Source organism: Eurosta solidaginis, chromosome 1, assembly GCF_040869045.1.
Source record: "Eurosta solidaginis isolate ZX-2024a chromosome 1, ASM4086904v1, whole genome shotgun sequence".
Taxonomy (NCBI): domain Eukaryota; kingdom Metazoa; phylum Arthropoda; class Insecta; order Diptera; family Tephritidae; genus Eurosta; species Eurosta solidaginis.
This window is the reverse complement of record NC_090319.1, coordinates 65,901,489-66,125,736: the sequence shown is the minus strand read 5'-3', so window position 1 is coordinate 66,125,736 and position 224,248 is coordinate 65,901,489. Positions and strand designations below refer to the sequence as shown.

Below are 224,248 nucleotides of genomic sequence, written 5' to 3'. Positions count from 1 at the left end.
TGCCACATGAATTACAAAAGGAACAAATCGACCCGATTTATAATATAGAAAATTATACAAAAGAGCTAAAATATAGAATGCAAAAATCTCATAAAATGGCAACGAATTTGATTAATAAACATAAAATTAGAAATAAAGAATTATACGATAAAACCACTAAGCCTTTAGAAATTAAAATTAATGATAGGGTTTTAGTAGAAACAGAACCGAGAAATAAACATAGAAATATATATCAGGGTCCCTACATAATAAAGAATATCAATGGACCAAATGTAAACATTTTTGATGAAATTAATAAAATTGAAAAAAACTGTACACAAAAATCGTATACAAAAAATTAATTAAATTGATAGCCGAAAATAATCTTTGCATATAAACCTACTTTAAGAACATGCCAATGAAGGCCAAACTAAACAACCTGTTAATGTTAATTTTTAATACGGCCTAAATTGAAAAAACTGTACATAAAAACCGTATCCAAACATTTTATTAAAATTTATAGTACTTTTAAATTTTACTAATTAATCTTTAAATATGAATATATTTTAAGAATGCGCCAAGGAATGTAACAAAAAAAAAAATTTTTTTATGTTAATTTCGATACGAGCTAATTTACTAAATATATGTCACCTAAATAATATAAAAAGATAGCAACTTACTTACGTTAAGTAGTAGTAATAGTAGTAGCTTATACAATAAGCTTACCATACAAGATAAAATATCGGCTCACTTCAAACTAAACTAAATTATCAAAATCTAAAAATTAACTTTTCATTTTTCTTTTTGCAAATTTCAATTTTAACTCTTTTTGATATAGCCTAAAGAAGAATGTGGCAAGACTGATCACCTTGCCAAATTCTTCTTCTAAAAATAAAATTAAAAACTAAAATAGCTGGCATCACCCCCACATGCAACCATGCATGTATGCACTTGGCGTTACTGGGTGAAAGAGTCGAATGACGGAGAGAATTCTGATTGGCTGAATCTTCCGTTACTCGACTCTATCACGCCACTGCATCATGCGATTTTACCGCTATGCACTTTTGGCATAGCGGCAGGGCCGCTTTGAAGCGTCAGCATTTTTCTACAGTTTGCAGTTAGAATTGAGCCGGCCGCCGCGTGAGAACAAAACGCTAAAAATTAAGTAAAACTAAAGTGAACCAAATTAGAAAGACAGAAAAACTAAATTATAAAAATAAGAAATTAAAACAATATATATATATATTTGTATGAACAAACCAAAAAGTATATTTTTAAATAAAAGAAACTAAAATGTATTAAAATAGTGTTTTGCTGTGTGTGTGTGCGTGTAGCTGCAAGCCCAAAAATAAGTGGCATCGAAATGCCACTTTACAGCATTACTTAAATGGCGTTTAACAAAATAGAAGGGCTTGGCTGTTCGCCCCAGACGCTTCTGTGTTTCGCGTTTGCATCGATGTCTGTTGTGTTTAAAAGGGGGTAGGAGGGGGTGGGGGTGCAAAATGGGAGCTTGCCGTGAACAAAGCTAATACGCGCATGATGTTGTCAAACAGAGCATCAGCACAAGCTCAAGCCAGCACAAGTTTTGCTGTGGCAACCGTGCAAATTGTTTACATGAAGGGAACAAAAGTCTTAAGCAATGAACTTTAGTGACGAAAAATTTATAAATAATACTAGAAGACCCGGCAGACGTTGTTCTGCCCTAAATTTAGCCTATCTGCATACATTTTAATAAGCTTTTTCCGTCTGACTCTGCCTCCCCCTCTTCACTTTTTGCTAATCCTTTTATTCACTCCTCCCTCCGTCTTTTTCGCTTCATCTATCTCCATCTTCGTCTCATTCTATCCTTTTCTCAATCTCCTTCTCTGTTTTCTCTTCTCTCAATTTCTTCTCATTCTCTGGATCCCTGATTGCCTGTCCCATTGGGTGGTATGTATTTTGTTCCAGTCCCAGTCCCACTCCGAGTCTCAGTCCCAGTCCTAGTCTTAATCCCAGTCCCAGTCCGTCTCTGGATAATATATTACTCTGTATTAAAGCACTCATCAACAGCTTTCATTTGATATCCATATTGTATAAACACTGTCTAGGCATTCACTGGCCCACGTTTTGGCCTATATCTCGAGACCCTAGTCACCCAGGGGCATGAGAATTACCCTCTACTAAAGCACTCATCAACAGCTTTCATTTGTTATCCATAATCTATAAACACGTTCTAGGGGTACTCGGGTCCACGTTTCGGCCTATATCTTGAGACCCTGTACGTCGATCGCAACCAAACCTATGTAGTAACCACCGCGTGAGGTTTACGCAACTTGTGTGAAAGTTTGAACAAAATCAACCAACGCATCTCTTCAAACACCGGCGACCAATTAACACACATTTTAGCCTTTCTTTTTATATATATAGATTTTTATTTTTCACACTTCACTATAATATTAAAACGAAAAGCAGATTTTCGTTGCTTGTGAAATTCGGCTTAAAAATTGCACATGGGACAACTAAAGACTCTCCTGAATTAAAAAATGTCATAGTACCTCTAAATCGCGGGCCCCCTCAGATACTCCGGGCCCGGGGCTAATCCCCCACCTTATCGGTGGGCCTGGTGATGTGCTATACTTGATATCATTCGCTATAATATTTTTTATTGATAAGCCACTTTGTTTAATTAAACACCAACCAATTACACGGAAGTATATCCCCACCACCTGAAAATGTGAGTGCCGGTGCGTATACGTAACATTTTATTATTACGTGTAATCAAATAAAAAAATTTGCAATAAAATAATACTGCGACTGAGATATAACCTGTCCTATTCATTTCAAGTTAGATCGAACTACACACGGGGTGTAAAACAAATTGAAAATCAGTTAAGTAGTTTAGGAGTCCATCGCGGTTAAACACAGTGATAGTACGTGATTTTTATATATTAAGATGTACATATATTGCCTTCATGAGTTAATGCATGTGCATTAGACTGCGTCGATTTATTAACCGATACCGCGACATCGATTTTTCGATAGGATTTGGGCTCAGGAAAAAAAGTTCAACTACGCATACCCAAAAAAAACTTTTCGAGCCTGCGAAATCTCATTTTTTGACTATTTCTCGACTTTGATTTTTAAGGTTCTCATCATGACCTACTAAAAAAAAATTTATTTGATTGTAAAATTTTCACGTATACCCTCCGACCTAAAAATGTCCGCTAAAAACGTTGGCGATAACAGTTTTTTGAAAAAAAAAATAAAAATGAAAAAAATGTCCGCTAAAAACGTTGGCGATAACAGTTTTTTGAAAGAAAAAAATGAAAAAAAAAAATGTCCGCTAAAAACGTTGGCGATAACAGTTTTTTGAAAAAAAAAAACTGTCATCGCCAACGTTTTTAACGGACATTTTTGGGTCGTCCAGGGTATACATATGAAAATTTTTTAGTAGGTCAAGAAAAAAACCTCAAAAATCAAAGAGGAAAAAAAGTTAAAAAAATGAAATTTCGCAGGCTCGGAAATTATTTTTTAGGGTATGCGTAGTGGAATTTTTTTTTCTTAGCCCAATCCTATCGAAAAATCGATGGCGCGATATCGGTTAACTTTCGTCCATACAAATCGACCCACCCTAATGTACATACATACATTTAACATACTTTTATATATTTGTTTACTAAGAAATACAAATGGGTTTTCCAATATATTGGGAATTCTATTTCGAAAAACAAAGCACTATTATCGCTTAAGTTAAACAAATTGCATTCATACTGAACATGGGTGTGCGCTTGCGTGATAAAGTAAATAAATCGAGCAAATATACGTACATACACATATACATATGTTGAGCTTATAAGCTTAGTTTTTACCACCTAATTGTACCAAACAATAGATGTCACCTACTAATGACCGTGAAAAATTTTAAGTGCAACAGGTGAAGGTAGTTCACGCCAAGTCTGGTACCGTAATTAACAAATATGACATGCAACAGAAAGTTTTGAATAACACACAGAATAAGATGTTGCATATTATATCTAGTATTATATTCCCACAATATTCTATTGAAAGATATATTCAATGCACGAACTCAAGCCCGTAAAGCCCTAAAGGTAAACATACAAATATATAATACTATATTGTATCTATATATTTAACAATTTTACACGCCCACATTACTTCAACGCATCATTGGCAAAAGACAACTTACAAAAGCGCAAATGTGTGAACTGAAAATGTTAATGAAGAATAGGAAAAAATGTGTAACAAAATCGAGAGTATAAACTGACACGAAAAGACCGTGTGCCATATGGTAAAAGTGGTGTAGCAAATTGCTACTATATATGTAGGTATGTGTAGATAAATATATACACATAATAGCACGTGAAATCCAATGACTGCCCTTTAGCAATTTATCAGTTCGTGTATAAAATGTACTCTCACTTTCTGTGAAGAGAATTAGATTTTTGGAGCCAACAGAGGAGGAGAAACAAAAAAATTTATTGCGATATACCTTCAAGAAGATTAGACCGGGCACCTCGTCTAATATATCAGTTCCTGTGCCGAGGACTGCACGGTTATGGCCACCATTTAATTGATGCATAAGCTATCTCCGTGATCTCTCTAGTTTCTTCACCTCGCACAACCTGGCATTATCACCGGCAAAATCCACGGCCACTCTGTTTACGACGTCGAAGGCACAGATGACGCATATATTGGACCTTCACGTCGATGGTGTCACACTACCGACTGTAAGTCACCCAAATTTCTTAGGGGTAACGTTCGATAATACTCTGACTTTCAAGCCACTTGCCGGCAGCACTTGAGGAAAAGATAAAGAAACGTTGCTAACCACGTCACCAGCTTGGTCACCTGGTCTTAAAAACACATACCGGAAAAGGCTGCACGCCTGTCATAATGCAGCTATCAGAACTGCCACTGAATGTCTCCTTATGACCACCGAACACCACATACATAGAGAGGCCAAAGAGCTCAAAATTAAAGAGCACAACGAAATGCTGCAGTTTTTGCTAAATTGTCATAAACTAGGTCATCATAGCAAACAACTGCTTGAACTAACACCTCCTCCACGGGGATTAAGGGAACATCTACTTAAGCACATTGACGAGATCCGGCATCTGCCAACACAGCCGCTTGATCCAGAAAAGCATAAGCAGGCCCTAAGCAAAATTTACACAGAATCGCTTAACGCTTTTGCCAAGACGCGCACGGTGAACCCTGTTATTAATATGCAATATCCTACCCTTGCAGAAGAAGAAAGCAGCACTACCAAGGGAGACACGAGTCACCCTGGCTGTAACAAGTTAAACACATACTTGTTCACAATCAACCACGACATACGTAATGTATTTCCTGCATGCGATGACATCAACCATCCTTTCATTTGTAATGTGTAACCTACGGCTCTAACACTAAGCTCCCTATGGTCCGCTCCTGTTGAAACAGCCAGTTTCCTATGACTCCCGTTAGAGGGCTTTGATTACAAGTTTTGAGTGGTCGTGCCCATTGAATGGGGCGAAGCACTGTTAGCACAACAACAACAATATGTCTTGAGTTTCTTATATACTCAGCGTGCTTTGCACATAGATTATATTAACTTTGATTGGATAACGGTTCGTTGTAGAGGTATAAAGGAATCTAGATAGATATAGACTTACATATATCAAAATCATCTATATCGAAAAAAAATTTGATTAAGCCATGTGCGTCCGTCCGTCAATCCGTACATAACACGATAACTTGAGCAAATATTGAGATAACTTCATCAAATGGGCTTATCTGGACCCAGAATATATTGGTATTGAAAATTAGCGAAATTGGACGATAAGCACGCCCACTTTTTCGAATTGGAAAATTTATAGAAATGAAAAAATGAGATAATTCAAAAACGAATACCGCTAAGCTAATGAAATTTGGTATGTGAATTGGCTTTATGACACAAAATACAAGTTTCAAAAAATTTTGGAATATAGGGTTCGCAACACTCACATTTATAAGAAAATTTGGAAGTTTAACAAGCCGTAAGTAGAAGGCTGTTAAAGATATCACATTGAAATTTGGTAGAGAAACTATTCCTGATAAATAATATATACTTAGAGAAGATGATTAAAATCGACTAAGAACCACCCCCACTTTTATTTAAAATATTTTTAAAAGGGTCGTGGACGAAAGAAATAAATTATATCTTTGCAAAAGGAGCTATATATCAATGGTGTTGCATTTTGCAAGTGAAATTATAACAAAAAAATTAAATTTTTGAAAATGGGAGTGGCACCGCCCCTTTTATGACCAACCGATTTTCCATGTTTCGGAAGTATAACTCGAAGAAAAATTAACGGATCGTAATAAGATTGGGTGCATATTTTGACGAATATTAGCATCACTAAGCTGCTACTAAGTAAATGCACAACAACAGTAAAGCAGACACTTTTATGTAGAAGGCGACGAAGAGATGTCTCATCTCACACACCCCCATGTAGTCATCAGCCGAAGTAGTTACTCACACATACACACGCATATAACTGAAATTTTCAAGCAGAAGATACAACAATTCTAGAAGGTGCAACGTCTAGACCTTTGGAGAAATATGCAGATCAGGTAACAGAGAGTATAAAAGCAGCGCAAGCTGACGAATGACTAATCATTTTTGATTTAAGCATGCTATTAGTTATGAAGTGAAGTCTAATTAGAAGTACTCCCAAAGTAATCTGAATAAAGACCAATTTGCAATACTGAATATTGGAGTGATTTATTCAACAGTTTGGCTATTCGAACGTTAGCAGAAGGTGCAATAATAACCAGGATTTCCCTAAATTCGTTACAATATATTTTCCTTATAGCAGGAAATATTTCTAGTAAAACTGGACGGGATTGGTTAAAGACCACACCCACGGTTATATAAAAGATGTTCAAAAGGGTCGTAGAGTAGGCTTATAAGTTATACCTTACCGAAAAAAAGTTTTGTATCAATGATATTTCACTTACCAAGTTTTATTGTAAGAGGAAATGGGAAGACATTTCTTTTTTATGGGCGGTGCCACGCCGCTATTCTGATAAAGCATTACAGAACATTTCTAGAGCCTCAAAAAAGAATCCCCTGTAACAATATGCCAATGAAGGCAAATTTGTTCACTTTCAAAGGTCTAGGGATATATCCCAGCTTGGGGCCATTCGCTTAAATGGAGTCCTTTTTGAAGTTCTATAGAAATGATTATATCATGGGTGAAGTACTTAAGTCATTAAGTGGTAGTTGTGCTGTTTATGGTAGTAGTAGAAGTGGTAGTGGTCGTGGTAGTTGTAGGTAAAGTTGTATTGGTAGTAGTAGTGAAAATGGGTATGGTAATGGTAGTGGTGGTGATAGTGGCTCTGATAGTGGTAAGGTAATGATAGTGGAAACGCTACCGATAGTGGTAATGCTGGTAGCAATGGCGTGGGCAACGGTAGTTGTTGCGTTGTGCTAATGGTAGAGGTAGAGGTAGTGGTAGTAGTTGTGGTAGTGGCGGTAGTAATGGTAGTGGCAGTCACAGTGGTACTAGAAGTTGTAGTGATAGTGGTAGTGGAACTGGTAGTGGCAATGGTAGCGGTGGAAGGTAAGGGCAGTCATAGTGGCGGTGGTTGTGGTAGAGGTAGTGACAATGTGTGTGGTGGTGGTGGTGGTTTTAGCATTAGTGGTGGAAACAGTAGTGGTAGTAGCAGTAATAATAGTAGTGGGAATAGTATAGGTCGTGGTAGAGATAGTGAGTATGGTAGGAGCAGTGGTGGTGGTAGTGTTAGTGTTGTGATAATGGTAGTGGTAGTGATAGCGATACTTGTAAGAGAAGCAATAGTTACTTGGAAGTATTAATGGTGGTGGTAATGGAATTTCTGATGGTAGAGGTAGTGCTGGAAGTTCTGAGAATATTATTGGTACTGGAATGATGGTAGTAGTGTTATTGGCAATGAGAGAGCGTAGAGTGAAAGCAGATATGTAAGTGATAATGGTGGAAAAAAGGTGATGGAAAAGGAGACTGGGTGAGAGATGGTGGAAAAGAATGCGAGGAACGAATAAGAGATGGAAGTGTGGAAAATTTGTAAATGCAAGAATGCCAAAATTCGCGTAAAACGAAATATGCCAGGTCTGCTGGTTTAACAAATAACACAAAAGTGCATTGAGAAATGCATTTGATTGATTTCTCGAACACTTCGTGAGAATAAGTTTAACGAATAATGCTTCACTATAAGCTGTAAAAGCATAAAACCCAATTCAAAGTCATAAACGCAGTCAAATTTTTACCAGAAACAATAAATAACCGAATGGTGGCGTTAGCAGTTATTTCGAAGCTTATAAACAGTTGGAAACAGCAAAAAGGCGAAGCTAACAATTGCGCCTGCGCAAAAGCTTAACGCCATAAGTCAGGGTCACATGCGCATGCGCAAGCTGAGCTTATACAATAACAACTGTGAATACATAGAGCGCAACCAACAAAGCGGCAACGACAAAATTCAAAGTAATTTTGCCGTAAAATTCAGTTGGTAATGTGCAACAGGCGACAATGGTAGGTGTTCGAGTATGGTGCGCTAAATATGAAATTGAAACAAACAATTGTCTAAAAAAAATTAAAATCGATAAATATTTATTGATTGTGTATGCAAATAAAAAAAATTAAATTTCGATAAACTACATAGTGTTTGTTAATGAATTTTTGATGGTACAATATAGCTTGGAATTTACAACAACAAAAAATATAACGTCAAATATGCGGCCAAATTATAAAAGTTGTTGACGGTGTAGTTAAAGTAGTTAAAAAAAAAGGAATTTTAGTTGTGATGATTATTATTTTTGCATTATTGTAATATAAAGCTGATGAAAATAATAGTTGCTTATACAAGTGCGTTAAATTTTTTATGATTTTTTTTGTTTGAGTTTTTACAACAACAAGTAAAAATAAAAAATAAGCGCGAAATTATAGTAAACTTAAAAGTTTATTTGACTTTTAAATTGGCTCATTGCAACGAAAATAGCAACAATATTGGTTGCTCCATAGATTATTGCATCAAATAAATAAACAAAGTAAAATAAGTGAACAAACAAAAAAGTTGCAAAATTATTAAGCAAACAAGCTCGTTATAAATTAAAGCAAATTCGAAAAACAAACAAATAATAAAAATCAGAGTTTAAGTGCTTAAAATAATCAACGAAGTTAAATTTAGCAGCAAATCACTTTCATTTTCATTGTCAACAACAAACAAATCGACTCAAACGCGCATCCAATGAAGGCCAAAATGAAGAGCTCGTACATTCATTACACACACATATGCACATGACCAGCTTAAGAAATCAACAAACTACCAACTAAGCAGTTAAGCTTTTATCTAAAATTACCACATTGAATTTTGCTTTATTGGTCAGCCGGTTTGCAAAAAAAAAAAAAAAAAAACTTGCTGCTTGGAAGTACCCAACAACAGCTGGCTAATTTAGTGTTGTGGATTTTCAAAGCAAAAAAAAAAGTGCAAACATCTCACAAATCTCTTCCTGCAAAACAACATTTTCATTTATCGTTTAATACTCTAACTCCATTCACTATTGAGTAATAGTGAAAATATTTTACAAAAAAAAAAAAAATTTGCTGCTTGGAAGTACCCAACAACAGTTGGCTAATTTAGTGTTGTGGATTTTCAAAGCAAAACCAAAAAAGTGCAATAATCTCACAAATCTCTTCCTGCAAAACAACATTTTCATTTATCGTTTAATACTCTAACTCCATTCACTATTGAGTAATAGTGAAAATATTTTGCAAAAAAAAAAAAAAAATTTGCTGCTTGGAAGTACCCAACAATAGTTGGCTAATTTAGTGTTGTGGATTTTCAAAGCAAAACCAAAAAAGTGCAATAATCTCACAAATCTCTTCCTGCAAAACAACATTTTCAATTATCGTTTAATACTCTAACTCCATTCACTATTGAGTAATAGTGAAAATATTTTACAAAAAAAAAAAAAAAAGCACAAAACAAAAAAAAAACCAATACCATCAAAAAAGTTGAACAACTTGTAGCAGCGCGAAGCAACTGTTAAAATTGCACAAAACGGCATCCTTTAAAAACCAGCTGAAGCTTTAGACCAAATGCGCTTTGTCACAACAAATTTACTATTCATATGTGTTGGTAAGTAGCGTCTCCAGACGCATTTACTTTTCTTATACTTTTTTTTTTTTTGCTTTACTCCTACCTACTCTTACTACTGCCTTAAATGCAACAAGGTCCCAATTGTTGACTCAGGCGTAACACTTGGCTTACATAATTTTGTATTACTAAAGAAACCTCGAAAGTTAATAAAAGGCAAAATTTACATATTTCGCTTTACACCCACATTTCAGTCACACTCGCATATACTTTTGAGTGCGTTTAAGCGCCCGGTATAGTCGTTTTCAATATTTTTGAGCTACTAAATAAATAAAATATTGGAGCTAATAGCCTTTATTTGTCAAATCGTATTCCTTACCCAATAGCAGAAGCAGTTTCAAGGCCAAATGTTTCAAAGCGTCACCAACTACCATTTAGCTTTTCACTTCATAACAAAATACTTAAGCAACGAACCTGCAGGTTTATTTCACTGAGGCAATACGTGCAGACGTTGTTCCACAATAACTTTGGTATATCTGCATGCATTTTAAGAAGTTTTTATCTCATACTCTTCTTCCTCCGCTCTTCCGCTCTCCTTTTTCGTCTTCCAGTCATTTGCTCCATATTCATGGTGGTCATATAATTTGTTCCCCTTGCTGGGTTAGTTCTGTAACATTTCCCGAAACCTACGGGAAGTACCTTAATTAATCGCTATGAGTACAAGAACTCGAACTGGAAGTGATTTTTTTAGAATCGTTCGTTCTCTTCAGCCTCGGAATATTTGATCATCTTTCGATAACAGTGAGTTAAGTTAGGTTGAACAATAAATACCTGACATTGACTGAATGTGTCTATGGTGTTACCAGAATTTGTTTGACGAGCAAACGGAAGAATCACAATCAGGTGCCAGGATATATGTTATAGAATAACTCCGTCCTCTTGGCAAATATTAGCAAACTTCTAGGATCCAGCTTAATTGCTGCCTCGAGATCTGGCAATTCTGCCGCCTCTAATAGCTGCAGCCTTCGTCTGGCGAGAGCAGTACACGAACTCAGAACGTGCTCAACCGTTTCTTACTGCAGCTCACACTTCCTACAGTTGCTGTTGTTGACGAGGCCTAACTTAGGGGATTCAAGGGGTTGTGTAGCGCAATATATAGCTTCTCCAACCCAATTGTCAACCTCACCTTCGAGCGGCGAATCCCGTTTCACTAACAGACGAGGCTCTGGCGACCCCAAGCTCCTCATGGAACTTGGGGGTGGGAAGGGAGGGATGGCCTGAAGGTATAATGTGGCCATATAAATCGTTCCCGAGATGGTCGGGCCAGCACCTTAATGGTGCTGTGTTACCGGAGCGTATCGGATCTGTATCCGACAAAGGACCATCACATCGATACCACTCCCCAAAGCCTTCGGGGAGTAACTAATCGCTACAACAACAACAACAACAACAACAGGCCTAACTTATAAGCATGTGACGCCAGAAGGCAGTGTCCAGTCAGTATTCGCATTAGTTTTATCTGTTCAGAGTTATGAGCCACTTTTGCCTTGCACATGATCTTAGAAATTTTGCGGCCTAGCGCTTTTGTCAACGCCTTTCCTGTTTGATGGATCATATGCAACTCTTGTCTCCTTTTGATTTCTCCTAAACGGATTGAGATGTCTAGCGTGGACCCAGTGAGTGTTGTACCTTCCTTTGCCAACTCATCGGCCTTTTCGTTACCTGCTATTCCTTTATAACCGGGAACCTGTGTAAAGATGTGCGGAGCGAAGTTTTTCCAAAGCTTCTTTTCGTTCCAAAGCTCTTCTCGATGATGTACTGTGTGAGGTTATTGCCTTAATCGCAGCCTGGCTATCAATATATATATTGACACGACTGCAGCTTAAGCACGACTCCTCCAGGATTTCTGCTGTTTTCTTCACTGCTATGATTCCCGCCTAATAAACGCTGCAGTAATCTGGCACCCTGTAGGATCTACTTATTTCTGGGTCAACATAGGAAACAGCAGACTCAACCCATTCCATTAATTTGGAACCATCCGCATACATGTGTGTAGTATGGCTCAGGCAAGGGACCACCATAACCGTAGGTACAATTTCATATTTATTGATAGAAACGGAAAGGAAATAAATTTATTGCAATTTTTTTTATAAATTTAGCTTTATTGGCGCATATTCACATTTCAAATAAAAGAGTCTTGCAATTTCCAAAAAGCTCGACTTAATTTAGACCCATAAACCATAACTGTGCGCCATTGTGTTGGTGGCTTTGTTTGATTGAAAGGAAAAAGATGAAGAAATGTTGTCGTCACAATCAATTGGCGCCTAAACGTCTAGGTGATTTTGAAGATGCGTAAAATGTCAGGCTAACTATCCCTATTTCAAAACATAACGGATACCAATTGCGAACACAAAGAGATATCAAGTCTTCTTGGCGGAGGTTTCCCCCTTAATATGTTTACAGATATGGGTGTCGATAGGAATACTTTCTGTGCCTTAGCCTCTTCATGCCGTCACATTACATGACGTAGCGGTTGGCATCACCATAAATCGTCGGCAGGACCTTTCTCTCGAACAGACCAAAGAACCAATTCGAATATCTTTAAATAAAAAGTCTTTGCTCCTTGAAAACCAAGTTCGTTTTCTCTACTACAAATAAATTTAAAAAAAAAACGCAGAAAGTATGATATTTGCGTATGTTATTGTTGCTGTAGCGTTAAGGACACTCCGCGAAGGCCTTCGGGAGTGTTATCGATGTGATAGCCCTTGATTTTGCCAAATAGCACCAGTTAACGACTTTGCCTATGACTTAGATCAGATGAGTTTAACTTTACATTTTAATTAAGACTATGATAGATGGTAAAACATAAAAAAACTACAGCTCACTTTTAATGATCTCGACTATCGGCTTGCCTTTTTAATAGGTCTTTGTTAAATTTGAATTTAAATGTCAAACATTTTGGAATATAACACAAATTTGCACGATAGAAGAAATATCGGTTTGAGGAACTTTTTAATTAATCTTGGTTATCTGGATGCTGTAGCCACAGAGTGCAACCAAAACGCCTTTGATATCGAAGTGTCAACACGTTATCGAATCAAAAAGACCCGATACACAAAGTGTTGTTGCTGAATTGACAAGTATGCACTGGCAAGTTTGACGTTTATTCTCAAATTTTAAAGTAATCAAGTAAAGACGGGACGGGCTGTGCCGAAGATTTCATACCTTTCATAAATGGGGCTGAAATGGGGCTGAACAATAATCTTATCCCATTCGTAATATCCAAATAACCGGCTGCATAAGATATCAAATATATAGTGAACAGATGTACATACCTAAGAAATTTTTAAAATAAATAAAAAATAAAAAATTGGTAGGTACTTTGTGTGACGATGCAAAGTTTCACGTTTTTTGTGGTCTGCATGAAATAGCTATGACAACGAAAATCGTATCTTAAAAATATATAACGCAAACGTAAGTATTTGATGAAATTTGAAGCTTCTAGCCGTTAAAAAGCGGGCAAAAATGACAGTTTATATGTATGGGGTATATAATATATATATCACCGATCTCTTTGAATTTGAAGCTTCTAGCTGTTAAAATGGGGCAGTAATTACGAAAAGCTTCTTATCTGAACAATCGGTTGTAGGGGATATATGCTATATATACGACCAATCTCATCAATTTTTTTTTTCAGACAACAATATGTGCAATATACGAAAGCATATGGTAAAGTTTGAAGCTTCAATCTGATAAATTGAGGAAGATATGACAAAAATCCTCTTTTTCTGAGAAATCGGTTGTATGGGGTATATATGCTGGTCCCATTCGGTTCCGACAAATGTCTAATCAGACACCTTAATACACCCGCTAACCAAATTTTATCAAGATATCTCAAATATTTAGGGACTAGTTTGCGTACAAACAGACAGACGGGCATGGCTAAATCAACACACCTCTTCATCCTGATCATTTCGGTATATTTATTGGTGTATCTATCTATTTTCCTTTAAGGACTTACAGTTAATATACCATTTCTTTTTCATGAAAGGTATAAAAAGAAGTTAAAACTGTAAAGTCTTTAGCGCAGATTTTCTTTCAATTTTGTAGCGATAAAGACACTCCCCGAAGCATTTTTTGGGAGTGTTATCGAGCTTGATGGGTCTTTGTCTAATATAGATCCGGTACTTTCCGGGAACAAGCACCCTTAAGGTACAAGCCAGAGATCAACAGCCACCTTTGTATACCCTTAACTTCATCCTCTCACCGCGGGACTAGATTGCGAGAAGAATATCACAACTAACAACTACATTACCAAAAAGAACAAAGACACAGTTGATATGATTGGCGTTCATCTTAAAATAATCCACTTCTAAAAATAGCACCAATATGACAATCTCATTCATTCACAGGTTGAAGACCGCTGCAAAGAGGTTTTAAGAACAAAATTAGCATTTGGTCAACTAATCAAAATTTAGCGCAGAAAAGAGGGCAAATGACTTACCAAAAGATGAACCGAAATATTCCTCATTCTTCCTAATGACCTCTTAGACGTATTTGCGTTTTGAAAGGGATACTGTTATCAGATTGAGATCAAATACTAAATATCATCCTACAAAATCTCCGAGACAGAGGTATATGAATCTAATTAATTAATCAAAGGTACACACGTTTTAAGAACCACCTACGACTAAACCAGTTAAGCGCTTTCAAAGCAAAATTAAAATGAGCACGATGCAAATTGGAAGAGAATCTCGACTTTAATCTCCTCGGAGGTAAATCGCGCAAAAATATTTTTTTATAGACAGATCTTTATTTTTACCCTAATGCAACACTATTTACCCGCACCAGTTGGAACCGAAATTTATGAGTGCTATTTTTGATCTTGATTTCTATGGTCGCTAGTTCTTTTTTTAATTTTTTTTACTATTTTCTGGACTCTTTGACTCGGATCGTATTTGAGATGAGTTTCTATACGGGAAGTGAACCAACCTACTCCAAAATATGTATGATGCGATTTGCTCGAAATTGTGTACTTCTCTTCGAATAAGTATAGAAGCATAGAAAGAAAAGCAGATGGAGGTAGATGAGAGGGCGTAGAGAAAGAGGAGGCTTAGAAAAGGGGGTATATATAAGAATACAATGATGAAAAGGGAGAAAGAGGGGAATAAAGTGGATCTTCTAAAGAAAGTCTGGTTTCTGAAATAGGTTTTTCTGTGGCTGCAACGCGCCGGGTAATAGTAACTGAAAAACTTTTATATTAGTAGTGTTTCTTACATATTGTAAGATATGGTATCATGCTCTACAAGTCACTTATCGTACCCGTCTGATATATAGCGCAGAAGCACGGACCATGACAACATCAGATGAAGCGGCTCTGGGAGTGTTCGAGAGAAATGATTTATGGATCTCTACGCGTTGGCGATGGCGGGTACCGAAGCAGATTTAACGATCAGCTTTACGAGCTTTAGGCACACATCAACATAGTCCAGCGAATTAAAATGCAGCCGCTACGCAGGCTAGGTCATGCTATGCGAATGAAAGGTTACGCTCCGGCAAAGAAAGTGTTTCTATCGGAACACGCCTATGGAAGCAGAGCTATAGGGCGGCCCCACTCCGTTGGAAGGACCGGGTGGAAAATGATTTAAGCTCCCTTGATGGGACCAATTGGAGCCAGTTGGCAGAGCAAAGAAACAACTGACGCGCCTTGTAGGACTGCTATAACCGTTTAAACGGTTAAGCGCCAATTAAGTAAGTAAGTAAGATATGGTATACTTTAGAAGACTCAAATAGATAATCTACAATATTTACAAGAAACAAAGTAATCACACAGGTACAACAGACAAACAGATAACAACAAATAAACACAAAACAAAAGAGATTAAACGACTAGAAATACTGACTTTTACCTGCCTCAATCAGCCACACAAATCGATCAGTAAAAACCATCTTCGGTTCTGAATGAACACACATCACATACACATAAATATACACAAACATCCATTTTGACAATACCTGCTCATGTACCTAGGAACTATAAGTACAAGACAAACGACAACAACAGATCAGAACGAAAATCTACACTGATGATGGCACAACGCCGAAACCGGTTTGTCTCGAAATCAAATTCGATAAGGGATGCCTGAAAATCATTCCAATAAACATCATTTATCCACGCTGTCGGAAAATCAACAATACAAAATAAGTCACTCAACGTTTCCTCATTTTGTCCAGCCACATAAGTTAGCACTTACGGCGCGCTTATTAAGACCAATCGATTTGATTAGAATACGCCAAAAATAGTTCTATTGCTAGAATTTTCGAATTAAAGTAATCGCAAGATAAGTAGTTGCCTTTTATGACGCCTTTTTGACTTCGAAAGGTTTGGACAAGTGATTTCAAACTCTGATGGAGCCTTTGGTGTTGTTCAACTATACTTGCTACATTCCTATAAGCTTTAGATTGAACTCAAATTCAGACTACACAAGAAAACACAACAATGTAAGTGCATCAGCATTCCTAAATTTTTTTTTGTAAAAAAAATTTGAGCATAAAAAAAATCTCACAAACAATCATAATAAAAACAAGTAAGGAAGGCTAAGTTCGGGTGTAACCGAACATTATATACTTAGCTGAGAGCTATGGAGACAAAATAAGAGAAAATCACCATGTAGGAAAATGAACCTAGTGTAACCCTGGAATGTGTTTGTATGACATGTGTATCAAATGGAAGGTTTTAAAGAGAATTTTAAGAGGGAGTAGGCCATAGTTCTATGGGTGGACGCCATTTAGGGATATCGCCATAAAGGTGGACTAGGGCTGACTCTAGAATTTGTTTGAAAGGGTGTTAATGAGTATTTTAAAAGGGCGTGGGCTTGGTTCTATAGGTGGATGCCTTTTCGAGATATCGCCATAAACGTCGACCAGGAGTGACTCTAGAATTTGTCTGTACGATACGGGCATCAAATGAAAGGTGTTAATGAGTAGTTTAAAAGGGAGTGGGCCTTAGTTCTATAGGTGGACGCCTTTTCGAGATATCGCCATAAAGGTGGAGCGGAGGTGACTCTAGAATTTGTTTGTACGATATGGGTATCAAATGAAAGGTGTTAACGAGTATTTTAAAAGGGAGTGGTGGTAGTTGTATATGTGAAGGCGTTTTCCAGATATTGACCGAAATGTGGACCAGGGCGACCCAGAACATCATCTGTCGGGTACCGCTAATTTATTTATTTATGTACTACCACGAACAGTATTCCTGCCAAGATTCCAAGGGCTGTTGATTTCGCCTTGTAGAACTTTTTCATTTTCTTCTACTTAATATGGTAGGTGTCACACTCATTTTGCAAAGTTTTTTCTAAAGTTATATTTTGCGTCAATAAACCAATCCAATTACCATGTTTCTTCCTTTTTTCGTATTTGGTATAGAATCATGGCATTTTTTTCATTTTTTGTAACTTTCGATATCGAAAAAGTGGGCGTGGTCATAGTCGGATTTCGGCCATTTTTTACAACAATACAAAGTGAGTTCAGATAAGTACGTTAACTGAGTTTAGTAAAGATATATCGATTTTTGCTCAAGTTATCGTGGTAACGGCGGAGCGGAAGGACAGACGGTCGACTGTGTATAAAAACTGGGCGTGGCTTCACCGATTTCGCTCTTTTTCACAGAAAACAATTATCGTCCTAGAGTCTAAGCCCCTGCCAAATTTCACAAGGATTGGTAAATTTTTGTTCGACTTATGGCATTAAAAGTATCCTAGACAAATTAAATGAAAAAGGGCGGAGCCACGCCTATTTTGAAATTTTCTTTTATTTTTGTATTTTCTTGCAACATATCATTACTGGAGTTGAATGTTGACATAATTTACTTATATACTGTAAATATATTAAATTATTCGTTAAAATTTGACTTTAAAAAAAAATTTTTTTTTAAGTGGGCGTGGTCGTTCTCCAATTTTGGTAATTATTATTAAGCATACATAAAGTAATAGGAGTAACATTCTGGTCAAATTTCATCATGATATCTTCAACGACTGCCAAATTACAGCTTGAAAAACTTTTAAATTACCTTCTTTTAAAAGTGGGCGGTGCTACGCCCATTGTTCAAAATTTTACTAATTTTCTATTCTGCGTCATAAGCTCAACTCACCTACCATGTTTCATCGCTTTATCCGTCTTTGGTAACGAATTATCACACCTTTTCGGTTTTTCGAAATTTTCGATATCAAAAAAGTGGGCGTGGTTATAGTCCGATATTGTTCATTTTAAATAGCGATCTGAGATGAGTGTCCGGGAATGTACACACCAAATTTCATCAAGATACCTCTAAATTTACTCAAGTTATCGTGTTAACGAACAGACGGACGGACGGACATTGCTCAATCAATTTTTTTTTTCAATACTGATGATTTTGATATATGGAAGTCTATATCTATCTCGATTCCTTTATACCTGTACAACCAACCGTTATCCAATCAAAGTTAATATACTCTGTGCTCAACTGAGTATAAAAACAAGTAAGAACGGTACTGTCTTCGGCTGTGCCGAAAACTTCACACCTTTCATGAATGGGGCTGAACAATAATCTTATCCCGTTCGTAATCTCCGAATAATCGGATGTATAAGATAAGAAATATATAGTGAACAGATCTACATACCTAAACGATTTTTAAGATAAATATAAAATAAAAGACAGGTAGGTACTTTGTGTGAGGATGCAAAGTTTCAGGTTTTTTGTGGTCTGCGTGTAAAAGCTATGATTACAAATTACGTATTTCAACAATATATGACGTAAACGTAACTATTTGATGAAATCTGATGAATTTTGAAGCTTCTACCCGTAAAAAAGGGGCAAAAATTACAGTTTATATGAAGTATATAATATATATACCACCGATCTCTATGATTTTTTCAGACAACAATATATGCTATATACGTGACTATTCGTTGAAATTTGAAGCCTCTAGCTCTTAAAATAGGGCAGTAATTACGAAAAGTTCCTTATCTGAACAATCGGTTGTGGGGGATATATACTATATATACGACCGATCTCATCAATTTTGTCAGGCAACAATATGTGCAATATACGAAAGTATATGGTGAAGTTTGAAGCTTCAGTCTTTAAATTGGGTAAGATATTACAAAAATCCTCTTTTTCTGAAAAATCGGTTGTATGGAGGATATATGGTATAGTGGTCCGATCCGGTCGGTTCCGTCTAATCGGACACCCAAATACACCCGCTCACCAAATTTTATCAAGATATCTCAAAAATTGAGGGACTAGTTTGCATACAAACAGACAGACGGACAGATGGACAGACGGACAGAAGGACAGACGGACATGGCTAAATCAACTCAGCTCTTCAACCTGATTATTTCGGTATACTTAATGGTGGGTCTATCTATTTTCCTTTAAGGACTTACAATTTTCGGTTTCGTGACGAAATTAATATACCATATCATTTTCATGAAAGGTATAACAATGCTCAACAATTCAACAGCAATTGTTGTAATAAAAACAACTAGTATCGCCTGTGGTCGAAATTCGACCAACTCTTAACTCAGTATATGCATCCAGTGTTGGGGGTAGTGAAATAATGCGTTAATAGTTAAGCAGTGAGCGGAAATATAGCAAACTGGTATAACTTACTTAAATTTTTCATTAAGACATTGTAATTTTTATTGTATTTTCTTAAATTTTCTACAAAATTTTCAAATGTAATTATAACCTTTTGGTATGGAGCTCCTTAAACAAAAATATAAAAAATATGTAAAATCAAAAGAAATTGACATAGAATTAAGGTGAAATTACTTGACATTAAATTGAAAAATAGGTTTTTCCACACCACCCGGGAGATCCCCGTTGGGGCGCTACCGAAGTTAGTTTTGTGTGCTCGGTTCCCCAGTAGGCCTATATCTCCCATATACATATATCGCCCATTTACTTCAATAGTGTCATAATTCAAAAACACGAACTTTTAATTAAAAACGAAGAAATGTGCTTAAGGAATTTAGCCTATTTCACGCCACCCGTAAGGTATGCAATTGGCGCTTTACCGAGTTTAATTTTGTATAAATACATATGTAGTATGTACATAAGTGTGACACAAAACGAAAATTTCGAATAGAATAGAGGATACCTTCATAAAAAATAAAAATATAAAAAAATTATGTAATGAGAAAGAAGGCAGAGTTTACTAAAAAATTTTAAATGAAAGAAAAAAAAATAAAGTACTTAAAGTGCGAAAAAATTAAGTGATGTGAATAAACAGTTCCACATAAAAACGCAAAAAGTGCACTTGGACCTTTTTCCGGGTTTTAATGTTATCATTGTGGAAATATGAAGATTCTAATATTCGGATATTTAATGTTGGGATTCCCCTTGAGATCTATGTACGTAATTAATTTGTATTAAATTTGTAAACATTCATATTCATGAAATGGAGATGAATATATATGACCATATCTATCATAAAATATCGTCTGTGAACGATATAATACTAAGATATAGCAAAGCAGAATAAATTAGAAAAAAAGAAAAAGAAACAAAAACATTGAAATTATTCACGCAAACATATTTACTAAAATAAAATTGATTTCATAATTTTAAGCGACAAAAACAAATTAGGATTATGGGATCTAAGCATCCGATTAATGGGCATATAATCAAACAAAGTTAGCTTAATAATAAATATAGTGGGTAATATACTGCCTATGCAATATTTCGACGTAAAATCGAAAACGTTTTTGGGTCGTTTTTTATACAACGTTTAATATACAACGTGAAATTTTCCGATTCAATCAAGTTGCATTTAAATAATAATAAACTAAGTTGAAATAAAAGATAATATAATAAAATAAAATAAGAAATTTCAAAATAAATTAGCATAAAAGACAATATACAAATTTTAATGTAATATCTTTGTAGCAAATTTAATATACAACGTGATAAAAGATAATATAATAAAATAAAATAAGAAATATCAAAATAAATTAGCATAAAAGACAATATACAAATTTTAGTGTAATATCTTTGTAGCAAATTTATTTATTTTTTGTGCACTATATGACGTGCTATATCTAAAATGAGCATAACATCTGGAAATGCAAAAAACATTTGGGTCAAATTTGCAATTAATTGTTATAAATAAATAAATTTAGTGAGTTTGAACAAAAGTTGACTCATTATTTCTGATTTCATTTTTTTTAAAGCACCTAAAATGAAAAACAAAGAATCTGTTAAATAAAGACCTATGCTTTTACGTGTAAGTAAAATTTGTCCAAAAAAATAGGCCGGTTAAGGTATTACTTCTCTTTAAAGTTTTTTTGTGCGCTAACAATTATTTTAGAACAATTTTTTAAGGATTTTGGTACAGACCAATATAGGTAATTGGCAACAATGGGAAACAATATTTTATTTCAACAGAAAATGAGCGAAGCAGTAGTTCTCTCACCGTTTGGCGTGTACAAATATATACATATGTAGAGATGAAACATTTGAGCATCGCGACAATTGAGAATTTGGAGCTATGTACTCAGGGGGGTTTGCGAACATAATGTACCCTACAGATGGCAATTTCGATAATTGCACAGATTTTCGAATTTACAAAAAACTTTTTCTATTAATAATAAACAAATAGAGTAATATTTGTTAACAAAAATAGGCCTATGCACTGCGGCTGATCAATACGAATCGATTCATATAACTTTTATATGATTTTACGTATGCTAAGTATGCGAAACAGCCTGTCAATTGATTGTATGGAAATTTTGTTAGCGTATTAATATATAGATAATAGAGGAATATAAGGCCTATGCAATATTTCGACCTAAAATCGAAAACGTTTTTGGGTCGTTTTTTTTCGTTTAATATACAACGTGAAATTTTCCGATTCAATAAAGTTGCATTTAAATAATAATAAACTAAGTTGAGATAAAATATAATATAATAAAATAAAATAAGAAATATCAAAATAAATTAGCATAAAAGACAATATACAAATTTTAATGTTATATCTTTGTAGCAAATTTAATATACAACGTGATAAAAGATAATATAATACAATAAAATAAGAAATATCAAAATAAATTAGCATAAAAGACAATATACAAATTTTAATGTAATATCTTTGTAGCAAATTTATTTATTTTTTGTTCACTATAAGACGTGCTATATCTAAAATGAGCATAAAATCTGGAAATGCAAACATCATTTGGGTCAAATTTGCAATTAATTGTTATAAATAAATAAATTTAGTGAATTTGAACAAAAGTTGACTCATTATTTCTGATTTCATTTTTTTTAAAGCACCTAAAATGAAAAACAAAGAATCTGTTAAATAAACACCTATGCTTTTACGTGTAAGTAAAATTTGTCCAAAAAAATAGGCCGGTTAAGTATTACTTCTCTTTAAAGTTTTTTTGTGCGCTAACAATTATTTTAGAACAATTTTTTAAGGATTTTGGTACAGACCAATATAGGTAATTGGCAACAATGGGAAACAATATTTTATTTCAACAGAAAATGAGCGAAGCAGTAGTTCTCTCACCGTTTGGCGTGTACAAATATATACATATGTAGAGATGAAACATTTGAGCATCGCGACAATTGAGAATTTGGAGCTATGTACTCAGGGGGGTTTGTGAACATAATGCATCCTACAGATGGCAATTTCGATAGTTGGACAGATTTTCGAATTTACAAAAAACTTCTTCTATTAATTATAAACAAATAGAGTAAATTTGTTAAGAAAAATAGGCCTATGCACTGCGGCTGATCAATACGAATCGATTCATATAACTTTTATATGATTTTACGTATGCTAAGTATGCGAAACAGCCTGTCAATTGATTGTATGGAAATTTTGTTAGCGTATTAATATATATATAATGGCATGAGGTGCCTACAAATGCGAAATACAAAAAACAAGCAGCAAATCAAAGAAATAACAACAACAAAAAACAAAAATGCCGACAACTACATTACGATTGCATAGTCTTTCAGCTCTACACGTCACATAGTTTTCACTTTCTTTTCCTTAGTCACGGAACCAGTTTCGGTGATTTCTTCCGTATTTGCCTCTTTGCCCATTTAATGTGCCCTTTTGCCGATATGAATAAGCAGATATGTATGTAAGTAGATGAATGCGTGAATATACTGAAAAACGTTTTGTTTTGTTAATAAATCATGGACAATTATTGCTTGCTTAATGAGTAACAGAATCGAAGTTATTTTAGCAAATATTCCACAAATGCGAAAGTTATATATGTACTCGTATATACTTAGGTACGTCTGAATATATGCACATACATACATACACCTGTGAATGAAAATATAGCAGCAAAAATGCGATTAGTCTAGGAAGAGTCCGCGATGAGTCGCAAAGGCGTATGCGACTAATGCCAGTTTTTATCTTTTTGTATTCGTTGAACTGTACCCTTTTGTTTGAGCGTGTCCTATGAAGAGACTAATTGTACCCATTTATACCAGAACGGGAACGATAGGACCAAGCTCCTTTGTACCATAACGGAACGAATGAAAACTTATCTTTAACTCACTTCGTTGCCTCTTTTTTTATGTTTCTTAAAATGGGCTGCATATATTTCAACCTAACTAATCCCAACATTACCCAAAAGGGACTTGAGGAGATCAATTATGCCCCAATGTAGACAAAAGAGATCATTCGAAGATCCTTCTCTTTAAGGATTAGTTGCATTATTTTTTGCAGGTTATTTACAAATTTAATGAGTTATTTTTTTTATTTAATTTTTTTTTTGTCCATCCGTTTGTCTCTAGCTTTCTTACTTTGAACTTTGACTGCACTCGTATAGCAAATCCTATTTTATGCAGTTCTAGTTTGATAAGCAGACGTCCGTCATGGTGTAGTGATTGTGCGCTGGTCTAACTAACCAATAGTCGCAGAGTATAGTGACAGCACAGAAATCATCAAAATACTTTAGGCATTTTTTTCTAAAAAAAAGGTCGCCATTCGGCTGTGGTTTTTACGATGACAAGCTTCGCAGAAAGTGAATCTGCCTGAGTATGCGCCTTTCAAAGTTGCCATAAAACCTGTAGGTCTACCGATTTGAAGATAAAAAATGACAAATATCTGCCTTAGAATATTCTTGGATGTATATCGTGTAAAGTAATTATTATAGCAGCAACAAAATATCATTAAACCCAGGAACTAGTCTAAATTAACCGCGATTGTTTGAGTGTGCGACGTATGGCTTCAACAGTATAGTGTCATCTTTGTTACGGCGTACTCACTCAAAGGGGTTGGCAGCGTAATTCATAGCTAATCAAACTCTTTTTTCAACCTCACCTACTAGTACTACCTACATCATAGGATGGGGTATGATGACCTAAACAGTCCAACGAGGTCATATCAAATCGTTCCTCATATGGCCGAGCTTGTACCTAAATGGGGCAATTTTCTGAAACCTACCTGATAAATATACGGTAAGGACCATCAGCATCAATAAAACATTGCTGGAGTCTACTTACCACTACAGTAATAAGAAGAAGACAGTTCGAAAAGGTTTCTTGCATTTGCTTCGAAGAGGCTCTGCAGGTCAAAACCTCTAGTTTGAGCTTGGAGGGTAGCGGCCAGCAAATTCGCTTGCTTTCTCGTTGACGTCAATGCTACAATGAACACAAACTCAAGTGAAATCAGAAAAAGTTCATTTCAGCTTAAAGCATCTTGTTAGAGCCACTGATAGCCTTGGACGATGCATGATTGACTGTGTGAGTGCTTGTGTGTACCTCGCACCCTCTTACTTTGTTTTCCGACAATAAACAATAAGCCCACTGTATAGCCAGAGCTTTCCCTTGGATACTAGTAGCCGAGTCAGAAAGGAAGCTTCAGCTCTCACGTCGTAGAGCACTTTGTACCCATCGGTATCTATAGGTTTGAGATCTTTGACATTGTGAAGGAAAATGACTTTAAACCTATTCTAGCTCTGATGCTAGTGTGATACAGGTTCTATATATATTTTCCAGGCTTGTCAGCCTTCCGCAGGGTCACCGAAATGTGAAGATTTTGATATTAAACTGTAAAATTAGAGTTTTTTTTTTTGGGGTTTATGTAATGGATGGGGTGATCTGATGAGCACTTTGTATGGAAAAGCATCCAACAGTGGTCATAAAAGGGCATGCTTCTTCGTAACTTTTCAGGTTTAGATGTGCAAGGTAAGCAAGAGAAGGGAAAGGAAAGGAAGTAGAGGCAAGGAAAAGTAAGGAAAGTAGAAGTAAGTGAAAGGATGGGAAGAAATTGAAAAAGAAAAGGAGGGGAGAGCAAAGGAAAGATTAGAAGTCAAAAATTTAATGGACGGCGAGGTGTTAACCGTTTTCATCGACGAGTTACGGGGTTGTTACCGGAAAGATATCAACTTACTATCGTTTATCAACGAAAACTGATCGAAAAGCTATCTATTTGTTATCGGAGTGTTGCGAAATTCGTTATCGCTCTGTTATCAATTTCTATCGACGTGTTTTCCAAAATTTATCGATTTGTTATCAAAAAGAAGTTATCGATTTGCTACCGAAAGGCTAGTGGTTTGTTATCGAAATGTTGCCGGCGTGCAACCAATTTGTTATCGAAAAACTCATTATCGAAGAGTTATCAAATAGGTATGGATTTGATATCGGAAAGTAATCGATTTTTATCGGATGGTTACCAGTTTCTTATTGGCATGTTATCGATTTGTTATAGTTGAATTAAACATGTTATAAAACAGGTACTGAAAAACAAGCCGATGACTCGGAGATAGAAAGCCGATAACAAACCGGTAACTCGACGATAATAATTTATATCGATGAAAAGCCTATAATAGAACAGTTGTCGGCTTGTTATCGAAAAGTTATCAAAAAGTTATGGATTTGATATCGAAGAGTAATCAATTTTTTGTAGAATTGTTACCAGTTTGTTATCGGCATGTTAACGATTCGCTGTAGATGAATTACGGTTGATGAAATATGTACCGATAAAACTTCAGTATGAACCCGACGGCACATTTGTAATCCATCGATATTAAGCCGATAAGAATAAAAAAAAAGCCGATGATTCGGCGATAATAAACCGATAAAAAACCGATAACTCGATCGTCGTCGATTTTAAATAATAAATAAATAAAAAAATAAATAAATAACAGTTCACCATCGATAACAAATCGAAATTTAAACGATAACTTTTCGGTATCGCTAATTCTGATAAGAAGGGCTTTTCGAAGGGTCCGACATTTTTTGTTTCTGTTAAGGCTACCTCTCTAAAAGTATGTTAGAGTGTAAGCAATGCCTGGAAAGAATCTTGAAGCATACATCTATACTGTGTTCCAGGGAATATATGGCAACGAAAGAGCGGATGAACTAGCTAAAAAGGGCGCATCCCTTGAAGCTTGCTCCGTAGGCGTCCCAATCAGATTTGGCGAGATTAAGACAGGGCGAGAGGTGCACATGATCGATCAAGTGGGAAAGGAGTGGGTTCAACCGCGGGGCTGTAAAGTATCGAAGATTATGTGTAGGTCTTACAGCCTTAGCCTAACAAAGATGCTTCTATCATTAAAAAGAGAGGACTGTAGACTCATGTGGGGTATTCTGAGTGAACACTGCATTCTGGCGTCATATGCCTTCAAACTAGACTCCAGCTATTAGGAGTGATACAGCTTTTAGATCTAGAAGAAGCAAGTGGCAAAGGTCTTAGAACCCTTCTAGCTTTTGCCAAGAGGACACAGTATTTTGATAACATAGGTCCTGGTATTTGCTAGGGTTTTTCAGTTTGGTCGTTATATAAACTTCTGGGAGCACTACAGACTCATTGAGTCTATGTGAGGTCCTCATGGACAGGCCAGTTCAACCTAACCTAACCTAAGGCTACTTCTATTGTCGTTTAACTTAAATCTTTGTGCGAGCGCTAGTAAATATAAATTTCAGTTTTTAGACGTATGTGCGTTTACACATCGAACTTCACGAGTGCATCCATGTTTCGAAAAATACTTAAATGAGAGTTAGAGATTTACGTAAGACATTCCCCGAAAAAATACTTTCAATAATTTTCTGTTGTTAATATTTTGCAACTTGTTGTTGTTACACTCAAATTTCTTTTTAGTTCCGCACATTTTTTTTTCGATGTAAATTTCACGGTAGTCGATTTGCTTGAGCAACAGATCATATCGCATACATCTGTTACACATAAAATTTTGTACTGGAAGTTTACGCATGCGCAAAGAGGCGTAGTTGCTTGCAACACCTTTATTTTTTACTCTGCTTACAATTTAAACATAAATATCGCATGTACTTGTGGTATTCAACTTTTGCAGCTATACAGTTTTGTTAATTGCTGTTTTGAAATTTAATACCCAATTGCAAGTCACTGCTGAAAAGAAGTAATCTCGGACACTACTGAACGTATTGGAATACAACTTTCTTTAAAGAAACTTCTTACATTTAGCTCTTTAAAGTTTACTGATACACCAGGCGCTTCGGGATGTACACGCCTGGAAATTAGGAGCCTGTATTATCTGTATCTTGTATTATTTACTAGGAAATATAAGGCTCTCAATTATGTTAGGCCTGATTTGGGAGGGTTTAGCCTACAGTGAGGTACAGCACAAAATATCTAGGAACTATACTATATGGGAGAAAGAGTGAGGAAAGCCTCCGCGACGCTGTATGCATGTACTTTTTCTCCCATAATCTACTATAGGGTCCTTGTTTGGTGAGCAGTCACACAAAAAAGTACTTCTATCAAAGGACAAGAGGGGTTCTGCAGATTATCAGTGATTAGCATAATGGCATGGCATGCCATTCAGCATACCCCGCCTGCAGGCAGCAAAGCCGTATGGCTATAGCAATATAGAGTCATATACTGTAGGGCGAGTAGACTACATGGCACCTTGTCTGAGCTTCGAAAGAGACGTTGGGAACACCATAGAGTTGGAGGGTTGGGGCAAGGAAGCGAGAATTACAGAATACACATGATACCGATGCCTTCATATTAACGGCAGGGCTCATTTCCGATGTTCACTATGTCGATCTAGAAATAAGTAGATCCTACAGACTATCCTACAGCGCACTGTAGTGTCTTTTAGGCAGAAACTGTAGGCGTGAAGAAGACAGCAGAAATTCTGGACAAAACATGCCTAAGCTGCAATCGCGTCATGTAGTTTCGCCTGGGCCGCCGATGTTGGGCATTATTCGCATTATGGTTCCACTAACTTTGAACATTTTCTCTTCCACCGCCTTGAGGTGGTCCTTAAAAGTTAATTTAGAGTCAATATTTACTCCTTAATATTACAAGTAAGGCTTGGATTTTATTTGATAGCGTCCTATGGCTAAGCCTATTTCATTTTTAGCCGTGAAATATATATATTGATAGTCAAGCGATTATTAAAGCAATAAACTCACATAGTACCTAATCAAGAAGGGCTAGAGAAGCATTGGATAGACTTCGAGGCGGACCATATATCTATACTGGCTTCTCGGTCAAAAAGGGATATACCGATGAGTTGAGGGTGCAGCACTCACTAAGTCGACGGTAGACGTCCCAATCCGGTTAGGATAAATCAAAAAAGACATCCATCCATTGATTCATCAAGCAGGAAAAGCGTGAATAGAAGCGCGCAGGTGTAAACTTTATAAGAGCATGTGCAAAGTCTTCGACACTAGGCTCACAAGGCTGCTCATATCTTCAAAAAGGAATGGGCATATTAACTGAACACTGCCATCTGGCGTTACATGTAAAGTGAGGCATCGTCAGTAATAGCAGCTGAAGGAAATGCGAGCTGCAGGACGAAACGGTTGACCACGGTTCTTGTTCGTGTCCTGCACTCGCGAGATCAAGGGTCGAGCTAGTAGAGGTTGCAGTGTTGCCGGATCTCGAAGTTCTAGAAAACTTCTAGCATTTGCCAAGACAACGGAATTATTATATAACATAAGTCCTACTATATAATTGGGGGTTTTTCGTTTGGTCGTCAAGCAAATTCTAGTAACATCATCACATTCAATCTATGGGAGATCTTTATTGACCAGCCAGTTCAACCTAACTTAACTTTACTCCTGCCACCCGCAATTCTTAAAACTTCTATTATTGCCCAGGTATAATTTGAAAGAATGTGACGCCACAAGTTAGTGTCCAATCATATGACCAATCATGAGCCTACATCCCTCCTTTTTTAGTAATAAGAGTAATTTTGTTATTATGCGGTCGAAAGCCCGGCACTTGGTCGATCATGTGCAACTCTCGGCTCCCCTCGGCTAGCTCATCCGCTTTTTCATTTCCATATATTCCCTTATGCCCAGGGACGAATAAAGATGTATACTTCTCACTGACCCGTTGTTTCTAGGGATTGCCCTTACGCTAACACAGTCTCTGACAAATGAAAAACTTTTTGTAATATGTAAGGACATAGCATATGCTGTGTTTTCTTCTGGATATGAAAGAGTTCAACCTAACCTGTAACAGTGTCAAGAATGGAGTTGAGCCAGAACAAAGTTTGGAATTTGACTATGAAAACATGGGGCAAGATGAGTGATTCAGCTTTGGAGTCCACCGGCTCAATGCGAATGAAACTGTTTGTATCCTCATGTTTATTCAGATCAAACAGCTGATGCTTACAGATGTGTGCCCCTATATGACACAAAAGCTGAGCTTAACTTTTTTATGTGATCTATCCTCCGAGGAACAAGGACATTTGAATGCTGTGGAGTTCCAGAGTAATGCTCGTGTTTTGTGCTTTGAGTGACTTTTTGTTCCGAACGACTTCTAGAATTTGACTTTGCCATTGAACCTTAAGTTCGAGTCGCCACCTTTATGTGCTATTAGATTTGGTGCGGTGTACTCTCGCGTGAAGACAGCACGTGCATTTTTTCGAGCTAATATCGGTGCCCCGTTTCTAGCCCAATTGTACATTATTGGAAATTTTGTTTCTAAAATGGCAGAGGAAGTTTTTCTTACTTAACAATGCTAAATGTATCCGAAATATTTGTATACCCTAAACCTGAGTGGATCCAGCTGGGTAACACTCATCACACAAAGTAGCAGAGGTATAACGTCTACTTGTGTGGTACCTACATTAACCATCTCACGAATCGTGTTTCCACTACTTAACTATGTGCAAAAAAATATAAGTTTTGTTACTAATGTGGTTACTCTTACGGTCCCTGCTCCCTCAGTTGTCTCAGCATGTTTAATTGCCCGGATTATTGCTACAGTGGTAGGTAAATCCACATATTATGTAATTATTACAACAAATAGCGAAAAAACCAGCAAATCATTCAAGCATCTGCTACAACTAAATGCTCACAAAGAGTGACTTAGGCCCGGTTTTTGATTAGCTGGTTAATCTTAGCTTAAACTAAGTTTGCTTAAACTCTGGTCAAATTTAAACTCCAGTTAAACTACTGAGTTGTTTTTCAGTCAAAGTTTAAGTCCGCTTTTGGGGCAGCATTTTTTATATGGCAACATTGGTATTTTATTATCTAGACAATTTGTAGATACGACAACTGGATTTCGTTTACCCAACAAACATTTAAAAGATATTTCTCCAGCGAAATATATATCTAGTTCCGGAGGTGATATCCAATATCATTATCAAGTTATTCTTAAACCAGATAGTTCTCAAATTGATATCCAAATCCATATAACAGCCTTTTAAAAGGTATATTTGTTTTTGTTGCATTCGAACTTTACTCTCAAAAATAGCTTCAAAAGTGAAGTTATGGTATTGGTTGGTTTTTGCAGTGTGAGCGAGTTAAAAACAAGTAAGGAAGGCTAAGTTCGGGTGTAACCGAACATTATATACTCAGTTGAGAGCTATGGAGACAAAATAAGGGAAAATCACCATGTAGGAAAATGAACCAAGGGTAACCCTGGAAAGTGTTTGTATGACATGTGTATCAAATGGATGATATTAAAGAGTATTTTAATAGGGAGTGGGCCATAGTTCTATAGGTGGACGTTATTTAGGGATATAGCCATAAAGGTGGACTAGGGGGAGTCTAGAATTTGTTTGTACGATATGGGTATCAAGCGAAAGGTGATAATGAGTATTTTAAAAGAGAGTGGGCCTTAGTTCTATAAGTGGTCGAGATATCGCCATAAAGGTGGAGCAGGGGTGACTCTAGAATGCGTTTGTACAATATGAGTATCAAACGAAAGGTATTCATGAGTATTTTAAAAGGGAGTGGGCCTTAGTTTAATGTGTGGATGCCTTTTCGAGACACCGCCATAAAGGTGGACGAGGGGTGACTATAGAATTTGTTTGTACGATATGGGTATCAAATGAAAGGTGTTAATGAGTATTTTAAAAGGGAGTGGGCCTTAGTTCTATAGATGGACGCCTTTTCGGGATATCGTTATAAAGGTGGACCAGGGTTGACTCTAGAATGCGTTTGTACAATATGGGTATCAAACGAAAGGTGATAGCGAGTATTTTAAAAGGGAGTGTCCCTTAGTTCTATAGGTGGACGCCTTTTCGAGATATCGCCATAAAGGTGGACCAGGGGTGACTCTAGAATGCGTTTGTACAATATGGGTATCAAATTAAAGGTATTAATGAGGGGTTTAAAAGGGAATGGTGGTAGTTTTATATGTGAAGGCGGTTTCGAGATATCGAACAAAATGTGGACCAGGGTGACCCAGATCATCATCTGTCTGGTACCGCTAATTTATTTATATATGTAATACCACGAACAGTATTCCTTCAAAGATTCCAAGGGCTTTTGATTCCGCCCGCAGAACTTTTTCATTTTCTTCTACTTAATATGGTAGGTGTCACACGCATTTTACAAAGTTTTTTTCTAAAGTTATATTTTGCGTCAATAAATGAATCCAATTACCATGTTTCATCCTTTTTTTCGTATTTGGTATAGAATTATGAATTTTTTTTAATTTTTCGCAATTTTCGATATCGAAAAAGTGGGCGTGGTCATGGTCGGATTTCGGCTATTTTTTACACCAGTACAAAGTGAGTTCAGATAATTACGTGAACTGAGTTGAGTAGAGATATATCGATTTTTGCTCAAGTTATCATGTTAACGGCCGAGCGGAAGGACAGGCGGTGGACTGTGTGTAAAAACTGTGCGTGGCTTCAACCGATTTCGCCCTTTTTCACAGAAAACAGTTATCGTCCTAGAATCTAAGCTCCTACCAAATTTCACAGGGATTGGTAAATTTTTGTTCGACTTATGGCATTAAAAGTATCCTAGACAAGTTAAATGAAAAAGGGCGGAGCCACGCCTATTTTGAAATTTTCTTTTGTTTTTGTATTTTGTTGCACCCTATCATTACTGGAGTTGAATATTGACATAATTTACTTATATACTGTAAAGATATTAACTTTTTTTTTTTTAATTTGACTTTAAAGAAAAATATTTTTAAGTGGACGTGGTCGGTCTCCGATTTTGCTAATTTTTATTAAGCAAACATAGGGGTAACGTTCCTGCCAAATTTCATCATGATATCTTCAACGACTGCCAAATTACAGCTTGCAAAACTTCTAAATTACCTTCTTTTAAAAGTGGGCGGTGCCACGCCCATTGTCCAAAATTTTACTAGTTTTCTATTCTGCGTCGTAAGGTTAACTCACCTACCAAATTTCATCGCTTTATCCGTCTTTGGTAATGAATTGGCGCACTTTTTCGATTTTTCGAAATTTTCGATATCGAAAAAGTGGGCGTTGTTATAGTCCGATATCGATTCATTTTAAATACCGATCTGGGATGAGTACCCGGGGACCTACATACCAAATTTCATCAAGATACCTCAAAATTTACTCAAGTTATCGTGTTAACGGACGGACGGACCGACGGACGGACATGGCTCAATCAAATTTTGTTTCGATACTGATGATTTTGATATATGGAAGTCTATATCTATCTCGATTCCTTTATACCTGTACAACCAACCGTTAGCCAATCAAAGTTAATATACTCTGTGAGCTCTGCTCAACTGAGTATAATAAAGTGCAAGTTTAAGCTATTTAAAAATACATAAAACATTACTGTATTGAAATAAGTAAAAATGAATATTGAAGACAAATGTATTTACTTCATTTTGAAATAATTTGAGTCTTTAGCTTGTTGAGTTTTGTTTTTGTAATTTAAAATTTCACCAGTGCCTTTATTAGTGTTTATTTGCACAAATATTTAAATTTCAAATTTTAGCTAAAGGTTTAGTTGGGTTCCTCACCGATCCTCACGTTCGGACTTATATCTTGTTATTAGTCAAAATTTTAAGATTCTAAAGTGTTAATATCAGCTGCCACTTTCTGTCACTAACTATGTTTTGCGACAGTTTTCTGATAGCGTCACCCGGATAAATTATTGTCGTATGTTATATGTGTTCAAATGTAATATACGACATTATTTTATCCAGTCAACGATATGAAAATGTAAACTTTTGTGTGTGTTTGTTGTTTTGTTATTGTTATGTATGCTTTAATTAATTAACTTTAATTTCTTTTTCTTTTTCTTTAATTTCTTTTTCTTTTTCTAAACATTGTACTTGCGATAGACACATCTTACCACTTCCCCCCACATCAACTCACTTTTTGTATGCATGCGGTGAAAGTGGGTCGATATGAAAGTATCACCCGCACCAATTTTATGAAAAAATAATTCTCACATATTTATAAAGCCGTGACCAAAGTTTCACGTTTATATCTCTAGTGGAAGTATTTTTGGCCACCAACTCCATATAAGACCGACCAGTGTGCTTTGAGAGATTTTGAGAAATGTACAGTTCTGAAATGAATATTGGACATGATTCTCCAGTTGATATCCTACATTGGATATCGAGTTGAGATTAAGTTGAAAACAAATCTCCAAGGTGGTACCACCAAAGGCGACATATATTTATTGTGAGAAATAAACACCTGATTGATAGTGGTAATGAAGCGTAATTTATCAAAAAATAAATTATATATATTTTATTTTATTTTCGTGAAAATACTGTAGTATTAGAATCTTACACTTGAGTCCAGTCAAAGAACCATAAGTCGGGAGCGATAATTTCTTCAACTTAAGTAATAACATTTTTCGCTTTATAAAAAAATCCCCCTTTTGTTGAGTACACAGTGATTCTCAAGTTTAGCCACTGTTTCGTAACAACTCTTAAGATTTTAGAAGTATGATATTAATTAGGGCTGGGACTATCCGCATATTCGAATATCCGGATATCCATATGGATATCCGGTGACACGGATAAAATCCGGACGGCATGGATATCCGGTTAATATTCGTTGGTGAAACTATCCGGATATCCGGATTTATATATCATTATTTTTTATAATTTATTTTATTTATCGGCTTATATTCTGGCGCAGATTTAGAGAGAAAAGCTGCATCCATACCATTCTCTTGAAGATGGAAAAACCGATAGTGGCACCATATACTTGATGTCGGTCCTTTGTTGTGCAGCTTTTTTCCCAATATAAACAAATGGCACTGTTATTTTCACTTGCTGACCATTTTAGCACTCATTATTAGTCTAAATTGTAAAATTGTTGATGTTTGTAAAATTGTAGCTTTTTAATTTTTGACATTAATTTCATAATCTACAAACATATTTTGTGAATAATTTTTCGATGTTTGCTTCGTTCAATTCTGATATGCATATATTAAACTTTTATATTCCAGTATCCGGACATAAGGATATCCGGATTTTCCGTTTACGTATCCGGATATCCGGATAACCGGATTATTTGCTTAGCTATTCGGTTATTCGAATATCCCGTTTATCCAGATAGTTGAAAAATCCGGATGCAGTTCACAGCCCTAATATTAATCAACATGAGCTCTAATGCTACTCAAGCCCAAATGCTTGTTGGGTATATTCGACGCCATTTCGAACGAACGTAAATCACCGATAGGTTAAGTAAATAAAAAAAATTAATAAAATGTAAGGCGCGATAACCTCCGAAGAGATTTCAGGCCGAGCTTCTCTTCCAATTTGCGTCGTGCTCCTTTTTAATTTTTCCTACAAATTTGCGGGACGGGACCTACTTGTTTTATGCCGACTCAGAACATATGAGTTTTCACTGAGAGCTTTTCATGGCAGAAATACACTCGGAGTGCTTGCCAAACACTTCCGAGGGGCGACCCCGCTTAGACAAATTTTCTTCTAATTGAAAAACCTTATTTCTAAAATTTTGATGTTGCTTTGCCGGGGTGTGAACCCAGGGCATTCGGTGTGGTAGGCGGAGCACGCTACAATCATACCATGGTTGCCGCCCGATAGGTTAACTAGAGTTTATCCCTGCCAGATCGGCCGCTTAAGCTCAGCTTAAAATTCAGTTAAAGTAGACTGAAAAACTGCAGAATAAGTTTAAGTGTAGTTTAAATGACAAATTGGGTTGAACTTTTTCTGAAAAACTGATCCTTATGTTAACTTGCAAGATCTCTTATGAACGAGTTTTTCCAACCGCAATGAGACCGCTGATGAATATGGTATGTATATATGTAGATGGCTAGACTACATGCGGCAAGCGTGAAATAATTACAGCAATGGAATTTTACAGCATCTTAGCGCCAGTTAAGGCAATGGTAAGGTGACGTCTCTGATTTCGGAAGTAAATGTGACACTGAAATGTTTGTTGTAAATTAAATGTTGTTTATTACTTCCACTTCCACTTTCGTTTTCGTGAAAATTTTCTGGAAACCAATTAAAAGTACCGTAGAAAATTTATAGAGCCGGAGTCACACCAGCCCATTGTCCTCAAATCTGGAGAAAAGTTAAAGTCATCTTAATACATAGTTCACTAAATTGTTAGTGACTACAGATCCATAGGCCTTAAGTCCTTAAGGATGAAGGTCTTTAAAAGGCTTTTGGATATGATTTTGTTTTGTTGACTTTCCGACAAAGTGAATAATAATTCATGTATATATTGTCAAATTTGGTTTGGAGAAAATCCGGTTTTTGTGATGTGTAATCTTCAGTGTCATTTTTCGTTTGGATATCCACAGAAGGGCGGCCCCAACTGGATCCAAACTTATTCTGTATCGCACGTGAAGGACAGATTAACAGAAACTATCATTCAAGAAATAATAGGTAGAAACGTCTACAGATTTCTAACAATAGACTCTGTCAATATTTCTGGAACAGAGCGTGATGTTATATACAACCAAATCTGCCGTCGCAAGCAATGCTAGAAGCTAAGATAACACAAATTTACAAGCTTCAGTAACAAGCACTCGCCGAGAGGACATCGCAAAGCTGCAAGAACGAGTTTTCTTTATGCTTCTGTGGAGGAAAAGATTATGTGTTAGGTTAGGTTAGGTTTGGTTGAACTGGTCGGTCAATGAGACCTCACATAGACTGAATGAGTCCATAGTGTTACCAGAAATGTATTTAACGACCACACTGAAAAACCCTATCACACCGGACCTATGTTATAAAATAACTCCATCCCCTTGGCAAATACTAGAAGCCTTCTAGGACCTATACCACTTTCTGCTACTAGATCGGGCAGCTGCATCACTCCTAATATCCGAACTCTTAGGCTGGAAAGCGCAGGGCGCGAGCACAAAATGTGTTCGTTCGATCGCTTGCTTCCTCCTCCAACCCGCACTTCTTACATTTGGTATCACTGACCAAGCATAATTTAAAGGCATTTGACGCCAGAAGACAGTGTCCAGTCAGAATACCCGTCATGAATCTACAGTCCTCTTTTTTGATGATAGAAGCAACTTTGTTAGTCCAAGGTTGTAAGGCCTACATATATTCTTCGACACTTTACAGCCCCTTTACACTCTAAATGGTGCTGCGCTCTCTCTATTTGCGGGAGTAAAGTATCTGGACTTCGAGATCGATAGTAAGCTTAGCTGCAAAATTCATATCAAATGGCTGGGAAAACAATGTACAATGTTAAAGAGCTGAATAAAGGAGAGGTAACAGTTATTTATACTTAGGTCGTTCAAGATGACGCACTAAGCGAACATGTTCCTTAACCAATTACCTTTGGACTTTAACATATGTGAAACAACTGACTGTTTTGCAGTAAGACCTCATTAGTCTGCCTGTTGGAGCTCAAGATAATGTGGTCGAAGTGGTATCCTCAGCAGATTTTCTGGTATGACTCCGACATTATTTTATACATCCTCGCTGAGTTTTCTTCCTTGATCAGTTAAGGTATCTATTACAGTCCGTCTTCCTGATTCGTCAGCTTAATTTCCCATTGCATCGCCCAGGGTAGTAAGTAAATGCAAGATGATGCCTCAAACATGGCGCTGGCAGGAGTTCCTCGTTACGGAAGCATTGCGGACAACGGGAAGGAGATACATTGAGGAGGACTAAAAAAACAGTCATTCACATTGCCCGTTACGTCTAGCAAGTCATTCCCAAATAGTACGAGACAGTCCTGGAACTTCTTTATTGGCTAAATTTAAAGTCAAGTAGCAACTGTTCATTACACATCGTTCACAATCCAAATCTCAGCAGCAGCAGTATCGTCAAAATTACCATTAATTTCTTACCTTCTTAGAGAAGCTACTTCTGTAAATTATTGAGTCTTATTCTTGGACTCATTGGCTTCCGACGCGCACAGATAAACCAAGCATCCTATGGCAAGGGTTTTTGGGTCCATCGTAACGTTTATTTTTGTCCTCATAGCCACCTTTGAGTTGGTGCCAGGCACGTAGAGGTATTTTCCGTTGTTGGCTGTCAAAAAGTCTAAAAAATTTGCCATATTAGTTCTGGGGCTGTATTAGTATGTGTGAGTTTTAAAATGTACACTTTTTCTTCATATAATTTGGTATAAAAGAACAATGTATATTTCAAGACTCACACTTACTGTATACATCCCCTGATTTTCACCATTAAAGCGTACCGGTTGTGCTGGAGCAACCGCAGGATACCCTCGCTTTCCCATTATTATCAGAAATGGTGATCTAAGTAATTTTTTTTGCTTTTTTTGAATGCTACCTTTTGGCCATTTTACAGGTCGCTAAGGAGGTCCAGAACTCGGCATGAGTATGGAGCTTCCTCAGCCGGGTCTGCACCGCCAATTTAAAGATGCCTTAGCTTCCACGGTTTTAACAAGGCGGAAATGATGGAATATTAACACCACATTAATTTCGACCAGCTATTACCCTGAGATGGACTAATATCGTCACCGACAGCATACTTTCCACTAGAGAGCATCGCCATCAGAATCTTATGGAACGCAATTTTGAGGATAGCATAAGAATATTATGGTGGCATCCATTTGTCTTGCCACTGTGGCCCTTCTCTCTCACCGCTTTTAATTATTTATTGCTTATTTGTATCCCCTAATGATATTTGTAGCTGACAGATCAGAAGTCATTCACTATCCGCCACCTTGTATACCCGAGGTTGCCATGAGTTCAGCGAGCACCATTAATATTAGCTGTGTTTTTTCACATCTATATACGTATACGCTTAAACTTTATATGGACTGCTAAGCGACAAACTTTAAATACACCTCTGAAATTGTTACGCATAAAATTAGTACTACTAAATTTCAATACGCATTATACTCAGATGTAACTGAAATATGTGGCTATGTTTCACCCTCTGCACTAATTCTATGCGCGTCCACTATTTACCACAACTGATTCAGCTATATGTTATACACAGAAATACAACAGAGGGTTGTGTCTCCACTTTTCGGTACACCCTGTGCTGTAGCTAGTTGTTTAACCACTGCCGCTAGATGGGTCTCCTAAGCATTATCTAACCGAGGATAGGCGTTTTTTTCACACGCAAACGAAACGTATACGCGTGTAAAAAAAACACGGCTATTATCATCGTAACTCTTTCGAAACATGAACAAGACCTAATGCCATTTTTTCTCTACTTTACAGTACTATCAGTCACAGTTCTCTCTCAGTATTATGCATAAGCGGCCAGCATCGACTCAGATGATGATTACGAGCCAAGGCACTTGAAAAACGACCAATGTAAGTTCACTCATAGTAAAATAGCTTCAAATCTTTTAGTTTAGTATACAGTTTGGATTCACATCTACTTTTAAGGCAGCGTCTTTTTCAGTCGCAATCGGACTCACCATTCTCCAAAGGATACGTGATTGCTGAAAATTCGAGACAATTTGGATGTGTGGAAACAAATAAAGTAAAACAAAATAATCGCCTGAAAGCTGGCTGAGAGTCATCATCTTTAGATTCAGAATCAGATGCTTATTCGGAATCTGAAAGTAGAGACGCCGACTCGGAGGATGACGACGATGATGATGAAGAAGAGTACTATGACGATAGCGATGATGAAGAGAGCAGTAGCACAGATAGTAGTAGTGATGAAACTATTCCGCGCCTACTCTTTCAATCGGCATTCAATCGCATCTCGGAAACTTTAGGCGCACTTAATAAAATGGGACATTTGTTGGTGGATATAACGCGCGGTGGGCAGCATGAACCCAAACCTGAAACGTATCAAGCGTCTGGTGTGGGAAATGAGGTAAATATTGCCACTAGTACTGTTAGTGGGATGAGTACAACAAGCGCTATAACGACTACTAGTACAACGACGGCAGCGCCATCTAGAAAATTTAGTGACGTAAATCCGACAGGTAAAATACCTGCGCCACCATCACATGAGAGTAATCTCGTAAACGAGCAAAAAATTACCAATTTACAGACATTAGTTAAGCGCGAGGGAGAAACACAAACGCCAGCGAATCCCATGTTCGTTGAAACCAAAGATACCAAGAAGAAGAAGAAAAAGAAGAAGAATCGGAATAAAGTTATGACTACCAGCAACGGGTGCGGGTAGTCAAACGCAACAACTAAACAAACTACACACCACAATGCGACTAAGTACGACTACCCACCCGACAACCACACACTCAATAGATCGTGTTGATCAGTTGCCAGCGACTACTGAAGATGTGATCGGTAAAGACGCCGAAAATTATTGCAAAACACCCAACGGGCGTCCTGGCCGCTGCGAAGATTTGAGTAGCTCTCCCGCTTTATTATTGAACAAAACGTCCAACTGCACCACGTCCAGCATCATCACCATTTTGGTGTTAATACCACAGTTAAAACCCTCAAAAACCACCACAGCAACAAAGACTACACCTAACCCGCTTGGCAATGAGTTAGAACTGCTAGGCAACAATAATATTGTAGATCCAGAAGAGTGTGGACAACAGGAATATTCATCGGGGCGTATTGTTGGTGGAGTTGAAGCACCGAATGGTCAATGGCCATGGATGACGGCAATATTTTTGCATGGTCCCAAACGTACAGAGTTCTGGTGTGGTGGCTCGCTTATTGGTTCCAAATATATTTTGACAGCAGCGCATTGTACGAGAGATTCGCGTCAGAAACCGTAAGCTATTTTAATTTGTTCCCATTTGAATACTTTTGAAGCCGGTGTCATATTTTAGTTTTGCAGCGCGACAATTTACTGTACGTTTGGGTGATATCGATTTATCGACCGATGCTGATCCTTCGGCGCCAGTTACATTTGCTGTGAAGGAAGTGCGCGCACATGAACGGTAAGTGGTGGAGAACAAACTAAAATTGGCAATTATTGAGGTACTTGTGACTTTTGTTACACCGATGATGGGTGAGGGGAAATGGGGGGATTCCCCAGGGCCCGGGGTTTCTCAGGGGCCCGCGATTTAGAGGTACTAAGACATTTTTTTTTAAATTCAGGAGAGCCTTTAGTTGTTCCATATGCAAATGTTAAGCCGAATTTCAAAAGCAACCAATATTGATAATAATTTTTCGCCTGAGCCTTCGAACAGGGAGGAGACAATAAAAACATCAAACAAAAATGTATGTTTACATGAATCCGAAATCGTAGAGTTTTCTTGGTAACACTGATGAAGGTTCATCTTCAACAACAATACCACCAACTCTGTATCAAAGTCCAGATTATTTAAGCGAGTTTGATATCGGTACCATTAATAATGAGTTTTTGCGATCTGAAGAAGTCAACGAAATAATTCCGCGAGGTAATCAAAAGTGCCCTTTTATTTTTCCACGTGATTGTCATGACGAGGCATTTCCCACCGCGTTGTTAAACAGAATCTTGCCAAATGGAGAGAAAGAGGAGCGTGACTGGTTAGTGTGGAGTGCCAGTAGCAATGCTTTTTATTGCCTGTCATGTCGTCTGTTAAGCACCAATACTTTATTTAAATAGACCTAAAATTTTTTCTCCTGGCGGATATTCGAAATTCCAGGTATGGAAGAAGCTATACGATAAACTGCCATCACACGAAAATACTCAAGATCACATTAAATGTTATATTCAATGGCGATCTTTACAAAATCTAATTCAAAAGGAGGCTACAGTTGATACACTTATCAATGAACAGCTAGTCGCTGAAACTCAAAAGTAGAAAGAAATTTTATATAGAATTTTGGCCACTATTTTATTTTTTGGTGAAAGAGGCCTATTTTTCAAAGGCGAAAGTATATATCTTGGTGAAGGAAAAAATTGGACATTTTTTGGGCATCTAAGATCTCATAAGCCAATATGATCCGATACTTAGAGATCATTTGGAGAATGTTAGGATTTCACAACGATAGCACAAACGTTTACAAGTTCACTATCTTTCCCCAGAGATTCAGAACAAGTTTATAGAAATTTGTGCAAAGCATGTGAGGGAAACTATATTAGATCAAGGCAAGAAAGCCAGGTATTTTGCTATCATCGTTGATGCTACGCCTGATTGTAGTCACGCTGAACAGAATACGTTCATTTTGCGCTAACTCCATTTCAATTCGGAAGCAACAAATTTTACAATTCAAGAACGATTTTTGGCTTTCGTGAATGGTAACCAAAAAACTGGTCAGAAAATCGCTGATCTAATTTGCTATACTCTAGTCAAACATGAAATCCCATTAAAAGATAACGGCGCCAATATGAAAGGAGCTTACAACGGATCACTACGTCATACTCGAATGCTGATTACTCGCCTTGTGCAACCTACAGTCTCAATTTATGTGGTATTTATGCTGCAGAATGTTGTACCGGTGCAATTACTTTCTTCGGAGTTGTACAAAAATGTTTTACTATTTTCAGCAGCAGTCCACAACAATGGGACGTCCTCAAAAAAAAAGTACCAAGCTCTCTTCACAGTCTTTCAGACACTTGGTGATCGGCTAGAATTGAGGCAATCAGACCATTTGCAAACCATGTTCCAGGATTAACACAAGCACTAAACTCATTACTTAAGCTATATTTTACTGCACAAGCATACGGAGATATTACCGGCATTCTCAAGTACAACAACAAGTTCGAATGTATCTTGCTGCCCTCAATTTGGTTCAAAATACTGACTACCATTAATGAAAGAAACGTCGTACTCCAAGCTAGAGACGCCACCATAGATGTTAAATTGGGTGAAGTCCGTACAACGTCATTCGAAGTGCGTTTGGGACACACGCTAATATTTCTAATTTTATAAATAAAATAAAAAACGAACATGCAATAACAGAAACAAAACTGCAGCAATTTTCAGCTGGGGCGAGTCATATCGGAAACGCAAGATAAAATATAAGACTTCGTTTTTTGAATATTGTAAATTCATTTGAAAAAGATAAACCCGAAAAGATTTAATTAATTACATGCTTGCTATTGCACACAATTTAAAATTTTAGATTTTAATACTTTTTCTTTATACATAATTCCTTCCAAATAAACGAACGTTTCTGAATTTTGAGAAAAATTTAATGTTTTTTCTGTTTGCCTTCTCAAATTTGACTTCTGAGTTTTCACTTCTGAAATTTGACTTCTGAGATTTGACTTCTTAGTTTTGACCTCTGAATTTTGTCTTTCTGAAAAAAGGGTTCTGACTAATGTTTTCTGAAATCTGAATTTTTGTTTTCTGAATTTATGGGGGGCATCCCGACATCTTGATGCCTCATTAGCCTTACAATTGTAAACGAATGCAAAACAGTTGCTATTCAATTCAACATCTCGCCAAAGTTTCCGGACATTCGAAAGAGAAAACCCAAAAAACGTTTTGAAGATAATGGAAATGAGATGATTAGGGATGAGACAGAGTCTGATTTTAAAAACAATACATTCTTGGTGATCGTGGATTCGGTAGTCACTGGCATTACTGAACGATTTGCAGCTATGAGAATTTGAACGAGACGTTTTCCTTTTTGTGGCAATTTGAAGACATGGATGAAACTACTATTCGGGCGAGTGCAGCAAAATTTGTCGGAAAATACAAGTCGGACGTTTCTCAAAGCTAAGAATGCGAAATAATTCACTTGAAACACATTTACGAAGCAAATTTTGATAATGGTTTGTCACCATTGGAATTGCTAAATGTCATCTACATATGTTCAAAATCTGTATACGATTTTCCCCAACATTTGTGTTGCTTTACGTATCTTTTGCACTATACCTGTCACCGTAGCTAGGGCAGAACATTCTTTCAGCGTCCTTGCAAGAATCAAAAACTTTCATAGATCGTGTTCACCTCAAGAGCGAATTTAAGGACTTGCCACGGTTTGTGTTGAATCCGTTTTGACAAGACAGTCAAATTTTAATATTAATTTAAAAAATTTTGCAGCAAAAAAAGCAAGAAAAGCCACTCTTTGATATCCGAACCATCTATATTGAATAATTAAAATTTATAATCATCATTATATTTATCAGAAATGTACTAAAATGTTACCAAATAACTAGAAAAGAATAAAATAGTATAAACAGTAAATACTCTGTGTTAATTTTATTTTTAGCACTTAGTCCAAAAATCATTTAGTTGATGTGGGAAAAATTTTGTTTGATGTCATCCATCAATAGTGATTCATGAATGAGACGTCATTGATTCAAATTAATCAAATGTATTAGTGGATTTTTTATAGGGGGCTCGTAAATTGTTTAGTCCCGGGCCCGGATTTTCTCTCTACGGCCCTGGGTGTGAGAGTGGGGAGCGCGAGAGCAACTCACTGGGCTTGTTAATATGAACTGATCGGAGTAGTTGAGAGCGAACGATGTCGTTGATTACTACTACGGTGAGATGACTGATCTTGCAATCGCAGGGCAGGCGAACTCGGAAGTAGCTGAACAACTTAGGGCGGTCAAGGGCACTAGTAAGCAGCAAGTAAGGGAAAGGGGGCCAGAGGTGAGAGGTTGCATGATACTAACTGGGCAATGGTCGTAGCAGTGGTGGAACTTCGGGACGGCAAAAGTTGAGTAGCAGATGAGTATGTTAGTATGGTAGAATCGGGGGCAACAGTTAAGTAGCGGTTAAGCAATAGCAGCAGTTAGCTGATGAATCACGTCCCCATAGCGGAGTGGGAGGAATGACAGCGTCGTTGTTGATGGACATGTTACACAGATTGATAGTTCACCTTCTCTTTGACTGCTTCTCACAGTTCGGAAGTCATATTGCATTTGATGAGACTAAGATACTCATCGTAGGTGCTAACATTCTTATTGCACACCACCACCTCCACTGTCAAAAGCTGTTTGGTAGGTGTCCAAATTGAGAGCAGAATTGTACTTCCTGGACACAGGCTGTGGACTGAATGGGAAAGTGCACCCTAGAGGTATTTCGGCAATTCTCTGAGGAAATGCGACGATATACAACCTGAGCCAGTGTATAAAAGGATATTTTATAGTTTCATTGGAGTGTTGGGCTACTTCTGAAGTAAAAGGGCGAACCAGTTCCGAAAAATTACGGTCTAGTTACAAAGCCGGTAGTTAAAAAGCACTTTGATGTCAATAAATAAATCTTCTTCTACATGTAGATAAAAGGAGACTCACGAAGGTTTTGGGGAGTTTTAACGATTTTGATCCTTTTCCGGATGGGTACTAAGTCGCGCGAACTGTTTGCTATGACCGGGGTGAACCTTCTGGGTCACATTCGTGAGGTTGATTATTGTTTAGGAGAAGTCAAAAATTGCGCTGCCAGCCCCTTGAAAGGGTTACGCTCAACAACCTCTTGAATCCCAATCGATAAGTAACTAGCTATACCCGGCGTACGTTGTAGCGCCCGAGATAGAATGAGTGTTGCGTTATTTTTTCTGTTTTGTTTGTTGATAATTTAGTTTATTGTTTTATAAATCGAATTGAATTTTGTACGCATATTTGGTGGAATTTTCGTTTAAATCCTTTTATTATTGCATCTTATTGTAATTCATATGGGTACGCAATATTTTTGGTTCTTTCGTTCGATGCAAAGATAAACAAATTTTTTGGCGTTCCAACTCTGGAGCAAGCGACATATAGCTGGCCATGGGAAAAGCATGGATCCTCTAAATTTAATCCTGCAACAGAAAGCGATTGTCCTTCTGATTTTTTGATTGTAATTGCAAAAGTAAGGCATACAGGAAACTATAAGAGCTTAAAATTGAATGGAAAATCTGTAGGAATCATTGGGATCCGTGGTATGAGCACGTCTTCACCTTTGCTTTTACCGCTGATGATTGCTGCTTCGATTACATTCGGCATTAATTGCTTAACGCAAAGTCTGGTTCCATTATACAATTTTGGTGGGTCTAAATTCCGAAGAAGCATGATTGGTGAGCCAATTTTCAAAGCTGATATATGCGCAGGCTGGAATGCCTGGTGGTTCTGAAGAGTTTAGAAGTTCAATTTGACAACTCACAATTTGATCTTCATCTGTAAGTATGTCGATCTATTTATATTTCTTCACTTCACCAAGAATTTGGTTTTGAATCCGATCATTGATTTTGTATACATGATCATTTTTGGGACCTAAGATTGCTCGTTCGCATAGCCAAAAAAAAAAAAAATTTATTATAAATTCTTAATTCTGAAATATGAAAAAACTCCGTCTTGATCGAAGGAACCTATACCCAAAATTTGGTGATGATTGAAGTGTGGGAAATACGTTTCCATAGGGAACACACACACACAGAATTTGATTTTTATAAAAGATGTAGATATACTGAAGCAAACAAATTTTTTTAACGGCGACAGATTACTAAACGTCCAAAAGGAATAACAGCCAAACTCAACAATGCAGTCAAACTTTATGTGTTAAAATAACCTAAGTTTGTACGGCAGCCATAGTTCTGAAAAATCCCATTTGTAGGGAAGGTGCCACGCCCCTTTTTTCAAAATCCACATTTTACTGCAGGTTTTGTTAGGACTTAACGTCATATAGCTCCTTACCAATTTTCATTATCCTACCATTACTACATCCAGAGATATGCAGTATGATATATTCCATTTGTATGGCGGTGCCACGCCCCCTTTTTCCCAATTTGACATTTTCTTGTTGGTGTTAGGGATTGACGTCATATAACTCCTTACTAAATTTCAATGTTCTGGCGTATACCTTCAGAGTTATGCAGTACCAAAAATTCCATTTGTATGGGAGGTGCCACGGCCCTTTTATATATCGAAATTATTTTTAGCCTAACACCTTCGCGTTGATCGAAGGAAGGTATAGCCAAATTTGGTGATGATTGAAGTGTGGGAAATACGTTTCCATAGCGAACATACACACACACCGAATTTGATTTTTATATATATAGATGTAGATAGGCTGAAGCTAACAAGCTTTTTTAAACGGCGAAAGATTACTCAACATCCAAAAGGAATAACAGCCAAACTCAACAATGCAGTCAAACTTTAGGTCTTAAAATAATAAGTTTGTGCGGCACCATAGTTCTGAAAAATCCCATTTGTAGGGAAGGTGCCACGCCCCTTTTTTCCAAATTTCACATTTTACTGGAGGTGTTAGTACTTAACGTCACATAGCTCCTTACCAATTTTAATTATCCTTCCATTACTACATCCAGAGATATGCAGTATGATATATTCCATTTGTGAGGGTGGTGCCACGCCCCCTTTTAGATTTTGGTTATATTTTAATTATCCTGATATAATTAATAATAGCCACTTTGTACTAAAAACCTGAAGGAAAATAGGTAATATGTTGATCAGAGCTAAGCCAGACGTTATTTTGAGTTTTATAAAACCGTTCCACTGCATTGATTTTCTTTCCGAATAATTGTGGAAAAAATAAGGTTTCTTCAGAAAACTTCTATAAAAATCTACCACCTATTTTTAAGTTTGCGTGGTAGAAGTGGTAGAACTTATATTTCAGGAAAAGAGGTGGTAGATCTACCACTTTAGTGGTAGAAGTCCGAACACTGCTCACAGTTGAACTGCACACAAATTAACGGAACACAAGCGTAGTTTGTATAACAAATACAAAGCAGTAGAAATGTTCAGCCAGCAGCGAAATGTGACATACGTTTGTGTATGTGTGCCGAAGCCCCTCTCATAAACAATGTACAAACCTCGGTGTTTATGTTTACTCTCCTTCGAAAAAATTTGCAACTTAGAAGCACGACACAAATCGAAAAATTTGTATATTTATTCAAAAAATGTTGTACACGTGAAATGATGTCGAGACGCTCGTCACCCAGAGAAAAATTACCACTCATCAGCACAGCTTCCTTTTGGTGCCCATATTGAAGTACTCATTAACATCTTCCATTTGAAACCCATAATGTAAAAATATATCCTAAGGTTATTCTCATACACGTTTTGGGCAATATCTCGAGGCCCTAGTCACCCAGATGTATGAAAATTTCCCTATGCTAAAGAACTCATCAACAGCTTTCTTTGATATCCATATTGTATAAACACATTCTAGGGGTATCTGGGTCTATCTTTTGGCCTATATCTCGAGACTCTAGTCAACCAGGGGTACGAAAGGTAACCCATATTAAGCTTCATTTGATACCCATATTATACAAACACATCGTAGGGTTATCCGGGTCCACGTTTTGACCTATATCTCAAGACCCTAAACAATTTTTAAAATTTTTTTTTTGCTAAAAACCTTCCCCTATTTGATCCCTATAATATGAAAAGAGAACGAATAAAATTGGCCTCCAATCGGTCGCAAAACATGGACAGGAACGAACCTCATTTCATTTTTATATATATAGACTAGCGTGTACCCTCGCCCGCTTCGCTAGGCAATAAATTCAATGATTTGCTGAAAGAGAATAAAATTAATACGAAACAAAGCAAATTCTTTGATACAATTTCATTCGAACTTTATTGTAACACTTTTTGGTAGACAACGTTTTTGGTTTTTCCATCTTTCGCGTAAATGAATAATGACGATGGTTTGCCTACTCGTGAGCAAGCTACATTCAATTGTCCATGAGAAAAAATTGGGTATTCTAAATTAATACCGCACATTTGTAGAGACTGTCCTTGCGCTTTATTAATTGTCATAGCGAAGGCAAGGCGAATAGGGAACTGCAAACGTTTGAAATCGAATGGTAAGTCCGTCGGAATCAGTGGAATTCTGGATATCAAAACGTCTTCTCCTTTGTACTTCCCTTTCAAAATTGTTGCTTCGATAACGTTACCCATTAGCTTCTTCACAGCGGGTCTGGCAACGTTGCAAAGTCGTGTCACATTAATGTTGCGCAGCATAATAATCGGTGCTCCAATTTTTAATCGTAAATTTTGAGGTGGTATGCCTGGCAAATCGAGTGAGTTTAAGAATTCAGTTGGATAATTTACGACATCATCTTGATCAGTAATAGTGTCCATTAACTTATATGTAACTATGCGACCAGGTATTTGATACAGAATAGCTGCATTTATATCATTGACGTCCTTATTTTTCCCAGCTAAAATTGCTCCTTCTCTGAGCCAATCATAGTTTATGTAATGTTGAAATATGTTTGGAAATACACTCTGCATCAATGCCTCTTTAGACTGTGAAAATGTGCAGAAATTGTTAGGCAATGTAATCATTCCTTTTGGATCGACAGATATTTGGCCATTTCCGATTTTCAGTAATTGCTGTTAAAATTCAGCTGCTGACGGATCGTTTTGTAGTTGAACACATACGTTTGTAGTAAGTGTAAGCCTGTTTACATGTCTCCATAAATACGATGATTTTAAACATGCATTGATTTCATCTGCAGCCGTGGATTCTGGGATCACAGGTAATGTTTGCCTGAAATGTCCAGCCAATAGGATCATGGCACCTCGCTGTTTGGCTTTCTCGTAGATCTTTCAAAGTTCTATCAAGTGCTTCCAATGATTTCTTGTGTGCCATAGTATACTCGTCCCATACGATGAGCTTACATACTTTATGAACTATTGCCATTCCAGATGTTTTTGAAATATTACATGTTGGTGTTTCATTTACCTGCATATTCAAAGACAACTTTAATGGAGAATGTGCTGTGCGACCGCCTTCCAGTAATGTAGCCGGAAGAAGCGAGTGCCAATGCAACGTTATTATCTGATCGAATTGTTGCTAATATCAATGAAATCAAAAAGGTTTTGCCTGTTCCCCCATGAGCATCCAAACTTTGAAATTCTGATTCTGTAAAGCAAAACTGTGAACAAAAAAACTCACTGATAAAAACTTCGTGAGTTTTCTTGGCAACCTGTGTACACTATTGTGACATTCAAAACTCATACGCACTGTTGCAGAATGACTTTTTTGTTTTCATGGCCTTTGATGAATATTTTTCTCACTGACATAAGACTTTTACATTCAGCGATCATTCAGCAAAACAATGTGCACAATAATTTACAGAATCGCATGAAAATTTAAAGTGTAAATTGTGTGTGCAAATGAGTTTTCAATGAGTGTACATTTTTCAGTTTTTCACAGTTAGAGAATTGATCCCCAGTTCTCGATTGAACATATGAACATGTAATGGACGATTTGCTGCTGGCATGCCCAATTGTACTAACGATTTGTTTGACATAGACAAATGTCGTCAATCCTTATCAATGCTTCATTGTAAATTTCCAATGTGAATTCCAACTCATAATTTGCAGTATTTCGACGTATTTGGTTTCAATGGATTAGATGGGGAGCACATTACAAGTATTTTCGAAAATAATGTTCGTATTTGACGTGGACTGGCTATTACAGCTGAAACGGCAAAGGTATCTCCCCAATGTTTATCATCCTCCAACATATTTAATTTTTGACATGCTTCCCGATATGTAGCGCACAATTCACCATTAATTGTTCTTAAAGTTTGGAATGATGTTGGGCCACGAACATTAATTAACAACAATCGCAAGTAAAAACACTCAGCATTATTTGGATGAACTGCATAAATGCGTCCTAATATATTGAGAACACATTAGGATGACCTTAAACTGGTTTTCCTTGTACCTTGTATTCGCCTTTTAAATGTTTTCCTGGATTTATCCCATGGGAAATATTGTGGCACTTCTGCATATAGCAATGTCCTTGCAAAATCGTCCGATTGACATAAATGGGAAAAGGCAGTCAAAGTTGTAGACGGTGCACTTGTTACTCCAAGCGCTGCATTTTCAGGAGTAAAATAAACGCGTTGGCCATTTTCAATGTGAACCGCTAAACGAACGAATTTTGGATGTCTTTCCTGTATTGGGAATGAAAAAATTCGCCATATCGCTTCGTTACTGCTTACATAACGCCCCATTTGATATTTTTTAATCTCGTCGTTGCCATTTTGGACTGCACCGAATACAGCCATATCGCTTCCTTTATTTATACGTTAATATGCGCTTTGAATGTTTTGGACAACAATGTACAATATGGGGCAATCCAACGTTTGTCAACTTCAAAATTTTGATTTCCCATCTTTATTATCGCTGACTTACCATTGTCATCAGTGGATCGACGACGATATGCCAGATATCCATCGTCAACCGTGACCGTATCCAAAATCAATGCTCGTGGGTATCGCTTCGAACATTTTCCATCAATCATGCATGGCTATCTCACATTCAATGCACCGCAAGGTCCACGTATCATATTTTTTGTGACGACTTCGAACAAATCTGGATCAATCGTTTGATCCGTTATTTCAACTGATATCACACTATCAATTTGATCCGGTGTAATTTTATCAACCAACCAAATCAAAATGTGTGCGTGCGGTAATCCCCGCTTTTGCCATTCAACGGAATACATATAACAACGCACCTCTCCAAACACTCTATGTTTGAAAATAAAGTCCATAAGTGTCGTAGCATTGAAGGGGCCAGCAGCCGAAATCCAACAGACGATTCCCGAAGGAGAGCGTAACAACTATGAATCATTGATGGCCGCTGTCGAGAGACGTTATGGAAGCGAGCATAGAAAACAGATATACCAAATTGAGTTACAAAACCGTTACCAAAAAGCGAATGAGACTTTGCAGGAGTTTGCGTCGGATGTTGAAAGATTGGCTTATCTCGCAAATGAAAACGCACCTGTGGAATACACCGAGAGGGTTAAAATTCAGAGCTTTATAAATGGAATACGGGATGCCGAAACGAAACGAGCTACATATGCGAACCCAAAGCCAACATTTGCTGAAACGGTATCGCATGCACTGACTTAGGAAACTGCCTCACTTTTGAGTAAGCCAGCATACAAAGTCCATCGTATGGAAGTAGAAAGGTCAGATTGGCTGGACACAATTTTGTAAGCACTGAAGGGATCACAACAGAAAAACTCTGGAGTTATGAAATGTTTCAAGTGCGGGAACCCAGGCCACATTACACGTCAATGCAGCACCGGTCCTAATAGTTCCAACAATGTGGGTGGCCGTAAACGCAGAGCTGACGGAGATGAGCAAATCTCCAAGTCTACTCAATCGTTAAACTAAAGAGAGTCAGCCGCAAGGGGCGACAGCTGGCTCGCTCAATTGAATGTCCCATAATCTCTATCTCGCAAATTGGAAGAAGATCAAGAAATCTTACTATCGGAGGACACGTGGATGGAAAGAAACGTTTTGTGACTGTAGATACGGGTGCTTCCCATTCCATCATTCGATCAGATTTAGTCAACAAGAAGATAAGACCATTGCTTGGAGCAAGATTACGTACAGCCATGTGAGAGGATACCCAGGTAATTGGAGAAGTAGCATGTGAAGTAGCAATTGGGAAAGTCACGGTACTACACAATTTTATAGTGGCAGAGATTGTTGATGAAATCAAAATTGGAGTGGACTTCTTAATCGACCAAGGCATCAAGATCGATATGCAAAGCAAGACGATAGGATATAAGAACATGGATGTGCCACTTACTTTCGGCTACGAGAGAGGCTACAGCAGTAAACGAGTGCTGGTGGAACAGAGTCAACAAATACCACCAAAATCCGAAGCAGTCATCTGGGCAAAGGTTGATGGAGATTGTGGGACAAACAAATTGTGGGTTGTCGAGCCAGCAAACAAAACACCGAACGTACTTGTAGGAAAAACCCTGGCTATGACAAAACAGGATGGACGTATTCCGGTAAGAGTACTCAATGAGTTCAAGTCACCACTCAAACTGACAAAAGGAGCTATATTGGGAAGATGCCAAGAGGCTGAAATAGTTATCAACTGTGAACAGCTCCAGGAACACGTTTCAACTAGCAACACTAATCTTTCAAATGACATCACGGCATGGACGCAGGGGCTAAATCAACATTTTCAAAGTAAGGCAAAGCAACTGCTCCTAAAGTACGCAAACGTATTTGACCAAAGTGGCTCCAAACCAGGCCGCACCAACGTTGTGTAACATCAAATTGACACTGGAGATGCGAGGCCGATCCGTTAAGCTCCACGTAGTGTTCCACGGGCAAAGCGGGAAGTTGTGAGTCAAATAATACAAGAAATGAGCGACAGCGGCGTCATAGAGCCATAAGTTAGTCCGTGGAGCTCACGGGTATTACTTGTAAAGAAGAAGGATGACAAAATTAAGTTTTGCGTGGACTGCCGGAAGTTGAATGACGTTACGAAAAAGGATAGCTAGCTACTGCCAAGAATTGACGACACTCTGGTCTCGCTCTCTGGTACGAAATGGTTTTCTACACTGGACTTAAAAAGGGGCTACTGGCAAGTGGAAGTGAAGGAGGAAGACAAAGAGAAAACAGCCTTCATTGTCGGTGATGGTCTTTGACAATTTACAGTGATGCCTTTTGGACTATGTAATGCACCAGCTACTTCTGAAAGACTCATGGATCAGGTACTGAAAGGACTACATTGGAAAACATGCTTACTGTACCTAGACGACATCATCGTATTGGGGAAGAACTTCGAAGAACATCTGAAGAACTTGGAGGGGGTTTTCCAAAGAATGAAGAAGTGCTGGTCTGAAACTAAGTCCCAAAGAGCGTTCGCTGTTTAAAAAGGAAGCAAATTATTTGGGTCACAAGGTAACGACAGAAGGCATCTGTACTGTGAATGAAAATATAGAGGCAGTAAAGGATTGGCCAAGACCACTGAACCTGCATGAGAAGTTTCCTTGGGCTGTGCACATATTACCGCTAATAAAGCTTTTGAATGAAAAAAGGAGCAAGAGTTGGCTCTCCAAACATTGAAGGAGCGTTTGTGCACTGCCCCAATGTTAGCATATCCGATTCCAGGAGCAACATTTATTCTAGATACAGATGCGAGTGGATATGCTATAGGAGGCATTTTGTCGCAACTGGTTGATGGACAGGAGAAGGTAATTGCATATTACAGCCATTCAATTGGGAAACCAGAGAGGAAGTACTGCGTTACATGGAGGGAGCTGTTGGCATTGGTAGAGTGCACGCAGCGTTGAAATGGCTTCTGCAGTTCCTTAATCCATAAGGACAATTGGCACGGTAGATCGAGCGGCTACAAAGCTATGACTTTTCCATTGAGCATCAGAAAGGTAGTACCAATGGGAATGATGCAATATCACGAAGACCATGCAGTTTGGAATGCAAGCACTGTTCAAAGGCCGAGGCTAAACAAGACATTATAGATGTCCGGCTAATGGCTATAATATGTACGGATGAATGGGACAAGGAACAACTTAGAAAGTGGCAGCTAGAAGATACAGATCACATGTTATGCAAAGGCTCGTACGAAACGAAAGACCAAACAGAGAAGAGATGTCAGCAAAGAGTCCTATTGCGAAGTCATATTGGGCACAGTGGAACAGTATAGAATTGATATCCGGTTGCTTGCATCGAGTATGGGAGAGTGAGGATGGTCAATGCAAGAAGAAACTTATAGTTGTTCACAGAAAGAGGATTCCTGACGTGCTCAGCGAGCTGCATAACTGTCCAAGCGGAGGTCATCTTGGAATCCCGAAGACGCTCCAGAAGATTAAACAGAGATTCTATTGGGTCGGTTGCCGTCAGTCGGTCACTGAGTGGATTGCGAACTGCGAGGTTTGCAGCAGAGCGAAAGAGCCAAAAACCCGAAGTTATGGCCAGATGAAGCAATATAACTCAGCCATTTGAAAGAATCGCTATGGATGTCGCAGGTCCATTTCCTACTAGCAACTGCGGAAACAAATATGTACTGGTGGTTATGGATTATTTCAGCAAATGGCCAGAGGTATACCCAATCCCAAATCAAGAAGCGGAAACAGTAACAGAAGTGTTTATAAACAATTGGGTTGCAAGGTATGGTGTACCAATGGAGTTACATTCTGACCAAGGCAGGAATTTCGAATCAGCTGTGTTCAAGGAAATGGGTAAATTATTGGGCATTCGAAAAACACGGACAACTGCATTGCATCCTCAATCCGATGGTATGGTGGAACGTTTCAATAGAACATTGGAGGAGCATTTAAGGAAGGTAGTAGACAAGTACCATAAGGAGTGGGATACACGCATACATTATTCTTGATGGCTTACCGATCGGCAGTGCATGAGACAACGGGCCAAACTCCCGCAAAGGTAATTTATGGCATTGATCTGTGACTGCCAGCTGATCCGAAGTTTGGGATAGATGCCAATGTGGAGAGAAATGTCAAGAAATCCACTGGTGTCTTGGAAGAAGAGCTGCGAGAGATAAACGATCTGGTAAGGCAACGACCAAAGATTATGGGTGACAATATGAAAGCCAGATACGATAAAGCATGTAATTCGGAAGGGTTTCAGGAATGAGATTTGGTGCTGTTATACAACCCACAACGAAAAAAAGGTTTGTTTACGAAATTGCAGTGTAATTGGGAAAGCCCGTACAAACCACGAACCAAAATGAAAGTGATTCATTTGGAAAGTCACTTGTATCTAAATAAACGAATCAATCATTATGTCTACACATATGTACGTACACGCAGCGGAGAAGCAACGCAAGTATCACTCACATATCCACGCGCATGGGGTATGAGAGAAGCTATAAAATTGTGCATCTGCAGTTATAGCTGAGAAATTTATAGCTGCTAACTAACTAGGAAGTTCTGGAAATAGAAACGCCTAGAAATATGCCGGCGAAGAAACCGGACAGTATAAAAGCGGCAACAGTTGAGGCACGAAAATCAATTTGATTTAAGCACGCTATCTGTCGAGCAATAGAAGTGTTATTTTGAAAGTAGTCTAATAAAGACCATTTTGCATTATCGAATATTGGAGTTATTTATTCAACAGTTTAGTGATTCGAACGTTACTAGAAGTTTGCAAATAAGAGGTATTGCAGAAAATGGGAAGGATGAACAGACGTCCAAGTCCACAACCAATTAACGATCCATTAACACTTAACACAGGACTTTGATTATGTCAGCCCACTTAACTTTGAGCAATGTTAGTGCTGAAAACTTGGTCCACTGCTCCCAACTCTGAGTTTTCGGGGGGTATAAAATAGACAAATTAGCAGTTTAGAAACAGATAAAACTAATATGTGTACCTTTTATACTTTTCTGTGTTTGTTCGTTAAAAATACAAACATATAACATGGCCTTTCTCAATTCAATAGCTCAATTAAACTGGGCAAATATATAAACAATTCACAATGAAATTTTGTTTTGAAAAGAGCCAAGTATTTGCTTTGTGCCCATTTCCTGAATCCAGGAGTTTCTACTTAATTTTTATTCACGCAATCCACTAATGTATAAATAACGCCTACAAACCGTCTAGGGGTATAAAAGAGACAAATTAGCAGTTTGGAAACAGATAAAACTAATTAGTGCACCTTTTTATACTTTTCTTTGTTTTTTCATTAAAAATACAAATATTGTGCTCATGTCACGTGGCCTTTCTTAATTCAATAGCTCAAATAAACTGGGAAAATATCTAAACAATTGGTTTGGTTACTGCCGTGCCGCCCCGACGGGCAATTTTCGTATCAAGATTGCATCCATCACTGACGGAGTCTGATGTGGTTAATTATATCTTAGCTAAGATTAATAGTACAGGTTCTATTAACATTAGTGTACATAAATTTGTTTTTAAGTATGTGAGGGATTTTTCTTCATTTAAAATATCAGTTCCAGATGTATATTTTGATATGGTTCTTGACAAATCTTTTTGGCCTATACATTCGGTGGTACATTTGTACACCACAAAGTCGAAGGTTGAGCCTCGCGCACGTATAGTTTCAAAAAACTTAATTACCAGCCCTGCCAATACGATTAAAAAGTAACTATTCGCTATCAGAATGTTCGTGGTTTGCGTTCTAAATTAAATGCGTTTTACCTTAACAGTTTTACTTTTACAGCGGAAGTGATTGCTTTCACAGAGACTTGGCTAAAACCTGATAATTTAAATTCAGAGTTATTTTCAAATGACTACGTTATTTTTCGGTGTGATCGTCAGTCGAGAGCAGGCGGTGTCCTGATAGCTGTATTGTCCAGTATTTCTACTGAATTGTTGAGCTTTGAGGACGTGCTTGACATTGAATTCATAGCTGTAAAGCTCTTGTTCCCGAATTTTTTCTTATATATTTCTTGTTCCTACATACCGCCTCGGTCAGATATGTACGTTTATGATTGCCATAAAGCAGTTATCAACAGCCCACATTCTCGTTTGCATGATAACGATCGCCTAGTGGTTCTTGGGGACTTTAATTTACCATACGTTAGTTGGATTGGCAACGATGATTCAAACTTTTTGACTCCTGTTACTCAGCATGATTTTATTGGTTCGCTTATGGAATTGCTGCTAGTTCAGATTAATAATGTGGTGAACTCTAAAATTAAGTTGTTAGATTTAGTTTTTGGTGATAGTTCAATAGGTACTGGTCTCAGTCGAATCCCTGCCTTATCCCTGCCTGAAGATCCCTTGCACCCCACACTTGAGGTTATACTGGACAATTTACTGCCTACGATTAATTTCATGGAAGTGTCATGTCGTTCTTGTTCGAGATGTTTTAAAAAGGCTAACTTTGATTTGCTTAGTCAACTGTTAGCTTCCCACGATTGGTCTGACCTTTATGCTTGTATTGATGTTGAGGCTGCCACGTCTATTTTTTTAGTTACCAAAGTGACTTTATTAATCGTTGCGTTCTGGTTCACTTTGTTAAGGCTAAAAGTAGTAAACCACCTTGGTTCTCGAGGCAACTTGCCAACCTGAACAATATTGAATCGAGGGTCTATAAGCGTTTTAAAAGATCTGGTTCTTCTGAAGATTTTTCTAAATAATTAGTTGCCCGTTCTAATTTCCAACGCCTGAATCAAAACTGCTACAAGTCGTATTTAACAAGATGCAAAATTGAGTTTTTTAACAATCCTAAAAAATTTTTCGGGTTTGTTAATTCAAAGCGCAAATCTTCGGGATTTCCATCATCTTTGTCTTTGGGTGGCAAGAATGCTAGCCTTGATCATGATATTGCCGACTTATTCGCAGACTTTTTCAAATCGACTTATTCGTCAACCTGTACCCAAACCGGTAGTTATCCGTTCGAAATAGTTAGTTCTAACTGTATTCTCAATCCAGTCATTGATAGTGCCACTGTATTTCAGAGTTTTTTAGCTCTGAAACCGACTTTTTCTCCAGGGCCCGATGGTATTCCTGGCTGTGTGCTTAAGTTCTGTTCTGTGAACTTAACAGAACCGATCGTAAAATTGTTCAATTTATCTTTGCAATCGGCGTCATTTCCATCAATTTGGAAAAAGTCATTTATCATACCTCTGCACAAGAAAGGTAGTAGATCTAATATTGAGAATTATAGGGGAATTGCTAAGCTTTCAGCTATTCCTAAAACCTTTGAACAAATAATTACCTGTCAGCTTCAACATTCGTATACTTCCATCACCCTTTCAGCATGGGTTTGTGAGTTGTAGATCAACCACAACCTACTTGAGTTTACCTCTTTAGTTCGGGATGGTTTTTTGGCTAGCAAGCAAACAGATGTGATTTATACGGATTTTAGAAAAGCTTTTGATTCAGTGAATCACGAACTTCTGATTCTGAAGCTTGATTTACTGGGCTTTCCGAAGAATCTGACTTCATGGCTCTCAAGCTATCTTTCTAATAGAACCCAAAAGGTGCTTTATAAAAATAATCATTTAAAAAAAAAAAAATCAATTAATGTTACCTCTGGTGTACCTCAGGGCAGTCATTTGGGCCCATTGCTTTTTAATCTTTTTATTAATGATCTGCCACAAATTTTGAATCATTCACGAGCTCTAATGTATGCCGATGATGTATAAATTTGCTATATATGCTTGCCTTAGGATTTAACTTCCTCAAATCTACTTCAGGTTGATTTGGACTCATTTCAACGTTGGTGTACAATAAATTCATTAGTTCTAAACTGTTCCAAATATAAGTTCATGACATTTCATCGCGTGAAGCCTGTCCTGTCGTCTTATGCACTTTATGGCACTCTTATGGAGCGTATATCTTCGATTAACGATTTAGGGGTTCTGTTTGACTCGAAACTGAGCTTCAATTCACATATATCAGCTGTTACTAATAAAGCAATGGGTACACTTGGTTTTGTTAAACACTGGGCTAAGGATTTCAGGGATCCGTATCTGACCAAAGTCCCCTACACTTCGCTGGTCCGCCCAATACTTGAGTATTGCTCGTGTGTTTGGTGTCCATTATATATTACTCATATAAAGCGTATTGAGTCTGTGCAGAAACAATTTTTAATTTTTGCTCTACGGGCCTTTAACTGGGACTCAAATCTTCATCTTCCACCTTACAGAAGTAGACTTCTTCTCACTAATTTGCCAACTCTGGAAAATCGTAGAATATTACTCGGGGTAATGTTCCTGCATAAGCTAATTCTAGGTGAGGTTGACTCCTCTGAGCGCCTAAGCCGAATGAACTTTGCAGTTCCTGCTAGGGTGTCCAGACACTACGTGCCCTTCCATTTACCCCTGTGTCGTATAAATTTTGGCAAAAATGATCCTATACGTGTTTGGTGCTCGTACTATAACGACTTGTATAATTGCATTAGTATCGAATGTTCATTTGTTGCCTTACGCAATGCTATACTTTTCAGTCTCAACTGATATCTTAAAGTTTACTTGTTTAATTTGTAATGCTAGTTTAATTTTAGTTCTTGTTCAATGTTAAACCAAATTGTAAATTTTTAATTAATTCCATTTTTAATTCTATACTTGTATATATTTTTACGCTATCCCTTTTTTTATGTTACTTTCCTTTGTATTTTGTTAGTCGACCACTCTTGTTAGTTGACTTTAAATAATTAAATAAATAAATTAATTAATTAACAAGGAAATGTTGTTTTCAAAACAGCCAAATATTTGCTTTGTGCCCATTTCCTGAATCTAGAAGTTTCTACTCATTTGTTATTCACACAATCCACTGATGTATAAATAGCGGCCACAAAACTTATCTTGATTTACTCAATATTTAACAAGCATCTCAAAAAGTTATAGTTTAAAATGAGTTTAAGAAATTATTTCGTCCTGTTGGTCGCGCTTAGCTTCCCTTTCACCCACACGAATGCGCAATTTCGCGTTGGGGGTAGCAGTTCTAGCAGTCCTGTCGTTACAGAGGATGAATCATATGTGGTGGCAATATATTGTAACGACAAATACCAATGCGCTGGATCATTGATCACTTTAGAATACGTTTTAACAGTTGTAACTTGCATGTGGGTAGAACCGGAAATGATCACAGTTAAAGCTGGTGCTGGGCAAGGGCAAGTTCGCAAAGGGAGTTCTTTTCTTCAAACTAAAATCAACAGACACAACGATATGGAGTTATTTATAATTCAAGTGAAATCCCCCTTTAACCGAAATACAGTACGAACAATAGGACCTTGCAAAACTGCATTACAACCGGGCAAGCAAATGAAAATTAAGGGATGGTCTTCAGAAAATGGTTATCATATCTATCCTACTGTCGAAATTATAGCAGAAATGGACAATTGTCTAGCTGAATTCTCCTTGCAAATGCGTATATATCCCAGCACAACAATTTGTGGACAAGGTGCAAATGGAATACAACGTGGAGCGCCGGGCGTTGTGGACGGAACTCTTTGTGCTGTGGCAGGATCTAATTTGGGTACTTCGTCAATGTTATATACATATATATCTTACGGAAAATTTCCTCATTCGTATATAAAAGCAAAAATGGGGCCGCCATCAAAAGGGCTAACAAATGATATCATAAATGTATGTAGTACTTAAATAAATAAATAAAAATGTTTTCCTTTTCTTCTTTTCCATGAGGATGTACCTAAATTATAATTTTTTATTGTAAAACTTAAGCTGCTACAATCAAAATACTTCGTGAATTAAAAAGTCATTGCGCACATATTGTTGTAGCAATATCGAAGTATTACATATATGACTGCTGAGTGAAACATCGCCCTATCTCGGCTGAAAGCCTCATTACAGACCTTGTTGTATAAATGCTCCATCTCACGTCAAAACATTTTAAATTTAGGCAGAGGTAGCGCGTTTTCGAAATGGTGGCTGAGATAGCGTGAAACTCAGCATTCGAATTTATCTAGAAATTGCGATTTAATAAAAGGTTTTGGTTATATTCGTTGAATGTGTGATAAATTAAGTTGTCACTTCCTTTACTGACTTCAACCGAACTCATAAATTTATTTCTATTTCACCAATTATAAGTTGACAAAAAATTAAATACATACTTACTAAAACTCATTGAAATACTTATCGCTTTCTATAATATTAAACAAGGTAAAATTGACATCTCTCCAACGTCCTAATCAAGGCTGCTAGGCACGGTCCCTATTGGATGAATTGCAGCCAGGAAATATTTTCGGAGCGGACCCTTCCCCATACCGGATCGCTTCGGGATGTAATAATGAACTCACCAGGGGCGTTGTAGTAGCGGACGTGTTTTATCCCCACTCTTAACATTAGACCGCTGAGCTCGCCTTGTTGGACAGGTGGTCGTACGACCGATATGAACTCAAAAACTTCTAAAGTAAGGATGAGAAGTAAAAAGCGATTGCGTCGCTAGGCCAACCAACAACGAGAGCGATCGGTTGGCATGGGCCAAAAAGACAGTGCCCGAAAGTAAAGAGGCAACGATCAGCTAAACCTGACAAGAGTGCTTTTAAGAGTTAGGAGGCGTAGGGAAAAAGCCCCGTCCCAGAACCAGGAAGCAAGCCGGAATGACAGGAACCAGACCTCAAATTCTGCAAGTTCTAGAAACCCATGTACCCTAAAAACTGTAGTACCGGAAGAGGAAATAAGAAACAAAAACGTAAATGGTAATAAACCAAAGGGAGGTAATGACCAAATTTCAGCTTATTCGGTGTAACTCAAAGGAGCTAATGATGAGACTCCGGTTTTCACCGAGAAGAAGATGAACAAAGTTGCGAAACAGTCCTTAACTATGGCACTGCTAGATTGCAACAACCCCAATGGACTGGTGTCAACCGAAAGGCAGAGGTGCTGGAATTGGGCAAAAAGACTGATAAAGCTGCGAGTGTAGCAGAGACCCTTATATCAGAGGAGGGACAAACGTACCTACAAACCCCGGAAACATCGAAAAGAAGTATTGCTTGAGTGCAGTGGCGGAGAATTTGGAGAGAGACAAACAGCTCAATGGCGTTGCGAGTCTTACAGATAAATATCCAACACAGTAAAGTGACGTCGAGCAAGCTCCTCCTGACACTTTAGGAGGGTTTGTTTGATGTGGCGCTGATACAAGAGCCATGGGTCTGATCTGGAGGAAAGGTTTCTGGATTCAGCGCTCGCGAATTCAGCGTTTATTATACAAAGACGAACAGCAGGGTAAGAGATGCAGTCATGGTTAGAAAACACCTATGCTCATTTATTTTATCTAACTTCAGCACTGCAGACCTGCCAAGGGTAGCAATAGAGGGGAAAAAAGAACTGTCCCTCATCCAAACATCCTGCTACATTGCCCATAACGTGGAAGCCCAACCAGAAGAGTTCAAAAGGCTGGTGGATCAAGAAGTGTGCAGAGAACGGCTTGTCATAGGTGCGAATGCGAATGCGCATCACAGCGTATGGGGAGGGGACGATATTAATGGTACAGATGAGTCCCTTTTTTATTATATTCTATAGAGTAGTCTACAGGTTGCTAACAGCAGTAGCGCTCCTACATATGTCAAGCAATATGATAACAGATTGAGTTTTATTATATATCGTGGTATGAATAAAGGGTCCTTGATAGGACATCCTGCTCAGAACATACACTTTCTGTTTCAGCATAGAGAAAGGGAAACCCTAAGGAAACGGACTGCCAAACAGCCAAAAGAGGTTACCACCGTTGAGGAGTTGGAGGAGTGCAACAATTCTGAGAAGATTCAAAGGGAAAGTAAAGCCACCATGATGTAGTAAGGAGTTGATTCTTCTTAGAGGGCAGGTAAAAGAGATTCTTTAGTTGGTAGAAGTTGCGGAAAATGAGGAGTGCTGGGACGAATGTGGATCTTTAAACGTGAAATCAACAGGTCGAAGAGAGTTTCATGGACAATTTTTTGTGGGTACATAGAATGCTATAGCGAATCGGCGAGACTGAGGAAAGTCGTATCCCCTAGCGGATTAGGGGGTTAGCATATACCCGCGGTAAGTATGCTTGTCGTAAGAGGCGACTAAAATATCAGATTCAAGAGGTTGTGTAGCGCAACCTTATCATGTTGCCAGCGCAATATATGTATAGCTTCTCCAAACCCAATTGTCAACCTCACCTTCGAGCGACGAATCCCGTTTTACTAACAGACGTGGCTCTGGCGACCCCAAGCTCCTCACCGAACTTGGGAGTGGGGAGGGAGGGATGGCCAGAAGGTTTAATGTGGCCATATAAATCGTTCCCGAGATGGTCGGGTTATACCTTAATGGAGCTGTGTTACCAGAGCGTACCGGATCTGTATCCGTCAAAGGGCCATCACATCGATAACACTCTCCAAAGCCTTCGGGGAGTAACCTTATCGCTACAACAACAAAAACAACAGGAAAGTCGTATCCAAGGTAGACGTAGGTGGACTATAGGTCCCATAGTTTGACATCTATTTTGCTCAAAACCATGGAAATATTAAAAGATGTGTATATAAAATCAAATATGAATGAGGAGTTAACCTTTCCAGCACAACATACACCAAAGGTAAGTGAATCTAAACTGCATTGCATAGGGTGGTCATAAATATAGAGAAAGCCCTGGAACACCAGGAATATGTTCTAAGTGATTTTCTGGAGCTTTCAACAATATCTCGAAATGAGTAAACATGGACAGTCTTAACACAATTAAAGTTCATCCCTCCTTTACAAAATGGATCGGCTCGAAGTTAAGCTGCAGAGTGATTACTTCGCAATGGGATCTATGCGAGGCAACAAAATCTGTGAACATAGAAGCCGCGCAAAGTGGGGACGCTGGTTATCAACCAATTGCTTAGGGGTTTCCACGGAGGACCAGTCAAACTGCATATCAGATTACGTTAAAGTCATAATAAACGGCAGATGCCTAACAACAATCAACTCTTTGGTGGATCAGGCACTTCGGTATGTACAGGCCTGGGCATCTGGCGTCGAGTTAACTACAACGCGGAAAAATTCACGTATTTACTAGCAAATATAGGTCCTAATTGGACCAAGCCTAAGCTTAGAGGTGTAACCCTACAAGAAAAATATAGCCCCAAAATATCTAGGAGTCATCATAAAAGGTAATTTGTCTGTGAAAGAGAGAGCGAAGAAAGCCAACGCTACATCGTATGCATCCAAGAGGATGCTAGGATGCACGAGGACATAAACTCCCTTACGGCAATTGTCAAACCCATACTTTACAATGGGGTCCTTGTTTGGTGGACAGCCACACAAAAAAGTACGAATACGAAACAAATTTAGGGGCATGTAGATTATCAAAGATTAGCATAACGGGAGCCCTAAAAACTACTCCGACAGTAGCATTGCTTGCCATTCTAAACATCACGCCTGCATATCTAATGGCCAAAACTCTCGCGTTAGCCACCGCAACAAGACTCAAGGTCTCGGGGCAACTTGTGTGCAGGCCATATGTCCATAGCAGTATATCCTCGTCTAATATCGGGCAAACCGAATATATGGTCCCGTGCTTAGCTTCAACTTCAACTTCTTTTGAAGTTGCGTATCAGATTTACACACGGCGGCTCTTTCTAAGCAACAATTTGACATTTTATATAAATTCTTTCTAAACCTTTTTTTTATTCATTGAAAATTTGAAAAATTATTGTGAAATATAAGAAATATTTAATAAACTTATAAAAATTTCTATTCAAAATCAGCCAAAAGTTCCTCAATCAAAAAAAAATTTACAAAAATCAGAATTTGAAAACATAAAAAAGACAGCTCAAAGCAAGTCGCCAAGCGCAAGAAACTCAGTGCACGCGCTTTCCTCGTTACCCCCTCTTGCTCAAATAGCAAGTTTCAACAACAAAAATATTTGTGTATAAACAGCGACTTGACCCATTAGCGCCCAATGTTCCCATTTGGGAGCTTGCACAAATCTTTAGATATTATCGAATAAGAACCACTGATCAAAAAATCGATATCGAATTACATATTCCCACATATCTATGCATATAATCAGCTGTTCTTGATGCTCTCTCACGATCACGTGGTCAGTAGCAAGCAAATATTCTCGGAGGTGGCACGTTTTTCTCATTTAAGGATTTTATCTGAAAACTTTTATTGATTTAACCTAAAAATTGAAGTGGTATTTTCTTACAGTGCTAGGTTGTGACGTAAGTAAATAAAATAACTAGTTTTGTTGCAAGAAAATTGCGCAAATTGCACAATTTCAACGTTTTTCCAATGTTCCCAATTGGAAGCATTAGGCACTATGTACACAAATTTTGTAAATATTTTTCATTATCGTTTTTGGCTGATATTTTTATATCTAAAGCATGTTTAGCCAAAGAGCTCTTAAACTTCATGAAATTGAAGGAATTTTAAAAGAACTCCTCGAGGATGCAGAGCTGGATGACGAAAGTACTATTGATATAGTGCAACTGCCTCCAGATGCTGATACCCTGACTAATTGTGATGATATTGATGAAGACAATCTTGATGAAGTTACAGAACTGAAGGATGTTCCTGGCGAAGTAGAAATTCATTTTACTGAAATTGAAAAAGATGTCGACTTCACGCCAAGTACAACTTCGAAAAGACAAAAGCTGGAAGAAGAAAATCCAGCCTGCACATCGCGATTTCTTCATACTGATGCAAGTTATAGTAACAATTTAACATCGCCTAAACGCTGCCAGGATAATATAACTAAAACTCGAGAGAATTTTCAGTAAAGAGAGGCATTTGAAATTTTTGAATTCTTTTTTGACAAATCACTAGTTCAACACATAGTTGACGAAAGTTTGCGCTATGCACACCAATGTAATTTCCATAACTTCTGCCTTTCTTCAGAATGTTTTCGTTAGTTTCTTGGCATATTGATTTTTACATCATACCACAGTTTACCCAGTGAAAGGATGTATTGGTGCACAGACGACGACGTTCACATTGAAATTGTAAGAAACTACATGCCAAGGAACAGATACCTAGAAATCAAACGATTTTTGCACTTCAATAACAACGAAAACATTCGATGTGGTATTCCTGAAAAGGACTTCAAAATAAAGGCACTGATTGAAAAGCGGAATGAAATTTTTTCAAAGTTTAATGTTTTTTTAAAACAGTTGTCTACAGATGAGCAGATGGTAAGGTACTACGGAGGTCACTTCTTAAAGCAATTTATCAGAGGAAAGCCAATACGGTTTGGCTTAAAGCAGTGGATCATGGCCTGCGGAGAAGCTGGATTTTGTTACAACATTGAGCTTTATCAGGGCGGTTGAGAAAGACTTGACTGGTGTTGGCGAAAAGGTTATTACTTCAATGGTTCAACTTCTAGAGTATCCTGAAGACCACGAGTTTTATTTTGACAATTTTTTTTCAAGCTTCAGACTAGTTTTAGTTCTTAATAAAAAAAAATGTGCGTGCTACTGGTACTTCCAGATTCAACCGTCTAAATAAGTGTCCGATAAAAACAGATGAAGCTATGAAAAAAGAGCCTCGCGGCGCTACTGATTATAGATTTGATAAAAATAACGAAGTATTAGTTGTTTCGTGGAATGATAACAGATGTGTAAAAGTTATTACCAACCATCAAAGTGTAAATCCCATGCAGCCTGTGCAGAGGTACAGTAAAAAGGATAAAAAATATGTTGAAGTTCTTCAGCCGCATGTAATATCACAATATAACGAATAAATGGGAGGTGTGGATAAGTCAGACTGGCATATCAACAGGTATCCCGTAGAAATTAAAGGAAAAAAATTGTACTTTAGGCTTTTTACAAACTGTCTGGATATTTGTATGTGTAATGCATTCGTTATATATAATTTAAGTCATGACAAAATTACATATCTTGACTTCATTCGCATGGTAGCGCGAAGCTATTTGCACATAAAAACTAGCCTCTCAGATCCGAAAACGCTTGGTCGCCCAGTTCGTACACTCAGGCAGAGCCGAGCCATAACAAAACATGTTTTAGCCGCTATTCCAAATGGAAAACAAAAACGATGTGCGCTGTGTAAAAAAATGCACGTAAAATGTGTACTGAATGCGACCGAGGTATATATGTTCATTGTTTTGTAGACTATCACAACATGATTTAAGTCTTATGTACCCAATGTTCCCATTTGGGAACAAACCTTTCAGATGCAATAAAATATATACATGAAGTATTAAGAAAATTTTGTGTGCATTAGTCTCTATATTTTGGACCATACTAACAGAAAAAGATGATAAAAGAGCAAAACAAAAGTTGGGCGTTAATGGGTTAAGCTCCTATTATATGGAATTGCAATGGATACGGCATTTTAAAAAGTTTTATAAACCTTTCGTACTTTTCCCTCCATAGTCATAACAAAGAAAATAGGTTTATAAAGCTCTTATAACCCAAAATTTGTACGAAAATGTCAATTTAACACTTAGACTACTGGTAACTGAAATTGTCGTTAACGCTGTTGTGGTCTGACAGACCACAAGGTAATGTATAAGTGTCACTACCCAAAAAAAGTAATTGAACAACCCGAATGTGTTACAGTGTTTATTTAATTAAAAAATATAGTCAAGAATTGTTCCAAAAATGTATGAATGTTAATTGTTTTTAATTAATATGCCAGTCTGAATGAAATTAGATTCGTATATGTCCTTAGTTCGAGGAGTCCCTTGGTGTTTTTTCAGAAATGCATTTGAAACACATTTTACTTGAGTGCGAATAAAAAACCGGATATTTATATTTCATGCAATGGAAACGCGTTTTCCTGTGTCTTTCATCCTCCTTATAGCACATACGGCAAACAGGCCGGTTAGAGGCAGATGGGGCATATATAGGCAAATTATTTTTATTACTTATTTGTAATCTAATATTTGCAGGGTCTTGCTATTCTCCCCAGCTACGTCGGAAATGTAATGTTCGGTTGAAATAAGAATGGCAGACTTGTTTTTCTTTGGCACGTACGATCATAATGAAAAGTCGTTTTCGTAGAAACAAAAGATGATGCTGTTCAATATACGAGTAGAAGATGCAAGCAATTCTTGTGGAATGAATCTTTTATTCTTACGAAAAGTTCCAACGAAAGCCAAGTTTTTCGACATAAGATCGCTAGCTAGTTCTAGTGATGTGAAAAAAGTTGTCAGCGTATATTATTCGTCCCGTGCGGAAATATTTTTCAACTAAATCCATCAAAACCCGTTGACCTTGATTTACATATTTTCCTAAGTACATCGCTTAGTTGACCAGTATAAATTTGTCCCTTTCAATGGATAATTGAATGTTGCGTCACAAGCCCACTAAACTTTGATTCCATACTTTGCAGGCTTCAATGGAATATACTGTGTGAACTTGGTTTTTCCACGATAAGCAACAGCTGCTGATCAACCGTTATCTGCGCATTTGGGACACAAGCACGCTCTAAGTTAGCATGTAACATAATCCACGTATGATCTATTGGAGCAGTTTTACTAGCTTATAGTCGTATAGTCCTCATATTTGCATTGTCAAATCGAATGAACCGTAAAATATCTTGAAAACGATTAAATGACATATGTAGTTGCTTTGTAAATTTGATGATTATATGGTGCCCAAAGCGCTTTAAGCGGCTGTGACGTAGCATGAAAGTGCCGCAAAACAATACCAAACTATTGAAAGCATAACATTCCACTTCAGAAAATGGTTCCCAATTTTGAGTCTTGTTCGGATTAGCTGAATTCCACTTCTCAATAACTGCTTTAGCCTTTCGATTCGTTTCCCGAACAACTATATCAACAATTTCACGAGTTATAAATTGATTGAAAATCGAAATAGGGTTGGAAAAGATGGATATTGATGGCCCTGGTATAGCAACTACTAGACAGTTATGTGCTGTTTTACAACCCGTCCTGGCGGGTGGAGTAGTGCCCCAAACCTTCCCATCTTTTACAAGAAAATAATGACCACTCGTTGCACTCGCCATCGCTGTTCCCGGTGGTGAAATTACATCTTCCTCTTCATCGTCGTCATTACTTTTTTCAACACAATCCTCGATTATGGCATTTTCTTCAATATCTGAAGCATATGAAGCCATACCAATAGGCACAAAATCAGGGTCAAGTTCTTCACCTCCTCCCAATGGTTCTTCTTCGCTATCTTCTTCACGCAAAGCAAATAGAGATACTATTCTGGCGTTATATTCCTCTTGTGCGCTGTCAGTAAGATTGCTGTATCGGGTATTACGGCGACATTCTTTTAACATTTTATCCTTTTTCTTTTCACTAACGGCTGAATTCAGTAAACCGTCTCTAGTCACTATTAGAGAATATTTGAAGTGAAAATCACTTTTGAGACAATTTGCCATTCTATAAGCTGTCTCGCGTCTCCAACCTCACAAAAGCAATCACTAATTTATGAGCTTGGCCGGGGCAGATCACAAACATGAAAATTTCAGAAAAAGTATGAAAAATATTTGCGAAAAACGCTTTAAATATGTTGTTTTATTCCTCAAATTAAAATAAGCATAGAAAAAATTTTAAAACAGAAAATACTTAAAAAAGAACATCGAATCGAAATCATATGTGGCGCCGCTGAGATTCGAACCTACACACTTTGGGATTTTCTATACAAAATTGTGAGCGGCGTCTTCGCAAGCTCAGCCACAATACCACACAACGTTATGTGGACAAAATGCAACATACTGCATACATGACTTTCGTTTACTGAATACCGAAATCATCCCAAGTCACAAAAATTTTCTCTAAAAGAAAATCTCAAATTTAGAGACTTGAGATGAGATTGAATTATAGAATTCAGTCGTAAAGTTCATTTTCGAGCGCTCAAATTTTTTTATGCAAAACTTACTATTTGTCTGAAAGGAAATAACTAATTTGATTTTGCATTCAGCTTGTTGTGTCATTTATAAGCAATATTTATAAGGTAGGTACAGTTTCTGCGCTGTGGTCTGACAGACCACAACCTGGAAAACCCATATATAACACAAAACGATGTTTTTTATACAAAAAATGAGACAAACGATATTGTCCTATACTGGAATAGAAACTCCTTATGGTACTTTTTAAAGTCATAAGACAGTTTGTCGAAAAATGTTGGGGAACCCAAAAATTTTTATTAAAATTTTTGAAAATGGTCTGCCAGACCACAACGTTAGTCTAAGGGTTAAAATGCTGTATATTGGAACGATTTTCCGTCATCTCTTGTCACTGTTGTAAATGCTCTTTAAGCCTGTTATATTTTTTATGAATATAGGGGCTTATCCATAAAAGGGTTAAATTTTTTCAACGGTATTTCACTCAAAAATTTCATGGCTATAACGGGCAGAGTGATTTAAATAATAAGATTTAGTTTTTGTAGCTTTAACTTAAATTTAGAAGTATTTTTATTGTCAAATTCTTGAAATCTAGAAGGTAAAGTTTTCGCTTATTATCCATGTAAAATTTTGTGAAATGAGTTGTTCCCATGGTTTCAAATTTGTATATTGAAGGTCTCTTAAGCTAGCCCAAGCTTTTCAGCCCAATCAAAAAACGAGACCGTACTAAATTGCACAATATAAAATGCTAATTTAACACGGATTAATTAAATTTATTACACTTGTTTTTTTAAAAAGCAGCTTAAACTTAAGCTAGCCCAAGCCATATGCACAATCAAAAAACGAAAACGTATTTAATGACAGCTAGCCCAACCCTCGATATTTTTATACTCAACTGAGCAGAGCTTACAGAGTATATTAACCTCGTTCGCATAACGATAATCCGTAACGGCATAAACTAATCGAGATAGATATAGACTTCTCTATATCAAAATGATCTGGGCGGAAAAAGAAATTTATTTAGCCATGTCCGTCCGTCCGCCGTAAACACGATAACTTGAGTAAATTTTGAGGTGTCTTGATGAAATTTGGTATGTAGGTGCCTGGGCACTCATCTCAGATCGCTGTCTAAAATGAACGAAATCGGACTATAACGACGCCCACTTTTTCGATATCGAAAATTTCGAAAAAACCAAAAAGTGCGATAATTCATTACCAAAGACGGATAAAGCGATGAAACTTGGTAGGTGGGTTGACGTTACGAAGTAGAATAGAAAACTAATAAAATTGACAATTGGCGTAGCACCGCCCACTTTTGAAAGGAGGTAATTTGAAAGTTTTGGAAGCCGTAATTTGGCAGGCGTTGAAGATATCATGATGAAATTTGGCAAGAACGTTACCTCATTCCTATATGTGTGCTAAATAAAAATTAGCAAAATCGAATGACGAACACGCCCACCTTTTAAAAAAAATTTTTTAAGTCAAATTATAACAAAAAATTTAATATCTTTACAGTATATAAGTAAATTATGTCAACATTCAACTCCAGTAATGATATGGTGCAACAAAAAACAAAAATGAAAGAAAATTTCAAAATGAAAGTGGCTCCGCCCTTTTTCATTTAATTCGTCTAGAATACTTTTAAGGCCATAAGTCGAACAAAACTTAACCAATCCTTGTGAAATTTGGTAGGGGCATAGATTCTATGACGATGACTGTTTACTGTGAAAATGGGCGAAATAAGTTGAAGGCACGCTCAGTTTTTATACACAGTCGACCGTCTGTCCTTCCGATCGGCCCATAACACGATAACTTCAACAAAAATCAATATATCTTTACTAAACTTAGTTCTCGTATTTATCTGAACTCACTTTATCTTGGTATTAAAAATGGGCGAAATCCGACTATGACCACGCCCACTTTTTCGATATCGAAAATTACGAAAAATGAAAAAAATGCCATAATTCTATACCAAATATGTAAAAAGAGATGAAACATGGTAATTGGATTGGTTTGTTGACGCAAGATATAACTGTAGGAAAAACTCTGTAAAATGGGTGTGACACCTACCATATTAAGTAGAAGAAAATGAAAAAGTTTTGCAGGGCGAAATCAAAAGCCCTTGCAATCTTGGCAGGAATACTGTTCGTAGTATTGCATACATAAATAAATTAGCGGTACCCGACACATTTTGGTCGATATCTCGAAAAGGTCTTCAAATATACAACTGAGGGTATTTTAAACCCCTCATTAATACCTTTATTTTTATACCCATATCGTACAAACAAATTCTAGAGTCACCTCTGGTCCACCTTTATGGCGATATCTCGAAAAGGCGTCGACCCATAGAACTATGGCCCACTCCCTTTAAAAATACTCATTAACACCTTTCATTTGATACCCATAGCTCTGCCGCCAATGTTTTTTTTTACCACTTCTTGGATGGTTCCAGTAGAATGCCGTTTTAGAGATGATCCGGGTCTTAAAATGATTAAGAAAATTTTACTCTCTAAAATTTTACCAGCGTTGCTCTCGTACCAAATTTTTATACAAATACGGTGAAAACCCGCAAAGGAAAAATAATAATTTTTGTTGTTATACCGGCCTACTGATTTGTAAGATCGCGTGTTCGAATCGAGCTTAAGGCCTAACAATAATTATTTTATCATTATTATTGTTATGATACATTTTTTCTTAATTGAAAAAATTATTAAATTAGAATAGAAGAAAGAAAAAATTGTTAATGCATCCCAGAGCACGGGGAAAAAGTGTCAATAAAATGTGACACTGTGGCAGCATTGCCATTAAACAAGTACAATTTTCACATTAATTCTGCAACAGATGTCGCAGTGTTGTGAATATCAATTGGCAAGAACCAGAATAGAAGTAGGATTAATGAAGACAAACAAAAAACCACTGTGATGGCTGAATGGATATAGCAGCGGCGCCTAAACGTTGCCGATGAAGGAATTTAGCAGTTCCCGAAACGAGCTTTGGCAGTTGTCAAAATTTTTTCTTTCTTCTATTCTAATTTAATAATTTTTTCAATTAAGAAAAAATTTATCATAACAATAATAATGACAAAATAATTATTGTTAGACCTTGAGCTCGATTCGATCCCGCGATAGGAAAAACAATAATTTGAAAATACCTTAGAGAGAGGTTTGCTTGGCCAAATTACTTGATAACTAAAGTGAGGATGAAGAAAAAATTAAATATACAGTAAAAAGTAAACAAGGAAATGTTAAAAAATAACGTAAAAACTAAAAAGGAGCACAAAATAAAAAATAAATAAATAAAAAAAGTAAAAATTTATAGACAGTTAATAAAAAATAAATGAATAAAAAAATAAAAAGTTGTAAAAAATACAAAAAAAAATTATAAAAATTAAAAAGTAAAAAATATAAAAATGAAAAAAAAAAACTAAATCACGATTAAACTTTTTTAATTAAAAAAATAAAACAATATAAAAATTAAACTAAAAAAAAAGAATTTAAAATAAACACAATAAATTTTTAAAAACTTATTAAAAAAACCCTGCAATTTAAATTAAATATTAATAAAAAAATTTAAACAATAAATCAACTTTGTATTGAAAAGTTTTGGCACCAACTTACAAAAATCCAAGAATACAAAGAAATAAGTGTATGAAAACAAAACAAAAATATAAATGAAAAGTAATAAACTATGAAATAAAAAATTAAGACAAATATATCTTAATCCAAAAAAATCACATTTGCGAAAAAAATAATGTAATAAGAAATAACTGTCAAAAACTGCAAAATAATGAAATAAAAAAGTTAAAAAATAATACAACAAAAAATGCAAAAAAAAAATAAAACTAAACAAATAAAAAAGGTTACGCAAATTGAGAAAGAACAAAACAAAAAAAAAAAAATTTATCGTAAGAAAATTTTAAGCGAAAAAAATAAAGTAATAAAAAAATTGTTTTTAAGTTAAACGGTTTTATTGAAAACAATACTTACAAGAAGTAATAACAATACTAAAAGCTAGAAAATAAGTAGGTAGGTCCTAGGTACTAGTCATCACACTCCTCATCAATCTAGGGCGTTGATGAGAAAGCATTGGGCGCGTGAAATTTCCAAAAATACGAGGCGTAGCATAACCTTATTAAGGTTCAGTTGGTCAATAGAAATTTGACGCGTCCAACGCTTTTATTTAATTGCCTATTAATTCTCATTCTATTTAGTCCATTTAGTGACTCATTATTACAAGGACTTTTTCCTGAGAATTTGTTACAATAAAAGTCCTCAATACATAATGCTTCTAAAGACTTTACTCCACTCTGCCCCACGTATGCTTGTCCCTCCTCCAACTCTAATATATTTTGATGTCATTTCTACCGGACTGTATGTAATATTTGTTCCAAATATGAGCCAAACCGGACATCATAGGTCGCCTTCTATTCATGTATGTATTATGTGTCCCAAATATGGACCAAATCGGAACATAAATACGATTTTTGTGAATATCTCGATCCTTGCGCCACCCAGCGGAAATCTTTTTTATAGGTCGCTTTCTATTCTTGTATGTATTATGTGTTCTAAATATGAGCCAAATCGGACCACAAATACGATTTTTGTGAATATCTCGATCTTTGCGCCACCTAGCGGCAATTTTTTTCATAGGTCGCTTTCTATTCTTGTATGTATTATGTGCTCCAAATATGAGTCAAATCGGACCACACTCACGACTTTTGTGAATATCTCGATCCTTGTGCCACCTAGCTTCTATTCTTGTATGTTTAAGTGTTCCAAATATGAGCCAAATCGGACCACAAATACGATTTTTGTGAATACATCGATCCTTGCGCCACCTAGCGGCGATTTTTTCATAGGTCAATTTCTATTCTTGTAAGTATTATGTGTTCCAAATATGAGCCAAATCGGACCACAAAGACGATTTTTTTGAATATCTCGATCCTTGCGCCACCTAGCGGATATTTTTTCATAGGTAGCTTTCTATTCATGTATGTATCATGTGTTCAAAATATGAGCCAAATCGGACCACAAATGCGATTTTTAGAAATATTTCGATCCATGCGCCACCTATTGGAGTTTTTTTCTCATTATTGCATTGTCATCGTCTATGTTTCAAGTTTCAAAATTCGTGCCAAACACCAGCCAGCCCGTCAAGTCAAGCTAAATATAAAACCGTTTAAAAACAGAAAAACTTAAACTAAAAAAGCCAATTAAAAACTAAAACGAAACGAAGACATAAAGAAATTTATAAATATGTAAATAAAATTGAAAAGAAAAAAATTGCTAAACTAAATGAACTACTCAGAGTCAAATATATAAGTATAAAAAATAAACTTATGAAACAAAATTGTTATTAAAAAAAAAATACAAAAAATAACAGAGTTAGTTCCAGATTGAAATTTGATAGCTAACACTACATTAAGTACCGATTCAGCTAGTAAACTACAGATATTGCACCATCTGGCAATACCCTCTGTCTAGCACAAACCAAAATCATGCCTTAGTCAGTTAAACGCTGAATAAAGTACGAAATTAAGGCGTTCACAGCTCGTGTGCTCAACAGACTAAGTATTTATTTTTTTAGTCTTGACACTTTAGCTCAATAATTAATTTGTCGGTATCATTTGATGTGATAAGCCATATCACAAAAGGCACATAAAATAAATAAACACAAGGCGCGCTAACCTCCGAAGAGATTTTGGGCCAAGCTGCTCTTCCTATTTGGGTCGTTCTACTTTTAATTTTTTTTCTACAAATTGACGGGACGGAAGCTACATGATTTACACCGACTTCGAACAGCATATGCAAGGCAGATTAGTTTTCACGGAGACCCCGCTCGGAAACACATTTGTTTCTAATTGAAAACACTTTTTCCAGATGTTTTCATGTTGCTTTGCCCTGGCATTGAACCCATTATCTTCGATGTGGTAGGAGGAGCGCTCTACCACCCCTACAACTAGTAAACTTTGACTCTGCGACGCCATATGGCATAAATATGTTTGCATGCCTGAAATGCTGTTTAACAGAATTCTTGTGTAAGTATATCTTTAAGGTGTTTACATCATTCCTACATTTAATATGAATACACTCAACTAAATACATAACTAGGAGAACTATCTACTAAAAACCCCGTCACATAAGCAGTTTTTAATAAAGATGCGTTTAACTCAATCTTATGCATTATGAGTAGATTACACGTATTTTTATGGAGGACGGCAGATTGAGCGACACTGGCGCTATCTGACATGAAAAAGTAGCCAACTTGCAACTTTTGTTGCAACATGATTTTTGATTTTTGATTTCGATGAAATTTTAGTTTGTTGTTCTTTGGTCAAAATAATGAAACAAGTGTTTTTTTTTGCATCGAAAAATGTTTTTTCGGATTTATCGGCAATTGAATTCGATAAAATTCAATTGATATTTTATTCACCTATTTTTTCAACTGTCAACTGTTGAAATGTCCGTTACGACTTTTACTTTTCTATAAATTTATAAACAATAGCATATAGTTAAAAATTTTTTTTTAGTATTTAGTAAAAATCTATGACTTTTCAAAAAATAATTTCTCAAAAAAGATTACTTTTTTTGTTTAAACTTTTTCTATATTGAGTGAACTCATAATGCTTACAATTAACTAAAATATCACATTTATTATTGAAAACATTCATTTGTTATTATTTTTCAGAATATGACAAAATACCGTCACAAGAGCCATTCCCTGTTACAAAATCACTCTAATTTTGAAAAATAACAACAAGTGAATGTTTTCAATAATAAATATGATATTTTAATTAATTTTTAGCATTTGACATTGATCGCCTTGTATGCTGATATGTATTGCATCAACATATGGCGAAAAAAAGTTTAATAATCAAAAATTCATATTTCCAAAACAACGAGTTTTGGCTTATGGATATTTGCCCAAGCTGAAATATAAACTGCTCACTCGATATAGAAAAAGTTTAAACAAAAAACAATAACCGTTATTTGAAATATTAAGTTTTGAAAAAAGTCATAAATTTTTACTAAATACTAAAAAATATTTTTTTTTAACTATATGCAATTTTTAATTTTTGACAAAGTTATTGTATCCTGTAATGCATTGCATCAATAAATGGGGGGAGGGGAATGTTTAATATTCAAAAATTGATATTTCGAAAACAACGAGTTTTGGATAATAGGCATTTGACCAAGTTTAAATATGAACCGTTCACTCAATATAGAAAAAGTTTAAACAGAAAAAAAAGTCATAAATTTTTACTAAATACTCAACATTTTTTTTTAACTATATGATATTGTTTATAAATTTATATAAATGTAAAATAATAACGCAAATTTCAAAGAAAAAATCATGAGAATCGGTAAATTTTTGACAAAGTTATTGACAGTTGAAAAAATAGGGGAATAAAATATCAATTGCATTTTATCGAATTCAATTGCCGATAAAAGCGAAAAAAAAATTTTTTGAGGCAAAAAAAAAAAACACGTGTTTCATTATTTTGCCCAAAGAACAACATATTAAAATTTCATCGAAATCAAAAATCATGTCCTGCGCGGACCGGGTGTCTTGAAATGGAATGATCTATATATATAAAATGTGGGCGTGCTTATCATCCTATTTCGCTCATCTTCAATACCAATCTATTCTAGGCCCAGATTAGCTCGTATCACAAATTTGGTGAAGATATCTCAATATTTACTCAAGTTATGGTGTTAACGGACAGACGGACGGACGGACGGACATGGCTCAATAAATTTTTTTTCGACACTGATGATTTTGATATATTGAAGTCCATATCTATCTCGATTCCTTTGGTTGTACCAACCGTTATCCAGTCAAAGTTAATATACTCTGTGTGCAAAGCACAAATGCCTACTATAATAATCCCGAAGGGATTCTGAAATTGTTCCAAATGGGTCCCAAAATAGTGTCTAAATGATTCCGAAACTTATTCAGAAGTGGTCTTAAAGTAAGTATAATCGCGAAGAGCTCCTCAAGTCTTCTCGAAATATTCACGAATTAGTCCAAAAAGTTCCATGAATGTGCGATACATTTCCATCCCCTTCAAAATTTGATCTGAGTCCGTCAATCCGTTACGCATGGTCAAAATGGCACTTACGTAGCTTCATATTGATTGAGGAAAATTTGTTGTCACGAAATAGTTTCGAAACGATTTTGAAAATAATCCCAAAGTTATCTTATAAAGTCCTAAAAGTGCTTGGAAAAATTCTCGAAATGATTCTAAAAAATCCGGAAGTGATTCTGAAATTGTCCCCGAAATAGTCTCGAAATGCTTCCAACAAAATGTCAAAGTTATCTTAAAATTGCCCAAAATTGCATCCAAATGAATCTTAAAACAAGTAAGGAATGCTAAGTTCGGGTGTAACCGAACATTACCTACTCAGCTGAGAGCTTTGGAGACAAAATAAGGGAAAATTACCATTTAGCAAAATGAGCGGCGGCCACCGTGGTGTGATGGTAGCGTGCTCCGCCTATCACACCGTATGCCCTGGGTTCAACTCCCGGGCAAAGCAACATCAAAATTTTAGAAATAAGATTTTTCAATTAGAAGAAAATTTTTCTAAGCGGGGTCGCCCCTCCGCAGTGTCTGGCAAGCGCTCCGATTGTATTTCTGCCATGAAAAGCTCTCAGTGAAAACTCATCTGCCTTGCAGATGCCGTTCGGAGTCGGCATAAAACATGTAGGTCCCGTCCGGCCAATTTGTAGGGAAAAATCAAGAGAAGCACGACGCAAATTGGAAGAGAAGCTCGGCCTTAGATCTCTTCGGAGGTTATCGCGCCTTACATTTATTTTTTTTATAAAATGAACTTAGGGGTAAACCCTGGAATGTGTTTGTATGACATAGGTTTCAAATGAAAGGCATTAAGGAGTATTTTAAGAGGGAGTGGGCCTTAGTTCTATAGGTGGACGCAATTTCAGGATATCGCCATAAAGGTGGACCAGGGGTGAATCTATAATGTTTTTGTACGATATAGGTATCAGATTAAAGGTATTAAATGAGGGTTTTAAAAAGAAGTGGTGGTAGTTGTATATGTGAAAGCGTTTTCGAGTTATCGACCCAAATGTGGACCATGGTGACCCCGAACATCATCTGTCGGGTACCGCTAATTTATTTATATATGTCATACCACGAACAGTATTGCTGGCAAGATTCCTAGGGCTTTTGATTTCGCCCTGCAAAAATTTTTGATTTTCTTCTACTTAATATGGTAGGTGTCACACCCATTTTACAAAGTTTTTTCTAAAGTTATATTTTGCGTCAATAAACCAATCCATTTACCATGTTTCATCCCTTTTTTCACATTTAGTATACAATTATGGCATTTTTTCATTTTTCGTAATTTTCGATATCGAAAAGTGGGCGTGGTCATTGTCGGATTTCGGCCATTTTTTATACCAAGATAAAGTGTGTTCAGATAAGTACGTGAACTAAGTTTAGTAAAGATATATCGATTTTTGCTCAAGTTATCGTGTTAGCGGCCAGCGGAAGGGCAGACGGTCGACTGTGTATAAAAACTGGGCGTGGCTTCAACCGATTTTGCCCATTTTCACAGAAAACAGTTATCGTCATAGAATCTATGCATCTACCAAATTAAATTTTTGTTCGACTTATGGCCTTAAAAGTATTCTAGACGAATTAAATGAAAAAGGGGGGAGCCACGCCCACTTTGAAATTTTCTTTTATTTTTGTATTTTGTTGCACCATATCATTACTGGAGTTGAATGTTGGCATAATTTACTTATATACTGTAAAGATTTTAAATTTTTTGTTAAAATTTGACTTTAAACAATTTTTTTTAAAAGTGGGCGTGTTCGTTATCAGATTTTGCTAATTTAATTAATAGGAGTAACGTGCCTGCCAAATTTCATAATGATATCTTCAACGACTGCGAAATTACAGTTTGCAAAACTTTTAAACTACCTTCTTTTAAAAGTAGGCGGTGCCACGCCCATTGTCCAAAAATTTACTAATTTTCTATTTTGCATCATAAGGTCAACGCACATACAAAGTTTCATCGCTTTATCCGTCTTTGGTAATGAATTATCGCTCTTTTTCGGTTTTTCGAAATTTTCGATATCGAAGAAGTGGACGTGGTTGTGGTCCGATTTCGCTCATTTTAAATAGCCATCTGAGATGAGCACCCAGGAACTTACATACCAAATTTAATCAAGATACCTCAAAATTTACTCAAGTTATCGTGTTTACAGACGGACGGACGGATGGACGGACATGGCTAAATTAATTTCTTTTTTCACCCAGATCATTTTGATATATAGAAGTCTATATCTATCTCGATTAGTTTATGCCGTTACGGATTACCGTTATGCGAACAAAGTTAATATACTCTGTGAGCTCTGCTCAGCTGAGTATAATAATCTTGGAAGTCATGTTCACTAAGCAATCTCGAAGTAGTGGCATTCCCCCTTTCCCGAATAACATGATGTATTCATCTTTAATTGAATGATCTGGTATGTCTTTTTTTTATTGTATGAATCGTAGTGCCCCCATTTTTATTGGAAAACCCCAAAAGTCCCATTTTTGCCGCCCTTTTTTCTTTTACCGAACTTTTACGGATATGTTCAGAAGCTTCGCTTTTATTAAATACATCCCGTTTTTACTGCCGACCATTCATATAGACCTCGAACCTCGGTTTCTAGCTTACGAAACTCGGCCTTGATTTATAATTCCGATGAGGTTTTATTGTTTGGCTGTCGAAAAAAAATGTTTAAATGGCGTAGACTTATACGGGTAGTGCGAGTAGATTCTGACCTTCACATCTCAGTCCCTTTTGGAGCAGTTAGGCAGATTTGTGTGTCATTCCTACTTTAAAGCTTGAATCTACTTACAAACTTCGGTACCTCAGTTTTGCTCATAAGTGAAAGATCAATCAAGTTACTAAGCTAAGTGTTACAAGCTCGAGAGGTACCAACACTTGCAGTTATGTATATCTGTAATTTGATATTGAATATAGTCTCACTATTCAAAAGAGTCATATGTCTGTATAAAAAATAATAATTTTCTATTTAATTTTGATTAATATATTTTAAACTTTATTTTTTTAAAAGATATTTTTGATGACTTAAAATATTTTAATTTTTTAATAATAAAAAGTAAATAATATAATAAGAATAAATTTAAAATATAACAAGTATATTTGTTACAAGTAGATAACTCTACATATACTCCCCCTCCAGAGAAACAAAAAATTTATTAAACGGTTTTATTTTTTTTAGTGTTAATTTGCAGTGTACATTTATTACTGTAAGAATTTTGTGTTGCGCTTTGAAAAATGTTTGAATTTAGTGTTGTAAATATATTGTAATTTTTTTGTTTTTAATTGTCAGAAAGTGTTTATATAATTGTGTTAAGTTTACGTTGGTATTGATGTAAGTACTCAATCTTTTGATGATTCGATGCACTTAATAGCTCATTTTATTTTTTAAATGGTAAGTGTTGTTATTATTTATTTATTGTATTAATATTTATATGTATACTAATATTTGGTGTTGTTATTGCTATATTGTTAAAGGTTTAAAATATATTAATAGCTGTTTGTGAAATATTGTCAATTATAATGATACGTTTGAAGAACTTAGAATGAGGTTGAATGATAGTAGATGGCAACTTTGTGTGCACAATCATTCAAAAATTAAAAACTTGTATTATGCAGAATATATATTCAATATATAATTGTACTCAGCATAATGTATGTCCAAGTTGTTGATGTGGAATGAAAACTTGATTCCTTTATTTGTTTGAGGGTGATATGAAATTGTTATTTATTCGTGTTATGGTAATGATATTAATATTGAGTTTTAAATATGATTTTAATAATTTCATAAATTATTGTAAGAAATCTCTTGTGATTTTTAAAATTGATTCTAGTAATTAGTTTAGTTTTAAAAATTTTAAGTTATTTCTTTTTTCTGTATATTTTTGTTGTTGTTTTAGATTTGAAAATGAGGTTATTGTTTATATTTTGAGTTAGAATATTTGTTGTTGTGAAAGTTCTTGTATACATAATTGATAAATGTATTTATTTATGTACTGGAGAAGAAGTTTACACAATTAAAACATACTTAATATTACTTTAATTTTAAAAAAAATTTAATAACATTTTATATTTTTAGTGATGTCATCAATAATACGTATTGAAATAAGATAACTTGATGTCTTGTTTGTATAATGGTTTAACAAAAGATTTAGGAAAGGAACGTTTTTTTTTTTTTATCATCACATTTAGATGTGCAGCATTTTCTTTTAACTTGAGATATTATCGTTGTATCTAACATTTATTATTACGAGTCAGTTTGGATGGAAAGGTAGTATTACTTGCAACCATTTTACATACACCCACGATCATCACTCTCATTGTCAGGATACTTATTTATTTTAATATAATAGCAACTTCCTTACATACATACATCACAAAAGCTAGACACAAAACGTTTAATTATTTTTGCTTTTTTATGCTTCTAAAAATAGTGAGCGCCTGTAATTAACGACGGAAGCTTTCATTATGCATACAAATTGAGGACAATAATATTCAATATTGGTATTAGTATTCATATTACACATTTTTTTTATTATGGTTGCTATTGGTTTTGATTGTTATTGGGATTTGTACCAATACCGCCGCCATCACTAACAAAAAAAGACAGAGAATTGAATGAGGAAGGTGGGGTTTGTGCATAAATAATTTTACTATCATGTATTGAGATCGCTGACGTTTGATGTTGTTGCATATGCAGTTGTAATTGTACTTGTTGTTGTTGTTGATCTTGCCTAAGTTATTGACAGTTGAAAAAATAGGTGAATAAAATATCAATTGCATTTTATCGAATTCAATTGCCGATAAATGCGAAAAAAAATTTTTTTGGAGGCAAAAAAAAACACGTGTTTCATTATTTTGACCAAAGAACAACATATTAAAATTTCATCGAAATCAAAAATCATGTCCTGCGTGGACCGGGTGTCTTTAAATGGAATGACCTATATATATAAAATGTGGGCGTGGTTATCATCTTATTTCGCTCATTTTCAATACCAATCTATTCTAGGCCCAGATTAGCTCGTGTCCCAAATTTGGTGAAGATATCTCAATATTTACTCAAGTTATGGTGTTAACGGACAGACGGACGGACGGTGGACATGGCTCAATAAAATTTTTTTTTTTCGACACTGATGATTTTGATATATGGAAGTATATATCTATCTCGATTCCTTTGGTTGTACCAACCGTTATCCAGTCAAAGTTAATATACCCTGTGTGAAAAGCACGTTGAGTATAATAATCCCGAAGTGATTCTGAAATTGTTCCAAATGGGTCCCAAAATAGTGTCTAAATGATTCCGAAACTTATCCATAAGTGGTCTTAAAATTGCCCCAAGATTACATGGAAATAGTTTCAAAGTGAACCTGAAGTATAATCACGAAGAGCTCCTCAAGTCTTCTCGAAATATTCACGAATTAGTCCAATAAGTTCCATGAATGTGCGATACATTTCCATCCCCTTCAAAATTTTGTCTGAGTCCGTCAATCCGTTACGCATGGTCAAAATGGCACTTAGGTAGTTTCATATTGACTGAACAAAATTTGTTGTTACGAAATAGTTTCGAAACGATTTTGAAAATAATCCCAAAGTTATCTTATAAAGTCCTAAAAGTGCTTGGAAAAATTCTCGAAATGATTCTAAAAAAATCCGGAAGTGATTCTGAAATTGTCCCCGAAATAGTCTCGAAATGCTTCCAACAAAATGCCAAAGTTATTTAAAAATTGCCCAAAATTGCATCCAAATGAATCTTAAAACAAGTAAGGAATGATAAGTTCGGGTGTAACCGAACATTACATACTCAGCTGAGAGCTTTGGAGACAAAATAAGGGAAAATCACCATTTAGCAAAATGAACTTAGGGTAACCCTGGAATGTGTTTGTATGACATAGGTTTCAAATGAAAGGCATTAAAGAGTATTTTAAAAGGAAGTGGGCCTTAGTTCTATAGGTGGACGCAATTTCAGGATATCGCCATAAAGGTGGACCAGGGGTGAATCTATAATGTGTTGGTACGATATGGGTATCAAATTAAAGGTATTAATGAGGGTTTTAAAAGGGGTGGTGGTAGTTGTATATGTGAAGGCGTTTTCGAGATATCGACCAAAATGTGGACCAGGGTGACACCGAACATCATCTGTCGGGTACCGCTAATTTATTTATTTATTTAAGACATCTAGAAAATATACATTTTCATACAGACGATGTAGAATAAAAACATTAAATTACAAATTAGTTAACGATCCTAATTAATAACAGTTTAAATTTAGTTTTTGGTAGAGAGAAATCAACATCATGTACACTTGAGTACAAATTAAATTCTCTTAATGCTCTTAGAATAGGAGAATTAAAAGCATACATTGTTCTAACTCGATCAATGAAAAAGATGTCATTACTCCTCAGGCTTCGGGCTGGGATATGAAATAAAATGCATTCTAGCAAGGCAGAGGCATCAATAGTTCCACGAACTATGTCATAAACAAAAGAAAGTGACAGAATGATTCTTCTGGAGTATAAAAATTTTAAGTTAATTAGCTGGCATCTAGCAGTGTACGAGGGTAACGGCTCCATGTACCCAATCGACCGAAGAGCGAATCGAATAAAAGATTTTTGAATTCGTTCAATCCTATTGATATGACAATCATAATAAGGTCTCCAGATAAAGACAGCATACTCTAACTTTGAATGTACCAAACTCGTATACAATAATTTCAGTGTATAAGGGTCCTTAAAAACTGAGCCAAACCGGCGAATAAATGCAAGCATTGAGTAGGATTTAGCAATTATGTAATTTATATGACCAAGAAATAAGAAGTTGGAGTCAAAGACAACACCGAGATCCGAAATTTCTCTAAGGGAGCAAAGTTGAGAGTCTTCGATACAATATGAGGTGGGAATGGGAGAGCGAGACTCTGAGAACGAAATATGAAAACACTTTTTTATGTTCAAATGTAATCGGTTATTATTACACCAGGCTACAACGTTATTGAGGATCTTAATTGTAACTTAACAGAGTCCATAGTTATTTATATATGTCATACCACGAACAGTATTGCTGCCAAGATTCCAAGGGCTTTTGATTTCGCCCTGCAAAACTTTTTCATTTTCTTCTACTTAATATGGTAGGTGTCACACCCATTTTACAAAGTTTTTTCTAAGGTTATATTTTGCGTCAATAAACCAATCCAGTTACCATGTTTCATCCCTTTTTTCACATTTAGTATACACTTATGGCATTTTTTCATTTTTCGTAATTTTCGATATCGAAAAGTGGGCGTGGTCATTGTCGGATTTCGGCCATTTTTTATACCAAGATAAAGTGTGTTCAGATAAGTACGTGAACTAAGTTTAGGAAAGATATATCGATTTTTGCTCAAGTTATCGTGTTAAAGGCCAGCGGAAGGGCAGACGGTCGACTGTGTATAAAAACTAGGCGTGGCTTCAACCGATTTTGCCCATTTTCACAAAAAACAGTTACCGTCATAGAATCTATGCACCTACCAAATTTCACAAGGATTGGTGAATTTTTGTTCGACTTATGGTCTTAAAAGTATTCTAGACGAATTAAATGAAAAAGGGCAGAGCCACGCCCACTTTGAAATTTTCTTTTATTTTTGCATTTTGTTGCACCATATCATTACTGGAGTTGAATGTTGGCATAATTTACTTATATACTGTAAAGATTTTAAATTTTTTGTTAAAATTTGACTTTAAACAATTTTTTTTAAAACCGGCGTGTTCGTTATCCGATTTTGCTAATTTTTATTTAGCACACATACAGTAATAGGACTAACGTGCCTGCCAAATTTCATAATGATATCTTAAACGACTGCGAAATTACAGCTTGCAAAACTTTTAAACTACCTTCTTTTAAAAGTAGGCGGTGCCACGCCCATTGTCCAAAAATTTACTAATTTTCAATTTTGCATCATAAGGACAACGCGCATACAATGTTGGACATACAGTTTCATCGCTTTATCCGTCTTTGGTAATGAATTATCGCTCTTTTTCGGTTTTTCGAAATTTTCGATATCGAAAAAGTGGACGTGGTTGTGGTCCGATTTCGTTCATTTTAAATAGCGATCTGAGATGAGCACCCAGGAACCTACATACCAAATTTAATCAAGATACCTCAAAATTTACTCAAGTTATCGTGTTTACAGACGGACGGACGGATGGACGGACATGGCTAAATGAATTTCTTTTTTCACCCAGATCATTTTGATATATAGAAGTCTATATCTATATCGATTAGTTTATGCCGTTACGGATTACCGTTATGCGAACAAAGTTAATATACTCTGTGAGCTCTGCTCAGCTGAGTATAATAATCTTGGAAGTCATGTTCACTAAGCAATCTCGAAGTAGTGGCATTCCCCCTTTCCTGAATAACATGATGTATTCATCTTTAATTGAATGATCTGGTATGTCTTTATTTTATTGTATGAATCGTAGTGCCCCCATTTTAATGGAAAACCCCAAAAGTCCCATTTTTGCCGCCCTTTTTTCTTTTACCGAACTTTTACGGATATGTTCAGAAGCTTCGCTTTTATTAAATACATCCCGTTTTTACTGCCGACCATTCATATAGACCTCGAACTTCGGTTTCTAGCTTACGAAACTCGGCCTTGATTTATAATTCCGATGAGGTTTTATTGTTTGGCTGTCGAAAAAAAATGTTTAAATGGCGTAGACTTATACGGGTAGTGCGAGTAGATTGTGGCCTTCACATCTCAGTCCCTTTGGAGCCGTTAGGCAGATTTGTGTGTCATTCCTACTTTAAAGCTTAAATCTACTTACAAACTTCGGTACCTAAGTTTTGCTCATAAGTGAAAGATCAATCAAGTTACTACGCTAAGTGTTACAAACTCGAGAGGTACCAACACTTGCAGTTATATATATCTATAATTTGATATTGAATATAGTCTCACTATTCAAAAGAGTCATATGTCTGTATAGAAAATAATAATTTTCTATTTAATTTTGATTAATATATTTTAAACTTTATTTTTTTAAAAGATATTTTTGATGACTTAATTTTATTTTATTTTTTGATAATAAAAAATAAATAATATAGTAAGAATAAATTTAAAATATAACAAGTATATTTGTTACAAGTAGATAACTCTACATATACTCCTCCTCCAGAGAAACGAAAAATTTATTAAACGGTTTTATTTTTTTTAGTGTTAATTTGCAGTGTACATTTATTACTGTAAGAATTTTGTGTTGCAGTTTGAAAAATTTTTGAATTTAGTGTTGTAAATATATTGTAATTTTTTTGTTTTTAATTGTCAGAAAGTGTTTATATAATTGTGTTAAGTTTACGTTGGTATTGATGTAAGTACTCAATCTTTCGATGATTCGATGCACTTAATAGCTCATTTTATTTTTTAAATGGTAAGTGTTGTTATTATTTATTTATTGTATTAATATTTATATGTATACTAATATTTGGTTTTGTTATTGCTATATTGTTAAAGGTTTAAAATATATTAATAGCTGTTTGTGAAATATTGTCAATTATAATGATACGTTTGAAGAACTTAGAATGAGGTTGAATGATAGTAGATGGCAACTTTGTGTGCACAATCATTCAAAAATTAAAAACTTGTATTATGCAGAATATATATTCAATATATAATTGTACTCAGCATAATGTATGTCCAAGTTGTTGATGTGGAATGAAAACTTGATTCCTTTATTTGTTTGAGGGTGATATGAAATTGTTATTTATTCGTGTTATGGTAATGATTTTAATATTGAGTTTTAAATATGGTTTTAATAATTTCATAAATTATTGTAAGAAATCTCTTGTGATTTTTAATATTGATTCTAGTAATTAGTTTAGTTTTAAAAATTTTAAGTTATTTCTTTTTTCTGTATATTTTTGTTGTTGTTTTAGAATTGAAAATGAGGTTATTGTTTATATTTTGAGTTAGAATATTTGTTGTTGTGAAAGTTCTTGTATACATAATTGATAAATGTATTTATTTATGTACTGGAGAAGAAGTTTACACAATTAAAACATACTTAATATTACTTTAATTTTAAAAAAAATTTAATAACATTTTATATTTTTAGTGATGTCATCAATAATACGTATTGAAATAAGATAACTTGATGTCTTGTTTGTATAATGGTTTAACAAAAGATTTAGGAAAGGAACGTTTTTTTTTTTATCATCACATTTAGATGTGCAGCATTTTCTTTTAACTTGAGATATTATCGTTGTATCTAACATTTATTATTACGAGTCAGTTTGGATGGAAAGGTAGTATTACTTGCAACCATTTTACATACACCCACGATCATCACTCTCATTGTCAGGATACTTATTTATTTTAATATAATAGCAACTTCCTTACATACATACATCACAAAAGCTAGACACAAAACGTTTAATTATTTTTGCTTTTTTATGCTTCTAAAAATAGTGAGCGCCTGTAATTAACGACGGAAGCTTTCATTATGCATACAAATTGAGGACAATAATATTCAATATTGGTATTAGTATTCATATTACACATTTTTTTTATTATGGTTGCTATTGGTTTTGATTGTTATTGGGATTTGTACCAATACCGCCGCCATCACTAACAAAAAAAGACAGAGAATTGAATGAGGAAGGTGGGGTTTGTGCATAAATAATTTTACTATCATGTATTGAGATCGCTGACGTTTGATGTTGTTGCATATGCAGTTGTAATTGTACTTGTTGTTGTTCAGCTTGTTGTTGTTGTTGATCTTGCCTAATTTGAATCTGTTCCAATTCTAATTCTTCATCCAATTGTTTCATTAATGAATCCTTATTGGCATGTCAATATTTGACGGGAATGCGTAGCGTCGTGTTTAAAATATCGGTATGTTCTTCAAGTGAATTTGTGGCAGGATCGTATGTACATTTGCTGAAACCAGAGATAGTTTAGCTGCACTTCTATTTGTGGTATTGTATTGGTCAGTAGCTCTGCGATACGCAAAGCGCCACATTCAGCAATTGTATCACATATAGACTTATATAAATTTCGGTCCGTGGTAGAATCGCCAATACAGAAAATAATAATTTTCTATTTAATTTTGTTTAATTTTAAACTTTATTTTTTTAAAAGATATTTTTGATGACGTAAAATATTTTAATTTTTTAATAATAAAAAATAAATAATATAAAAAAAATAAATTTAAAATATAACAAGTATATTTGTTACAAGTAGATAACTCTACAATCTGCACCGATCGCACCACTACCTCTTACATATATACATAGTGCTGCCTTCAACTTGATTTAACCCAGATATGCCCATTCATTGTACAGGAAATTTTCCATCGTGATTTTGTATTATTCCCCATTGAAATGACAATGAAAAGACGAACTGATAATGATTTAAACAAAATTTATTTTGTAAGTTGGATTTTAGAGCCGTCCTATATATAGGACATTGAACACATGGTATACTATGACATCATTTAAATTATTTCCTGTGATATGTAACAAAACATTTGACATGTACTCCAATATTACATTTTTCGCACTTTGTTGTTGCCTTTTGATGGCATGCGCCACACCTGGTTTGTTTATCTTGTGGAATTACCAAATGATCCATTCGATCATACCGCAAATCGTCGATGGAACTTTGTGTAGGATGTCCTTTTTGATAGACATTACCCCTTTTACTTTGGGTGAGCAAAGTTGTCGCAATACTTCTTCTGAAATAAAATTGATCCATTGTTCCACCATTATGTTTATGTATCTGCCAGGCATTTTGAACAGCCATATCCACACAATGAGTTTTGAGGGGAAAATACCATTTCTTACCTCTTATGGCAGTGCGGTAAAGACTAATATTTTGGTCTGAACGGTCAATCCCTCCCATGCTCTTATTATAATTTTTTACGACACACGGTTGTTCAACTTGTATGTATTTCTTTTCCTTTTGGGAGTAACGCGTGGTTAAATTTGTGGGATTCACTCCGATTGCATTGGAACAAAAGGTCACGATATTATTGACGTTCCACTGTATGAATATTATGAATATTATGTTGTTGTAAGGAACCATGACTTCATCTACGCTATGATTTTCTTCATAAGGCAGCTTCCATAAAATTTTTATTCAAGTGTGTAAACAATGGTCTTACTTTGGAAAATTTGTTAGACTCGTCTAAAGAATTGTTATCATTACAATGGATGTTGGAGACTATGAACTCGAATTTGTTTTTGTCTTGATATAGCTTCACAAACCAGTTCGTTGCTGCAATCTTTCGGGCGTTCCCAGAACATTCTTCTTCTGGGGATTGGAATGTATCCACTAATAAGCAGTACTCCAATGAAATATTTCATTTGAAATATATCCACCTGGAATGTTCTATTTCTTTGAGCTGCATACCTATTTGTCTCTCTTGTCAATATTTGAAATAACTCATCGTCAAATATTGAGTAAAAAAGAGCTAGGTGAATACTCAACTAAATCGAGAACTTCATCAGTGTTTATAAACTCAGCATCTGCGCTAAAAACTTCTCCCTTCACGAAGAAATATTGTTTTCTTTTTTTAAGAATCTTTTTCTTCGGGAGAAACTTTTCTACTTCAGAAAATGGTATGTCATCATCAGAATCCCACTCATCATGCACATTGTATTTCGAAAATACTTCAAAGCCGCTATTCATTTGCGAAGCTGGTAAATTATTTATATCAACATTATCTTCCTCGCCGGAATCCTTGTCGGTAACGTCTGCTTTTGCAATTGTTGGTGGGAATAGTGCTATGGTATCAAAATCTGTACTATCATCCTCAAAAATGGTCAAAGCTTCATGTAGAGAAAATCCCCTAAAAATGTATATGTAGTATAATATGTGCCCAATGTCCTACATGTAGGACACCAAATTTTATGGTAATAAAAAAACTTCACTATAACACCAACAAAAGTTTTCTATATACATAACAGTGGACGAATATTTCAAATATACGAACTACGACAAAAAAGATTGATTTCTTATATTTGAATTAGCTAATTTTTCCTTACCACGCAAAGGTAGCGAGAAATTCCGACATTTTGAAAAAAGCACAAATTTGTAAATTAATTTCGCAGAAATGGTAGAGAAAACTAACCAAAACGAACTGTCGTCAGCATGGTAGAGACAAAAACTAACCAAAGGAGTAAAATTAGAGGTTCTCGACAGTCCGTTACTCTTTATGTAAACAACTGAGTAGGTGGACTATATACAGGACATTGGGTATATCTGGATTAAATTTTGTTTGCAAATAATGTGGTTTTGACAGCTTGACTCTTTCTTACTTTTAAAGGTAATGTTTGATTGGCTGACTAAGTGGGAAATGCTCCTACGTTTTACAATTTTGTATTAGTAATCAAAATAAGTAGTTAAACTGAAGATTGCATAAAAGCCTTTTATCCTCCAACGCGTTTCGATGCTCCCAAGTCTTCCTCAGGGAGTTGTGTGTATTTTTAACAGGCCCATTTTAAATTAAGTCACCAATGGAATCAACAGCATATCAAAATAACTAGCAAATGCTTAAGCTCATATATCAAACAACAAACAAAACAATTGCATCATACGTTTCTTACAAGCAACACCGAAATCAACAAGCTTTAGATGGATTTCATCAGCTTCTCGCTGCGAGTGACCTACATCAAATTTCAACAATTTCGCAAAGATTGCCATCTTTGATCAGCTGATTAAATGAAAGCGGTCGAAAGAGTTGAGTTGTACATACGTGCATATATACGTACTTTCATTTCTTTTATACATCACACCTTTTGCTGTCAATCTCACTCATGTCGCGTGTTTTTCAACTCACTTGTTATCAATATTTTGCTAGCAAAGACCAAAATTTTCCATGAAATGCACGCGCCAACAACACAAAGGTCAACAAACGAAAGGTGTGTGAAAAATATTGAAAACCTTATAGACTGTGGTTGGTTGACTCATTCATTTGAAGCAAGTCACATCGTGAATTGTTGATGAAACTGGAATAACTGAGAGCAGTATTATATTACAACTGGCCGGAGCTGACTTTTTGCTTAAAACGATCCACTTAAATAACACCCAGCTGTCAGTTACTTGGCTGTAACTAGAATAATAAGGTTGGAGGTTATCCCTTTGAGTTTTGAAAGATTTTCATCATAGGAGCTGAAATTGCATATAAACGTAAAGAGTAGACAAATTTCGCTTAAGGGTTGTATTACAAGAGCATTATTTCTCTTTATTCGTTTTATATTTAGTTTAAGAGTTCATTGAATTAGCACCTGGTGAGAGTCTGCGATATTGAATCACATCAAGAGCGTGCTCTTTTGTTAAGAAGTCAATATTCAGACTAACAGAGCCTGGGTTCAGCTTTTGCAGCTTGTATTAACTTGAGGGATTCCAATTTTCAAAAGTACAAATTTTCTATGGCTTTACTTGAGGGTCGTATGTTTAACGGCCTGAAAGGACTGAAGCAATTAACTTTACGGAAAGCAAGCCAGAATAATTTCAGTTCTAGGGTAATTTGTAGTTGAGGCTTCTATATGTTATCTGTGCCGCTATACAATTAGAACATATTAAAAATATACATAAAGTGATTAGTACAGCCTTAAAATATATCTAATTTACCTTTCAAATAGTTGCCAACGTCCCCCAAGTCGATTTCCTTAAGTAGCCTTGTCAATTTTTGGTCATCTTCACTTATTACGCTTTCCTCAGCGACCAAATTTTGGGTATGAATTTACAGTACTTCACTTATGTATACAATGTTATCAATATATTGTATTTCTTCCATTTTGATATTCAAATATTAAATAATTAAAATATTTTACTCCGTATGGTTTGCTGTCGTGTTATTGAATGAAAATTGCACAGAATGCCCCGTTAGCCAAAACATAGTAAGCTTAAGCATGGCAATGTTAAATCAAGCACGTTCTACTTGATCTAAGATTGCGCACCTGGAAATCAAAATAGCTCAACCTTAATTTAAGATGACTACAACTTTGAATTAAAAACTGAACAAATCTGCGGTGAGGATACTTAGGGGTGTCATCACAGGTCATTGTGCTATCGCACCAATGCTCCGACGGTGGCGAATACCAACAAGCTCCCTCTGCAGAAGCTGTCAGGATGAGGAGGAAGAGGAGTCGATCTACCACTTTCTCTGCCGATGCCCGTGGCTTCAAAAAAAAAGGCTCAGATTTCTGGGCGCTCGCTTCTTCGACAGCCTGGCAGAGGTTGGGAAGGTGGACTTCTCGCTTCTTCTTGGGTTCATCAGGGAAAGGAAGTGGTTCGTTGAGGACCGCTAGGAGATAATGGGGCTAAACGAACTTGGCGCCACCCTGTACTTACTGAGGGCACTCACAATGGACAAAAAATGTCTCCAAGTGGAAGTGTGGGTATCGCCCACGCACGCCGTCTTAACCTAACCTAACCTTGAATTAAAAATGCATTTTTAAATCAAAATTGCTAATTTTAATTGAAGGTTCTTCATAGTTAAAACAACATTGTTTTAGTTAAAATTGAGCATTGTAGGATTAAGTATGATCGTACTTAATTATACCCAGCTGTACTTGTACACAGGGTATTATAACTTTGATTGGATAACGGTTGGTTGTACAGGTATAAAGGAATCGAGATAGATATAGACTTCCATATATCAAAATCTCAGTATCGAAAAGAAAATTTGATTGAGCCGTCCGTCCGTCTGTCCGTTAACACGATAACTTGAGTAAATATTGAGATATCTTCACCAAATTTGGTACACGAGCTTATTAGGGCCCAGAAGAGAAGAAGGTATTGAAAAAGAGCGAAATCGGATGATAACCACGCCCACTTTTTATATATATAATATTTTGGAAAACACAAAAAACCTGATTATTTAATAAATAATAAACCTAGAATGTTGAAATTTGACGTGTGGACTGATATTGCGACTCTTGATAAAAATTAAAAAAAAAAAAAAAAAAATTTTTAAACGGGCGTGATACCGCCAACTTGTGATAAAATCAATTTTACAAATATTATTAAGCATACATCAAAAATCGTTAAACCTATCGTAACAAAATTCGGCAGAGAGGTTGCCTTTACTATAAGGAATGATTTGAAGAAAAGTTAACGAAATCGGTTAAGGACCGCGCCCACTTTTATATAAAAGATTTTTAAAAGGGTCGTAGACGAATAAAATAAGATATATCTTAGCGAAAAGAAGCTTTGTATCAATAGAATTTTACCTTTTAAATTGAATTATAACATTAAATTGGAAAATACTAAAATTTTGAAAATGGGCGTGGCACCGCCCCTTTTATGACTAAGCAATTTTCTATGTTTCGGGAGCCATAGCTCGAAGAAAAGGTAGTTCATAATAGAACCATATGTATATGTATTATTGCGCAGCCTTGTAACACTATTAAGCACACAAAACAAACAACAGCATTTCAAGTGTACAGCTGGGTATGTAATGTTCGGTTTCACCAGAACTTAAACTTCCTTACTTGTTATACCTTTCATGAAAATGAAATGGTATATTAATTTCGTCACAAAACACAAAATTGTAAGTCCTGAAAGGAAAATAGATAGACCCACCATTAAGTATACCGAAATAATCAGGTTGAAGAGCTGAGTTGATTTAGCCATGTCCGTCTGTCTGTTTGTATGCAAACTAGCCCCTCAATTTTTGAGATATATTGATAAAATTTGGGGAGCGGGTGTATTTGGGTGTCCGATTAGACATTTGTCGGAACCGGCCGGATCGGACCACTATAGCATATATCCTCCATACAACCGATTTTTCAGAAAAAGAGGATTTTTGTAATATCTCACTCAATTTAACAGATTGAAGCTTCAAACTTCACCATATAATTTCGTATATTGCACATATTGTTGCTTGAAAAAATAATGAGATCGGTCGTATATATAGTATATATCCCCCACAACCGATTGTTCAGATAAGAAACTTTTCGTAATTGCTGCCCTATTTTAAGAGCTAGAAGCTTCAAATTTCACCGAATGCTTACGTATATGGCATAATTATTGTCTGAAAAAATCATAGAGATCGGTTGTATATATAGTATATATCTCATACAACCGATTGTTCAGGTAAGAAACTTTGCGCAATTTCTACCCCATTTTAACAGCTATAAGCTTCAAATATCACCGATTGCTTACGTGTATAGTATATATTGTTGTCTGAAAAAATCATTGAGATCGGTGGTATATATAGTATATATCTCATACAACCGATTGTTCAGATAAGAAACTTTGCGCAATTTCTGCCCCTTTTTAACAGCTACAAGCTTCAAATTTCACCAAATGCTTACGTATATAGCATATATTTTTGTCTGAAAAAATCATAGAGATCGGTGGCATATATATTATATACTTCATATAAACTCTAATTTTTGCCCCTTTTTTACGGATAGAAGCTTCAAAATTCATCAAATTTCATCAAATAGTTACGTTTACGTCATATATTTTTGAAATACGTGTTTCGTAGTCATAGTTTTTACATTCAGACCACAAAAAACCTGAAGCTTTGCATCCTCACACAAAGTACCTACCTATTTTTATACCTTTCATGAAAATGAAATGGTATATTAATTTCGTCACAAAACCCAAAATTGTAAGTCCTTAAAGGAAAATAGATAGACCCACCATTAAGTATACCGAAATAATCAGGTTGAAGAGCTGAGTTGATTTAGCCATGTCCGTCTGTCCGTCTGTCCGTCTGTCTGTTTGTATGCACACTATTCCCTCAATTTTTGAGATATCTTGATACAATTTGGTGAGCGGGTGTATTTGGGTGTCCGATTAGACATTTGTCGGAACCGGCCGGATCGGACCACTATAGCATATATCCTCCATACAACCGATTTTTCAGAAAAAGAGGATTTTTGTAATATCTTACTCAATTTAACAGATTGAAGCTTCAAACTTCACCATATAATTTCGTATATTGCACATATTGTTGCCTGAAAAAATTGATGAGATCGGTCGTATTTATAGTATATATCCCCCACAACCGATTGTTCAGATAAGAAACTTTTCGTAATTGCTGCCCTATTTTAAGAGCTAGAGGCTTCAAATTTCAACGAATGCTTACGTATATAGCATACATTTTTGTCTGAAAAAATCATACAGATCGGTGGTATATATAGTATATATATATAGTGTATATACATATTTTCGCAATTTTAGCCCCATTTTAACAGCTAGAAGCTTCAATCTTCACCGAATTCTTACGTATATGGCATATATTGTTGTCTGAAAAAATCATAGAGATCGGTTGTATATATAGTATATATCTCATACAACCGATTGTTCAGATAAGAAACTTTTCGTAATTGCTGCCCTATTTTAAGAGCTAGAGGCTTCAAATTTCAACGAATGCTTACGTATATAGCATACATTGTTGTCTGAAAAAATCATACAGATCGGTGGTATATATAGTATATATATATAGTATATATACATATTTTCGCAATTTTAGCCCCATTTTAACAGCTAGAAGCTTCAAATTTCACCGAATGCTTACGTGTATAGTATATATTGTTGTCTGAAAAAATCATAGAGATCGGTTGTATATATAGTATATATCTCATACATCCGATTGTTCAGATAAGAAACTTTGCGCAATTTCTACCCCATTTTAACAGCTATTAGCTTCAAATATCACCAAATGCTTACGTGTATAGTATATATTGTTGTCTGAAAAAATCATTGAGATCGGTGGTATATATAGTATATATCTCATACAACCGATTGTTCAGATAAGAAACTTTGCGCAATTTCTGCCTCTTTTTAACAGCTACAAGCTTCAAATTTCACCAAATGTTTACGTATATAGCATATATTTTTGTCTGAAAAAATCATAGAGATCGGTGGCATATATATTATATACTTCATATAAACTCTCATTTTTGCCCCTTTTTTACGGATAGAAGCTTCAAAATTCATAAAATTGCATCAAATAGTTACGTTTACGTCATATATTGTTGAAATACGTGATTCGTAGTCATAGTTTTTACACGCAGACCACAAAAAACCTGAAACTTTGCATCCTCACACAGAGTAACTACCTATTTTTTATTTTATATTTATCTTAAAAATCGTTTGGGTATGTAGATCTGTTCACTATATATTTCTTATCTTATACATCCGATTATTCGGAGATTACGAATGGGATAAGATTATTGTTAAGCCCCATTCATGAAAGGTATGAAGTCTTCGGCACAGCCGAAGACAGTCCCGTCCTTACTTGTTTTACAATGCGTTTGTTCTCTGAGTGTAGCAGTTTAGAAACAGATAAAACTAATTAGTGTACCTTTTGTACTTTTCTGTGTTTATTCATTAAAAATACAAACATTATATCACATGGCCTTTCTCATTTCAATAGCACAATTAAATTGGGCAAATATCTAAACAATTCACAAAGAAATGTTCTTTATCAAAACAGCCAAATATTTGCTTTGTTCCCATTTCCTGAATCTAGAAGTTTCTACTTATATTTTATTGACACAATCCATTAATGTATAAATAGCGCCCACAAAACCGTCTAGATTTTTGACTCCATTATGCACTCAATAAAACAATAATGAGATAATTAAGAATTTGTATTTTGTATGGAACATTGGTTTTATTAAGGGCTTTAATATAGAAAACGTAGCTAGTTATTTCATTAACCCTCTGTGTGAAATTGTTATAGAAATCTCTAAATTTTACGAGTACGGGAAGGATGAACAGACGTCTAAGTCCACAACCAATTAGCGTCTCATTAACACTTTACACAGGACCTTGATTATGTCAGCCAACTTAACTTCGGGCAATGTTGCTGCCAAAACTTGGTCCACTTCTCCCAACTCTGGTTTTGTGGGGGTATAAAATAGACAAATTAACAGTTTGGAAGCAGATAAAACGAATTAGGTATCTTTTGTACTTTTCTGTGTTTATTCATTAAAAATACAAACATTATATCACATGGCCTTTCTCATTTCAATAGCACAATTAAATTGGGCAAATATCTAAACAATTCACGAGAAAATGTTCTTTAGCAAAACAGCCAAATATTTGCTTTGCTCCCATTTCCTGAATCTAGAAGTTTCTACTTATATTTTATTGACACAATCCACTAATGTATAAATAGCGCCCACAAAACCGTCTAGATTTTTGACTCCATTATGCACTCAATAAAACAATAATGAGATAATTAAGAATTTGTATTTTGTATGGAACATTGGTTTTATTAAGGGCTTTAATATAGAAAACGTAGCTAGTTATTTCATTAACCCTCTGTGTGAAATTGTTATAGAAATCTCTAAATTTTACGAATATGGGAAGGATGAACAGACGTCTAAGTCCACAACCAATTAACGTCTCATTAACACTTTACACAGGACTTTGTTTATGTCGACCCACTTAACTTCGAGCAATGTTGTTGCTCGAAACTTGATCCACTGCTTCCAACTCTGGTTTTGTGTGGGTATAAAATAGACAAATTACCAGCTTGGAAACAGATAAAACTAATTAGTGCACCTTTTGTACTTTTCTGTGTTTATTCATTAAAAATACAAACATATCACATGGCCTTTCTTAATTCAATAGCAAAATTAAACTGTGCAAATATATAAACATATAACAATGAAATTTTGTTTTGAAAACAGCCAAATATTTGATTTGTGCCCATTTCCTGAATCTAGAAGTTTCTACTTATTTGTTATTCACACAATCCACTGATGTATAAATAGCGCCCACAAAACTTATCTTGATTTACTCAATATTTAACAAGCATCTCAAAAAGTTATAGTTTAAAATGAGTTTAAGAAATTATTTGGTCCTGTTGGTCGCGCTTAACTTCCCTTTCACCCACACGAATCCGGAATTTCGCGTGGGGGGTAGCAGTTCTAGCAGTCCTGTGGTTACAGAGGATGAATTATATGTGGTGGCAATATATTGTCACGACATGTATATATGCGCTGGATCATTGATCACCTTGGAAAGCGTGGCTACAGATGTAAATTGCATGTTCGCAGTAGAAGCGTCAATGGTCATAGTTAAAGCTGGTGCCGGGCAAGAGCACGTTCGCCAAGGGAAATCTTTTATGATAAATGAAATCGACGGATACGACGGAACGGATATGGAATTAGGTATAATTCAAGTGGAATCTCCCTTTAATCGAGATACGGTTCGAACAATAGGACCTTGCAAAACTGCATTACAACGGGGCATGCAAATGGAAGTTAAGGCATGGTCTTCAAAAAATGCTCATCTTATCCGCTCTACTGTCGACATTATAGCAGAACAGGACCATTGTCGAGCTGAATTCGATTGGCAAATGCGTGTATTTCGCTGCAACACAATTTGTGGACAAGGTGCAAAGGGAATAGAACGTGGAGCACCGGGCGTTGTGGACGGAACTCTTTGTGCTGTGGCATCTCATATACGTACTTCAATTTTATATACAGATATATCTAAGGGAAAATATCCTCATATATATATAGAAAGAAATAGGGGGCCGCCATCAAGAGGGCTAATAAATGATGTCATAAATGTAGGAACGGATAGCACTGAGCATAGAGACACTGTGCATTTAGATAAAAAAGCAACACGCTCAGGAAAAAACTATTAAATTAACGTAGTAGTTTCTATAAACAGTCGTCGTCTTCTCGTGAACTTGAAAACGTAAATTTAAAATATGAGAATTTAAAATATGAAATATTAAAAATATGATATGCTTTTTACAACATTCAAATAAATAATAATTAGTTTTAAAATAAATATATAAATGTGAAAATGTAATACAAACAATGAATTGAAATAAACTATGTTACAAAATTGACAAAATTGTGAAGAATAAAACATTATTTGTGTAAACCCACATAAATGTATGTAATACTTAAATAAATGAATAAATAATTAAATAAATAAATAAATAAATAAAAATGTTTTCGTTTTTCTTTTCCATGAGGAGATGTACCTAAATTATAATTTTTTATTATAGAACTTAAGCTGCTACAATCAAAATACTTCGTGAATTAAAAAATCATTGCGCAAATATTGTTGTAGCAATATCGAAGTATAACATATGTATATGACTGCTGAGTGGAACATCGCCCTATCTCGGCTGAAAGCCTCATTAAAGAACTTGTTGTATAAATTTCCCATCTCACGTCAAAACATTTTAAATTTAGGCAGAGGTAGCGCGTTTTCGAAATGGTGGCTGAGATAGCGTGAAATTCCACTCAGTAGTCGAAATGGCGATGTTCTTATGGTATTATCTAGAAAATGCGATTTAATAAAAAGTTTTGGTTATATTATTATTCGTATGACCACCTGTCCAGCAAGGCGGGCTCAGCGATCTAATGTTAAGAGTGGGAATAAAAAACGTCCGCTACAACAACGCCCCTTGCTGTGGTACGTCCATTATTACATCCCGAAGCGATCCGGTATGGGGAAGGGTCCGCTCCGAAAATATTCCCTGGCTGCAATTCATCCAATAGGGACTGTGCGTAGCAGCCTTGATTAGGACGTTGGAAAGATGTCAATTTTACCTTGTTTAATATTATAAAAAGCGATAAGTATTTCAATGAGTTTTAGTAAGTATGTATTTATTTTTTTGTCAACTCAAAATTGGTGAAATAGAAATAAATTTATGAGTTTCATTCAACGAATATAACCAAAACTTTTTATTAAATCGCATTTTCTAGATAATACCATAAGAACATCGCCATTTCGACTACTGAGTGGAATTTCACGCTATCTCAGCCACCATTTCGAAAACGCGCTACCTCTGCCTAAATTTAAAATGTTTTGACGTGAGATGGGGCATTTATACAACAAGTTCTTTAATGAGGCTTTCAGCCGAGATAGGGCGATGTTCCACTCAGCAGTCATATATGTAATACTTCGATATTGCTACAACAATATTTGCGCAATGATTTTTTAATTCACGAAGTATTTTGATTGTAGCAGCTTAAGTTCTATAATAAAAAATTATAATTTAGGTACATCTCCTCATGGAAAAGAAAAACGAAAACATTTTTATTTATTTATTTATTTATTTAATTATTTATTCATTTATTTAAGTATTACATACATTTATGTGGGTTTACACAAATAATGTTTTATTCTTCACAATTTTGTCAATTTTGTAACATAGTTTATTTCAATTCATTGTTTGTATTACATTTTCACATTTATATATTTATTTTAAAACTAATTATTATTTATTTGAATGTTGTAAAAAGCATATCATATTTTTAATATTTCATATTTTAAATTCTCATATTTTAAATTTACGTTTTCAAGTTCACGAGAAGACGACGACTGTTTATAGAAACTACTACGTTAATTTAATAGTTTTTTCCTGAGCGTGTTGCTTTTTTATCTAAATGCACAGTGTCTCTATGCTCAGTGCTATCCGTTCCTACATTTATGACATCATTTATTAGCCCTCTTGATGGCGGCCCCCTATTTCTTTCTATATATATATGAGGATATTTTCCCTTAGATATATCTGTATATAAAATTGAAGTACGTATATGAGATGCCACAGCACAAAGAGTTCCGTCCACAACGCCCGGTGCTCCACGTTCTATTCCCTTTGCACCTTGTCCACAAATTGTGTTGCAGCGAAATACACGCATTTGCCAATCGAATTCAGCTCGACAATGGTCCTGTTCTGCTATAATGTCGACAGTAGAGCGGATAAGATGAGCATTTTTTGAAGACCATGCCTTAACTTCCATTTGCATGCCCCGTTGTAATGCAGTTTTGCAAGGTCCTATTGTTCGAACCGTATCTCGATTAAAGGGAGATTCCACTTGAATTATACCTAATTCCATATCCGTTCCGTCGTATCCGTCGATTTCATTTATCATAAAAGATTTCCCTTGGCGAACGTGCTCTTGCCCGGCACCAGCTTTAACTATGACCATTGACGCTTCTACTGCGAACATGCAATTTACATCTGTAGCCACGCTTTCCAAGGTGATCAATGATCCAGCGCATATATACATGTCGTGACAATATATTGCCACCACATATAATTCATCCTCTGTAACCACAGGACTGCTAGAACTGCTACCCCCCACGCGAAATTCCGGATTCGTGTGGGTGAAAGGGAAGTTAAGCGCGACCAACAGGACCAAATAATTTCTTAAACTCATTTTAAACTATAACTTTTTGAGATGCTTGTTAAATATTGAGTAAATCAAGATAAGTTTTGTGGGCGCTATTTATACATCAGTGGATTGTGTGAATAACAAATAAGTAGAAACTTCTAGATTCAGGAAATGGGCACAAATCAAATATTTGGCTGTTTTCAAAACAAAATTTCATTGTTATATGTTTATATATTTGCACAGTTTAATTTTGCTATTGAATTAAGAAAGGCCATGTGATATGTTTGTATTTTTAATGAATAAACACAGAAAAGTACAAAAGGTGCACTAATTAGTTTTATCTGTTTCCAAGCTGGTAATTTGTCTATTTTATACCCACACAAAACCAGAGTTGGAAGCAGTGGATCAAGTTTCGAGCAACAACATTGCTCGAAGTTAAGTGGGTCGACATAAACAAAGTCCTGTGTAAAGTGTTAATGAGACGGTAATTGGTTGTGGACTTAGACGTCTGTTCATCCTTCCCATATTCGTAAAATTTAGAGATTTCTATAACAATTTCACACAGAGGGTTAATGAAATAACTAGCTACGTTTTCTATATTAAAGCCCTTAATAAAACCAATGTTCCATACAAAATACAAATTCTTAATTATCTCATTATTGTTTTATTGAGTGCATAATGGAGTCAAAAATCTAGACGGTTTTGTGGGCGCTATTTATACATTAGTGGATTGTGTCAATAAAATATAAGTAGAAACTTCTAGATTCAGGAAATGGGAGCAAAGCAAATATTTGGCTGTTTTGCTAAAGAACATTTTCTCGTGAATTGTTTAGATATTTGCCCAATTTAATTGTGCTATTGAAATGAGAAAGGCCATGTGATATAATGTTTGTATTTTTAATGAATAAACACAGAAAAGTACAAAAGATACCTAATTCGTTTTATCTGCTTCCAAACTGTTAATTTGTCTATTTTATACCCCCACAAAACCAGAGTTGGGAGAAGTGGACCAAGTTTTGGCAGCAACATTGCCCGAAGTTAAGTTGGCTGACATAATCAAGGTCCTGTGTAAAGTGTTAATGAGACGCTAATTGGTTGTGGACTTAGACGTCTGTTCATCCTTCCCGTACTCGTAAAATTTAGAGATTTCTATAACAATTTCACACAGAGGGTTAATGAAATAACTAGCTACGTTTTCTATATTAAAGCCCTTAATAAAACCAATGTTCCATACAAAATACAAATTCTTAATTATCTCATTATTGTTTTATTGAGTGCATAATGGAGTCAAAAATCTAGACGGTTTTGTGGGCGCTATTTATACATTAATGGATTGTGTCAATAAAATATAAGTAGAAACTTCTAGATTCAGGAAATGGGAAAAAAGCAAATATTTGGCTGTTTTGATAAAGAACATTTCTTTGTGAATTGTTTAGATATTTGCCCAATTTAATTGTGCTATTGAAATGAGAAAGGCCATGTGATATAATGTTTGTATTTTTAATGAATAAACACAGAAAAGTACAAAAGGTACACTAATTAGTTTTATCTGTTTCTAAACTGCTACACTCAGAGAACAAACGCATTGTAAAACAAGTAAGGACGGGACTGTCTTCGGCTGTGCCGAAGACTTCATACCTTTCATGAATGGGGCATAACAATAATCTTATCCCATTCGTAATCTCCGAATAATCGGATGTATAAGATAAGAAATATATAGTGAACAGATCTACATACCCAAACGATTTTTAAGATAAATATAAAATAAAAAATAGGTAGTTACTCTGTGTGAGGATGCAAAGTTTCAGGTTTTTTGTGGTCTGCGTGTAAAAACTATGACTACGAATCACGTATTTCAACAATATATGACGTAAACGTAACTATTTGATGCAATTTTATGAATTTTGAAGCTTCTATCCGTAAAAAAGGGGCAAAAATGAGAGTTTATATGAAGTATATAATATATATGCCACCGATCTCTATGATTTTTTCAGACAAAAATATATGCTATATACGTAAACATTTGGTGAAATTTGAAGCTTGTAGCTGTTAAAAAGAGGCAGAAATTGCGCAAAGTTTCTTATCTGAACAATCGGTTGTATGAGATATATACTATATATACCACCGATCTCAATGATTTTTTCAGACAACAATATATGCTATACACGTAAGCATTTAGTGAAATTTGAAGCTTCTAGCTGTTAAAATGGGGCCGAAATCGCAAAAAAATATATATATATACTATATATATATACTATATATATATACTGTATATACCATCATATATATATTATATATATAACCGATCTCTATAATTTTTTGACACAACAATATATACTATACACGTAAGCATTTGGTGATATTTGAAGCTTCTAGCTGTTAAAATGGGGTAGAAATTGCGCAAAGTTTCTTATCTGAACAATCGGATGTATGAGATATATACTATATATACAACCGATCTCTATGATTTTTTCAGACAACAATATATACTATACACGTAAGCATTTGGTGAAATTTGAAGCTTCTAGCTGTTAAAATGGGGAAAAAATTGCGCAAAGCTTCTTATCTGAACAATCGGTTGTATGAGATATATACTATATATACCACCGATCTCAATGATTTTTTCAGACATCAATATATGCTATACACGTAAGCATTTAGTGAAATTTGAAGCTTCTAGCTGTTAAAATGGGGCCGAAATCGCAAAAAAATATATATATATACTATATATATATACTATATATATATACTGTATATACCATCATATATATATTATATATATAACCGATCTCTATAATTTTTTGACACAACAATATATACTATACACGTAAGCATTTGGTGATATTTGAAGCTAATAGCTGTTAAAATGGGGTAGAAATTGCGCAAAGTTTCTTATCTGAACAATCGGACGTATGAGATATATGCTATATATACAACCGATCTCTATGATTTTTTCAGACAACAATATATACTATACACGTAAGCATTCGGTGAAATTTGAAGCTTCTAGCTGTTAAAATGGGGCTAAAATTGCGAAAATATGTATATATACTATATATATATACTATATATACCACCGATCTGTATGATTTTTTCAGACAACAATGTATGCTATATACGTAAGCATTCGTTGAAATTTGAAGCCTCTAGCTCTTAAAATATGGCAGCAATTACGAAAAGTTTCTTATCTGAACAATCGATTGTATGAGATATATACTATATATACAACCGATCTCTATGATTTTTTCAGACAACAATATATGCCATATACGTAAGCATTCGGTGAAGATTGAAGCTTCTAGCTGTTAAAATGGGGCTAAAATTGCGAAAATATGTATATACACTATATATATATACTATATATACCACCGATCTGTATGATTTTTTCAGACAAAAATGTATGCTATATACGTAAGCATTCGTTGAAATTTGAAGCCTCTAGCTCTTAAAATAGGGCAGCAATTACGAAAAGTTTCTTATCTGAACAATCGGTTGTGGGGGATATATACTATAAATACGACCGATCTCATCAATTTTTTCAGGCAACAATATGTGCAATATACGAAATTATATGGTGAAGTTTGAAGCTTCAATCTGTTAAATTGAGTAAGATATTACAAAAATCCTCTTTTTCTGAAAAATCGGTTGTATGGAGGATATATGCTATAGTGGTCCGATCCGGCCGGTTCCGACAAATGTCTAATCGGACACCCAAATACACCCGCTCACCAAATTGTATCAAGGTATCTCAAAAATTGAGGGAATAGTTTGCATACAAACAGACAGACGGACAGACGGACAGACGGACATGGCTAAATCAACTCAGCTCTTCAACCTGATTATTTCGGTATACTTAATGGTGGGTCTATCTATTTTCCTTTAAGGACTTACAATTTTGGGTTTTGTGACGAAATTAATATACCATTTCATTTTCATGAAAGGTATAAAAATAGGTAGGTACTTTGTGTGAGGATGCAAAGCTTCAGGTTTTTTGTGGTCTGAATGTAAAAACTATGACTACGAAACACGTATTTCAAAAATATATGACGTAAACGTAACTATTTGATGAAATTTGATGAATTTTGAAGCTTCTATCCGTAAAAAAGGGGCAAAAATTAGAGTTTATATGAAGTATATAATATATATGCCACCGATCTCTATGATTTTTTCAGACAAAAATATATGCTATATACGTAAGCATTTGGTGATATTTGAAGCTTATAGCTGTTAAAATGGGGTAGAAATTGCGCAAAGTTTCTTACCTGAACAATCGGTTGTATGAGATATATACTATATATACAACCGATCTCTATGATTTTTTCAGACAATAATATATGCCATATACGTAAGCATTCGGTGAAATTTGAAGCTTCTAGCTCTTAAAATAGGGCAGCAATTACGAAAAGTTTCTTATCTGAACAATCGGTTGTGGGGGATATATACTATATATACGACCGATCTCATCATTTTTTCAGGCAACAATATGTGCAATATACGAAATTATATGGTGAAGTTTGAAGCTTCAATCTGTTAAATTGAGTGAGATATTACAAAAATCCTCTTTTTCTGAAAAATCGGTTGTATGGAGGATATATGCTATAGTGGTCCGATCCGGCCGGTTCCGACAAATGTCTAATCGGACACCCAAATACACCCGCTCCCCAAATTTTATCAATATATCTCAAAAATTGAGGGGCTAGTTTGCATACAAACAGACAGACGGACATGGCTAAATCAACTCAGCTCTTCAACCTGATTATTTCGGTATACTTAATGGTGGGTCTATCTATTTTCCTTTCAGGACTTACAATTTTGTGTTTTGTGACGAAATTAATATACCATTTCATTTTCATGAAAGGTATAACAAGTAAGGAAGTTTAAGTTCTGGTGAAACCGAACATTACATACCCAGCTGTACACTTGAAATGCTGTTGTTTGTTTTGTGTGCTTAATAGTGTTACAAGGCTGCGCAATAATACATATACATATGGTTCTATTATGAACTACCTTTTCTTCGAGCTATGGCTCCCGAAACATAGAAAATTGCTTAGTCATAAAAGGGGCGGTGCCACGCCCATTTTCAAAATTTTAGTATTTTCCAATTTAATGTTATAATTCAATTTAAAAGGTAAAATTCTATTGATACAAAGCTTCTTTTCGCTAAGATATATCTTATTTTATTCGTCTACGACCCTTTTAAAAATCTTTTATATAAAAGTGGGCGCGGTCCTTAACCGATTTCGTTAACTTTTCTTCAAATCATTCCTTATAGTAAAGGCAACCTCTTTGCCGAATTTTGTTACGATAGGTTTAACGATTTTTGATGTATGCTTAATAATATTTGTAAAATTGATTTTATCACAAGTTGGCGGTATCACGCCCGTTTAAAAATTTTTTTTTTTTTTTTTAATTTTTATCAAGAGTCGCAATATCAGTCCAACGTCAAATTTCAACATTCTAGGTTTATTATTTATTAAATAATCAGGTTTTTTGTGTTTTCCAAAATATTATATATATAAAAAGTGGGCGTGGTTATCATCCGATTTCGCTCTTTTTCAATACCTTCTTCTCTTCTGGGCCCTAATAAGCTCGTGTACCAAATTTGGTGAAGATATCTCAATATTTACTCAAGTTATCGTGTTAACGGACAGACGGACGGACGGCTCAATCAAATTTTCTTTTCGATACTGAGATTTTGATATATGGAAGTCTATATCTATCTCGATTCCTTTATACCTGTACAACCAACCGTTATCCAATCAAAGTTATAATACCCTGTGTACAAGTACAGCTGGGTATAATTAAGTACGATCATACTTAATCCTACAATGCTCAATTTTAACTAAAACAATGTTGTTTTAACTATGAAGAACCTTCAATTAAAATTAGCAATTTTGATTTAAAAATGCATTTTTAATTCAAGGTTAGGTTAGGTTAAGACGGCGTGCGTGGGCGATACCCACACTTCCACTTGGAGACATTTTTTGTCCATTGTGAGTGCCCTCAGTAAGTACAGGGTGGCGCCAAGTTCGTTTAGCCCCATTATCTCCTAGCGGTCCTCAACGAACCACTTCCTTTCCCTGATGAACCCAAGAAGAAGCGAGAAGTCCACCTTCCCAACCTCTGCCAGGCTGTCGAAGAAGCGAGCGCCCAGAAATCTGAGCCTTCTTTTTTGAAGCCACGGGCATCGGCAGAGAAAGTGGTAGATCGACTCCTCTTCCTCCTCATCCTGACAGCTTCTGCAGAGGGAGCTTGTTGGTATTCGCCACCGTCGGAGCATTGGTGCGATAGCACAATGACCTGTGATGACACCCCTAAGTATCCTCACCGCAGATTTGTTCAGTTTTTAATTCAAAGTTGTAGTCATCTTAAATTAAGGTTGAGCTATTTTGATTTCCAGGTGCGCAATCTTAGATCAAGTAGAACGTGCTTGATTTAACATTGCCATGCTTAAGCTTACTATGTTTTGGCTAACGGGGCATTCTGTGCAATTTTCATTCAATAACACGCCAGCAAACCATACGGAGTAAAATATTTTAATTATTTAATATTTGAATATCAAAATGGAAGAAATACAATATATTGATAACATTGTATACATAAGTGAAGTACTGTAAATTGATACCCAAAATTTGGTCGCTGAGGAAAGCGTAATAAGTGAAGATGACCAAAAATTGACAAGGCTACTTAAGGAAATCGACTTGGGGGACGTTGGCAACTATTTGAAAGGTAAATTAGATATATTTTAAGGCTGTACTAATCACTTTATGTATATTTTTAATATGTTCTAATTCCAATTCTGAGTTGACAAAAAAATAAATACATACTTACTAAAACTCATTGAAATACTTATCGCTTTTTATAATATTAAACAAGGTAAAATTGACATCTTTCCAACGTCCTAATCAAGGCTGCTACGCACAGTCCCTATTGGATGAATTGCAGCCAGGGAATATTTTCGGAGCGGACCCTTCCCCATACCGGATCGCTGCGGGATGTAATAATGGACGTACCACAGCAAGGGGCGTTGTTGTAGCGGACGTTTTTTATTCCCACTCTTAACATTAGATCGCTGAGCCCGCCTTGCTGGACAGGTGGTCGTACGACCAATATGAGCTCAAAAACTTTTAAAGTAAGGATGAGAAGTAAAAAGCGATTGCGTCGCTAGGCCAACCAACAACGAGAGTGATCGGTTGGCATGGGCCAAAGAGACAGTGCCCGAGAGTAAATAGGCAACGATCAGCTAAACCTGACAAGAGTGCTTTTAAGAGTTAGGAGGCGTAGGGAAAACGCCCCGTCCCAGAACCAGGAAGCAAGCCGGAATGACAGGAACCAGACCTCAAATTCTGCAAGGCGGAGAGAAGAGGGATGTTCTATAAACCCATTCTAAAAGCTGTAGTACGGGAAGAGGAAATAAGAAAAAAAAACGTAAATGGTAATAAGCTTAAGGGAGGTAATGACCAGACTCCAGCTTATTCGGTGATACTCAAAGAAGCTAATGATGAGTCTCCGGTTTTCACCAAGAAGAAGATGAACAAAGCTGCGAAACAGTCCTTAACTATGGCACTGCTAGATTGAAACAACTCCAATGGACAGGTGTCAACCGAAAGGCAGAGGTGTTGGAATTGGGCAAAAACCCTAATAAAGCTGCGAGTGTAGCAGAGACGCTTATATCAGAGGAGGGAAACAAACCCCGGACACAACGAAAAAAAGTATTGCTTGAGTGCAGTGGCGGAGAATTTGGAGAGAGGCAAACAGCTCAATGGTGTTGCGAGTCTGACAGATAAATATCCAACACAGTAAAGTGGCGTCGAGCAAGCTCCTCCTGACACTTTAGGAGGGTTTGTTTGATGTGGCGCTGATACAGGAGCCATGGGTCTGATCTGGAGGAAATGTTTCTGGATTCAGCGCTCGCGGATTCAGCGTTTATTATACAAAGACGAACAGCAGGGTAAGAGATGCAGTCATGGTTAGAAAACACCTATGCTCGTGTATTCTATCTAACTTCAGCATTGCAGACCTGGCAACGGTAGCAATAGAGGGGGAAAAAGAACCGTCCCTTATCCAAACATCCTGCTACATGGCCTATAACGTGGAAGCCCAAGCAGGAGAGTACAAAAGGCTGGTGGATCAAGAAGGGTGGCTTGTCATAGGTGTGAATGCGAATGCGCATCACAGCGTATGGGGAGGGAACGATAATAATGGTAGAGATGAGTCCCTTTTTATACTCAGTTGAGCAGAGCTCACAGAGTATATTAACTTTGATTGGATAACGGTTGGTTGTACAGGTATAAAGGAATCGAGATAGATATAGACTTCCATATATCAAAATCATCAGTATCGAAAAAAAATTCGATTGAGCCATGTCCGTCCGTCCGTCTGTCCGTTAACACAATAACTTGAGTAAATTTTGAGGTATCTTGATGAACTTTGATATGTAGGTTCCTGGGCGCTCATCTCAGATCGCCATTTAAAATGAACGATATCGGACAATAACCACGCCCACTTTTTCCATATCGAAAATTTCGAAAAATTGAAAAAGTGCGATAATTCATTACCAAATATGGATTAAGCGATGAAACTTGGTAGGTGAGTTGAACTTATGACGCAGAATAGAAAACTAGTAAAATGTTGGACAATGGGCGTGGCACCGCCCACTTTTAAAAGAAGGAAATTTAGAAGTTTTGCAAGCTGTAATTTGGCAGTCGTTGAAGATATCATGATGAAATTTGGCAGGAAAGTTACTCTTCTTACTATGTGTCTACTCAGTAAAAATTAGCAAAATCGGAGAACGACCACGCCCACTTTTTAAAAAAAAAAATTTTTTTAATTCAAATTTTAAAAGAAAAGTTAATATATTTACAGTATATCAGTAAATTATGTCAACATTCAACTCCAGTAATGATATGGTGCAACAAAATACAAAAATAAAAGAAAATTTCAAAATGGGCGTGGCTCCGCCCTTTTTCATTTAATTTGTCTAGGATACTTTTAATGCCATAAGTCGAACAAAAATTTACCAATCGTTGTGAAATTTGGTAGAGGCTTATATTCTAGGACGATAACTGTTTTCTGTGAAAAAGGGCGAAATCGGTTGAAGCCAGGCCCAGTTTTTATACACAGTCTACCGTCTGTCCTTCCGCTCGGCCGTTAACACGATAACTTGAGCAAAAATCGATATATCTTTACTAAACTCAGTTCACGTACTTATCTGAACTCACTTTATATTGGTGTAAAAAATGGTCGAAATCCGACTATGACCACGCCCACTTTTTCGATATCGAAAATTACGAAAAATGAAAAAAATGCCATAATTATATACCAAATACGAAAAAAGGGATGAAACATGGTAATTGTGTTGGTCTATTGACGCAAAATACACACATTTTGGTCGATATCTCGAAAACGGCTTCACATATACAACTAGGGCCACTCCCTTTTAAAACCCTCATTAATACCTTTAATTTGATACCCATATCGTACAAACAAATTCTAGAGTCACAACTGGTCCACCTTTATGGCGATATTTCCAAAAGGCGTCCACCTATAGAACTAAGGCCCACGCCCTTTTAAAATACTCATTAACACCTTTCATTAGATACCCATATCGTACAAACAAATTCTAGAGTCACCCCTGGTCCACCTTTATGGCGATATTTCGAAAAGGCGTCCACCTATAGAACTACGGCTCACGCCCTTTTAAAATACTCATTAACACCTTTCATTTGATACCCATATCGTACAAACAAATTCTAGAGGCACCCCTGGTCCACCTTTATGGCGATATTTCGAAAAGGCGTCCACCTATAGAACTAAGGCCCACGCCCTTTTAAAATAATCATTAACACCTTTCATTTGATACCCATATCGTACAAACAAATTCTAGAGTCACCCCTGGTCCACCTTTATGGCGATATTTCGAAAAGGCGTCCACCTATAGAACTAAGGCCCACGCCCTTTTAAAATACTCATTAACACCTTTCATTTGATACCCATATAGTACCAACAAATTCTAGAGTCACCCCTGGTCCACGTTTATGGCGATATCTCGAAAAGGCGTCCACATATAGAACTAAGGCCCACTCCGTTTTAAAATACTCATTAACACCTTTCATTTGATACCCATATCGTGCAAACAAATTCTAGAGTCACCCCTGGTCCACCTTTATGGCGATATTTCGAAAAGGCGTCCACCTATAGAACTAAGGCCTACGTCCTTTTAAAATAATCATTAACACCTTTCATTTGGTACCCATATCGTACAAACAAATTCTAGAGTCACCCCTGGTCCACCTTTATGGCGATATTTCGAAAAGGCGTCCACCTATAGAACTAAGGCCCACGCCCTTTTAAAATACTCATTAACACCTTTCATTTGATACCCATATAGTACCAACAAATTCTAGAGTCACCCCTGGTCCACGTTTATGGCGATATCTCGAAAAGGCGTCCACGTATAGAACTAAGGCCCACTCCGTTTTAAAATACTCATTAACACCTTTCATTTGATACCCCTATCGTACAAACAAATTCTAGAGTCACCCCTGGTCCACCTTTATGGCGATATTTCGAAAAGGCGTCCACCTATAGAACTAAGGCCCACGCCCTTTTAAAATACTCATTAACACCTTTCATTTGATACCCATATCGTACAAACAAATTCTAGAGTCACCCCTGGCCCACCTTTATGGCGATATTTCGAAAAGGCGTCCACCTATAGAACTAAGGCCCACGCCCTTTTAAAATAATCATTAACACCTTTCATTTGATACCCATATCGTACAAACAAATTCTAGAGTCACCCCTGGTCCACCTTTAGGGCGATATCTCAAAAAGGCGTCCACCTACAGAACTAAGGCCCACGCCCTTTTAAAGTACTCATTAACACCTTTCATTTGATACCCATATAGTACCAACAAATTCTAGAGTCACCCCTGGTCCACGTTTATGGCGATATCTCGAAAAGGCGTCCACATATAGAACTAAGGCCCACTCCGTTTTAAAATACTCATTAACACCTTTCATTTGATACCCATATCGTACAAACAAATTCTAGAGTCACCCCTGGTCCACCTTTATGGTGATATCTCGAAAAGGTGTCCATCTATAGAACAATATGGTGATTTTCCCTTACTTTGTCTCCACAGCTCTCAACTGAGTATGTTATGTTCGGTTACACCCGAACTTAGCCTTCCTTACTTGTTTATTATATACTATAGAGTAGTCTACAGGTTGCTAACAGGAGTAGCGTTACTACATATGTTGGGCCAACGTCAAGCAATATGATAACAGATTGAGTTTTATTATATATCAGGGTATGAATAGAGGGTCCTTGACAGGACATTCTTCGCAGACCATAAACTTTCTGTTCTGTTCAGAAATGTGTATCAGGAAAACTTGGGCAGCCAAAAGAGGTTACCACCGTTGAGGAGTTGGAGGAGTGCAACAATTCTGAGAAGATTCAAACGGAAAGTAAAGCCACCATGGTGTAGTAAGGAGTTGATTCTTCTTAGAGAGCAGGTAAAGGAGATTCTTTAGTGCAGAAGTTGCGGAAATGAGGGGTACTGGGACGAATATGAGATCTGTTGTGGATCTTTAAACGTGAAATCAACAGGTCGAAGAGGGTTTCATGGAAAATTTTCTGTGGGAACATATAATGCTACAGCGAAACGACGAGACTGTATCCCCCAGCGGGTTAGAATATACCCGCGGTAGGTATGCCTGTCGTAAGAGGCGACTAAAATATCAGATTCAAGAGGTTGTGTAGCACAACCTTTTCATGTTGCCAGCGCAATATATGTATAGCTTCTCCTAACCCAATTGTCAACCTCACCTTCGAGCGGCGAATCCCGTTTCACTAACAGACGAGGTTCTGGTGACCCCAAGCTCCTCATGGAAAGATTAAAAGATGTGTATATAAAATCAAATATGAGTGAGGAGTTAACCTTTTCAGCACAACATACACCAAAGGTAAGTCAGTCGAAATTGCATTGCATAAGGTGGTCATAAATATAGAGAAAGCCGTGGAACACCGGGAAAATGCTCTAGGTGTTTTTCTGGAGCTTTCAACAAGATCACGAAATGAGTAAACATGGACAGTCTCAACACAATTAAAGTTCATCCCTCCTTTACAAAATGGATCGGCTCGAAGTTAACCTGCAGAGTGATCACGTCGCAATGGGGTCTATGCGACGTAACAAAATCTGTGAACATAGAAGCGGTGCAAGGTTGGGACGCTGGTTATCAACCAATTGCTTAGGCGTTTCCACGGAGGACCAGTCAAACTGCATGTCAGATTACGTTTCAGTCATAATAAACGGCAGATGCCTAACAACAGTCAGCTATCTAGTGGATCAGGCACTTCGGCATGTACAGGCCTGGGCATCTGGCGTCGAGTTAACTACGAACGCTGAAAAATTGTAGTATTATTTACTAGGGAATATACGGTCCCTAATTGCACCAAGCCTAAGCTTGGAGGTGTAACCCTACAAGAAAAATATAGCCCCAAAATATCTAGGAGTCATCATAAAAGGTAAGTTGTCTGTGAAAGAGAGAGCGAAGAAAGCCAACGCTACATCGTATGCATCCAAGAGGATGCTAGGATGCACGAGGACATAAACTCCCTTACGGCAATTGTCAAACCCATACTTTACAATGGGGTCCTTGTTTGGTGGACAACCACACAAAAAGGTGCGAATACCAAACAAATTTAGGGGCATGCAGATTATCAATGATTAGCACAACGGGAGCCCTAAAAGCTAGTCCTACAGTAGCATTGCTTGCCATTCTACACATCACGCCTGCAGATCTAATGGCCAAAACTTTCGCGTTAGCCACTGCAACATGACTCAAGGCCTTGGGGCAACTTTAGTGAAGGCCGTATGGCCATAGCAGTATATCCTCATCTAATATCGGGTAAACGGAATATACGGTCCCGTGCTCAGCTTCGACTTCAACTACTTTTGAAGTTGCGTATCAGATTTACACACGGCGATCTTTCTAAGCACCAATTTGACATTTTATATCAACTCTTTCTAAACATTTTTTTTATTCATTGAAAATTTGAAAAATTATTGTGAAACATAAGAATTATTTAATAAACTTAAAAAAATTTCTATTCAAAATCAACCAAAAGCTCCTCAATCAAAAAAAATGTACAAAAATCAGAATTTGAAAACATAAAAAAAGACAGCTCAAAGCAAGTCGCCAAGCGCAAGAAACTCGGTGCACGCGCTTTCCTCGTTACCTCCTCTTCATCAAATAGCAAGTTTCAACGATATTTGTGTATAAACAGCGACTTAAGCTCCTATTATATGGAATTGCAATGGACACGTCATTTTAAAAAGTTTTATAAACCTTTTGTACTTTTTCCTCCATAGTCATAACAAATAAAATAGGTTTATAAAGCTCTTATACCTCAAAATTTGTAAGGAAATGTCAATTTAAAATGCTTTTTAAACCTGTTATATTTTTTATGAATATGGGGGCTTATCCATAAAAGCGTTAAAAGTTTTCACGGGTATTTCACTCAAAAATTTCAAAAATAATAAGATTTAGTTTATGTAGCTTTAACTTAAATTTAGAAGTATTTTTATTGTGTCAAATTCTTGACATTAGAAGGTAAAGTTTTTGCTTATTATCCATGTAAAATTTTGTGAAATGAGTTGTTCCCATGGTTTCCAATTTGTATATTGAAGGTCTCTTCAGCTAGCCCAATCTTTTCAGCCCAATCAAAAAACGAGACCGTACTAAATTGCACAATATTTAATGCTAATTTATTACGGGTTATTTAAATTTATTACACTTGTTCTTTTAAAAAGCAGCTTAAACTTAAGCTAGCCCAACCCATATGCACAATCAAAAAACGAAAACGTATTTAATGAGAGTTAGCCCAACCCTCGATATTTATTAAAATACAAGTGTAATAAATTTAATTAACCCGTATTAAATTAGCATTAAATATTGTGCAATTGAGTACGGTCTCGTTTTTTGATTGTGCTGAAAAGGTTGGGCTAGCTTAAGAGACCTATTTGTATGGTATAGTAATAATATTTCACGTGGAATAATTCTGTTGAACATTTTATCCCCATAGCTCTGCCGCGAATGTTTTTTGTTTATCACTTTCTTGGATGGTTAGAGCAGAATGCCATTTAAGAGATTGGTAACGAACAATAAAACACACTAATTAGCCCGTGTGTTAATTTCCAGCAACCGATGTAACAAGTCCGTTTAAAGAAAACCACTTAGCACTTTTTGCTGATTTTAAATTCTTTATTGATTTACCGACGGTAATATCGCGACGGTATGCATATGAGCGCAAAATTTTACTGCCTTTACTTTAATATTTCAATTGCCAAAAAGGTATCTATTTACTTATTAAATAAATTACATATGTAGGTAAAGAGTTTAACAAAGGAAATTAGAGAACAATTAAATCAAGAAAAATAAAATAATAGAAAATATTGGAACCAATAAGTGGACTGTAACAATTGAATGCGTAGCGGTAGAATCGTATGATGCTGCTGGCATTGAAATTGCATTCGCTTTGTATGTACATAGAGATAGGCATTAATATGTAATTATGTATGTACGCTTGTTTGTTAGGCAAATGCTTGCTAGTGAGCGCTCAACAGCTTTAGTAGGCTATGCAGTTATTATGTATTAAATATGATGTTATGTTGAAGGAGTTGAATGACTTCCGGCGCATGACGATATCGCAGAGGTTCCCAAGTAGTTATTACGATGGAACAAAGTAGTCTGCGGTTCCCAAACATACCGCCACCCCTGAACGGCGCGTTCAGAAAGGCAATGTCGCTACCTTTGAAATTGGACGCTTGTATTCTCCTTTGCTCGTTTTGATGGTAACCACCACACGTACAAGATCATCATCTCCTTTGTGCACTTCGACGATGCGTCCTAAAATCCACTTTGATGGTGGGAGATTAGGTTCTTTCAATACGACCAGTTTTCCGATTTCAAGATTAGTAGTGGATTGTTGCCATTTATTCCTCTGTTGTAAAGAGGTTAAGTACTCACTATGCCAGCGTTTCCAAAAGCCTTGAACCATAGCCTGCAGATGGCGCCAATGTTGTTTTAAGTTAAAAGTTGTAGTTAAAGCAGATGGCTCAGGCATACATGTATACGGTTCGCCAATTAAAAAATGTACCGGAGTAAGAGGATCTGTATCAGAAATGCTGCACAGAGGTCGTGAATTAAAAATAGCTTCGATTTGGCATAGTACCGTGCTGTATTCTTCGAACGTAAGTAGGCTGTCTCCAATCACTCTTCTCAAATGTAATTTCATAGATCGTACTCCAGTTTCCCACAATCCTCCAAAACGTGGTGCTGAGGGTGGGATGAAATGCCAATTAACGCCTTCGTTTGCTAAGGATTTTTTTAAATTTATTTTTGCTAAGGATTGAGCCACCCCTGCCCGATCTTCATGAAATATGGAGAGCCGTTGAAGTTCGTTTAAAGCTCGTTTCGCACCGTGGAAGGTGGTACCATTATCGGAATGAAGGTCACTGGGCTTTCCTCGGCGTGCAATGAATCTGCGAAAAGAAGCTAAAAAGGCATCGGTTGTTAAATCACTCACCAATTCGATGTGTAAGGCTTTAGACATACAGACGAATATGGCAACCCAAGCTTTACCAATTTTTGGATTTCGCGTTTTTGAATAGTTTATGCGTACAGGGCCAGCGTAGTCAAGTCCGCAATGTAGAAAACACCGACTGGGCTGAACTCTTGCTGATGGCAGATTAACCGTAAGTTGAGTGCTGGTTGCTCTTCTTTGCAAGAAACATGTTTTGCAACCAAATATGACCTTCCTTACTAAGTTTCTGCAGCCCAAAATCCAAAATTGTTGACGAACAAGAGCGAACGTCGCTTCGACACCTGCGTGCATATTGATTTCGTGCGTATGTCTTACGATGAGTAGCGAAATTTTGGCGTCTTTAGGTAGTTTAATCGGAAACTTTATATTGTAATTTATATCTGCATGTTTTATGCGACCACCAACCCGAAGTACACCTGATTCGTCCATGAATGGTGAATACCGGATCAGCGTAGATTTGCAATGTAGTTATTGTAAATTTTGTAATTGATCAATGTCTTTAAAGAATGCATGAGCTTGCGCGCCTTTTAGTAATTGGATTCTAGCTTGTTGGAGCTCGTATGTAGACAAAAACGAGTCACTGTAACCCTCTCGACGACGGCGTGCTAATGGATCGTAAATCTTCGAAGTTTCTGACAACACCATTCGGTTCGTAGGTTTTTACAGATGTTTCCGATGTTTGAGAGTGTATGGCAATTGGATTAAATTCGCAGATTGCTTTTGGTAAAGTTTCAAGCAGAGGCCAACAATTTGAGCTCTACTTTCTCAAGTTGAAATTAGCTTTTGATAAGAGTTCTATAAGTTCGTTATTCAGAGCTATCAGATCTTCGACGGTGTCGCATCCAGTGGGTATGTCATCTACGTATGCATCGTGGTCAAGAACGCGTGAAGCATTGGGATATTCTCCTTTGTAGTCTTCCGCAATTTGTTTTAAAACGCTCACAGCCAGAAAAGGAGACGGCGCAAGCCCATAAGTAACAGTTAGCAATCGGTAATGTTGAAGTTTAGCTGTTTGTTCATGCCTCAGTACAATGCGTTGATAATCAGTTTGTTCTGGATGCACCCTTATGCCGCGGAACATTTTCTCAATATCGGTTGCGAACACATACCGATGCTGGCGGAAACGTAAAAAGACACCAAACAAATCGCGTTGAATCGGTGGACCAATATGTAATCGATCATTCAAGGAATACCCAGAGGAATCTTTAAGCGAACCATCAAAAACTACCCGGCATTTGGTTGTGGAAATTTCATCCTTAATTACGGGATGATGTGCTAAATAAAAACGTCTTGAAGTACTCACATTAATCTGCTGCTCTGGAATCAATTCCATGTGTCCCAACTCAAGATATTCATTTAAAAATGCTGCGTATTGTTGTTTTAGCGCAGGTCGACGTTGCAGTTTGGCATCCATACTATTAAGGCGTGAAAAAGCTTGCGGCAAAGTGTCATCGATGGGTTTGATATCGGCTTTAAATGACCACATATGTCCCATTCTCAGCTCGTTGCACTGTTGAAGAAAAATACCTTTCTACCGGATCGTGAACGAACACGTATGCGGAAATGGTCCCTAATTTTGTTTAGTAATGAGTAATGCTTCCTTTCAAATCTGCAAAATAACTTCATATGAAGCTCATCATTTGTCACTTAAAACATTTTCTTACTTGGGGCTTGGTAGTTCCAAGGGATTCGAATGATCACGCGAATGTTTTCCGTATTCGCGACATGTCAATCACCAACATTTTCGCCATTATAAAATAGATTTTATATAATATTAATAACAACATCACATTTGAAAATGCTTAAATTTCTGCCACAAATTGATCAGCTGTTTTTTTTATCTGTCAAATCATCACTTTCTGAAGTTGGCAACTCAATTCAACTTCAACTGAAATAAGTTGTAATTCGTAACACCAAACAGGAGTTGAGTTGTCTTAAATTTGAGTTGTTTTAATTACAACCCAACTAAGTTGAGTTGTAAACGGTAATAGGAGCAATAAAGAAATTTATGAAAAATATGTAAATAAAATTGGAAAGGAAAAAATTTCTAAACTAAATGAACTACTCAAAGTCAAATATATAAGTATAAAAACAAAAACTTATGAAACAAAATTTTTATTAAAAAAAAATTACAAAAAATAACAGATTTAGTTCCAGATTGAAATTTGATAGCTAACACTACATTGCACCGTCTGGCAATACCCTCTGTCTAGCACAAACCTAAGTCAGCTAAACGCTAAATAAAGTACGAAATTAACACGTTTACAGCTCGTGTGCTCAATAGACTATTTATTTTTTTAGTCTTGACAGTTTAGCTCTATAATTAATTTGTCGGTATCATTTGATGTGACAAGCCATATCACAAAAGGCACATAAAATAAATAAACACAAGGCGCGCTAACCTCCGAAGAGATTTTGGGCCGAGCTTCTCTTCCTATTTGGGTCGTTCTACTTTAAATTTTTTTTTTACAAATTGACGGGACGGAAGCTACATGATTTACGCCGACTTCGAAAAGAATCTGCAAGGCAGATTAGTTTTCACTGAGTATTTTTTCATTACAGAAATACACTCGGAGTGTTTGCCAAATCAGTGCCGAGGGGCGACTCGCCCGCTCGGAAACATATTTTTTCGAATTGAAAAACTTTTTCCACATGTTTTCATGTTGCTTTGCCCTGGAATTGAACCCAGTATCTTCGGTGTGGTAGGAGGAGCGCTCTACCACCACTACAACTAGTAAACTTTGACTCTGCGACGCCATATGGAATAAATATGTTTGCATGCCTGAAATGCTGTTTAACAGAATTCTTGTGTAAATATCTCTTTAAGTGTTTACGTCATTCCTACATCTTATCTTCTTATATATATAAAAATGAATGCCATTTTTCGTTGTGATTTTATAACTCAAGAACGGGCTCACCTATCCAAACCAGGCTTTTTTTTAGGCTTTGTTCAGACTATTCAGTAGATGGTTTGTGTTTTGAAATTTTAAGAATCGGATACCAGGGTCTCGAGATATAGACCAAAACGTGGACCTGGATAACTTTAGGATGTGTTTGTTCAATATGGGTAGAAAATGGGAGCTGTTGATGATTGCTATAGTATAGATTATTTTTCATGCCCCTCCGTGACTAGGATCTCGAGATATAGACCAAAACGTGGACCGGGATAACCCTAGGATGTGTTTGTTCAATATGGGTAGAAAATGGGAGCATTGTAAGTTGTCGATAAATGCTAATGAATAGAGGGCTTTTCTTTTCGCTGGGTAACTAAGAACTCGAGATATAGACCAACTGGGAACTCGCCTTCAGGTTAAGAGATTGCCTTCTTATGTACTACAACCAGTTAAAATGGTATATTCAATCACATAACAATATAATGCTTTTACCTTAAGGCGCTTAAATGCGCTCAATGTATGGTGAAATTATTTTGAAAAACACACCACAAACCCATTTGTTTGGCCAGATTCATCCCACATAGCCAGCGGATTATACGTTTTCATATTAACATACATACATCAATAATAGTTTAATCATTTACTAAACGATTTGTTACCTACTTAGCTACGCTCCTTCGCTCTCAAAATTTATGTACTTTCGTCTTAACTAGCTTACTTATTATTCCCACCTACAAACTTACTTCCATTATATTTATATCAACATGTATGTAAACTTCATCGTAGTTACGACGCATTACAATGCCCAATATTGCATTGGAAAGGTGACGATGGCTGCAATATCAATATACCAATGATTGATCCACGAACAGGTAAATAATATTTTCAGTGTGTTGACATTTCATCATTTGTATAAATTTCTTAAGTCAAATTTTGCACTTTTTTTGAGGTCTACATGTACAGAAAAAAGTTAGTGCCATTAATTTTTATTCGTATCGATTGATGGTTCGTCCACAAGAACAAAATTATATCTTGAGATGTGGTAAACTATATCATCAGTACATCGTTGATATGTATGCCAAAATAGAAACAGAACGTCTTAATTTTATTCGTTTCAACCAAGCAAAATTAAGATCTGAACAATATATTCATTTGCAAGATGCGATAGCGAATGATGCTAATATTAATGACATCGGACGTTTAATTATATTGCCATCTTCGTATATTGGTAGCCCACGGAATATGAACGTATATGCTCAGACGCAATGAGTTATGTACGAAAATACGGTCGACCGGATCTGTTCATTACATTTACATGTAATCCGCAGTGGGATGAAATCAAAAACAATTTATTTGCAGGACAGTCGACAACCGATCGTCATGACATTACTGCGCGTGTTTTTCGGCAAAAATGTAAAGCACTTATGGATTTGATTGTGAAATTATATGTATTTCGGGAGGTGCGTTGCCATATGTACTCCATCGAATGGCAGAAAAGGGGATTGCCACACGCACATATACTAATTTTGCTGGTACATAAAATAACTCCGGATCAAATCGATAACCTTATATCTGCTGAAATTCCTGATCACACTGCTGATCCAGAGTTATTTCAAGTTGTCGTTAAATACATGGACCGTGCGGTGAACTAAATGTGAATTCACTATGTATGATTGATGAAAAGTGTTCGCAACGATACTCAAGGCAATTTACTTCAGACACAATGACGGATATCCATTGTATCGACGTATATCACCTAATGATAATGGCAAAACGGCAACCATTAGAATGCATAACCAGGAAGTTGAAGTTGATAATCGTTGGGTGGTTTCGTATTGTCCATTATTATCGAAAATATTCAATGCTCATATAAATGTGGAATATTGTAATTCTGTCAAATCCATTAAATATATTTGCAAGTATGTAAATAAAGGGAGCGATATGGCAATTTTCGGTGTTGCTGGTGATAATACAAATGATGAAATTACTCAGTATCAAATGGGGCGCTATATTAGTAGCAATGAAGTTGTCTGGAGGATTATGTCGTTTCCAATGCACGAAAGACATCCTGCGGTTGTTCACTTGGCTGTACATCTTGAGAATGGCCAACATGTTTTTTTTAATGTAGCAAATGTATTGGAAAGAGCAGCACAACCACCAGCAACTACGTTAACAGCTTTTTTCAAATTATGCGAAAGTGATACATTTGCGATAACTTTATTATATTCTGAAGTGCCTCAGTATTACACCTGGAATGTGTCTTCGAAAAAATCTCAAAGACGTAAACAACGAACAGCAGTTCATGGGCATCCTGGCGTTTTCCAAACAGATGCAATTGGGAGAATATATACAGTACATCCAAACAATGTTGAGTGTTTTTATTTGAGATTGTTATTAGTTAACGTGAATGGCCCAAAACCATTTCAAGAATTGAGAACAGTCAACGGTCATTTGTGTCAAACATAGCATTTGTAGGAGGAAGATGCACATTGAGATTCAACACTTCATGATGCATCTATTTCGGCTCATCCTCAACAAATACGAATGCTATTTGTCATTATTTATCAACATGTGTGCCATCAAATCCACTTGAATTATGGAACAAATATAAACATTATATTGCAGAAGATATTTTAATTCGTATGCGTCATCATGCAAGAAATATTGATTTGTTGGAAATGTACAACGAAGCTTTGATAATAATTGAGGATATGTGCCTAACGATTGCAAATAAAACATTAGTACAATTGAGTATGATCGCACCAAATCGTGAGATGCATGATCTGTTTGATCGTAAATTGCAACGTGAGCAGGAATTCAATTCTAATGATTTCCGTTTATTTGTACAATCGAATATAACCAAAATGAATATTCAGCAAAAACATGTATATGACACAATCATGCAAGCCATTTCCAATAATGCAGGTGGATTATATTTCTTGGATGCACCTGGTGGTGCAGGCAAAACGTTCGTTATATCACTGATTTTAGCGACTATTCGATCGGAACAGAAAATTGCATTGGCACTTGCATCTTCGGGAATTGCTGCTACATTATTAGAAGGTGGTCGGACAGCACACTCTGCATTAAAATTTCCATTGAATGTACAGGTGATTGAAACTCCTACTTGCAATATTTCAAGAAATTCTGCTATGGCAAAAGTTCTGCGATTAACGTCAATTATTTTATGGGATGAGTGTATAATGGCGAATAAAAAATTACTAGAAGCATTTAATCGAACAATGCAAGATTTACGTGGTAATCAACAGCTTTTTGGTGGTGCTTGGATATTACTGTCAGGGGATCTTCGACAAACATTGCCTGTCATTCCTCAATCAACTCCTGCTGATGAAATAAATGCCTGTTTGAAGTCATCAGTTCTTTGGAGATATGTACAAAAATTGACACTGAACATTAATATGCGTATTCACCTACAAAATGATGCAGCTGCCCAAAACAATTGTTAGAAATTGGTGATGGCAAAATACAAATCGATAGAACCAACGGATTGATCACTGTACCGAACAATTTTTGTACAATTTCGAAATCGATAGATGAATTGATTGAATGTGTTTTTCCAAATATTCTTCAGAATTACAGAAATCATGATTGGTTGAGAGAACGCGCCATTTTAGCACCGAGGAACATTCATATCAATGCCATTAATTTTCAAATTCAAGCAAAACTCCCAGGTGTAGTCACGACATATAAATCAATTGACAGTGCTATGAATCAAGATGAGGCAATGAATTATCCAATTGAATTTTTAAATTCATTAGAACCGGCTGGTATGCCACCGCATTGTTTGAATCTGAAAGTGGGTTCTTTGATTATATTATTACGAAATATTAATCCACCAAAACTGTGTAATGGCACCAGATTGGCAGTGAAAAATTTATTGCCAAATTTGATTGAAGCTACGATCTTAACTGGTAAATCAAAATGAGAAGTTTGTTTAATACCGCGTATCCCTATGATTCATTTGAATTAAAACGATTACAATATCCTGTGCGTTTATCATTTGCGATGTCCATCAACAAAGCCCGAGGGCAAACGCTTAACGTTTGTGGTGTGAATTTGGAGGAATCATGTTTTTCACATGGCCAACTTTATATTGCCTGATCCAGAGTCGGTACCCCCAGCCGTTTGTTTATTCATGCTCAAAATGGAAAAACACCGACTTTACTTATTCATTTATGCAAGAAAAACAACACTTGGTGTTTTCAGTAGTAACTTTTTTGTTTTCTGAAGTATATACGATTGTTTTTTAAAAATACGTCTAAAGGTACTTCCACACCGGTAACGAAATAGTCAAAGACGTATAACAATTGTTTTAAAACAATTGCAACTTGTTACACAACCAAGTTATCTAATTCCTTGGCTTGGTCTCACCCGGATCCTGAAGCAGGTCCCCGAAACCTTCTTGAAATTGGACCATACAACATCGTCCCCTTGCTGGGACAACAAATTTTCCACAAGAATCCCAGAGAGGAACGAGTGGGCAAACGGCGTGGATCCGGGATCTCCCGAAATCTCCTTTTTTACAGATGTCTCTAAACTAAACAACTAATCTCGATCTAAGAGAGAGCTTTCGCTTACCCGACCACTGTAGAGTTTTTCAGGCTAAACTCATAGCTATCTGGGAAGCAGCCCTCTATCTTGCTAACCTGCAGGTGACCAATTCTATTTCAATCTTCTCTGACAGCCAAGCTGCCATAAAATCCCTGCAATGCAGTAACAACTCGTCACTAGTGGCATTGAAGTGCAGAGAAACCCTCAACAAACTAGCTGAAAATTGCAACCTAAGCATAATATGGGTTCCTGGCCACTGTGACATCTCAGGAAACTGCGCCGCGGATAAGCTAGCTAGGGAAGGCACCAACCTGCCAACAATAACCTCCGGGGGTGGGGCCAGCCCTCCTCTAAACACTTGCAAACACTGCCTGCGATCTCTTTTCACAGAGCAGGCAAACGCCAGATGGGCCAAGGAACCTACTTGTAGTATATCCAAGCAAATCTGGCCTAAGCTGGATGAAAAGAGATCGCAATCGGTGATATTGTTAAACCGTATCTCTATAAGCCCACTAGCGGGCCTTCTTGCAGGTCACTGTCTCATGGGCACTCACTGTGCCTATATGGGCCTGCAGACAAATGACTTCTGCCGCAGTTGTAGCGACGAGGAGGAGATAGAAAGCGTAGAGCACTATCTGTGCCACTGTCCCGCACTGTCAAAAACCAGGTACCAATGCCTCCACAGACACTCCTTTGGGTACCTTGCGGTGCTTGAATCTATAAACCCAACAAACTTTCTTCTATGAGAGTAGGGTAACAGGAAATAGGGGCCCCCCACGTGGTAGCACAACGGGCCACAACGGCCTACGTGAGTTTCCGCTCGGACAGCGGAGGCAGCCACTTTAACCTAACCTAACCTATCTAATTCCTTTGATCTTTACCGACAACCTCTGTGTAACATGTAATCTGCTATAAAAACAGAAAAAAAGTTACACAACATCGTGTTATACAACATTTTTCAGTTGAATTTCTAACAGTTTGCATAAGATTGGTTATATAATTGTTTGTAACACGTTTTGTTACTGGTGTGGACGCACCTTGACGTATCGTTATGTTTTACGTGACTACAAATTTTATATGTAATTTTTGCCTAAAATGGTAATTTTAGCTAATATTTTTTTAAACTACAGTTAATTCATTCAATTGAAGTACAAAAAAATATATTTTATTTTAATTTTTTTGCTATAAACTGAGGCCCTTCGAAAATGACTGATTTTTGTGAGGACAAGTCAAAGACAAGTCAAACTTAATTTTTAATATATTAAAAAATCAATAGATTTCTTTAAAAAACATTTAAAACATGTGAATATATATCAAATTAATGATAAAAAAAAACCAAAAAAAAAAGATGTAAGTTTTTTTATATCTTTAGGGTCCTTAAACTTGAACACGTCTCTCAGACGTACATTATCTTTCTAGGGTAAAAAAAATAACGTTATCTTTCTATGGTTAAATAATAATGTCTACAGTGATTGAGTGTGTCTAGGGTGATTGAGATTTGCAAACATTGGCTAACAAGTTTTATTTACTCAGTTATCGAAATAGATATTTCATCTATAAAAAATATGAAAATACAATTTTAGTCGCAATTAAAAATAAAATGCTTTGTCGACTTCGTATCTTCTTCGCGTCGTCGCACCTTTTTTAAGTATGAGTACACGTTTCCACTTAAAATATACTTTATTAAGAAATAGCTCATCCGTTGTTCGATACTCAACTATGCAGTTATTTAAACACATTCGGTTGTTTTTGCAATATATATTTAAAGCCAATGAAACTAATTCACTGTCACTACAAAATTTTCCACCAATTGTATGATTAGACAAACTGTGTAATATATATTTAGTAGGTATGTTTGTGCATTGCTTAGCTTCTCTAACTACCTGTTATGTTGGCGCTTGAACCTTGCCAATATTGGTTTACTGCGAAAGTGATGTAAGCCTTGTTTTGAAAATTTTATATTTGACGTTTCTTTCAGTTTGGCAAATTGGTTGCAAAATGCCCAGACTCAGTATAGTATACAGGCGAAAATACTGATAGACTCTAAAATGGCCCATATACTCAAGTTATGGCGTTGTGCTATATAAGCTGTATTAGGCTGTTTTCCTGACATTTTCTCTAGTATAAGGTTTTTAAACCTGCAGCCGAAATAAGTTGATTTATCACTGAGCTGTCTAATTTAGTTTCTATTGAAAACGTAATATTTTATTTTTCATTTAAACGGCATTATAAAATTTTTTGTAAAATTTTAAAATTTGCTCTTGAATCATTTTATATTGCAGCTAAGTTTTGTTTCCATCATGTACAACCCCAATTTCCCAAAAAATGCTATTGCTCACTTGTTTGTTGGCATTTCATACTGGCGCCTCTTATATGCACAGGGTGCTGTAAGGTTTTGTGCAGCAGTTTGCTTGCTTTGACGTACACTCAGAAAAAACACTTGCCTCAAATGAGGAAAACATTTCATAAAAAAATTTTCTTCAAATTGTGGATTATTTCAATGTACTGAGTAATAATTTCCTATTTTTGTATAAAACTTTTCATTAATGTGAGGAAAAATTTAAATTTTTTTTTTCAATCAAGTATTAATATAACCAAGAAAAAAATATGAAGTATATTCGAACGAGTTTCCGTCATCTCTTATCAAATTTGGTTTCGAGACAAACCGATTTCGGGGTTGTGCCATCATCAGTGTCGATGCTCGTTCAGAACGAGTACATCAACTATCCATCCTGTCGGAAACCCAACAAAAAATGAGTAAAAAAAAAAAGAACATCTTAGTTTATGAGAAAATTACTTGTCTAGATAAAGGGAAGCGCTTCTATGGCGCAAAATTAATCCTATTTTTCTTCCCTTTCAGAAATTGTTAGGGTTTCTCGAGTGTGGTTTTTCCCCTTTCAGACTCAGTTACCGAGCAGAACGTATTCGGTTCGATCTCGTCCAGAAATTGGGACTTACATTTACATAACACGACTCTACAACAAAAGTTTTTTCTTTGTCCTAAAGTTTATTTCATGATTTTCTGTTTTATTATAAACAAAAACAAAAAGAAAATGCCTTTTTTCGGTATAAAGTTTGCTTTTGTAATAGTTATAGTAACAATACTCATGGCGCTAGAGTGATAACTAAACAACGATCAAGTGTTTTGTACAAATCTAGAATAACCTAAAATATCGTCGCGAAAGTGTAAATATGAAGCTGATGCTATTGATTGTTATATATGTATGTGGGCAGATTATTAAAGTTCGAGATATAAAATATGAATTAAATACATCTCTCATCCTCTGTGAAGCCTACGAAGCATATTTTGGCTGTCCTGTTTGGAATCAAGACAAGACATGGGCTCCACATGTTGCTTGTAGTTATTGTAAACGATGTTTGGAAGGTAAGCAAATTTTATTTAAATAGTAAATTAAATAAAGTAGACATATTGATTCCTCTTTCTATATTTTAGGTTGGTATCGAGGTGAGAAAAGATCTATGAAATATGCAGCACCAAGAATCTGGCCAGAAATAAAATACGACGTTAAAGACTGCTAATTTTGCATTGTGAATCCGAGTAAAAGACGTAGAGGTAAAAATGCAAAACCTATCGAATATCCTGATCTTGAATCTTCTTCTGCTCCAGTCGCACACGATCTGACACGACCAGTACCAGCGCCACCGAAAAAATTATCGCAGAGGAGTGGCTCATCTCTAAGTTCTTATAAAATCAATGCCGTTAAGGAGTTTTTACCGACACCGGAATAACCAAAACATCATTACATACCTACTGAAGAATTTAATGATTTGATTAGAGAAATAAATTTACCAAAAAGTAAAGCAGAGCTTTTAGGCTCTTCTTCGAACAAAGTTATCAAGGCCAATATGATGAAAACACAATGGGATACTATATTTGGCGTTTATTGAGAGATAATACCTATGAACATAAAAGAAAAGTAAAAGTGTACACCTTTAAATTATTTTCCACTTTTTTGTAAGTTATATCGATATAAAAACTTAATAAAAATATATTTATTTTAATTGTTTCATTTTCAAGTAAAAATTAAAACCACAGATTTTGAAAAATTTCGTTGAAGCGGTTTCCTAAATGGGAAAGCAAACTTTTTCATGCCATATATTTTTTTTTTCGTCAAATTACGACCTAAAGAACTGAAATTTAATGCTTTGAAGTCAAAGTCAAATTTTGTGTTGACCCGTGTAATACTCGTTCTACGATTTGTAAACTTTCTTTGATGGGCTAAAGACCTTTCTAGATTTTATTTACTATGTGATAAGTTTTTTTTGCTTTTTTTGGTAAAGCTATTTTACCACATTCGAAACTTTATTTTGGAATATTTTTTTAGTTGTGTGTTATTGGATTCATTGTGACCAAATGAGATCCGTTCAAAAACAATTCCGTGAAACACAGGATGGTTGTCTTCTTTCCTATGTTCCACAATTGTCTAAAGCTTATCGATCTATCTTTGTTACAGAGTCAGAGAGAAATTAATGGTGTGTAATTTATTTGCAAAATTAACCCCATGCTTGATGAGCAGTCCTGTTTTGCGCACCGAGATTGTGGCCAAATGCCTTTTTAGATCGACGATGAAATTTTGAAATGCAATAATGGTTTCGTTTTTTGTATCAGTTTTGCATTAATCTCTACAAAAACTATCACACTCCTGACTTGGTTGTTGTAATAGAAAAAATAGATAGAGTTATTATCTTAAATAATTAAAAACAAGTATCCCGGCAATTGGGTTCAAAACGCGTACTCTTCAACCTCTTAGGCAGCGTAGGTCTAATTGTTGTTAGTTAGATGCTGCGCGAAATTGCGTGCACTCCGACAGCACATTTAATAATATTTAGAGCTTACGCTTTCTTTTTGAACATAAGTGAGATTTTCGAGACACGAGAAATTGAGAACTCGACTTCTCGCGAGGTTCTCGTGTCTCTAAGTACTCGTAAATCTCACAAGCTTTTCAACTTTCAATTCAATCGCTGCATTGGCGTAATTCTATACATTTCGGTGTTTTTTAGTTTTGGTTTTGTGGAAACTTTCGCTTGTACTCCAAAAGAAATCGTAAGTTCTATATAAAACAAGCAATGAATCGATTAAATTGAATGTTGAGAGGCTCGCGAGCCTTACGAGTAATTCGAGATTCGAGAATCTCGCGAGAAGGCGAGACCCGCGAGAAATCTCTCCTCGAACAAGTTCGAGAAATCGTAAGCTCTAATAATATTCAAAACGATCATCGAAATAAATTATGATTGTAAAAGCTGAAGGAAAAAAACGTATGTTCATTCAGTTCTTTAAATTATTCGTATTCGGTCGGGCATTATTTATTTGTTGTTTACTGGTCTTTATACTCAGTTGAGCAGAGCTCACAGAGTATATTAAGTTTGATTGGATAACGGTTGGTTGTACATATATAAAGGAATCGAGATAGATATAGACTTCCATATATCAAAATAATCAGGATCGAAAAAAAATTTGATTGAGCCATGTCCGTCCGTCCGTCCGTTAACACGATAACTTGAGTAAATTTTGAGGTATCTTGATGAAATTTGGTATATAGGTTCCTGAGCACTCATCTCAGATCGCTATTTAAAATGAACGATATCGGACTATAACCACGCCCACTTTTTCGATATCGAAAATTTCGAAAAACCGAAAAAGTGCGATAATTCATTACAAAAGACAGCTATAGCGACGAAACTTGGTAGATGAGTTGAACTTATGACGCAGAATAGAAAATTAGTAAAATTTTGGACAATGGGCGTGGCACCGCCCACTTTTAAAAGAAGGTAATTTAAAATTTTTGCAAGCTGTAATTTGGCAGTCGTTGAAGATATCATGGTGAAATTTGGCAGGAACGTTACTCCTATTACTATATGTATGCTTCATAAAAATTAGCAAAATCGGGGAAGGACCACGCCCATTTTTAAAAAAAAATTTTTTAAAAGTAAAATTTTAACAAAAAATTTAATATCTTTACAGTATATAAGTAAATTATGTCAACATTCAACTCCAGTAATGATATGGTGCAACAAAAGACAAAAATAAAAGAAAATTTCAAAATGGGCGTGGCTCCGCCCTTTTTCATTTAATTTGTCTAGGATACTTTTAACGCCATAAGTCGAACAAAAATTAACCTATCCTTTTGAAATTTGGTAGGGGCATAGATTTTATGACGTTAACTGTTTTCTGTGAAAATGGGCGAAATCGGTTAATGCCACGCCCAGTTTTTATACACAGTCGTCCGTCTGTCCTTCCGCATGGCCGTTAACACGATAACTTGAGCAAAAATCGACATATCTTTAATGAACTTAGTTCACGTGCTTACTTGAACTCACTTTATCTTGGTATGAAAAATGAACGAAATCCGACTATGACCACGCCCACTTTTTCGATATCGAAAATTACGAAAAATGAACAAATGCCATAATTCTATACCAAATACGAAAAAAGGGACGAAACATGGTAAGGTAATTGGATTGTTTTATTGACGCGAAGTATAAATTTAGAAAAAAACTTTATAAAATGGTTGTGACACCTACCATATTAAGTAGAAGAAAATGAAAAAGTTCTGGAGGGCGAAATAAAAAACTCTTAAAATCTTGGCAGGTATTACGTATATAAATAAATTAGCGGTATCCAACAGATGATGTTCTGGGTCACCCTGGTCCACATTTTGGTCGATATCTGGAAAACGCCTTCACACCACTCCCTTTTAAAACTCTCATTAATACCTTTAATTTGATACCCATATCGTACAAACTCATTCTAGAGTCACCCCTGGTCCACCTTTATGGAAATATCTCGAAAAGGCGTCCGCCTATAGAACTAAGCCCCAACGCCCTTTTAAAATACTCATTAACTCCTTTCGTTTGATACCCATATTGCACAAACGAATTCTAGAGTCACCCCTGGTCCACCGTTATGGCGATATCTCGAAAATGCGACCACCACTCCCTTTTAAAACCCTCATTAATACCTTTAATTTGATACCCATATCGTTCAGACACATTCTAGAGTCACCCCTGGTCCACCTTTATAGCGATATTTCGAAATGGCGTCCACCTATAGAACTAAGGCCCACTCCCTTTTAAAATACTCATTAACACCTTTCGTTTGATGCCCATATTGTACAAACAAATTCTAGGGTCACCCCTGGTCCACCTTTGTGGCGATATCTCGAAACGGCTTCCACCTATGGAACTAAGGATTACTCCCTTTTAAAATACTCATTAACACCTTTCTTTTGATACCCATATTGTAGAAACAAATTCTAGGGTCACCCCTGCTCCACCTTTATGGCGATATCTCGAAACGGCGTCCACCTATGGAACTAAGGATTACTCCCTTTTAAAATACTCATTAACACCTTTCTTTTGATACCCATATTGTAGAAACAAATTCTAGGGTCACCCCTGCTCCACCTTTATGGCGATATCTCGAAACGGCGTCCACCTATGGAACTAAGGATTACTCCCTTTTAAAATACTCATTAACACCTTTCTTTTGATACCCATATTGTAGAAACAAATTCTAGGGTCACCCCTGCTCCACCTTTATGGCGATATCTCGAAACGGCGTCCACCTATGGAACTAAGGATTACTCCCTTTTAAAATACTCATTAACACCTTTCTTTTGATACCCATATTGTACAAACAAATTCTAGGGTCACCCCTGGTCCACCGTTATGGCGATATCTCGAAAATGCGACCACCACTCCCTTTTAAAACCCTCATTAATACCTTTAATTTGATACCCATATCGTTCAGACACATTCTAGAGTCACCCCTGGTCCACCTTTATAGCGATATTTCGAAATGGCGTCCACCTATAGAACTAAGGCCCACTCCCTTTTAAAATACTCATTAACACCTTTCGTTTGATGCCCATATTGTACAAACAAATTCTAGGGTCACCCCTGGTCCACCTTTGTGGCGATATCTCGAAACGGCTTCCACCTATGGAACTAAGGATTACTCCCTTTTAAAATACTCATTAACACCTTTCATTTGATACCCATATCGTACAAACGCATTCTAGAGTCATCCCTGATCCACCTTTATGGCTATATCCATAAATGGCGTCCACCTATAGAACTATGGCCCACTCCCTCATAAAATACTCTTTAATGCCTTTCATTTGATACACATTCCAGGGTTTCCCTCGGTTCATTTTCCTACATGGTTATTTTCCCTTATGTTGTCACCATAGCTCTCAACTGAGTATGTAATGTTCGGTTACACCCGAACTTAACCTTCCTTACTTGTTTTTTTTTTATTTTTTCTTTTTTTGCTATGCCGACTTGCGTATTTACGTATCTTTGCGTTGTTTTGCTGCTAGTGAAACTTGCTAAAATATTATCGCTCGAGTTTGGTTATACATACTTGTTTATTTGTTTTTCGAATATTTTTTATGTATTTACTGCGTTCAGCCCATTTAAGTTATTTTCTATTGTTGTTTATTTAAGTTTTTTTTGCCAGATTTGAGCTCACTCAAAATATAATACGCAGAAACTTTTATTTTTATTTTGGCTTGGTTAAGGTTTGTTTAATACTGTTGGTACGATTCTTGCAACGGTAATAAATCAAGATACATTCATAAAAGATATCCATATCAAGCGTTAGATTGAACTGGACGGTTTGTGTGGATGAAGCTCACATGGACTGGATGTGTTCATAGTGTTACATAAAGCGTGCTTTGAATCTTTAATTCTAGTATACCTTAATGACTTTTCAAAGAGTTTTATTATCTTTTTATAAATGCTTTTTGTTTTTATTTGCTTGTTTGTAGTTTTTCTCCTAAATACATATATAGTTGAATAGGGTTACCAACTCATATCGCTTTCGTTCTTTACGCTTCCCTTTTTGAATAGTCAAATTTAATTTTTTTAGGTTGGTAAATTTTTTTATTTCGCTCCTAGTCACGTCATAGTTATTTTATGCGTGCTTATGTCATGCTGTTTGTGCGGATAAAAGCAACAAGAGAAACATATTTTCTGAAAAAAAAAAAAAATTATAAAATTATCCCAGCAAACAATGTAGAAAACATTAAATCACAAACACATTCGACTTTTGCTTCGTTTTGGGGCTTGAGTTGTATCAACATTTGACTTTGAACACAAAAATATTAGCGGTATTCTCTCTGTCTAGAAAATTTTTCAATTTACTGCCAAAAGTTTTCTACACGATACAACAAAATACATTTGTGAAAAATTTTATACGGTTCCTACATTTTCTATACGCAAACCCATATAGATTTGAATGGAAAATTTATAAATGTGACAAGAAGTAGGAAGTGATTTGTTCATTAAAAAAAAAAAAACAACAAAATTTTGTGCGCGGAAGTTTTGTAAATTTTTGTATGCATAAAATATAAAATTTATAATTAAAATTAACTTTGGACGCTTAACGTAAGATCAGATCGAAAGCATATTACTTATGTAAGTGGTGCGTTCTCCGAGTGCTGCATACTTGATCTAGAAAACATGGTATATTTTCTACGTTAACTAAAATTTCGAGACGTTTCGTAGACTAGAGAATTGCCCTATTTTCTTTTTTGAACTAACACATTTTTTGTTTAAAATTTTCAATGACCAACAATCAAAATTTGTGTACTCCATTTGCGCTCACTGTGTCACAAAAACTTTCGCAATTCGAGTGACGCCAGCGCCAAAACGACGCAGAAGTTAAATGTGTTCGGGCCTTTAAAATCCAAAAGTACTTCTTAATATTAAAAAAAATTTTTTTTTTTAGAAGTACTTTTGTCGTGCTTAGTGCATTACTGACTTTTATTTGGTCTTTTCTGAATTCCATCAGATCGTTTCCAAATGTCATTTGGCTTTTCATTTAATTTTCTTCTGAAAGTTATTTCATCTTTTTATACTCAGTTGAGCAGAGCTCACAGAGTATATTAAGTTTGATTGGATAACGGTTGGTTGTACATATATAAAGGAATCGAGATAGATATAGACTTCCATATATCAAAATAATCAGGATCGAAAAAAAATTTGATTGAGCCATGTCCGTCCGTCCGTCCATTAACACGATAACTTGAGTAAATTTTGAGGTATCTTGATGAAATTTGGTATGTAGGTTCCTGAGCACTCATCTCAGATCGCTATTTAAAATGAACGATATCGGACTATAACCACGCCCACTTTTTAAATATCGAAAATTTCGAAAAACCGAAAAAGTGCGATAATTCATTACAAAAGACAGATAAAGCGACGAAACTTGGTAGATGAGTTGAACTTATGACGCAAAATAGAAAATTAGTAAAATTTTGGACAATGGGCGTGGCACCGCCCACTTTTAAAAGAAGGTAATTTAAAACTTTTGCAAGCTGTAATTTGGCAGTCGTTGAAGATATCATGATGAAATTTGGCAGGAACGTTACTCTTATTACTATATGTACGCTTAATAAAAATTTGTAAAATCGGAGAAGGACCACGCCCACTTTTAAAAAAATTTTTTTTTAAAGTAAAATTTTAACAAAAAATTTAATATCTTTACAGTATATAAGTAAATTATGTCAAGATTCAACTCCAGTAATGATATGGTGCAACAAAATACAAAAATAAAAGAAATTTTTCCGCCCTTTTTCATTTAATTTGTCTAGGATACTTTTAACGCCATAAGTCGAACAAAAATTAACCAATCCTTTTGGTAGGGGCATAGATTTTATGGCGTTAACTGTTTTCTGTGAAAATGGGCGAAATCGGTTGATGTCACGCCCAGTTTTTATACACAGTCGTCCGTCTGTCCTTCCGCATGGCCGTTAACACGATAACTTGAGCAAAAATCGATATATCTTTACTAAACTCAGTTCACGTACTTATCTGAACTCACTTTATCTTGGTATGAAAAATTAACGAAATCCGACTATGACCACGCCCACTTTTTCGATATCGAAAATTACGAAAAATGAAAAAAATGCCATAATTCTATACCAAATACGAAAAAAGGGATGAAATATTTAATTTCATCTTTTCTGAATGCCCTTTGATCTTATCTGAATTTCATTTGATCTTTTGTGATTACCGTTTGATCTTTTCTGAATTGCATTCAATCCTTGCTGAATGGCATTTAATCTGTTTTGAATGCCATTAAATTTTTTTGAGTGTCATATCTTCTGTTCTGAATTCAATTTGATCTTTTCTGGATGTTATTTGATCTTTTCTGGATTTTATTTAATATTTCTGGATTTTATTTGATCTTTTTTGGATTTTATTTCAACTTACTTCAACTTGAACTTTTTTGAATATAATTTTGGCATTTCCTATAAATTGATGTTTTCTAAAAGTAATTTAATATTCTCTGAAAATCACTACTACTATTCTTAATTTCAAACTTCTTTCCGTACTACTGTTGACAACAATTTGTTTATAAACTTTTGATATTTCTTTTTTGAGCAACATATATGCACGTTTAGAAAGCGTTCTTTACTCAAAATGTCTGTTGGGATGTCCCATTAAGATTGTTTTATTGTTTCCTTATCTTCATCAATATTGGATTAAGTTGGAGTTTTTTTGCTATATGTTTTTTCGTCTCGATGACAAATCTAAAGCGGCGGCCACCGTGGTGTGATGGTAGCTTGCTCCGCCTACCACACCGGATGCCCTGGGTTCAAACCCCGGGCAAAGCAACATCAAAAATTTTAGAAATAAGGTTTTTCAATTAGAAGAAAATTTTTCTAGGCGGGGTCGCCCCTCGGCAGTGTTTGGCAAGCGCTCCGGGTGTATTTCTGCCATGAAAAGCTCTCAGTGAAAACTCATCTGCCTTGCAGATGCCGTTCGGAGTCGGCATAAAATCATGTAGGTCCCGTCCGGCCAATTTGTAGGGAAAATCAAGAGGAGCACGACGCAAATTGGAAGAGAAGCTCGGCCTTAGATCTCTTCGGAGGTTATCGCGCCTTATATTTATTTTTTTTATTTTTATCATTGTCCATTTGTAATTGCTAGATTTTTAACTTGTTTAACTTGTTTAAGGTGTTTTTTTTGGTTATTTATAATTAAGCTTATTTTCTTTACCGTTAGAGTATCGCTATAACTTGAACTGAATTTTCTTCGTCCCCAATTAATACTTACTACTTTTCTTATTTGTTTAGTATAATTACCGTTACTATGCACAAAGAAGCAATTTAAGCGTTTAAAAAATTGTTTATTTACTTTTGTCAGCAATATACATGATTTTAATTCCATTTTCCATATATATGGTCACGTAGTAGTGTGATCGTATGATTTGCTCACATATCATTCACCTATTATAATATTGTTTTCTTAAACTGTAATCTATTTCTGATTCCTGTTCGGAGGCATTCAAAAAGGCTTAAGAATAAAAAAATTTTAATTTTAAATTATTCAGGGGTGTTCAAACATTTTTTTATGGAAATCACAATACATATAAAAAATACAATGTATACTGAAATTTTTTTAAATAAAAACAATTTTTTTTTTGAAATGTTTAAAGAATATTGATGACCCCCTTAATGAATAAATTTTGAATTAAAATTTTTCTCAGTGCTACAATATTTTAGAAACATTTTTTTTTTTGTGTCAATTTGGTAGTGTGAAGTGCTTTTTCTTTGGACTTTAATATGAAATTCAGGCACTTTCATATGAATCGAACTTATATGCGAGGGCACATGGGAGACCTATGAATATTTTTTTTTACATTCGAAGTGTGAATTTGTATCTGTGCCTATTCTTCTGGAAAAAACAAAAACAAAAGTGATATAAGTGTATAGGGGTTGATCAGTTCTGAGCTTGAAAGAACGCTTTTTAATAACTGCATATCTTGTTAATAATATACGCTATGATTCTGAATACTTCCCAGTTGAAATCAGTTGAATGCATACAAGAGGGCTGAATGTATGAAAAAGTATGTTAGATTCATATTTATTCAAAGGAAAAGGATGCGTGCTGTATGAGTGAAAAAGTATGAACAATTCATTGATACCCGAGTGAACAATTTATATGCATGCATGAAATATGCATGTTGTATCAGTGATATATGTTTGTAAAAATACACTTCGCTGAATTTTGTCTGATCGTATATGATTTAGGACTTTGAATTTTCTTTATTGCCTTGAAAAATGTATTCCTGTTTACGAAATGCATGTATCTTCTTTAAACAATAATTTTTTTCAAAAAGAAATGCAGGGTGTGAATAACTGATTAGAGATGAGGAAACTTGGAGTAATAAACTTGGAATATAACGAGGACTAATTACGACACCAATTCTCAGGATGATGGGTTTTGATCAAAGTTGATGTCTTCAAATTACTCCTTGTTATTGTTGGTGTATGTACATATGTATAATAAATTCCTATTGATTAATGTAGGAATAGTGCTTTCGATTTTCCTGTGCTTTTGTATGCATTCGGCATCAATACTACTATATTCATACAGAACGAGTACAAAGAGAGTAATAGAGTATTCATAATCCTGAGAAACTACACCTGTTAAAAAGAAATATTACGATGCCAGTATAAGGATTCGGGCTTGAAACTCCGACATAAATGTGACCGTGATATACTCTCTCATCTCTTTCTTCCTTGAAATGTAAGGTATTGTCTTCCTAAACCTCGTATCACCCAAGGCTAGAATTTCCCTCTTCTCGGTTGTAGAGTGGAGCAACTCCATTCTGAATAGTCAACTTCCTACAGTCGAAGTATTATCTGGCATAGGGGCTCTCCCTTGTTACATGCATGGAAATTTCATCATAATCGTTCGGTTGAATTTGAAATACGTCTCCATTATTCGGAGTACTTTTCGTACTTGTCATAATCATACTTTTTTATTTATTTATTTATTTGAACTTATTTGTACAAGTAAGACTATGTCTTTTAGATGTACATCAATCAGATATTGCAACTACAAGTTACATATAAAAACGAGTTTTCTTGAAGAATAAAAGGTAAAGAAGATAATAACATTTAAAAAAGAAAATCTATTAATTTTTAATTGTACATTTTGTGAAAGGAGAATATTTGGCCCATTAGTTGAATAATCAATGATAGAATTATATAATTTAAAGTAAGTTGATAGAATTATATAATTAAATAAGTTATGGATTAAGGAAGGATATTACTGCTAGTTTGAAACATCTGGCTTTTCTAATTGCTTTCGTCTTGGAGCTGACAAAGAACATTTTGGAGGATGTAACGTACTTAAAGTTCGGGATCAATAGATTCAGAGTCCGAGTAGATTGACACAAAGATAGTTTATTAAATAAGTAAGGCGGATATTGAAAATGTAGTAGTTTGTGTAAGAAACATAAATTTCTCATTTTTAGGAAAGTACAAACGTCGCTTCCGAGAATTTGGGTAGCGCACGAAGATATATGGTCAAATTTCCTCTTAGAAAATACGAAGCGAGCAGTATTGGTTATGGCTAGCTGCAATTTATTAAGCGACAGCGAATCAAGGCTACCGTAAATAAATTCTCCATAAGAAATGTGAGGTATTATAAGAGCTTTGACTAACTTCATTTTAGCGTCCCGCGGTAATAAATAGGCAGTTCTGTATAAGTTACGAAGGATATTATAGATTTTACCAACCACAAAGTTTATATGGTTAGTGCAGGTCAGATTGAATTGAATTGATTTTGAATACTAAATTGGTGACAGCATCATGAAAAAGTATTTTATCGCCATTAAGCATAATTTCAGGAAGGCTACTTAAATCATATGTTATGTTCGATATTTGGAGCTATATTTTTTAGGATTCGAGTAGAGAAACACGATGAGAAAGAAAAAATTCTATTTCAAATACTACATTGATTTTCCTAACCAGCAAGCGTCTTTGAAACATTTTTGATCTCTGCATCTAAAGCTATTTTTAACTAAATATATTTTTCTAAATTATGCACGCACTTGAAAATCCATCGCATTAATTTGAAATGCAGCTTAAAACGTATTATTATTTAAATATAATACAAATAATCTAAATATATATCCATTGGCGTGTTGAAAACGATTAAGCAAATTTCTCATCATTGCTGACTACCCCCATAAGCTGGTAAAGTTCAAACTTGTTCGACATCTCAGACAGCGCCTATTTAAAATTATTAATGGTATTGAAAATATTTGTATTATATGAACTCTACTTTTTACCTTAATATTTAATTGCGGTATGAGAAAAAACCATGCAAAAATAATACTTAAAACGTTTTCATTATTAGTACGCTAATGAAATGTAAGTGGTTTTTGGTTATTGAACTGTTTTTTTTAATTTGGTTGTGTTGGATTTCTTTTGTTGTTGCTGCCTACTTTGAGTAAACCATTTAAACGGAAGCTTAAAAGTAGGTTTATTTTTTTTTCGTTGGGTTGCCAAATCACAATATTTTATGATTCATCTCTGCAAATTTATTTTTAGACAATTGCTTGATTGTTGGCTTGTTAAAATTTTTTTTAAGTAATAAGTTTTTATTTAACATTTTTCAAGAACCACATGGGCCTAACTTTGTTTCATGTTGTTTATGAATTAAAATTCTCTGAAACCTCTTCTTTGTTTTTCTTCTCAACTGCATTTCAAGCGTAGAACCAATGAAAGAAACAAATGGAAATTGTTTTGAATATCAAGTTTGTTAAAACCCAGTTCTGCATTTGAGCTCAGATTTCAGTCTCATAATAATCTCAAACAGAAAGGCTGTGATTTCACAAGCTTGGCGATTTGCTGACACTCTGCCAAATTCTTACAATTTTCCTTAAGAAATAATGTATATTGCTTCCTTTATGAGATAGAATTTTCTATTCAGGCAGTTTGCATTTTCGGTCCATGGAACATACCGATTGCTGCCGTTTCAAAAACGCCCTATTTAAGAAAACTTCAGAAACCCACCCAAGTTCAAAATTTGTTTGAAAAACGCTGTGTCAGAATGCGGTTGAAAAATGCCCTATCTCAGAAATTGTTTCAAAAATGCCTTATCTGAGCATAAACTCAATACATTTTGACGTTAAGCGCGGATTATAAGAAAACGCTCAAGATTTTTGCTTTTTCCCTATAAGCCAAAGTTGAAGTGGTTTTATTTGAAAATATGTGTTTTTCCTTATTATTATTCAAATTGTTTACAAAAGTTCGTTCGAGATGCGGTCTGCATGCATCAATTGAGACGTACGCCCAGAAGTTTATATACATAGTATAATCTAGAAAAAATTATATGGGTTCACTACTGCGCCTGGATAGAATTTTCTTCCCAAGGTGCATCTAGAATAATAAAGGCCCTTTTAGGCATGTAGAAAGAATTCTAAATCCATCCAGAATATGGTTTAACTTAGAGAAAACTAGACAGGCCCCATGACGCACCCATACCGAATTTGTTATTGCCCATAAACTTGCGATTACAGACAGAGTTTTCTATCATTGAGTATATGTAACTAGACAGGGATAAATTGTCCCCGATTATTTTCTAGCTGGAAGTTAACACAACAATAATAATTTTGACTGCCAACCGTTTCTTTATACATGTCAACATGAAAACCTTTATTCGTGAATGCTGAAACCAATCAGTTATTGATTGGTGTCGAATTTTTCTTATCTTCCACCAAAAACACACCTGTTTTGCTTTACAAAAATAAAAATAAATATAACTGTAATTAAACGCTTAAGCAATGTTTGACTTAAAGCAAATTGCAAACATACAAATTAATTAAGTGTTGTGATTATCGAAAATAAAATCGCCTTTAAATGAAGTGCGCTGCTTGAAGCGAACGCTTAACCTTTGTGTTCAAAGTCACTGTACTCTAAGTGCTTGTTGTTGCACTTTTATCTATGTTTGTCGGAATTAACAGTCAGTCAACCTTGTTTGTTTCATATTTATTTTTATGCGCTGGTAATTTGAAAATCATACAAAATACTTGTTTTGGTTGGCCTGTTTTGGGTTTCTTTTTATACTCAGTTGAGCAGAGCTCACAGAGTATATTAAGTTTGATTGCATAACGGTTGGTTGTACAGGTATAAAGGAATCGAGATAGATATAGACTTCCATATATCAAAATCATCAGGATCGAAAAAAAATTTGATTGAGCCATGTCCGTCCGTCCGTCCGTGAACACGATAACTTGAGTAAATTTTGAGGTATCTTGATGAAATTAGGTATGTAGGTTCCTGAGCACTCATCTCAGATCACTATTTAAAATGAACGATATCGGACTATAACCACGCCCACTTTTTCGATATCGAAAATTTCGAAAAACCGAAAAAGTGCAATAATTCATTACCAAAGACAGATAAAGCGATGAAATTCGGTAGGTGAGTTCAGCTTATGACGCAGAGATGAAAATTAGTAAAATTTTGGACAATGGGGCTAGCACCGCCCACTTTTAAAAGAAGGTAATTTAAAATTTTTGCAAGCTGTAATTAGGCAGTCGTTGAAGATATCATGATGAAATTTGGCAGGAACGTTACTCCTATTACTATATGTACGCTTAATAAAAATTAGCGAAATCGGAGTATGACCACGCCCACTTTAAAAAAAAAAATTTTTTTAAGTAAAATTTTAACAAAAAATTTAATATCTTTACACTATATAAGTAAATTATGTCAACATTCAACTCCAGTAATGATATGGTGCAACAAAATACAAAAATAAAAGAAAATTTAAAAATGGGCGTGGTTCCGCCCTTTTTCATTTAATTTGTCTAGGATACTTTTAATGCCATAAGTCGAACAAAAATTTACCAATCCTTTTGAAATTGGTAGGGGCATAGATTTTATGACGCTAACTGTTTTCTGTGAAAATGGGCGAAATCGGTTGAAGCCACGCCCAGTTTTTATACACGGTTGTCCGTCTGTCCTTCCGCATGGCCGTTAACACGATAACTAGAGCAAAAATCGACATATCTTTACTGAACTTAGTTCACGTACTTATCTGAACGCACTTTATCTTGGTATAAAAAATGAACGAAATCCGACTATGACCACGCCCACTTTTTCGATATCGAAAATTACGAAAAATGAAAAAAATGCCATAATTCTATACCAAATACGAAAAAAGGGATGAAACATAGTAATTGGATTGGTTTATTGACGCGAAATATAACTTTGGAAAAAACTTTGTAAAATGGTTGTGACACTTACCATATTAAGTAGAAGAAAATGAAAAAGTTCTGCAGGGCGAAATAAAGAACCCTTGAAATCTTTGCAGATATTACATATATAAATAAATTAGCGGTATCCAACAGAGGATGTTATGGGTCACCCTGGTCCACATTTTGGTCGATATCTGGAAAACGCCTTCACATATACAACTACCACCACTCCCTTTTAAAACTCTCATTAACACCTTTCATTTGATACCCATATCGTACACACATATTCTAGAGTCACCCCTGGTCCACCTTTATGGCGATATCTCGAAAAGGCGACCACCTATAGAACGAAGGCCCACTCCCTTTAAAAATACTCATTAACACCTTTTATTTGATACCCATATCGTACAAACAAAGTCTAGTCACCTCATTAGCACCTTTCGTTTGATACCCATATTGTACAAACGTATTCTAGAGTCACCCCTGGTACACCTTTATGGCGATATCTCGAAAAGGCAACCACCTATACAACTACCACCACTCCCTTTTAAAACCCTCATTAATACCTTTAATTTGATACCCATATCGCACAAACACATTCTAGTGTCACCCCTGGTCCACCTTTATGGCGATATGCCTAAATGGCGTCCACCTATAGAACTATGGCTCACTCCCTCATAAAATACTCTTTAATTCCTTTCATTTGATACACCTGTCATACGAACACATTCCAGGGTTTTCATCGGTTCATTTTCCTACATGGTTATTTTACCTTATGTTGTCACCATAGCACTCAACTGAGTATGTAATGTTCGGATACACCCGAACTTAACCTTCCTTACTTGTTTTTTCTTTTCTATTTTACTTTACTTATCTTTGTTTTTTTTTCTCACTTTATTTTTATTTCTTTTTTAATTTACGTACCTTTGTTTTTTTGCTCGCTTTATTTTTTTTTTTTCTTTGGATGTGAATTTTTTTTGTTTTTGTTCTCATGTTTTTTTTTTATTTGCTTTATATTATTTTTGGATTCTTTTTCTGATGTTTATATAATTAGTGCTTAATAAGTCTTTTGGTTGTTCTTATCTTTCTTTGATTTTTGTTTCTTTCTTTTTATATCTTAACCGTTTTCCTATCTTTTGTTTTTTGTTTCTGGTCTAATTTATTATTTTCTCTGTGTGCATGTTAAAATATTTAACAATTTAAACTTTTTATTACTTAAGCTTCTGCATTTATTTGTTTTATTTATTTTCGTTTGTTAATATTAATTTTTATATTAAATTTATAATTTTTTTCTATTTTTTTATTATCTCTCTAACCTTCAACTCAAATTATTAATTTTGTGATTAAAAACTCACATCTTTGGAAATTGTTTTAAGAGCAGTTGCATTTGCACTTTTCGCTTACCGTCGCATATTATTAAGCCACATTAATTTAAAAGTAGAAAGTACTTCATCAGGTTTTAAGGCTAGCGTCAGAGTGCTCGCTAGAAGCTATGCCAGGCGAGAAGCGATTTTTATTTTCATATATTTTATAAGCTTGAGAAGTTTCTAGCACTCTTACAACTTCTAGAACTTTCCATAAGAAGTATTTTGCAGGTTTTTCTATCTATTATTATCTATATTATAGCAACTCTTCTCGCTTCCACTTTGCCGTCAGCTTTATTATATTAAGTGCATTTTTGTAATATAGTTTTCGGAGGCTGAATGATTCCACAACAAGGTGGAAAACTAAGGCATGTATATGCGTAAAACTTTAAAATATTTTTGGATTTTTAGTTCAAAATTATGAGGAAGTCTTTCTGAAATTCAAAATAATTCCGAAAATAATCCCGAAATGATCCTAAAATGATTCTGTAACTGTCCTGAAATGAATTCAAAATAGTTTCGAAATAATCCAGCAGTAGTCCGATATGATACCTTAAACAATCCTGAAGTGAACGAAAATTGCTCCAAATTGGTCCCGAAATTTTCTCGAATATCGCAAAAAAAAAAACACAAGAAGAATAACTGTCCTAAAATAGTCCCCAAAACATTCCGAAAATAATCTTTAAGTCACCCTAAAACATCTCCAAAATTGCATCGATTATTGTTTCGAAATGATCCTTAAAATATTCCCAAAGTGTGTTTGTAGTGATCCTGAAATAGTCACGAAGTGGCCGCAAAATGGTCCAAGAATTTGCGATACAATTCCATTCCTTCAAAAGGTGGCACTCAGCTGCTTATTAGTTGATATATATCCGCATCCCCCTTTAACGAATAACATAATGTGTCCACCTTTGAATTATCTGATATGTCTTCCTCTTAATGCGGAAGAACCATGAGTCCCCGTTTGATTGTAAGGATCGAAGTATCGTCATTGTGGAGACAAAAAAAAAAAAATGATGTGTCCTTTTTACTGCCCTTTTTCGTTTACCGCACATTTGCGGATACGCTTGTTAGTTTCCCTTGTATTCAGCATTAATATAAATCCAAGTTTTGCTGTCGATCGTTCATAAATAACAACAAAATATGAAGATTTTTTTCCTCTTATTATTTGAAAATCTTCAATAAAAAATTTCAACAGATTTCAAGGTTTAATATTATGGATCTTCGTCTTCCATACAGCGTTGGAGTTACTCCAATGTCTGACAATTTGTTTCCCCTGAGGAAGGTATAAAATGTAAAGAAACCAGTAGCTGTTCCTGTTGTTGGAGTATTTAAAGAATTCTACTCTTGGTTGCTCTTGAGACACAAGAGATAACTGTACAAATTAAGCTACTGTCGGTCGAAGTATGTACATTCTCTCTAAACTCTTTAGCATTGTGTACACAACAATCTTATCCATCAAATGCCTGAGCAGGCGTTCAGGATGGCTACTTTTTACCGTTTGGACAGGATGTTAAATATGGTTACGCATACAGTCCATACAGTTATTTGGACGTCTATGCTGAAGATATCACACTTGTCTTATTCACAATGCCCTTTAGGGTACTTTTTCGGTCACAGCACGATATTAGCAGCGATATACTTTTTATTACAAAACAAAAATCGTACAAAGTCCACTTAGTCAACTCTGGGCAATTATTATTGTTTAAATAAATATGTTTACACTTAGACTAGAGGAGGAAATATGTCACAGACTTATAAAACGAGCAATTCAATGCGTAATTGTGCACCTACAGCTGTGAACAGAAAAATGACAGTGCCAGTGTTTATATTCAGAAAAAAGTTTCTAACTAAAACTATACAAACCATCCATAAAACTTTTTGGAAAAAAAAATCGAAAATTCGAGAAAGTTTTGAACTTTTTATTTAGGATTCTCTGAACGTTTTGGATATGTAGTTTTGTAGGCCTGATAATTTTAGTCAAACAAACACCCTTAGGAAAACAATTTTTAAAAATCAGTGCAAGTTTTAAGAGACCTATAACTATAAAAGTAAATTTAATTGACGAAATTTTATAAAAATTTCCACTGCTTTTTTTCTGTTCGCTGCTGTAAGTGACTTCATTTACATTCCAATGTATATTTAAAGTGTTTTCTTTTAAATAGTATTTGCACAGTTTAAATTTTATTTACTATATTTTACGTTTAGCTGTATTTTCTTCCACTCAATGTGATATATTGAATGAGCTGCATTTACGTATGTATTCGGACATATACCCTGTGAAAATCACTAGAACTCCGTACATGTATGTAAAGAGGTTTCCGTGAGGTTGACCCTCTCATAATTAAAAATAATTCATATAAAAAATATGTTGTGATTACTTTTGCGTTGTCCTAGGACAAAACCGTTGCATCACTTTTACATCTTCAAAACAAACTATCCCTAGTCCAGAAGTTAAATTTTCCACGAAAAACCCTCGAAGTTTACACTGGGATATCCCTTTTTGCTATTAGACACTTGACAGCGCACTCTTTAAAAGCTTACATTAAACACTCCCGATTTTTGCTCGGATATAATCATATAGTACATAAGTATGTAAATATGAAATGGACTGTCTACGCCAGATGTTGCTTGCTTGATCACGCAATTTTCTCAATGCACGTGTACAATTTGATTCTTGATATGGCAAGTCTTATGCGGCAGTTACTCACGAACGTACGTACCAAAAACGTGTCAGCTGACACGACCTATCTTATGAGTGTACAATGTAAACGAAAACTCACCGACGTTCAACGCCCGTACGTACGTAGTCCGGAACGTAGAAATCAAAACAATTTTGATTTTTTTCCGTAAGAACGTGTCAGCTGATCGCTCTCTCACTAGACAGAGTTGCCTAGTAAACTTTTGTGCGCTAATTTTTGACCGTTTGCACTTTTATGCAAAAACACCTAATTAAAGTTTGAAAAATTGTGAAAATAATTCGAAATAATTATGTAAAAGTGCAGATTATAAATATGTAATCTATTTATACTTATTTAATATTTATTCCGGCCTTTTACAATACCAAAAATTAAATTGGAAAAAGTTGATGTTTCCATAAGCATGCATGCAAACTGGCCAATGGCAACAGTGCTTTGTTGTAAACAATACACACACAAATATGTTATGTACATGTACACAGACGCACACATTAATTCCTACGGGCTTGAGAATTCGGTCAAACGTGCTTCGTACGACAAACGACCGTACTTACGGCACACGTTGGTGGGTAACTGCCGCATTAGACGTCATATTTATCATTTATTTTTATTTTTAAACACAACTGGACAAGTTTGAAGAATTGGAAATATCGCAAATGCAATACACAGAAAACGTATGGACCACATTACCACACAATGTCCCAGTAGAGAACAATTCGTGTGGAGACAAACCACTTTCTGAGTTGTGCTTCCTGTAGCGTCATTCTCCGTACTCTGAAGAAAGATGGCGCAACTTCGAGAGCAGTGTATTTTCAAGCCCAATTCGACAAGGGATTATAGAAATTGTTCGTTTATATATATCGACTTATGAGTCGAGTAATACCCTATCTGTGCAGTCAGTTCTAAATCGTCCTGTCTTAGAATTTGAATAAAGATCTAACTCAGAACTTAATAAAACAACGCCCATTCTCTAAATTTGTTTCAAATGAATTCGGGTGAAGGACGCCCTATTTCAGAATTTGATTGCGGAGCGCTCTTTCTTAGAATTTGTTTCAAATGACTTCAACAATTTTTCTTAGACACCCTATCTCAACTCAAAATTTATTGATTTTATGACGAGTTTTATTTCCTGCAAATTCGGATCAAGTTTCAAAATCAACAAAAAAATTGATTGCAAAATATATCAATGTAACATTTTTTAGGATGAAAGGACGTTGGGTTTCCTTCAGAAAAGTTGTACTCCCAGTAAGTTCGAATGATTTGCTTTGTGGGATAATCAGATATTGAATATAAATATTGCAATCGTAAATTTCTGGATTATTTATGTATGTCTTTCTGGATTTCCAAATTTCAAATGAACTTCTTTTCATATTTTTGTTTTGTATTTAATTCAAATACTTTTCCAGTGAGCTTTGGTCTCTGGAATACGCGCTACTACAAAATTGATTTACATGCTTATTATCGACAGAGATTTCCTGGGCGAGTGATTTCCACACTTTTGAACTTTTGGTGACCCCAACTGATTACTTTACAGATGGTGCTTTTTGGTGGTGCAGATGTACGTTTTTGTTGTATGAATAAAATTGAGTATATTGAGTTGGATTTTTCGGTTCAAATTATATTTATAAAAAAAAAATCGAAATGTATGAAATATACTTTTGAACACATCCGATTTTGTTACTAAACAATATTTTGATTGAAAAACATATGTACATATTTGTCTAAATATTACCTATTCGGACAATCACAAAGAAACAAAATTTCTTCAAATTCAGTCACTACCAGCCTATGTGCCCACACTATTTCAGCTGTAAAAAGCTTCTCGTGCAAATAAAAACAAAAACAAAATATTCATAATCAAATAATCATTTGTAAACAACTTTTGTGGTTAATAACATTTTCATGGTCAATAAGTAAATGAATTATCTAACATTGTAAATGTGTTTTTTTTTTGTTAGGAAATGCCATTATGACACATGAAAAGAAGCAATAACTAGCTTTTCAGATCTACATCAAGATCTTAATTATTAATACTAAAGAAAAGAAAAAGTATTGAAATAAATATAAAATACTTCATTCAAGGTTCAAATCGAGCTCAAGGTCAGAACAATGTCAAACAAAGTAATTGGCAATAAACAAAAATCCAGCATTATCAGTGATTTTCACCAGATGGCGCAACACTGAATAAATATAGTTGGTAACTAGTAAGAACGGGACTGTCTTCGGCTGTGCCGAAGACTTCATACCTTTCATGAATGGGGCTGAACAATAATCTTATCCTGTTCGTAATCTCCGAATAATCGGATGTATAAGATAAGAAATATATAGTGAACAGATCTACATACTTTAACGATTTTTAAGATAAATATAAAATAAAAAACAGGTAGGTACTTCGTGTGAGGATGCAAAGTTTCAGGTTTTTTGTGGTCTGCGTGTAAAAACTATGACTACGAATCACGTATTTCAAAAATATATGACTAAAACGTAACTATTTGATGAAATTTGATGAATTTTGAAGATTCTAGCCGTAAAAAAGGGGTCAAAATGACAGTTTATATGAAGTATATAATATATATTCGACCGATCTCTATGATTTTTTCAGACAACAATATAAGTATTTTGTGAAATTTGAAGCTTCTAACTGTTAAAACGGGGCAGAAATTGCGCAAAGTTTCTTATCTGAACAATCGGTTGTATGTGTACCACCGATCTCAATGATTTTTTCAGACATCAATATATGCTATACACGTAAGCAGTTGGTGAAATTTGAAGCTTCTAGCTGTTAAAATGGGGCCGAAATCGTAAAAAAATGTATATACTATATATATATACTATATATATATACTATATATACCATCATATATATATTATATATATCACCGATCTCTATGATTTTTTGACACAACAATACATACTATATACGTAAGCAATCGGCGAAATTTGAAGCTTATAACTGTTAAAATGGGGAAGAAATTGCGCAAAGTTTCTTATCTGAACAATCGGTTGTATGGGATATATACTATATATACCACCGGTATCTATGATTTTCTCAGACAACAATATATGCTATACAGTTAACATTTGGTGAAATTTGAACATATCTAAACGATTTTTAAGATAAATATAAAATAAAAAATAGGTAGGTAATCTGTGTGAGGATGCAAAGCTTCACGTTTTTTGTGGTCTGCATGTAAAAACTATGGCTACGAATCACGTATTTCAAAAATATATGACGTAAACGTAATTATTTGATGAAATTTGATGAATCTTGAAGCTTCTAGCCGTAAAAAAGGGGTCAATATGACAGTTTATATGAAGTATATAATATATATACCACCGATCTCTATGATTTTTTCAGACAACAATATATGCTATATACGAAAGCATTTTGTGAAATTTGAAGCTTCTAACTGTTAAAACGGGGCAGAAATTGCGCAAAGTTTCTTATCTGAACAATCGGTTGTATGAGATATATACTATGTATACCACCGATCTCAATGATTTTTTCAGACATCAATATATGCTATACACGTAAGCAGTTGGTGAAATTTGAAGCTTATAGCTGTTAAAATGGGGTAGAAATTGCGAAAAGTTTCTTATCTGAACAATCGGTTGTATGAGATATATACTATATATACAACCGATCTCTCTGATTTTTTCAGACAACAATATATGCTATATACGTAACCAATCGGTGAAATTTGAAGCTTATAGCTGTTAAAATGGGGTAGAAATTGCGAAAAGTTTCTTATCTGAACAATCGGTTGTATGAGATATATACTATATATACAACCGATCTCTATGATTTTTTCAGACAACAATATATGCTATATAAGTAAATATTCGGTGAAATTTGAAGCTTATAGCTGTTAAAATGGGGCTAAAATTTGCGAAAATATATATATATATACTATATATATATACTATATATACCACCATATATATACTATATATACCACCGATCTTTATGATTTTTTCAGACAATAATATATGCTATATTCGTAAGCATTCGCTGAAATTTGAAGCCTCTAGCTCTTAAAATAGGGCAGTAATTACGAAAAGTTCCTTATCTGAACAATCGGTTGTGGGGGATATATACTATATATACGACCGATCTCATAAATTTTTTCAGGCAACAATATGTGCAATATACGAAAGTATATGGTGAAGTTTGAAGCTTCAATCTGTTAAATTGGGTAAGATATTACAAAAATCCTCTTTTTCTGAAAAATCGGTTGTATGGAGGATATATGCTATAGTGGTCCGATCCGGTCGGTTCCGACAAATGTCTAATCGGACACCCAAATACACCTGCTCACCAAATTTTATCAAGATATCTCAAAAATTGAGGGACTAGTTTGCATACAAACAGACAGACGGACAGACGGACATGGCTAAATCAACTCAGCTCTTCAACCTGATTATTTCGGTATACTTAATGGTGGGTCTATCTATTTTCCTTTAAGGACTTACAATTTTCGGTTTCGTGACGAAATTAATATACCATTTCATTTTCATGAAAGGTATAAAAATAGGTAGGTAATCTGTGTGAGGATGCAAAGCTTCACGTTTTTTGTGGTCTGCATGTAAAAACTATGGCTACGAATCACGTATTTCAAAAATATATGACGTAAACGTAACTATTTGATGAAATTTGATGAATCTTGAAGCTTCTAGCCGTAAAAAAGGGGTCAATATGACAGTTTATATGAAGTATATAATATATATACCACCGATCTCTATGATTTTTTCAGACAACAATATATGCTATATACGAAAGCATTTTGTGAAATTTGAAGCTTCTAACTGTTAAAACGGGGCAGAAATTGCGCAAAGTTTCTTATCTGAACAATCGGTTGTATGAGATATATACTATATATACAACCGATCTCTCTGATTTTTTCAGACAACAATATATGCTATATACGTAACCAATCGGTGAAATTTGAAGCTTATAGCTGTTAAAATGGGGTAGAAATTGCGAAAAGTTTCTTATCTGAACAATCGGTTGTATGAGATATATACTATATATACAACCGATCTCTATGATTTTTTCAGACAACAATATATGCTATATAAGTAAATATTCGGTGAAATTTGAAGCTTCTAGCTGTTAAAATGGGGCTAAAATTTGCGAAAAAATATATATATATACTATATATATATACTATATATACCACCATATATATACTATATATACCACCGATCTTTATGATTTTTTCAGACAATAATATATGCTATATACGTAAGCATTCGCTGAAATTTGAAGCCTCTAGCTCTTAAAATAGGGCAGTAATTACGAAAAGTTCCTTATCTGAACAATCGGTTGTGGGGGATATATACTATATATACGACCGATCTCATAAATTTTTTCAGGCAACAATATGTGCAATATACGAAAGTATATGGTGAAGTTTGAAGCTTCAATCTGTTAAATTGGGTAAGATATTACAAAAATCCTCTTTTTCTGAAAAATCGGTTGTATGGAGGATATATGCTATAGTGGTCCGATCCGGTCGGTTCCGACAAATGTCTAATCGGACACCCAAATACACCTGCTCACCAAATTTTATCAAGATATCTCAAAAATTGAGGGACTAGTTTGCATACAAACAGACAGACGGACAGACGGACAGACGGACATGGCTAAATCAACTCAGCTCTTCAACCTGATTATTTCGGTATACTTAATGGTGGGTCTATCTATTTTCCTTTAAGGACTTACAATTTTCGGTTTCGTGACGAAATTAATATACCATTTCATTTTCATGAAAGGTATAAAAAGGAATAGAAGTAGCAAATTTGCCAGTCAAACAAACCACTGCTGTATAGCTAAATGGTTAGCGCAGCATGCGTAAAGCGTACTTAAGCACCCTTCGAAATGGATCTATCTGCGCAGCTATGGCAGGTTGTCTGAAAAATTTTCTACTTACTATTCCAAAAACAAAATACAATTTTTCAAATTTAGAAAAATTAAAAAATAACAATAATTATCATTATAAAAAAATTATTGTTCTGGCCTTGAGCTCGATTTGAACCTTGAATGATTTATCAATAGGCCGATAAAAACAAAAACAATTGTTTATAAAATACTTCTTTCTGAAAACTTACCAGATACTGATCTTTTCGAAAAAATCGTATACATTTCCTTTTACATTGATGTTAAGATGTTATGTAGAGAAAGAGAGAATGTAAGGGATAGTAGAGATGACGGATAGGGAGAAGGAGAAGCAGAGAATCCAGGAGGGTAATGATGGTGAGGAACGTGAGATGATGATAGGAGCAGACGTACAGGGCGATAAAAAAATTATATTCATATTCATATTTTGTCCACATAAATTAATATGAGTTACAAAAAACATTTTCAAGTTTTGTACTATTTAAATGATGTAAATGTAAGTATCAAATTAAAAACAAATAAAATATTTATTAAAAAAGTAAAAAATATGAAATTAAAAAACTAAAACCAAAAACAATAAGAAATGAATTAATTGGATATAAAATAATAGGAACAAAATATACAAAAAATTTTTTTTGAAAAACTTAAAAATAGAAAAAAAAATAAAAACTATGAAAATAAAAAAAACGTTAAAAAAAATTAATTTTTTTCATATTAAGAATATAAAATATAAAAAAATTCCAATTATAGTTCCTTGTTGTAATTATTATATAGCCTCCCTGACGCAGACACAACGGCTCGAAACGCGTGAGAGAAAAAAGGAAGACTTATGTTGTGATTGTGATTTACCAACCAAAATAAGCTCTTATTAACTATACGAAAAACTAGAAAAAAGTAAAATATAATCTTAGAAAATAAAAAATAATAAACAAAAGAAACGAAAAAGTTAAAAAAGAAAAATACTTACAAAAAAAAAAAATGAAAAAATATTTACATAAATATAAAAACATAAGGGGACACAATTAATGTATATTGGAACGATTACCGATAAATAATAAACTAACCATAAAAAAAAAATTTTGATCCGAAATGAATTGAAAATATCATAATATAAAAAAATCTGCAACATAAAAAAATAAAAAATTGATAAAATATAATAAAAAAAATATAAAATAAAATAAAAGTTAAATAGATGTAAAACTATAAAGATAGACAAAAAAATGTAAAATTATATAAGTAAAATAAAATAAAACAATAAAAATAAAACAAATATTAACTAATAAAAAAGTATAAAAAAACTTTGCAAAACGAAGAAATTTTATAAAAAAATTACTTTCTTAGAAGCAAAAGAATTTATATACTTAATTTTAGTACTTTAAAACTAAAAAAAAATAACTAGATAAAGAGATTAAAAAAGTGATAAAACACAAAAAAATTTAAAATTTATAAGAAAATAAAAGCAATTTAATTAAAACATAATTTTAAACAAATTGATACAAAAAATTTAATTTTTAATTAAAAAGTAAAAAAAAAACAAATTACGAAAACTAAAAATCAATGAATTAGTAAATAAACAAAAGACAAAACTAAAAAGCAAGTAAAGAAACGAAAAAAAATAATAAAAAAATATTAAAATACAAAGAAGTCTCTTTAACAATGTTTATTTCAAAATAATAATTAGGAACGCTTAAAAGACAGACTGTAGTAGAAATTAAAAAAAAAATTTAATATTAAAAGAAACTCGTTAATTGAAAATAAAAAATTTACTAAAAATGTTAATAAAAAAAAAAAAAAGAAAAAATAATAAATTTAAAAATAAAAAATTTTAAATTATAGAAAAATATAAAAATTTCATTATGTTGAGTAGGAGCAGCAACAACTATGATAAAAAAAGTTAAAATGCATTATAAACAAAGTTAAAATGCATTATATAGAAAAAAAAATTTATAAGATATTGTAAAAAACGTAAAATTTCCAGAATTAAAAAAATATAAATATAAAAATTTCAAAATTAAAAAGCTCAAGAAAGTTAAAAAAAATCAAATTAAAAAGGAGACCTTGGCTAACGGAACTGTTTATAGAGAAATACATATCGTTAGCTTAATGTGAAAATGTGCTAAGTCACTTTTTTTATTTTATATTTTAATGCAGTTTTAAAACTGAATTCAAAATACATCGGTCACAAGAAAACAAATATTTTAATTTTTAATTTTTACGTGCTGCTTGCAATGATGTGTAAATGTGCTAAGTCGTCAAATATTCAAAAAAATGTGCTAAGTCAACCAGTCAATAATATCAATCTGAATTACTAGTTATTTCTTTGTGCGCGCATTTTATTTACTTATTTAATTCATTCGGTGTAAAGTACATGCTTTGTTGTTGTTGTTGTTGTTGTATTAACGATAAAAACACTCCCCGAAGGCTTTGGGCCGATGTTGATGGTCCTTTGCCGCATATAGATCTGGTACGTTCCGGTAACAAAGCACTATTAAGGTACTAGTCCCACCATCTCTGGAACGATTTATATGACCACATTAAACCTTCTAGGCCATCCCGTCCTCCCCACCCCCTAGTTCCATGACGAACTTGGGGTCGCCAGAGCCTCGGCTGTCAATGAAACAGAATTCCCCACAGGTAGGTGAGGTTGGCAATTGGGTTGGAGAAGCTATATATTGAGTTGGGAACCCCTTGAGAGGGTTGCCTACACAACCCCATGAAATTGGATTCACCCAATTGAGACATACCTTTGGTGTTTGATAAATGCTTTGCGTTGACCATAATCTACTTCAATTCTTACATGTCGATAACTACATGCTTTCTTACAGACTAGTTAAAAATAGAAAACAATTCAAGCTTAAACTTATATAAACTGTTATTAAAATTAAGAACACTACTGAATCGATTTGCTAGATGTATAGTCCTAGTTATAAGTTCATTCATAGCATAATTGGTTTTATTAGTTAATTAAATAGTAGTTAAGTAAATAATCTATTATGCCGAAGATCACGCATTGGAATATATGGAATGAACAAATGAGATAAATAAGAACAATTCGTGCTAAAGTTTATTACATTATAGGCAAGCATGAGTGAGATTCAAGTTTTTCTGTCATGCAAAGCCTGAAGACCAAGCAATTTGCACCTGCTGGTATATGATGGGAGGCCGTCTGGCCAGTCAAGCATACGTAAAGCAATTTTTGTAAAAAAAATTTGAACTCTCTCAATTTTATAGGAGTTAGATTCATAGAAAGGATTCCATATTATTGAGCAATATTCAAGACGACTTCTTGCCATAGATATATAAAGTGCCTTCAACGTCATAGGGTCCTTAAAGTCACTGGTGTTACGTCTACTGAACCCAACCATTCCAACAAATTTTGAAACAACGAAGTCAATGGTGCTAGAAAAAGAAAGTTTGGAGTTAAAAATTACACTCAAGTCTTTATTCTCTTGACAACGATTAAGAAATTTAGTATTTAGTTTGTAGATAAGAACCATTAGAAACAGTTTGAGAAATAAATAGTAGTTTTTGTGAAATATATAGTTTTAGTGTTTTATTTCAATCATTAAAGGTGAAGAGTGATGGGAAAACATATTGAGTAAAAAGTGCTAAGTCAGGAGAAATAATTTGTTATGAGTGCGGAAATTGTGCTAAGTCATAAAATAGCTGCTAGGTTGGCATACATGATTTTTATTTATCTTTTTCAAAGCTTCTACACTCAGCATTGTAATTAAGGTATCCTCATTCACAGTTTTGAAAAAAGAAGGTTATTTCAAAAGTTAATCATTTTTTTTCGTCTCTTGTAAAATTCGTAAAAGTTGACTTAGCACATTTTCACATTAAGCTAACGATATAATAAAAAATTTTTTTTAATTTCCATATATATAAAAGTCTTGAAATGAAAATACTTTTGAACATAAATAGAACTATCACTAAAATAATAAAAAAAATTTAAAACAAGAAACTAATTTTGTCTTAAATTGTATGTTATTTAGATCACTTTTATGTAAATAAAATAAAACTTGTTTCCAGCTTTTTAAAATAATTCTCTGTATTGTAATATTTTTCGCATATTAATCACATTATTTTCCTAATATCATTTCACCTTTACAGATTGTAAGTTTTTTAAACAATTAAAGGATACATAAATCGATCATAAAAACGAAAACGCGTAAAAATCATAAACAAGAGAGAGAGGAATTATCAAATTGATCTATAATTTCATATAGAATTTGTATAAATATTCGAGCACATTGTGTTTGAAACGCAAAAGAAAACTAAATAGAAACAAAAATATTGCAAAGCACAAGTGTTTATTATCGTGAATAGCTCTGAAGCTTACATAATAAAACCATTACTGTGCTTTTGTCTTGCTTTACCATTTTAAAGGGACATACATATTTTTTATTAAAAACCATTTGAGGGTTTTGATTTGTTTGTTGCTTGCAAATTGACTATTTTCCTCTTATCTCGGGGAAAAGGAATTGTACGAAGGTCCTTTGAACGTTAGAGTGGTGTACTGCTCTCAGAGTTATCACTATCATAGCAGTGTACGACACAAGCAGCAAGCAAAATTCAAATTTTATTTTCGGTGTATAAGAATAACTGAATTGTGTATAATCACTGTACAACTTAACAATCATCACATTCCTACTGAGGCTCGAAATCCGGGGAAGCATAGTATAGAGAGAGAAAAGAGCGACAGATTAAACGTGGTTTTGTTATACAATTCAGTTTCCTAATTTTATTCTGGAGAATTTAGATTTTTTTAGTTTTTTACAACTTGTTTTGTTGTAGAAAATTGGGAGTGTACATTTTTAAGCTACATATTGAGAAAACCCACTCATAAAAAACGGGAAATCGCTTTTGTGGTGATTCTCGCTGATATCTTTGAATAAACCTGCCGTAGAAAAGGTAGCGTAAGCTTAAAAATTAAAAAAAGAAATCATAACAAATTCTCCTAATTTGGCTGAAAATAAAATCAAACAAATTTTTTCATTGGCCTATTACCAAAAAACTGTTAAAATAAAAAACGAAGGATACGTAAAAAAAACTATTGAGTCTTGTAATTTTACATAAAGTAGAAAGTAAAGCGTAAAAAAGGAAAAGAAATTTGTTTCTAACTTAAAATTTCGATCTCTATCATAAAAACTTTAGCTACTAGGCCAGCCCTCACAATGTCTGTCCCTGTACGCTACTCTGCTGCCGCCAATTAGTCGTCAAATACTCTACAACAAGAAGAGCAATACCACCAATACCAACAACAACAATTGCAACAACAACAGTTGTATTGCCAATTTGTCGGAAATCACAACGCTAACATCAACTCCAACGCCATCAACAATAACAACAATTTGATTTTGGCTAGTGAGTGCAGCAACGGCAAGTTTGTTAACGGTTTTGACGTGCAGCAGCAGTTGATGCAGCAGCGGTCATCGATGTCGTCGTCGGTTTCGCCAACAACTGGATTGATGCCCGCCACTAACAATATCACCAACATTAATATTCATCATCACCGCCGCTCCATCAACAACAATAATATGGATAACATTAATATTAATAATGTTAATCTCTTGCGAGAGGATGAAGAAGAAGCAGAATATCATTTGCATAATTCATCTCAATATCATCAACAACAACAACAATGTCATTACGAAGAGTTGTCAGCTTGAGCTACCGAATCGGGATTACCATCGCATGGCATGATGAATGGTGATGTTGATGGCGGTGGTGGTGCGGTAGCGTTGACGGCTACAGTGTCAGCGGCAGCAGCAGTTGAAGCGAATGAAAGCGTTAATGCAGCAATGCATGCTTTGGATGAGGATTTAGATGTGGATGAGTGGAATATGTCTGACGAGGGCCGGTATGGAACACCGGGTGCTGCTGGCTTGGATTATCAAAAATATGAGCTAGAGCAACAACAATTAAAACAACAACAAACACCTGCTAGCATGATGAACCAGCCATTGAATATGAACGCTAAGATGAATAAAAACAAAAACATTAACAACAACAATAATAATACCGATGCCAGCAGCACCACTGAAACCAAGTCGAGAGAGGATGAGTTGATTTGCTTATCGTCGGACGAATTGTATCGCATGTTGAATGAGTATAATGTATTGCAGGATAAATATCATACTGTATTGCTGTTGCCGAGAGAATCCAAGGTAAGTTTATTGCGATGGTAGAATAAGTATTTGGTTGGTCGTTTGAAATAATCACTTTATTTCTAAACCACCCTTTTTCCGATACTCTTTGAATGTTTAAAAAAAGTACTTTTCAAAAATACGGCAAATCCGTTATGCTTTTTTTTAACTACGAAATCAAACCCAAAGTAAAACTGCAAAAGGTTTAAAACTAAAGCCAACATGACTCGGAGTTAGTCCCGAACTATACCGTATTGATTCGGAAAACAATTATACGGAGATTCTGAAAACATTACCCAGATGGCTTGAGACTGAATTCAAAAACAATCCCGAAATAGTCCTGAAATTATCTCGAAAATCTTGCGACAGTACCGAAATTAACCAAAGATGAAACCGTAAAGATCCCGAAATAGCATAGAAACTGTTTTGAAAACAGTTTCGCTATTCCTGAGAAAATTCCTGAATTTGTCCTGAAATGTTTCTCATAACAATCTCAAAAGGACACCGAAATATTGCTGAAATAAACCCGAACAAAAAAATAAAAGGGCTCCGAAATTTTCCCAGAACAAATTCAAAAATGATCACGAATTAGTTACGGAATCATCCACATGGTTTTGAAATATATTCGAAACGAAGCAGACTCAGTCGTGCAATTATACCGAAATAATTCTGCAAATAACCTCCAAATACTACGGAAATGATTCCGAAGTAGCCATTTCGAAATTATCGTGAAATAGTCTCTAACTGATCGTTAGAAAGTCGTGATGTTATCCTCAAAAAGCACTCAAATTATCCGGAGATAGTCCCAAAAAATCCCTAAATAAGCTAAAACGATTCTGAAAACACTTTGGAAATTGTACGGAGACAGTTCCGAAATTATTCCGACATAGTTCCGGTAACCCCGAGGTAGTTTCAAAATATGTATATCCTAAATCGGCCCTAAAAAAATTACGAAATACTTTTGAAATGAACAGTACTGCCTGAAATTATCCAGAAATAAATCTAAAATAAGAAATGTTTCCGAAATAACCCAAAATGATTCAGAAATTATCCTAAAATAGTCTCAGAATAAAGAAAGTCCCGAATTTATCTCTAGCCTTTAAAATATTCGTATATCGTCCTGAAACGATCCACGATCCAATATGATCCAAATGTAGCTTCGAAATAAGCTAGAAAAGATTACTAAATCAATTTCGAAAATGTCCCGAAATTATATAGAGACTCTCCCGAAATTATTCCTACATAGTTCCGATAATCCCAATAATCTAGAAATTACGCCGAAATGTTCCCAGAATACCCCAAATGATCCTCCCTGTAGAAGGAGGATGGTTGACTCTATTCACTTTTCTAAAACAGCTTAGAACTCGATCTATATGACCTAAATACTTACTAAGCATTATCGATCTAGCCAAAGAAACTTATGGGTATATCGATTAGGAAAACTTATCCCACAATTTTCTAATTTTTTTCCTTTTTTCCTTTTACTCCTTGCAGCGTGAAGTGACAGCCGGTGGACGTGATGGCTCCGCGTATGTTTTACGTTGCCTTAAAATGTGGTATGAGCTGCCCTCCGATGTATTATTTTCAGCAATGAGCTTTGTCGATCGCTTTCTGGATCATATGGCTGTGAAGCCGAAGCATATGGCCTGCATGAGTGTTGCTTCATTTCATTTGGCTATCAAGCAGTTGGGATTAAAACCAATACCTGCGGAGGAGTTAGTAACTATTTCACAGGTAAGTCAAAGCGAATTAAGTAGCACGAAGAGAGTTTCATATGAATTATAGAAAGAATAAGTAGTTTGTGTAGTAATATAGAATTGAATTGAAAACATAAATTCTTTATATTTGTTTATATCAACTTTGTATAATATATGAAAACTATTCGTACATTAAACTGTAGCCCAAATTAACTTACTTTACTAAGCTAAACTTTTATTTTTCTTCCTTCAGTGCGGTTGCACAGCCGGTGATTTGGAGCGTATGGCTGGTGTTATTGCCAATAAATTGGGTGTCCAAATGGGTACCAAACCAGTCACAGCCGTTAACATTTTGCGCGTCTTCTATGCTCTCTTCCGCAATTTAGCCAAGGAGGTGTGCGACGAATTCTATGAATTCTTTTTGCGTATGATCAAATTGGAAGATTTAGAAAATCGTTTGGAAAATTTGCTATGTGATGTAAAAACAACTGTTGTAACACCATCCACTTTGGCATTAATATTGATTTGCCTACATATGGATTTCCATATTAAGGCATCATACAAACGTGAACGACCTGAATTGAAACCCGTGTTCGAGTATATACTCTTTTTGCAACAATATTTGCGGGTAAGTTATTTAGTGAGATTGGAGGACAATGGAATTGTTACTAAATACGTTTCTTTGTTTCGTTAGATTCCCGATCGTGTATTCAGTTGTGGCTTTACCATTGTTGCTGACATTTTATCTCATTACAATGGTCAAAATAAGCAACCGTATAAGCAACGTTTAGTTTGGAAATTATCGAGTCGTACTATGAAAGTTTTACGTCCAACTAATCGTTTTTCTACCGATCTACCCACCATCGATGAGGGTCAAGTGAATATTATGGATGATGGATGCCGTTCTAGGTGAGTTTGAATGCAAACAAAAAATGTATATCGACGTACGATACGAAAATTAACATTTAACATTTTTTTTAGAAAAAATGTCCTATGCAAAAAAATTTTAAAGTGTTAGTGTTTGTATGACACGCCGATATACTTACTTAATTGGCGCTTAACCGTTTAAACGGTTATGGCCGTCCAAAAAGGCGCGCCAGTGGCTCCTTCTCTATGCCAACCGGCGCCAATTGGTCACACCAAGGAGTTTAAATCGTTTTCCACCTGGTCCTTCCAACGAAGTGGGGGCCGCCCTCTACCTCTGCTTCAATAGGCGGGTTCCGATAGAAACACTTTCTTGGCCGGAGCGCCATCTTTCATACGCATAACATGGCCTAGCCAGCACAGCCGCTGCGTTTTAATTTGCTGGACTATGTTGATGTGTGCATAAAGCTCGTCGTTAAATCTTCTTCGGTACTTCGCCATCTTTCGAAGAACTTTTCTCTCGAAAACTCCCAGAGCCGCTTTATCTGCTGTTGTCATGGTCCACACTTCTGCCCCGTATAGCAGGACGGGTACGATAAGTGACTTGTAGAGTATGATTTTCGTTTGCCAAGAGAGAACTATACTTTTCAATTGCCTACCTAGTTCAAAGTAGCATTTATTGGCAAGAGTGATTCTTCGCTGTATTTCAGAGCTGATGTTGCTGGTGTTGATGCTGTTTCCCAAATAAACGAAGTCTTTTACTATTTCGAAATTATGGCTGCCAACAGTAGCGTGGTTGCCAAGGCGGATATGCGCTGACTCTTTGCTCGATGACAGCAGGTACTTCGTTTTGTCCTCATTCACCATCAAACCCATTTAACGCCGATATATTGTGATTAAATTTAGAAAAAGTAGGCTTGTTATAGGGCTGAAAACTGTTCTGTTTTACCAAAGGTTCAACCATTTTGTGGATCGAAAAAAAAAAAAAAACCAAATCACTTGTTGCTTATGGATGGATCACTGAAAAAAAATTATTTTGGCCAATTCCCAGTCGTTATTTCTCTAAAAGAAATTCAATATACTTTAGGTGTTTTTTTTTTTCAACTAAAATTCCTAGAACGGGGTTTTTCGAAGAAATTATGAAAAACTCTGAAATTTAGTGTTAAAAACAAGTTGTTGACTTTTTTGCTTTCTTTGTTAGTCGTCTAGTTTTTGAAAAGTGATGACGCTTTTACTTTCGAACACCATACATATATACATACACATATGTACATACATTTTTGAAAGAAACCCAAATTGTTTTCCTACTAAGAGCTTATGCTCTTGTTATTATTCCTAAATATTGCGCCTAACCAAACATGTGCTTATTTATCTAAAACCTTTTATATCTTTTGCTGCAAATGCTGCAGAAGTCAAATTTTGCATATTAAATAATTAAATATTTTTGTCGTTCGTTACATTCCAAATAAAATCCTTATCCGAGCTAAGCAAAGCTGAATAAATTTTTACAATTAAGTAACTAACATTTTTTAGTTTGCACGAGAGATTAATAAACGCTCTAATGTAGAAAACCTGACTAATTACTTCATTAACTCTCTGATTTAAAAAACATCGAATTTTCGTTTTGAATTTCTTTTCTAAATTGTTTAACACAGTTTTTATTGTAAAATTCCTTTGGGCTTTTTCATTATTTTATGAAAATTATTTAAAGAATAAAATATTTGAAAAAGTTTTTTGTATTTGCTTTTGATGTAGCTTTCGAGTTTTCAGAGGTAAAAATTTAGACACAAGTACTACAAACAAACACACCTGCGAATACCAAAAAATATCAGCAGATTGTATTAGTTCTTTTCACCTCTTTTTTTGTTTTTGTTAATTAAAATCAACTTAAGAAACTAAATTGAATAATTGTATAATAAAAGCTATGTTTACAAATTCCGAATACGTTTCCAATAAAGTTCGAAAATTCTTCGAAATTCTTTAAAAATCTCCATAAATAACAATTGCTTTTGTTTTTATCGGCCTATAGCTATCGAACCCGGTATATCCATAAATATTTTAAAATTTTGAGTTAGAAATTTACGAAACTTTTTGAGTATGCAGTTTTGCAGTCGACTTCATTTTGATCAACCAAAGTAAAAGTTTTAAGTGTCACTAAATTGGTGGTGCTTTAAATTTATTTCCATACAAAGGGTTTAAATTTTTTCTAACTAAGATTCGAGTTTCCTAAGATTTAATTTTTCGATATACTCAAAAACTTTTCGCACTTTTTAGTGATACAATTCTTTAAAGTTTTTTTATTAAAAAGAGAAAATTTGTTGATTAGTTTTGCTGCTATTTTAGTGTTCACGTTTGTACGTACATATGTACTTATGCATAAATCTGGCCAGTAAAAAATTCATATATATATACTCACATGAATACATACGTATGTATTTATGACGTACATCAAGTTTAGAAAATTGTTTGGTAAATATTTACTGATGTGCTTAAGTATATCAGCCAAAGTGTTTATATCGCACACCTACATACATTCAAACAGCGATCCACCCAAAAAATTTAAAACATCAGAAAAGGCGAAAAAGGGTATGTGCCAATGCTATTTTTATTTTTTACAATGCCTTTTCAGGCTGATTAGTTCCGTAGGTATTGAATCGAGAAACCGAGAGGTATGCTTAACTTCAAAATTTTAGGTTTTTAAGTTATCTCTCTATTGATCTAGGTGTGCGCTATGTACATACATATGTGCAAAAACATCCGTTCGTTTCTGATTTAGTTAAAAATATGTAGATATGTATGTACGTAAATACATAGATGTATGAGTGCGATGTACATGTTGACAAGTTGTTTGTTGTTAGTCAAAATGTTATTTTTCAAAACATTATCTCACCGATAAATATTGTTATTTTTTGCTCATTGATAGGCAGTGGTAAAGACAAACTTTTGAGAGCGTGCCAAAAAAAAGAAAACAAACCGCGAAAGTCATAAATTACACATCGCAACAATATATATATATATATATTTTTTTTTTTTTTGATTCACAGGAATCATAAAATTTTCAAAGTGAAATTTTCATGTAAATCATTCTTGTTAAACAAACTTACTGCTCAACATGTTTGAGTTCTGCATTCAGTATGATCGGTGATGACTTCATTGCTTTTATGATTGCCTCTATGATCTTCTTCGTGTTATGAAGAAAAAGACAGAATTCTTCCATATCCATTATAGTGTTAACTACTTTGTACTCTTTACTTTAATTTTTAAAATAATTCTTAATTGAGTTTTCGTGTTAACTTAAAAATTTTTGAATAACTTCAAATAAGAAAAATCTAATTAGTACTAAAATGTTTAAACTCAAAAATAAACAAAAACTAGTAAGAACGGGACTGTCTTCGGCTGTGCCGAAGACTTCATACCTTTCATGAATGGGGCTGAACAATAATCTTATCCTGTTCGTAATCTCCGAATAATCGGATGTATAAGATAAGAAATATATAGTGAACAGATCTACATACCTTAACGATTTTTAAGATAAATATAAAATAAACAAGTAAGGAAGACTAAGTTCGGGTGCAACCGAACATTACATACTCAGTTGAGAGCTATGGAGACCAAATAAGGAAAATGAACCTGGGGTAACCCTGGAATGTGGTTGTATGACATGTGTATCAAATGAAAGGTATTAAAGAGTATTTTAAGAGAGAGTAGGCCATAGTTCTATGGATGGACGCCATTTAGGGATATCGCCATAAAGGTGGACCAGGGCTGACTCTAGAATTTGTTTGTACGATATGGGTATCAAATGAAAGGTGTTACTGAGCATTTTAAGAGGGAGTGGGCCTTAGGTCTATCGGTGGACGCCTTTTCGAGATGTCCCCATTAAGGTGGACCAGGGGTGACTCTAGAATGTGTTTGTACGATATGGGTATCAAATGAAAGGTGGTAATGAGTATTTTAAAAGGGAATGGGCTTTAGTTCTATAGGTGAACGCCTTTTCGAGAAATCGCCATAAAGGTGGACCAGGGGTGACTCTAGAATATGTTTGTACGATATGGGTATCAAATGAAAGCTGTTAATGAGTATTTTGAAAAGGAGTGATCCTTAGTTCCATAGGTGCACGCCGTTTCGAAATATCGCCATAAAGGTGGACCAGGGGTGTCTCTAAAATGTGTTTGTACGATATGGGAATCAAATGAAAGGTGTTACTGAGCATTTTAAGAGGGAGTGGGCATTAGGTCTATAGGTGGACGTCTTTTCGAGATATCGCCATTAGGGTGGGCCAGGGGTGACTCTAAAATGCGTTTGTACAATATGGGTATCAAACGAAAAGTGTTACTGAGCATTTTAAGAGGGAGTGGGCATTAGGTCTATAGGTGGACGCCTTTTCGAAATGTCGCCATTAGGGTGGGCCAGGGGTGACTCTAGAATGTGTTTGTATGATATGGGTATCAAATGAAAGATGGTAATGAGTATTTTAAAAGGGAGTAATCCTTAGTTCTATAGGTGGACGCCTTTTCGAGATATCGCCATAAAGGTGGACCAAGGGTGACTCTAGAATGTTTGTACGATATGGGTATCAATCGAAAGGTGTTACTGAGCATTTTAAGAGGGAGTGGGCATGAGGTCTATAAGTGGACGCCTTTTCGAGATATCGTCATTAGGGTGGGCCAGGGGTGACTCTAGAATGTGTTTGTACGATATGGGCATCAAACGAAAGGTGTTACTGAGCATTTTAAGAGGGAGTGGGCACTAGGTCTATAGGAGGACGCCCTCTCGAGATATCGCCATTAGGGTGGGCCAGGGGTGACTCTAGAATGTTTGTACGATATGGGTATCAAACGAAAGGTGTTACTGAGCATTTTAAGAGGGAGTGGGCATTAGGTCTATAGGTGGACGCCTTTTCGAGATATCGCCATAAAGGTGGACCAAGGGTGACTCTAGAATGTTTGTACGATATGGGTATCAAACGAAAGGTGTTACTGAGCATTTTAAGAGGGAGTGGGAATTAGGAATATAGGTGGACGCCTTTTCGAGATATCGCCATTAGGGTGGGCCTGGGGTGACTCTAGAATGTTTGTACGATATGGGTATCAAACGAAGTGTTACTGAGCATTTTAAGAGGGAGTGGGCATTAGGTCTATAGGTGGACGCCTTTAGGGTGGGCCAGGGGTGACTCTAGAATGTGTTTGTATGATATGGGTATCAAATGAAAGATGGCAATAAGTATTTTAAAAGGGAGTAATCCTTAGTTCTATAGGTGAACGCCTTTTCGAGATATCGCCATAAAGGTGGACCAAGGGTGACTCTAGAATGTTTGTACGATATGGGTATCAAACGAAAGGTGTTACTGAGCATTTTAAGAGGGAGTGGGCATGAGGTCTATAGATGGACGCCGTTTCGAGATATCGTCATTAGGGTGGGCCAGGGGTGACTCTAGAATGTGTTTGTACGATATGGGCATCAAACGAAAGGTATTCCTGAGCATTTTAAGAGGGAGTGGGCACTAGGTCTATAGGTGGACGCCCTTTCGAGATATCGCCATTAGGGTGGGCCAGGGGTGACTCTAGAATGTTTGTACGATATGGGTATCAAACGAAAGGTGTTACTGAGCATTTTAAACGGGAGTGGGCATTAGGTCTATAGGTGGACGCCTTTTCGAGATATCGCCATTAGGGTGGCCCAAGGGTGACTCTAGAATGAGTTTGTACGATATGGGTATCAAATGAAAGGTGTTACTGAGCATTTTAAGAGGGAGTGGTCATTAGGTCTATAGGTGGACGCCCTTTCGAGATATCGCCATTAGGGTGGGCCAGGGGTGACTCTAGAATGTTTGTACGATATGGGTATCAAACGAAAGGTGTTACTGAGCATTTTAAGAGGGAGTGGGCATTAGGTCTATAGGTGGACGCCTTTTCGAGACATCGCCATTAGGGTGGGCCAGGGTGACTCTAGAATGTGTTTGTACGATATGGGTATCAAATGAAAGGTGGTAATGAGTGTTTTAAAAGGGAGATATCGCCATAAAGGTGGACCAAGGGTGACTCTATAATGTTTGTACGATATGGGTATCAAACGAAAGGTGTTACTCAGCATTTTAAGAGGGAGTGCGAATTAGGTCTATAGGTGGACGCCTTTTCGCGATATCGCCATTAGGGTGGGCCAGGTGTGACTCTAGAATGTTTGTACGATATGGGTATCAAACGAAAGGTGTTACTGAGCATTTTAAGAGGGAGTAGGCATTAGGTCTATAGGTGGACGTCTTTTCGAGATATCGCCATTAGGGTGGGCCCGGGGTGACTCTAGAATGTTTGTACGATATGGGTATCAAACGAAAGGTGTTACTGAGCATTTTAAGAGGGAGTGGGCATTAGGTCTATAGGTGGACGCCTTTTCGAGATATCGCCATTAGGGTGGGACAGGGGTGACTTTAGTATGTGTTTGTACGATATGGATATCAAATTAAAGGTATTAATGAGGGTTTTAAAAGCGAGTGGCCCTTAGATGTATATGTGAAGGCGTTCTCGCGGTATCGACCAAAATGTGGACCAGGTGATCCAGAAAATCATCTGTCGGGTACTGCAAATTTATTTATATATGCAATACCACTAACAGTATCCTGCCAAGATTCCAAGGGCTGTTGATTTCGCCTTGTAGAACTTTTTCATTTTCTTCTACTTAATATGGTAGGTGTCACACCCATTTTACAAAGTTTTTTCCAAAGTTATATTTTGCGTCAATAAACCAATCCAGTTACCATGTTTCATCCCTTTTTTCGTATTTGGTATAGAATTATGGCATTTTTTTAATTTTTCGTAATTTTCGATATCGATAAAGTGGGCGTGGTTATGGTCGGATTTCGGCAATTTTTTATACCAAGATAAAGGGAGTTCATATAAGTAAGTGGGCTTAGTTTAGTAAAGATATATCGGATTTTGCTCAAGTTATTATGTTAACGGCCGAGCGGAAGGACAGACGGTGGACTGTGTATAAAAACTGGGTGTGGCTTCCACCGATTTCGCCCATTTTCATAGAGAACAGTTAACGTCATAGAATCTATGCTCCTACCAAATTTGAGAAGGATTGGTAAATTTTTGTTCGAATTATGGCAATAAAAGTATTCTAGACAAACTAAATGAAAATGGGCGGAGCCACGCCCATTTTGAAATTTTCTTTTATTTTTGTATTTTGTTGCATCATATCATTACTGGAGTTGAATTTTGACTTAATTTACTTATATACAGTAAAGATATTAAATTTTTTGTTAAAATTTGAATTAAAAAAAATTTTTTTTTTAAAAGTGGGCGTGTTCTTAATCCAATTTTGCTAATTTTTATTTAGCAAATATATAGTAATAGTAGTAACGTTCCTGCCAAATTCCATCATGATATCTTCAACGACTGCCAAATTACAGCTTGCAAAACTTTTAAATTACCTTCTTGTAAAAGTGGGCGGTGCCACGCCCATTGTCCAAAATCTTACTAGTTTTCTATTCTGCGTCATAACGTCAACCCATCCACCAAGTTTCGTCGCTTTATCTGTATTTTGTAATGAATTATCGCACTTTTTCGGTTTTTCGAAATTTTCGATATCGAAAAAGTGGGCGTGGTTATAGTCCGATATCGTTCATTTTAAATAGCGATCTGAGATGAGTGCTCAGGAACCTACATACCAAATTTCATCAAGATACCTCAAAATTTACTCAAGTTATCGTGTTAACGGACGGACGGTCCGTTTTGATATATGGAAGTCTATATCTATCTCGATTCCTTTATATATGTACAACCAACCGTTATCCAATCAAACTTAATATACTCTGTGAGCTCTGCTCAACTGAGTATAAAAACAGGTAGGTACTTCGTGTGAGGATGCAAAGTTTCAGGTTTTTTGTGGTCTGCATGTAAAAACTATGGCTACGAATCACGTATTTCAAAAATATATGACGTAAACGTAACTATTTGATGAAATTTGATGAATTTTGAAGATTCTATCCGTAAAAAAGGGGTCAAAATGACATTTTATATGAAGTATATAATATATATACCGCCGATCTCTATGATTTTTTCAGACAACAATATATGCTATATACGAAAGCATTTTGTGAAATTTGAAGCTTCTAACTGTTAAAACGGGGCAGAAATTGCGCAAAGTTTCTTATCTGAACAATCGGTTGTATGAGATATATACTATGTATACCACCGATCTCAATGATTTTTTCAGACATCAATATATGCTATACACGTAAGCAGTTGGTGAAATTTGAAGCTTCTAGCTGTTAAAATGGGGCCGAAATCGTAAAAAAATATATATATACTATATATATATACTATATATATATACTATATATATATACTATATATACCATCATATATATATTATATATATCACCGATCTCTATGATTTTTTGACACAACAATACATACTATATACGTAAGCAATCGGTGAAATTTGAAGCTTATAACTGTTAAAATGGGGAAGAAATTGCGCAAGGTTTCTTATCTGAACAATCGGTTGTATGGGATATATACTATATATACCACCGGTATCTATGATTTTCTCAGACAACAATATATGCTATACACGTAAGCATTTGGTGAAATTTGAACATATCTAAACGATTTTTAAGATAAATATAAAATAAAAAATAGGCAGGTAATCTGTGTGAGGATGCAAAGCTTCACGTTTTTTGTGGTCTGCATGTAAAAACTATGGCTACGAATCACGTATTTCAAAAATATATGACGTAAACGTAGCTATTTGATGAAATTTGATGAATCTTGAAGCTTCTAGCCCTAAAAAAGGGGTCAATATGACATTTTATATGAAGTATATAATATATATACCACCGATCTCTATGATTTTTTCAGACAACAATATATGCTATATACGAAAGCATTTTGTGAAATTTGAAGCTTCTAACTGTTAAAACGGGGCAGAAATTGCGCAAAGTTTCTTATCTGAACAATCGCTTGTATGAGATATATACTATGTATACCACCGATCTCAATGATTTTTTCAGACATCAATATATGCTATACACGTAAGCAGTTGGTGAAATTTGAAGCTTATAGCTGTTAAAATGGGGTAGAAATTGCGAAAAGTTTCTTATCTGAACAATCGGTTGTATGAGATATATACTATATATACAACCGATCTCTCTGATTTTTTCAGACAACAATATATGCTATATACGTAACCAATCGGTGAAATTTGAAGCTTATAGCTGTTAAAATGGGGTAGAAATTGCGAAAAGTTTCTTATCTGAACAATCGGTTGTATGAGATATATACTATATATACAACCGATCTCTATGATTTTTTCAGACAACAATATATGCTATATAAGTAAATATTCGGTGAAATTTGAAGCTTCTAGCTGTTAAAATGGGGCTAAAATTTGCGAAAATATATATATATATACTATATATATATACTATATATACCACCATATATATACTATATATACCACCGATCTTTATGATTTTTTCAGACAATAATATATGCTATATACGTAACCATTCGCTGAAATTTGAAGCTTCTAGCTCTTAAAATAGGGCAGTAATTACGAAAAGTTCCTTATCTGAACAATCGGTTGTGGGGGATATATACTATAAATACGACCGATCTCATAAATTTTTTCAGGCAACAGTATGTGCAATATACGAAAGTATATGGTGAAGTTTGAAGCTTCAATCTGTTAAAATGGGGCTAAAATTTGCGAAAATATATATATATATATATTATATATATATACTATATATACCACCATATATATACTATATATACCACCGATCTTTATGATTTTTTCAGACAATAATATATGCTATATACGTAAGCATTCGCTGAAATTTGAAGCCTCTAGCCCTTAAAATAGGGCAGTAATTACGAAAAGTTCCTTATCTGAACAATCGGTTGTGGGGGATATATACTATATATACGACCGATCTCATAAATTTTTTCAGGCAACAATATGTGCAATATACGAAAGTATATGGTGAAGTTTGAAGCTTCAATCTGTTAAATTGGGTAAGATATTACAAAAATCCTCTTTTTCTGAAAAATCGGTTGTATGGAGGATATATGCTATAGTGGTCCGATCCGGTCGGTTCCGACAAATGTCTAATCGGACACCCAAATACACCTGCTCACCAAATTTTATCAAGATATCTCAAAAATTGAGGGACTAGTTTGCATACAAACAGACAGACGGACAGACGGACAGACGGACATGGCTAAATCAACTCAGCTCTTCAACCTGATTATTTCGGTATACTTAATGGTGGGTCTATCTATTTTCCTTTAAGGACTTACAATTTTCGGTTTCGTGACGAAATTAATATACCATTTCATTTTCATGAAAGGTATAAAAATAGGTAGGTAATCTGTGTGAGGATGCAAAGCTTCACGTTTTTTGTGGTCTGCATGTAAAAACTATGGCTACGAATCACGTATTTCAAAAATATATGACGTAAACGTAACTATTTAATGAAATTTGATGAATCTTGAAGCTTCTAGCCGTAAAAAAGGGGTCAATATGATAGTTTATATGAAGTATATAATATATATACCACCGATCTCTATGATTTTTTCAGACAACAATATATGCTATATACGAAAGCATTTTGTGAAATTTGAAGCTTCTAACTGTTAAAACGGGGCAGAAATTGCGCAAAGTTTCTTATCTGAACAATCGGTTGTATGAGATATATACTATGTATACCACCGATCTCAATGATTTTTTCAGACATCAATATATGCTATACACGTAAGCAGTTGGTGAAATTTGAAGCTTATAGCTGTTAAAATGGGGTAGAAATTGCGAAAAGTTTCTTATCTGAACAATCGGTTGTATGAGATATATACTATATATACAACCGATCTCTCTGATTTTTTCAGACAACAATATATGCTATATACGTAACCAATCGGTGAAATTTGAAGCTTATAGCTGTTAAAATGGGGTAGAAATTGCGAAAAGTTTCTTATCTGAACAATCGGTTGTATGAGATATATACTATATATACAACCGATCTCTATGATTTTTTCAGACAACAATACATGCTATATAAGTAAATATTCGGTGAAATTTGAAGCTTCTAGCTGTTAAAATGGGGCTAAAATTTGCGAAAATATATATATATATACTATATATATATACTATATATACCACCATATATATACTATATATACCACCGATCTTTATGATTTTTTCAGACAATAATATATGCTATATACGTAAGCATTCGCTGAAATTTGAAGCCTCTAGCTCTTAAAATAGGGCAGTAATTACGAAAAGTTCCTTATCTGAACAATCGGTTGTGGGGGATATATACAATAAATACGACCGATCTCATAAATTTTTTCAGGCAACAATATGTGCAATATACGAAAGTATATGGTGAAGTTTGAAGCTTCAATCTGTTAAATTGGGTAAGATATTACAAAAATCCTCTTTTTCTGAAAAATCGGTTGTATGGAGGATATATGCTATAGTGGTCCGATCCGGTCGGTTCCGACAAATGTCTAATCGGACACCCAAATACACCTGCTCACCAAATTTTATCAAGATATCTCAAAAATTGAGGGACTAGTTTGCATACAAACAGACAGACGGACAGACGGACAGACGGACAGACGGACATGGCTAAATCAACTCAGCTCTTCAACCTGATTATTTCGGTATACTTAATGGTGGGTCTATCTATTTTCCTTCAAGGACTTACAATTTTCGGTTTCGTGACGAAATTAATATACCATTTCATTTTCATGAAAGGTATAAAAATAGGTAGGTAATCTGTGTGAGGATGCAAAGCTTCACGTTTTTTGTGGTCTGCATGTAAAAACTATGGCTACGAATCACGTATTTCAAAAATATATGACGTAAACGTAACTATTTGATGAAATTTGATGAATCTTGAAGCTTCTAGCCGTAAAAAAGGGGTCAATATGACAGTTTATATGAAGTATATAATATATATACCACCGATCTCTATGATTTTTTCAGACAACAATATATGCTATATACGAAAGCATTTTGTGAAATTTGAAGCTTCTAACTGTTAAAACGGGGCAGAAATTGCGCAAAGTTTCTTATCTGAACAATCGGTTGTATGAGATATATACTATGTATACCACCGATCTCAATGATTTTTTCAGACATCAATATATGCTATACACGTAAGCAGTTGGTGAAATTTGAAGCTTATAGCTGTTAAAATGGGGTAGAAATTGCGAAAAGTTTCTTATCTGAACAATCGGTTGTATGAGATATATACTATATATACAACCGATCTCTCTGATTTTTTCAGACAACAATATATGCTATATACGTAACCAATCGGTGAAATTTGAAGCTTATAGCTGTTAAAATGGGGTAGAAATTGCGAAAAGTTTCTTATCTGAACAATCGGTTGTATGAGATATATACTATATATACAACCGATCTCTATGATTTTTTCAGACAACAATATATGCTATATAAGTAAATATTCGGTGAAATTTGAAGCTTCTAGCTGTTAAAATGGGGCTAAAATTTGCGAAAATATATATATATATACTATATATATATACTATATATACCACCATATATATACTATATATACCACCGATCTTTATGATTTTTTCAGACAATAATATATGCTATATACGTAAGCATTCGCTGAAATTTGAAGCCTCTAGCTCTTAAAATAGGGCAGTAATTACGAAAAGTTCCTTATCTGAACAACCGGTTGTGGGGGATATATACTATATATACGACCGATCTCATAAATTTTTTCAGGCAACAATATGTGCAATATACGAAAGTATATGGTGAAGTTTGAAGCTTCAATCTGTTAAATTGGGTAAGATATTACAAAAATCCTCTTTTTCTGAAAAATCGGTTGTATGGAGGATATATGCTATAGTGGTCCGATCCGGTCGGTTCCGACAAATGTCTAATCGGACACCCAAATACACCTGCTCACCAAATTTTATCAAGATATCTCAAAAATTGAGGGACTAGTTTGCATACAAACAGACAGACGGACAGACGGACAGACGGACAGACGGACATGGCTAAATCAACTCAGCTCTTCAACCTGATTATTTCGGTATACTTAATGGTGGGTCTATCTATTTTCCTTTAAGGACTTACAATTTTCGGTTTCGTGACGAAATTAATATACCATTTCATTTTCATGAAAGTATAAAAATAGGTAGGTAATCTGTGTGAGGATGCAAAGCTTCACGTTTTTTGTGGTCTGCATGTAAAAACTATGGCTACGAATCACGTATTTCAAAAATATATGACGTAAACGTAACTATTTGATGAAATTTGATGAATCTTGAAGCTTCTAGCCGTAAAAAAGGGGTCAATATGACAGTTTATATGAAGTATATAATATATATACCACCGATCTCTATGATTTTTTCAGACAACAATATATGCTATATACGAAAGCATTTTGTGAAATTTGAAGCTTCTAGCTGTTAAAACGGGGCAGAAATTGCGCAAAGTTTCTTATCTGAACAATCGGTTGTATGAGATATATACTATGTATACCACCGATCTCAATGATTTTTTCAGACATCAATATATGCTATACACGTAAGCAGTTGGTGAAATTTGAAGCTTATAGCTGTTAAAATGGGGTAGAAATTGCGAAAAGTTTCTTATCTGAACAATCGGTTGTATGAGATATATACTATATATACAACCGATCTCTCTGATTTTTTCAGACAACAATATATGCTTTATACGTAACCAATCGGTGAAATTTGAAGCTTATAGCTGTTAAAATGGGGTAGAAATTGCGAAAAGTTTCTTATCTGAACAATCGGTTGTATGAGATATATACTATATATACAACCGATCTCTCTGATTTTTTCAGACAACAATATATGCTATATACGTAACCAATCGGTGAAATTTGAAGCTTATAGCTGTTAAAATGGGGTAGAAATTGCGAAAAGTTTCTTATCTGAACAATCGGTTGTATGAGATATATACTATATATACAACCGATCTCTATGATTTTTTCAGACAACAATATATGCTATATAAGTAAATATTCGGTGAAATTTGAAGCTTCTAGCTGTTAAAATGGGGCTAAAATTTGCGAAAATATATATATATATACTATATATATACTATATATACCACCATATATATACTATATATACCACCGATCTTTATGATTTTTTCAGACAATAATATATGCTATATACGTAAGCATTCGCTGAAACTTGAAGCCTCTAGCTCTTAAAATAGGGCAGTAATTACGAAAAGTTCCTTATCTGAACAATCGGTTGTGGGGGATATATACTATATATACGACCGATCTCATAAATTTTTTCAGGCAACAATATGTGCAATATACGAAAGTATATGGTGAAGTTTGAAGCTTCAATCTGTTAAATTGGGTAAGATATTACAAAAATCCTCTTTTTCTGAAAAATCGGTTGTATGGAGGATATATGCTATAGTGGTCCGATCCGGTCGGTTCCGACAAATGTCTAATCGGACACCCAAATACACCTGCTCACCAAATTTTATCAAGATATCTCAAAAATTGAGGGACTAGTTTGCATACAAACAGACAGACGGACAGACGGACATGGCTAAATCAACTCAGCTCTTCAACCTGATTATTTCGGTATACTTAATGGTGGGTCTATCTATTTTCCTTTAAGGACTTACAATTTTCGGTTTCGTGACTGTTGAAATAATAACTTGGAGTTTTAAGTTCAATATTTCCTATTGAGAACATATTTCTAATAATTAGAATGAATAAGACATATTACATATATTGATGAGTTAACTATATGTACACATGAATTTTATCTTTTAGTCCTCATTAAATCGTTGAACTAAGAAGTGCTTTTCTTTTATTGTACCGGACATTCACGCAAGTATACAAATCCCCTTCCAAATTCCTACCAACAAAGGTTATGGTCCCAGATCGCGTGTGAAGTTATTTAAAATTTAATAATTAATCGGGTTTTACAAAATAAAATTTTAAAAATGAATTCGAGTTTGCAAATCGAAAAACTGAGCGATAATAACTATGATGTGTGGTGCATGCAAATGCGCAGCATATTGGTTAATATGGACCAATGGCGCATCGTTAATGAAGATTGTAAGCGCAGTGATGAAAATGCAGAAAAGTGGGATCAAGATGATCAAAAAGCGCTAGCTAATATTATTTTATGCGTAAAACCGACGCAACTCAGCAATATTAAGGCTTGTAAAACTTCAGTGGAAGCATGGAAGAGACTTCGTGATGTTCATGTGCCGAGGGGACCTTTACAAAAAGTTTCGCTTTATAAAAAGTTGCTTGGTTGCAGTATGTCTGCTGGTCAAAGCATGTCAACTTATCTAAATTCGTTTGTCGAAGTCGTAGATAAATTAGCCGAAGTGAACATCGAGTTAAACGAAGAGCTAAAAGTCATAATACTATTATCTAGTTTGCCGTCCGAGTACGAAAACTTCGTGGTAGCTATCGAGACTCGTGATGAATTGCCGAGTTTCAGTACTTTAAAAGTAAAGCTGTTAGAAGAGGGTGCTAGAAGGGAACAACAAGCAGATCAAAAAGCTCCTGCGCAAGCTGTTTATACAAGTGTAAGAGAATCAGCGCATAATGGTAATAAAATAAATACAAAAGCAAAAAGTTATGTAAAGTCAAATGAGTTCAAGGGTAAATGCTTTAGTTGTGGCATGCGTGGCCATACGGCTTCACAATGCAAAAGAAAGGGCAAACAACAATATGATCGTGAAGATAAACAAAGTTCTAAAATTAACGAGCTTTCTTACGCTGTATATGCTGCTGCTGTGGGGGATGAACGAAGTAAATACAATTGGTGTGTCGACAGTGGTGCAACGACACATATGTGTTGCGACAAGAATATGTTCGTGTCATTCATCGAAAAACGAGAAAAAGTTATGTTAGCAGCAGATAATTTCACTTACTCACAAGGTATAGGTACGGTCAAAATAAAAACAAATGAATGTGAAATAGAGCTACGTGATGTATTGTTTGTGCCTTCACTGAAAATGAACTTTTATTCTGTTAACAAAGCTCTGCAGCATAAACATACAGTGGTATTCAAAAACTATGTTGTGGAAGTAAAAAATTCTATAGGGTTAACATTGCTTAGAGCTAGATTACAAAATGATTTGTTTATATTCAATGCGCAAGTACAAGGTTCAAAAATTTATTTAAATAATTTAAAGTGGCATAATCGATATGGTCATATAAACTTCGAAAGTTTAAAGAAAATTGCCGACAAAGGTTTAGTGCGAGGTATGGACACAAAAGATGTGAAAACAAAAACAAATTGTGACACATGCAACAAAGCAAAATTAAGTGCAATGCCTTTTCCAAAAAAATTTGAAATTGAGTCAAAAGAAATATTAGAGCTTGTGCATACAGATGTATGTGGACCCATAAACGTAAAATCAGTAGGTGGTGCACGATACTTTCTCACATTTATTGACGATTTCTCGAGAATGATTTTTGTTTATTGTATTAAAGAAAAGAGCGAAGTATTTGAAAAGTTTCAATTATTCAAAAATATGGTCGAATGTCAAACTCAGAAGAAAATTAAAAAGCTCCGAAGTGACAATGGTACGGAGTACATAAACAATAAATTTACCGATTTTTTAAATGAGTGCGGAATTAAAAGGCAGTTAACTGTGCCATATACTCCCCAGCAAAATGGAGTGGCAGAGAGAGTTAACCGCACAATTGTAGAAATGGCTAGAAGTTTGCTGGTGCATGCAAATATAGAACAAGAATTGTGGGGTGAAGCTATACACACAGCTGTATATTTACGTAATCGCGCACCTACAAAATTACTTAGAGATTGCACTCCTTATGAGATTTGGTACAACAAAAAGCCGTCGGTAAAACATTTCAGGGTTTTTGATTCGCGCGCATTCGCGTTAAATAAAACGCAGCGTGGTAAATTCAGCGCAAAGGGCAAAGAGTATTTGTTCGTCGGATATTCTGAGGTTGCAAAAGCTTATCGCTTGTATGATAAGGAAACGAGGCAAATTTGTGTAAGACGTGACGTAAAATTTTTAGAAGATGAAGTCAACTTAGCTGTGCCCGAAGGTGACACCAAAAACAGAGATGAAAATGACATTGCTACAATTTTTGTAAAAATCGACGATCGTAAACATGTTGAAGAAGAGCGGAAAGAAGATGAAGAGTTTGAAAGTTGCACCGAAGACGAAACAGAGGTAGAAGAGGCAAATGTAGGCAATGTTGCAGAGAATGGAATCGTTTCGGATGAAATGCAAATAATTGGTGAGTCTCATAGAAATGGAAACGAATCACGTCGCGGTCGAGGTAGGCCAAAAATTATTCACACTGGTCAAGTCGGGCGTCCCAAAAAAGAGTATCAGATGCTAAATTATCTACAATATGGTGAAGATGTAGACACGCCTCGATCGGTCAAAGAAGCATTGTCAAGCGAATACTCCTTTGAGTGGAAGAAATCAATGGAAGAAGAATACTCGGCGCTTCTTGCTAACAACACTTAGTCAGCAGTAGATCTGCCTGATGGTCAAAAAGCGATTGGATCGAAGTGGGTTTTTCGAATAAAACGTGATTCAGATGGCAATATTCAAAAGTTCAAGTCGAGACTAGTAGCAAAAGGCTGCAGTCAGCAGCTGGGTTTAAATTACTGGGAAACTTTTTCGCCTGTAATACGATATGAAACAATTCGTATGCTACTTGCTATTGCCGTTGAGAAAGAGCTTCACTTACATCAGATCGATATTTCCAATGCATATCTCAATAGTAAGCTTACGGAAGAAATTTACCTTAAACAACCAGAAGAATTTGTAGACAATAAAAATCCTAATAAAGTTTTAAAGCTAAATAAAGCCATTTACGGCTTAAAGCAGTCTGGGCGACACTGGAATAGTACTCTTGATGTAGCATTGAAAGATATAGGTTTCAGCCCATGCAAAAGCGAACCGTGTTTGTATGTCAAACAATACAATGGTAGTTATAGTTACATTGCCGTTTATGTCGACGATCTTATCTTAGCATGTCCAAGCGAGAAAGAGATTGCGAGCATTAAAAAATCATTATCGTCTAAATTTCAACTACACGATAGCGGGGCAATTACATTTTTTCTTGGCTTCGAAATAGAACGTCAGGGTAAGACAGGTGCGATTTCTGTGTGTCAGAAGAACTATATAAACGAGTTATTGAGTATGTATGGTGTGACATCATGTCGTCCGGTAAGCACACCTCTAGATCCTGGTTTTCAAGTAAGCTGCAGAAATGACAAGTGCACTAAAATAGATGCAACAAGCTATCAATCGTTAATTGGATCTTTAATGTACTTGGCCATTTCAACGCGGCCAGACATTATGCACGCAGTAAGTTTATTAGCACAAAGAAACCAAGAACCCCACACCGAACATGAGGCTGGTGCAAAACATGTCCTACGATACTTATCAAAAACCATCAATTTAAAGTTACACTACTGCAAAAATGGTAAACCGGTAAAAGGCTATGCGGATGCGGATTGGGCGAGTAACGATTTAGATAGGAAGTCATACACCGGTTATTCGTTCTTTTTGGCGGGTAGCGCTTTTTCCTGGCAAGCAAAGAAGCAAGATGTAGTCGCATTGAGCAGCACAGAGGCTGAGTACATCGCTTTAAGTACGGCAGCAAAAGAGGCTGTATATCTGCGGCGCTTACTTAAAGAAGTTGGTTTTATTCACGACATCGGTCCTGTTAAGTTAAAAGGCGACAACATGAGCGCAATACAAATTTCAAAGAACCCTGTGTTCCACAAGCGAACCAAGCACATAGATTTGAAATATCATTATATCCGAGAAGTTGTCGAACAAAAAGTAATAGAATTAGAGTACGTCTCCACAAATGAAAATGTTTCTGATATTTTTACAAAAAATCTGCAAAAACAGAAACATGTAAAATTTGTTCAAATGCTTGGTCTTAAAAATTAACTGAAGAAATATTTAACTTAAGAAAGAGTGTTGAAATAATAACTTGGAGTTTTAAGTTCAATATTTCCTATTGAGAACATATTTCTAATAATTAGAATGAATAAGACATATTACATATATTGATGAGTTAACTATATGTACACATGAATTTTATCTTTTAGTCCTCACTAAATCGTTGAACTAAGAAGTGCTTTTCTTTTATTGTACCGGACATTCACGCAAGTATACAAATCCCCTTCCAAATTCCTACCAACAGTGACGAAATTAATATACCATTTCATTTTCATGAAAGGTATAAAAATAGGTAGGTAATCTGTGTGAGGATGCAAAGCTTCACGTTTTTTGTGGTCTGCATGTAAAAACTATGGCTACGAATCACGTATTTCAAAAATATATGACGTAAACGTAACTATTTGATGAAATTTGATGAATCTTGAAGCTTCTAGCCGTAAAAAAGGGGTCAATATGACAGTTTATATGAAGTATATAATATATATACCACCGATCTCTATGATTTTTTCAGACAACAATATATGCTATATACGAAAGCATTTTGTGAAATTTGAAGCTTCTAACTGTTAAAACGGGGCAGAAATTGCGCAAAGTTTCTTATCTGAACAATCGGTTGTATGAGATATATACTATGTATACCACCGATCTCAATGATTTTTTCAGACATCAATATATCCTATACACGTAAGCAGTTGGTGAAATTTGAAGCTTATAGCTGTTAAAGTGGGGTAGAAATTGCGAAAAGTTTCTTATCTGAACAATCGGTTGTATGAGATATATACTATATATACAACCGATCTCTCTGATTTTTTCAGATAACAATATATGCTATATACGTAACCAATCGGTGAAATTTGAAGCTTATAGCTGTTAAAATGGGGTAGAAATTGCGAAAAGTTTCTTATCTGAACAATCGGTTGTATGAGATATATACTATATATACAACCGATCTCTATGATTTTTTCAGACAACAATATATGCTATATAAGTAAATATTCGGTGAAATTTGAAGCTTCTAGCTGTTAAAATGGGGCTAAAATTTGCGAAAATATATATATATATACTATATATATATACTATATATACCACCATATATATACTATATATACCACCGATCTTTATGATTTTTTCAGACAATAATATATGCTATATACGTAAGCATTCGCTGAAATTTGAAGCCTCTAGCTCTTAAAATAGGGCAGTAATTACGAAAAGTTCCTTATCTGAACAATCGGTTGTGGGGGATATATACTATATATACGACCGATCTCATAAATTTTTTCAGGCAACAATATGTGCAATATACGAAAGTATATGGTGAAGTTTGAAGCTCCAATCTGTTAAATTGGGTAAGATATTACAAAAATCCTCTTTTTCTGAAAAATCGGTTGTATGGAGGATATATGCTATAGTGGTCCGATCCGGTCGGTTCCGACAAATGTCTAATCGGACACCCAAATACACCTGCTCACCAAATTTTATCAAGATATCTCAAAAATTGAGGGACTAGTTTGCATACAAACAGACAGACGGACAGACGGACAGACGGACATGGCTAAATCAACTCAGCTCTTCAACCTGATTATTTCGGTATACTTAATGGTGGGTCTATCTATTTTCCTTTAAGGACTTACAATTTTCGGTTTCGTGACGAAATTAATATACCATTTCATTTTCATGAAAGGTATAATAAATTTTTAAAAATAAAATAAATATTTGGTTTATTACCAAATATATTGAGCGGGAGTAAATGTAGGGTTATGGGGTGCTGGTCTGGTGGAAAGCACTAGACACGGCGAGCACCTCCAAAATGTTAGTGTCAGTGCAACGGACGGCGCTTATTGGTATCAGTGGCGCTCTGAGAAGAACACCTACCTTGGCACTGAATGTCATGCTGAACATACATTCAGTAGATATTGCGGGAAAGGCAGCCGCGGCCCGGTCGTTGGTCAGGCTTCGTGATATGGGTTATGGGCTTTCTTACTTCGGACACTCTAGCCTTCTTACTAATTTCGACTTTATCTCGGACAGGACGGACTATTGTATACCGATGACTGCTTCCTATGCAACCTTCACCCTAGTCTTTCCCGCGATGGAGGAGTGGGAAGAGGAATTATGTGGGGCATGGGACCGGTTAACTTATTCACGGATGGGTCGAAGTTGGACGGAAAGGTATTGCGGGGGGTCTTCTGTCAAGAGCTAAATGTAAGCCGCAAGTTTAAGTTGGCTGATCACTGCAGTGTATTCCAAGCGGAAGTTGCTGCGATTAAGGATGCGGTGGATGGAATGCTATCCAGTGCTATTACGGTTAGGGAATTTAACATCTACTCTGATAGCCAAGCGGCTATCAAGGCCTTGAGTGCGATCGAGGGTGATCTGGGAGTGCCTGGCCTCGCTTGCGATTGCATCGAGTTATTTTACAATTAAGATTATCTGGGTCCCGGGCCATAGTGATATCCCGGGTAACTGTCAAGCGTATCTCTTAGCCCGCATCGGTACAACTGAACCGAATGAAGATGGCTGTAGGGATTTCGGAATTCCGCTGGCCAACTGTGGATTGCTTCTCCATAGCTGGGCCTCGAGTCAGCTCAGCAAACGTTGCGTGGACACCACGTCTTGCAGGGTAGCAAGATCTTTCTGGCAGAAAGTGAATGGCAGGAGGTCTGCTGAAATAGTTGGATTCACTAAGGCTCACCTATCAATGGTCATTGGGGTTTTGATAGGGCACTGTCCGATGGGTATGCATGCGGTACGTCTCAATATACTGGAAACTCCATCCTGCTGCAGCTGTATGGAGAACAATGAAGTGGAATCACCAAATCGCTTTATGCTTGATTGCCCAGCTTTTGCCAGAACTAAGCGAAAGTACTTCGGCGACTCACTTGGATCTCCCGAGGATTTATCCAAAGTTGAGATCGGTATCATTCGGAGCTTTATCGTTGCTACTCAACGATTCTCTAAGTAGCTAGATCTAAGTCACCGCTATTTTTGGTGTATGTGGTATCACAACGGACCTTCGTGTTGTCCAAGTGAGCTATCCTTATCAGGGCAGCTACCACCTCACCTAACCTAACCTAAATGTAGGGTTATCTACTTAAAATAAATATACTGTATTTTTGTAAATTATTTTAATTTTACTTTACTTTTAATGTTCTTTCAAAATGAAAATTTTTAAGTTAGATATTTTAGAATTTTTAAAAATGTGAAAATAAATAATTTTTGCGAGATTGATTTTCAACAAATAAAATAATAATATTTTAGAAAAATAGTTATTATCTTAACTATATTGGCGATCCTACCAACGGACCTAAAATTATTTGAACGTGCATACTTGTACAACGAATTTGGATTTAAGTCAACGTTGTTAAATGCAGAACTAGTGAATTATAAATGTTAATGTGACTATAATTATCACATACATGTGCCTACACAATGATACGGAAATGTTATTAAAGAAAAGCCAGATCATTAAGGCAGTGATTAGTTTAAAACTCAAAGACTATTTTATATAGAAATTTGATTAACAGAAACATATTCTAAAATAAAGTAAACATTTTTATAGTGTAAAAACATCTAAAAGAATTTTGACTAAAATAAATACTATTATTTACAAAATAGTTTATATGGAAAATTTTCGCTTCAACATCACTAAATTATTTGAACAAGAATCTTTAAATTTTTAATACAATAGTGAACAAAAATAAAACAATTATAAAATTAAAATCTGTACTATTACAATACAATATCTATCAACAATCCATGATAAGATACATTACCTGAATCGCTTCAACTTCTCAAGGACTGTGCTAGTGATTTGGTGTTTGCCAAGAATCAACTAACTAAAGTACCAGCATTTGTGTCTCTATTTACACGCCTTACTTTGCTGAATTTGTCATGCAATCAACTTTCCGATCTGCCGCAAGAATTGGGTGTCTGAATACTTTACGGGAGTTGAAAATATACAATAATCGTTTTGATCACATACAAAACTGTTTTGATGAAACAAAAAAATCTTGAAATCCTATTAGCTAGTGATAATCGTATCAATCATATAGATGCTTAAATCAAAAATTATATATATATATATATATATATATATATATATGTTTAGCATTATGAATAAATAAAAATAAACAATCTAATAATAATAAATTTTAAAATATAACAAGTATATTTATAACAAGTAAATAACCCTACATCCATTTACTTCCTTTTCTTCTCCCCCTTTACGCTAATCTCTTCCTTGGTATCCTAATTCACCTAATTTTCTAATTTGGTTTATATTCACTTACTGGGACTTTTTTGTTATACAATTGCAATCATACAGGCGCCAGAGTGGAACACCACCATATCTCGGCTGTCAGTGCGAAAACGCCATATCTCAAAATATTTTACAAAAACTATTTCAGAACTTGCTTCAAAAACGGCCTACTTTAGAATTTTTTTCATAAACGCCCCAACTAACTGCGTTTTTGAAACAAATCATTAGATAGGGCGTACTTCAATGGAATTTTGAAAGTTTTCTGAGGTGGGGGGCGTTTTTGAAACGACAGTCCAGATAGGGGGTTATTTTAATCATCAGCCGATATTAACCCAGCCATGACTCGTTTTTTTGTATATTTTTTTTTTTATCAATGAATGCCAAAATTTGATTTGCTTTTAAATTTTTTTTAATGTTGAAAATTTTGTTTTTAATTTTTTTATTGTTTTTTTATTTCAGAACGTATAGCCACTTAAATATTTTTAACGTTTTTCCGTTAAGAATAAAACATTCTTAGAACATCATTGAACGCACATATGTATATTTATATATATGTAGTTATAAGCTGCTGAAGATTGTCTGAAATTTCAAAATAATAAAAAACACAAAATTTTTTATCGCTTTCAAGTTCATTGCATTGAAACGAGGCACGAGCAAACCAAATTGTATGTATGTGTATACAACTTGCTTATTTTCACTTCTAATTAACTTTCTTCTTATCATTAATCATTGTTTTTATTATTAAAAAAAATTTATAACCTGAATATGGCCACAAAGCAATCTTATTTCTTGATCGCTAAGTAAATTCTTAAGTAATCAAAAAACAACTGACAATTTGCGTTCATTGTTTTTTAAACTCAAACAAAATATGTGTTTTATATAAAAGGAAAATTTTGCTTTGCTATTATACAAGAGTTCGAGGTTTTTTCGTGCTTGCCAATAATGTAAAGTGAGCTTAAAATATGAGCACTTAGGCAGCTTGATAAGCAGGCCCAGACCAAAGCGCGTCAGGGCGTTCCGAGCATAGCCACAATAAGAAAAGTCCATCTCAAGAGGTAACTAAAATCCATATAAAAAAATCGCTCCCCATATGAAAACTGAGGGATAGATAGACCTATCGATTTTCTCAACAGTGATGACAGACCGTAGGAAATATCCGATTTGAGGGAGGGATATGTCGCAGCAAAATTGATTAATTGAAAAGGGCCAATTTTAGATCTTTCGAAAAAGGGACTTTCATGTTACAATATTATTGGTGTATAACTGAATAGAATTTACTTCACTTCAAGTTGGATTTTAGAAAGTGTCAACTGTATTTTAGAAAAATTTAATTAGATTTTATATTAGTCAGTTGGATTTTCGAAAGCGTCAGTTAGATTTTAGAATTGTCAATTGCATTCTGGAAAGCGTCAATTGGATTTTAGAATTGTCAGTTGGAGTTTTGAAAGTGTCATTTGGATTTAAGAACTGTTAGTGGGATTTTAGAAAACGTAAATGGAGTTTTTGAAAAAACGAAACGGGTTCATTTAACTGCACTCCTTCATATGTATTCAAATTACTTACTAAATTGGCGCTTAACCGTTTAGACGGTTATGGCCGTTTTAGAAAAGGTCAATTAGATTTCAGAAAGAGTAAATTTGAACTTTTGAATGTTTTCTAAAACCCAAATGACGTTCTCTAAAATCCGATTGACAGTTCTAAATGCCAATTGATGCTTTCGAAAGTCGAGTGAACAATTCTAAAATCCAACCAATGCTTTCGAAAATCCAACCAATGCTTTCGAAAATCCAATTGATTATTCTTATTTCCAATTAACCCTTTCTAAAATCCATCTGGAAATGGTGTAGAAATAATCGGCAGTCTCACACGAAAAAGCGTCACTCTTACTCAAGTCTTCTATTTCAATCCCTTCGTATCACCAGATCGTTTTTGTAACACAGACGTGCAAAAGACTGTTCAATGCACTTATTTCAGTATTGCAATGCAACGAATGCAATCCATTGAACAAAAAATGGAATAATAAAAAATTCTTCGAAATAACGACTGACAAATTTTTACTTTTATTTATTATTCCGGAATGACGACAAAACTATTGCTGCCACTGGGCTTTCAATAATTTTTCCATATAGAATGAGTTCCTTAACAACTCCGTCACCACTCTATAAAAAATGTGCTCTAATTTGCTGTCGGTATTTTAATTAAACTGGTAACCTTGACTTTACCCGTAATTGTAACCGTGATCGTAGATGTAACCAGAATAGTAATCGTGGTCGTAACTATAAACTTTTTTGTAATTGTAATCATGTTCGTCACTGCATTTGTAGCTATAATAGTTACCGTGACTGTAACCATTAACATGGACGTAATCGGGGCATTAACTGCGACCATAATTATCAGCTCCCCTATAACAGTTAATGGTACAATAAGCGTCGCCGTGACCGCTATGATTGACATAAACGTAACTGTAAGCGCTACTACATTTGCTACCGTAACCGTAACCGTAAGAGTCGGCGAAGCTGTCACCATAACCGCAACCATAAGACTGATAATAGCGCCGTAACCGTAACCAAACTCGCTAGCGTATACGACATAGTACCCACAATCCTAGCAACGAATAACCATAACTTAACACCCTTTATGTAATCACATTTTTACACAAGTTGATTTGAGGTTGATTTTTTGCCGTTCACACCGCAGTAAGATGAGCAGAGAGCTTTGAAATCTGAGCTAAAAATGATAATTCAGCATTCTAAGTCGATACGCAAACACTCGGCAATAAATTTATCAATGCATTGTTTTTTGGACAAACTATTCGAATACTTGTTCAAATCGCTGTTTTTTTTTTTTTTTTTTTTTTTTTTTGATGAACAAAAATTAATATAAATAATATTCCACCACGAATAACTTTGCAATTCGAGTTAGATACAATTTTTATGTTCGAAAAATTTAAAATAGGAGTGCGAAAAGTGTTGCAGTTCGAAAAGCTTTGCATTTTGAGTTCGTAAATATGTGGCAGCTTGAAAAACTCTAACGTTTGAGCTCAAAAACATTCAAGTTCGAAAAACTTTAAAGTTGAGTTCCAAAAATTGTACAGCTCGGAAAATCTTTAAATTTCAAGGCGAACTAATGTTTTAGCGCGAAATTCTTTGGAGTTGAGTTTCATTCCGGTCTTGTCTTTTCGAGCGAGCGGTCGTTCGGGTCATCTTCTACTCAACGTAAATTTTTGGGCTTTTTGCGTTGAGTGAAAAATTAAAGAGTCCACAAGGTTGGCTTCGGTGCGTCCCTCGGGCGTTTTGGCGAAGTTAGGAGATGCAGTGCCTCCCTGACCTGGAGTTAGGGCGGTTTTATGCACTCCTAATAGGAATCAGTGACATTGGAAAAATGGCGTGGTGCCAATTAAAAAACTAACCTAAAAAATTTACATACATATATAAACTAACGGAAAACCTGGCGTGATGCCATACAAATCAAAAGGTTTTTATATACGAACGGGACTTGTACCCGAATCAGTGACATTGGAAAAATGGCGTGGTGCCAAGAAAAAACCTAACCTAATATTATACATACATACATAAATTAATGGAGAACCTAGCGTGACGCCATAAAAATTATATACGAACGGGACTTTACCCATAACGGGATACTGAAATAACATGGCAACAAGCCATATATTGAATTTTAATAATTAATAATTTTGTCATGTACACATGACTAGAGTGAATATGAAAAATAATTACAATAATTAAATGGATAATTAACAACTTAAGACAATTTGAATATAACCTGGCGTGGTGCCATGAAAAAACCAGTTTACAAAGCACATAGTTAAATACAAATAGCAAGCTGCTACACATGGTTCTGGCCAGTTGGTATTACCATTGTGTACTAGTGGAGCCTAAATTACTTACATACTTTGGAAAGTTAATCCAGAAATTAATCATTTTATGTATTGGACAATAACCTGGAACTGGGACTTTCAAATATAAGAAGGTCCTCCTCCATGCAATCAAATCTCGAAAAAAAAAGAGTTGAGTTTGAATTTTGGCTAAGTGTCATATTATTGACTAATGTAACAGAGCACTAACCAAAACCGCAACTTTAATTGTAACCGCACCCGGTACGTAACCGTGACTGTTGCAATAAATGAACTTTTTCTTCATTTCCTTTTAATTATCACCACCATAATGAGCATCATCATTACCATCGTCATCGTCAGAAATATCTTTTTTTACTCTTTCTCCTCCAGCTTCTTTTACCTCTCCTTTTTCTTGTAATTTTCGTCTTCCTTGGCTATATAAATTCCCTTTTTCTCTTTTTCCCTTTTCTTAAAAGTCTCTGATTTTGCTCCACAGATTTGGTTTATGTGCACTCGCTGAGTTTTTCCTAACGTCAAGTCAATAGCTCGGTTCTCCCATATAATGTGCAAAATTTGTTTTCCTTTGAAAAAAAAAAGAATTCTGTAATGAATAAAAATAGTGTATGAGATCTTTTCGAAATCAGCAGAAACTATAATTTTTCTTATATTGCATTGAAATATTTAAAAATTTTTGTATTTCAAATTTTAATTATCTTTACATTATCTAAAACTGCTTACTTTTTCTTTTACAGAACCGAAAGTATCAGCTCTGAGGAGGAGGAAGATTGGCCGACATCTCCAATTATTCCAATTTTCGAACAGTGTTAATACAGAACATACGCAAAACAGCAGTGTGCAGTCAATACATCAGATTTTTGCGTACAAACTCAACAAATAACTGCAGGATGATAATTATTTGCCAGTTAAGACGGTCAAAGTATAGAGGAGTAGGCAAGAAAAATGAGAAAAGCAAAAAAATTTGCTATAAAGAGATAAAAAGTTATTGTGTAGAAGTAGAAACAAATTTTGTATTATGAAACGTAAAGGAAAATTGAAGTTGTGAAACGTCAACGACAACAACATATCCTGCATGACACAATAACAAAACTTTCGTTCTCGTTAAAAAAAAAAAATCAATGAAAAAGCGAAATCGTCAACGTAAGCAACTGGAACAGCATACATTTAATTTTTTTTTTTGTCATCTAAACAATAACACTCAACTCTCCACTGCGATGTGTGTATATTTTGCTATGCATCATAATAACGAAAGATTTAGAATTTGTTTGATTTTTCTTTATCTTTAAAAATAATGTATATGTATGCTTGTATGTACGTAAGTTAAGCGTAAGAAAAAGAAAAAGAAGAAAAAAAAACAATTCGAAAGGGATTAAGAGCGGGCGCAAATTTGAAGGGAAAGATGTTTAATTCTATTTCAAATCTTATAAAATTATGCGAACGAAAAAAAGTTTTAAAAAGAAAAAATTAAAAAACAAAAAAAATAAATGTGGCGGACCATCATACAAAAGATTGATGCCGTTCCAGCGCATTTTTTCGTTGTATAATTGTGTGCTGGCTTGTCGTTCAGATACAGCTTCAGATTTTTTACAAATAATTTTGAGCTTGTATCTCTTAACAAATCAGAACACAATTGAAATGAAAGAGCGGTATATGCTCACCAAAATATGAAATTATAGTAAATAATTTGGAAAAAAGCGCGGCAAAGCAGAATGCGGGCAGCAGGCGCTAAGGAAAATCAAATCTTATAGTTAAGCGATTGAGTTGAGCATGTATACGCTTCAGAGATGGGAAAAGCAGATGGGAAAAGGTTCGCTCAAGCAAACAAACAAAAAAAAAATATAATAAAAAAAACTTATAATAAACAAAAAATATAAAAATATTCAAAAAATTTCTAAAGAAAACTAAAGTTTTGCAAACAAAAACAAAAAAAAAAACAAAAACAAAATGGAAATCGATTTACTTTAATTACTTATAATAAAAACAGCAAAAAAAAGAAAACAAAAAACCAACTATCAATATTCAAATTCTGTTTTATGTTCGCAAAATGTTTGTATTTTGATTTTTTAATAAATAATATTTTGTTCAATTATTTTTTGGTAAAACAATATGAGATATTAAGAATATATGCAAGCAAAAGATTTATATAGCTAAAATAAGAAAACTATACCTAAAGAATTTCAAAAAATATATGTATTCAATATGTAGTTTATACACTTAAAAAACCAAAACAACACAATATTAATACTGCAATATCAATCAAGTCAAAACTGTAAACTGTAAAACTGTAATGTTATCTTTGTGTACAACAATAATTGAAAACAAATTAAAGACGCAAATCATTTTTCAAAAACTTAAAGATTTACCGTTTTATTCTGACAGTTTTCTTTCTTAAAAATTTTAAAACGAAAAATTTAGTGGTCACAAACAAAATAATATTTTAAATTAAATTTAAAAAAAAGTACAAAAATATTACTAACGATTGCAAAATGAAAAGCATAAAACACTTATTTTCACACATTTTCAAAAAGCTGGAGGTTTTTAAATTTAGTATTAAATAAAAAAAAAGCTATTAGGACGCATTCAAATTTTTTTAGTTCTTATTTTAAATTTCTATTTTGACGTCTGTAAAAGACTAAAATTAAAGCAAAATGCATAATAATGAAAGCCTAAAGTTTAAGTTTCAGGCAAGAATTGCGTTTACTGGTTATTAAGAACAAGAAATATAAGCGAAACAATTCTTGAAATTTCCTTTCTTAACTGCGCATTTTAGTAAACATTTCTTAAGTGGCGCAGTATTTTTCGTAGATCCGTGTTTTCAGGAAAGCTTATGGTTATAGTTCACAATGATGAAACAACAAAAAAAAAAAAAAAACAATTTTCAGTTTTTCAAAATTTGAGTTATTTCAGCCGTTCGCAATTAGAATTGGTTTTAGAGCTATAATTTAAACATATCTTCGAAAGTGACTGATTTTCATTTTCCGCTGCTGTAACTTTTTAAAAAATGATTAAAAAAAGTTTCACCGTTGTCGAGAAAATAAATGAAAAACGTTTAATTTCGAAAATATGTTTATGTATATATATGTTTGTTTAGACTCTTTGAAAAACGTTTAACCACCCCACTTCCGAAAGTTTAATTCAACGATTTGTATTAAACGCTTGGCATTTTCGAGATACAATTTATCTTTAGAACTCAAATTATAGTAACAACTATTAAAAGCAGCAATAGCCGAATGTATTTTGATAATTTAAAAATATCTTAAAATTTCGAAAAATTTGAAAACAGATTTTCTTAAATTAAAATAACAACTACTAAATGCAGCAATAGCTGCATGCCTGCTGATAATTTCGAAAAAACATAAAACTTCGAAAAAATTAGAAATTTTCGAAAACAGATTTTCGAAGAAATTCAAAATTAAAATTTTTTTATTTTTTTTAAATGTTATGCAATGAACCAACTAAAGCGAAATATATTTTAAACTTACAGACAATTGCAAATAAATTAATAAAACTTGACATTTAAATTCCTTTTAAATTTTTGCTCTCTGGCTGTTATTTCGTAAAATAGCCATTTCCTAATAAATAGTAAATATTCAGGCATTTCATCATATTTGAATATATGAATATTAATTATTTGAAACAAATGTAAAGAGTGAAAATTTATAATGTGAAATACCATTTACTCAATATTCAATGCGAAGCGTTGGCCGTACTGAATACGCTGCATGCTTCGCTTCTCATATGTAATATTCCGTATGTGAGTATACTGACAAGTTGTATTCATCATTCTTAGCTGAGGAATGTTCAAACCTTTTGTATTCGAAATCAATACTGTTATCTTTCAAAATGGCTTTGTTTGATTTGTTATACAGTGCCAGAGGCATTTTCGAACTACGAGGTAATTTTACTTACCCTAGTTTCATAAGTGATGCATTGAGCTAATAGCTACTTGCTCTAAAAATAGACGATTAGAGTTTCTAGATTTTGAGCTGGGGGACTGTGGATATGTTGCGAGTAGCATGTTCTGTTACGTCAACTTTTTTGACAGTATTTATTTCAAATCTAAGTTAGAAAAGCTTATTCGAGCTCTGTGTATACTTCTTAGTAGATGCGAAGTAGATTTCTATCATTTTTTTTTTTATCGGACAAACGCTTCGAATACGATGTCGAAAACTGTGTAATATTGAGTGCGTCAAAAATGTTTTAGCTGTAGAAACTTCGGGGTGTGATTTCGAAAAATTATAGAAAGTTTAAAGTTTGAACTCGGGCCAAGTTATTCAGCACGACTAACTTTGAAATTCAAGTTTGAAAAAATTGTTGGGTTCGAAAAACTTTGAAATTCGAGTGCGTAAAATGGTCCAGTGTGCAGCCTTAAAAAATTTAAGTTTAAAAAACTATGAAGTTCGAAAAACAATTTCCAGGTCATAGAACCTTGACGCTTAAGTTCAAGCCAGAAACAACTTAAATTTAAGCGCAAACAAATTTGTCAGCAAAAAAACTGCAACATGTGTTCGAAAAAAAATTCGAACTCGAAAAATTGTAAACATGGAATTGGAAAAAATGTATTCAACGTAATCAGGCATACTTGCAATATAACACATGCGCTCCTCAAGCGACAAAAACAATTTAGTGATCTTTTATTTAAATTTTTAGGCATACAAACAATTTTTGTATGCAAAGTATTTTTTTGTTATAATTTATTCTTTGTTAATAATTTTATTACTATTGTTTAAGTATTAAATTCACACATCCATACATACAATTTAAGTGCAAATGATCAACACTTTTTAAAAAATTTTAAAAATTCGAGATTCGCTCGAAATTCATTTGAAACTGAGTGTGATAGAAGAAGTTAGAAACAAGTTGAAGAAAACCAAAAGTAATTCGCCAAAATTTTTCAAAATTTATATTTGTAGAAAAACAACAAGTAAATTGTAAATGCTTTCATTGATATATTTCGCGCAGTTCATTGAAAATATAAAAATATTTAAGAAGGAACACAGCAAAAAGGTGAAATGACAAAGTGTAAGCAGCTTTTTTATTTAATCATAAAAAAATACTTTTAATTCTATACTTTTAATAAGCAAAAAAAGCAAATTATGATAAATATACCATTTAATTTTAATTGAAAGAATGAAATTATGATGCATACAAATCAAAACAACAAAAAATATACACAAAAGTGGAAATTATTATTTGCAATAAATAACATTTTAAACTTAATTGTTAGCTGTACGCGGGCGTATTACCTGTTAAACTTACATGGTACATTCATTAAGGCAACAATAAAAACACACACATATACAACTCTTATACAGACTGAGTTATACATCCTTAACATGTGTGTAGTTGCGCGAAAAAGTTTTATGAACAAAGCACTCAAAAACTAAGAAATTGAAAAATTTTGATTTTTACTTTAAAATATACATTTCGAATGATTTTATTTTTAATTTGTGTTTTTTTATATTAAATTTTATTTGAATAATTTTTTTTTTTTTTATTTCACATTTCTTCTACATAGTTTTTAATTTCATAAGTGAGCTGAGAAAAAAACCCAAAGGCAGTAGTAAGCTGCCTCTAAATAATTGTAAATAACAATTTATAATAAAGAAAAAAGAACCTGTCTGCACTTATAGCTTAGCATAGCATATGAAGCGCGCATGCATGTATGTAAGCTAAGCATTTTTGTGAAATCATGGTGAAGAACAACACACATACATTTTTTAAAGAAATGTTCGATATTTTCTCTTTTTGATTGTGTAATCGTGTATGAATGAATTTGAATAATAAATGCGTGTAGTTGACAATTTTGCTTATCATTTTTGATATTGCGGAAGAAAATATAGCAAATGCAAAATAGAAAAAATATAAATTTTTTTCTTTTAACTTGTTAAGAACGTATTGACCTGCAATACGAAAACTAGCACTTTCAAATTTTTTTCAAAGATATTTTCTGTAAAAGCACATTCAAGCTAGTTCTGTTGTTGTTGTTGTAGCGATTAGGTTACTCCCCGAAGGCTTTGGGGAGTGTTATCGATGTGATGGTCCTTTGTCGGATACAGATCCGATACGCTCCGGTAACAGCACCATTAAGGTGCTGGCCCGACCATCTCGGGAACGATTTATATGGCCACATTAAACCTTCAGGCCATCCCTCCCTCCCCACCCCCAAGTTCCCTGAGGAGCTTGGGGTCGCCAGAGCCTCGTCTGTTAGTGAAACGAGATTCGCCGCTCGAAGGTGAGGTTGACAATTGGGTTGGAGAAGCTATATATTGCGCTACACAACCCCTTGAATCCCTCAAGCTAGTTCTCGTATGGCTCGGCGGTACAAGCTTGCAAAGAACCGATCAAGTTAAAAAGCAATCTTTGTAGAGGTTGATCTGAAAACGAAAATTACCACCCCGTTCGAAGTTCGGCCATTTTGAAAGCTGATCTGCCTTCGTTTCTTATTTGGACTGTATAAATTATAGGGGGTCAGATGACAGAGCTTCGAAAGCATCAAAGCGGACGATCAGAATTGGTCTTACGGATCGTGGTTAGGCCCTAACAGCGAAAATCGGGGAAATAATCGGTGGCGATATTTTGTCGTAGTTAGTCCCCAAATCATTGATATTGACTTTTGAAATTTGAGCCTTCCCAATATACTTAATATACTACATTTAAAAAATAAAAAATACCTGCCTTCTAAGGAGACAAAAGCCAAATCTTCTCAAAAGCGATAGATTAACAGCTACACAAAAAAAGTGGACGCATCTCGTAATGCGAGGCAAAAATTGTCCGGCTTTTTGTTGTGCTGAATTCGTCATCAGAATTGGCCTAACGAATCACGGTTTAGTTAAAGCTGGCCGTGGTTCGGTCTTAACGAAAAAGGGAAAATTATATTGCTTCGTTCGAAGACCTGCATGGAAAAAAAGTTTAAATAGTTCACCCATACGTTACCAATTTTTTAAACACGGTAAATAAAACTAATAGAGGTAGGTTAGATTTAGTATTTCGAAAATCAAAATCTATGTTTTGGAGGCTAACTTCGAAAACTGGGGAAATACTTTTTTTGCTCATAGTACAGTCTTTTCAATCAAATTGTTAGGTTCTAATACTCAGCCGAATGTTACATAATAGCGTGTATTGACAATTCTTTGTGGATATGTTCGTGGCTGAAGCGCATGTTGAGCCTCACAAAACTCTTCTCTTAAATATTATCTATTGAATGGAATTGTGGGGTAAACACTGTTAAATGATCAAAGCAAAAAGTCTAACAGAGAGATAACTGTAAAACAAGTTACATAAGTCGTCACTATGAAAATGCGCTTCCTCGGACGCCATCTGGGTAATATTTCAGCATCTGTGGTATGCTGTTCTGCTGTGGTCGAGAGTTTTCTTCTTCCACAGTCAGGTAAGTCTACTAAATTTTTTTTGAATCGGGAGCAAATATTTCAAGCAGGAAATCATGAGAACCGACCGCAGAAAATCCACTTGCTCGAACGCCAACTGGTGTAATAATTAAATGTGTTGTACGCTGCTCCGCTGTGGTACAGTGCTGACTTCTACCACAGACAGGTAAGTCTTATCACTTTTGTTCTGAACTATTGACGCCAATTTCCAGCAGGAAATTTTGAAAGCCGACCACCTTTCTTTAGAGCTGTACCCATCGTTGCAGCAATCACATGAAGTTGTCGAGGTTTATTTGAACCAATTCTTTGAAGCCCCGAACTATCCATATTGTGGAGTTCATTTCGCTTTTTACAACGCCGACGGATAGAAGATATACTTGGTGACCTATCCCCGGCCATTGTCAACCATAAGAAGACCTGCGGAAGTGACAGACGGGATTCGGTCAGCAGCTGCGTGAGCCACATTCTACTAGCCAACTGATAAGATTGATTCGGTTTTAATGGGTAGGGCAACAAAAAAGAGATGAGTCCCATACTCAGATAGCATCTACATAGTATCGATGTTTACAATTCCGGTTAATACAATAGGCATTTTCCCCATCCACGAGACCAACTTAACATAAAAACAAGTGCAAGATGAGAACTTGCCAACTTCCAAGCTAACAACTGGATGTCTTATTGTAAATCGTACACATGATGTCATCAAAGAGAGTTATTTAGTACTTACGCTCAGTCCGTAAATACAACCTTAAGAAATTTATTCCGTATATATTTGCGTGTAAATGGTTTTCCCCATGTCCATAAAATTTGGTAAGTGCTAACGATATTGTACGAACCCGATATTCCAGTACGAATCCGATGCTCAAATTCCTGATGTAAAAATACTATACGTTCCGCCACCCGACTGTGACGAACTGACAAAGGCAGTTTATAACTACAGTATTGTGTGAAAGACTACTAAATTTTAAGAATTCATGAGCTTAACATCGGCTTATAATAATTGAATTTCAATTATTCAGCCCAATTCTAAACCAAAATTCCGTGCGAGTTTTTTCCCTTCTCCCATTCCTCGTATTCTAAATAAAAATTCCTTGTGAGTTTTTTCACTTCTCCCTTTCCTCCTATTCTGAAAAATGTTCGAAAAAGCGGAAACCGGTTATGGAAGAAAAGTAGGTATTATGAATGTGAGGTAGAGGGAGATTTCTCTGCCATTTCATAGGAGTTTTTTCACTTGGTTAAATTAAAGGGAATGCATCAAAATAGTTAAAGGAAATTGGTTCTTTTAAGAAAGAACACTTATTTGTATAAATTTGTGCTAAAATATGTATTTACATTCTACCACAATATTCTCACTGTTAATACAACAACAACTACAACCACAACATTCTTTATTTTAAGCCGAAAAGTATATCATAAGCAACGGTAGAGCTCTTGGTATACATATTTGATGCAGCCATCCAGAAATTGCGCAAGGATTTTTTAATAAGGCTTAAATAGATTTTGGCATATGACGAAGGACGAATTCAACTCAACCTGGCCGCCAGAAAATTGCTTTGCTGAATGAAAGCAGGCAACTCCGGCAGATTTGTGTTATGCGACCGTCTTCTTCTTATGTTCCGCTGTTGATGTTGCTGTGGCACCAATTCATTACTCATTTCAGTGAATATCACATGAAATGCAATAAATATTGTGCATTGTTTATATTTTATTTCTTAATTTCCAACAAATTTGCAACAATAATTAAACTTTTCAATATTTAAAACAAAATAAGAAATGTGCAACGAAATTTCAATTGACAAAACAGCTGACTTCGAAAATTCGAAATTCTTATTCCCCAATTATTGTTCTCCCTAGGAGAACAGCATTTGAGGAATTTTTCCGCGGGAATAAAAAAATCCACGAGAAAAAAATTCCGCGAGAATATTTAGAATTGGTCTGATTATGTTTTTCTAAGAGAAAATGAAAAGAAAGAAACATTTACTGGCATATTGCGATGGAACCATTTCGAAAACCGCCAAAGTAATCATCATCAGGCAATTTTGTAATGTTATCAAAGGTTTCACCGGGATTCGCACCGTGAATCACACATGGTGAAACTGCAGTTGCCTTTAACCACTAGGCTATCCTGCTGGTATTTGTTTTCATGCTTAATTCAGTTTTTCTCATTTCTACACTAAAAACACAATTGAGACATTTTGTCTCTATATTAATTTGTGTGACATGTAGATTTGTTTTTGTAAAGTTCTTCTACTACTAAAGTTACCGAACAGATTGTACATTTTTTATGCGGCTTCCGACCCGGTAAATCTATTATCGACCAGGTTTTTATTATTTGGCAGATCCGGAGAAGGCCTATGATAACAAAATAAACACGCACTACCTTTCGAAGCTGCTTTTGATAAAGCAAAAATGTACCTGTGTAAAAAAATGGGAGACATTCAATCCAATCATCTCGGAACTGATGTCAATCGTATGCAGAGCGGGACAGTTAAAGCTACATTTGAACCCGCAGCACTGAAGGATGAGCTCAAAGTCTGTCACAATTTTAGAACCAAGTTCACCTAAACACGTTAGGAACGTATTCAAAAGGTCTGCAAAGGGTTGCAAACCCGACACTGGAACGCGCATATATTAGCTGATTATTGCTGGAGCATTCAGGGTAGTGCTCCGGATCAACTCATAAAGGGAAAATTTAAAAGAAAATTTTACTCACTTTAATTGAGAATAATAAAGTTTATGTATTAAAAAAATTATTTTTATTAAAAACTAATATTTCGGAAACTAGAGCTTCTACATTTGAAATTAGGGTGAAAAATACTTTAAGACCCGTTTACACATGCACTAATCTACAATAAGTCATCAACAGATAATCTACGCGTTTACATATATATATAATTTTTTAGTAAATAATAGTTGTCGCGGACGGACGTATTTTATCAAGCTCCGTGTTATTTTAAACTGTTCGTGCATAAAGTACCTACATAGTTATTTGATTGTGTTATGTGTAAACATATTACCTTGCTGACACAATTAACTAGTGTCGTGAATTTATATGTGTTGATTGCTTATAAACTTTGTAATATAAGCTTTCATAATGCCTTGCTATTGTAAGCTAAAGGTTGAGCGCAGTGACCCCAAGATTCAGTGCGCAAAGTGCAAAAAGATTTTTCATTTGAGCTGTGTTGGGTTTGTTCAAGCCGATGTCGATTATGTGCACTCCGCGAATAAATCGTTTTATTGCAATGTGTGTATGGCGGAACGTCGTTCATCTCTTTGTTTGCCGACACCCCCTGTCGCTACAAGTGATCAAAGTCGTCAAATTTTGACTGAGAATCAGAAAATAATAAAAAATAAGAGTACAAGTGCTAACTCTCTTCTGGATACTTTATCTAATGATATTTCAGACGCAGCTATGCAAAAAGGTGCTGCGGTATGCAATAATCATGCTGATTTGCGATCTGTGCTTTCTGCTTTATCCGCTATTCGCAATGATAACAAAGAGTTAGCTAACAAGTGTGATGCACTACGTGCTGAAGTTCACTCTCTGCATAACTGCCTGCAAGCTAAAGATGACGCTATAACATCATTAACTGCTGAAATAAATGGGCTGCATTCTGTTGTTGGTGATTTGCATAAGCTCTTCACTGAGTATGCTCTTAGTGTAAACAAACGTGAAGAGATCACCGAAAATTCTAATTCGTCTCTTGGATCTCCTACAAATCTACATACGAATGATGTTCGAAGTACTGAAGGTGTTACTGTTGTTGCTGCTTCCGCTGTCGCTAGCACAGTAGATAAACGGTCAACTGCTTCTTATATAGATATCGCTTCAAGTGCCGAGACAACAATTGTTTCTCCTACCGCGCTGTGTCCGCATGATAATGTGAATGCTAATATGAATGCTAATAATAATAATACAGTAAGCGCTAAAGGTTTGCTTACTTCTAATGGTACCTTGTCTCTAATCTCTAATGATGTTAATAATGAGGGTCCATTGATGATTCTACAAAAGACCAAGCGTGCAAAGAAATTTAAAGTTAAAAATGCTAACCAAGCGAATGAGGCAGTGGATCATCCTGCTTCTTCAAAGGCTTCATCTATAATTTCTGTTCAAGCTCAACCTGCCACCCCGTCTGCTAGCTCTGGTACTAGTACTATACAAGCGTTACCACCTAGTTATGCTGATGCTGCCAAGACAAAATCAAATAGTGTGCAGATTGATTGTAATGATGCGAATGGCGCTAACATAAGCAGAGTCCCAGGGTCTAAACCGAAAGTAAAGAGTTCTCGCATAAATCTACATAAGCCATTAGCTTTTGGTGTGAGCAATAATGTAGAACTAGGTGTTGCCGCTAAGCTTAAATGGTTGCATGTCTCATCTTTCCAGCCTAGTGTAACTGAAGAAGATATTGTGAACTACGTCTCGAAGTATGCTGGCATAAACAAGATTTATTTGAAATGCGATAAACTTGTAAGAAAAGGTACTGAGCTGTCTGACCTTAGGAAAATTACTTTCAAACTGGGCGTAACTGAATCATTTTATGATAAAGTAGTTGATGCGAGTATCTGGCCCATCAATGTAATTATACGACCATTCCAGTTTTTTCAAAGGAATGGTTCAGCGCAACAGTTTCCGTAACACCACAAGCCTATGACAGGCCTCTTAGTATTTATTATGAAAATTAATCGGGGCTTAGAACTAAATCTAAGAAGCTTTATGAATTCACTTCTGATTTGAACTACGATGCTCTAGTTTTTGTGGAAACCTGGCTTAATAGTGCATTTTATGACTCCGAATTTTTTGATCCTAACCTCTACAATGTCTATCGCAAAGACCGCGACTCGATAAAAACTGGCGCTACTCGGGGTGGTGGAATTTTAATCGCGGTTCGTCAATTATATCGCTGCAGAATGGAGACTCACTGTTAGATCAACTATGTGTTTGCATATATGGCTCTTTGCCTCTCTTTGTATGTGCCTCATATATTCCACCAGGAAGTGAAGATCATGTGTACATGGCGCATGTACATAATATTGTAGATTTAGTATCTAAGCGACATGAGAATAATGTTTGTATTTTAGGTGATTTCAACTTAGGGAATGTAGGCTGGGCAGCCGTGGATGATAGTTTAGTTTTGTATCCGAATAACGTTAATAGTGTTTCTGAAACATATGTCGTTGATAACTTACTGAACGCGAATCTTGCCCAGGTAAACACCTTTATTAATAACTTGTCTAGGACGTTGGATCTAATTTTTATTAGTGATACCATGACTTTTTCACTCTCCGAATGTCTTGATCCTCTCTCTTGCCCTGGCTTACATCATGTTCCATTAGTTTTGGAATTAGAATCTTATGAGTTTAAAAAAATTCGATTAGATATGAACTCAGGAAACTATAATTTTAGAAACTGTGATTTTGATGCTATCAACGCCAAAATCAGCATAATTGATTGGGATAGTATATTCTCAGGTGTTGGTGTTAGTGAATGCTTTGATATTTTCAAAGGTAAAGTCAACCAAATGCAGAGTAGTTTGATCCCTCGAATGCGGAAAAATTGCCATAAAATTCCTTGGTATACGAAGGAGTTAAAAAAACTTAAGAATTTACGAAACAAATTCTTTAAAAAGTACAAATTGTCTAACTCGCCTGCTTTTAAGGAAAAATATGTATATTATTCAAAGCAATTTAAATCCCTAAGAAATCGGCTTCATAAAAAATATGTTGAGAATTTTGAATGCGACATTAAGTCGAATCCGAAATCTTTCTGGCGCTACGTTAGAGCTAAAAAGTCATGCTCTAGCATCCCATCTCATGTTTTTTATAATGAAACCTCTGCATACTCTCTTACTGATGCCGTCAGTCTTTTTGCAGATTTCTTCAGCTCTAACTTTGTGTCTGATACTGTTTTGCCTGATGTGGTTTAGCATACTGATGTTAATACTCATATAAATTTTGGTGAACTTTCCATATCACTTGATGATGTTATTCGGGGAATTTCGGTGTTAAAGTCCTCAAAACAATTAAAGTCCTCCAAAAACAAATCTGATGTGGATGGACTGTGTTCATTTTTGCTTAAAAATACTGTTGCAATTGCGTATCCGATTTTATTAATTTTCAATAAATCTCTAAAGCGGGGAGATTTTATTAATGCCTGGAAAGTAACTTCCATTACTCCTATTTTCAAAAGTGGCAATAAGAGCAATATTGCCAACTACCGCCCAATATCAAAACTTTCCACAATATCGAAACTTTTCGAGATTATAATTAAGGAAAAGATATCGTTTGCGGTAAAAAGTATTATTTCACCCAACCAGCATGGTTTTATGTCCGGTAGGTCGACTGTGACTAATCTTGCTGTTTTTACTGAATATTGTCTCTCTCTCTTTAATAATAGAGCACAAGTAGATACCATATACACTGATTTTTCTAAGGCTTTCGATAAAGTTAGCCATAAATTACTACTTTTAAAACTTGCTGATCTGGGATTTCACTCCAATATTCTATCATGGGTGAAGTCTTACCTGGCGGATCGGAGTTGTACTGTTGTGGTTGATGGTGTCAGTTCTCGTTCTTTTACCGCGACCTCTGGTGTTCCTCAAGGAAGTGTCCTAGGACCTCTCCTATTCGTAATTTTTATTAATGACATACGTCATTGCTTCATTTACTCGAATTTTTTGTTGTACGCAGATGATTTGAAAATTTTTACATCAGTCACAAATCAGGCAGATTCCCTACGGCTGCAGTCAGATTTTGACAGAGTAATAGATTGGTGTAGTAGGAATTGCTTACATTTAAATATTAATAAGTGCTTTCACATCTCATTTTCAAAATCCCGTAGTGGTATTAACACCTCGTATCACATCGGTCTTTCTGTTTTGAAAACTGTTGATGAAATATTAGATCTTGGAGTTGTCTTCTATGCTAAATTTCTCTTTCAGTGTCAACTTAACTGTGTTATTGCTAAGTCATATTCAATGCTTGCGTTCATTCGCCGCTTTAGCTCGGACTTCCATGATCCCTATACGTTAAAGCTACTATATACATCGCTTGTACGGTCTAAACTAGAATATACTTCCTTCGTTTGGAGACCATACCACGCTTGTCATATACAGCGACTTGAAATGATCCAGAAAAAATTTTTGCGTTTTGGGCTCCGGTCATTACGTTTTCAGGATCCTTTACCATCTTACTACTCTAGCTGTCTACTTATAAGACTAAAGCCTCTGGATAGTAGAAGATCTATTTTAGCGCTGATATTTATTTATGATTTGATAGGGGGCACGATTGACTCACCGTTTCTTTTGGAGCGTATTCGCTTCAATATACCATCTAGAACACTTCCAAATCATGATATTTTTTTATTGGATAGGGCCAGAACGACATATGTCGCTAATTCGCCTATTGCTAGGGCATTGAAGGAATTCAATCTTCTTACTAATGCCAGGGAAATTGATTTTTCAGTAAATAAATCAAAGTTTAAACTTATACTAAATGACTTATATGGTAGATAATATTTAAGCTAATAATTTGTAAATAGTCTGTAAGGATATTTTAATTTGTCCTAGATTTACTTTGAAATAAATAAATAAAAAATAAATAAATAAATAAATATGTTGTAACGAATTTCGGGAGATTCCGCTTATTTGAAAGCTACTAACGCTCGAATCGCTAAACTGTTGAATAAATCAATCCAATATTCTTTGCAATACAGAAATGGTCTTTATTAGACTTATTTGGGAGTAGTACAATTATACTTCACAACCAATAGCGTGCTCAAATAAAAACTGATTAGTTATTACTCAGCTTGCGCTGCTTTTATACTCTGTTGCCTCGTCCGCATATTTCTCCAAAGGTTTAGACGTTTCACCTTCTAGAACTCTTGTAGCTCATGCTTGGTTACCAGCTATATACGCGTATATTTGTAGTTTATAGCCATATGCGTGTGTATGTGTGAGTAACTACTTCGGCTGATGACTACATGTGTGTGTGTGTGTGATATCTCTTCATCGCCTTCTCCATAAGTGCTGATAGCTTTAACGTGGACATGTATGTATATAAGAGTGGCTGCTTCATGTTATTGTTGTTGCGTGATTATTTTCTAACAGCCTAGTGATCTCAACATTCGCCACAATATGTTTCAACCTAGTTCTATGGTTACTTTCTGGTAAATTTTCATATTTCTCTTTGATTTCGTGCTTCAATGTAGACATTGCACTCTAGAAGCGTTGTTTTTTTTTAATGAAGAAAATCGGCATCTCTAAAATTTGTTCATAATTATCGATTATCGCTGGGAAAAATTTATATAGGAAATCTTATTATTTAATTAACGATTAGGAATTAAGTACGCAATCTAGATCTCGTTAAATTTAAACTAGATCTAACCATTTTATGTTCACACTCATAACAGTATTTTGAAACTTAGCAATCATACATACATCAGAAATGCAGTGGAGACCAATCACGAACTTTATCTATGATTTATTTTACTGACATAAATGTAAAACCTTCAAAAAAGTACTGGTATGGGAAAAAAGTAAAAAATCATAACGTGTATTGACAACGTACTGGATGTAACAAAAAAATATAAAAGTACATATATATTATTGTAAAACCAAGAAATAAAAAATTTTTAAATTAAATAAAATTTAAATCCAAATATTGATACAAAAACACAATTTTTATTTTATGAGAGGTCGATATATGTAAGTACATTTTCGTGGAATTCAAATGGCAAATGGCTCTCGGCAATACACCCTTAGAGACAAGTTTTTTTTACTAAGTAACCTGACGGCGGCCGTGATGTTAGCGTGCTACGCCTACCACACCGAAGATCCTCGGTTCGCGCACTGGGCAAAGCAACATCAAAATTTTAGAAAAAAGTTTTTTCAATTAGAAGAAACAAATTTTCTAAGCGGGGTCGTCCCTCGGCAGTGTTTGGCAAGCATTCCGCGTGCATTTCTGCCCTGAAAATCTTTCAGTGACAACTCATCTGCCTTGCAGATGCCGTTCGGAGTCGGCATAAAACAAGTAGGTTCCGTCCCGCCAATTTTTAGGAAAAATTAATAGGAGCAAGACGCAAATTGGAAGAGAAGCTCGGCCTAAAACCCGTTCGGAGGTTTTCGCGCTTTACATTTATTTAACCTGACAAAATGGCCGCGTTAAGCTAAGTTTAACTTTACCAGAACTGAATAACTACTGGTGCTTATTATATTTGGTTATGTTCACCAATTCATTCAGTTGAGTAAGCACAACCAGCCTCAAAATATGCAAAGCTTTTTTATTATTACACAGTGAAAAATGACACAACAATTTTAAAGTGTTTTAAAACGTTTGAAAGTAACGCTAAATATGAACATTAACGAAGGCGATCGGTTTCGATGAGTTAACTCGGTAAGGTTGAAGCATTTTATTTTTTGATATGATTATGGAGTATGAAACTTTCGAAGGCATTAAGCTCCCCGTAATAAAATTTAGGCAGAAAACAGTTAGAATGCTTTTCAAACAACCGTTTATAGCGTACGGCACATTACAACCCAAGTTCGGGAAGTTTCTCTGAACTACAAAACAGATATTGATAGCACAGCGCAAGCATACAGACACTTGTTAACAAAAAAGAAACAGTTTAATACTCCTCCTCATACAGTACGAATGTGAAATAATGTAGGTATCAAGTGTTTTGATTAAAATATAAAATTATTGTTTGTTACATTATATGTTTTTATGTTTGTTGTTAGTTCGCCCTTGAAGACGATTACCGATGTGTAATCGAAATATATGGCACAAAATATAAATACCTTGTTTTTATTTATATGACCTCGAGCCAGCAAGTAAAAAGGTAACATTTAATAGGTCGCTAAACAATCATAATACAAAATAATTTAAAATAAAATACAATAAAATAAAGTTGAATAAAATAAAAAAAAAAATTAAAATAAAAAGTTTGAAAAAATGGGTAAAATAAGGTAAAGTGAATTAAAATTTTGATAAAGTCAATTTTGATCTTGATTAACTTTTTTTCCAATAACACACTTGGCGAAGATTACATCCCCAGCTATTTTGTAGAGTTTGAAATTGATCGCGCTAAAGCCACGTCTAGCTAGGTTTTTCCCTTGTACTTAATGTACAAAGATAAGCATTTTGTAGCACTGTGGAAAAAATTAACCGATGTAGAGACACCCTAATGTACACATTGGCATTTACATACCGATTTGTTAGCACTTATAATGTGTAGACTAGCTATCGTTAACAGTTTATCAACGACACTGCGGATCGTTTATATCAACCTGATGTAGTAGCAAAGGCGGTTTTCTGTATGATTCATGCCCTAACTGAAATTGTAGTAAGTACCAACAAAATTGTTTGTTTCATCGTCGTGTCCTACTTTAAAATTTTATTGATGTTAATTCTGCTTTCATTTACTTTTCGCATTTTTTGTTTGTTTTGTTTTAACATAAAATCAAACTAAAAAACCCAGTCAGTCAGGCAAGATGAGCATCACTTTAACACAGATACAGAATATAATTTCTTTTATTCATATTTCTGATTCCATATAATTTTGTTTTTACTACAGGGTTGAAAACTTAAACCATTCGCCACAATACTAAAAATCAAAAACGGTAAAAAAAATCAAAAGGTTTAAAAAATCTAGAAACAAAAATTTTCTGATACTTCTGGTTTAACAAGAAAACCAAAAAGATTAAACTTAATGCACAAATTTTGAACCAAAAAAATTCCTAGAGAGCAATTTGCGGCATCTCAATACGCCTATTGTAAGAAGCTAGGTGTACAGAAATAGCTCTGCATTCGGTTTTCAAACTTTTAGAGGGATCCCTCGAAAGCAAAGTATTTTTGCGAGGTGTCCTTCTTAACATAGAAAGACCCTAACAGAGAGTCCTGCCAGCGGCAATTAAAAGGGTCCTTGTTAAGTGGCATAACTTTAGGAAGAGTTGAGCCAAAATTAAGAAAAATGAGAGAAGGCGTCGTCCTCCTTTAGGTGGTGGTAATGAATGTTGTTCTTCAGAATCATGACTGTAGTTGCTTCCAAATGGTGGCTTATGCGAATCACCACATGCTTCTGTCCGGGGTAAATTTCTGAATACACATTCTACAGTGGGTTGGGTTGTTTGAAATGTGAATCTTCTTTTAGGGGAGTACCGCTGGTCCATCCGATAGGGTTAAGTACCTTAAGGATATGCTTAACAGCAGGCTGCCGTACAGTTCAATATGGAGGAAAGGACTAGAAGGCTTCGGTTGCTTTGAACAGATTTCGGAGTGCAATAGGCTTACGCTGGATGCTCTCCAAAGGTGGTACATTGGCTGCACTTTATGGTAGCCAAACCGAATTTCTTCCGTGGTGTTCTGGCCTTGTGTAGAGTACTAGACGACTTTGTTTCCATCTCTGTGCGCCGGCTTCAACTCAAGTTGACACATTCACCACTCTGGCCTTGTGTAGAATACTATACGACTTTGATTCCACCTCTGTGCGCCGTCTTCAACATAAGTTGACACATTCACCACTCATATTCCTTCAAAGATGGAATAGAGTTAGGAGTTAATATAAAACTTGATTCGGGTGAACCTGTTCACTTATGCAATCAGCCTAGACGGGAGGCTTGGGGGTGAAGTAGGAAGTGGGGGATTGCATAACCTGACTTTCAGTGCGACCTAGGTTAGGTTAGGTTAGGTTAGGTGGCAGCTACCATAGTAAGGGATGCTCACTTGAACAGCGTGAAGATCCGTCCTGATACCGCATAAAATAACAGTGACGTAAGCTATAACTACATAGAGAGTCTTTGCGTAGCAACGATACAATTTAGAATGAGACTGATCTCAACCTTGAATAAATCCTACGGAGATTCAAGTAAGTCGAGACCGAAATACTATCGCCAAGTTCTGGAAAAAGCTGGGCAGCCAAGCATAAAGGGGTTCGATGATTCCACCTCATCATTCTCCATACAGATGCAGCAGGATGGGGCTTTCACTATATTAGTAGCATACAACTACTTTTTGAAACAAATTATCTGGATGCCTGAGCAAAATGATATACCTGGAAACTGTCGGGCTAATCTCTTGATCCAAGCTGACACTGGCAAACTAAAAGTGTTTGTCGTTGCAAACTTTGGAAAGCCTCTCTCTACTTGTTTTCTGTTCTGGACAGATGGGTTTTGAGCAAGCTAAGCTTGTCGGGTGTCGAGATCTTTCTGGCCCATTTTTGACTCCAAGCGCTGTTAGTAGGGTTTCCCAAAACTCATCTATGTATGGTTATTGGAGTGTTAACAAGGTACTGCCCATTGGTAGTCCATGCGATGCGTCTTTATTTACTGGACCGCCCAAGTTTTGTTAGCTGCATAGAGGAGAGCTAGGTAAAATTATCCAATCCATTTATGCTCCGTTGTTCAGCTTTTGTGTATTAGACTTTGCGGATGAAACTTTCAAGATCGTTGCCTGCCTTATTCGCTAAAAAGTTTTAAGTTTTTGTATGTTATTTGTTTAAATCTGGCGTCTGGTTCAAGGCTGAATACGGAATGAGAGTGTGAGAGGTTCAGTGCGAATATAAGATAAAAATATTTTGGGGCGATTTACATCCGATAAGATTTAAACCGAACTTCTCTTTCAAACTGCTTCGTGCTAGTCCTTAATTTTTCCTACAAACTGACGGTTCAAGACCTAAATTTTTTACGCAGCCACCCAATGGCGGCTGCAGGACATATGAGTTTTTACTGAGAAGCTTTTGGCAGAAATATAATCGAAGTGTTTGCCAATCCACTGCCGAAGGGCGACCCCGCTTAGAAAAACTTCTTTCTAATTGGAAAACTTCTTTATAAATTTGTGGTGCTGCTTTGCCTGGTACTTTTGGTGTGGTATTCGGAGCACCCTACCGTCACGGTGGCCGCGTAAACATGGCATTGTAGCGTCATGTAGTGCCAGCCAACTAAAAACTAAAAATAAAACTAAAAACTAAAATAGCTGGCATCACCCCCACATGCAACCATGCATGTATGCACTTGGCGTTACTGGGTGAAAGAGTCGAATGACGGAGAGAATTCTGATTGGCTGAATCTTCCGTTACTCGACTCTATCACGCCACTGCATCATGCGATTTTACCGCTATGCACTTTTGGCATAGCGGCAGGGCCGCTTTGAAGCGTCAGCATTTTTCTACAGTTTGCAGTTAGAATTGAGCCGGCCGCCGCGTGAGAACAAAACGCTAAAAATTAAGTAAAAACTAAACTAAAAATAAGAACTTAAAACAATATATATATATATTTGTATGAACAAACCAAAAAGTATATTTTTAAATAAAAGAAACTAAAATGTATTAAAATAGTGTTTTGCTGTGTGTGTGTGCGTGTGGCTGCAAGCCCAAAAATAAGTGGCATCGAAATGCCACTTTACATGGCGACCGTGACACAATCTGCAGATTGTAATATAGTGGAAAACTGGACAGTCTTAAATTTTACAGATGTAAAATGCGTGAAGAATGTAATAAATGTGCTGAAAAAAAAAAAACACTATGAAGTGCCGTAGAGTGAAACCCAAAATGTGTGGGTATATGCCTCATCATTGGACTCCTTTATTGGACCATTTTGACAAAATTCTGGAAGAAGCAGCATAAGTGTGAGAAGGCAAAAGTCTATAGTGCATGGGTCGTTTTAAATAAAGGAAAAATATAAAAATGTTAAAACGAAGAAAAAACTACAAAAAGTACAAAATGAAAAAATTACATAAAATCTCAAAGTCTAAAATTCTTTAAACACAAATTTTTCAAAAAAAAAACTTTCAAAGTGAAGAACCATAACTGTATGGACAAATTTAGCAAACACCATTAATTCTGAACAAAAAAAATACCACAAACAATTTTAAGCTAAGTATTTGCAAAACAAATCTTTACGAAATACACACATTAAATTCAAACATTTTTTTTCAACTAATTCAAAAAATTACTACAAAAGCATAAAATCAATAAATTACAAAAATTGTGCAAGTTCGAAATACTGGCGAAAACAAATCAAAATTTCTACTCAAACTACGAAAATTTACTACATTACTTAATATTAAATTCTAACAAATTTCGACATTTTCAACTAAATACATGGAACCTTAACCCTACGCAAAAAAAAAAAATGCAAATATGTCATAAATATCACGAAATTTATACATACTACTTAAAAAATTATCTACAAACAAATTTTCGTAAAACTTTTAAATATAATAAAGCCACGGCAGTTTTGGCTTATATACATATACATATATGCTGGTGTGTACAGCTAACAAAAGCGCTAAAAAAAAACAAAGCCAATCGCATGGTTAACGGCACATAATCACGCCAGAAACCATTTAATATAACGGCGAATAAATAATGGCGCTAAAGCTGTGAAATCAACTTTATCAGCAGAGAAAGAAAAATCCGGAAGAGTAAACGCCGACAGAGGAATCTCCAGCAAAAACAGCAGCAGCGGAGAGTATATTGGCAGCAGTGGAGCACCATGAAAAAGCAGTACCAGACCGGCAGCAGAAAGGGGTAACTGCCGTAAATATACGTATGTAACCATTTATTTCTATTTCTAATTATTCTTACATATATTTCTACCAACATTGATAAAAATTTAAAATTTGCATAATAATTCAAAGTAAACTAAATTTTAAATTTCGGGTTTTGCGTTTTGCCATAAGGCCGATCATAGCAGTAAGCAACTATATATTTTAATGTGCCTACTAATAAATTTCAAATGCCCTATCTATACAAACATTCAGCTATTGATTTGCGTTGCAAATTTACTTGAAAATTTATTGTTTTGGCAATATTTAAATCAGCAACTTTTCGGAAATATTTGAAATTTAGTGGTTATTATAATAATATGGAAATTGCATTAAGCTTATAAAACCGTGAATTTTTGCTTATAAATCATTTAGAAATAAGCGTCCAGTTATTGAAAAAAAAAAACGCTTATGAAAATAATTTAAAAATTTCCATGTCGAAAAGTTGACAAACAGTTTTTCGTATTTTGTAAACAATTTACTTTCATACTCTAAATATTTATAAACAAATAACCTCAACGCCTACGAAATGGTTTTGAGAAAAATTAAAATAATATTGAATTTATTATTATCACAGCAAATCTGTTTCTAAGCCTCTTTAAATCAAAAATTTATTATTTTATAATAAAATCGTCCTCTGATATGCCAGGAAATGAAATTTTTGCCTTCATATACAAAAACTGAATTTAATTTGGAAACAATAAAATATTTTCATTCATTTTGTTCGATTGCTATGGGAATTATAAAAACATTTTGGAAATTTTATTAGAAGCGGTGCGTCCGTGATATAATATACGTCATACTTTTCATACCTTCAATATAAAGCGATGTGGTCGTAAACATCGCCGTATATTCGGAAAAATTTTGGTTAGGCTTGTGAAAACAAGTTCGGCACGGAAGGGGGGTAGGCATTTCTCTAGCCTATAATTTAGAGAAAATCCGCAGACCGGATGTTCCTTTGTTTAAAAAAAAAAAAACAAATTATATAATTTTCTTAACCAGACTTACCATTTTATAAAATTTATACCAAACGCGACAAATATTAACAGGATTTTCAAATAATACTCGGATTTACAAAATTCTTACCTGATTTACAAAATTTTTTTCTTTTAAAATAATTTTCAATAAAATTACCCTATTTCAAACACATGTCCGATTCTGAGGGCAATTCCAGCGATAAATCAAGCTCTAAAGGAAGGTGTTCATTAGCTCGTCAAGAAGATTTTTTAGGATTTAATGACTCAGATATCGCAGAAAATAATAATTCAAATTTTCAGTCAGTAACTAATATTATACACACTCAGCCTTCAGCAAATCCGTCTAATAATTCAGACAACCTACTAACTAGCACTTCCAATTTTCAGTCAGGAGCTGACTTTTCCAATTTTCACTCTACTTTAAATTCTTCTACTTTGCTTTCAACAAATACTTCCTCAGATTTACAATCGAATAACAATATTTCAATCATGGCAACCTCAGAACAGAAAAAGGTATTCATTATCAGTTGCGCCTCAATTATTAGGGACAACTACAGCGGCGATCCACTGGCATTAGAATCTTTTATCGACAAAATAAAATTAATTGAAGTATTCTCAGATGAAAATTTAAATAGCACTTTTATTGCATTTTTGAAATCCAAACTTGAGGGAAAAGCACGCGAAGCATTACCAACCGTAATAAATTCAGTCGATGACATAAAGACTGCCTTGAGAAATAGAATAAAACCCGACAACTCGAAAGTTGTTTCTGGTAAAATCGCGTCTTTACATGTCATCAATAATAACTACTCAGACTTTGCTAAGCGCGTTGAAGAACTATCCGACGCATTGGAACGTTCTTTGATTATTGAAGGTATGACACAAGACAAGGCACATGAAATGGCCGTAGAGCAAACAGTGCATGTGTGCAGGTTGAACACTCGTTCAGAATTGGTCAAATCCATCCTGGCCTCAACTACCTTCAGTGATTCAAAAGACGTAGTTGCAAAAATGATTGTTGAACGTAATAATGAAGTTAAGGAAAGACAAGTACTAGCATTCCGTACTCGTGGTAATTGGCAAAGTAGCTTTCGAGGAAATTATAGAGGTAATAATTTCAATAGTAGGTAGAACAATCCAAATGCAAGATTCAACAATAACAATAGAAATAACTACAACAATAATAATTATGGGTACAATAATTCTAATAGAGGTAATAATGACAGATATAGCACTAATAGAAACAATCAGCCTAGTAGTAGTAAAAATAATGCTAATAATAATAATAGACGTTCAAATTCGCGAAGTAATGCAAATGTACGCGCTTTAAACGTGAACGACCCTCAGGAGCGAACACTGGGGGATCAGGATCACGATTTAGACAATTAACCGAATCTTCTTCAAAAATATTAAAATCCGTCTACTGCTTGAACTTTAATTATTCAGATTTTATTGAACTCCAATGTAGCGATTCCTACAAACCGTGTACTTTTCTAGTAGATTCTCAAGCAGATATTTCTTTAATCAAAATTTCAAGTTTATCTCAAAATTGTAACTTTAATAGTAATGAAATTATTAATATAACAGGCGTAACAGCCGAAACAATTTCAACTTTAGGAACCCTAAAAACCAAATTAATTGCATATAAATTTTTAATACCGGATACTTTACATGTAGTTAACGACGATTTCAATATACCTTCAGACGGAATACTCGGCAAAGACTTTTTAAAATTAAATAAATGCATTATTAATTATGCAAGCGATAGCATAACTATTAATACCGGATTAGATAACGCAAATATACCAATTTTACACGGCACAAGCACTGATTCTTTAGTTATTCCTCTGAGATGTGAAGTTTATCGGTTATTTAAATTACCAAAATGCGACAATCCCGTTTTTGTAGACTCACAAGAGATCTGTAGTGGTGTTTTTACGGCAAAGTGCATTGTTGACACAAATAATCCAGTTATAAAAATTTTAAATATTACTGACGAAGTAAAACATGTCAACAATTGCAATATCGTAACGGAAGATATCACCAACTACAATGTCTACAAAATCAATGAAACTTCAAAAGATCAAAAACGCTTAGAGGAATTAACGAAAATTTTGAAAAATCAAATGCCGGGTTATGCTCAAAAACAATTACTAGATTTATGCTTAAAATATGCCGATGTATTCGCTTTAAAAACTGATCGTATGACTTTAAATAATTTTTACGAACAAAGGCTACGTTTAACTGATAAAAATCCAGTCTATATAAAAAATTATCGTTTACCATATACACAACGTGAAGAAATTAATAAACAAGTCGAAAATTTAATGCGAAATGATTTAATAGAACCCAGCTTTTCTAATTATAACAGTCCTTTAATTTTGGTACCGAAAAAAGATCCTTCAGGCCAAAAGTCTTATCGTATGTGCGTTGATTTCAGAGCAGTCAACAAAAAGCTTATCGCAGACAAATTTTCGTTGGCACGCGTAGACGACATACTCGACAATCTTGGCAGAGCCAAATATTTTTCAACTTTAGATCTTTTTTCTGGTTTTCACCAAATACCACTTCATGTTAATTCTAGAGACGTTACATCTTTCAGTACAGATCGAGGAGCTTTTCGTTGGAAAGTTTTACCTTTCGGTTTAAATATAGCACCAAACTCTTTTTCACGTATGATGTCATTAGCATTTTCAGGCATTTCGCCAAATCAAGCTTTTATGTACATTGACGATGTTATCGTCATCGGATGTAGCGAGACACATCACATCAAAAATTTAGAAAAAGTTTTCGAAACTTGTAGAAAATTCAAGTTAAAGTTAAATCCCAACAGATGCAATTTCCTTCGTTCTGAAGTAACTTTTTTAGGCCATAAATGCACCTTCAAAGGCCTGCTGCCAGATGACTCAAAAATAGACGCAATTAAAAATTACACTAAGCCTAAAGACAAGGACGCTGTTAGGCGATTCGTTGCATTTGCAAATTATTATAGGCGTTTTATACCTAACTTTGCGTCACTGGCAGCCCCTTTAAGTCGTCTAAATCGGAAAAAAGTTGAATTTGTTTGGGATGATACTTGCGAAAATGCTTTCGAAAAATTAAGATTATCATTAATGTCTCCTCAATTATTACAATACCCTGATTTTTCAAAAGAATTTATTATCACTGTAGATGCATCTAAGAGTGGTTGTGGCGCTATATTAAGCCAAAAGCATGGAGATAATGACTTACCGATTTGCTTTGCATCGAAATCTTTCAATAAAGCCGAACAGAAAAAGGCAATCATAGAATTAGAACTTTTAGCAATACATTTTGCTATAAAACATTTTCGGCCGTATGTTTACGGTACACATTTCACGGTAAAATCAGACCATAGACCATTAGTTTATCTATTCAATATGAAAGATCCTTCCTCGAAACTCTCTAGAATCAGATTAGATTTATCAGAATACAATTTTACAATTGAATATATTAAAGGAAAATCAAATGTTGTGGCTGATGCTCTTTCGCGTATAAGTATAGACGAGATTAAAGATTCGACAAAACACGTTTTAGCCATTAAAACGCGATCACAAACTAAACAACAAGAATTACAAAATGAAAAAATAAGTTTAAATGATACGACCTCTAACGATAATAAAGTACAAGTTTATGATAAATTTTCGTACGATTTTTCAAAAAAGATACCGCGAGTAAAATCAACAATACAATATAATAAACATAAGGAGATCTCCAATTTACAAATTTATGCGCATTTAAAACATAAAAAATATAATTTACTTAATATCGTGACTGCTAACGAAATAACGAATTTAGATGAGTTACTTTCGAGGCTGGAAAAAGCAGCCGACAATCACAATATTAAACAATTAGAATGGCCAAAAAATGATATATATTTCAATAATTTTTCAATTACGAATTTTAAAATCCGCGGGAATGAAATTTTAAAATCATTACAAATAATATTGACGGACCCTGTAGAGGCCGTAACAGACAATGAACAGAAACAAAAACTTATGACAATTTATCACGAAGACCCACTGTTAGGAGGTCATTGCGGAAAAAAAAGGTTATATGCCAAATTAAGAACTAAATATTACTGGAAAAACATGACACGTGATATAGCGAAATTTGTGAAAAATTGCAATAAATGTCTTTTAAATAAAGTGAGACCAAAAACAAAAGAAAATCTTGTCCTTACTCCAACTCCCTGTAAACCATTTGATATAGTGATTATCGATACAATAGGTCCACTTCCAGAATCAAACTATGGTAACAAGTTCGCTGTTATTATGATTTGTGACTTTTCTAAATACCTGGTAACAGTAGCTGTACCAGATAAATCAGCAAAAACTATCGCATGTGCTATTTTTGAAACTTTTATATTAACATATGGTACAATGAAAGCCATTAGATCCGATTTAGGGACGGAATACAAAAATGAATTATTCTCGGAATTAACAAAACTTTTAAAAATTAATCATGATTTCTCAACAGCTTATCACCACGAAACTGTTGGTACTGTTGAAAGAAACCATAGAGTCTTTAACGAATATTTACGTGCATATCTAGATGAAACGTATTCAGATTGGGATACGTATTTGAAATATTTTACATTTTTACATAATACTACAAGTAGTTCGGTTTTCGACAATAAATTTACCCCGTTCGAATTAATATTTGGCAGGAAATCTAAAATGCCACATGAATTACAAAAGGAACAAATCGACCCGATTTATAATATAGAAAATTATACAAAAGAGCTAAAATATAGAATGCAAAAATCTCATAAAATGGCAACGAATTTGATTAATAAACATAAAATTAGAAATAAAGAATTATACGATAAAACCACTAAGCCTTTAGAAATTAAAATTAATGATAGGGTTTTAGTAGAAACAGAACCGAGAAATAAACATAGAAATATATATCAGGGTCCCTACATAATAAAGAATATCAATGGACCAAATGTAAACATTTTTGATGAAATTAATAAAATTGAAAAAAACTGTACACAAAAATCGTATACAAAAAATTAATTAAATTGATAGCCGAAAATAATCTTTGCATATAAACCTACTTTAAGAACATGCCAATGAAGGCCAAACTAAACAACCTGCTAATGTTAATTTTTAATACGGCCTAAATTGAAAAAACTGTACATAAAAACCGTATCCAAACATTTTATTAAAATTTATAGTACTTTTAAATTTTACTAATTAATCTTTAAATATGAATATATTTTAAGAATGCGCCAAGGAATGTAACAAAAAAAAAATTTTTTTTATGTTAATTTCGATACGAGCTAATTTACTAAATATATGTCACCTAAATAATATAAAAAGATAGCAACTTACTTACGTTAAGTAGTAGTAATAGTAGTAGCTTATACAATAAGCTTACCATACAAGATAAAATATCGGCTCACTTCAAACTAAACTAAATTATCAAAATCTAAAAATTAACTTTTCCTTTTTTCTCTTTGCAAATTTCAATTTTAACTCTTTTTGATATAGCCTAAAGAAGAATGTGGCAAGACTGATCACCTTGCCAAATTCTTCTTTTCCAAAGGGGGATGATGTAGCGTCATGTAGTGCCAGCCAACTAAAAACTAAAAATAAAATTAAAAACTAAAATAGCTGGCATCACCCCCACATGCAACCATGCATGTATGCACTTGGCGTTACTGGGTGAAAGAGTCGAATGACGGAGAGAATTCTGATTGGCTGAATCTTCCGTTACTCGACTCTATCACGCCACTGCATCATGCGATTTTACCGCTATGCACTTTTGGCATAGCGGCAGGGCCGCTTTGAAGCGTCAGCATTTTTCTACAGTTTGCAGTTAGAATTGAGCCGGCCGCCGCGTGAGAACAAAACGCTAAAAATTAAGTAAAACTAAAGTGAACCAAATTAGAAAGACAGAAAAACTAAATTATAAAAATAAGAAATTAAAACAATATATATATATATTTGTATGAACAAACCAAAAAGTATATTTTTAAATAAAAGAAACTAAAATGTATTAAAATAGTGTTTTGCTGTGTGTGTGTGCGTGTAGCTGCAAGCCCAAAAATAAGTGGCATCGAAATGCCACTTTACAGCATTACTTAAATGGCGTTTAACAAAGTAGACGGGTTTGGCTGTTCGCCCCAGACGCTTCTGTGTTTCGCGTTTGCATCGATGTCTGTTGTGTTTAAAAGGGGGTAGGAGGGGGTGGGGGTGCAAAATGGGAGCTTGCCGTGAACAAAGCTAATACGCGCATGATGTTGTCAAACAGAGCATCAGCACAAGCTCAAGCCAGCACAAGTTTTGCTGTGGCAACCGTGCAAATTGTTTACATGAAGGGAACAAAAGTCTTAAGCAATGAACTTTAGTGACGAAAAATTTATAAATAATACTAGAAGACCCGGCAGACGTTGTTCTAAATTTAGCCTATCTGCATACATTTTAATAAGCTTTTTCCGTCTGACTCTGCCTCCTCCTCTTCACTTTTTGCTAATCCTTTTATTCACTCCTCCCTCCGTCTTTTTCGCTTCATCTATCTCCATCTTCGTCTCATTCTATCCTTTTGTCAATCTCCTTCTCTGTTTTCTCTTCTCTCAATTTCTTCTCATTCTCTGCATCCCTGATTGCCTGTCCCATTGGGTGGTATGTATTTTGTTCCAGTCCCAGTCCCAGTCCCACTCCGAGTCTCAGTCCCAGTCCTAGTCCTAATCCCAGTCCCAGTCCGTCTCTGGATAATATATTACTCTGTATTAAAGCACTCATCAACAGATTTCATTTGATATCCATATTGTATAAACACTGTCTAGGCATTCACTGTCCCACGTTTTGGCCTATATCTCGAGACCCTAGTCACCCAGGGGCATGAGAATTACCCTCTACTAAAGCACTCATCAACAGCTTTCATTTGTTATCCATAATCTATAAACACGTTCTGGGGGTACTCGGGTCCACGTTTCGGCCTATATCTTGAGACCCTGTACGTCGATCGCAACCAAACCTATGTAGTAACCACCGCGTGAGGTTTACGCAACTTGTGTGAAAGTTTGAACAAAATCAACCAACGCATCTCTTCAAACACCGGCGACCAATTAACACACATTTTAGCCTTTCTTTTTATATATATAGATTTTTATTTTTCACACTTCACTATAATATTAAAACGAAAAGCAGATTTTCGTTGCTTGTGAAATTCGGCTTAAAAATTGCACATGGAACAACTAAAGACTCTCCTGAATTAAAAAATGTCATAGTACCTCTAAATCGCGGGCCCCCTCAAATACTCCGGGCCCGGGGCTAATCCCCCACCTTATCGGTGGGCCTGGTGATGTGCTATACTTGATATCATTCGCTATAATATTTTTTATTGATAAGCCACTTTGTTTAATTAAACACCAACCAATTACACGGAAGGATATCCCCACCACCTGAAAATGTGAGTGCCGGTGCGTATACGTAACATTTTATTATTACGTGTAATCAAATAAAAAAATTTGCAATAAAATAATACTGCGACTGAGATATAACCTGTCCTATTCATTTCAAGTTAGATCGAACTATACACGGGGTGTAAAACAAATTGAAAATCAGTTAAGTAGTTTAGGAGTCCATCGCGGTTAAACACAGTGATAGTACGTGATTTTTATATATTAAGATGTACATATATTGCCTTCATGAGTTAATGCATGTGCATTAGACTGCGTCGATTTATTAACCGATACCGCGACATCGATTTTTCGATAGGATTTGGGCTCAGGAAAAAAAGTTCCACTACGCATACCCAAAAAAAACTTTTCGAGCCTGCGAAATCTCATTTTTTGACTATTTCTCGACTTTGATTTTTAAGGTTCTCATCATGACCTACTAAAAAAAAATTTATTTGATTGTAAAATTTTCATGTATACCCTGTCCGACCCAAAAATGTCCGCTAAAAACGTTGGCGATAACAGTTTTTTGAAAAAAAAAAAAAAAAATTAAAAAAATGTCCGCTAAAAACGTTGGCGATAACAGTTTTTTGAAAGAAAAAAATGAAAAAAAAAAATGTCCGCTAAAAACGTTGGCGATAACAGTTTTTTGAAAAAAAAAAAAACTGTCATCGCCAACGTTTTTAACGGACATTTTTGGGTCGGCCAGGGTATACATATGAAAATTTTTTAGTAGGTCAAGAAAAAAACCTCAAAAATCAAAGACGAAAAAAAGTTAAAAAAATGAAATTTCGCAGGCTCGGAAATTATTTTTTAGGGTATGCGTAGTGGAATATTTTTTTCTTAGCCCAATCCTATCGAAAAATCGATGGCGCGATATCGGTTAACTTTCGTCCATACAAATCGACCCACCCTAATGTACATACATACATTTAACATACTTTTATATATTTGTTTACTAAGAAATACAAATGGGTTTTCCAATATATTGGGAATTCTATTTCGAAAAACAAAGCACTATTATCGCTTAAGTTAAACAAATTGCATTCATACTGAACATGGGTGTGCGCTTGCGTGATAAAGTAAATAAATCGAGCAAATATACGTACATACACATATACATATGTTGAGCTTATAAGCTTAGTTTTTACCACCTAATTGTACCAAACAATAGATGTCACCTACTAATGACCGTGAAAAATTTTAAGTGCAACAGGTGAAGGTAGTTCACGCCAAGTCTGGTACCGTAATTAACAAATATGACATGCAACAGAAAGTTTTGAATAACACACAGAATAAGATGTTGCATATTATATCTAGTATTATATTCCCACAATATTCTATTGAAAGATATATTCAATGCACGAACTCAAGCCCGTAAAGCCCTAAAGGTAAACATACAAATATATTATACTATATAGTATCTATATATTTAACAATTTTACCCGCCCACATTACTTCAACGCAACATTGGCAAAAGACAACTTACAAAAGCGCAAATGTGTGAACTGAAAATGTTAATGAAGAATAGGAAAAAATGTGTAACAAAATCGAGAGTATAAACTGACACGAAAAGACCGTGTGCCATATGGTAAAAGTGGTGTAGCAAATTGCTACTGTATATGTAGGTATGTGTAGATAAATATATACACATAATAGCACGTGAAATCCAATGACTGCCCTTTAGCAATTTATCAGTTCGTGTATAAAATGTACTCTCACTTTCTGTGAAGAGAATTAGATTTTTGGAGCCAACAGAGGAGGAGAAACAAAGAAATTTATTGCGATATACCTTCAAGAAGATTAGACCGGGCACCTCGTCTAATATATCAGTTCCTATGCCGAGGACTGCACGATTATGGCCACCATTTAATTGATGCATAAGCTATCTCCGTGATCTCTCTAGTTTCTTCACCTCGCACAACCTGGCATTATCACCGGCAAAATCCACGGCCACTCTGTTTACGACGTCGAAGGCACAGATGACGCATATATTGGACCTTCACGTCGATGGTGTCACACTACCGACTGTAAGTCACCCAAATTTCTTAGGGGTAACGTTCGATAATACTCTGACTTTCAAGCCACTTGCCGGCAGCACTTGAGGAAAAGATAAAGAAACGTTGCTAACCACGTCACCAGCTTGGTCACCTGGTCTTAAAAACACATACCGGAAAAGGCTGCACGCCTGTCATAATGCAGCTATCAGAACTGCCACTGAATGTCTCCTTATGACCCCCGAACACCACATACATAGAGAGGCCAAAGAGCTCAAAATTAAAGAGCACAACGAAATGCTGCAGTTTTTGCTAAATTGTCATAAACTAGGTCATCATAGCAAACAACTACTTGAGCTAACACCTCCTCCACGGGGATTAAGGGAACATCTACTTAAGCACATTGACGAGATCCGGCATCTGCCAACACAGCCGCTTGATCCAGAAAAGCATAAGCAGGCCCTAAGCAAAATTTACACAGAATCGCTTAACGCTTTTGCCAGGACGCGCACGGTGAACCCTGTTATTAATATGCAATATCCTACCCTTGCAGAAGAAGAAAGCAGCACTACCAAGGGAGACACGAGTCACCCTAGCTGTAACAAGTTAAACACATACTTGTTCACAATCAACCACGACATACGTAATGTATTTCCTGCATGCGATGACATCAACCATCCTTTCATTTGTAATGTGTAACCTACGGCTCTAACACCAAGCTCCCTGTGGTCCGCTCCTGTTGAAACAGCCAGTTTCCTATGACTCCCGTTAGAGGGCTTTGATTACAAGTTTTGAGTGGTCGTGCCCATTGAATGGGGCGAAGCACTGTTAGCACAACAACAACAATATGTCTTGAGTTTCTTATATACTCAGCGTGCTTTGCACACAGAGTATATTAACTTTGATTGGATAACGGTTCGTTGTAGAGGTATAAAGGAATCTAGATAGATATAGACTTACATATATCAAAATCATCTATATCGAAAAAAAATTTGATTAAGCCATGTGCGTCCGTCCGTCAATCCGTACATAACACGATAACTTGAGCAAATATTGAGATAACTTCATCAAATGGGCTTATCTGGACCCAGAATATATTGGTATTGAAAATTAGCGAAATTGGACGATAAGCACGCCCACTTTTTCGAATTGGAAAATTTATAGAAATGAAAAAATGAGATAATTCAAAAACGAATACCGCTAAGCTAATGAAATTTGGTATGTGAATTGGTTTTATGACACAAAATACAAGTTTCAAAAAATTTTGGAATATAGGGTTCGCAACACTCACATTTATAAGAAAATTTGGAGGTAAGTAGAAGGCTGTTAAAGATATCACATTGAAATTTGGTAGAGAAACTATTCCTGATAAATAATATATACTTAGAGAAGATGATGAAAATCGACTAAGAACCACCCCCACTTTTATTTAAAATATTTTTAAAAGGGTCGTGGACGAAAGAAATAAATTATATCTTTGCAAAAGGAGCTTTATATCAATGGTGTTGCATTTTGCAAGTGAAATTATAACAAAAAAATTAAATTTTTGAAAATGGGAGTGGCACCGCCCCTTTTATGACCAACCGATTTTCCATGTTTCGGAAGTATAACTCGAAGAAAAATTAACGGATCGTAATAAGATTGGGTGCATATTTTGACGAATATTAGCATCACTAAGCTACTACTAAGTAAATGCACAACAACAGTAAAGCAGACACTTTTATGTAGAAGGCGACGAAGAGATGTCTCATCTCACACACACCCATGTAGTCATCAGCCGAAGTAGTTACTCACACATACACACGCATATAACTGAAATTATCAAGCAGAAGATACAACAATTCTAGAAGGTGCAACGTCTAGACCTTTGGAGAAATATGCAGATCAGGTAACAGAGAGTATAAAAGCAGCGCAAGCTGACGAATGACTAATCATTTTTGATTTAAGCATGCTATTAGTTATGAAGTGAAGTCTAATTAGAAGTACTCCCAAAGTAATCTGAATAAAGACCAATTTGCAATACTGAATATTGGAGTGATTTATTCAACAGTTTGGCGATTCGAACGTTAGCAGAAGGTGCAATAATAACCAGGATTTCCCTAAATTCGTTACAATATATTTTCCTTATAGCAGGAAATATTTCTAGTAAAATTGGACGGGATTGGTTAAAGACCACACCCACGGTTATATAAAAGATGTTCAAAAGGGTCGTAGAGTAGGCTTATAAGTTATACCTTACCGAAAAAAAGTTTTGTATCAATGATATTTCACTTACCAAGTTTTATTGTAAGAGGAAATGGGAAGACATTTCTTTTTTATGGGCGGTGCCACGCCGCTATTCTGATAAAGCATTACACAACATTTCTAGAGCCTCGAAAAAAAATCCCCTGTAACAATATGCCAATGAAGGCAAATTTGTTCACTTTCAAAGGTCTAGGGATATATCCCAGCTTGGGGCCTTTCGCTTAAATGGAGTCCTTTTTGAAGTTCTATAGAAATGATTATATCATGGGTGAAGTACTTAAGTCATTAAGTGGTAGTTGTGCTGTTTATGGTAGTTGTAGAAGTGGTAGTGGTCGTGGTAGTTGTAGGTAAAGTTGTATTGGTAGTGGTAGTGAAAATGGGTATGGTAATGGTAGTGGTGGTGATAGTGGCTCTGATAGTGGTAAGGTAATGATAGTGGAAACGCTACCGATAGTGGTAATGCTGGTAGCAATGGCGTGGGCAACGGTAGTTGTTGCGTTGTGCTAATGGTAGAGGTAGAGGTAGTGGTAGTAGTTGTGGTAGTGGCGGTAGTAATGGTAGTGGCAGTCACAGTGGTACTAGAAGTTGTAGTGATAGTGGTAGTGGAACTGGTAGTGGCAATGGTAGCGGTGGAAGGTAAGGGCAGTCATAGTGGCGGTGGTTGTGGTAGAGGTAGTGACAATGTGTGTGGTGGTGGTGGTGGTTTTAGCAGTAGTGGTGGAAACAGTAGTGGTAGTAGCAGTAATAATAGTAGTGGGAATAGTATAGGTCGTGGTAGAGACAGTGAGTATGGTAGGAGCAGTGGTGGTGGTAGTGTTAGTGTTGTGATAATGGTAGTGGTAGTGATAGCGATACTTGTAAGAGAAGCAATAGTTACTTGGAAGTATTAATGGTGGTGGTAATGGAATTTCTGATGGTAGAGGTAGTGCTGGAAGTTGTGAGAATATTATGGGTACTGGAATGATGGTAGTAGTGTTATTGGCAATGAGAGAGCGTAGAGTGAAAGCATATATGTAAGTGATAATGGTGGAAAAAAGGTGATGGAAAAGGAGACTGGGTGAGAGATGGTGGAAAAGAATGCGAGGAACGAATAAGAGATGGAAGTGTGGAAAATTTGTAAATGCAAGAATGCCAAAATTCGCGTAAA

General features: G+C 35.3%; 1 pseudogene; it reads left to right on the top strand.

Moving 5' to 3' along the window:
* Positions 1 to 8,481: 8,481 nt before the first annotated feature.
* Positions 8,482 to 193,972, top strand: LOC137233951 (cyclin G-like; annotated as a pseudogene).
* Positions 193,973 to 224,248: the final 30,276 nt, after the last annotated feature.